This window comes from Mirounga angustirostris, unplaced genomic scaffold (genome assembly GCF_029215605.1).
Source record: "Mirounga angustirostris isolate CCGP_5_RB_7025 unplaced genomic scaffold, mMirAng1.0.hap1 SCAF_10, whole genome shotgun sequence".
In the NCBI taxonomy this organism is placed as follows: Eukaryota; Metazoa; Chordata; class Mammalia; order Carnivora; family Phocidae; genus Mirounga; species Mirounga angustirostris.
Genome location: NW_026991718.1, coordinates 51,760,538 through 52,004,638, shown reverse-complemented (window position 1 = coordinate 52,004,638; position 244,101 = coordinate 51,760,538). Strand labels below are relative to the sequence as shown.

The 244,101-nt window shown below is 43.5% G+C and overlaps 5 protein-coding genes, 1 non-coding gene and 1 pseudogene across 61 annotated transcripts; 5 read left to right on the top strand and 2 right to left on the bottom strand.

Moving 5' to 3' along the window:
• Positions 1-2,923: 2,923 nt before the first annotated feature.
• GMCL1 (germ cell-less 1, spermatogenesis associated) lies at positions 2,924-41,440 on the top strand. The gene is made up of 14 exons (XM_045884849.3): positions 2,924-3,425; positions 9,971-10,094; positions 11,895-11,991; positions 13,211-13,308; positions 16,409-16,521; positions 17,166-17,231; positions 19,512-19,596; positions 21,912-22,002; positions 23,672-23,809; positions 25,965-26,034; positions 29,304-29,379; positions 33,635-33,780; positions 35,762-35,849; positions 40,286-41,440. The coding sequence occupies exons 1-14, from the start codon at positions 3,166-3,168 to the stop codon at positions 40,412-40,414; spliced, it is 1,581 nt and encodes a 526-aa protein (XP_045740805.1). The 5' UTR covers positions 2,924-3,165; the 3' UTR covers positions 40,415-41,440.
• On the bottom strand, positions 9,015-9,826 carry LOC123851207 (adenylate kinase isoenzyme 6-like; annotated as a pseudogene).
• A 5,843-nt stretch (positions 41,441-47,283) lies between the features above and the next one.
• On the top strand, positions 47,284-56,769 carry SNRNP27 (small nuclear ribonucleoprotein U4/U6.U5 subunit 27). The gene is made up of 6 exons (XM_045884848.3): positions 47,284-47,434; positions 48,447-48,567; positions 49,398-49,510; positions 50,737-50,816; positions 55,296-55,360; positions 56,357-56,769. Exons 1-6 carry the CDS (start codon positions 47,401-47,403, stop codon positions 56,409-56,411), a joined length of 468 nt encoding a protein of 155 aa, XP_045740804.1. The 5' UTR covers positions 47,284-47,400; the 3' UTR covers positions 56,412-56,769.
• Positions 56,770-57,427: 658 nt separating this feature from the next.
• MXD1 (MAX dimerization protein 1) lies at positions 57,428-91,714 on the top strand. 7 transcript variants are annotated; one of them, XR_010405642.1, is made up of 7 exons: positions 66,100-66,706; positions 67,459-67,558; positions 72,363-72,392; positions 86,942-87,056; positions 88,766-88,925; positions 89,195-89,437; positions 90,751-91,714. XR_010405642.1 is itself a non-coding variant. In XM_064572390.1 (6 exons), exons 2-6 carry the CDS (start codon positions 67,482-67,484, stop codon positions 89,380-89,382), a joined length of 570 nt encoding a protein of 189 aa, XP_064428460.1. In that variant the 5' UTR covers positions 57,428-59,770; positions 67,459-67,481; the 3' UTR covers positions 89,383-91,714. The 7 variants fall into 7 exon arrangements, 5 of the variants coding, with proteins under 5 accessions (XP_064428460.1, XP_064428459.1, XP_045740803.1 ...); XR_006792499.2 differs by having other exon boundaries at positions 66,105-66,706; positions 90,869-91,714; XM_064572390.1 differs by lacking the exon at positions 66,100-66,706 and adding an exon at positions 57,428-59,770 and having other exon boundaries at positions 89,195-91,714.
• Positions 91,715-111,214: 19,500 nt separating this feature from the next.
• On the bottom strand, positions 111,215-222,175 carry ASPRV1 (aspartic peptidase retroviral like 1). 50 transcript variants are annotated; one of them, XR_010405624.1, is made up of 15 exons: positions 221,586-222,015; positions 220,673-220,761; positions 218,541-218,688; positions 211,457-211,639; positions 209,892-210,015; positions 208,933-209,098; positions 194,813-194,949; positions 155,725-155,812; positions 155,542-155,555; positions 155,355-155,429; positions 137,818-137,887; positions 128,547-128,675; positions 123,689-123,846; positions 116,599-122,431; positions 112,758-115,187 (listed from the first exon to the last, which is right to left on the bottom strand). XR_010405624.1 is itself a non-coding variant. In XM_064572378.1 (13 exons), exon 13 carries the CDS (start codon positions 112,712-112,714, stop codon positions 111,935-111,937), a length of 780 nt encoding a protein of 259 aa, XP_064428448.1. In that variant the 5' UTR covers positions 112,715-115,187; positions 116,599-122,431; positions 123,689-123,846; positions 128,547-128,675; positions 155,355-155,555; positions 155,725-155,812; positions 194,813-194,949; positions 208,933-209,098; positions 209,892-210,015; positions 211,457-211,639; positions 218,541-218,688; positions 220,673-220,761; positions 221,586-222,015; the 3' UTR covers positions 111,215-111,934. The 50 variants fall into 50 exon arrangements, 9 of the variants coding, with proteins under 9 accessions (XP_064428448.1, XP_064428450.1, XP_064428449.1 ...); XR_010405623.1 differs by lacking the exon at positions 137,818-137,887 and adding an exon at positions 131,445-131,601; XR_010405605.1 differs by lacking the exon at positions 137,818-137,887 and adding an exon at positions 214,283-214,454 and having other exon boundaries at positions 155,355-155,555.
• On the top strand, positions 193,787-193,890 carry LOC123852235 (small nucleolar RNA U13). The gene has a single exon (XR_006792841.1). It is a non-coding gene; the product is annotated as a small nucleolar RNA U13 (small nucleolar RNA).
• A 492-nt stretch (positions 222,176-222,667) lies between the features above and the next one.
• On the top strand, positions 222,668-224,354 carry PCBP1 (poly(rC) binding protein 1). Its single transcript, XM_045884829.3, has one exon. The coding sequence runs from the start codon at positions 222,896-222,898 to the stop codon at positions 223,964-223,966; it is 1,071 nt and encodes a 356-aa protein (XP_045740785.1). The 5' UTR covers positions 222,668-222,895; the 3' UTR covers positions 223,967-224,354.
• The last annotated feature ends 19,747 nt before the right edge of the window (positions 224,355-244,101 follow it).

Genomic DNA, 244,101 nt, shown 5'->3' with positions numbered 1-244,101 from the left:
TACTATTCCCCCTGCTTGTGCTCTCTCTGTCAAAGAAATAAATAAAATCTTAAAAAAAAAAAAAACTACATTAAGAAAAAATAATATAGTCTTATGTACACTTATGGCTATAAAACTAATGTTCACATATACCAAACACTACTTAATGGTATAAAATAATGTATTAATTTATTCTCTGGAAATGAGTGATGCGCTCTGTTCTACTAAGTAGAACATTTGTATTAAGTAAGAATAATTGCCTTCTTTGTTCATTCTATAATATCTGTTGTATTTTGATGGATGAAATATAAAGATATTTCTTTCAATTTGTTTCTACTTGCCTATTACAAAAGCTTGAGTTATTGGTGAAGGCTATTTGTATGAATACTTAGTCATTCCAATTAATTACAGGAAACATTACTGCTGCTTTGATACTTACCTAGAAAAGTATGGAATCTCCAACTTTATTTGGCTTTGGAAGCATTACAAATTTTTGGTAGTTTTATGTTTAAATTATATATATAACTTAATCAAAATTTTAATACAAATTGCATTTGTTAACTGGAATCAGGATAAGGCCACCTTGGAAGAATGTTTCTTTATTGTCAAGAACAAGCATGACTCTGGAATATAATTGTGAGGCAACTTTGTTTTTCTCTCCCACTGTTCATCTACATTTATTCATAGGCCTATCTCTTCTGGCTTTAGGTGGAAATTCAGATAGAGGATAGAGCTGGGACTTTTCTGGTCACTCTTAGGTTTTAAAAAGTCCTACTGTGCAGTTCCTTAAGGTCATTTTAGTAATTAGTATGTCTAGCCAAAATTCCAAACTTGACTTACAGTTGAGGCTTCTTCCCTTGTTTAGCTCTGGCCTATTGCCAGCAGGAATAAGGAATATGGTGGACTTCTCTTCTTTCTCCACCTCAGTTTCTTTCCATAAATGCAACCCAAACTTAGCCAGGGTTGTAGCAGGAAGGAGGAGAGTAAAGGGGAGCAGGGAAGTTCTTACCTGACTGTTACTGCTGTGGTGGTAGAGGATCAGCACTGGGTTTTTTTTGTTTTGTTTTGTTTTTTTTAATGTTTTATTTATTTATTCATGAGAGAGGGAGAGAGAGAGAGAGAGAGGCAGAGGCAGAGGGAGAAGCAGGCTCCCCACCTAGCAGGGAGCCCGATGCGGGACTCGATCCCAGGACCCTGGGATCATGACCTCAGCCGAAGGCAGACGCTTAACCATCTGAGCCACCCAGGCGCCCGGATCAGCACTGTTTAACATTGGCAGATATTTAAAGCTGATTCTTAGGGGCATTCTCCCAGGTTCCTTAATCAACCCCATCACCAGGGAACTACTCATCTTCTGTTCCTTTGGCAAGGCAAATGTATTCACCTTTTCCAGCCCCTAGGAACTCGATGATACCCTCAGGTGCTCTTCGCTGAAGTCAGTTTGTCCTTCCACCAGGCCTCTAGGACAGAATCTAAGATGATCCCATGCTGGCTATCTTCTGGTGGCCCACACTTATTCCATGGGAAACACTTGCACATCCTTTGTGCTGACAAATTCTGGGCATGAAGACTGATCCCCTTGCTGCCATCATTCTCTGTCCCTCTCCTCCCTACCCCCCACCAAGCTGCCTCAGCCAGCTTCTCCCCGTTCAAATTTCTGAGTCAGAGACACCAGTCCACTGGGGCCCCAACTACATATACTGCTGATGGGAGTATAAATTGGTAGAATCATTTCAGAGAACGATTTGGCAATAGCTAGTAAAGTTGTAAAGTTCCTAGGAAATCCACTTCTAGGAATTTGGTGAATCTTTGCACATGGTGTTCATTGCTACTCTATAAGAACATTAAAGTAGAAGCAAACTAACTCCCTCACAGTAAACAAATTGTGGGTTAGTGACACAATGAGCAGTGAAAATTAACTGGAGATTTGTCAACTGAATAAATCTTAAAAGTATAATTCTGAGAAAAGAGAAAGGTGCAGAATGTTAGGTACAGTTTGATTCCATTTAATTACATGCCTAAATGTTCTAAAGAACATATATTACTTATGGGTATAAGAACATGCATGGGAAAAAATGATATACACTATTCTCAGGATAGTGGTTACAGTGGAGGGAGAGACAGAGTGAGATGGGGGGAACTTCGTTCTATATTCTATTTAAAAGAATGAAAGCAATTTTAATTTAAAATTATCATACTGTGGTGGGTCCATAGGTGTTTATCGTATTACTCTGCGTAATTCATTGTAAATACTTTATTTAAAAAGTAGCAGAAGGGAGTCAGGGAGTGAAAGCTGGCTGTCCAGAGTCCATGGCAACTGCTGTACACTTCAGGCAGACAGCTGTAAATTTCGATCGGGCCTCCAGAAGGCACTATAAGCCCTGCCAGTCCCGGTACCAGACCCTATCCAGACGTTCCACTGCCGCTAGGAGGGAAGCTGAGGAGTGCAGGGAACATTTGCCACAACCCGTCTGGGGCAGCAGAAGGCTGATGTTTAAGAAACACAAAGGCCTAGCAAACTCCACATTGCAGGTCCTCCTCCCTGAGGAAGCCAGGCCAAATCTCCGCAAGGCGTGATCCCAGAAAGTGGTGAGCTCTTCTAAGGAAGAGCCCAAACGGCACCGTCCTTTTCGCCCCTTGCCTAGCGCAGAGCCTACAGGTGTTCGGAACTCAAGAAACCTTAGCAGAAAGAATCAAGGAGGGGGAACTCCCGGTCGGGCCAATACAATGGGGTATGTGGAGTAACGCTAAAATCTAGGTTGGCTCCAAAGCTCACGGTAGTGTGAGACCCAGGCCGACCGCAGGCCAGCGATCATCTACACGCCTACTTTATTCCGGGTTCCAGCCGGCGTCCCTTTCAGTGCAGGCTCCACCCACCACGCACAATCGTCTTTCCCCGCCCCTTCCGGAGGCTCGCCGCGCGCACGCGCGCTCCAGTCCGCGCTTTGTTGCGAAAGCGAGGGGGCGAGGGCCTGCGGTCCCGGCGCGCCGCGCGGCGAGACGCGGCGGGCGGGGCGGAGGATGGAGGCGGTAGCGTCCGCTGCGACGGTTGGGGCTCCGCGTGAGAAGGTGGCGGTGTAGGCACCCGGGCTGGGTGGAGGCCGGCGGCAGCCGGGCCATGGCGGGAGACGGTCTCCGTTGGGCTCCCTGAGGTGCGCTCCCTGAAGTCCCGGGGAGCCGTGGTCCATGGGCTCGCTGAGCAGCCGAGTGCTGCGCCACCCGGGGCGAGCCCGAGCCCAGCAGGAGCCGGGTTCTGGGGCGGGGGGCTCGACTCGCAGGCCGGAGACTGGCGGCGATGCGGCCGGCCACGGTTTCTGTTACTGCCCGGGCAGCCGCAAGCGCAAGCGGAGCAGTGGGGCCTTCTGCTACTGTCACCCCGACTCCGAGACAGATGAGGATGAGGAGGAAGGGGACGAGCAGCAGCGGCTCCTCAACACCCCGCGCAGGTACGTGGAGGGACGCGCCCGCACCTGTTGGGCGGTTCCAGGGCCGCGCCTGGGGACAAGTCCGGCGCCGGGCGCACTTCGGGGTGTGATGCTTGCCCAGGGGGTGAGGAGCCGACGTGCCCTTTACTGGGAAACCTGGGAGCCAGACCGATGCGGGGCGGATGGGGAGCGCTTGGGAGACGCTTGGGTTCTGGATTATAAACCACAGACGCTGTCCGAGTGGTATTACAGCCCCAAGATGAGACTGGCAAACGCCAAGCCAGAGCTTGGGCCTCATTAAACCTTAGGCTGGCCTTCCGTAATACACCTTTGTCCTCTCTGAGTGGGTGGCAGGAGAATGAGTTGTTCTGCATCCGGTTACCTTAAGGGGCACCCCTGCTGTCGTCCTCCAGTGTAAAGGGAAGTGATTACATACGCGAGGAGTTCTCCTTAACTGTAAAGGTGAAGTTTATCAATAGTGTACATTTGTTCCTTGCTAGGAACAGTCTTTCAAAGTCTCCAGTACTTGAACGTTGACCGGGGATGTGTGTAAGCCAGTGCTGCAGCTTGCTTAACCTTTTTTGAAAGAGTTGAGTCGAAAAACAGGATGTTTACTTGTGAATTAGAAAATTAGAATGCGTAGAATGTTTTCACATAAAGCAATCTGGTTGCGTTTTTTTTTTTTAAAGATCATCAGTGGGGTCACATAAATGTAATTTTTTAGATGAAACTTTAAAAAAAGATTGAAAAACTTTGCTACACAGGTGTAACTTATTGTAAAATAAAAGTATTATGGGTAACCTGTGTTAATAGTTTGATATCTAAAGATCTTTCATGCAGTTTTATCTGTGAAAGCTTGTATTTATTTCAAAAATGGACACCATCGCCCCCCACCTTTTTGGAGAGTCAGTCTCGTATAAAGAGCTCAGATTATGAGTTCTAGTCTGGGTTCTGTGCTTAATAGCCTTAATTCCTCATAAGTAAAATGGAGATGCTAATATTTGCCTTTTAGGGTTTGACAAATACTAGATTGTGTATAATGCACAGTGCCTGGCAGTGTTGAGGCACTCAGTAAATATTATGTCTCCTTGATAAATTGGCCCCCTTTATCATTACAAAATGTCTCACTTTATCCCTGGTAATATATCCACTATTACTTTCTTTTGATAAGTGTTTAAAAGGTATATCTTTTCTGTTGTTTCCTTTTTTACCTGTACCTTTATATTTATAATAGGTATCTTGTACAGAGCATATAGTTGGGTCTAGCTTTTTTTTTAATCCTTTAGGATAATTTCTGCCTTTTAATTATTATTTAGACCACTTATATTTAATGTCATTATTAAAATCTATGTCAGGGTCCATTCAAAAGAGAAATTATGCTGCAATTTGAACAGGGAAAATTTAATATAACCATTATTAGCAAGTAATGGGGAATTAACTACTGAAGGTAAACTACTGAGGTAAAGAGATCTCTAAAAATATACAGGAATAGAGGATATAAGGGTGCAGTCACAACTTCTCAGATTGAGACAGAATACCCAAGGAAGGAACAAATTTGGAATATAGCCATCTTTCTCCAACTGAGATTAAGATATTGGAGATGGTGTGGCTGTAGCCCACCCTAGATGGTAGAAAAGTTTGCTGAGATGTGGTAGGCTAAGGCGGGCAAGCAGGCAGCTGCCCATTGGGATGCCAACAGACTTGCTTGCTGCCTCTCTGGCTGACAGAGCCAAAAATATATACTGTCCAGATCTTTATAGAAAAACTTTGCCAACCCCCTGAACTACATGAGTGTACTAGAATGGAAAGTCTTCAACGCAAACCCTTATTAGAAAATACATTGAGAATTTAGTATGTTTTGTATCAGTGGAAGAGGCCTGGCTATTCAGCCCAGCATGGATGAAGGGTGTAAGAAAATATTAAGACCTAGAAATTTGAGTGTTGGCACCAGTTATGTTCCCTGAGGTTGTCTGATGTGCTCTCCCACCGACCAACTACTCCATGAAAAGCTTTGCCTTCCAAGCCCACCTTCCACTTCATTCACACCTTTTGACACCTGTAATTTTTACTTTTACATTAACATAACTGTTAAAATTCAGTTGTTCTGCAACCAGATCTTGGGTGTTTGCTGTGCCTTAGACCGTCTTTAAATTTTGAAACTTGGTAAACAGTATTTGTTGTTAGAACTATGTAAATACTGTTCACTGCAAAGTCAAGTAGTGTGTGCTAAGATTATAAATAATACTTCCTGGGTGCAATGTCACAACTCCTTGTTTTTCTACTGGAGAAATTTTCTAACCTCACATTTAAGTGCAGTCTATTTTCTAAGTTCCATCAAGTGCTCAAAGTCAGGCCCTGTTTTCATTTGTATCTTACTGCAATAGTTCCCTTTTTTGTATTGCTTTTTTATTTTCTTAGAGTTTCTAACTGCCTCCCCCTTCCTCATCATTGGCAAAAATATTCCTTCATTATATATTCAGGTTTTCCTATCTTTCCAAACACATTTTCATGGCGTCCTCCTCCAAACCCAAGCTCCCCGCCCCGGGTCCCTTCATCTTCCTGTTTCATTCTGGATCCGTTGCTCTCCAGGTCTGGGCTTATCCTGGGACTTAATTTTACCACATCTCCAGGATTGGATCTACTGTTTTCTATAGCCTGGGTCTTTTTCTTTCTCACCCATTTTAGGGAACTACATCCTTGCGTATTTTCCTCAGAAAGGGTGCAAAAGGAGGTAATTTGTGCTTACCTAAATGTAAATTTAGTCTTTCACTTTATTCATCCTTTGGGTATGGAAATATAAAGTAACTTCATGTCCTTGATGATATTACTTCATTGTCTTCTAGCCTACAGTGTTGATGAGAAATAGGATGCTGGTCTAATTCTCTTTTCTTTGTAGGTGACGTTTTGTTCCTCTGGAAATTTTGGAATTTTTTTCTTTGATATTTTGGAATTTAACTAGAATGTGCTTAAGCGTGGGCTTTTTAATTGCCTCAGTACTTGGTTGATCCTTACAATCTGGAGACTAGTTTGGAGAAATTTTCTTCCATTAATTTCTTCCATGATTTCCTTTTTCCTGTTATCTTTGTTTTCTCTTTCTTGGACTCCTCTTAACCAGATTTTGGATTTCTTGGATTGTACCTCTTTCTCTTTTCTTTTTTTTCCTTTCTAGGTCTTTTTTGCTTTATATTCTGGGAAATTTCCTTAACTTTCTCAGTCAGCCTCTCTTTCGGCTTTGTAATTTCTGTAACCGTGTTTTTAGTCTCTAAGAGCTCTTTTTTCCCTTGTCTCCTTTATCATAGTATCCTGTTGTTTTATAAATGTAATAATCTCAGATATCTAGATATACTAATTTTAGGGTGTTTTAAGTTCTCTTTTCCCTAATTAATATATTTCCTCTGGGGCCAGTTTCTCTTTTTAATAGTCTTTAATGCTCCTAATTCTCTTCATGTTGGGTCATTCTTGGTTGTCTGTTTATATTTAAGAATGAAACTGGTTTTGTGTGTGTGTGTGTGTTTTAATTGAGTAAATAGATCTATTTCTACTAAGCCTTCCCTTTAAGTAGGAAGACTGATCACTAAATGGGGTGGGGCATGCTTTGTTTTAGAGCAGAGATTCCCAAACTTTTTTTGTTCATAGCATCCTTAGTGTCTCAGTAATTTTTTTCTTGGTACCTCTGGTCCTAAAGAAATATCTCATAGTTAGGTTCAAACTACTGCTTAATAGTATTAGATAGCTTGGTATCTGAAAGATGTTGCTGTGTTGTTTCCATCGAATATAAAATATTATACACGCATCCCTGAGTTTGATGTGATCCTCCAGGTGCTTTGACACATAGTTTGGGGACCATGATTCGGGGTGAATGGGTTAAGAGCTCACAGGCTACAGATTCCTCAAATACCAGAGTGAGGATTTTTTTTTTTAATCTTTTTTTTTTTTTTAAGATTTTATTTATTTATTTGAGAGAGAGAATGAGATAGAGAGAGCACAAGAGGGAGGAGGGTCAGAGGGAGAGGCAGACTCCCTGCCGAGCAGGGAGCCCGATGCGGGACTCGATCCCGGGACTCCAGGATCATGACCTGAGCCGAAGGCAGTCGCTTAACCAACTGAGCCACCCAGGCGCCCCGTGAGGATTGTTTTGTCTGGGGTGTCAATACCTGCACTGAAGTCTTAGCTTTTCCTGATATATTTGTCCTCTCCTTCCTAGAAGAGCCTCGGAATCTCTATGCCTGAGTTATCTGTACTCTGGCTATCTGTATTCTGTGTTCATACATCGTGGAAGAGGCCATTAGGGGAACATGTTTCCCCATTTTCAGCCTCACTTTTGCCTTTTGTTTCTTCTGAGACCCCTCCCCTCAACCCACACAGGCTTCTGAAGGGCAGATGGGCGTCAGCCTCCATCCTAGACCTTCATGATATATTCTGGCTTCTGCTGCTTTTTTCTATTCATTTTATTTTCTAACTTCCACATCCACCGAATTCTCTCATCAGGTGATAAGCCCACCCTTACTTTCTGCTGTTGTGGGCTTAATCCTTTCTGTACTTTTAATCTTTTAGTGTCATTTGGGGATGGTGCCATCAGGAACTGGAAACTATATTGTCCCATTTATTTCTCACAGTAACCCAATAAAGTGGTCACTACTAATATCCTCTTTATATCTGAGTTAAGTGAGGGACTCAAACCCAAGTCTCTCCACCACCAAAGCATGTGCTGTTTTTACTGTCTGTTGGGAAGACATGTCAAGCACACTGGTTCAAGACGTCATTGAAATTACTTGATTTTTTAAAAGATTAAAAATTTTTAACTACCAAAAAAAAAAAATTTTTTTTCTTTAACTACCAAGAAAACTTGTCAGGATTGGCCAGGAATATAAAAAAGTATTTATCGGCCTCTGCCTAGGGCTTTTCTTATTCATTGGACCATCTTGAACAATGATTATTAAACTTAAAAAGATGTATAATTCATCTTTTAAATGAAATCTTATGCAGAAATCCCTAATATATGATGCTGCTCTAGTTGAAGGTAGGTGAGGATGCCCAGGGTTTACTCATCAGCTCTCTCTGGTGGCCCCGAAGACACTTCTCCATTGAGCATAGTTTTGAAAACCTTTGAAGTAAGGCTGCAAACCATTTGGCTAATGGGGAAAAAAAATTGTTTAGTTTAAGAATGGTTTGATACCAAAATAAGATTAAATATAAATTATTCTAAAAATTACTTGGGTAGGTAAAATTTTTACTCTTGTTCTCCATTTTGTAGTTGCATAGAAGTATCATTGCAGTTGTATTGAGATCCTCCATAGTACTGTTTTCTAACCGAGGAAGTAAGCAAAAATCACTGTGCTGACCTACAGGTAATTCAGTTAGTTCAACTATCACAAATTGCAAAAATGGTTCACAGTGAAAGGTCACGTGTACATGCTGTCCCATCTAGCCACTGTTAACCCTCTTGGGAATAGAGTACTAGAGATACTACTGTTATTAGTTTGTTATGTACTAATGCAAATTTGAATATAAATATCCTTCTATTCTTTTTTTTTTTTTTTTATCCTTAGTCTTAAGTTTTATTTTAAGGGATCATCTTCATTTTCTTCTGTAACCAGCTTAGCCACCCATTTGGTCAGATTTATTTATTCTTCAGCAGTTGAAGCATTTAAGATGACACTTTTTACTTTAAATCCTTAATGATATTATATATACTATACTTGAGAATGTTTTGCTTTCTCGTGGAGAAAAAAAGCCCAAACATAAACCTTTAGATTATCCATATACTAGTCCTGCAGCACAATCTTAATAAGAAAGTTTTACTGATAACTGGACAATTTATTCATTATGGCAGGGATATAACAAGAGTGGTTGTAAAGTGGCCAGTCTTATAAGTCAGGAGCTATGATCCTTGATCCACTGCTCAATCCACTTCAATATCTGATTGATATTATCCTCTAGATCTTCTGGTTTATTGCTGGGCAGTTGATGTACTATTTCTTCCTTATAGGATGCTAATGCTTCTTCATAAAGAACTTGAAAAATTTCACACTGAATATTTTCTTTTAGTTTCTTTTCATTATAACCCCTTGTTTCAAGTCTTTTGTACAATACACTGTTATCTGCTTGCAGCACAAAAACTATATGAAACCAGCGTTCAGGAAAGAAATCACAACCATGGTAATCAACAATAACTCCACCTTCGCTCATTTGGTTTTCTAATTCATCAACTACTCTGTCTTCATCTAAAATGGGGCATTCATACTCTTCATCATAGCCATCATACAACTGCCCTTCTCGAGCTAAATCACCCACATTAATGTATTTCAGTCCTGATCTTGATGCAAGTTCTTTGCCTAGCGTGGTTTTTCCAACCCCTGGTGTACCTGACCGGTGAGCAGGATGTTCGGAAGCAACATGGTCCTCACCGCGCTGGCTCCGGGCGTCCAGTCCTTCTATTCTTTTACACAATGGATAAGTTGGCTCTATTTCATAGAAATTGAACAAAAGGAGTATTCTGAGTTTTGTGCAAAATCAATAAAACATTCAGTTTTACACATATGTAATATTTGCTTTTCTTTTAACAGGAAAAAATTAAAGAGTACATCCAAATATATTTATCAAACGTTATTTTTGAATGGTGAAAATAGTGACATTAAGATTTGTGCTCTAGGAGAAGAGTGGAACTTACACAAAATATATTTATGTCAAGTAAGTATTTTATTTTTCTATTTGACTAAAGAAGGTAATTACTTAAAAATAGCTCATACTCTTTCAAGTCATGTTCTTTCTAATTGCATTTCACAGCAATCTCTTTACAGTAATTTAAGTCCTATCATCTCGTTCCAAAGTCTTGTTTCATCAGAAATACGGCACACACTTAGTTTGGTCTAGAAAACAGATTTTGAATTTTCCTTGTCATACCAGCCCAGCAAATACCTTTTTGTCATTACTTCAGTAAGGTTCTTATTTTGGTGCCTTTCGCTGATAAAAGGGAAAAAAGTTAGGGGAAAAATGTCTAAAGTTAAGATTGCTGAATTTGTTTATTTTGTATATAATTATTTAAGTTGGATGCATTTAGCCAAAATGTGATTCTGTAGATATGATGGATTGAAAGTGAATGGAAAATTCTTGACACTTACTCTTCTTTCCTTCTGGAAAATGCTGTTAAATTAAAGACAAAACCCAGCAAATACAGACTAATTCATTTAGCTGATAATACCTATTTGGGTTGTGTGCTGAAAATATTACCATCTGCCACCCCATTTTAAAGATTCAAAACTCTCAAAATGAAAGAAAATGTTGCTCTAATGGCTCAAATATTTTATTCATTTATTCTTTCATCAAATCTATCTATTCTTTCTTCAAATCATTGTTCTAGGCACTGGGAATAGAACAGTGAACAATTCAGTTTCTATCCTATGGAGTTTATATTTTCTCTCTTCTTCACTGTTTGACAATAATTACTGGTAAGACAGTATAGTATAAGATTTCAGTAGAAATATTAAAAAAAAACTTTTTCTATAACATTTTAATCATAATGTTTTTTATTTAATTTTTTTGAACAAGGTACTTTGGCTTGAAGTTTATAGCTCAGGGAATATATCAGAATATTGGTCTCAACTTGAGGATAGGGTCCATACCTTTTTTTTAATCACTGAAAGCAGTTTTGTGAATTTAAGGATGAGAATGCCTCAGTGAAGGCTTTCCCTCTCAAGAGAAACTGTATTGATTATAGTGCAAGCCACATGCTAAAATATAGTAAGCCTCCTAAGGACAGAAACCGTGTTTTGTTTACTGCTCTATTCACAGTGCCTTATGCATACTAAGTATTCATTGAAATTAGTTAATATTTGATCTAGTCCAAAGTAATTCTAATTATGAGAGGTACTATCTAGAAGGTAACTAAAGACTTCATCCATTTTGGTACCTTACCAAGAATTTAGGTCCATTCTGGAATTTTCTGATTAGTTAAAACTAAACTTTAGATTTATCCTAATTTCTGGGGATCATCCCATTTACAGCCACTAACACAGTAAGGATTCAACAGTAGGAAAGTTCTTAGTCTTCACTCCTCCTCAGTACATGATTATGTATTCACCTTGTGTCTTGTCATATGTTTATGAGAGTCTTAAATACATGATATGTTTTCTAAGCTTGAATTTAAAATGTCATTGAGAAGGAAAACAAATACCTGTAATAGACTCAGAAATTATTTTAACTAAGTAAAAAATTAATGTAAGTTTCAAATAGTAATATAGGAATTCAGTTCAGATAGTAATATGAGAATTTGGTTTGGTTTTCATTAAATTAATCCTAAACAAAGTATTTTGACATACCTCAAGTGTCCTTAATCTCATTTTCCTGTAGACATATTTAGCAACTCTTTTTCTCCTGAAATAATATGGATTCATTTTGATAGAAGAGTTGCTTGGAATTAGAAATGGGAAAATAATTTGGAAGGCACAGAAGGTACTAGATAATTGTTTTTGTTTTGTTTTGTTTTTTAAGTCTGGCTACTTTTCTAGTATGTTCAGTGGTTCTTGGAAAGAATCCAGCATGAATATTATTGAACTGGAGATTCCGGACCAGAATATTGATATAGAAGGTAACCACCACCATGTTTACTATTATGCAAAAAGTATAACATAACCTTTTTATTCTTTTGGTAGAAAATAAATATTTTCGGGCGCCTGGGTGGCTCAGTTGGTTAAGTGACTGCCTTCGGCTCAGGTCATGATCCCGGAGTCCTGGGATCGAGTCCCACATCGGGCTCCCAGCTCAGCGGGGAGCCTGCTTCTCCCTCTGACCCTATCCCCTCTCATGCTGTTTCTCTCTCTCTCTCTCTCAAATAAATAAATAAATAAAATCTTTAAAAAAAATAAAAAGAAAAGAAAAAAGAAAAAAAAGAAAAGAAATATTTTCTTCCAACCTTGTAGGCTAGGAAAAAAGCTCCATTTAACACCCTAGAGTGTCAACTTTGTATTGATTTGCCCCATAGTTTTTATCAATTCTGTTCTATCTGTCCCTAATCTACTTAGTAGAGCTGATAAATAGTGTTTATTGATTATTCCCCATGTATGAAGACTTTCTCTGGGAACAGTAGGGTATGAATCATGTAATCAGTGTTTTAGAGCTCTGAGTTCTTAGATGAGGAAGCTGAAGCCCAGAGGCTTTAGGGACTTATTTTAGGGTCTCAGCACTTTAGTGAGCCTCAATCAGCCTATAGTTCTCCTAATTCCTGTTCCAGTGCTCATCCTCTGCTCCCCTCTTTGATTGCCCAAGTGTAAGTACCCAGTACTCACAACACAGGCAAAGAGAAAAGTTAAGGATGTTTATAAACACCCACAAGAGTGGCAGTGCAGAGAAGGAAGGACAGGCCTAGATAGCTGTGGTGGTTGGGGGAGAGTGTGGCATGAAGAGGACCAGGAGCTATTCCCCACTCCCCAGGAATGAAGCACTGAAAGCACGAGGGTTAAGATTATCATTGGGGTATGTGTACTTAATGATTGGTCTATTCAGGGTATCTTTATAAAACTTTTTCCAAGGGTATCTTATTTCTGACCACCAACTAATGTCAAGATTAGATGCAGAAGAATCCAGCTCTGTTAGGTTGAATAAATGGAAATTTGTAACATTATTATTAAATTAGCACCATTAATCAGTAACCATTATTAGCATTTTAATTAGTGATACTCTCTTATCCTTTTATGTACATCCTAAATTTAGACATATATCTTAGAGTATAAAGACAGTCGTCATTATTTTTGTAATACTTTCATAGATATCACTGTTACTTCATTCCCTGGGTCTATTTTTGCTTTCAGCACTGCAGGTTGCATTTGGGTCACTGTATCGAGATGATGTCTTAATAAAGCCCAGTCGAGTTATTGCCATTTTGGCAGCAGCTTGTATGTTACAGTTGGTGAGTATGCACATTATTCAGACGAGATTGGGTGCGCTCAGGGTGGGATGGCCGTAGACGAGTATGCACATTATTCAAAGAAAGGATCACAGTTGGATCTTTGTTTCAAAGTATTTATCCTAAAAACAAAAATAAAGCTTAGCTTTTTACAATTTTTAAAATAAAAATGAAATGTGTAAATATGTCATTTGTGATAAGTCATTTAAGAAGCTTAACCAAAAAAAATACTACTAATAAAATGCTTAATGAAAACCAATTTATTGGGGTGCCTGGGTGGCTCAGTTGGTTAGGCGACTGCCTTCAGCTCAGGTCATGATCCCAGGGTCCTGGGATCCAGCCCCGCATCGGGCTCCCTGCTCGGCGGGAAGCCTGCTTCTCCCTCTCCCACTCCCCCTGCTTGTGTTCCCTCTCTCGCTGTCTCTCTCTCTGTCAAATAAATAAATAAAATCTTAACAAAAAAAAAAAGAAAACCAATTTATTATAGCTGAGGGGGTCATCATGTCTGTGTAAGATGAATGCAAGCTATTTCAGTGTAGATACCTTAGAATTACTATAATGTGGTAAGAATTGACTAATTGTCTAAGTCCATTTACAGATTTCTATTCATTAGTGATTTATCTTGACTGTTATTAAGCAGATCACTTATGATTACTAATTCATTTAGGTCATGGGTTTGAAAAACATTGAGTGCTTACTTTGTCAACTTTTCCTTGATTATGAAATAATTGTGGTAAACCACATAAATATATATATAATCCATTGGTAGAACGACAGATTTGTTCTTTCAACAGAAATATATTGAGCAGGGGCGCCTGGGTGGCTCAGTCGTTAAGCGTCTACCTTCAGCTTAGGTCATGATCCCAGGGTCCTGGGATCAAGCCCCATATCGGGCTCCCTGCTCGGCGGGAAGCCTGCTTCTCCCTTTCCCACTCCCCCTGCTTGTGTTCCTGCTCTCGCTATCTCTCTCTCTGTCAAATAAATAAATAAAATCTTAAAAATATATATATATATATTGAGCAATGTGTCAACCTAGGCATAGGAATCCAAAGGTAAATTAAGACATAGTCCCAACCTTCATGGAACTCACAATGTAATGTGTGTGTGGAATGGGGGCAGGAGGGTTGATAAACAGACCCAGAGACAGAGTAAGAACTATCCAGTATTATAGGTATGATAATAAACATCCTGTAGGATTTAGCAGATGAACAGAGGGAGCGGTCAGTTCTACTTGGTGGTGCAAAGAAGGAAATTGAGTCTTGAAAACTGAAAATCTATTTATCTTGCAAAGAAAGAAGAGGGGAAGGAAGCATTTTATACAGAGTAAATTAATACCCAGAGATGTGAAACAGTGGAGGATCAGAGAATCTGAGTGGAACATGGCTCTAGCACAGACATAAGAAGCACATATAAGAAGCTCTAGCACAATCAAGGAAGGGTTGTTGAGAAGGCAGCAGAGGCCAGATTATGAAAATCCCTCTATACCTTTTAAGAAGTTTAGACTTTATATGTAGGTACTTTGGGAAGATTTTTTTTTTAATTATTTTACTTATTTGAGAGAGAGAGCTTGCATATGAGTGGGAGATGAGGCAGAGGGAGAGAATCCTCAAGCAGACTCCCTTCTGAGTGCGGAGCCCCACGTGGGGCTTGATCCCATGACCCAGGAGACCGTGACCTGAACGGAAACCTAGAGTTGGACTCCCAACCGACAGAGCCACCCATGTGCCCCCTTTTGGAAGCTTTTAATCAAAGAAAAGGCAGTTGTGTTTTAGAAAGAATACTTCAGAAATAATGTGAAGGATGTACTGAAGAAAAGATGAGTACATTCGAGACAAAATCTTACTGCAGTAGCCCAAGTGAGGGTTTAAAGTAGGGTAGTAGCAATAAGCATGGAGAGGAAAAACTGGATCACAGAAAGATTAATCAGGGATAATCCACTGGACTTAGTGACAGACAAGATGTTAAGAGGAACTCGGAGGGGCGCCTGGGTGGCTCAGTCGTTAAGCGTCTGCCTTCGGCTCAGGTCATGATCCCAGGGTCCTGGGATCGAGCCCCGCATCGGGCTCCCTGCTCCGCGGGAAGCCTGCTTCTCCCTCTCCTATTCCCCCTGCTTGTATTCCCTCTCTCGCTGTGTCTCTCTCTGTCAAATAAATAAATAAAATCTTTAAAAAAAAAAAGAGGAACTCGGAAGGGGCTGGGTGAGGGGGTAGTCTCAAATGACTTTCAGGTAAGTTTAAAATCCTAATGGGGCATTTTATTTTGATCTTTATAAAAAGTTAAGTTTCCTTTTCTGTGATATTTGCATACTTATTTATTTGAAGTATTAGTAAATAGCTTGCTCAATATATTTAGCTGAGATCACTTGATTTTTTATATGTTGTCATCCTTTCAATACTTACTTTCAACAAGTGCACTTTATTTTCTAACTTTAGTCCTTTTGGTTTTGTCCTAAATCCATTTTCTGCATTATCTTTATGATTTAACTAACTAACTTAATAATATACTTGCATGATGAATATATTTCAGAAATTTAGGTAAAAAGTGACATTCTTTCCATATATTGAATAAAATTAGTTCATTTGAAATCTTACATATAAACATTTTAGATTAATACTTCAATGTAAATGTATTTGTTTTAGGTGCATCTCTTAGAAATTGATGTGTTTTATACTTTAATAAACATTTTCTGATGAGTCATACTGTTTACTTGCCTAGCTCCATCACATGGTTGACTGAGCATGTTAAATAAAATTTAAAAAGAACAGACAAACCAGATATAATGCTGCTTAATTTTGCAAGGTCCCAGAGAGAGGAAGAATAAAAAAGAGAATAGTAGTATTCATCTCTACTTTACTGCCTTACTGCTTTTATCCCCTACATTCTGTTTTCAGTTCCAAGTATTTAGTTGAATACTTGCTGGATTTTTTTTTTTCAGTATTTTTACTGGACTTAAAAATTTAGGCTTTCTGCACTTAAATGAGTTCTCTTTCTTTTCTTTCTTCCTTTTTTTTTTTTTTTTACTTTTTAATATGTACAAGCACATATTCAGAGCTAATTTTTCCCACGTGAAATGGGCCTTTCCAGTGCTTATTTATATTTACAGGATGGTTTAATACAGCAGTGTGGTGAGACAATGAAGGAAACAATTAATGTGAAAACTGTATGTGGCTATTACACATCAGCAGGGACCTATGGATTAGATTCTGTAAAGAAAAAGTGAGTTACCTTTTTTATTTTTCCTCCCATCCCACTTGTGGGAATTTGGCTGCTTTGGTTTCTTAAGAGAATGTATAGCTATAAGAAAGAAAGAAAAAAGATAAAGGACTAGAATTTTGTTATAAAAAGTCCTTTTTTACATTTGGATGAATTAGTAAATTCCTTGAAAGTGTTGTCTTTGTAAGTGACCATGGGTAGGTTATACATGTTTATAAGTGGCTTATAAAAACTCTGGTCACTCTTTATAGTGCGTTTTCTATTAATATTTTTTAAATAGTAGGCATCATAGACATTATATCAGTACACCTACTGGCAATGTTTTTAACTCCTGAGAATTGCAGTACCCATTTTCAAATTATAAAAAAGGTAATAGAAGTGTGCAAGCCCCTTCATAAATGATGTAACACCAACTTGAAATGATGTTTCCTTAAGTAGAAATGCTGTTATTAATATAAGGTAGTATTTCCTTAATAACTGCTGACAAAAACAATACTAAATTTTTGGTCGTTAAATTTAAAAATTTGAGCATGTTCTGGCAAGACTAATCGTTTTTATTTTAACTGTAAGTCCTACCAAATCAGTCATAAATACATGATATATTATTTATGTATCATGTAAAAAATAATTCCATGTTTTAATTTCAGGTGCCTTGAATGGCTTCTGAACAATTTGATGACTCACCAGAATGTTGAACTTTTTAAGGAACTCAGGTATTTTAATTTTAAATAACTTTATAATTAATCATCCTAAAATAATGTTTATTTGTTCAAGTATGCATTTGCTTTATACAAAAATATATTACTTATGAAAAGTGAATAATTTAATGAAAGGTATCTTGACATCTATGAACTGAAGAAATGCTTCATAGATTTCTTTGTCATAAATAATATGTATGTCTACTATTTTAACCAATTTTAATAGAAAAATTCATTGTTACTATAAAACTATAGAAAAATAAGTGTTACCTCACTTTTGCTGGGCTCTTAGAGAATCTAAAAATTTATTTAAAAACCATCTTTACCATTGCAAAATTAAGTTTTAAAGAGTTTAAGTAATCACACCCTACATGGGGCTTGAACTCGCAATCCTGAGATCAAGTCGCATGCTCCAACTGAGCCAGCCAGGCACCCCAGCAAAATTAAGTTTAAGGAAGTTGTTTTAAACTTTTTGGTAGGCCTGATGAAGTTAAATTCAACATTCAGGAGATGAACCATGAGAGACTATGGACTCTGAAAAACAAACTGAGGGTTCTAGAGGGGAGGGGGGTGGGGGAATGGGTTAGCCTGGTGATGGGTATTTTTTTTTTTTTTAAGATTTTATTTATTTTATTTATTTGAGACAGAGAGAATGAGAGACAGAGAGCATGAGAGGGAGGAGGGTCAGAGGGAGAAGCAGACTCCCTGCCGAGCAGAGAGCCCGATGCGGGACTCGATCCCGGGACTCCAGGATCATGACCTGAGCCGAAGGCAGTCGCTTAACCAACTGAGCCACCCAGGCGCCCCAAGCCTGGTGATGGGTATTAAAAGGGGCATGTTCTGCATGGAGCACTGGGTATTATATGCAAACAATGAATCATGGAACACTACATCAAAAACAAATGATGTAATGTATGGTGATTAACATAATAAAAAAATCTAAAAAAAAAAAATAAAAGAATAGCATCTATTATTATTCCTTCTTGCCTTCCTTCTTCCCTTCCTTCCTGCCTGCCTTACTTCAACAAACACTTCCTGAATGTCCACTATATATGAAGGCTGTGAAGGATGCAGAGATGATTATGTCATGGTTTCTGCCCTCAAAGAGATCATTCCTGTGATGTCAATTTTACTGGGTTTTTTTGTTTGTTTGTTTTTTACAAGTATGGGTGGGGAAGTGATGGGGAAAAAGATAAACATTTTTGTTTAAATACAATGTGGAATAGAGAGAATTCAAGTTTCTTTGAGCTTTAAAGATGAAATACAAGAAGTAGTAGGAATGTTATTTTTATGGCTAGACTATCTCCTGGATTCCTGGGTCCTGTCCTTTCCTCTGCCCTTAGGATGTACTTTGGTAGAAAAGTTTGAGAAGCATTTTTCTACCAAAAAAATCATTACGTAAAGATGTCAAGGTATAAACAAAGCTCTGCATTATGTTTGGTTTGAAAATCATCAGGGTGCCTAAGTGGTCAGGCAGTTAAGCATCTGCCTTCGGCTCAGGTCATGATCCCAGGGTCCTGGAATCAAGCTCCGCATCCGGCTTCTTGCTCAGCAGGGAGCCTGCTCCTCCCTCTCCCTCTCTGCCTGCCACTCCCTCTGCTTGTTCTCTCCATCTCTCTCTCAAATAAATAAACTCTTAAAAAAGAAAGAAAATCATTAGAAACACTAATTTTTTTTCTTTTTTATAATTTCTCATTGAACTCTTTCAAAAAGAAGATAAATTGTAGTGGTCATCTTAAAAACCTAGATGTTCTTCTGGCTTTTTATGGCTTAAAGGAAGTGGGAAAAAACAACTGGTGATATAATTTCCACTCTAAATTTAAACTAATACATATTTCTTGATCTTACTCTTTAATAGTAATGAAAACATGTTTTATGACTAAGCAGTTAAGCATCAATGTTAAAGGTTACTTTGAAGATAAAGATGTTTCAGTGAATTTTGACAAGTGTCTTTTTTTTTTTTAAACAATGCTCAGGAAAGGCAAAACAGGAACACTGCCACTTTATCAGAGCATACTAAACGTTATCTAATTGAGACCTTGTTTTAACTTGATTAATCAGCAGATCAAAGCCTTGTTTTCCTGTCAGTTCAAATAAAGACCTTTCATAGTATACTATATGAATTAAAAGTATCCTTGTGTTCAGATAGGTTATTTCTGTCTAAGATTCTTTGTGTTGTGCAAAAAGACTGATGACATTTTCTTTTCATTAAAAAGACTTAAATTTTTAGTTTCACCAGGGTCTTTTAGCCTGTGCATGAGAATAAACTCACTACCTCTATTTTATCTTTTCTAGTATAAATGTCATGAAACAGCTCATTGGTTCATCTAACTTATTTGTGATGCAAGTGGAGATGGATGTATACACGGCTCTTAAAAAGGTATTGACATAATATATATGTAAGGGCATCACCTCAGCATTACTTATAATAGTGAAAAACTGGAAACAGCTAGTGTCTCGTGATTAAGGAATGGTGTAAATGAAAGAAATATGCCAAAATGTTAAAAAAAAAATCTTTATTTAGGGATTTGCTGTCATGAATGATTTTAATTTTATTCTTTATACTTGTCAACCTTGAAAGTATAATAGCCAGTTATTTTACCAGCAAAATGGATTTATTTGGGAATAGTAGAGCAATTGGAATTTGGTACATGTAAGCTATGACAAACCACAGGCAAGTCCAGACCTCAAAGGAGAGGAACATTACTTTATTGAAAAAAAGAGGAAGTTGGGAGTGGCTGCTTTGAATGAAACGAAAATCCATTGGAGGAAAGCTATAGAGTTCCTTGTTGACTGAGTTGTGGTATCTTCTTACTGGCTGAGCTTGTTGCTGGGCAAGAAGAAATTCTTCCTTTCTCCTACTAGAGTAGTAAAGTTGGCTTCTTCCTGTTGGGAATGCAAGGTTACCTCTCTGACTGTTAGGTCTGCAATTGACAATAAGTGGTGGGCCATGAGAGCTTGCATCCTATTTCCTTTCTTTGGTTTTACATACTTTTCTATCCTAGGAATATGTTTCTGATTTTTTTCCCAGATTTTTTTCAACAACAAGCATGCTATTGTTATGTCATTTACATAATCAGAAATGTTAAATATTTTATGTGGTTTTCAGAAATGTTTTCAAAGTTGAATTAATGACTTTATGATGAAATTTTCACTTTTTCTAGAAAATGGTGAAATTCTTTAAAGACCTTATTTGCACTTCAGGCATATGTTTCTTTTCATCCTTTTGAAAGGTTTTAACATCTTTAATGTAATTTTATTTTCACAACTCTGAAGAGACAAGTCAGCTATCATTCTTGTTCTGTAGATGATAGGACTTAGAACTCTTTACAGTTACTAAGTGGCAGACTTGAGGTAGAACCCAGGTTTGTGAGTCTTAGTCCATTGCTTTTCCCACTGAATAATTTTGCCCTTAGCCTTTTGTCCCCAGCAACAAAGTCTCCTTTAACCCAGCTTTGAAATCTGAGAATGAGATACCTTCTAAGTTATATCATTGCAATTGCTTATTGTGTGGTAGAGATGAGATTCTACTACTGTTTTTTTTTTTTTTCAAGGAGGTTTAGTAACTTGAGTTATGTAATCATTGAAGGAAGGGTAGACAGGCCATTTCTGTCTCTGAGCCAGTGGTAACGTTCATTGTTTCCTATTCTTGTAATTGCTTTTATGCTAGTAAGGGTAAGTGCTTACTGTGTGCCAGGCACTATTCAAAGTAAGTGACACATAATAACTTTTTTAGTGTCCTATGAGGCATCATGTTCATTTTGTAAATGAAGAAATTAAGGCCCAGAGAAATTAGGTAATTTGTCCACCTGTTAATTGGCAGGGCCAGGATTTAAAAGTCCATGCTCCTAACTACTCTGTATACTGTCTCAACAGTAATAAAACAGTAAGAAACTCCTTTTTCTCTTGTTTAATAAACTATTATTAAATAATCTATTAAATTGTTATTAAATAATTAAGATTATTTTTATAACCTTACACAATAATTAGCAAAATTGAGTTAGTTGATGAGTAGAATAAATTAGTGTAAAATTACTAATGTAATATATATATTAAACCTTTACCATTTTAATTGTGAAACTATACTGCGTTTGAGGCCATAAATACTTCTCAGGAATTCATTTTTTCTTTATCACACATTGTTTTAGTTTTTATCATTGGACCACGATTAAAGCCATGATGAGAGGGAGGGGAGGGGCAAAAGGAGAAGGAGTGAGGGAGAGAGAGAATCTTAAGCACGCTCCACGAAGCGAAGCGTGGAGCCCAATGCAGGGCTCAATCTCACAACCCTGAGATCATGACCTGAGCGGAAATCAAGAGTCAGACACTTAACTGACTGAGCCACCCAGGTGCCCCAAACCCATGATGAATTTAAAGCTTGTGAGCATGTTGGGGCACCTGGGTGGCTCAGTCATTAAACGTCTGCCTTCAGCTCAGGTCATGATCCCAGGGTCCTGGGATCGAGCCCCGCATTGGGCTCCCTGCTCAGCGGGAAGCCTGGTCTCCCTCCCCCACTCCCCCTGCTTGTGTTCCCTCTCTCGCTGTGTTTCTCTGTCGAATAAATAAATACTTTCAATGGCGTGTACTGGAAATCAAATTTTTTAAATATTATGTTTTAAGGTGGAAGCAGTTTGAATGTAAAATTGTAACATGATAAAATCTTACAGTTTTTTTTAATTTGCTTTTTTAACCTAGTGGATGTTCCTTCAACTTGTGCCTTCGTGGAATGGATCTTTAAAACAGCTTTTGACTGAAACAGATGTCTGGTTTTCTAAGAGGAGAAAAGGTATGCCTGAAATTTTTATTGAGAACTTGGTTTGGGCATCTTTTTAATTGAAATTTATTAAAATCAATTCCTAACTTATTTGTAGACCTAGAGAATTTTAGATCTGGTGAGGACCTTAAGCAGTTATCTAATTCAGCCCCTAATTTAAATTGAGAAAAGTAAAGCTGGATAAGAAAAATGCCTTGCCAAGTATTAACTGAATTATTACTCCTTGAACTAACACCATAGTTTGATCCCCCGAACTATTACCTTTCCCATTTTATCACCAACAGGTCTTGGTGATTACATTTGTCTTTTGTTTGACCACATTGAATTTCCTATAACACATTAACTCTGTCTATCAGGCAACAATTCTTAACATGGGGGGCCCATCTACAGGCTTCAGTGTGTCACCCCCAAAAGTGTATGCAGAACTTTATATGTATGCGTGTGTTGCATGCATTTTGCAAGGTGAGAACTTCAAACCTTTTGTCAGAGTCTCAGAGAAGACTCATCTAAAATTCATTAAGATCAACTGCTATTAAATTCTTTCTTATTGGGACAGAGGTGGAACATGCGATGTATTTATTTTTTACTTTGCTAGAACAGATAATAGGGAAAAATTCTGGGTGCAAAGAAGTGGATAAATCATTATCCTTAGTTCATGATTTTCTTAGTTCATGGTCATTTTTGGTCCATGCATGGCCACCATTTTTGCTTATTTTTAATTGTATATTGAACCCCCAGAAGTACTAGAACAGTAGTAACTTCAGTCTACTCCTGTGCTTCTCTCCTGTTGTGTATCTCTGACTTTTCCAACCACTATCTTGAATTTTGTGTTTGTTATTCCCTTAAAAAAAAGTTATTGCATGTCTTAATATACATAACATAATGGTGTGCTAGTAAGCTGGTCTCTGAAAAAATAATCCCTGATTTTCAGCGTTTTTAAAATTTCCATGATACAAATTCTCCCAGTGTGGTTGATTCCAGTCTACCAACATGACATCATTGCCACTGAATGCAGAGTTGAGAAGAAATGCACACCATCAGCTCCTATAAGCCAGTGCAAGCCATCTCCAGCACACCACTGGACAATACATCTTTGGATTTTAGTTGTTATTGAACTATTTCAATACATGTGTTGCAAAGCAATGGCTATAGTGTCTTTGTATCTTATTTTGTATTTTAATAGAGAATTAACATATTAACTAGTAGTGTTCACCACATACAGCTAAAGCATAAATTAGATGAATCCCAAGAAACAAATCCACATCCTTTGTATCTTATGAAGACCCTTGAGTTTGGCATTTGAGCTCTGGAGTTCCACTGGAGTGTTCAGTCTCTGGAGAGATACTGTAACCCTAACTACCATTCTCAAGCCTTCCTTTCCCAAACCTTGCTGCACTGGAAGCTCCAAACTCCAGAAACTAGGTGTACAACTGAATTCCCAGCCCAAAGTCCACTTGGAACCAAAATTAATTTCCTGAGGCTTCTTTCTAAGTCTCTCTAAGTATTTATCCATACTCCACAGGTTTTTATAATCTTTGAAAACTAGCTTATTTCTATTCTAATTGAATATATGTGTGTGTATATCTGTGTGTGTGTGTGTCTCCCTGCCCATAAAAACATTTAGGAATAAAATAAATAGATTTGAAAAGAATGCCTATTGAATTTAAACTGTTCTTTATAGATTTTGAAGGTATGACCTTCCTTGAAACTGAACAAGGAAAACCATTTGTGTCAGTATTCAGACATTTAAGGTTACAGTATATTATCAGTGATTTGGCCTCTGCAAGAATTATTGAACAAGATTCCCTAGTACCTTCAGGTAAGAGAACATGACGAAATTATGATTTTAAGTAACATCTTTCTGATTATTATAGTAATATATGTCCTAGAAAAGAATAAAAAGAGAATAGAAATTACCCTTAATCCCAACAAGATACACATTTTTGTACCAAAGTGAGATCATACTACATAGGTAATTTTCTGTGTTCACATTTTGTATTTAGTATTTTCCCCTATCATTAAGCACTATCCAGACTGTTTAAATGACTCTAGTTTTCTGTGATACAGTTTTGTTTTGTTAAGTATGAGGAAAAAGAAACTAATCCCATCATCTAGAATGAATATCTTGGTGAATTTCTTCTAGTCCTCTTTATTAATATATATACATTAAAATAAAAACGAAAGTATAATATGTACCCCAAGTTTATATATTAATATAGATGTTCTTTAATTTGATTAACTAGTATACTATTTTAGACCAGACTTTTATTTTTTATTTTTTGAATGGGCTATATGCAATTTATTAATATGCAAAACGAGTCTTATTCATTTTCTGAGATGCTTCACTAGGATTGTTTTGGACCCAACTTGACTTTCCCTTCTACTATGTTTTCTGGATTTTTTAGATCTAGACCAGACTTTTAAAAATGAGTTTTGAGGGCGCCTGGGTGGCTCAGTCGTTAAGTGTCTGCCTTCGGCTCAGGTTGTGGTCCCAGGGTCCTGGGATCGGGCCCCACATCAGGCTCCCCGCTCCGCGGGAAGCCTGCTTCTCCCTCTCCCACTCCCGCTGCTTGTGTTCCCTCTCTCGCTGTATCTCTCTCTGTCGAATAAATAAAATCCTTAAAAAAAAAAAAATGAGTTTTGAAGTATTAGAAGTATACTTATACTTCATTTGGTTGGGAATAAATAAACGCAGAAAAATAAATATGGTACTAAGCCAATTCTACTTATATTATTAGTAGATTTTTTAACTAAAATTTCAGTTTACATAGACCTGTGGAAAAAATGATATGCTTTATTAAAGGAAAAATACAATTATAACTTTTATTTCATTTAGAATAAATTAAAATCTCTTTTTAATATGTCACCTAAACCTAGTATGCAAAAATTACTGTTATTTTTTTAAAGATTTATTTATTTTAGAGAGAGAGAGATAACAAGCAGGAGGGACAGAGGGAGAGGCAGAGAAAATCTCAGGCAGATTTTGCACAGAGCGCCGAGGTGGGGCTCTGTCTCACAACCCTGAGATTACAGCCTGAACCGAAACCAAGAATTGGACTCTTAACCAACTGCGCCAACACAGACACCCCCAAAATTATTATTTTTTTTTTTAAGATTTTATTTATTTATTCATGAGAGACAGAGAGAGAGAGAGAGAAGCAGAGGGAGAAGCAGGCTCCCAAGGAGCAGGGAGCCCGATGCGGGACTCGATCCCAGGACACTGGGATCGTGACCTGAGCCAAAGGCAGACGCTTAACCATCTGAGCCACCCAGGCACCCCCTCAAAATTATTTTTTGAGCATGCATGATTTATCTGATAATTTATCTCCCATTAATTAGTTGTTATTTTTAGATAATTTAATAAAACAATTTATTCAGTTTTCTATAAAAGTTACATAAAAACTGAAAATATTACTTTAGGTATGTTTCTTACAAAAATTAATATGAGCTATGAAAAGGAAACTGTTAAATGCAAGAATCTACTTTTAACTAAAGGTTTAAATCCTAATTTAAATGCAAGTAATCTGGGGCGCCTGGGTGGCTCAGTGGGTTAAGCATCTGCCTTTTTGGCTCGGGTCATGATCCTGGGGTCCTGGGATCGAGCCCCACATTGGGCTCCCTGCCCAGTGAGGAGTCTGCTTCTCCCTCTCCCTCTGTTGCTCCCCCTGCTTGTACTCTCACTCTCTGTCAAATAAATAAATAAATAAAAATCTTTAAAAAAAATAATAAATGCATGTAATCTAAGTGGAGTCTATCCTAAAGCAAAGCATAATAATAGTGTTTACCACACTAAAAATCATTAGGCCATATTGTTATAGCATATTTGTAAAATATAAACTACCAGCTTTATTTGTTGCTATTTTAAACTTGAGTTTAGAAATGGTAACAATTTTATCAAGTTCTTAAAATTTTTAAATGCTTTATGTTCTTCAGTATTTATTATTCTTTTATGCTTATTTATTTTTATATTTTAGAATGGCTCTCTTCAGTGTACAAACAGCAGTGGCTTGCTATGCTCCGGGCAGAACAAGACAGTGAGGTGGGGTAAGTATGTTAGATCATAGCATTGTTCATAAAAAAGGAACAAACCAAAAACAGTGTAACTTCTGCTGTGAATTTTTAAATGCATTTATTATATTGAAAAATCAAGAAATGTTAAAGTAGAGAAACAGGATTATTAATCAACTTTTATTCTTATATTTCTGTAACATTATCAGTATTATTGGAATTATCAATTAATGGAATGTTTGGGTAGTAATTTGCTGTATTTGTAAAAATTGAGTAATTCATAAACTGTGTTTCACCTAGTGTTATATAATGATTTTCTTTCAACATACTGAAATATTACTTGGAATAATGCTTTCACAAAGCATGATTTTCATACTTATATATATAGGTAAAGCTGATTTTCTTATTTGTGGTAGTATTATGAAATTCTAATTCTTACTAATTAGCTAATAAGGGTTTTGAAGACCTTTGAGTCTGTAATGAATTAACATAATCCAGTTATAGATGCCTGACCCGGAAGCATATGACCCCCCAAAAAAATATTTCTGTGCTTTTTTCATTTGAAGGGAAAGCAGATTATCTATTCTTTTCGATGTGCTTTGCAGTTCACAGATGTACTTCCACATTATTATTTGATCTGTATACTGACTCCTTGGTATAGGCTGTGTGAGCAGACAATCCATCTGAGAGTGGATATGGAAGAGGCCTTAAGTTTGACTTTTTTTGCCCCTGATCTCTTAACCCATTCTTATCCACCACAGAACCTGCTAAAATATATGACCTAGTTATGTTTATATCCAAACAGTGACTATATGAAAGTGTTATACAAACTCATGGTAATGATTATGAGGTTATTATCCAGGATTCTTGGTTTCTACTTTATTTATAATTTATGTTCCATCTTTTTCCAAATATATTTACAGCATACTTATCCTACACAAATATAGTAAGATTGTTGAAATAGAAATAATAACAAATCAAAAACCAAAAAAAAAAAAGTTAATTATTTAATGGAATTCAGATTCAAAGCATTTTGTAATATATGAAATATTTTCAAACTCATCCTCATTCTTTTGTATATTCAGTTTTTAGATGTTAAGTGTTCTTATTTTTCAAGATTTTCCTCATCTGTATCTTTACTGAATTGAACATAGAATTTGACCTAAGAGACTGAGCTGCACTAAGTGGGTTTCCTCCCCTCAGAAGTGTATGTATGATCATAGCACCCCAACGAAGTGCTCTATTTCATAGACACTGAGCCTCTGCTCATTGCTGCAGGGCTACTAAAGTGAGGAAGACAGTGTATTTCCTGGATGTTAGGTTATAATCTATTAAAGTCTACCTCCAGGGATCTCCTCTTCCATGCTCTTCCACATTGCTGATGGAGTTATATTTCTGAAGCAGAAATAGAATTGTGTCACTTCTCTGCTTAAATATGTCCAGGGATTTGATGATGGGGACTATTGTTATTCTTTATGTGTGATATAAACGTTTTTTAAAATTCCTCATCCTTAAGAAATTCATACTGAATGATTTACAGATTAAAGGATATGCCTGGAGGATTAGCCTCAAAATGATCCGTCAGGAGGGTTATGGGGAGAAGTGGGCTTGGAGTAAAACTAAAACAAGATTATTAAAGCTAGGGGCGCCTGGGTGGCTCAGATGGTTAAGCGTCTGCCTTCGGCTCAGGTCATGATCTCAGGGTCCTGGGATCGAGTCCCGCATCGGGCTCCCTGCTCCTTGGGAGCCTGCTTCTCCCTCTGCCTCTCTCTCTCTGTCTCTGTCTCTCATGAATAAATAAATAAAATCTTTAAAAAAAAAAAAAATCTTAAAAAAAAAAAAAGATTATTAAAGCTAGATGATGAGAAAATTTGACTCATTAAATATTTTATCTACTTTTAGGTTTGAAATTTTTCATAATAAAAAATGTAAAAGTAACAGAACTTAGGCCTGAGAACTCTCTACTATCTACAGGAAAAGTTGAAACTCTTATTAGCATAGCCTGGGGGGCCCATCTACAGTCCATCCCAAATGTCTTTCACTTCATCTCCTCTCATGCTCATCTTAGGCTCTAGCTGTACTAAATTCTTCATACATTTGGTATTCATTTATGCTCCAGATTCTTTTACCTACTATACCTTCTACCTGGAATGCCCTTCACCTGCATAGAATCCACCCCTGACCTCTACCCCAACAAATTCTCACTCAGGCACAAATAATACCTCCTCTGTGATGATCTCTATCTAATCCCAGGCAGTAAATCTGCCTTTTTCATGCTCCTAACATCACAACTCTCTCCACATTATTGTAAATATTACTTATATGTATAGTTCTATACTGGGCTGAACTCTTGGGTGTCAAGGACATGTTTTATTAGTTTTATATACATTTACTTATTTTTTATATATTGTATTTCAGTATTTGAACTTGATGGTGAGGAGGTCCCCAGTCTAGGCACTTAATAAATGTTGTATGTAGTGAATATTTTGTATTACTTTTATCATTTGGAATTCCACACTAATAATAATGCATTTTTTGTTATCATAACTTGAAATAACGGTGTTTTTCTTAGTTGATTAAGGTTTTTAAAGTAGGGAGCCAAGTAAAGATCAATTGATAAAATTCTACAGCTGTTTCTATTAAATATTGAGTTTGCATGGTTATACTACATAAAAGATGGTTTAGAGGGGACCTGGGTGGCTCAGTTGGTTAAGTGTCTGCCTTCGGCTCAGGTCATGATCCCAGGATCCTGGGATCAAGCCCCACATTGGGCTCCCTGCTCAGCAGAGAGCCTGCTTCTCCCTCTCGCTCTGCCGCTCCCCCTCCCTGTGCTCTCCTGTTCTCTGTCTGTCAAATAAATAAATAAAATCTTTAAAAAAAAAAAAAAGATGGCTTGGATATGAAATAGTAATGTCCAATGGTAGATGATACCAAGTCACGTCTTAAATAGTAGATTTTAACTTATTTTCGTTAGTAGTTAAACTTTTAAGTGCTTTATTTTCTTGAGGAGTACAATTTCTCATAGACATTTTTTTCCTCTTCTCTGGTTTGGCTGAGACCTAATAAAAAGTATTCTAGAAGTCAGGGCAATAAGTGAAACATTAAATTTTATTTTATTTTATTATTATTTTTTTAACAGAGGCAATGGGCTAGATTTAATCAATGCATTCTTATTTTATCTATAACACAAAAAGGTATTTTTAAATCTATTAGCAAGTTTTTCTATTCTTCTAAACTTAACAGTTCTTTTTAAACTATTAGTTGCCTATTTTCTGTGAAATTTCACATCTTATGTGTATTTCTAGGCCTCAAGAAATCAATAAAGAAGAACTAGAGGGAAATAGCATGAGGTGTGGTAGAAAGCTTGCCAAAGATGGGGAAGTAAGTATGGGTTATGACTCTTAACATTCTCATGGAAATTGTTGTACTATTAGTGCAAAATACACTAAAGTAGAATACACTAGAAGAGCTTTTTTGGTAGTTTCTATAGCGTGATCTCCTGGACAAGGAGTTAGGTGCTCAGTTGTATTGCATGAGACTGTTGAACTTTTTGTGTCCAGCTAAGAGATATAAGAAGATCCCTCAGCAATCCAGAAATTAAGATAAATAAGAAATTATATGGGAGCTATTACGTAGTCTTAAAAGTGATTCTTTCTAATTTACAATTACCTTAAATCAAAGACATTTAAACCCTTTGATTGCTACCCACATTTAGACTTCTGTTTTTCATTACCGTCATATATAAATGTATGTCAGTGAAACAAAAGTATTATGAAACAATACTTACTGTTGCTGTGTCCAAAGGACCTATTTTCTATTTAATTTTTTTAAAAAGCTTATTGTGACTCATTAAATTGATTTTAATGGGACAAGAACTACAGTTTTTAAAATCCCACTCTAACTAATTGTAATTTTCATCTTAAAAAATAATTCAGCCTGGGGCACCTGGGTGGCTCAGTTGATTAAGCACTGGACTCTTGATTTCAGCTCAGGTCATGATCTCAGGGTTGTGAGATCGAACCCTGAGTCAGACTCCCACACTGGGCGTGGAGACTACTTAAGGTTCTTTCTCTCTCCTCTCCCTCAGCCCCTCCCCCCTCTAAAAAATAATAATAATTCAGCCTAATTTAGATAACCATTCAGTTACTTTTCTCCCAGATTTTCCCTCATTTCAACTTCTTTGTTTTTAGAAGTTAATTGTTTGCATTCGTAATTGTGATAAATGTTAGCAGCGTAGGAAAGGGGAATAGGTAGGTGTCCTCTGTATTCCTTAGTCTTCCTTGTTGCTGCTTCTATAACGTGTTCCCGCCTCACCTCTCATTGAACCACAGCTCCTTTGAAGCACATGCTTCTACTGCGCCACTCACGACCCTTATTGTAGCCATCCTTCACTGGGCCATCTGTATTTATCACTGTTCTTGTTATCAGTCTTGGTGATTTTAGTGTCTCTGTTCCCTGACCTTCCTCCCCACAGGGATCTTATGCTCTACCCTACCTCCGGCACCCATTTCCTGGAAGCATATCCCCAGTTTTTGCTTTACTAAATAACAGACCCCCTTCAAAGTCGCCATTTCAAGCAGACCATTTTCAGACTCCACTCCTGTTATCTTTCTAGCACTCTCTTTCTAGAACCTGGACTCCCAACAGTTTTTAAACTCCACCAGTGTAGAATACATTGTTCGTACTACTTTTTTCCCACTACCCTCTCACCATGTCCCTATAGCTTCTTTCTTTACTTGACTTATATGTTCCATCTTAAAATTGGTCCCTGGCTAATACTCTTAACTTCCCTTTTTACTCTGTCAAGCTCAGCTGGCTAAACTCCAATTCCTGTGAAATCCTGACTTGCTGTGCACTCCATGCCTGCTTCCAAACAGATGGATATGACTAAAGAAAAAGTGTACCCCACCAGGTGTCACTTGAATGTTTGTAACTGTAAACTTCAGACAAGTGCTGCATGCGATCCTCCTACATTTCCCTAGTGAATTCATCCTGCCACTCTTTGAGTACCTCTCAGACCTTCTTTAAAAGGGGCAGTGCTACCACCCTCATTCTTATCTGATGACCTTGTTTCTTTCATCACTCAGAAGATAAAAGCAATAGGAAGAGAATCTACACATCCTCCTACCAGACGGTTCTGCCAGTCTCACTGCAGCTGTAGCTGTGTGCTGTGCTTTTCCTCTTATTAGAATGGATCCATCCCCTCCCATCATAAAAAACTTCATCCCTGTTCAGAAGCTTTGCTCCTGCAGTCATCACCTCCCTGTCCTGCCTCATCAGTTTTTCTCTTGTACTGGGTCATTGGCATTGAGCATATAACATACCATACCACCACCCATCTGGAACCACACCCCGACCCCACATTCTTTAGCTACCACTCCCATTTCTGTGCATCTCTTTTAAGCAAAAAACTCATGGAAAAAGTTGCTCGTATTTGTCTATACTTCTTGTTCTCCGATGCTCTCTTGAATTCATTCCAGTTCATTTATCCCAGGAAACTCCAGTGAAACTGCCATGCTTTTGTCACCAGTGATTTCCACATCCCCAGGTCAGGTAGTTACTGTTTAGTCTTCCAGAAGTTCTTGGCGACGTGACACATCTGCACTCACTCTTTCTTAGAGATTTTCTGCATTTGACTTCCAGGACAGCATGTTCTGCTGGTTTTCTTCCCAACTCACTGGCTGTTCCTTCTAAGTCTTTGCCTAGATCCTTCTCTTTCTCCACAAGTGGACTTCTTACCTGTCGAAGCTCACTCCGAAGTGATCACATCTAGTTCCTTAGACTTCACACTGATGACCTCTAACTCCAGATTCATATATCCAGCTACTCACTTGACATCTTTTTTAGAATCCTAGTAGCATCTTGAATAAAATAGTCCCAAGCTGAACTCTTTATCATCCCCAAACTTTCTCCTTTCCAAGTAATTCTCTAACCCATAAATGGCCCCTCTGTTAATCTGTTGAATAAGCTCCAAACTTTGGATTCTTCTTTCTTAAATACACAGCTGGTGTTCATAAGGAATTCTTCCAGGCTGTCCTTGTGAAATCTATTCTTAGCATGTCTGCCACTACCACCCAAATCCAAGCCAGCATTATCTCTTGCCTGGGCTGTGGTAGTAGCCTCATAACTGCTGTGCCTATTTTCACTCTTGCTCTTCTACATGTTGTTTTCCGTACAACAGCCAAAGTCATCTTTTTAGAATGCAAGTTAGATCATGTTACTTCCTTTCCTAAAACTTGCCATCAGCTTCTTACTGCACTTAGAAGAAATGCATGCCCTTCCTTACTATGGACTCCTCAGCCCTACATTTTCTGACCCCTGACTGACTCTCTGAACTTACCACGGTCGCCTGTCCACCCACGTGACTGCCCTAGCCACATAGCCCTTCTTGCTGTTCCTCAGATAAGCCAAGCATGTTTTTATCTCCAGAGCTTTGTACTTGCTCTTCTCTTTGCCTAAGTCACTCTTTCCCCAGATAGTTACTGGTCTACTCCTTAGCTGACTCAGGGCCCGGCTCACCTAGTATCTCCTTGGAGAGACTTTCCCTGACCACCTATCTGAACCAGGAGGCTCCCCAGCTGAAGCCCCCTCTTTTCTATCCTGTCACTCTATCCTGACATTCTATTCTGTTTTGTTCTCTTCCATTCCATTCCACACAAACATATACACATACTAAAATACACACTCTACCAGGGCAGAAACTTACTGTTCTTCAATGCCTAGAACAGTATTTGGCACATAATATGTGCTCAATAAATAGCTGTGAGCTATTAAATTAATGTTGTAATTCAGAGTGTCAACCAAACACTTGAAGCCCTAACTTTCCTTCACTATACCATACCAGCTTGCTTAATAGTCCATTAACTATTAGGTGATAGCTCAAACAAACTTGTGAACCTCATGAGGGTATTTAAAATAATTCAGTTGTGGGGTGCCTCACTGACTCAGAAGAGCATGCAACTCTTGATCTCGGGGTCATGAGCCCCACGCTGGCTGTAGGGATTACTAAATAAACTTTAAAAAAATAAATAAATAGGGGCGCCTGGGCAGCTCAATTGGTTGAGTGGCTGCCTTTAGCTCGGGTCATGATCTCCAGGGTCTTGGGATCGAACCCCACTTTGGGCTCTCTGTCAAATAGATAAATAAATAAAATCTTCTAAAAATAAATAATAAATAAATAAAGTAACAATATGTATCAGTTGGTTAGTTATTTAAGGAATTTAGAGTATTTTTAAAGCAAGGTGGATTTTAATGGGTTCTTACTACCTCCATATAGCCTCCTGGCCCCCTAAGCTATACCTCCTTAGAGTTGCAGTGAAAAGCTATATTACTTATGATAGAATTACAGTGTGGAGAAATAACAAAACAAAAGAGATCATGAAGAGGTGATATTAGGAAAGTACCTTAAAGAATGATGATCATAAAGGCTGCTTTTCTGGTTTGAACTATATTATACCCATGTGGTAAACCTTTATATATATTCACAGATATATCATGTGTGGCAAGCCTTAAGGGGAAGGTACCCATAAGAGAGAAATATTTGGAATGAGTTAAAGGAAGAAAAGACATTTTGAACTTTTTATTTTTGACTTGCTGTGATAAACTGAAGTAGATCTTTCTCTTTTGTATTTCTTAGTACTGCTGGCGGTGGACAGGTTTTAACTTCGGCTTTGACCTGCTTGTAACTTATACCAATCGATACATCATTTTCAAACGCAATACACTGAATCAGCCGTGTAGTGGATCTGTCAGTTTACAACCTCGAAGGAGCATAGCGTTTAGGTAGGATGAAATTTCCCTTCCTCACTCCAGAAAAAATATAAGAAATAAAATAAAACCAATAATTTACACCTATAGTAGTAGAGTTTTGGTAAGAGACAGTATATATGAAAGTGCAAAGAACTATTAAGGTCCTATTCCTGTGAAATGTTAGTAATAATCAAAATCAAAAAGCCTGGATCTAGTATGTCAGAAAGAATAGGCTGGAATATGAATGATACAGGATTGATAATAGGCTTGAAACTGTTGCCTTGCTGCTGTTCTTGCAAATTAAAGGTCCAGAAAGGAAAGACGGTAAGGTATTTTTCTAGGAAAACATGTCTGGTATTGTCCTTCACTTTCTGTGGGATTTCATATATCCAACTTTGCCTGATAGTTGAGCTGGCTATCTTTCTTGAGAGGATACTGACAAATTGGAAAATAGCTTAATGAGTGGATTTTTTTAAGTCATATATTTATACTTACCTTACACCACATGCAAAAATGAACTCAAAATGGATCAAAGACCTAAACATAAGAGCTGAAACTATAAAACAACTCTTGGAAGAAAACATAGGGGAAAAGCTTCTTGACATTGGATTTGGCAATGATTTCTTCAATATGACACCAAAGCATAGGCAACAAAAGAAAAGAATAAATTTGACTTCATCAAAATTAAAAACTCTTGTGTATCAAAGGACAGAATCACAAGAGTAAAAAGACAACCCAGAGAATCGGAGAAAATATTTGCTAACCATGTATCTGATAAGGAACTAATATCCAGAATATCTAGAGAACTCCACAACAAAAACACAACCTCATCCAAACATGGGCAACAGACTTAAATAAACATTTCTCCAAAGAAGATATGCAGATGGCCAATAAGCATCTTTTCATGTTTGAAAAGATGCTCAACATCACTAATCATTAGAGAAACACAAATCAAAGTCACAGTGAGATACCACCTCAAACCCATTGGGATGGTTATTATCAAAAACAAAAAGTGTTGATGAGGATGTGGAGAAATTGGACCTTTGTGTATTGCTGATGGGAATGTAAAATGGTATATCCTTTATGGAAAATGAAATGGCGTTTCCTCAAAATATTAAACATATAATTACCATATGATCCAACAATTCCCCTTCTGGGTATTTACCCAAAAGAATTATAAGGAGGGACTGGCACAGATATTATTGGTACATTCATTTTCACAGCAGCACTATTCACAATGGCCAGAAGGTGGAAGCAACCTAAGTGTCCATCAATGGGTGTCCATGTAGATATTGTCCGTATCTACAATGGAATTTTATTCAGCCTTGAAACAGAAGGAAATTCTTACACATGCACCAACATGAACCTTGATGACATTATGTTAAGTGAAATAAGCCAGTCACAAAAGAACAGATACTGTATTATTCTGCTCATATGAGGTACCTCGAGTAGACAAGTTCATAGACAGAGAAATTAGAATGATGGTTGTCAAGGGCCGAGGTAGGGGAAATGGGGAATTCGTGTTCACTGGGTACAGAGTTTCAGATGGGAAGATGAAAAAGTTCTGGAGATGGATGACACTGATGATTGCAGAACAGTGTGAATATATTTAATGCTGAGAACTATACACTTAGAAGTGGTTAAAATAGTAAATTTTATGTATATTCTACCACAATAAAAAAGACATTTATGAATTATTTTATATCCCAGGTATGTATAATAGCATAAGCTTACATATCTCCAAGAGGTTCAGTTTAGAATTTGAAAAGACTTCTTAAAATCTTTTATCAAATAAAAGAATATGGAAGAGAAAAGTAAATATTAAAGTGAAGGAGGGCTTGTTTAAATTAATCTGTGGTTAAAAAATCATATGTTTAGGGGCACCTGGCTGGCTCAGTTAGTGGAGCATGCGACTCTTGATCTTGGGGTTGTGGGTTTGAGCCCCACGTTGGGTATAGAGATTACTTAAAAAAAAATGTTTATTTTTTTATTTGTGTTTTTTTTTTAATCCCAGATTACGTTTGGCCTCTTTTGATAGTAGTGGAAAACTAGTATGTAGTAGAACAACTGGCTATCAAATACTTACACTTGAAAAGGATCAGGTATGTTTGATTACTTTTCTGTTGTTTGGTTATAGTATTTGTCTTTTGAATCCTCTTGAAAATTCTTAAGTAGAATTAACATTTGATTTAAAGATTGGTTTAAAAGTTTTTTGAGGGCACCTGGGTGGCTCAGTCGGTTAAGCAGCTGCCTTCAGCTCTGGTCGTGATCCCAGGGTCCTGGGATCAAGTCCTGCATTGGGCTCCTTGCTCAGCGTTGAGCCTGCTTCTCCCTCTGCCCCTCTGTTCCCCCTGCTTATGCTTCCTCTCCCCCGCCCCTGTGTCAAATAAATAAAATCTTTTTAAAAAAAAGTTTTTTGAAGATAGAGATGGAAATACTGTGTTCACATATGCATAATTTACCCCCATTTTATTAGAAGTGTAACTAAGACCAAAAAAAAGGAAACAATTTGATTTGGGGGGCAGGGTCCCGGTCCTGGGATCGAGCCCCACGTCGGGCTCCCTGCTCGGCAGGAAGCCTGCTTCTCCCTCTCCCACTCCCCCTGCTTGTGTTCCTGCTCTCACTATCTCTCTATCTCTGTCAAATAAATAAACAAAATCTTGGGTGCCTGGGTTGCTCAGTTGGTTAAGCGACTGCCTTCGGCTCAGGTCATGATCCTGGAGTCCCTGGATCGAGTCCCGCATCAGGCTCCCTGCTCGGCAGGGAGTCTGCTTCTCCCTCTGGCCCTCCCCCCTCTCATGTGCTCTCTCTCATTCTCTCTCTCTCAAATAAATAAAATCTTTTAAAAAAATAAAATAAAATAATAAAATCTTAAAAAAAAAAATTAAAAAAAAAATAGCAAACACCTTGAAGATAATCCAGTATGTCTGCATAGCTCCTGAATATTAAGAGAACATTATCCTCTAGCGCAATAGATTTCTAAAGTAGCAAGCATCTCTTATGTTCCCAAACTCTAAAGCCATTTGTTTCTTCATATATCGCATGCAGAAGTTTCAAAATGTCATAAGAAAGTAAACCATTTTCAAAAAGTAACATGAGAGGTCCTAAAATGTTAATGAAGTTTAGGGGCACCTGGGTGGCTCACTCAGTTAAGCGCCTTCAGCTCAGGTCATGGTCCCGGGTCCTGGGATCAAGCCCGGCATCAGGCTCCCTGCCCAGCGTGGAGCCTGCTTCTCCTTCCCCCCTGCTGCTGTTCCGCCTGCTCATGTTCACTGGCACACACGCTCGCTCTCGTGCATGCTCTCTCTCTCTCTCAAATAAATAATCTTAAAAAAAAATACTAAGGAAGTTTACTTCTATTAAAACTAACCCCATTCCAAGGGACGTACTGTTTTTTAATAAAAAGTTCAGAGCCTGTAGTTCACATTAATTATTAGAAGCTAGCTGTTTTCTTCAACTGAAGAGCCTCATACAGAACATGAGAATTTAGCACTGCAAGGAACCTTGGAGTGATAGTTGTAACCTCACATAGTTCTGACCTCACATAGCCTGTATGAGAATTCCTTTAACAACATTTTGACAGAGGATCCTCCACTTGTTGCAATTCTAGCAACAGAGAGCAGACTCTCTCACACATGGTAGATAGTATTTGAGAAGGTAGATACATAATAAGAAAAGTTCAGATCTGCCTTCAATAGAACTTTGTTAGTCCCCCCCTGGCACCCTCTGGAGCTGCATGAACAATGGCTGTCTTTACTTTCTACCTGGAACTTCATAAAAAATACTGTCATGGCTCAAAGCAGCCAGAGATTCAAAAACACCAGGCCAATATAATAGTTGTATTTCAAGTGTTCCTTGAGTGTTCATTCAGCAAACATTTGAGTCCCTGCCATGTGCTAGGTTCTGTGCCACCCAGGTGCCCCCAATTTTTGTATAATTTATAACTATCTTTTTTTTTTAAAGAGCTGATTCAGTTTATTTATTTATTTATTTATTTTTAAAGATTTATTTATTCACTTGAGAGAGCGAGAATGAGAGAGAGAGAGAGAGTACATGAGAGGGGGGAGGGTCAGAGGGAGAAGCAGGCTCCCCGCCGAGCAGGGAGCCCGATGCGGGACTCGATCCCGGGACTCCAGGATCATGACCTGAGCCGAAGGCAGTTGCTTAACCAACTGAGCCACCCAGGTGCCCAGAGCTGATTCAGTTTAAATTTTTTTTTTAATATTTTATTTATTTGACAGCAAGACAGTGAACACAAGCAGGGGGAGTAGGAGAGGGAGAAGCAGGCTTCCCGCTGAGCAGGGAGCCCAACTCAGGGCTTGATCCCAGGACCCTGGGGTCGCCACCTGAGCTGAAGGCAGACGTTTAATGACTGAGCCACCCAGGTGCCCCTGTTTTATACCTATCTATCTTACAGGACTTTGCAGACTAGATTTGCATTCGGTGAAGGATCTCAGCAATGTGTAAGAAGGATTAGAGACATGGTAATAGGTGAAAGATGATTTAGAAGCTATTGTTATAATCCAGATAAAGGATGAAAACCTTAAGGAAGGTAGCAATGGGGATGAAGAAACGTTGATGGGTTCTAGAAATAAAGCAGTGCAGTTGGTAGAATTTGGTGCCTAATTGTGTGAAGATGAGAGAGTAGTTAAAGATAGTTCCTAGGGTTGCCTGGGTGGCTCATTCGGTTAAGCATCTGCCTTCGGCTCAGGTCGTGATCCCAGGGTCCCGGGATCGAGTCCCACATTAGACTCCTTGCTCAGTGGGGAGCCTCCTTCTCCCTCTGCCACTCCCCCTACTTGTGCTATCTCTCTTTCTCTGACAAATAAATAAATAAAACCTTTTTTAAAAATAGTTCCTAGTATTCTGACTTGGGCAACTTGATTTATAGTACTTATTCCTTTGATTTGAAGTATAGGAAGGAAAATGAACATGACAAACTGCAGGTGAAAAGATGATGAATTCAGTTTAAGCCATATTTAATTTGAGGGCATTGAGATGAAAGTGTGCTGGGTGGTGGATAAATGGATCTGGGGTTTACAAGCAATGCCTGGGCTAGAAATAATGACTGGATGAGATAGCCTCCAGGAAATGTGTAGAGAATCTAACAGGACAGAAACCTAGGGGACACTGGTATTTGAGGGATGAGCAAAAAAAGTAACCTGGTGAGACATTCAAGAGCTGGGATGGCGAGTCAAAGCCAAACTACAAGAGTGGAAGTATAGATGGCCTGTAAAGAAGAGGTAGTAGCCAGTAGCTGATGGTTTGAATTGGAGTTGCTTTATGTCTAAGTGAAGATTTCCACTAGAGAATTAGATGTATAGATCTTGGAATTTAGACCTAGATGAAGAATGTGGGGAAGTAATAGAGCTCTGCACAGAACAGGAGGGGAACCTCAGAGAAGCAGAGATTTGTAAATGAAGATGGAGAAAAACGGTCTGGAAGTAGAAATGGAAACCTAGGAGGATGCCGTCACTCTGTCTGATGCTGTGATATATGGGCTTCTCTGCTTCCACTTTGTGTGTGTGTGTGTTCCTTACCTTCCTTATCCAATTTACCTTGCTTTTCCCCCAATACAGAAGCTATGTCCAGTTAAGCCTACATCAGTCATTCAAACGTTCCAGTATGTTAGTCTCTCTTCATTGTAGGAGCATCTTCCTTAGTAAAAAATCAAAAACTTGAGGCTTAAATAGTGTTTAATAGTATGTTCTTCAAAATATATAAAATAAGGCAAAACCAATGTATATTACTGCAGAGAATATATCTAAGTATTCAGAAAGTAGAAGTTCCAGTGCTGCTCCTTTTCCTCTGAAGACTTACTCTGTTCACCAAATGCTGTTCATACAGGGTTCCAAATGGAGATCTGTAGAATGAGAGATGGTTACATTTGTGGCTCTCAGATATAGGATCAACTCTTGTCTCTGTGAGATTTCAAGGCATTCTCATGTGTGCTGATGTAACTGAGCCTGAAATTGATATTACATGATAATGTATTTTATATTCCAAGAGACAGTATGTTTGCATTAGAGATAGTGGAAAATCATAGACAAGAGTGGGAACGTGGGAACCATGCTTGTTAGTGCTAATAATGGCTTGCCACGTTCTTCCCATTTATTTGCTATACCTACAGGCCATCAGGAAATGAAGCCAAATTGCTATATTTTTCTTGACTATATCTGTTCATAAGATACGTAGGTAGTTGATAGAAATTTTTCAATAATGAAAATAACTACCATTACTGAGTACTTCATACATGGCTGGCTTTGCTGAGTCCTCTATGTGCATTGTGTCATTTAATCCTCACTATAATCATGTGAGGTGAGTACTTTTATTTATTTTACAGTAAGGAAGCTGCAGTTGACAAGTCATTGACTTGTCCAGCATCACAGCTAGTAGGTGGGAGTTTCAAGATTAGAACGGTGACTTTGAGACTTCAGATGCAAGCTCTTAACCACCATATGATCTCCTTCAGTATACTCAGTTCAACAGTATGGTTTTCTGTTTGTCTTGTCATTAAAGCTCCAAATTTGTTTTATAGGAACAAGTAGTGATGAACTTGGACAGCAGGCTTCTGATCTTCCCTTTATACATCTGCTGTAACTTCCTGTATATATCACCAGAAAAAAGAACTGAAAATAATCGTCATCCAGAAAATCCAGAAAACTGAGGATCTCATCAGTTGGAAACAACTGCAACTTCCTTACTTTGAAAACTTTTTCGGCCAGCTTTAATTTAATGGCCCTACTGATATTCACATCTAAGGTGACTAACAATGACAAAGGCCTTATGAACTGTACAGATAATACAGAAGACTATTCTTATGCTCATTACATTTCTATGCATACATAAAAAAAAAAAAAAAAAAAAACGTTTTAAAGCCAAGAAAATACCTGTCAAACCATTTCTGTTATAAAGATGTTGACTCGTGCTTTTAATTTTTAAGCATCAGAAGACAACCGCTGTAGGTAAATTTCACTTTGCAGCCTAATATAGATTTAATTTTAATTTAAACTTTGATCCTACCTATGTTAGTGAACGTCAGTTATCTATCTGTAAATTTATTTTTATTTGGCTAAAAGAACGCTAAAGGAACAATTTGAATGGCTAATTATAAATGCTCTTTCAGTTGGTGCATTTGAAGCTGTCCTTTAATTTTTTCAACTGCTCTTTATGATTCCTCCTCATACTCTGATATCCCTTCAAGCTGTCCTTGTTTTTAATCATTAAATACTTTTTTGTGGTTTTGGAGACTAAGCTGGGGAACTTTTTATTTAACATAAGCATTTTCATGCTATTTTATTTTGCTTTTAATTTAGCTGTCTTAGGATTTTTAACAAAATCAACTTTATACTTTCAAATGAACTTGAATGGGGGAGAAAATCAGTTTGAACCTGAGAATATTTCTTTGCCTTACATGGTCTTTTCTTTGACATTCTGTACTTTATTCTTAGGTCATGGATTATTTATGTACCAAATATTACACTTTAAACATTTTCATATTCTCTGATCTTCAGAATTATTTATGTTCAAATTTTGGTTGGGAATCCTAGTTCCTACTTAAGCTCAGGACCTTATAACCTCTGAATTGAGTGCCTTTGAGTTATACATGCTAACAGAAATTTCATAGTATATGTAAATAAGGTCGGAGGATCTCATACAGAAGCTTACAATAAAGCATAATGTAAAAATAGAACTTATTTTTGTCAAAAATGGGATGTACACTTGTCATGATTTATATGTTTGCTTCTTATGTTTACTGCTATTTTGCAAATAGCCATGCTCATCTTCTTTCCAGTCAGAGTAAATGCTTTTTGTGGTTAATGTATATTTTTAGTATATTTTAAAAATTGGGAATCATTTTTATGTATCTGTACAAATAATAAATACCCATTTGGAAAAAGAATAAATAAGCTCTTATATAAAATGGACACAAAACTTAGTTGAAAACAGAATTTTTTTCTTTCTAGTTAGATTTTTTTCCAATTAGATTTAACTTTTGGAATTTGATAGTTTTTCTTCCCCAGTAATATGTCCATAGGTTCATACATTGCTTTTCTCCTTTCAAAATTCATCCTCTTTGACTTAAAGGAACCTTTTAAATGCCCCCCCCAACTGTAGTTTAAGTGTTTTAAATATAATAATTGAGCTATATAAAGTCTGCTTTTCTTATTTTTATATTTGGCTATAATTATATCTCTTTCATGAGATACTTCTTTTTCTATCTTATTCTAGCATCAGAGGCTCCTTGCTAAAAACTATAAATAACAACCTTAATTTGAATTATGTGATTAATTGAATTTTTAGAAATATTGGGAGTAAAGAGAAAGATCGAGTGTATTAGTGCGTAAAATTAACTATTTCATTTCATTATATAAATTAACCAAATTTGAATTATTTATGGTTCCTTTCCTTTGGTTCTTTCCTAGCCAAATTGCTTACATTGTCCACAAATAATAACTACTTCTTCAATCACAAGTAGGTTGTGTTCTTATCTGAGAAATTGGTAATTGTCAGCTACTGATAGTCGAGATCTGCTTTTGTTTTTATTTCCTTAGCATCAATTTTTCATTCTTTTCAATAGGAATATTTTCCATAAAGTATTAATAATGTCAGCTGAAGTATCATATAAACCATTATATATGAAAGATTTTGTGTTTGTCTGCCTTTGCCTTATAGCCATTGCCAAGTCTTTTTTTTTTAAGCTTCTAAGGCTAGAAAATGATATTTACCCATTAATAATTATTATCAATAACTTGGTTATTAGTATCAGTTAACTTTGTTATCAGTAAAGAAGAGGTCCTTAAGAGAAAATATTCTAGAGTCTCATGCCAAAGAGGAATATGAACGTACCTTTTTTTTTTTTAATGGATTTGCCTTGAAACTTAGCAAGGTACAGGCAAAATTAAATGAACAGTGGTAGTCACTAGCTTTTTATTAAGTGTTCAGTGGCTAACGTTTTATCACATTTTAAGTCTTTCAATGGGATTACCAATATATATGAATAATTTTCAAAATCAGGTGCAAAAGTGAGGTTACCAAGGGTCACTGTGGCTATTTTTTAAAAATTTTTATTTAAATTCAAGTTAGTTAACATACAGTGTAGTACTGGTTTCAGGAGTAGAATTTAGTGATGGCAACACTCAGTGCTCATCCCATTTTTAAGGGCTTGAACTCAAGACCCTGAGATCAAGACCTGAGCTGAGATCAAGAGTCGGATGCTTAACTGAGCCACCCAGGAGCCCTTGTAGCTATTTAAATTTAAGTTAATTAAGATTAAATAAAAGTTAAAATTTACTTCCTCTGTCACACTAGGCACATTGTGCTTAGTAACCACATGTAACTAGTGGCTACAGTATTGGACAGTGCAGATATAGAATATTTCCATCGCAGAAAGTTTTGTTGAACAGTTGGTCCAGAATATTGAACTATTAATGTTGAAACTATGTCAAAAGTTATATTCCCTTAAAGATGAACCCATGTTAATAATAGATGATAGAGCCAAGAGTGCCAATGGTAGATTAGATCAGATACTTGTAATGATAATGTTGATTCATAATTTAAAGTAATATGGACCTAAAAAAAAAACAAAAGACAGTACAGTTCCTCCTCAGCCAGAGAGTTTGACATTTTTCCCAGGGTCCCGGTGCAGGGGTATAAAAAAAGCCTCAAACATCATCAATCACTGTTAACTAGAGGTCAGACTGCATCTCATTTAGGGGGGTAGATTACTGACTCAACAGCATGCACCCACATGTAATGATAAAGTAGGATACTTTTGTAAAAGCTGGTGATTTTTAAAAAACAGGACTAGCAAAGTAAAACAAAATTTAACCAAGGCTAGAGATTAGTACATTTGCGGACAATCACAGATTGTTAATGTTCTTTTTTTTTTTTTTTTTGAAGATTTTATTTATTTATTTGAGAGAGAGAATGAGACAGAGAGCATGAGAGAGGGGAGGGTCAGAGGGAGAAGCAGACTCCCCGCTGAGCAGGGAGCCTGATGCGGGACTCAATCCCAGTACTCCAGGATCATGACTTGAGCCGAAGGCAGCCGGTTAACCGACTGAGCCACCCAGGCGCCCCGTTAATGTTGGTTCTTATGTAAGGTATATACATACTTTAAATACAGTTTGCCTTTATTGAAAAAGTATTGTTTGGTTGGGGAAGGAACTTAAAAGCAAGTGTGTCAACAAGTGTTGACCCTACTCCACTTGAATTCCATTAAAATGGAATGAGGGTACCTCAAACTATTCATCAGAAATATAAAGGATTTTCTTCCAGATACAGTGCTGAAAGATATACAGTGCTGGATAACCTACATCCTGAGAGAAGGCAATCTGATCAGTAAGTAAGGAAGCCCTAGCAGAACCCAATTTCTGTCCCACATTTTAAAGGGGAAGGAGACTTTTGGAGACACACCATTTTTTTCCCCAGATAAGATTTAATCTCCACTAGGGAACTTATTCCTTTGGTTTTTCCCTTTCTCTTCTATTATCTTTACTTTTTTTTTCTCTATACTGACTCATTCACACCAATATTTAAATGTGCTTAAGTTTCTCATATCTTTGAGAAACCAAACATTTACCTTCACCCACTGCCGTATTTTGCCCTTAAACTTCTCATACAGTTTCTCCAAATTCTGTCTCCACTTCAAAACCCATGCACAGCTCAACTCCACTAAAACGTCTGAGTCAACAGAGATTTTGTTGCTAAATTCTATAAGTTAGATGTATTTTTTTCATTCTTTTCCAGTAACACTTAAAACTTACCACTTTGTCCTCCTTAAAAAGCAGCCTTCTCTTAAACTTCTCTGACATCACACTCACCCGGTTCATTCTGTTTCTCTGCCCACTCCTTTAGTCTCCTTTCAGTGACTCATCTTAGCCTACTCTGGCTGTCTCCAGGCCCTTTTCTGTCCTGAGCCTGCACCAAGTGATTTCATGCACTCACGGCTTCAAATGAACATCTATCTATATTCTGATGATTTCCCTTTTTTTTTTTTTTTTAAGATTTTATTTATTAGAGAGCGAGCACAAGCAAGGGGGAGGGACAGAGGGAGAAGCAGACTGCCCGCTGAGCAGTGAGCCCAACATGGGGCTGGATTCCAGGCCTGACTTGAAGGCAGATGCTTAACCAACTGAGCCACCTAGGCACCCCTCTGATGATTCATTTTTCTGTAGTTCCAGCCTGGATCTCTAATGAGCTTCAGATACACATCTAGAGGACTAGAACGCTAGTCCTCCTGAGTGTTCAAAGTGGCACCTCAAATTAGCATGTCCAGATCTGAACATTATCTTTCTCCTGAATTTATCATATATGCCTTATCTTATTAGCAAGTGATGCTACCATCTAATGATCCAGTGTAACAAGCCGGAATCCTGGATGTCATTCTTGAATCTTCTAATTCCCTCATCATCTTTATCCAAAATCACCACGTTTTTCCTGTTTTAGCAACTATTTCTCAAATTCAGCCACTTTCCACTTTATCTACTGATACCATTCTAGTACATGCCACTGTAATTTCCAATCTAGATTATTTTACCAGCCTCCTATTATATTCCCCCTCTAGTCAAGTATCCACATTAAGTGTTCTCTGAATAAACTCAAATCTGATTCCCTCCCATCTTTAAAAGCCCTCAAAAACTCCCTATTGCCTTTGCCTTAGAATAACTCTTTACCATAGTTTACAAGCCTATTTCAGCCTTTGTATTTCCTCTCCCATGCCTCTTGCCCTCACACATTCAGACTCCTCTACTGCTGGAAAATCTCTTCCATCTCTCCCCACAAATGTCACCCCATTTCTCCTGGCTAATTTCTAACTCCTTAATAGGGGTTTTGTTTGAACATTATTTCCTCTTGGAAACTTCTTGACAACTCTTCCCCTCAAAACCAGTTAGGGACCTGTCCTGTGCCCTCACAATATCTAATTCTTCCCCTATCAATGCACTCGCATGCTATTTACTTGTGTGTATCCCTCACTGGACTGCAAGCTACTCAAGAGCGGATTTGTGTTTTTTTCACTGATTAATCATCTGGTATATAGGTGTGCAATAAATGTTTGTGTGAAAACTGTATTAATCATGGTTTTTTATTTTTTGTTATCTGGGGCCTTGCTGAGACTGCCCTTCCCAGGGCTAACTGTTCCTAGAGATAGCAAATGTCTCTCCTTCTAGCCAATAAAAGCCCAAACCCTCCAATCACCTTCTTTATCAAACTTTAACAAGCCAAGGCAATATTGCTCTGCCCTAATGACCCCAGGGCCAGGTACCAAACAACTCAGGATAGCCACTACATCCCAAAGCCCACTGAAACTTTTCTATCCAATCTTAAATCTCTTAGCTTGGGGAGTCTGGGTGGCTCAGTCAGTTAAGCATCCAACTCAATTTTGGCTCAGGTCATGATCTCAGTGTCATGAGATGCAGCCCTGCATCAGGCTTGGCGGGGTATTGGGCATGGAGAGTCTCTCTCTCCCTCTTCCTCCGTTCCTCCCCTCCCTCCCCCTCTCTAAAAAACAAACAAAACCTCTTATGTGTACCCTGCCTCTGCTATTCCTTCCTGCAAAAACCACAATAAAGGCTCTCACCCATGCTTTCCCCTTGCTCCTGGCTCCTGACCCACCAGAGTGCTTCCCTGTGTGGACACAAACTTTGTGTATTCTATGTCTAGAATTGGTTTGGTATAAACTATTCTATGCCTGTGGGCAAGAACTGGAAAGAAAAATGGGGAAATGAGAACTGTATTGGGGTGGAGGGTATACAGCTTTTATCAGACCTTTAGAGAATATCAGGTAGCACATTTTAAAGCCCATTGTGGACAAAGAAGATTAAGAAGCCACCGGGAAAGTGAAGGCTAGATGAGCAGAGATGAAAACTCTGTTCTCACCAGAATCTTGTTACCAAAGTGGCAGGGTTTTTTGTTTTGTTTTTGTTTTGTTTTGTTTCTACTCAATACCGTTTGCCAAATAACGAAACAGTATTTGAGGGCAACCAGGTAATTTATTCAGTAGCTAGAGAATAGAGAAGGGGAGCTCATGCTCTAAAGGTACCTTTTTCCTATTAGGTCTCCTGTCAGGGTTTTATGGGGTTAAGGGGATTAAGGGGATGGTAAGCAAGCGGACCTCACAGCTTTTGAGGGGAGAGGAGACTTCTCAGAATGAGAGTGCCAATTCTTCTCTTCCCTTAAATGAGTGCAGTCAGATCTATCATGGCACTGGTAGCTGTGTTTTTTGTTACTCCTATTAGATGTCAATGATCCGGAGGCCACGTGGAGGGGTTAGCACGGCCGCTAAACTGGACCAAAGCGGTGGAAAACTGGGTCATGGGGGGCTTGTTTGGAGTCTATGGCTTCTGGTATCTGGCCTTAATTTCTGGTGGCAAGCAGCATCTGCAAGCAGGACTCGAAAATTGGGCTAAGTGGCTTGTATGGAGCTTTTTAGAGACTCCCTGGTGACAACGTCTGGGCTCAGCAATCGTGGCACCCGGGCAGGCTGCACGATTCTAAGCAAGCTCAGCTCAGCTTCACTTCTTTAGAAGCCGGAACCCTCCAGAGTCGTTTCTACGTTTTCCAGTCGACGGTGAAAGTTCAGTACACGGCCTTCCCGGAAGTTGTTGCGCAGTCGTTTCCGGGGCAGGGTGAGGTGCAGGAAGATTCCGAATGGGTCGCAGCCGCAGCCGCTCCCCACGGAGGGGTGAGTCCAGAGGGAATTTGGTCTGGGGCTTGGTGGGAGCCGAGGCCCCCCCTCCTTCTTCTCACCCCAAGAACGAACGCAGCGGAGAGAAGGGCCCTTTTCTCCTGAGGAGGAGAAGAGTGGGGTTGGATGGAGGAGGGGGGGACAAAGACCTGAGCCCTTTACTCTTCAGCCCTCCGGTTTGAAGGCAGTTTTCCTTCCTCTAAGAGTTTCGCGGACTCTTTGTCAGCCTCATACAATAAGTTGTTATACTTGTGACTGAGGGATTTAGAATCAGACCACGGTTCCCTCACTTAATTTCTGGGTGGCCTTGTGCAAGTCATCCAGCCCTTCTGAGACCGAATTCCCATAATTAGACATTGGGGGTAGTACTGCCTATCTTTAAAAAAACTGATGTGAGAATTAATGTTACATTCCATAACACTCAGCATGTGGTAATGCCTAGTTCTTGAATGCTCAATGTTAGTTTCCTTCCCAATTTATATAATAGGAAAATCGATATTTAGAATTTTGCGTCCAGGGAGCTCACCTCGTAATATCTTCTGGCACCCACCCCCATAAATGAGGCAGTGGGATGTAAAGAACCCAGGACTTCGATCAGGAGATGCAACTTAGACCCTCGGTTCTTCCTCCTCTGGTTAGTCTTTATCACCTTCAACTTGATTTTGTAAAAAGTTGAATGAGGCCGCGATCCGCATATGGCTCTTGAGCACTTAAAATGTGCTCAGTCCGAATTAGGAAGTGCTAGTTAAGTGTAGAATACACTCCAGATTTCCTATTAAATACCAAAAAAGAAGTAATATCTCAGTTCTCATATCGAGTACATGGCAAAATGATAATGATTGGGATATATTGGGTCAAATAATGTTAAAATTAATTCTACCTGTGTCTTTTTACTTTTTTAATGTGACTACTAGAAATGGCTGGCATTATATTTCCATCGGACGGCGCAGCCCTAGATATTTGAGGTAATATTTTGCCTCTGCAAAAAGATTTTGTGTGTTTGTATTAGAGCGCAGGCGGTCCCGGTCCACATCCCGTGAGCGAGAACGCAGGCGCCGAGAAAGGTCCCGGTCCAGGGAGAGAGATCGGCGAAGGAGCCGCTCTCGATCCCCGCACAGAAGACGCTCCAGGTGAGTGCAGGGAAAAAAACCTGAAGTTTTACTACAAGTCCCAAAGAAACTAGTCGCTGCCCTTAGTTTTTTTTTTTTTATCACAAGGGATTTACAGTTTCATGAAATGAGGGGAACTTAAGCCCACCTTATTTTAAACCCAACATTTCCGTTGGTAAAATGGGGTTCATCACATTCTCTTTGCGGTAGAGTTGCCTTGAGGAAGAAATGAGAAATAATATATGAAAAATACTAGCGTGGTGCTTGGCAGGAGTAGGAAATGAGGATTTTGTATTTTGGGGGTTTTTTGATTTTGGTTTTCTTTTTTTTTTTAAGATTTCATTTTTATAAGTAACTTCTATACCCAGCTTGGGGCTCCAGCTCTCAGTCCTGAGATCAAGAGTCACATGCTCCGGGGACTGAGCCAGCCAGGTGGCCCTGTTTTGTTTTTACTAACTTTTTGGTGATGAAGGTTTACTCAGATATATAAACAAGATTGTTAGATCTTGAAAGAACCTTAGAAACTGACTCTTGATTCTTAATAAGTATCAATTGCTGTTTAAGTCAACTTTTTGTGTATTTGTAATTGTTAGAAACTTTTCTTTTTCTGCCTTACAAAAAATTTTTTTAGCCCTAGCTGTACTAAGACTGATGATTAAAGCAATAAATTATATTTCTGGTTTTTCGTTAACAGTCAGGGCCTAGGCCTTGTTCTGCTATGCGGAATGGACTCCTGGTTCTCTGGAGCCTGGCTTTTGTTCAGCCTTTACCTTTTAGGAGCTTGTGTATATATTTGTCAATCAACACATCACCAGTTATGTCTCTGCTTCTGATATCTTATTAAATATTAGATCCCCAAGACGACATAGATCCACATCTCCTTCCCCTTCTCGACTGAAAGAAAGAAGAGATGAGGAAAAGAAAGAAACAAAAGAAACAAAGAGCAAAGAACGCCAGATTACTGGTAATGTTATTAGATAAATAACTGTAGGAAAAATACAGCCTTGTTCATATAACTTTAGTCATGATAAAATTATAAAAGTATAATTTGGGAACATTTAAATATTAAATTTTTTATAGTGTTCATATGGTTTTGAGATTTTGTTATTGTACCTTAGTTGCTGGTTATCTGTGGTGCTCCTGATATAAGAAGGCCAGTTAAAAACATGAGAATATTCTATTTTGGAAGTACCTTCAAAACTAGTGTCGTATCTGATATTAAAAGTGGTCCTGCCCAAAGGCTCCAAGCATGTCCTTTTAAGCAGTCTCTTCTCATGGAGGATGTAGAGCATATTTGCTCCGTGCATCTAAAGTTACATTGTGTCCAAACTGAAGAGGAATTTTTTTCCCAATTTCCTAGTCCTTTAGCTAATTGTTTTGTGTGTTCTCTGCTGCTGAGGTGGAGTAACTTTTTTTTTTTTTAAGATTTTATGTATTTTTTTTTGAGAGAGAGAGCTAGTAAGCGAGAACATGAACAGAGAGGAGAGACAGGAGAGGCAGAAGCAGACTCCCTGCTGAGCAGGGAGCCCGATGTGGGGCTCAGTCCTAGGACCTGGAACCATGACCTGAGCTGAAGGCAGACGCTTAACTGACTGAGCCACCCAGGCACCCTGGAGTAACTATTAATCTCTTGACAGCTCTCTTTTTATATACACATGTCGTTGTCCCCCCGCCCCTTGGTACAAAAGTAGAGCCTTCCTATGAAACCTTTCCTAAGCTGAAATGGCATAAAGCAAAGAGTATCCCATGCTTTCTGAAGGTTTGTGGTACACCACTTTGCTTTTACAAAAGACCTACATTGGTACAGTAATTGCTTTTTTTCTTAAAAGGAAATATCCTCTTCACATTTCTTTTGGTTAGCAAAAAAAGTACTAATGTAGGTCTTTTTATTTATTTTAGAGAGAGAGAGAGAGTATGTGCATGAGCGAGCACAAGCAGGAAGGGGGAGAGGGAGAAAGAATCTGAAGCAGACTCCTCACTGAACATGGAGCCCGACCCCACAACTACGAGATCATGACCTGAGCCAAAACCAAGAATTGGACACTTAACCAACTAGGCCATCCAGGTGCCCCTAATGTAGGTCTTTTCTAAAAGCAAAGTGGGGTACCACAAACTTTGGGAAGGTGGGATGCCTATATATAAAATGGTAGAGTTTTAAAAAAATTTGTATTTTTGTGTTATTTTTTGCAGAGGAGGACTTAGAGGGCAAAACAGAGGAAGAAATAGAAATGATGAAATTAATGGGATTTGCCTCTTTTGACTCCACCAAAGTAAGTAAAACACATAGCCAGTTAAACATTCTGATTTGAATTAATCCATTATTACTGTCACATTTTTCCATATTCTTTTAATGTTGCTTATAATTTCTTCCATTCATACAAGTTTTTTCCTTTAGAAGACATGAAGTATCTGTGTGAAGGGCATTGAGAGCACAGAGAAGGAAGCACTGAGCTGCCGTTAGAATTCAGGGAGTGTTTGCCTGATGTTTAAGTTTGATCTTCAAGGTGATCAGATGAAGAGGAGGAAGATCATTTGAAGTAGAGGGAAGAACTCATGAAAATGCTGTATGTAGGCATGAAGGAGCATAGTGTATTGTGGGAATTTCAAATTCAGTGACTGGTAAAAGGGTGCTGATAGGCTGGTGGCTCTGAATGAGGCTAGAAAGTGGGATAGGAAGCAAATTGTGGAAGCTTTTGATACTCTTAGACATACCAAGGAATTTAGAGTTAATTCTTTAGGTGTTGAGGAGAGGAAGCAATGATATGTGCATTTAGAAAGATGAGCCAGGACAACATGGAGGACAGATGGGAGACAGGTTAGATTGGAGGCAGGGAGAACTGCTGGGTCATGCAAGTGAAAGTTGATGAAGGCCTGAACTGAGGCCAGAATATTGAGTCTACTCAGGAGCCAGAGTTGGTGGTGGTGGTTGTGGTAGTGGGAGTGAGTAGTCAGTGGTGACTCCAAAGTGACAGGCTGAAAGACTGGGGGATAGGGTTAACCAAGAAAGGGTTCTGGGAAGGGAAAGTGCTGTGAAACAAGAATGAAGTTCAGCTGCAGAGAATGATGACATTGGGTAGCTGTATATATCTCATAGCTCAGAAGGGGGAAGGATTGGAAAGTGAATGCTGTCTAGCCTTGATCATAATACTGAAGAGAATAAGGAAGTGGGGGAGGAAAAAGAGGGAGGGTTTGTGGAGAGGAAGATGAAGAGAAGGGATTATAGGGAAGGAGGGGGGAAAGAGTAGAAAGACATAGGGAGATGTGATGGAAAGACAAATGGGGGGAGGGGAGATGGAGAGAGGTTGTGGAAAGAGGAGAGAAGGGATAGAGAGAGGGAACTAGTAAGAATAGAGAGAAGGAGAGTATGTGTGGAAGGAATATATATTTTCTTTGAGAATATGGTTTAAAAACATTCTCTAGAATCTTAAGTCCATGTAGTTTTGTAAATGGAAATCGAGATTTTTAAGAAAAATTGTCAAAAATAATCCACTTCCCCTAATCTTTGAATGGAATGGGCTAATCGTAGATGCTGTAAAAGTTTCTTACCAATGGTTGTGATTATGTAGGGCTCACATGTTTATAAAATGACAGTGTATAACTCAAGAGGAATACTGAGGCATTACTGTTTTGAGGTAAGAAAATTATGAATTCTGGGGCACCTGGGTGGCTCAGTCGGTTAAGCATCTGCCTTCAGCCCAGGGTTCTGGGATCGAGCCTGCATCAGGCTCCCTGCTCAGTGGGGGTCCTGCTTCTCCCTCTCCCTCTGCCTGCCACTCCGCCTGCTTGTACTCTCTCTCTCTCTGTCAAGTAAATAAATAAAATCTTAAAAAAAAAAAAAAATTATAAGCTCTTGTTTTCACAAATGGTTATTTTCCATTTTGGAATTTAATGCAGTTTATGTATCAGTTTTTTTTCCTTGAGTACACCAAATTCTTATTTGTTTTTCCAAAGAGTATTTTATAAGTGAAATGGTTTATTAATATGTACACTGGGTGAACAAAAATATCTCCAAAGTAAAACAACTATAATTTTGCTGTTTTTAGAAGAAAACAGGAAGGGAACCTATCAGAATTATTTTCTTGGGGTGAGGCTGGGGCAGCGGGTTTACCTTTGCCTGTTGTTAAGTTTGAAATTCTGAGAATCAGATGTAAAAATGGAGCCATACTTTTAACTGTAGTCTATGCTGAAGGTGTTTGTTTATAAAGGAAAAAATAGATAAGAATTCATAGATCCCATAAAAATTAAGGAGTACCATGCGAACAAATGATGTCAGTTGTTTTCTTAAGGACATGTACAAGGATGTTAATTTACTTTGTATGCAGTTGGCTTCATGGCCATCAGTTATTAAGCCTCTCAGTTCATTTGCTTTTCAGTAATGTGTATCTTGTGATATTTCATCATAGATCTATGGTGGTACCTTTTCATGTGCAAATGTAGTCACTTATTTTGCCTTCCATTTTCACATTCTAGAATGTTTCAAAGTTTGGTTATGTTTATTAATGGATAATTTTCTATTTCAGCATGTAAATCAAAACAGGCTAATAATACACAACTCTGCAAGTAGTTTTCAAAAACCAATAATCCTTTAGGAATTGAACTTACTAAAATGGTTAGCATCATTTATTTTTTTCCTGAGCCAGTCTTTCCAAATCATACCTACTTCCTATTCTTGGGAGGGCAAAACTGTACACCTCAAGTAATATACCTCTCTCCTCAATATTCTACTCTCCTCACCACACCCCAATGTAGTGAAAACAGGAATAGAAAAGTAAGACCAAATACATTTTTTTTTTAAGATATATTTATTCATTTTTGGAGAGAGTGTGAGCAGGGAGAGGGGCAAAGGGAGAGAGAGAGAATCTCTAGCAGAACCGCTGAGTGCGGAGCCCAACACAGGGCTCAATCCCACAACCCCCAGATCATGACCTGACGAGTCAGAGTCAGACACTTGACCAACTGAGCCACCCAGGTTCCCCCAAATACATTTATTTTAGCTCCACCTCAAATATGTATCTTACCTGTGCGTGACTTCAGGGCAGTGGATAAGAATCCTTTTTTTATCCTAACACAAATATCTAGTAAGTGTGCTATGCAGTTAGGGTATACTCCCTTGAGTAATAATGGGGGAGGGAGGGAGGGAATTGGAGGTCACGTGTGTGTGTGTGTATGTGTATGAAAGAGATGGCATTAATCGGTGGTGTTCATATATTTAACAGTTGTTTTCTGAGCACCTGCAAGTTCAGGGCCTAGGATGTGAGAATGCAAAGGTGACTCGCATCCATATCCCTCCAACAAGAAGCTTTCAGTCTCAGGGGAGGTAACATCATGTATATGCATCATGATAATGCAAGGTAGAAAATGGAAGGTATTATGAGGGAAGCACAGTTAGCATTTTATGGAAGGGTAGAGGGTGATTTCTGGCAGCTGGACCACTTGAATTGGCCCTTGAATGATGGATAAGAATCAGATGGTTGGGGTTCTTGGATGGGGGTTGAGAAGGCAATTTAGATATGAGAAACAGCAAATGATGAGTTAACTTGGCCAAATCAAAGGACCTATAAAGGAATTAGTGAAAAAGAGGGTAGATACCACATAAGAAAGGCTAAGATAAAAGTGACACTTAACATTAGCATCTGTTATTCTGTATTCTGATTTTTTTAAAGATTTATTTAGAGAGGGGAGGTGGGAGGGGCAGAGGGAGAGAATCCCAAGTAGACCCCCAGCTGAGCATGGAGTCCCATGCCGTGCTCCATCCTACGACCCTGAGATCATGGCCTGAGCCGAAACCAAGAGTGGTACACTCAATCGACCGAGCCACCCAGGCGCCCCTGTATTCTGATTCGTGATTTAAAAATCAAAATTTCAAGGCCTGTGCAAGAAATGAGATCTGAATTAATGGTGACTGTTGGAGCTGTGATTTGAGAAAGCTATGAGCTGTCATAAGTTAAATTTTTCTATAGAAAATATCCGTAACTGGTATTTGGTTTCAAAGAATTCTTGGACCAAAAAAGGTTAGGCTCTGCTACCCTATTTTTTTGCATGCCTTGCACATAAGTATATATACCATGAATGTTTGTTGACTTGAATATTTGAATATCTTAGATTATGTATGACTGTAAAAATGGGAACAAGAGTTGTAATACATGGGAGTTCATGGAATATCATCAGTATCTGAAAATTCTTTCATTGGGCTTCCTCACTCTTAAAGGTTTTTTTTGGTTTTTGTTTTGTTTTAGTTTGACAGAGAGAGAGATAGTGAGAGAGGGGACACAAGCAGGGGGAGTGGGAGAGGGAGAAGCAGGCTCCCCGCAGAGCAGGGAGCCCGACGCAGGACTCGATCCTAGGACCCTGGGATCATGACCCGAGCCGAAGGCAGACACTTAATGACTGAGGCACCCAGGCGCCCCTGGGCTTCCTCATTCTTTTTTTTTTTAAGATTTTATTTATTTATTTGACAGAGAGACACAGGACACAGTGAGAGAGAGAGAGAGAACACAAGCAGAGTAAGTGGGAGAGAGAGAAACAGGCTCCCCGCCGAGCAGGGAGCCCGACGTGGGGCTGGATCCCAGGACACTGGGGTCATGAGCTGAGCTGAAGGCAGACGCTTAATGACTGAGCCACCCAGGCGCCCCTGGGCTTCCTCATTCTTAAATGGATTTTGCCATTTAAGTATGTCTATAGGATCCAGCTCTTTGAGGCATTTAATATATCCTTCCCATTTTTTATATTTGTTTATTGCTTTTCTCTAGGGGAAAAAGGTGGATGGCTCTGTAAATGCTTATGCCATAAATGTGTCTCAGAAGAGGAAGTACAGGTATGCTTAGCCCCCATTATTATGTTTGAACTAATGATATAAATTAGGTGCTTGGGAAAGTATTTATTTATGAGATAGTTGTGTTTATAGGAAATGTAGCAGTTTCCATATAGTCCCTTGTCTTGATATTCTTTGCTTATATTCTGGTGTGTTAAAATAATTTCCAGTTTACATGTGAACCACTAACTATTACAGAGAAGGCTTCAATCTTTTAAAGCTCAACATTTTTCTTTCTTCAGAACAGCATAATCTCAAATCTTTAGACTTTAATTTCATTATAATTATAGGTTTAAATTAGAGCCATTCTGTGAGTGATTGTGTAAGGATTTCAACTGTAAATATATATTTGTTAAATATAATAAGTATAAGTATATTAAGGCATATTTTATTAATACCACAGGAAAAAAACAATCCATACCTGAAATCTCACTGAATTCCTAATGAATTGAAAAGTCAAGACATCTTCAAACATGCCTTTCTCTCAACCTTTACCACTGATAAAAGACTAATATTCCAATTAACTTAGAATATGTATAATTTGATCTGAGAATTCTGTGAGTTAAGGTGAGGACCAGAATCATCTTTAATGGTCCTTTGTAAAATTATTTTCAGAGAAAGTCTTAATGAGGAGAACTAGTACAATATGCAGTTGGATTTACTTGATGGGTACCTATTTTGGAGCTCTTCTCTATTTCCTTATTGTTACCTGTAAATATGGACTTTCAGCTTTTTTTTTTTTAAGTCTGTAGAATCTTTCCAAATAATTTTGAAAGTATATCTCCATACTTCTCTTTGGATTTCAAAGAAATCTGAAAGGCTTTAGGTTATTTTGAAAGTGAAATAATATCCTTAATAAGTGTGCATTAAATAACCATGAATACTTTTTACCCTAGACCTTGCCAATTTAAAGATGATTTATATTATTATTATTATTATTTTAAAGAGGAGTCCGGAATTTTTTTTTAATAAACAATGAGTTTTCTCTTCTCATCATAGGCAATATATGAATCGAAAAGGCGGATTCAACAGACCTTTGGATTTCATTGCATGAGAATTGAAATGTTAAAGAATGATTTTTTTTCCCTTACCTTGTTCAGAAGAGTGGATTTTGTATTTCATATTTAATATGCATAAAAAACAGAATCACAGTCCTTCCTCCTTGTAAAGTAAGAAAATTTTATTTATGATGTGTGCAGTTCACTTACCCTGACTCACAAAAAGGAAAGTTAAATACTGCATTTTTTTCTTTTAGGAAATATCATTTGGGGCAATCATCAGCCCTATTTTTTGGTTCTTATTGTTGTGGAAGCTGTATATGTTTTCTTCTTGGATGCTTGTTAGGACTTTTTAAAACACATAAAAGTAATTTGGATGTAAGTTTCTCAAATAAAGCAGTATTTCTACCCTTTTGTATTTGATAAATATTTGTATTGCTATGTAAAATTGTCCCCCTACACAGTTTTTAGATTTAGATTTCATTTGTAATTTACAAATAACTGGATTTTTGTATCTTCTGTGGTTTTTTCCCCCAATTATTTCCTCCATTTATTGTTTTTCTTCATTTTAAAAGCAATATATGCTTATTATATAAAAACTTGGGAGAAATCAAAAAGTAAAAAGAAAAGCCAAAAACCACCTATAATCTACCCCCAGAAACAATCAATATTTTGGTATACGTCTTTCCAGACTCCTATGATGTATATTTATTGCTCCCACCCATTATATCAGAATTTATATGCTGTTCTCTTTTGCTAATCTTTTTTCTCCCAGGTACTGTGAACAGTTTTTAATACACGTACATGTTATTTAGAAATTTAACTTTTAGTTAAGTTTAGCTACTTGGTGTACCATAATTTATTAACTAGTCTTTTATGAGCAAACTTTGGCTTCCCTCCCATGACTTGCTGTTTTAATTAAAACTGTGAATAGTATCCGTGTTACATATATCTTTTTGTACTTTTTTTTTTTTTAAGATTTTATTTATTTATTTGACAGAGGGAGACACAGCGAGAGAGGGAACACAAGCAGGGGGAGTGGGACAGGGAGAAGCAGGCTTCCCGAGGAGCAGGGAGCCCGATGCGGGGCTCAATCCCAGGACCCTGGGATCATGACCTGAGCTGAAGGCAGACGCTTAATGACTAAGCCACCAAGGGGTACTTGTTGCATTATTTCCTCAGGTTCTCTTCTAGATCTGGCATTGCTGGGTGAGATAAAGGGGTATGTGTGCATGTCTTAAGGCTTTTGATGTATGTATGGCTAGAAAGGTAACAACCAACTCTCACCAGTTAAGTATGAGCATACCGACTTCATGTATGTGCACCAATGTCAGGTGTAATACTTTTTTAATTTCCAATCTGGTGGGTAAAATAGTATTTGGTTTTAATTTGTTCAGTTTCTAAGGAGGATGAACATTTAAAAAATGTGTTAACCATATATATATATATTCTTGTGAAATGCTAATTCCAGGTCTTGGATCCACTTGTCTTTTGGCAAGCTTTTCTTTTTCTTAGTTGAGGGAAGCCCTTTTTATATTGAAGATAACAGCCACTACCCATTCTGTTTCATATCTTGCTGATATTTGAGGCTCTGTGGTTAGATTTTATTTTACTTTATTTTTGAGTAAGTAATACAAACATATGGGGTATGTAGTGAAGAGCTAATTGTGCGTCCTTTCAGAGATATTCCATATATACATGAACATATATGTGTACTTATCTTACTTTATTATTCAAATGTAAGCAGACTCTACACATTATTCTGCACCTATCCTTTTTTATTTACTAGTATGTCTTCAGATTGTTTCTTTTTCTTTTTTTTTTTTATTTCTTATTTTATTTTAAGTAGGCTTCACACCTAGCATAGAGCCCAATGCAGGGCTTGAACTCACAGCCCTGAGATCAAGACCTGAGCTGAGGTCAAGAGTCAGACACTTAACCAACTGATCCACCCAGGTGCCCCAAGATTGTTTCTTATCAGTACATGTAATAGTGCCTCTATTTATTAAGGGCAGCAGTTACAGTTCATTATAGGATGGACTATAATTTAATAGTCCTTATTGATGGGCACTCACATCATTTTTTTAAGTCTTTCACTATTTTTAAAAATTTTGGGGCACCTGGCTGGCTCTTTCAGTGGAGCATGTGACTCTTGATCTCGGGGTTATGAGTTAGAGCCCCACATTGGGTGTAGAGATTACTTTAAAAAAAAAATCTTTAAAAAAAGAATTCTAGGGGCGCCTGGGTGGCTCAGTTGTTAAGCGTCTGCCTTCAGCTCAGGTCATGATCCCAGGGTCCTGGGATCAAACCCCGCATCAGGCTCCCTGCTCCGCGGGAAGCCTGCTTCTCCCTGTCCCACTCCCCCTGCTTGTGTTCCCTCTCTTGCTGTCTCTCTCTCTCTGTGTCAAATAAATAAATAAAAATCTTTAAAAAATAAAATAACATAAATTCTATAATCACTATCCTTTATATGTAAATGATTTTATAAGCATTTTTAGCTGGATTATAAATCCTTATTGCATCTGAAATTTGACCACCTATTGTAGTTCTTTAAAAACTTTCCTGGCAAATTCATTTCCTGTAAAGAAAATAATAGTGTGACTGCATTGCATAATACAGTACACAGAGCACCTTGGTTTATTTAATCTTTATGAGATAGAGAAGGTAGTACTATCTCCATTTCCCAGATGAGAAAGCTGAGGCTATTCAGACCATAAAAGCAGAAAATATTGGGATTTATGCTATATCAGTTGCACAATTTGTAATACCCATTGCACAAGTGTCCCTTCCCCTAGGTGGTTAGATTATTTTGCTTGGAGTTTTTGCCAGCTGAGCTGTGTGTCTCTAAATTATCCACGATAAGGACTATTTCTTACCACATTTGTGCACACTTAAGGAAGGCAGATACAACTGTGGTTTTAATAAGGAAGCTAAAACTTCTGGGATAAAATAATATACCCAAGACCAAATTACAGATTTTTGGATTGTCATCTTAGTGTGGTGTTAATAGAGATTTGACTTGAGATCCTCAAAGCAGCATACTTTGTAAAGCAGTAACATGAGAATACCTCGTAGGTCAATAGGTTTGTTCTCCACGAGCTAACATCAAGAAATGGAAGAGGAAGACATCTGAAAAGCCAGAGATAAGATACCTATGATCCCAAAGGAAGTCCTGTTTTTTGTTTAAGATTTTTTATTTATTTTAAGAGATAGAGCATGAGCACTGGGAGGAGCAGAGGGAGAGGGACGAGCAGACTGTGCTGAGCGTGGAGCCCGATGCAGGGCTCCATCCCAGGACCCTGAGATCATGACCTGAGCCGAAATCAAGAGTCATATGCTGAACCGACTGAGCCACCCAGGCACCCCGGGAAGTCCTGGTTTAAAGGAAGTTTTATCCATCAGATCATCTGATTCTGTAAGAACATATATGGAGCATCTTCGTCTTCCCCTAACAAGCTGCTGCTTCTCAGACATAAATTGTACCACATCTTCTCTTTCTAAGCATCTAAATGTTGGAGTGCTCTGGGGTTTAGTTCCTGGACTCTCCATTCTCTTCCTTAGTGAGCCTTCAATGTGGCTTCAGACATCTTCAGCCACGGCTCTCTTCCAGCCTGGCCATTTTACTGAATTGCAGGGATTGTGCAATTGTGCGACTATGTGCCCAGATTATTAGGCACCTTAAAGTTAAGGTTGGCTGAATTCTCATTTCCCTGGCTAGCCGCCTCTGAGGCTTCCCCATCTCGGTAAATGGCCCATCCTCTCACTCCTTTGCTCAGACCGAAATCCTTAGGGTCATCTTTGACTCCGCTCTCTCATACCCTGCATTCATTAGCAAACTTTTCGGCTCTAACCTCAGAGTATATTTTGAGTCCAACTGCTGTCCCCCCCCCGCCCCCCAGATTTACTGAGGTAAAATTGACACATAAAATTTTAAGATATTTTAAGTATACATTGTGGTGATTTGATAGACATTGAATCTGACCACTTACCACCTAGACTAACATATAAGTCATCTGTCTTGTTTGGACTACTGCAATAGCCTCTCTTGCTGCCTTAGTTTATTCTCCACCCAGCAGCAGAGGTGAACCTTTTAAAATGTGCATCAGGTCATGATTTCAGCTCAGGTCATGATCTCAGTGTCATGAGCTGGAGCCCAGCATCAAGGCTCCACACTGCAGAGTCTGCTTGGGATTATCTCTTCTCCCTCTGTCATCCTCCCCCCCACACCCATGCAGTCACTCTCTCTTGCTCTCGCTCTCTCACTAAAAGAAATCTATAAAAAAACAGAATAAAGTCCAGTCCTTACTATAATGTACAGCCCTGTACTGTGTGAACCCTGGCTTCCCACAGTCTCACCCCCTTGCTGCTGCCTTTAGCCATGCTGCTGACCTTGCTGTTCCTTGAGAACACGTGTGAATCTACCTCAAGAGTCTTCACACTTGCTTTTCCTCATGGAATGTTCCTTTCTGCTCCCCGACTTCCACCCCAATTTGCTTGGGTAGCTCTAGGTCTCTGCCCAAAATAAGGTCATTCCTGACCATCGTATCCAAAATAGCAACACTGCTTCCCTCTATCCCTTTACCCTGCTCTACTTATTTTAACATTTAAAAAATTGAGCTAAAATTCACCCTTTTACAGTGGTACCATTTCAGTGGGTTTTAGTATATTCAGTTATTTTTTTTTAAGATTTTATTTACTTGAGAAACAACACAGGCAGGAGGAGGGGCTGAGGGAGAGGGAGAAGCAGGCTCCCCGTTTAGCAGGGAGCCCAATGTGGGGCTCAATCCCAGGACCCTGGGACCATGACCTGAGCCACCCAGGTGCCCCTGGTATATTCAGTTATGTATCATCACCCCAAAGAGACCCCATACCCAATTAACAGTCACTCTTCATCCCTCTGTGCCACCCTCATTCCCCACCCCTGAAACCACTTACGTACATTTTGTCTCTAAAGATGTGCCTATTCTGGACATTTCATATAAATAGAATCATACAGTATGTGGCCTTTTATATCTGGCTTCTTTCACTTAATGTTTTCAAGGCTTGTTCATATTGTAGCATGTGTCATTATTTCATTCCTTGTTTATGGTCAGTATTCTGTGAATCTACCACATTTTTATAATCCATCAGTTGATGGGCATTTGTACTTTACTTTCTGGCTTTTATAAATAATGATGCTATGAACATTAGTATACAGGTTTTTGTATGAACATATTTTCAGTTCTCTTGGGTATATAACTAGGCGTGGAATCGCTGGCTCATATTATTAATGTTTGACTTTTTGAGGCAATGTCAAACGGTTTTCACAAGCAGCTGCACTATTTTACATTCCCACCAGCATATGTGAAGCTTACAGTTTCTTCAAATGCTGTGCAAAGTTTCCTTTTCCTAACAGCAATTATCACTGCCTGACATACTGTATTCATTTATTACAGTCTGGTTCTTACACTAGACATCCGGCTCTGAGAACTGGGGCTTCTGTCTTGTTTGTTGCTGTAGCCCAGCACCACAAAGTTCCTGGCACAGAGTAAAGCACCCAAAAATATCTGCTCAATCCATGAAAAGAGTTCAGTAACCTTTTTTTTCACTTAACCACTTCTTTTGATCTTTGTGTTAACCTTTAGTTACCCAAGTAATAAATGGACACATTTTTTCCTGTAAAAACTTTAAAACATTATGACAGAGCAAAACTCCTTTTGAACAGTACCCACAGTCCTGGTCCTATTGCTCCTTCACTGTGAATCCTTTGCAGTATATCCTTCCAGACTTATGCCTATGTACCTATGTATGTAACAAAGTTGCAAAGGAGGAAAGTACATAGTTTGGGCTTTTTTTTTTTTTTACACATAAATTATACACTACAGGAACATTTTACAGCTTATTTACTCAACACTGCATTGGAGGTCTTTCCTTGCCAATATATATACCTCTACTTTTTTTTTTTAATCTTTTTTATTTTTTAATTTTTATTTTTTTAAGATTTTATTTATTTGCGAGAGAGAGAATGAGAGACAGAGAGCATGAGAGGGAGGAGGGTCGGAGGGAGAAGCAGACTCCCCGCTGAGCAGGGGGCCCGATGCGGGACTCTATCCTGGGACTCCAGGATCATGACCTGAGCCGAAGGCAGTCGCTCAACCAACTGAGCCACCCAGGCGCCCTCTACTTTTTTTAACTGCTACCATAGTGTTTTGTGGAATGTACTACCACTGTTTGTTTAGCTATTGCTGTTTTTAAAATCACAAGTAATTCGTGGAGTAACTAATTTTTGGAAAGCAGCATTTTTAAAGGTTTTTAAAGCTTATATCATGATACTAGATCGTCCAATAATACTATGATATCAGAGCATCCAAAGTAGCCACAAAGAAGGGGATTAATATTAGGGAAGTAGCAAATTTCAGTCCTGATTTTTATACTTCAAAGAATAAAATCAATTCCTCAGAAACATATAAAACAAAATTCATTTTAATGTCATGGTGGTTAAGTGTCAAGCTCAGTTACAAATAGAGTTTTTTTTTAATTCCCACAGCTCGGAACTTTTTAGACATTTAAGGATTATAATACAACAGTAGTCTTCCTGCCACTCTGAGGGATTCACTGAAGAGGCATCTCTGTATCACAATTCCCAAAGCATTTAATGAGCCTGCCATTTGGCATTGGCATTTACATACTATCTTATGCCTTTCTGGCCCTCGAAGGAGGCTGGGTCTTAGCCTTCTAAAAGATGCAGTAAAGATTAACAAGTATAATATCTTCTGTGTTTATGCTTCTGCATTTTCAGCATTTTCTTTCTCCTTCCCAGTTCTATTCGTTTATCTTGATGCCTGCTTGAAAATGTGAACTATTTTTGGACAGCCCATATTCATGCATAACTTTTTATTTAAAATTCTGGTCACAAAGTTTAGGTTCAAACATTCTGGAATTCCCATTTTTTCACTTTTGGGTTTGTGCCTAGTAGTCAATGCTTTTATAATGCCTTTGAGGCACTGGGTGCTGGGGGTTACCACTTATTCTTTGTTTTAGGATTTTTACTTCTTTCTTCAAAACCTGTACTTCTAGATTATCTTAACTAGACATTGTGTACATTTGTGTAAAATAATTTCTAGAAAAACAAAACAAAATCTTTGTTTTGTACTACTTCATCTCCAGTAGATGGCACCAAATACCCTTTAAAATTCATGATACTAATTTCTAGTTGTTGTTATTGGCTAATTGATAATTTCTTCCACCACCACCACCACCACCACCACCACCAGGGATTAGAAAGGGCCCATTCTTTCATCGAATTCTGTGATTGTTATATAACTTAGTATTTTTGTCCATGGTTTAAGATAAACCTGTTGGGGGGACCTGGCTGGCTCAGTTGGAAAAGCAGTCAACTCTTGATCTGAGGTTCTAAGTTCAAGCCCCATGTTGGGTGTAGAAATTACTTAAGAATAGAACCTTCAAAATTTTTAAAAAGGGGCGCCTGGGTGGCTCAGTCGTTAAGCGTCTGCCTTCGGCTCAGGTCATGATCCCAGGGTCCCCGGTCGGGCTCCCTGCTCAGCGGGAAGCCTGCTTCTCCCTCTCCCACTCCCCCTGCTTGTGTTCCCTCTCTCGCTGTGTCTCTCTCTGTCAAATTTTTTAAAAAAGATAAACCCGTTGGTATTTAAATTATTAATTTGCTATTTCTGACAACCTTTTTTTCCATTTTATGTAGTGGTTTTCAATCACATTGATTCAAGGGGAAGGATCATGGTATTGAAATAAGACTGGACTAAAAAAAGTTGTGGATAAGAGAGAAAGAATAAAGAAATATGCTGAATGTTCATGATAAAATCATAGAAAATATAAAAGTATATAAAGTCCAAATTTAAGATAATGAAGTGTTTTTACTATTGTCAGTTTTAGTACTTTAGTAGAATTGTATTTATTTCATTATGACTTTCAAATTTGTTTTACAAATAACTTGCAATTAAAAAATACTCATTAAATGGGTCGCCTGGGTGGCTCAGTCGGTTAAGCGTCTGCCTTTGGCTCAGGTCATGATCTCAGGGTCCTGGTATCAAGTCCCACGCTCCTTGCTCAGCGGGGAGTGTGCTTCTCCCTCTCCCTCTGCCCCTCCCCACCGCTCATGTATTCTCTCTCACTCTCTCTCTCAAATAAATAAATGAAATCTTAAAAAAAAAAACAACTTGTTAAAAATGTTATATCGCCATTCTCATTTCTAACTGTGCTTTCTTGAAAACCTTTATCTTCAGTGTATTAGCTTTCATAAGAAGAAGCTTTTAGATTCAATTAACCATTAAAACTAGAAAATGTTTCCTATACGTCAGGCATGGTTTACTACATTTATTCTACCTGTTAATTCTGTTGACTTTAATTTTAATGGATTTGTCAACCACTAAAAAGGACACCTTTAAAAAAATTCCCATCATGATTACATTTACAATGTTTTTCTTCCTTTACCCCCAGTGTTTGAGTGTCAGTGTTTGTGACTCAGTCTGGAAATCTATTTCTTAACTCTTGTTTAAGACATTGGTAGCATGGGCTGTAGGTGAAACAGATCTAGGTTCAGTCTCCATCATCTAAGGAAAGTCACTTAGCTTCTCTGGGTCTCAGTTTCCTGGTGTTCAAAATGTAGATAATTAACCTATCTAATTGGGTTATACTGAGGATTAGTGATAATGCAGGTGACACATAGTAAGCTATTATTTTCATATATTGCCAACAGTAAACTTTTTTAAAAGCTTTATGAAATATGTTCAAGCTTACCAAGACATTTATTCCTCCTTTTTAAGATGGAGATGTCAGTATATTAACAATGTAACTTGGCTCTCCGGATAGCTAGCTTTCATCTCAAAAATCTTGATAGGCTTAGGGAATAATCCTTAAATTTTTAGTTCTATATATTTCTATTGGTACTACCCCCCACACAAACACGATTTACAGACTTGGACAGAGGAAATTTTTTTGTTTTTTGTTTTTAATGTTTTCATCTAGAATTAAAAGGGAAGACTGTGAGAAATTTGGGTCAAAGAACCTCGGGATTCAGCCCCAGTCATTCTGTAGGTGCAGTAAGTTTTTGAGCTTTTGAAGCACCCCCTCGCGTGAGGGAGTGATTATGCCTGCCCTTGGGGTAGGGGTGCAGAGTGCCATAAAAGACGCGCAGGGCTGTAAACAGCCGCCCGATTTCACCGCTTTCTGAGGAAAAGAAGAAACGCTGGGCGGCGAGCATTCAACGCGAGCCAAGCTTTTTCCTTCAAGCCCCACAGCCACGTGGCGCCCGCCGGAGCCCAGGGCCCACCAGGTTGCCGGCGCCGCTCTCCCTTCAGAGGGATTCGCGGCGGGACCCACCGCCGCCCGGGTCCCGGGAAGCCTGGAACCTCTGGGACCGTGGCCGCCAGACCAAGGGCTCCGGCCCGGAACCCGAGCGGGACAGAGCGCCCAGGCGACGCGCGGTGCCAGCCTTCCACTCGAGGGATACCCGGCAGGCCCTCGGAACTTTTCCCCGGGGACAGGTCCAGGCAACAGGTCCGAGGCAGGGCCGGGATGGGCCGCACAGAGCCGAGCTCCACGGCGGCGGGTGAATCAGCGCCAGCGCCCAGGTCAGCCCTCCCAGCCAATGCCAGATCAGGGGAGGAGTAGCGGCGCCGCTGATCACCAGCCACTCAGGGCTCGCTGGACCCGGAGAAAGGTGACGTCACCGTAACTGGGAGGTTTCAGCCGGCTCCACCAATGGGAGATAGGCAAAGTGGCTCGCTTTCTGTAGCTCTGGGCCAATACTAACAAAGCAAAAGGGGGTTGTCGGTATAGAACCAATGGAAAACAGGGAAGGAGCACGAGGCGGAGTTGCGAATCCTGTCACCAATTGGAAAGGGGGGGTGGAGCCCGGGCCTTGTCAAGCATGACCAACCAGAGAGAGGAGCGGACTCTAGTAGGCGGGGCCGTAATGCTTTTCCCCAATCGGACAAGGTCAGGGGCGGGGCATTCTTTTGGGTGCCCAATGAGGAACGCAGCCGAAGCGGGCCTGTCAAGAGAAGGGCCTGGGGGCGGGGGGATGGTGAGTCGGAGATAAACACTCCGCGGCGGTGGCGGCTGCTGCTCTTCTTCGGGTTCTGTCACGGTGTCGGCGGTGCCCAGCTCACCGGACCCCCCCCCTTTCTGGAGAGCGTGGTAGCCAAAGAGGCTCTCTCAACCCTGCTCTGCGGGGTCCACAGCAGGGCGCGGGTGTCCGGCGGCGGCGGCGGCGAGCCCGTGGGCAGTGGGGGTTGGTCCCGCGGCTCCGGCCCCCGGTGCAGAATGGCGGCGGCGGTTCGGATGAACATCCAGATGCTGCTGGAGGCGGCTGACTACCTGGAGCGGCGGGAGAGAGGTGCACGGGGACGGGAGGGGTCCGTCCCGAGCCGGGGCCGGGGGCTCTGAGGGGCCCGGCCGCGGGGTAGGGGCGCCCAGCCGCTCTGGGGGTGGTTGGAGGCGCAGAGAGCGCGACCGCGAGCGCTCCCAACCCCTCCAGCTCTCCCCACGCGCGGTCCGAAGGGAGGCCGCCGCTGCCCCAAAGGCAATGAATGAGGGTGGAAAAGGGGCCGCTGCCCCCCGGAGTCCGGAGCGCCGCTCCCCACCGCAAAGCAAATGGGGTGCCCGGGGTCCCCTCGGCCAGGCCCTTGGTTTACCTCACCGGGGCTCGTCCTGACCGGCCCCCAAGTGGGCCCGGCGCCCGGTCTCCCAGCTGGAGGAGCAGCGATTCCCCTGCGCCCCCCCTTCCCCGCCCTCTGGGTTCCGGGTGTTTGCCCCGCACCTTCGCCCGAAGCTGGTCCCACTTAAAGCACGCCAACCTGCTGGACGTTGCCAGTGGGGAACCCAAGCTCCACGAGCTTAGCGACTTGCTGTGTCTTTCTCAACAATGAGCAGCTGGAATGCTCCTTACACCTGCTCCGAACTGAGGGTATTCACACAATTAAAAAAAAAAAAAACAATCATTGTTCTAAGAATTCCACCTTGCATCGTTTGTTTCTTAACACAATATTCTTTTAATGAAAAATAAAATTTAAAAAGGAAATACTGTGGAGGGGAGAGAGTATTGAATGTTCTAGGCTCATTCATTAACTGGATCCTTCGGTTTTCTAGAAGCTGAACATGGTTATGCCTCCATGTTACCATACAATAACAAGGACAGAGATGCCTTAAAACGGAGGAACAAATCCAAGAAGAATAACAGCAGTAGCAGGTAATTTGGTAAATATTTCTCTTTTTCTTTTAGATTATAGTGCAGATGATATGAACTGCAGAATGGAAGTTGCCTGTTGTGCTTATGACCCAGTAAATATGTTAAGTAGCAATCATGATTCAGTAAGGCACACATGGTCTTAAGCCATTGAGGAAGCAGCCCTTCTGTTTGGGTTGAGGGGACAGAAAAGAGAAATGGAAATGTTTTATATTTCTTTATGAACTTTTAAACTTAATTTTGCTTTTCTTCCCTTTTGGAACAAAAATCTCTGGAAACTTCCAGTGAAATTAGTAACAATGACAATATGTTGCCTTTAGAAGTTGCAGATTCAGGGCAGGTTTTTTATAATTGAAAATGCTGGACATTATCCATTTCTTTTACTTTTCATAGTGAAGATTTTATAAACATGTTAAAGTATCTGATTTAGCGTAGGTGGTAGGATTTCATATTTGACATGTAAATGAAATGCAGTGGTTTGTCTCAATCTGTTACATCTATTTATAATGGCAAAGAGGAACGATGGAGGTTAAAACCTGCCTTTTTGGTGATGGAGGATTAATATTAATATGCAACAGTCCTTTTATGTTAGCCTTATAGTTCTTAAAATCTGTGAATTTCACTGGGAAGTATGTGGTTAATGGTCAGTGAAATCACGTTAAAACCCTGACTATAGTTCCTGGTACCTATGAGTACTCTATTAATGCTACTGCTCCCTTTTTTCCTTCTTTGCCCTTAAAATATAAGTTAGGTAGGAAATCTGTTAGGTCTATTTACTTACACCTTTCATTCCAGTAAATTAAAGTCATTCACATTTTCATCACTGACTTAGAATCCTTATTCCTCCCTGCAGCTAACTGTATTTGGTTAGCCTCTGTGGCATAATACAGACCACTGAAAGCCAGGAGGTCCCACTTAAACCTAAAACTCACTTGTTCTTGCTGCTTCTATCCTTGATTCATCCCATTGTACTTAGTGTTGGTGGAACCACAGGATGTGAGCAGCACACATGTGCTGAGCTCTTGACTAAGAAGGCACGTGAGGGAGGCACCTAGTAATTAACTACCCTGTGGTTTTTCCTTTCCCTCCCATCTTTCACATTACCTGTGAAAGCTACCTGGTAGCTAATAGATCTGTGTGTGGGTATTAAGGGCCTATAAGAAGAATGTTAATACTTGTATTATGCAGTGGTATAAAATGATTTAGCTGTGTTGCATTTTGTTACAGTATTTTTAAGATTTTGTTTGGAAGAACTTTCAAGCCTTTTGGTTTATTTTTCCTGAAAAAGGTAGTCCATTTGTTGCTTTTACTTTTGTCCATTCATGATTTGGGACGAATTGTCCACCTTACTAGCCAAGGCTTAATCCTTAGCACTTTATTTTTCCCTAAGTTTCACAGGAAAAGTAAAGTTTTCTTTTCACTAAGTTTCTCCTAAGTTTGGAGGAGGTTTAGTGGTGGGGAGAGGAAGAGAAAGGGATGTTGAAAGAGAAGTAGGCTGGTCCCCAAAGGTGATTAGGAAAGAAAAATAATGATAATTGAGAACTGCAAGTCAAGAAACAGATTCTTTCTCTTTAATATCCAGTGTTATTATGGAAAAAATAGCTGTAACTTCTGAGTTTTGGAAAAGCTCTCTTCTGTTAATGGGCTTGGTTTGTTTTCCATGGTTTCAGACTGGAGGCTATCACGGTTTCTCATATTCTTGACTAATAATGAATTAGGGTAATATCCTCAGTGGTGCAAGGATCTCTGAGAGACCATGATTAAACCTGGAGATGGCACGAAGCAAACATGAAGCAAGAGCAGGTTGTTTTGTTTAAATGTGATCACTTCCTTCATGCCCTGTTTGGAATGACCCTTACCTGAGCAGTGAGACATCACCCCAGAGAATGCAGTTTGAACCCTTGATTTGAATTAGACTTCTCTCCAAGGCCATGTATGGTCAGGATTTTGAACTGAGGTAAGGGCGATGGAGAGATCACTGCTGGTTTACATAACCACCAGATAATAGTTTATTCTTGTTAATTCAGGTTGAAATGCTGTGCTCTTTGTAGAGTCAAGTCAGGGGGCTACTTTTCCTTGGACAAAAAAAAAAAAGATTTAGCCACATATCCAACTTCTTGGGAACTAAAAATGCAGATCCTAATCCAGTCTCTCTAGTTGCGTGTTTAAAAAACAAAAACAAATGAAATTGTGAATATTGATTGTTTCAGAATCATCCAGAGAACTACTGGAATACAGGGGAGGTGGAATCTTTTTTTTTTTTTCCTACGGGTTTTTGAAATCAGTTACTAATTATTTAGAACTGAAATCCAGAGTTTTTAAAGGTATATTTTGTAAAATTGCAAAGCAGGCTTTGGCACTCGTGAAAGAGGAAGTTCAGGACCTGCCACCTAGCTCTTTTATGCAACAGTGGCCATATAGCTGAGCTGACATGGAGAATCTTTTTGAACCCAAGAACTTTTTCCATTCTCATACACTGTAGTTTGGCTTAGTTATCTTTTTGTAAGTAGGCTCCACCTCCAGCGTGGAGCTCAATGTGGGGCTTGAACTCATGACCCTGAGATCAAGACCTGAACTGAGATCAAGAGTCAGACGCTTAACTGACTGAGTCACCCAGGCGCCCCTTGTTAGAATATATTTTTCAGTGGTGACATTTGACCTTTACCAGTGATTCCAGAGTTATCAAATCTTTTCAGTAACCACATGGAAAATAATTTTGACACAAGGTATCTATGTATTCTCATAATACTTTAATAATATAAATGTTTACCCATTAACAGTTGGCAAGCAATCTGATCGTTTTTGAAAGGCTTATTTTCATTAAAGACAAACTCAGTTTCAGTCACCCAAATGCACTTCAGTAATGCTTTAGCCATTAGATGTAAGTCCCCTTGTAAAAATCCCAATGTGTTAATACTCTTAAGTAATCAAATAAGATCTGTAGTTACCGAAACTATTCAAAGTCTGGAAGGAGTTGTCTGTCCTACAGAATTTGTTAAAAAGTTTATCTTGGGGATTCAGAATTTTTCTTATATGTATCTTCAAAGAATCCAGAAATTTTGGTAAGAGTGCCCTGTGTGCTATTTTCTATAATCAGAGATTATATTCTTTTCAAATATCCACCCTTCTCTCTTCCACCACCTTCCTGGAATGGTCCTTGCCTACAGTTAAACGGGGAAATTCTGACCAGCTGCTATCATATACTTTCATCCATTTAAAAGACTTTGAACTTGTTATTCCCTGTTAAAACTAAAATGCCACGTGCTTTAAAGCCAAAGGTTTGTAGTGCAGGCCTGACTCTTGTTAACTGTGATAGCCTGCCGGCCATTGCAGGAAGTAAACCTTCAGGAAAATGTAACTGAAGAAAGTTGAGGGAAAACCAAGTGAATCAATGTAAAGCTTTTAAGGTAACCAATTTTGGGGTCCTTTACCTAGAAAACAAATATTCTAAAACTTAAAATACTGTCATTATTTTCTTGGTTTTTCTCGTTAATAAAAATCGGTGTCCCAAGAGCCTTGTGGAAGAGAAGTTTTATTGCTGGATTGGAAATTTCTCATTCCAAGACTATAAACCCTCCACCACCCTTCTCTCTGGGGCGAATGAACTTGGCAGTGGTTGCCCCCTGATATAAATGAGTGGCGGAGCATTCACAGAAGTCCTGTTTCTCCATGATTACTGTTGAGAATTCCTCTGTAGGCCCAGGAGGGTTCTGGCCTCAGCCAGGGTGTTCTCTCCTGAACGGGTGAGATTCCAGAGAATTTCCATTAAGAAAGGTCAAGATTGAGCTCCTTTATAATGCTGGGATGTTCCTCAAGTTTATAATCAGGGAGGAGTTGTGTGAGGACGACACAGTAGTGGCCATATTGACTGACTTCCTGTGACTTCTATGGAAACCTGTCCATAAATTCTTAGACCAGACCTTATATTCAAGGTCAGCTATAAACACTTTAATAATAGGATTTCACATCCACCATAGCTTTCGTCCAAGGCTCTCTAATAACTTTTACAGTTGCTACCTCCTTGATCTATGTGTGTTCAGTAGATAATTGACAATAATTTTTACTCCCATTTTACAGAGGGGTTAAACCAAGGACAAGATGGTAAAGAATTTTATTCTACAGTACCAGTTGTTGGCAAAGCTAGACTTCACATTTCACCCTCACTGTGGCTTTCACCAGTCTGTATCGTCTTTATGTTGAGCTAAGTTTTAGAAGCCCCTTCCTGAAATCATTTGGGAGCTGTTCACCAGTAGCGTTTTGCAGGAGGTTGTACATGATCAAATAATTACGTCAGGGAGTAGAAAGATTGAGGGGAAAAAGGATTATTTTTATCCACTTAAAATTGTATCCTATTGTTAAGCAACTTAGCATAAAATTTTGGCATATCTACTACACCTAGAAAAAACTGCAGGACTAGGAGGAGGTGCCACCTCCACTCTTCTACCCTCAGCCTGAAGAAAGCTTTGGTGTTCTATAACCTGAATTCACATCACATGGCACAGCTGTTTTTCTCATTGTATAAATAGGCCCCTTTTATTTCCTTTCTTCAAATGGATTACATTTCCACTAGGGATTGCATGTCTCTTAAGTTTGTCACTTCTCCTTGAACTCTATTTTACATATTTACATTTACCTAACTCCTCAAAGGAACTGATTTCTTTAGCAGATCCCACTGAGTTTTTCCTCCCTTTCTGTTTTCTCTCCTACCAACTTAGGAGAGAAAGAAGTTAAAGTAATTGTATTGGTGCTGAAATAGTTCTTTAAGACAAGAAGAATCTTACTGTTTTCTTATTGTTCCCTCTTTCAGATCAACTCACAATGAAATGGAGAAGAATAGGTGAGTTGGGGATTTTGGGGGTGGGTTGGGGGTCCTTTTGATGTAGTCCCTGATCTTAGAGACTTGAATGCTTTTCGTGGGCTCTTTCCACAAGTAACACCTGATGTAAGAGTTTCCTCAGGCCGACTAAGCAGCACTGCCCCTAAATCACTCAGGTAGATAAAGGGCTTGCAGGTTCCAGAAACCACACCCCCAACCCTCACTCTTGCAACCCACTCCTCCTAAGGAGGGCCTTCCTGGGTGACTGTTTCACAGGCCAAAGCAGTTTAGGTCATGAGCAGTGTTTCCACAAATAGTGTTTTTAAAAAAAATTACATGCTACTGAATATAATTGGTAGTTCTGTCTTAAATCATGTACACACCCAGATATATATAAATACACATACATATGTGTATTTACAGTTTACTTGTGAAGATTCTCAAAAATCAGGCAAATATATGCATAGCACAAATTGGAGATGGTGATTCACTAGAGGAGGTCTGCCACCCACCCTGGGATCCATCTGGCTTCCTGAGTTGATCTCTATCACCTGGATTGCCTCTTGCTGTTTGTTTAAATCTTTATTTTCTAAATCTGGTTTGCCCCTCCTTCAGCGATGTAGCCTAGTGGTTCTTGACTCTGGTTGTACATTAGAGTCACTTGCAAAGCTTTTATTTTAATGTTTTTTTTCAAAAATATTTTTGTATTACACACATGTATACATCTGAGGAGAAGGAACAGATTTTATTTCTGCCAATTTTATAAAATAACATACAAATCTTCAAATATATGAGAACAAATAATGTAATCAAGTCCTATGTGTCCATTACCCAGCTTCAACAATCAACATTTTGTTAATCTTGTATAATCAAAACAACCCCTCTGCATGGAGTATTTGAAAGCAAATCTTTTATCTCTAATAAAGACTTTTTAAAAAACAACCACTTTTACCATGGTGGGTGGGGGGTGGAAATAGTACTTCTTTGTGGAGCTTTAAAATAAAGAAAAAAAGAAACCAATGCCCAGACCTCACCCCTAGCAATTCTGATTTAATTGGTTTGGGTTGAGACTCTGCTCTAGTATTTTTTTAAAAGCTCCCCAGGTGATTCTTATGTGCTGCCAGGGCTGAGAACCATTGAACAAGCTTCATTCTGGTCTCCGAGCTCTCATCAATTTGAAATACGGGCTACCCATTCAGATTGAGTGGCTTTCTCGGTGCTCTGCATGAACAAGATGATGTGTAATGATGGTTCTGTAAATACATATGGTTATTTCATGCAAACCTTCTTTGAAGAGGGAGCCTGACTCTGAAAGTCAGGATCTGAATGACACTTTTCATCCGTGAAAGGGCAGACCTACTAGGAAGGAGAATGTTGGAACAGGGTGAACATTTAGCATGACTCCGCTGAGGAACTCTGTGTGTGCGTGCATGTGCCTCCCTGCACACGTGCTTCTCCCCATCCCTCTTCTTCCCTTTTACTTTCTCTGATTGTGACTGTGGTTGAAGTCAAAGCTTCATTTTTGTTTTAGGGATTTCCAGATCATGAATTGGGAACTCGAAAGTATCTTTTAAGGTGGAAAGGTAATCAGATGTGGCTTCTCTTTCTCATCTTTAGATTCTTAACTTTCTGCCTTTGGGGTGAACTGGGTAAACTGGGATTCTTTCTGCTGAAAAGTCTTCTAGTTCTTCTCCCGCACCTTACGTAGGCATTTATTTTTTTATTATTCCATTAGACACTCATTTTTGTTATTAAAATTTTACCCCTTCAGGCAAGGGCTCTTTGCACTTACTACAACTTTATGCCTTTTACCTCTGCAAGAATGCCACACAATGTCAGTTTTACCTTTTAGCAGTTCAGGGGTGTTTATTTTTGCCTACAGTGTCTCAAGAACTTGCACTCAGTACTAGGTATTAAACGAGTTCACACTGGGGGTATTAAATCAGAATGGTCCCCTTCCTAGAGAAATGTTGTCTAATGGGAAAGATGCAGAGACAGTCTGAATGAATATGCTATGGCTCAGATTGAGGTATACATGAGAGGCTATGGAGGCAAAGAATCTAGAAAACTGGATTTGGAGTCCCCACTGGGCAAGCTGCTTTTAATTCAGACTGCTTCCATGTGACCAGTCAACTTTTGCTCGCTGAAGAGTTATCTAGTTTCCTTATTGTCCTTTCTTTTTTGGAGTTCGGTCTTTTTTTTTTTTTTTTTTTTTTTTTTTTTTAAGATTTTATTTATTTATTTGAGAGAGAGAATGAGATAGAGCATGAGAGGGGGGAGGGTCAGAGGGAGAAGCAGACTCCCTGCTGAGCAGGGAGCCCAATGCGGGACTCGATCCCGGGACTCCAGGATCATGACCTGAGCCGAAGGCAGTTGCTTAACCAACTGAGCCACCCAGGCACCCCTGGAGTTCGGTCTTTTAAGGTCTTGATAATTCTTTCTCTAGTCCAGAGCATGTGAACAGAAAAGAGGGAAGTAAAGACTCAAATTTCTTAATTTAACCAAAATTGGTTGCTGCAGTCCAGGGGAGGGACTTAAAGTTGCCCAGCTCTTCTCCCCTTATGAGTGTAGATGCTTAAGAATCTTCGGGTTTTGAAGTCAGTTCAACAGCTGCTCTTGTAGTCTCCCTGGTTTTAGTAGTTGACGCCTATAAAACAATCCCACTTTGCTAAGTGCATATACACTTTAGCCATTTTTTACCTTAAAACATCACATCAAAAGATTGACATGGCTCTCAAAAAAACAAAAAAACAAAAACTTAGGGAAAGACCTTCTAACAATGGGAATTTGTTTTCCTCTTTGAGATTGCAGAGTTGATTATACTTGGGTTAGATTTTTAAACAGAAACCTTTTCTGTGGCACTTTAGAGATTCTGAGTAATTGGTGTTCGTTAGGACTCCACAAAGAGGACCATATACTCAACACTACCACTTTAATATTCTTGGTGTTGGTAGGAACATACCCCACCTCCACCATTCTAGAAGGCTTGTATTTTCCATTCTCTAGATGAGGCATTCATGGAGCACTGAAGATGCTGTGTCCTAGGTGCTGGGAATACAGAGCCTGATGAAGCCCAAGCCCCTGGGGTGAAGGATTCAGTTCATCATCATAGATAGGAGCATCTGTCACTCGGTCTGTGCTTCTCTGAACTGTAACTGGTCATTGTGGGTCTAGCCTCTTAAGGAAACACTTTGAGTGTGCAGTTTTTCTTTTTAAAACTAATTTTACAGGGATGCCTGGGTGGCTCAGTCAGCTAAGCGTTTGCCTTCGGCTCAGGTCATGATCCCAGGTCCTGGGATCAAGTCCTGCCTCAGGCTCTCCTCTCAGGGGCAAGTCTGCTTCTCCCTCTCCCTCTGTGATCTCTCTCACTTTTGCTCTCTCTCACTCTCAAATAAATAAAATCTTTAAAACAAAAAACCAACTAATCTTACAGAAAATCTTGAGAAATATAGAAAGTCTTTCTAAAAACAATTTAAATCATCCATAATTCTAGCTGCCAGAGGACAGCAGTGGAACTTTGAAGTGTATCTCCACAGTTGTTTTTGGAAAATAAAAGTATAGTTTAGTGTAGAAAATTGGGAAGTTCCAAAAAGCACAAAAAAATATAAAAATCACCTGTAATAGATCTTGCAGCAGTAACAGCTGCTAACATTCCTGCTAAGTTCTGTATCCATCTAGACTTTTGTGCATACTTTTTTTAAGTCAACATGGGATCATAGAGTAAATAATTTCTATCTTCGGGGTGCCTAGGTGGCTCAGTCAGTTAAGCATCTGCCTTCGGCTCAGGTCCTGATCCCAGGATCCTGGGATTGAGTCCCACATTGGGCTCCCTGCTCGGCAGGAAGCCTGCTTCTCCCCCTCCCGCTTCCCCTGCTTGTGTTCTTGCTCTCGCTGTCTCTCTCTGTCAAATAAAATCTTTAAAAATAATAATTTCTATCTTCTCAAGCTACATTATGAATATTTTCCCATGTCCTTAAGTCTACTTTTCTAACATTACTTTTAGTGAATACCCTGTAGTATCTCATATGGATGTGCTGTAACTCATATAACCAATCCCGTTTTAGGTTCTTCCCGGTATTTGGCTAATATAAACAATACTTCCTTAAACTACCTTGTAGATAAATCTCTGTCCAACACCATAATTATATCCTTAGGGTAAATTTATAGTTGTGGAAATAATGATATACACATTGTGGTTTTCGATGTTGACTACTGGATTGCCCACCTGGCAGGTTACAGGTCTTACACTTAACAAGGTGTTAGTATAATCTAAGACCTTCATGAATTTGATACATAAAAAACAAAAGCCGACAACTTGTTTTAATTTGCATTTTTTACATTACTAGCACAGTCAAATAATTTTCTTTTCTTTGTGTGTTTGTATTGCCTGTTAATAATCTCTGCCCAATTTTCTACTCAGGCGTTTGTTTTTTTTCCTTATTTTGAAAAGATGATATAATATGAAGGATATATATGAAAGAGATCACCCCTTTGAGTATCATATTATTGTCCAGTTTATCATTTCCTTTAAGAGAGTCCATTTTCTCTCACTGTTTGAACTTGCTGCTTCTATTGTATATTAAATTCTTGTTTGGGGCGCCTGGGTGGCTCAGTCGTTAAGCGTCTGCCTTCGGCTCAGGTCATGGTCCCAGGGTCCTGGGATCGAGCCCTGCGTCGGGCTCCCTGTTCGGCGGGAAGCCTGCTTCTCCTTCTCCCTCTCCCACTCCCCCTGCTTGTGTTCCCTCTCTCGCTGTGTCTCTCTCTGTCAAATAAATCAATAAAATCTTTAAAAAAAAAAATTCTTATTCATGGCTAAGTCTGTTTCTAGACTGGTTCTTCTATTCCACTGCTCATCTGCTCTGCTTTTCCTGTGCCAGTGAATATTGTTTCGGTCATTGAGGTTTTATCATGCACTTCAAGATCTGGTAAAGCAAATCCCTACTCCTCCCTTCTCCTTTTTTTTTTTTTTTTCCATATTAGCTATTTTCACTAGTTTATTTTTCCCTATGAATTGTATAGTCCATCCATTTCCCCAACCTCCAAATCCTTTTGGGATTTTCAAAATCAAAATTTAAGAATTTCAATATAAATTAACCTTTAAAAGTTCACATTCGCGTCTAATCTCTTTCCATCCAGGATTTGGTATGTGACTTTATTTATTCAGATCAGTTTTCTGTCTCTAAAGTTTTATAGTATTTCCCCGTGCATCTTGTATATTTCTTTTAAAAGGTATTCCTGCATTTAAAAATGTTTAAATCACGGGCGCCTGGGTGGCTCAGTTGATTAAGCGACTGCCTTCAGCTCAGGTCATGATCCTGGAGTCCCGGGATCGAGTCCCGCATCGGGCTCCTTGCTCAGCGAGGAGTCTGCTTCTCCCTCTGACCCTCTCCCCCTCATGCTCTCTCTCTCTCAAATAAATAAATAAAATCTTTTAAAAAAAATGTTTAAATCACTATTGTATTCCCATCGTAATTACTAATTTTTGTTGGAATAGAGGAAATTTTTGAATCTTGTTGTTATATGGCTTTGTTGATGATAATTCTACTATTTTCCTTCTCTTAGCTGGGAATTCCTCTGGTCTGAATGCCTTTCAGTAGCACTTCAGCAAATGGAGACTGACTGCATATAAGCTGCAGCCAGTGGGTCAGGAGTCAGGTGCTAGAATGGACTTTTTTTCAAAAGAAGGCTCTGGCATCTTCTTTAATAATAGACACTCGTTTTTCTGGAATGGTACATATGCAGGCCTTGCTGGAATTAGGCAGCTGGTCTAGAGAGATTACCTCTGCTAGAGTCTTCTGACCCCATGACAAAAGATTTTTGTGTGTGCTCTGTGAGGAGGACTCAGCAGCCTGATCTAAGCTATTATTTTCATTTGGTTTAACAGTATTTCAGTGGCATCTGGTCTGGTATGAGAAACCACTGCAGTCAGGTCTCTTCTGGCAGGATATTCTAATTTATTGCGGGTCCCTATTGTTATATTGGCTTTTCAAATGGCCAAGCTCCTTCTGTCAGAAGAGGGTAGGGGCATAACTTTTGCACTGGGCCCGAGTTGTGGTAGGCATTGCACCACTCTTACTGTTTCTGAACTTTCTTGACCACATTCAGATTTCACTCTAGGGTGTTGTAACAAATCCGCATTGCTTTGTTGCCACATGGGGCTTAGGGCATGGCCTGGTTATTACAAAGGGATGTAGTTATCAGTGTGCAAATCTGGCCAACATTGATGGTGTGGAAGAACATCCAGATTTGTACCGCTAGAATCTATCTTTCTTGGACTACACCTCTTGGATAGATGGCATCTGCCCTTGGAAAAACTTGGAGAAAAGACATTTGCTGCTTATTCAACTAATTTCCTGTCCCTACTGGAGCAGTGGGGGCACTGCCTGACTTTTTGTCATAGACATTAATAGTCAAAGGGTAAGAAAGCTAGCAAGTACCAACCGTAAGATGTATTGTGTACATTTTTAAAATTGGGCTCTAGAAAGGAAATATTAATGAATATACTATGTATTTCATACTTTTAGTAGAGAAGTGATCTTATAACTTCAGAATATAGCCACCGTGAATTGCTATTTATGCCTTGTTCACGGAGTGACCTGTTCCCATACAGCTGGCATATAGAACTGCCTCTGTATTTTTTTATAAAGATTACTATCACAATTATCAAAAATCTTCAAAACCTTCCGAGGTTCCAGTTAAGTTGGTAGTAATGATGCATCTGGCAATTATTTATAAAGGGATCATTTTAGGGAAAGGAGGAGAGTACATTTTTCCTCAAAGCATGACTTGTAGTCTTCACCTGGACCTTTTGTTTAACCCGGTAATGCTCTGTTGTCAACCCCAAATCTAGAGAAAGTATCTCTTGTGACCTGTAATCACTATTAGGGAGTAAATTTTGACCCCATGAGATGATTTGTTTCTTCTTACTCACTATACCAAACCTGTTTTTCTCACTATACAGCTCATACATATCTGAAATCTTTATTAAACCTCCAATTATCCTATAGAATTTATGAAGCTATTTAATTGGCTAAATCTGTGCCCACACAAAGCTAGGAAATAAGAACTTTAGAGTTAAATAGGCTATTGTTTATTGTTTGCTTTTTTTCTTCTTTAGTGAAGAATCTGAAGCCCAGTTTTAATGAGAAGTAGTACTCCGGTCCCATGTATCATGTTTGTTAGGTAGGGCTTTTCTCAAAGAGAAGGGACATGGATTGCCTAGATACCAGATTCTACTCTCAGGTCAGCATCTGCAAATGTATTATTATTTCTAGGCTCCAGTGGGTTAACACAAAATGGAAGTCTTGGTCTTTCCCATTACTTGGTAATGAAAGAACAGTTGGATATATAGGAAGTGTGCTGTGTGTGAATGAATGAAGAAATGAATGTGATCTATTTGGAAAGGGAAAAAGCAGGTTCTGATGGTCTATGGAAGCTTGACAACCTTTTAAGTCAAACAAGATATGGGTGAGGGAAAAGAAAGAATAGGTTTGGTAGAGGGCAAAGGGGAGCCTGTTCTAGAACTTTTAGTGAGGGCTGCTATTTGTCATAGTCTGAAGGCAGCTCAGATCAGTAATTTGCCATAATTTGTTGATGTTTGATCTCCGACTAAATTTTAAGAAGCTCCAGGGCAGGGACTTGATCTAACGCGACAATGTGTCCCAGCACCGATGAAAGTGGCAGCGCACAGTAATCTCTCGGAAAGTGAATGAGAGCCAAGTGCATGGTTCTGGATTTCCACCTGTGAATTTAACTCCTTCTCTACCCCCTTCACTGGCCGCCATCCTGTACGCTCTGCTCGGACCTTCTAACTCTTCTTTGCGTCCTGTCCTACACTCTACTGTGAGAGCGTTCAGTTATACCTCCAGTTAAAAAAAAGTAATCTGACAGCAGTGCCTTCCTCCTAACAGACACGCACATGTGCCCGGTTGGATACCATTCCCACTCGTTGGCCACGTTTGGGCAGGAAGAACTTTTGGGGTAACCTAGCAAATTCAGGAGCACTGGCTGCAGATGGCACAGTCTACCTATGGTCTTAACTCTTTTCCCAGTTTATTCTCCAGTTGACAAATCTGCTGGCCGGAGAGGGAGAGAGACATGGATAGACTCGAGGGAGCTTAAGTCTGGAGGCAGAAATAAAAAGAGCAGCATTCAGAACTGTCTTAAGAGCACGCTGGCTAGCCCAGGTGCCTTCTGTCGGTGCCCAGGGCTCTGGTAGGAGGTATGCCTCCAGCAGCCTAGAGCCTCTTCATTAATGACTTCCGTTCGCTTGGATATTTAGTTTTCCATAATTCATGGCTGACAAGACTTAAGGAAAACTAACAACAGAACAGTGTGGTATCAAAACATATATTTAAATCTTTAATATATTTGGAATTTATTTTGATGTTAGTCTTCCCACTCCTCTATTTTCCGAACAATCCATGCTTTTCCCAAGGATTTGTAGTGTTACCTCTGTTATATGTTAAATTCATACCTATTCTTCAGTCCATTTCTGGGAATTTTTTATTCTGTTCCCTTGATTTATCCGCCCATTCCTCTATTAGTGTATACTGTTTTTTAATAAAGCTTTATAATACAATTTATCTGGTATAGCACATTCCTCCTCATTCTTCTTTCTCAAAAATCTGGCAATCCCTTATACATGTATTCTTCTAGATGGAATTTAGACTAATTTCCCAGCATTAAGAAGAACACTTGGGATTTTTTTCCCCCTGGAATTATGTTAAATTTGTAGACAAACTTGGGTAACATTGGCATCTTTGCTTTTAGGTTTCATGTCTAGGAAGGTGCTACTTTTTTCCATTTATTCAGATTTTCTTGTCTCTCAGCAAAGTTTTATAGTTTTCTTCCTAGAGATCCTTCCTAAGCTGTTTTAAGTTTATTCCTAAATATGCTCTCCTTTCTTCTTGCTGTTGTATGGGAGAGATTTTCGGTGCTTTGGATATAGATAGCACATCCAGAGATGTGCGTGGACTTCCAAGGTCAGTCTTTGCCCCCGTATTTTCCTTGGGCTGTTTGCAGTGCAGCTGCAGCAGGGAGAGTCGGGTGCTCTTCAGATGCTCCCCTCCCAGGCTTGGACTCCCTTCGACCCAAGACTCTACATGATGTGTGGCCAAGAAGGAGTCTTCTCTTATACATGCATTCGCTTTATAAGATCCTTGCTAATTTTTTGAATTTTTTTTAATTCCAGTACAATTAACATAGTGTAATATTAGTTTCAGGTGTATAATACACTGATTCAGCACTTCCACACATTGCCCAGTGTTTGTCCCAAGTGCCCTCCTTAATCCCCGTCACCTATTTCCCCCATCTCCCTACCCACCTCCCCTCTGGTAACCATAGGTTTGTTCTCTATAGTTAAGAGACTGGTTCTTGGTTTGCCTCTTTTTTTTTTTTTCTTTGCTCATTTGTTTAAATTCCACATGTGAATGAAATCATACAGTATTTGTCTTCCTCTGACTTATTTCACTTAGCATTATACTTTCTAGTTCCATCCATGTCATTGCATGCAAATGGCAAGATTTCATTCTTATGGCTGAATAATACTATGTTGTGTATGTATTTATACCACATCTTCTTTACCCATTCATCTACCCATGGACACTTGAGCTGCTTCCATACTTTGGCTGTTGTAGATAATGCTGCTTATAAACACAGGGGTGCGTGTATCCCTTTGAATTAGTGTTTAGTTGTTTTGCTCTAGTAGTGTGATTACTGGATAGTAGGGTAGCTCTATTTTTAACTTCTTGAGGAACCTCCATACTGTTTTCCACAGTGACTACACCAGTTTGCATTCCCACCAACAGTGTAAGAGTGTTCCTTTTTCTCCACATCCTTGCCCCCACTTGTTTGTGTTTTTGATTTTAGCCATTCTGACAGATATGAGGTGGTATCTCATTGTAGTTTTGATTTGCATTTCCCTGATGATGAGTGATGTTGAGCATCTTTTCATGTGTCTGTTGGCCATCTGTAGGTTTTCCCTGGAGAAATGTCCATTCATGTCTTCTGCCCATTTTTAAATGGATTATATTTTGGGGGCGTTGTTGTATCAGTTCTTTATATATTTTGGGTACTAGCCCTTTATTGGATATGGCATTTGCAAATATCTTCTTCCATTCAGTAGGTTGCCTTTTAGATTTGTTGATGGTCTCCTTCACTGTCCTTGATTTTTTTTTAATGTAAAAATAGTATCTTTAGCATAAGCAAGATCTGTATTGCCATAGAAAATAGGTTACGTTTTCCATTAAATTTCTTTAATGACAGAAGATAAGTGTTTCCTTTAAGGAAGAATTGGATTTTACCAGATAGCTTCTATCTACCTAGTGAGACACTTTTGAGCTTCCTATTGATTTTATTTTTTTCTTTTTTTAAAGATTTTATTTATTTATTTGACAGCGAGAGAGGGAACACAAGCAGGGGGAGTGGGAGAGGGAGAAGCAGGCTTCCCGTGGAGCAGGGAGCCTGATGCGGTGCTCGATCCCAGAATCCTGGGATCATGACCTGAGCTGAAGGCAGACACTTAACGACTGAGCCACCCAGGCGCCCTGAGTTTCCTGTTGATTTTCAAAGGAATATTATAGTGTTATACAAATTGTTCCCAGTAATTATCGGTCACAGAAGAAACTAGAAAGAACAACAGCTGCCGTGTAAGAGCGCACTCCTGTCAGATCCTGGCCAGGGGCTTCCATTCCTTGTCCCAGTTAATACACCGGCCCTGTCGGGCGTGGTGTTCCTGTCTGCTGCTGAGAAAGCTGATGCCACGTGGAGTTAAGTGATCAGCTCAAGGTCACACAGGAAGTAAGTGGCAAAGCCAGGGTCCCAAACCTTTGCTCTTACATACCATGCTAACATTTGGTTGTATGGTGACAGACAGATTCAGACTATTAAAAGAACTAAAAACAAAATTTGAGATCCTTTTCAAAACCTTACTGAAGAAAAACTGTAGTTTGTATCTAATTTAGTTATCCCTAGTTATAGGGCACACTTGATTCTGAGCATTACTGATTATAGCTCAGATCAAAGATTGGTCTCTTTATGCTACTATAGACCAAAGGTGTATCTGTCCATTCAGAATAATTAAAGCAATATTTCTGAAGAGTCAGCACAGAAAGTTTGTCAAGGTTCATGACCTAGGTACAAAGCAGTTGGATCAGCACAAACAGAAGAGGCAGTTGGGAGCAGGAAGGAGCCAGGGTTTGGCACAAGCCCCTTCTGCTGGGGGTGGGGAGCAGGGAGGCAGCTCTTGGCAACAGGATGACTGGCTGAAGAAGATGGGCTGGGAGGAGGTCTAAGTAGGGGTCAGACTGGGCTATTGAGTGGCTTCCTTTTAAGTACATGTGGCAAAACCTCTATTGGTTCCCCAAGGGGAAGTTAGACCTATTTCAGAACAGGACACTGATCCCCTCCTTGACCAGAGCCCTGGGCAGGGGAATAGTCAGGACTGGGGAGGAAGAGCTGAGATGGGTGCTTGTGTTACTTGCTCTGGATCTCGTGCTTCATGGGTGCTCTCAAGGCTGGCTGAGGGGTTGCAGATCCAGGGTGCAGTGTGCCTCTGTGTGTGTGTGTGTGTGTCAGGGTTGAGGAGCCTCAGAGGGAGCTTTTACAGAGGAGTCTGTTTGCTTGTTTATCTGGTTCAGGAGTCGAATTTCACTATTACATGACAGAACCGAGCCTGCTCTGTAGACCTCACCCCTCCCCTGTGGTTGGCCTAGGTGCCAGCCTGGGGATGTCTGCAGGTGGGCAGGGCAGCCAGTGGGCTGAGCAGTGAGGTGCTAGAGGAGGCCAAGACAGGCACTACCAAAGACAGAAGTTGGCTTTGGATCTCGACAAAAATCCAGAAAAGCTCTGGTCGTACTTTCATAGAACCAGGCCAAAAAAACACTGAATGAACATGTATTATCCTTAGCTTGAATTAGTCAAATGGCTTATTTCTGGTTTCACAACTGGAAGTCTTCTTTGGAAGAACCCACATTTGGGTAGTGAGAATTATACTTTCTGGGCTAGACTCCCTGTACAACTAGAAATGACGATGCATGGAAAGATGACTATTATATTTTTATCAGTAGACAAACTTCCTAAAAAATTTACGTACTCATATTTGTAGATAAACCCACATCATAAAATGACTAATAGGACACTGTTCTGAATCATGCAGTCTTTGCAGATAACAAGCTGAAAAATGTCTACGTCTAATTTTTGAACCTTTTTTCCTAACTTGACAGTTTGTCTATAAACTTTGGGAGAAATAATTTGGATAACTGCATAAGTGACTATACTTTCTCATGGTGTTTCTAATATCTATTTTCATGACTCTTCTTGAATATTATTATCCGAGGTGAACAGGTACATTTTACACACAGTTTTTCCTCCTGTAGTAGTAGGAGGAGCAAACCTCTAATGGGAGCCTTTGCTTGTGACCATTCCACATGGACAGGGTTTCAGGGCAAGTGGAAGTCTTGTCAAAGAGTAAGGCATTTTTGGGCGCCTGAGTGGCTCAGTTGGTTAAGCGACTGCCTTCGGCTCAGGTCATGATCCTGGAGTCCCGGGATCGAGTCCCGCATCGGGCTCCCTGCTCGGCAGGGAGTCTGCTTCTCCCTCTGACCCTCCTCCCTCTCATGCTCTCTGTCTCTCATTCTCTCTGTCTCAAATAAATAAATAAAATCTTTAAAAAAAAAAAAGAGTAAGGCATTTTTGTACCATTAAATCTTCCTAGCTCAAGAGCAATTGCTGTATTCTTCAAGTTTGTCAAGGCTTAGAGGGCCCTCAGAGAGTCTAGGACAGCTCCTTCGAGAGCTAGACAAGGAAGGAGGCTTGGAAGCGGAGGCGGCAGGGGGCTCGGAAGGATGTCTAATGCACCACTTGTTAGATCTGCCTTGGAGGAACATCCCGAAGTCTTGATATGAAAGGTGTGAATGGACTTCCTTGGTCATTATCATACATATGGACCTCTTGGAGCTTTCTGAAGCAGTTTTCTTCTTTTAGTTCCAACTTTTGCTAATACAGTCAAAATTTTAAGGGGAGCGGAGGGCAAATTAAGCTTTATGGTTGTCTCCTGGCTCCCGGGAACTCTGCTCCAGGTGGTTGTGTGTGGGCTGTGGGCATGTGTCTAAAACCCCAGGAGCCTAAGCACTGTTGAAGGTGCAGAGGTGGAGTAGAGATGGACTGTGTCCTCCAGAAGCTCACTGTCTAGCTGAATAGTGACATGACCCACTCAGACATTTATTAAGGGGGGGAGGGGCACCGTAGTAAGTGGCAGTCCAACTTTCTGAGGAGTTTGCAATGAATGAGTGGTTAAGTAGCAAATACCAAACAATTCAGGCAGAACCGTGAACTTCCCATTGACTAGTATAAACCATTAAGTGCTCAGAAAGTGGAGGAATCACTGTGGGTTGGAATGGCCTGTGAAGGCTTTCAGGACGTGCTGGGCTGAGGCAAAAACTCTGATTTCTGGCTGTTTCTCCCATTCACGGGATCTGCTAGGTTCTCGAATAAAGCACAAAGAAAAGAAGTGTTAATTTCCAAAACTTTAGGGACTCCGGTCAGTCTGTGACTAAAGGTTCTCTCTTGAGTGGCTCACTGCAGCTTCTGCTTCCTCTGGCCTTTCTCCCTTCCTGCCCCGTCCCACTGTACCTCTGTACACCCTTCAAGGCCTACATGTGGTTATCTCTAGCTGTTCTGCATGCTTGTGTGGTGTAGCAATGCTGATGATGTGCTTTTTCCTTATTTTTAAAAAAATCTACTTTTTGAATAGCAGTTTACATAGTTGAAAAACCAAAAGATATGTCATTCCGTAAAAATTCACTCCCTTTCCTTATCCTTGCCTATGCCCTGACTTCTCTCTCCATGCGGTTGTTATTACTTTCTTATTGTTCAAGATTTTTTGTCCATATAAGAAAACATAATTACTTTTCCTCCGTTTTGTCCAAAGATGGCATGTTGTATGCATGGTTTGATATCTTGCTTTTCTTCATTTCACAATATAGCTGAGAGTTCTTTCCTAGTAGTAAATAGAGCACATCCTGGTTCTTTTCTTCGCTGCATAGTATTCCACTGCATAGATACATGATAATTTATTTAATCAGCTCCCTGTTGTTGGTGACTTGGGTGGTTTTGATCTTTGCTATTTTAAAGCAAGCTATAATGAATAACCATGCAGGTCATTCACATGTGTAAATACTACATACAGCAGTGTGCTGGTTCTAGTGGTCCGTGGATGGGAAAAGAGGAAGTAGGGGTTGAAAGGATTCAAACCCTGGCACGTTCTGTCAGGTCACATCATAACCCAGAAACCTGGCAATAACCTGATAAATATGCCTAATAATAGTAGATATTAGTCCCTGCCCTAACACCTATTTTAGAAAGAGACTTGAGAAAACCCCAGTTTGGGCTTCTCCATGGCTTTCACCAGAGTTGTCTAATTTCCAAAGCTGTTTATTTGGCCAGAGGTCATTGGTGGCATTTGCCATTACTGGGCCTGGGCAGCTTCCTACTCTTTTAGAACTTGTTCTTCCAGAGTGCCTTCCGGCCCACTGTGAAATTCTTAGTGCTATGTGACCTTGTTTTTGTAGGCGGGCCCATCTTCGCTTGTGCCTGGAGAAGCTGAAGGGGCTAGTTCCGCTTGGGCCCGAATCGAACCGGCACACTACATTGAGTTTATTGACAAAAGCCAAATTACACATAAAGGTAAGTATATCCTTGGGATTCCTTTGTAGCTTTACCTGTCTAATAAGGGTTTGTCTGTTTATGAGGGACAGCAAATGTGTATCTCCAGGACAGTCCTTTCCTCTAGGGAATTCCTCCAACCTGTCTCTTAGATGATCTCTGGCATCCCAAACCCAACATGTCCAGAACCCAACTGAATATTCCTTACCCCTATGTAGAAGTGAAAAGGTTGTCCATTTATTAAGCCAGAAACTCCGGGTCATCCTTGCTAGCCCTTGCTCTGTAGCCATATATATCTAAGTCCTCTCCAAGACCTAAATATTTCACAGGCTCGCTCCCATTTCACCCACCATCATCTACTGCAGTGAACTCCTCAGAGGCCTCCCTGTATTCCTCTGGCCGCCTCTGAGCTAAGCTCTGTGCCTCCTAAGAATAATCCTTCCAAAGCTCAAGTCAACATGTCACCCTGTTTAAAATTCATCAGTGGCTCAGGACAGACTGTCAGCATGCCTGCCCCAGGCTGTGTGACCTGGCCCTCACCTGCCTGTACAGCAGCGTCTTGTGCCCTATGCCCTTTCAGCCCCTTGCACTTGTCATGCTCTTACCACAGGGCCTTTGTACGTGCTGTTCCCTCTGTTTGGTATGCTTTCCCTACCCTTCTTCACCTAGTTAACTTCTTGTCATCCTTTAGATCTCAACACAGGTATCACTAGCTCAGGGAAACTTTTGCTGACCTGCTTATATCCTTCCTGCCACAGATGGAGTTATTATTGGCTCTTTCTTTCTTAGCACTTATCACAGTTGTCATCTGACCATGGTTTGTGTGACTGTTTGGTTGTCTCCATTGTCAGAGGAGGGGACGAGGTCTTTATGCTCACCTTGTATCCCCAGCACCTCCCAGAGGGTCTGAAAGGGAGTCCGCTTGTAGCACGTAGCTTGAATAGCAAAAGGTGAGGCAGTGGAGTGGTATTCAGACTCCTGCGAGCCACAGCCAAAACTCACTAGTAATAATCCTTTAGTCATTACTGGACAAATGTCACTTTAATTATGGTTAGTGGCATGCATACATGACAATTCTGGAGGGAAAAAGAACCTTTGTTTAGGGCAACATAACCACAGTTAAACAGATTTATAAAAACAAGTGGTATTTGGAAAGGCGTTTAAGCTCTTGTGTTGGACAATTTGGAATCAGGACTTCAAAAGACTGATTGTTCCCTGCTACCAAACAGAAGTTGATTGAGATTTGGAATAACTCGATATAATTAGATATATATGTTGATATATGTTATAATGTTATATAATATATTGAACATATTAACTGTTGCTAATAATATATAATTAGATATATGTATGTTGATATCATTAGAACACGTAGCTGACGAGCCCTCCTTCTGCATGGCCCACGCCGGGCTCTAATTCAGAGAGTGGGGTTCAGGGTGTCACCACAGACCGGGGGGTGGGGGGCTGCTGGCTCTTCCCCGGCGTTTGAGGGGCCGAGCTCAGCCCCCAGAAGCCCTGTGACGGTGCAGGGAGCCGCAGCGAAGTCGGTGCTGCCGAGCCGGAGGCGGGAGGCCCCGGCCCCCGGCCCGCCCTGGGAGAAGTTAGACCACTGACCCCCAATGGCTTCTGAGGAAAACTGCCCTATTTCGCGGCTCGAGGGCAAGATGCAGAGTCCTCGGCAATTTTGAAATCGGCCTGCGGGCTCCAACAACTACCGCTCTGACTTGCAGAAACTTGAAGACTGTGACAGAAAAGCCATTCACCAAATAGACCAGCTCCAGCGAGAGCAGCGGCACCTGAAGCGGCAGCTGGAGAAGCTGGGCATCGAGAGGATACGGATGGACAGCATCGGCTCCGCCGTCTCCTCGGAGCGCTCGGACTCCGACCGGGGTGAGCGCCCGGCCCGCGCGCGTGCCTGTGCGTGCCTGCGTGCGCGTGCGTGCCTGCGTGCGTGCCGGCCTGTGCCTGCGTGCGCGTGCGTGCGTGCGCGCGCGTCCCCAGAGGCAGCGCCGGGGAGGAACGGAGACCCGTAACGAGCCCGTCCGTCCTTTCCGCGCTTAGGCCCCGGGCCCGGAGCAGGGCCTGGCGGGGCTGGCGTGGGGGCTCGGCGCGAGCGCCCCGCAGCCCGCCCTCACCCGTGTCTCTTGTCCTCCCCACAGAAGAAATCGACGTGGACGTTGAAAGCACAGACTATCTCACGGGCGACCTGGACTGGAGCAGCAGCGGCGTGAGCGACTCGGACGAGCGGGGCAGCATGCAGAGCCTGGGCAGCGACGAGGGCTACTCCAGCTCCAGCGTGAAGAGAGTAAGGCTCCAGGACCATCACAAGACGTGTCTGGGCCTCTGAAGCGCGGGGTGGCCGCGGCTGCCTCCCGGAGGGCTGTGCCGGCCGAGCGGATTAGGTAGTGTATCGGACCCAGCCGCAGTCCCCTTGCACGTAAGCTTCCGTGCCCCACCTGTACCAGAGTCAGCTCTGTAAACGTTTTCCGGGAGGTGCTTAGGATTGTGGGTTTCTGACTGCACCCACTAGCTTCTCTCTCTCTCCATAAAAATCCGTCTGCCAGACCGTACATTCCAATCAGTTCGAAGCACCCAAGAGCTTAGGCCGAATAAGCAACTTCCACAGCTCCGCGATCTCCCCCTCTTCCGTGCTGTCCCCGGTAGTCTAGCAAACCTTCTCAGTTTTCTGGCTGTGTTACTCACCTAGCAGAAATGTCCGAATGTTCTTGTGCTTAGCGAACGGAAGGAAACAAACTTTAAAAGTTGAGATCCTGATCTCAGAACTCCAAAGTAAGCTTTGAAAGCGGCATTTAAGAGCACTGCACCGTGGACCTCACCCCCCGTGAGGAGTCCGGAATACCTCCAGAAAACACCCTTCACACACACACACACACACACACACCCCCTCCGTGCTAACTCCCCCGACCCGCGTGTGGATGGGAGCAGTATTTCTCACTTGAAAGTGGACACCGTGCTAACATGTCTTTGGGGTCGCACAGCTCATGCAAGTTCCAGCATGAACAAACAAGACGGTACAATCTCTGTCGCGATGTTCTTGGGACCGCGCTCTGTACTGCTCTCCCAAGGCACGTTTTCCCCTCAAAGTTTGTTATGCTACTTGTCTCTGGAACGTTTTTTTTTCCTACCTCAGAGATAAACGAGATCTCCATTTCCCACTTAACACAAAGTGATTATGCCTTTTTTTTCACCCCCAAATAAGTGACATTTGGTCCAGTTCTAATCTATTTTCCTACTTAACTTTCAGCAATAACTGAGCTTTGGCGCTAGCTGAGCTAGTGTCCATCATCAGTGAAAGGAAAAGTCCGCATTTCTACTCTCTGTTGCAGGTGAACAGGAGGGGATGGTACAGTGTTATCAGAATTCCTCTCCTTATTTTTGGATATACCCAGAAACTTCTTTATGGAGGCTTTTGGGTTTCTAGTTTAAAAGGCTGATCTCTCTTTTTGGTTATGATTTCTCCCTTAAGTGGTCTCCCACTTTGTAGCATTTTTATTTAAGCTAAAACAGAGCACATGTATATGTACATAAGACACATTAAATCTATAAATACTATTTATTCATTTTATATAAACTAATGTAATGGAAAACAAATTCTTATGACTTTGTGCTTTTATAGATGTTCTAGAAACTTTGTATGTAGGTATCTACAAAATTGGTTCATTCCCCTTAATATTTTTGCATTCATATTTTTGAGGTCGAGGTTTTCAGCCTCTGGCAAATCTTTTTCATTGAATTTGAACCATTTGTAAAACCTGTGACGCTGAAACAGAGTGTGTGTCACAAAGTGACGAGAACATTCCTAAAATCCACAGACGCACTGCAACCTAAGGGCTCCACGGCTGAAGCAGCGGCAGGTGGGCGGGCGGCTGCCCCGAGCCCCCGCCGCCCGCGTTCTCTGGCACCCCAGCCTCGCCACGCCTCCGGCGCCTCCACCTTCCACACGACTCAAAGTTCAAACGCCCTCAACGCGGAAGCTCATTCTATACACGAAGAGCGGTCTAAACAAAGCAAGATTACTTTTGTTCTTTCATTTTAATGATTCTCTACTGTATTAAAATTTTTAATTGGAAGTAGTCGATTCCTAAATGATTCCAAAGTCATCTGTACTTCTGTTTTTGTTTTGTTCTGTTTTTTTCCTGCATTTCAGCTGTGGGTGGGTAGGTGGGGGGGGGAGGGGCAGGTGACACAAAGGATTTTTTTTTTATTATTGGAATCTTTTCCAATGACCAGCTAAAGATTTGCACTGAAATACAACTTGTATGCCTTTTGCATTTTTAAAGCCTGCTTCCTGAATTAAGCAGAGTGATACTGTTCAACGAGCCAGCTCAGCCTGTAACATGTTTGAAAAAATATATCTGCACTTTGAGGTCCCTTTCAAATGCCATTCGCTAGACCTCTCAAGCGTTTTAATTGCTACATTCAAGCGCCTCACAAGTCCAAGATGCTGGATGCCATATGGCATCGAAAACTCAAGACTTTGGGCAAAGCTTGTGGGCTTGCATTGGGGGAGGGAAGGGAACAGAATTTGTGTATTTGTTCGATTTAGAAATAAGGCATCTGAGAGATGCCGTTATTTTCTGTTTAAGTTAAACTGCATTTTTTGTCTTTTGGTTGAAATATGAAATGTACTGTCCCAATATAAAACAGTAATTATTTGACCTTTGCACTGTTTGTCTGGTCCTTTTCAAATTGATTGCATAGATAAATGTGGAAATGGATATATTTTTAATGCACTTGTGATAAACTGACACCAGGGTTAGACCTTACCTTTCAAAGCCCAAGAGGTGGACCGAATCGGCATGCGAGCTAGGCCTCTCTCTAACCAAAACTGTAACCAGCAAACTCAGTCTGAGGCAGCTACCCCGCCCCTTCCTCATGCAGCTCAGCGCAGCCCTGATTGCCCAACCTGTCCTGTCATTCACTGATCCACCAGCGTGACTGTTCAGAGCTCTAAAGTCTTTTTGGTTGTTTTGGGTTTTTGTTTTTTTTTTTTTAAGCAAAATGAAAAACCTTTCTATGAGGGTTGTCGGAGGGAGGGGATGGGCAAAGATAGAAACCCCAGCCTTTAAGACTTTGACAATTGTACGTAACTATAGAGGTGTGTAAATATAGGCACATGCATATTTTTATGTAAAATTGATTTTAAAAGACGAAATCTATACTCTCACCGATACCATTGCAATGCAGATGAGAAAATAAGAGTATGTAGTCCAGTTTCATGCAATGAGAAAATACATCTGGGGGCTTCTGTGAACAGCCCAGAAAGCCTAGCTTTCCCCGCCCGTTGGCTTAGAACGGCAGGCGAAGCACCCAGGGGATTGTGTGTGGGTTTCTGCTGCTGAGCAAAGATCTTGAATTCTTCAAGGTGCTGCTAGTGACCACTGACTCCTGTGTCTAGTCACAGACCTAATGCTAGTTTGTGATGCTTTTTGAATCACTTTTTTGAGCAGGACCTAAATTCCTCTCCCAGTCTACCCCAGACTCAATTTCAGGGTCGGTCCAGTGAGCACTACGTAGGACCCTGACCCGGCATTTGGCCCCTGGAGCAGATTTCTTCTAAGGGAAGCGTTTTCCTTTAACCTTTCCCCCCCCCCCAAAAGAAACAAAGGGCCCTTACCTGGGTTTCCTGTGGGCCTCTCTGATCCATCCCTGAAGTGGCCAAGAGCAGATCCTGGGGGGGGGGGGGGGGGGGGGCGGGGCGGGAGGGAGGAGAAAAGTGTCAACTAGGTAGGATGGTGATGGTCAAAGTAACTGTCTAGCGGGGTCTTGGGGGTCACGAATGGGTGTTATGGGCTTTTTTCTTCTTGCCTCTGCCCCATCCTTTAAAGAGAAAACTTATTTTTGAAAAGTATATACATACACATTTAGGTTTTTATACCGTGCTGTATTGGCAAGAATACCACTTTTGTTGTGCTTTATAATCTATTCTTTAATCTGTCTTCCTTCTTTACTTGTTCCCCAAGCTGCTTTGCCTTCCTCCTCTACCTGCCCTGTGTGTTGAACCCCAGGAAGTCAACGGCTGCAAGGCTATTTCCTGCAGGGCAATCTGGGGTTGGTTTTTTTCCTGTGTCTAACTCTTGGATGCAGTACGCTTAGGTAGCTGGCTGCTGAGTTTTCAAGTCCTTTCTGGGAGATGACCCGAAGACCCTTTCAGATGGGGTGGTTTTTCCCATTCAGATCTCTGTGACTGTGAGATGTCTTGTTTTCGAAACTCTCTGGGGACGGGGAAGGGTATGTGTGTGATACGTGATTTATCATGATTTCTTCGTTAATATTTGCTACATGGATGATTTTCTTATATTTTTCTGAAAGAAGAAATCACTGCCTGGCACTGCTAGAATCAGCTACTGAATGGCTGAAGAAATGGAGTATCTTTGACTTCTCTCAAAATCATAAAATGAGAATTAGTAAGGCACCCAATTCTAAGGTTTATCCAAATTTTTCATTTTGATTTCTTATTCTGTGGGGGGTGGTGAGCTGATGGGTCATTCTTCATTTTCGCTTTTACCTGAGAACCAAACTTGCCTTTACCCCCTTGTCCCTAGACTTGGTGCTCCGGCATATTGCTGTTAACCATCAACGTTGGGGTCATCTTCCTGGTGGTAAACACAGCCTGAAACAGGGGAGCAGCAGATGAGAGTGTATGGAATTCTGTTTCCAGATGTTTATTTCTTTATGTAAATATGAAGCCAATGTAAATCCTGTGTCAAGATCTAGAGAATGGTGCTTTTTACTACAGTTAGCACATGCATTTTTAGAACTACTACATGTTTTAGAGATCTTTGCTGTGTATATGTAAATTTCTGTACTGTTCCACTGTTAACAAATAAATTATTTCATTATTAAAGAAATGTTGGTCTTCCTGATGTTTTGTACCCTTTCATGGTTTTTACTTACGGAACTGAGTTAATTAATCAGACTTCTTAATTTCCTGGAAAATTCACTGGCCAAAAATGTTCAGCTCTCGGGTTCTGTGATAAGAATTTAGGTGGCGCGGCCTGGGCAGAGCTCGTGCGTTGCTCAGAACCGATGCCATGTGGTTGCTGCTCTCACCCGTTCCCTGCTCCGCACTCTCCCTGGGCTCCCTGGTCACCGCGCCGGCGCCCCTGCTTATGCCCACACTCTGCTGGGAAAGACAGGATGTAGTCACAATTTAACGCCACATAGTCAGTTGAGGAATAAAGTTGGGCAGGGACCTGCCATGAGAAATCACAGCGGTGGTGGCTTTCCAGGTGGGCCCTGGAGAAAGCAGGTGTCTGCTAGGACAGGAGCGAGCCTGCAGAGAACGGCGGGGGGTGGGGGGGGCACGTGGTGTGTGATGGACACGTGCAGGGAGGACAGCCGACCGTGAAGGACACATGCGATTGAGAGGAGACAAGGCACCTGCTTTAGGGGTTAGTTGTTTCACGTATGAACCCATTTAGTTAATTGACATTCACTCATTTAGCAAATAGGGATTGAGCCGGGCTCTGTCGTAGAGCTGAGGGACACATGTAGGGACAGAACACAAAACCCTGCCCTTTGACACCGCTTTCTAGGGTCACTGACTGGCTCTGGCCCTCGGGCCCCGCCCGGCAAGCCTCTGAGCCCAGCGCCATCCCCACCTGCCTCTTCTGGCTCCCTCAAGAAAGCACTTGTTCAGAGTCAAGAGGAGAGAAAAGGGTGGCTTTCTCCCTCTTGACTAGTGACCTCTTATTCTTAAAACCACCTAAAAATTCTGAAAGGTTTTTATGGGGCCCTAGAAGTTACCTATGATGGTCCGCAGCCTGCGGGGCTTATAAAAAAAAAAAAAAAAAAAAAAAAAAGGATCTTTCTGGTACTCCCACTTGGGAAAAGTAGCCTCATCCTCCTGCTTTTTCCAAAAAGCAGGGGCCACGTGCTGGGCCAGTCTAGGATGTGTGATTCTAGAACGCACCTCAGTGGACAGGTTCCAAAGCAAACCCACCAGAGAGGGAACGGTCCACAACAGGGATGGAAGGCGCGATCCGCCGCAGCGCCGGCTCCCTGTTTACTGTGACCGAGGACAGGAAGCTCTGAGCCGCAGATAATCACGAAGTCAGCTTGCACAGACAGAGAGCCTCCCCCGCAAGATGACAAATCTTACTCCCAAAGTTTCCTGACTTTGCTTGTTCACAGTAGCCTGATGAAGTGGCCTTCCTTCTGCCGTGTGGGTCCACGTCACCCTGATGGTCAACTCAGGCCTCCCGGAACCCCGACGTCAGCCCTGGAGGTGACTGCGGTCATTAGCCCCCATCTCTGGGGGCGCGGGGACACAGGCGGAGGGAGGCGAGCCGTTTGGCCCCCAGTCCACAGAGTTGGTGGACTCGGACTCCAGAGCCCACACTCCTTTGCCTCCGTTTTTGCAAGAGCTGTGTCACCCTGTAATCCGTTTTCCATATTTGGCATCTTTTCTTCTTAAAGCCTTTGGATGCAGCGATCTATTTTCTGTGAAGGGACCTTAGGTTCCAGTTAATGAGGCAGAAACCAGGAACACACAAGACCACTGTGGATTGCCATTGCTAAGTCAGTCATCGTCCTCACTTCCATCTTCATTTCCCTCTCTGTCCCTTCCGAGGGTTAGCATCTGACTCCTGAACCGCACGGGGCTCTTGTGACAATAACCCAGCAGACTCCTGAGGAAGACATTCTTTCTCTACCACGTCTTTTGGGTTGTGAACACTGTGACATCATTTTATTCAACCAGTATTTACTTAACACACTTCCACGTAGCCTTGGAGTTCCCGTTAATCCAGTGCCACTTTGGTCCACCTCTTAGACGTCACCAAGACCTAGATGAGGAGGGACACAGCAAGGTTCTCTGCCAAGAGTCTCTGGAATAGCAGCCTCTCATTTCCGCTAACCACTCGGGCCTTCCCATCCATTAAGGGCATTTGGCTTCCGGTGGCCAGAGGCCCCACAGGCAGGGACTCCGCAGGAAGCATTGTTCAGGGTTTGGCACTGACTGGGTGGCCACTCTGTCCCGCGAGGAATTCATGGGACGTTCTTGTGGGGACCACATGAAGCAGATGGGACCACTCAGTGCTGACTGGGGGTGAACATTTGCCCAGAGGAAAAAGCAGCTGCATGTTGGAGGCAAGTGACGGACACGCTTTTGGCAGACAGGAGGGCGGGCTCTGCCAGGCTGCAGCTTCTGGGATCTGCCCTCCCTGTGCATGAAGGCAGCATCTCTGGTAAAGACAGGCTGAGGACTTAGTGGGGAAACTGAGGCAAGAGCCAGCGCAGAGCAAAGCGTGTGGCCCCAAGGCCAGGACGGAGCTGGTGGCCGGGGGACTCAGGGGCTGGAGAGATTCCCCGAGGCCCTGAGGGAAGAGAGAGGAGCCTTTGCTAGGATGCTCTTGGCCTCATCCGGGGGCAGAGGTGAGCAATGACACCCATGGTAGGGAGCTGTGTGTCAGGAAAACGTCCACCTTCAAGGAAACCATGGGCCTGGGAGAGGAGACACCCGGGAGGGCCTAGGGGACAGAGGAAAAGGGAGAAACACCAGCCCAACCACTGCTGTTGGTCACCCAGATGGCCAGGCTGGATAACACCTGGGGGCAGTCCCCAGCCTGCCCAGTGGCCAGTAGGGCTGGGAGACCCAAACCATCTGCTGGAAAGGTCGTCATTTCGTTAAAAAACGTCTGACAAACTCTTGCCTTGCTGATATTCCCATTGCCCAGGAGGGAGAAGACGCCATCATCATGGAGCTCTGGCACTAATCCTGATCAACAGCGGAATGAGAGGTCCTCAGGGGGACTGAATGTCCTTTAGACATCGTGGAAGGGGGTCCTGGGTGATGGTCAAGCACACAGACTCTGGTCAGATGATCCGAGGGCCAATGCCAGCTTTATACTCTGGGTGACCTGGGACAACTGGTCTTGGGCTCCATCTTCCCGTTCTGAAAAATGAGGATAATCATAGTATCTATTTCCTGGGGCTGTTGGGGGGAGTAAGTGAGAGAGGGGATGGAAAGAGCCTAGCCCAGTGCCTGACTTTCGGGAGCATTCAGTACGTATGAGCGAACATCATTATTTTACTAGTGCTGTCAGAAACGTAACTTAGATCCTCAGAAGACAAAATTCTAACATTCAGAAAAGAAATCAGCCTGGAAGGGAAAATTACATGAGATGGCAGGGAAGTGTTCAAATATGTCATTCTGACCATGCTATCTAGACAACAAAGGGCAAGCAGGAAGTGGTTAAAATGACAAGGGGAGAGAAGAGAGGGTGACTCAGGGATGGACTGTGGCCAAAGGTGGAGAAGAGGGTGTTTTGTTCAGGTGGTACCTCACCTAGTTGCTGTTCAAAAAGTTAAATCCCAAAACCCCTCCAGCCCTGCAAGGCAGCTCAGAGACTCTCAAAGAGAAACCAGGAAGTACAGGACTGGCGAAGCCAGAGAGACCCTTATTAAATGCCTCCATTTTGCAGGCATCTCCTCAGAAGAGTGGGAGGTGCCTTAGGTCCCAGCGTTTGCATGTGTCTTTCCAATGGCAAATTCAGAACAACAGTCGCCAGAGCCCTAGCCAGTCAACGAAGACGCCACATTTCAAGTGTAATCTCTGCGTGACCATGAGGTTGTGACAATTCTCTGCAACTTTGTAATGAAAAGCTTTGGTTAGCACAACTGCAGGGCAAGCACAGACTAGCACAGGCCATGGAACAGCATGGGGCCCAGAAGAGTCATCAGTGGAGACAGATGACCAAGAGAGGACTGGGGTGAGGCATTGCCTCCTCACCATGCTTACAGCTCTCAGTGGCGGGGGAAACCACTAGTCAGAACTCAGAGCAGGGATCCCATTGCTCTCCCTGAAGAATGGGTGTGTGTTTCCTTAGGGATAAAGTGAATCATTAAATGGATCACCTTTCTCTTATTGCTTAGGCTGCCAGGAAGCTCAGAGCCAAATTCACACCTCACTGTTAGTAATTATGTGAGACCCTGTGATTTGTGTGTGTGTGTGTATATATATATTTAAATTCCCCCTAGTCTTTTTCTTGACCTTGATTTTTATTTAAAATTTCTTCTATCTTGGGGCGCCTGGGTGGCTCAGTTGGTTGGGCGACTGCCTTCGGCTCAGGTCATGATCCTGGAGTCCCGGGATCGAGTCCCGCGTCGGGCTCCCTGCTCGGTGGGGAGTCTGCTTCTCCCTCTGACCCTCCCCCCTCTCATGTGCTCTCTCTCATTCTCTCTCTCTCAAATAAATAAATAAAATCTTTAAAAAAAAAATTTCTTCTATCTTAATAATATGTAATTTTAGAAGTCATTTCAGGGGCACCTGGGTGGCTCAGATGGTTAAGTGTCTGCCTTCAGCTCAGGTCATGATCCCAGGGTCCTGGGATCAAGTCCCACATCAGGCTCCTGGCTCAGCGGGGAGCCTGCTTCTCCCTCTCCCTCTGCTCTCTCCCTGCTCATGCTCTATCTCTGTGTCTCAAATGAATAAATAAAATTTTTTTTAAAAAAAAGTCATTTCAGATTCACCTTTGTAGAGAACAAGGAGAACACAGTTGTAAAGAGTGCAGCCTGTGTATAAAAAACAAACAAAAACACTCCGGTCCTTTCTTTGGCAAGCAGAGGGCAGTGAGAATGGCTAAGCATGGGTAAGGTAATTGGGGTTGGAGAGCATGGAGAGGGAAGGTGAGTGTGGGGTTTTTTTAAGCAGTGGAAATAAACTTGCCAAAGAATAGAAGGGAGCTGCCTCAGGGCTGAAAGTAATCCCTACTTGTCTAGAGAAACTGGGGTTCCTCTGGGGGTTTCCACGGAGACCGGAGGCAGCGGCAGAGTTGGCCTGGGTCTGAGTCACCTGTCAGAAGCAGAAGGAACACCACCCTTTCTCCCCAACTCAAGAAAGCTCATCGGATTGCAAGTAAACAAGAATATTGTTTTCACAGAACTAGCCTGGACTCTGCTCTGTTGTACAAAGAGAAAATCACTTGCAAATTTCAGTATCAGTAAATTACTTGTGGTCCCTGGGGCGCCTGGGTGGCTCAGTCCATTAAGCGTCTGCCTTCGGCTCAGGTCATGATCCCAGGGTCCTGGGATCGGGCCCAGAATCGGACTCTCTGCTCAGCGGGGAGTCTGCTTCTCCCGCCCCCTCTGCCACCCACTTATGCTCTCTTTTTCTCTCACTCACTCTCTCTAAAATAAATAACATCTTTAAAAATAAATAAATACTTTGTGGTCCCACTGAGATTAGATTAGTGGACGCAGGTCTATCTACAAGAAGGCATCCAGTGACATGAATGGGATACTGTCCCCAACCCTGTCCCTTTCAACATTAATAAAATAATTTGGACTCAGGTATGGATGGCACATTCTCCACATCTGAGGATGACCCCCAAGGGGGTAAGAAGACATCCAGACTGCCTAACAGAATCAGGATCCAAAACTTCTTGACAGCTAACGTGAGGGGGCATCTCAGGCAAGATGCCTTTTAGGAGACGAGTGCAGGCCCCCCGTCCTTGGCTATGGACATGCCAGTCCCAGAGGGGAGTGCCACCTACTGCCACAGGTCCGAGAGAAGGGGGCTCAGTGGCAAGTCTCCAGAGTGAAGGGGCCACCATAGAGTGAAGCCCCTAGGTCACGGGAAGCTGATCTTTCCCCCACTCTGCCCCCAGGATCCCCCTATGGCCCCCCCATTATCCTTTTTTTTTTTTAGAGGGGCAAAGGGGCAGAGACAGGGGGAGAGAGAGAATCTTAAGCAGGCTCCACACCCAGCATGGAACCCAATGCCAGGCTCAATCCCACGACCTGAGCCAAAATCACGAGTCGGACACTTAACAGACTGAGCCACCCAGGCTCCCCAGTTATCCTGTTAAAACAGCCATCAGATCCCAGCCTTCCTCAGTGAAAAAGCTGCCTGTGGAACTCCATCTCCCAGCACATTAGAGCCTCCTCAGTGCAAGCCCCACCAACCTGGCCTTGACCACCCTCCCGGACCTCAGGAACTACCACCCTACTCCATGGACAGTTCCCTGAATACCCAGGGCCTTTGCACTTGCTACTCCTTCTGCCCAGAATGTCCTCCCCCAACACTTTCATGGCTTTTCCCTTGCTTCGCTCAGGTCTCTGCACAAATGTCACCTTATTCACGAGATTCCCAGGACTCCCTCTGTACAAAACTACACATCCCTCCTTATCTTCTACCCATTATCCCTCTCATCCTGACTCATTTCTTCTTACCACGGGACATTCTATTTTGTCTGTTTGATGTTACAATGCAGTTCTGTAAGAGCAGAGACAGAACTCTCCAGAACAGTGTTGTCCCAAAACCTAAAACCATGCCTGGCACACAGGGTGCTCAGCCATCCACATTGGTAGATGGATGCACAAGTGAGTTAAAGAGTGAACACAAGCAAGAGACAGACTTCAGGCTCACAGCTGAGGCAGGACGACAGTCTCCAATGTCATATGCCCCAGAAGGCCGATGGTAAAACACAGTGAGTGAGGTGTTTACTACAAATGAAGGACTTTATCACTAGCAGAGTTGTAGGAAGGCAGGGCAGAGGGCCCCGAAAAATACCTGGGCTTTAGAATAATCCACATGACTTGGTCAAAAATGAAAGCAATTTGATAGAAAACAATCTGGTTGAGAACAAGTTGGGGGGGAGCAGACGACACACAGTTCATCCCAAAGGACAATTTGGTCTAAAAATAGAGTCCACAAATATAAGAAACAGCGCAGAGGACCATAGGGGAAGGGAGGGAAAACTGAATGGGAAGAAATCAGAGAGGGAGACAAACCATGAGAGACTCTTGACTCTGGGAAACAAACTGAGGGTCACTGGAGGGGAGGTGGGTATGGAGGGGTGCCTGGGGGATGGGCATTAAGGCATCCTGGGGGATGATGTGATGAGCACTGGGTGTTACATGCAACTGATGATTAACTGAACTCTATCTACCTTTGAAACTAATGATGTGTTATATGTTGGCTAATTGAATTTAAATAAAAATATGGTCCATATTATTTTTCAAAAATTGGGATTTTGATGTAGTACGGAGGTGGAATGCATCCTTTTGAGCCTCAAGTATTTTGCTTAAATTTCAGAATTGTTTTACCCTCTTTTAAATTTCTAGTTAATATTTCCACCACCTATCTTAATTTTGTTCATTTTTAAAAATGTATTGTGAGGGGCGCCTGGGTGGCTCAGTCGGTTAAACGACTGCCTTCGGCTCGGGTCATGATCCTGGAGTCCCGGGATCAAGTCCCGCATCGGGCTCCCTGCTCAACAGGGGGTCTGCTTCTCCCTCTGCCCTCTTCCGTCTCGTGCTCTCTGTCTCTCATTCTCTCTCTCTCAAATAAATAAATAAAGTCTTAAAAAAAAAAAAGTATTGTGAAATGCCATGCACATAAAGGTGCATAAACATTCTGCTTAGTGAATTATTATACAGTAAGTGCCCACATGAACACCACCCAGTCAGGAATCAAGACACTGCTGGCCCCCACGTGTCCCCAGATACCTTTCCTGACACATCATCCTGGCCACCCTCCGTCTGTCCTAACCACATACCTTCTCTTGCCTTTATACTCTTGTCTCCTGAGTGTGCATCTCTACACCCCGTGGCTGAGTTTTGCCTACTTGTTTCAGAAGATTATGTAAATGGAATCACACTGTACCTATCTGGTCTGGCTTTTTTCACCCGACTTCGTTGCTGTGAGATCTGTGTTGTCCGTGGCTGTCGTACCTGCCTTTTCTTCACTGTGTGGTGAGGTTTGTAATGTTGGAGACAATCTGCATGTCCTAAATAGGGCATTAGTTACATACAGTATGTAAGTTTACAAAGGAGAAAGTACTGTGTAATCCTATTTTTGCTAAAAAGGAAGAAAGAAAAAAACAAGAAAGAGGGAGTGAAAGGATGAAGGAAAATACATTCATATAAATGTCCATGGAGAAAGGTCCTGGAAAAATAGGCCATATTTGACCTCGGAAGGGTAAGTAGGTAGAAGGTTCTTCATCAAGTTTCTTTATCTATTTTTGGGTTGACCTAATTTTCTGATTTTCCTATAATGAGCACTCACTTCAGTTGTAAAAACAACAACAACAATTACTAAAAGGAATGTAAACAATGACAAATTAACCAAGCAATAAAGTAACAAAAGGATCTGGAATTTGGGGGAGGTTTTCCAGGAGTTCTTCCTCCCAAGTTTATTCTCAGCCAATTATGTCTCTTCTACTCGTTTGGTAATTTTTATAAATTTTTAATTTTCATAAATTGTTAAAAATGTGTCTAACCACAGTGAACATGTTCAAATGTTTTACAAGTACTTTACATATTGTTTAGCTAACCAAGGCCCATTTGTTGAACATTTCCGCTTTTCAAATTCATTTCCACCCACTTTGTCTTCCTGCCTCTATTTATAATAGATGAAAACAAATTCATTTACCAAATCTCTGTGTGGACTGCTCCAGCAGACCGAACTGAACATTCTGAAGGAAGGCAGGCTTACACTCTAACTCAGTTCAGCCATTAATCATTTGAGCAACGTTGAGCCAAATAACTTCCCCTAATGTCAATTTTCCCATCTGTTAAATGGAAATGAAAACCTACATTCCAGGGGTTTTGTAAGACTTAGAAATTGCCAAATCAGCAAACTGTGAGTTGCCTCAAGCCAGTTCCTCAACCTGGGCACTGCTGTTGACATTCAGGTGCGGAGAATTCCCTGTTGGGGGGCCACCCTGTGCATTGTGGGAGGCTGAGCTGCATCCCTGGCCTCTCTCTACCCCCTAGACACCAGTGGCACCGCCCTCCCCACCTCCCCGAAATCTGTGACAACCAGAAAGGTCTTCAGACCCTGTCAAATGTTCCCTGAGGGGCAAAACCATGCCTGTTACCTCAGCAACTGGTCCCCCTTCACCACTGAGCCTGCTTATTAGCCTCTGGGGCCTGCATCTGGGCAGGCGCAGATGCCCCCCCGCCCACACACACAGACAGCCCCTTTCCATCCAGTCTAATGCCTGTGCCCCGTCCACAGGATGCTGGAATGCACGTCAGGGCAGGACACAAACACCCCAGTGTGGGGGCTTTTGCTCCAGATTCTTCCCCTGACTCTTCCATTTCAGGCAAGTAGTCTAGCCTTTTAGGGTTTGCTTCTGGTCCTGGGCTACAAGCTCGCGTTGCCTAGAAGATATGGTACTTTGCTTCCCCAACTTTTGTACCTGCCTAAACCCATGGATGAGAATGAGTTCGAATGCCCCAGCCAGGGAGGTGTGGGGTGGGCTCGGATGCATAGGAGGAGATGAGGAAGACAGGTCGCTGGACAGGGGAGGGATGGCGGTCAGTCCTGGAGAGAACAGGCACCCACACACCACTCGGTGGCTTCACCCTGAAGAGGTGTCAAGATATCCCAGGGAGGGGCTGCCTGGCGTCTCTAGGAGGGCAAGACCTGAGGCCCAGGCTACTAGTGCTCCTGCACATGGATTACGTGAGCAGGGACACAGGCCTCTCCATGATCGCGATGCATGGGGCGTCTGTGACCTGTTGCCCCTCTCCCCACAAAGCTTTGGGGCTGCGTCAGGTTCTGGGAGAGCCCCCTAAAGGACTGAGAGGGACCTTCTCAACAGCCTGGCTGACTGGGGACTGAGTTGCATGTAATTAACTTTAATTTTGGAAAAACATTACAAACTGCCATTTCCCATACATCTCTGCATTTGTGAACAGGGGCTCGGATGCATTACACATGGAGAGGTCATCATGTCACCTCCCTGCCTATAACCTTCCACAGCTCCCCATTACCGAGGGATGAAGGCCCCTGACTACACACAGCAGAGGAATCAGGTGCTCACCCTCCACAGTGCTCCCAGGACAGACCTCACTAATCCCTCACGGCCTCTTTCTGGCTGTGGTCAAACAGGCAGTCCCAGAATGCTTTGCAGTGCCTCCCACCAGGCAGGTGTTACTGGAGATGAAGTCAAGTATATTCTCTACTTTAAGACCTACCTCCACCACCCTTCCCCGTCCCCACACATTCTACTGCTTCTTAAATCAGGATATACCATTGGTACATACAGTGATGTTTTTTTCTTTTTCCAAAAATAAGGATTAAGTTGATAATGTACTGAGACTGGATGGACACGTGTGGTAGACTCTGACACATCACCCACGTCTCCCTACAGAGATGAAGCCATGGGCACCCCTCCGGGATGGCCTGGGTGAAGACAGCTGCCTTGCCCAAGGGAATGGCCCTCCAAGGCAGTCTGCATAGGGGCATAACTGCCCGGCTCCTTTGCTTCAGCTCCAGACAGCTCTCAAGGATCATTTCAGCTTCAGATGGTCCCATAACGTTGGCTGAGGCCCCTACTGAGACCGCCTCACTTCTCCTGCCCTATCTTGCTTCCTGCCCTTCCACAGGTGTTGATCCCCAGATCCCTAATCAGCTTCCAGCAGGCGAATCCTCACCTCACAGTCCACTTCTCGGGGAGCCCATCCTGCCCAGGACACTAGGGGCAGGATAACTGCCAAGGTCCCCTACAGCCCTGTGACTCGACGAAGTCCTGAGCATCTGAAGCTGAACGTTCTAAGTCTACAAAGTTCCGACCGGTCTCCACTGTGTGCAGTCACTACGGATGATCCTCAAGAGAAAGCTCAGCCTTCTTTTGTACTGTCTGATCTAGGCCGCCTGAGGTCCCTTGGGAGGGGCACCTGAGGGGTCATTACATTGTTCATTCAATCACTTCTCAAGTCTCTCAACAACTATTTATTAAGGCCCAGATATGCACCAAGCCTGGTGGGGACGACGGGGCACAAAAAAGCCCTTTTCTGAAGCTTACATTCTAGTGAGGAGAAACATATCAACGTATTTCCCAAATGTCAGTCATTTGCATACTGCTTCCAAAATTTCTGCCTCTGTGCCCATTGTGCCATCATGGTACTTCTACTTCCTCTGGCTTATGGATGGTGGATTCACAGTTTTATCTACTTCAGGACCAATGTAGGTTAAAATGTTCACAAAAGGATAAGCTATTAGCATACATATATATGTATTTTAAAGATTTATTTATTTATTTGAGAGAGAGAATGAGATAGAGCATGAGAGGGGGGAGGGTCAGAGGGAGAAGCAGACTCCCCGCCGAGCAGGGAGCCCGATGCGGGACTCGATCCCGGGACTCCAGGATCATGACCTGAGCCGAAGGCAGTCGCTTAACCAACTGAGCCACCCAGGCGCCCAGCATACATATTTTTTCCTCATACACATTAAAATAAACTTGTAACTTTAAAATTTAAAATAGGGCGCCTGGGTGGCTCAGTTGGTTAAGCGACTGCCTTCGGCTCAAGTCATGATCCTGGAGTCCCGGGATCGAGTCCCGCATCGGGCTCCCTGCTCGGCGGGGAGTCTGCTTCTCCCTCTCCCACTCCCCGTTTGTGTTCCCTCTCTCGCTGTGTCTTTCTCTGTCAAATAAATAAATAAAATCTTTAAAACTTAAAATAAATTGATAATGTACTTTTTAACTGAGTGCATCTTAAAGCTGAAGAAATCCACCATCAATTATCGCTGGCCTTCTGGAGTCACCTCAAAAGTAATACAGGACCCTCCACACCGGCCTTCTGTCTCTCCCCTCAAATCACCCCATTAGCCAGCCCCGACCCCACTGGTCCTTGCTCCCTTTCCTCATCCTCCTCCCTCCACATTGCTTCTTCTTGGGAAACAACCACTTGTCTTCAGCTTAAAGATCTGCTCTGTGGAGCCCTTCCTGGCCCCGTGCAGAGGGCAGTGGGGAGGGGACACAGCAGCGGGCCACTCTAAGGCCTGGGGTTCCTTTGCAGGGCTGCCTCCTTCCTCAGAGGGCACGGCTCATCTCACACACTCCATAGGGCAGGAAGATGCTCTAACAGGAGCCCAGAGAAGTGAGGCAGGGCAAGGCTGGCCCCAGACGAGTCCCACGGACTGCCCGTGCCTTGGAGGAGTGCCCCCGTCCAGGCTTCGGGGAAGCTGGCCCACAGTGGCCGAGCAGTGGGGACCAGAACAGCCGAGTGGAGGGGGTGGTCAGAGAGGCCTGACCAGAGTTCACCTTCCTGGCAGCCCGGCCAGCGAAGCCACCTCCATTACCTGGATTGCTTGGCAACAGGGGAGCGTGATGGGACTAGAAGGTGTGGTGGCACCAGCTGGCAGTTGCCTCAGCGTCTCCTCAGTGGCGGAGGACCGGGTGGGTGGGCCAGCTCACTGCTCTGGGGCCTGGAGGCCAGCCACGCCCTCAGCACTGCCACCGGAGAAAGATTTAGGACTCCAGTCTCGGCCTCTAGCTGCTCTCCCGACGGGCACCTGTGTCCTCAAGACAAAGTACAACTGTCAACCCTACCTAGGGCTTTACACACCTGGGAGCCTTAGCTCTCCTTAAGATGACTGCGGTCTGATTTCATCACTCATTTTTCTTCTTTGCTGCCAAGGACCACGCACACCTGGCACGGAGTAGGTGATTAATAACTGGTTGCTTGTATGCTTGTTTTTCGTAGGCATAGGAGTAGGCAGCTCTCAAACTACTTTCTGGGGCGCCTGGGTGGCTCAGTTGGTTAAGCGACTGCCTTCGGCTCAGGTCATGATCCTGGAGTCCCGGGATCAAGTCCCGCATCGGGCTCCCTGCTCGGCAGGGAGTCTGCTTCTCCCTCCGACCCTCCTCCCTCTCATGCTCTATCTCATTCTCTCGGTCTCAAATAAATAAATAAAATCTTAAAAAAAAAAAAAAAACTACTTTCTGGGTATGGTAAGACTGCGCAAACAAGTCCCCCGGAGCTAGATTTCGCACTGGAGAAAGAAGTTGCTAAGATGGAAAGCGAGGTTAGAATAAACCCAATCGTCCTGGGTTGGAATTGGAGGTATCAGTATGAACTCATTTTTAATACATATAGAGATAGATGTAGAAACATATATAGACGAACTATATGGGTTTTTTTCTCAGATCTGACCACGCCAGTGGCCATGTAATGTAAGCACACCCCAGTAACAACGAACACACCGAACACCCAGATCCTGGTTTCTGAATATCAGACTCCACCAGAAGGAACCAGGGTTCCTTGGAGAAATGGCCAATCCCCAGGCTGGTCCAGGGAAGATACAAGATGAACCTGAACATCTCATGACAGGAAAATAAGGAGGGGCTCGGATTATGATGGGGACATGGCCCAAGAAGACAGAAGCCAGTTTGAAGAGGCCAAATCTAAAGCAATTCGAGTGTCAAAATAATGGTAGTACAGAGGATAACTCGCTGAGTAAGAGTCTGAGTCTACAATGACATAAATAATAAACAGGAAGGCCTGGGTGGCTCAGTCAGTTGAGTGTCCAACTCTTGATCTCAGCTCAGCCCTGCCTTGGACTCCACGCGGGGCATGGAGCCTACTTAAAAATAAGTAAATTAATTTAAATTAATAAATAACAAACAGGAAGGGAAAGCTCAGAATTGAGTGCCAGCTAGTACACATAGGGAGTAGAATTAGAAAAGCACCATCGGCAGGCGAGGATCGTCAATGGATCTAGTGGGTAAGTCTGACGAGAAACAAGGTATTCATATGGTCTCACAGCATCAACCCAGAAAACATTAACTATACACGACAGAATAGTCTACAGTGGAGAAACCTGGCAGACACTCTGACCAACGGATGAAAGTCAACATCACCAGTAGCAGGACCAAGAGGCAGCCGGTACCTCCCGCTGCGAACTGAGGAGAACACATCACCTTTCTGGGCACTCCTGCCAAAAATGCATAACCTGAATTTGCTCATGAGAAAGCGTCAGTCACCCAAATGTAGATTCACACTCAACAAAATAACTGACCTGGCCTCTTCATAAATGTCAAGGGTGTGAAAGACAAAGACAGACTGAGGACTCGTTCAGGTTAAGGAAGCCAAAGAGACACGGGAACTAAATGCAGCATGTGGCTGGATTGAACGATGGACGGAAGACAGTGGTTTCTATTGGGATTATCGGGAAAATGTAGTAAGGTCGGCAGATCAGGTAATAGTATACCAATGATAGTTTCCCGATTTTGATCACTGTATTGTGGTTATATAAGGGAATTCCTGGGGCACCTGGGTGGCTCAGTCAGTCAAGCATCTGGCTTTGGCTCAGGTCATGATCCCAGGATCCAGGGATTGAGCCCCGTGTCGGGCTCCCTGCTCAGCGGGGAGTCTGCTTCTCCCTCTCCCACTCTCTCTGTGCTCGCTCTCCCTCTCTCGAGCTCTCTCAAATAATAAAATCTTTTTAAAAGAGAATTCCTTGTTTTCTAGGAAATACACACTGAAGTCTTTAGAAGTAAATGCATATCATATTTGCAATTTTCAAACAGTTTATATGCATGTAGATACAGACAAGGAGAGAATGAGAGAATAAGGTTAACTGGTATAATGTTACTATTTGGGGGTGGGGGTGCCTGGTGGCTCAGTCAGTTGAGTGTCAGACTCTTGATTTCCGCTCAGGTCACGATCTCAGGGTCATGAGATCTAATGCCATGGGCTCTGCGCTCAGCGGGGAGTGTGCTTGTGCCTCTCCCTCTGCCCCTCCCCCGGCTGTGCTGTCTTTCAAATAAATACAATCTTTAAAAAAAAAAAAAAAGTTACTATTTGGGGAAACTAGGTAAAATGGATGGAAATTCTTTGTAGTGCTCTTGCAACTTTTCTGAAAGTCTAAAAGTATTTCAAAAGTTTAAATAAAAATAAAATAAATGTTTGCGGGATAAAGGCATGAGGAATTATTTAGCATAGTCCGGGGAACTAACAGCCATTCAGGGTGTGGTGGTCATTAGTAGAGAAGTAGGTGCCTTGTGGGAGCCCTGAGTTGCCCCTTAACTAGAGGTATCAGAATGTTCTTGGCCAGAGCTTTTCAAACTTTCCTGTGCCTGAGAATCACCTGGAGAGGGTTTCTGTTGGGTTTTGTTGTTTTCCCCCAGCGGAGGCTCTGGTGCAGGTCTTGGTGCGGGTAGAGATTCTGCATTTCTAACAAGCTCCAGGTGACAGTAATGCTGCTTTTCTGCTGGTCCGGGTATCACCCTGTGGGTCACGAGGGGGTAAATACAGCTGGGATGCAGACCACACATTCTCGAGCCTGGCTGCACGGCAGGACCCTGAAGAACTGGCTTTCATTGATCTTCCCAGGTGATTCTCCCCTGCAGCCAGGATTAAACCTTTACATTGATGCCTCTCCCTTTCCATCATCTCAAATTGAGACCCTAAGTCTGAATACCACCCTGGCTTCCAGAGCTGCATTCTCTGCTGCTGCTGTATCCATCATACGCCCAGAAGCTGGATGAATCTTCTGGTCGACTGTGGTTTAAACACGCGATAGGCTCCATGCTCCGCATGGAGTCCAAGGCAGGGCTGAGCTGAGATCAAGAGTTGGACACTCAACTGACTGAGCCACCCAGGCCTTCCTGTTTATTATTTATGTCATCATAGACTCAGGTTATGCGCAAACCCTTACCCCAGGCACCAAGCCCTCTGCCATGTGTCCACAACCTACTTTTCCTAGCTGCTCTCCAGGGCTCCCCCCTTGATGCTCCGTTCCCAGGAGAGCCGTTCACCCCCCTGCAGCCCAGGCTCCACCTTCACGCATTTGCACCTGCAACCACCTCACACGCACACAGCATTGGTCTCCGGTCTCACTCCCGGATGAGAGCCACCCCTTGGTTCCTTCCTCCATGAGGGTCTGTGCTTACAAAGTCACAGACCCCCCCACCCCCCGGCTGGGCCCACCCCAGGGCTCACATTCCTTCGGGGACAGGCCCCCTTCACTCAGAACAGAGGAGCAAGCACCTCTGCAGCTGGGCCACAGGTCACGCCTGTTCCTGTTCACGTAGGACAGGGCTCAGCTGCCTGCCGTGTGTGGGCAAGGGTAGAGAGGGGGCAACCCAGGTGTTGCCCTGAAATTCTAGCCTGGCACCCAACTCCCCATCCCCTGTCCGCCTCCCCACCCTCCCTCCTTCAGCTGAGCGTGTGCCTCGGATCTGAAGGACCTGGAGAAAATAGGTCACAGGGAGGTGCTACCTGGGTTGTCCCCTCAGAGGAGGGCTTGGCCTAGGAGTGAAGCCACATTTGTTAGGAGCTGAAAACCAAACTTGAGAAAGGAACCTGGGAGGCACAAGGAGACCATCTCCCTCTGCTGTATTCTCCTACCTCCTTCTCTGCTCCTCCCTCCTCCACGGCCGGGCCTCTCCAGGCCTCACTTGCCCTGAAGAAGACTTCGTTTGTACTGACCTAGCACCACACACGGCCCCCCATGCACTGAGCCTGCTGGAGCGGATTCCTGTTAATAGGCTTGGCTGCCCAGGGATGGGCTGCGGTAATCATGAGGATGAGGGGCTGCGCTTGGGCCTCAGTTCCCAGGAGAATCGCAGCTAAAATCAGAGAGGGGAGCAAGGGCCCCTGGCTCAGAACAGCTGCTGGAGGGCCAGCCTCAAGTCCCCAGAGGCTTCTGAGGCCGAGGACTCAACCATGCCTCTGGCTCCTGCCCAGCTAGTTGTCTCTCCCTTGGGGATATTCAGGTGGAAACTTCCGGAAGAGGCTCATCCCACCCTCATGAAAGGAAGATGTCCCCTCCCACCTCCCATCAAAAGCTCTTGAGGCTTTGCACCCTCAGTCTCCCTTTTTGGCTGAGTGTTTCCAGATACTCAGCCCGGCTGAGTTCCTTTTTGGCTGAGTGTTTCCAGATTCTCAGCCCGGCTGAGTTCCAAACAGAGAGGCAGGAACTTAGAAGCAGATATGAGGAAGACCCCTAAAAAAACAAACATCCCATTCCCACATCTGGGAATGTCCTCCCCACTCCATCCCGTCTCTCTAATCTCAGGCCCCACGTCACTCCAGGAAGAAGCTGTCTTTGAGATACCAGAGCCCCCACGGCTACCTCCACCTCTGTCCTCCAGACACCCTTGGGCTGCCCCATGCAGGTCAATGCTTGTCCCCTGCCCTGTTGTCTCTGTCTCCCAGGTGGCTGTATGAACTACTTGCCAGGCAGGTACTTTCCCACTTGTTTACAATAACCATAATTTTCCAATCCCCAATCAGTATCTCACAAATAACGTTAGGGTCACTCTTGGGTAGAAGAGGAAATCTGGATGCGAAAATATTGTAGTTTGAAATGATTAGAAGAATTATGGAAGAAATAAGCAAAAATATTTGAAATTGAGGCTATCTTAGAAAATCCAAGACAGTTACAGGCACTGCGTATATATTCTCTTACATCTCCAGGCTAATCACTCACAGAGCACTTGGATCTTCCATCTCTTTGACATTTTCTCCCTGTTTTACCCAGCCGCTCACATCCATTCCATTCATCCCTAATCAACACATTACATGGTTTTTCCATGAGTCAATTTTTATTGGTTTTTTAAGTAATGAATTATTGGCATAAGGCTCAATGAGTTTCAGAGCAAATGACAGAAGGAAATTATATCATACAGGGAGGTGGGAAGACCCAACAGGGAAGACTCCCAGAGCAGCTCTGACCCTCACCTGCAAGAGTGGGTCTTGCTTGTGAGGACCCTGCAGCCAGGACCCAGCCCAACTGAGAAGGACTGCATGGAGCTGGAGGTGACTAAGCCACATCTCAGAGGATATGAAGAGGTACCTCAGTCCTCTCTGAAAGACAGTCGACTATTTCTAGCCTTCTCGGAACCTTCCAGCCTTAAATCTTTGCCACCAATAGCAGCTTGACCACCCATGAGGACTCCCCCTTCCTCTGAGATAGCCAGCCCATTCTCCCTCACCTGTGCCTTTTCAGATGGAAGCCTCCCCAACCAGGGACAGATGAAGGCCCCTGAAGATGGAGGAGGAGGGAGAGGAGGAGGCAAGAGTTGGTTCCAGAGAGGTGGCAAAACCCAGTGACCCCTAAGGGTATTTGCCCTTCCCCTCCACTGTGGTAGGTCTTCCCACCAATGTTTGGGGGGTAAAGAAAAGGGGACTTCTCAATAGGAGAGCTCCTGACCCCCCTCCCCCAAGGAGGGCTCCTCCTCTATGAGCTCCAGGTCGAACTCATCTTCCAGGGACCCTCCAACAGGCAGGAGGCGGAACTTCTTCCCCTTCAGGGTGCACGTGCGATGCTCGAAGTCCAGGATGGCATTGTGGTCCTGGAGCACGTCGGTACCAATGATGGCTTCTTCAGTGCTGGCGTTGGCCACGAGGAACTCTGCCTTCAGCTTCAGCTTCCCCAGGGACACCACTGTATCCCAGATGCCTAGGATCTTCATTTCAGCCCCATTGGCCACTTTTACCATGTTCTCAAAGGGCCGCAGGGTGTCCAAGTCACCATCCGTGACCTCCTCCCACAAGCCGGGGTGGACCACAGAGACCTGGGCCCCGGAGTCCACCAGGAACCTCACGGGCACTTCGCCAATTTTCCCCTTGAGGTAGTAGCCCTTACCCATGCTGTTGGCAAAGACGATCTCCTTGGGCAGGTGGCTGGGGGCGGCCTCGGGCCCCCGGAAGGCCTGCAGGAGGGTCTCTCTCACAGCCCCATAGTCTTCCTGGTCCTTGGGGCTGAGTCCACTGTAGAGCTCCAGGGCATCTCCCCTGAGGGACTCTTTCAGGAACCTTAGTTTGGTGGCATGGTCCCAGTGGTTGAGATCGTTGATGACTTCGAAGCGGTGCAGCCAGAGGTGTGGGGCTACATTGGTCCCATCAAAGGGCTTCGGGATCAAGGCACGCTCCTGACGGCCTTCCTGGCTCCTGGCTCCACTCCCTGCCATCCCTCTGCCCTCCTCTGGAACTGCAGCAGCAACCCACACCAAGTAGAGCAAACCACAGAGCAGTGTGGGCGCAATCACGCTGGAGAACAAGGCCTCTCTGAGCAGAGTGTTGTTTGCTGCCCGCCTGGGGCAGGTGGAAGGGGCCCAGCACAGGTTGTCTGACTGACTGCTGGGCAAGGAGACAGGCAGCTGCTATGGCCTGCTCACTCTGCAGAGCCTTTTTGATGCCTAGCCTAGGCCCCCAGGGCTCCCCATTCTCCTTTGTTCTGGAAGCCCCGCCCTTGCTCAGCCCGCCCTCCTGCCAGCATCCTGCCCAACGAGCAGGATCAGTGCCTCACCCTTCTGCATCCATCCCTGGGACTGGTACAGGCCAGCCCACAGTGCAAGAAAGTCCAGTCCCAGTCAGAGGGGACCCACTCAGGTACCCTCCCCAGAGGGTTAAGCTTGTGTCCGAGAATAACAGATGAGGACACAGAGTATGTTATGACATCCAGGTGTCTGTCATCAGCTGGAGAAGGAAGGGGGAGGCAAGGACCAAAGGCCCATCAGCTTCTAGCCTGGGGAAGCCCCTTTGCCCTCAACCCCCAGTGGCCACTTTGAGTGGCTAAAGAAAAGGAGCATACATTCACTACGCTCTTACTATGTGCAAGGCCTGGGGTAGGTGTTTCTCATACATTCTAAACCAAGTATGGAATCCCATAAGATTCTCTAGAGGGAAAGACAGAGGATAGTCCCAGAATCAAGAATGCACAGAAATTGTTTAAGTGAGGGGACACACACACACACACAAAGCATTTACCATGAACTCGACTGCTACAGTCATTTTTCCCTCGTTGATCACATCTGATTCAGAGTCAGCACTTGGAGGGGAGGGAAAGGGGGCAGGCCTAGGCCAGAGCACCCTCATTAAGGCCCTGAAGTGGGTTGGTGCCAACCCTGAACTTCTGGGAGTGTATGTCAGGATCCGGATGGGCTCCAGCTCCAGCACTGGGCGGGCCCCAACCTCTGAGCCACCGATGTCATCTCCTCCCCTCCTGTTCCCTCTCACCCTCCAGGAACCTTCCAAGAGCCCCTTCCTCAAGCTCCGCGCCCCCCCCCCCCCCCATTCTGTGCTCATTCATGGAAAGAGCAGCCAAGGAATCTCACTCCCTTATGTTCTGAGAAGGGGAAATGTCCGCCATGTTGGCAAAGCCAGTGGTGAGGTTCTGGAAGGCTTTGGATGGAGGAAGTTGGCTGTGTGACCTCCGGCTGGGGAGTGCAGGCTGCCTTGGGCCACCCCATGGATTCCCAGAAGGCAGATCTGTGAGACCCAGGGTTGGACCCTGACTTGGGCCTGTGTAGAGAGACTGGGGCTGTTGGGGGGACCCACTTTCATCACCTCCTTCAAATGTCATCCCCTCTATGGAGCTTTCTCCTCTGCATCTCACACACGAGCCCACTCCCGGCTGAGCACGTGTTGCAGTGTGGTGTTCTGGTTCATTCATAACTCTGTCTCCTGCAATGAACCAGAGTGTGAGGTTCACACAAACCAGACACATGTGACTGTCTCCAGCCCCCACAGAAACTTACTCTCGGGTCAGCAGGTGTTCCCTGCCGGGCTCCAGACCTGTCTGAGTGCTGTCACCAAGCAAGAGGGATTAAGACAAGAGAGGAGCAGGAATGGTGGCACACCTGTGGCTGGGGGCTGTTTTTCCTGGCCCAGAGCCTGTTTCTCATCGGTTCCCTGTACCACTCATCCCCCAGTGCCTGGCTGACTCCCAGAGGACCCTGGCCCCAGTCCTGCCTCTGGACGTGCCCAGGGTCCCTGGCTATACCGGAAGATCCTTAGTCCCTGCTGCTGTCTCAGCCCCTTCCACCTGACACAGTGAGCTAGCAGAGAGGCAGCTGGGTCAACACCTCTCATCACAGCTGCCTGGCTAAGGTGGGGCCCTCGTGTCATTCCAGAAGCCCAGAGGAGGGGGAAATGGAGTCACTGGGAAGGTGTAAAGTGCAGGTGGGTCTCCAAGAAGATTGCACCATGAAAAACCTGCACGCAGAGAAATGGTCTGGCCACCCACAAGACCAGGAAGCCCCATCCGCCAGTGAACTTTGTGGACAGCCTCCCAACTCCTGGGATGGGCGCTGTGTCGTCCTGTGGTCCAGGGAACTGACCTAGTAGTGGCTCACCTGGCGCACCTGGTCTCCTGGAAGTGGGAGTGTGTGAGGAGGTTGCGTGTGACGGAGGCATGTGAGAAGCAAGGTGGCTTGTCACCTGGCAGACTGCTAGATGCTCCAAACTGGGGCTTGTCAAACCATAGGGCAGATATTGAGTCATACCTCCCCGTTGCTCCGGACTAGAGATAGGTCGTCCCTGAGACTTGGGCTGTGGCACTTGCTTGGGTTTGGTGTCCCCTTTGGCAAAGCCATTTCACATCCACCACCTCCGCGGCACCATGGAAACCCACGAGGCCGAACAGCCGGCCTTCCTCCAGACCTGCAGCACAAGGGGTGTGAAGGGCGACGGCTGGCCTCAAGCCCAGGCTCACACACTGTCCAACGCAAGGGTAACGGCATTTTGCAAATACAGGCAGGGAAGTGGGAGTCGGGCTCAGGGAGACATGCGGGTGGGTCCTGGGGGCTTGTGTGGTTGATGGCCTCTGGTGGGGACGGTGAGCTAATGGGCAGTGAGAGCTGGCTGTTAAATGTTCAAGAGTTCTGTAAGTCAGTTCTTAAACCAGCTGGTAGCTTGAAATTGGACCTGGTGGCAGTATTGACACCGCAGACATTAGCAAATTCTTAACCAGGACTTTTTTTTTTTTCCTGGAAAGCCAGCTGGTCATCCCACCCCTGCATGGGGGCCTCGGTCATGCCCTCTCTCTGAGGCAGGCCAAGCCCCGTGGCCAGTGATTAACAAATTTATCGAAATCTCCACTCCTGCCCACTCACGTGGGCCTAAATCCCCTTTCTTGCCCACCTTGCCCTTGACATTTGCCCAAACAACCTTTACACTTCTGGGTCCTTTGGCTTGAGGCAGGGGACCCTCCTCAGAGGCCCGGCAGGCGTTCTGCTCGTACAGACCCATCTGGACCCCCAGACCGAAGCACACGGAGCCCTCACAGTCACTAGGAGAGCGGGAAGGCCTTGAGTTTAGGGACCGGTCTCTGGCTAGGATCAGGAACATGATGAAATAACTTCTCACGTTCCCTTAACCCTTGGGAGAAGCCATACCTGGAACACCCCAAAACCACTGAGGGACCTTGGAATTGCTATGCTAATCTACGATGATGAGCTAAACCAGCTGGGGCAGGCCAGGTGCCACAGCCTCCTCCCAGAACCTAGGAAATCATGGTTAATTATTGACAAGTATAGGTATTGGGGCGGGAACACCCTCTTTATTATCCATCAGCATCTCCTGAGTGTGCTCTGAAGCAGGCACACCACACTCAACCGGAAAGGAGGCAAAGCAGGACAATGAACAGGAAGGACTTAGGGAATCCCCACCCTCCACAACCCCTCACTGAGAATCTGGGGCTGTGAGTTCTGCTGGCCCATTGTTGCCCCCAGCTCCCTGGCCCCCTCTGCCGTTTCCCCCCCGGGGCAGTTGTGCTAAGCACAAGATCAGGAGAGGGCCCATTAGGGCCGCCAAGAATGGAAGCCCTCGGTGGGCAGTGGGGGCAAGGGGGCCTGGATGTCCTCAGGAGATTGTTTTGAGCGAAGAGCAGAGAGACACACACCTTGTGGTGCCCGTGATGAGGTCCCAACTGAAATGTAAGGAGGATGAGGAGATGCACAGGCCACCTGCTGCAGGTCCTTTCCAGCTTGCCTCTGGCTAGCACCGCCATCCCCCAAATCAGGGTCACCCTGGGAGCTGGATGCAGAGAGAGCAAAGGGATTCAAGGACTTACCAGGGCAGCACAGGTAGGCTGAGGGGAGACCGGAGGTCCACATTCTCCAGCCTGGGCAGGCTCCGTGGGTGTTTAGCATATGACGTCACGTGGGACTCTGCGCTCAGAAAGGCCAACCTGGCTTTGGCACTGCGCTACCCTGAAATTCCCAATAATTTTGAACGAGGGGTCCCATGCTTTCATTCTGACCCAGGCCCTATGAAATACATAGCTGGTGTTGTCTCCACCTGATTTGATGGGGACTTCTCTTCCACATCCCCATCCCCATCCACACACGCACATACCCCCTCACACCGCACTCATATAGGCTGTCCTCCCTGCACACTGCACACACCTCCTGTACGTGTAAACCCCATGCCACCCATGCAAACACAGTCACACTACGGTTCTCAGTTCAAAACGGCTATGAAATTGTGTAACTTGCATATAGAATTCAGCTCCCACCTTTCATTTCCCAGATGTATTTGCACACACATTTACACTGAGTATTAAAATCAGATTTATTGGAGGCACCTGCCGTTTATTAGCCTCTGGGCACACTTGTTGGCTCAGAGAACTAGGCAGGTCCCCACACCATGGCTTACAAGCTAATGAAAACAGGATACAGATGTTTAACAGCCCGTTTTGAAGAGTTTAAGACGGACATGTATACGCAGACTGACCATGTGAAGCAATCCCAGTCACAGCCACGCCACTCTGAAAGTGGGTCATTCTGCCCTCAGCCTCCCCTCGACTGTGCGGGGCCAAGGACACAGGGGCCTCCCCTCCTCCCCTCTCTGGGCACTCGCCACCATGAGCAAGGCCCTCACTGCCGGCCCCCCTCCCGTGCTGAGGCCCCGGTCCTGGGGCTGGTGCGCGTTGACGGCACCGCTCCTGGGGGCAGGAGCCACAGCTGCTTCTGACATTCTGCTTCATGGGGCCTGGCATCGGGTCTTCAAGCTGAAAAGAAGGGCAAAGAGGTGAATTCTGCACAAAAATCTAATTAGGGATTCAGATCAGAGACCAAGGTGGGGCTGGTGGGCTCTGACCAAAGCAACACATGTGGGGAAACCCAAGGCACCAGCAGGTTCCCTATTCTCAAACCACCAAGCCTCAGACTACCAGCACCGCCGTTCCCAAGCAGGAAGTACCCAGTCCTCACAACAGTCATGGCTAAAGGCACTTAGCAGAGAGAGCTTTTCCTTAACTGGTCCTCCTTCTTGGTCCCTGCCACTGCCCTGACCAAACAGGCACTTCTGCCCGTGGGGCCCTTGCCCAGTTCTCCAGAACCTCTCTTTGCCCATTTGGATTGCCCTCACCCTCCCTTACCATCAGTTCAGAACCCTTCTACCAGAAAACCGCCCAGCACAGTCCACCAGCTGAACCCACTCTGTCAGCCGGCAGCTAGATGCCTGGTGCCAATGGGGGCCCTGGAGGGTCCCAAAGGGTCCTGGAGGTGTTTCCAGAACAGTGATCTCAGGCCTCAGTGCTATTGCCAGTCCTCCAGGCCTGGGGTCAGGGCCATGGCCAAGAGTCAGAACACATTACTGACTGACTTCCTACAAGTCTAATAGGCCGAAATTGGTTCTTTCCCTATGTTTATCTTTCAATCAAATATGAATATCACTTAAGGTGTTCTGAAGGCCTCCCTTTTCCCCTCCCCACAACATGCCCTCCAATTGGGTTCCCACCTTCTTCCCAAGCCCTGATGCCCCCACCCTAACCCAAGCCCTCATCTCTTCCTGCTCTGATTTCTGCCACTCTCCCTCTGAGCCCAGGGGTTCTGCCTGGCCAGAGGGGCCCGGCAGACCCCCTCCTCCTCTCCCATCTCCATGGTCCCCTTCACTTAGTTGAGGGTGGGAGTGGGACTTGTAAGAGAGTCTCAACAGCTCTGGGGACACTGACCCACTTGTGGCAAACACCCCTGAAATTTATGAAACATTCAGGCAATCAAAATATACAGATTGGGTATTCTCCAAATACAAGTGGGCTTCTAATGACACCAGGAAACTTGGCTTAGAGCTAGACACATGGAGACTTTGGTCCAACTTAAAATACCTCAAAGGCAGCTTTGAACTGATCCTGAAATAGTTTTAATTGCTGCTAATGATAACTGGTATTGTGAGCAATGCAAACATATAAAACAGCCTCAGAGCAGGGAGCTCCTTCTTGTGAATCCACTGCCAACTTAGATTTGCTCCTAACTTACAGAAGACGGAGACAAAGCGGGGGCACCTTCCCTCTGGCATGTCAAAGTGGTGTCATTTCTTTGCCATCTGGAAGAAGTGGGGGGAGGCGGGAAAGGGAAGGAGGAAAAACAGCAGAGCCCTAACATGTACAGAAACCCCCAAGTTATTGGGAGTAGCAGTAACAAACATTCATTGAGCACCCACTGTGCCAGACACCATGCTGCCGGCTGTAAATTAGCGTAAGGCAAGTCTGCAGCATAAATGGGGATGGGCAATGCCAAATAAGTGGGTTGATTCAATTCCATACATATTTCTTGAGGCCAACTGGGCCTCACATTGAGATGAATCAGCGGGGCCCTACCCTCACACCGTGCTCAGGTGAGTTGGGGAGACAGGCTCAGACACAGATGCCCTGAATCCAGAGATGAGTGTGGAAGGTGGGCAAGACAGTGGTCCAAGGAGCACTGGGCAACTCATCCCACGGAAATCAACCTATATTACTCAAGAAAAACAAAAATGAAAGGAATGTTAAGGGGAAACCTGCATTGGCACTGAAACCAAAGAATGAGGGCACCCACAAACCACAGACTTGAATCAGTTGTGGTTGCTCTCTGCAGTCTCTGTGGAGGGCTTTGGGGGTGAGGGCCCTGGGACTGAGCCAGTTCATATGGACACACCAGACAGGAAGGTTTTGGGGGATGGAGTTATTTTCTGGATAAAAAAATCCAGTTAAAAATTATGTACGTAAAAGCACAGAAAAAAGACTGGAAGGAAATACACCAAAACAGTGATAGTACTTATTTTGGGGTGGTAGGATCATGAATGATCTTAATTTTCTTCCATATACATTCTGAGAATATATTCTCTAGGGGCTCCTGGGTGGCTCAGATGGTTAAGTGTCTGCCTTCGGCTCAGGTCATGATCCCAGGGTCCTGGGATCGAGTCCCACATCGGGCTCCCTGCTCCTTGGGAGCCTGCTTCTCCCTCCGCCTCTCTCTCTCTCTCTCTGTCTCTCCTGAATAAATAAATAAAATCTTTAAAAAAAAAAAATATATATATATATATATATATATTCTCTAATAAGAAAAAAATTATTTAAAAATAAAGAAACTTGTTCTTACCATTTCTGTAAGCTTAAAATTATTTCCAAATAAAGTTTTCAACCAGGGATATGTGGGAAATCTCTCTATACCTTTTGCTCAATGTTGCTGTCAACCTAAAACTTCGCTAAAAAATAAAATAAAATCTGTTTTTTAAAAAGATTTTATTTATTTATTTGACAGAGAGAGACAAAGCAAGAGAGGGAGCACAAGCAGGGGGAGTGGGAGAGGGAGAAGCCGACTCCCCACTGAGCAGGGAGCTCGATTCCAGGACCCTGGGATCATGACCTGAGCCGAAGGCAGACGCTTAACAACTGAGCCATCCAGGCACCCCCAAAATAAAATCTACTAAATTATTTTTGTAAAGTTTTTAAAAAGGTACTTACAGGGGGAAGTCATACAATAACATTGACAATCATAATAATCACTGAAGGTTAATGATAGGTACAAGAGAGTTCATTTCAGTTTCCCACAACTTTTGGGTGTGTTTGAAATTTTTCCATAGTAAAAAGTAAAATAAGTAAACTAAAGCTCTGTGCCAAGACCCTCTCCAGCCTGGTCTGCCCAGTTCTAGGCCCAAAGCCTGGGCAGTCTAGATGTCACCCAGTCCTGGGCACTGCAACCACTGGTCCCCCGGGACAGGCAGTCTCAGCTGTGTCTCAGTGTCCCTGCTCGGCATCCTCTCCCAGGCCCCCCTGAAGAGATTCTCAGCTAACTCTTGCCAGCAGGACTGACCTGCACACTGGGCCCCAGGCTCTGGGCTCAGCACACAACCCTGCTTCTCCTCAGTCCCGGCCCCATCCTCATGGTAGCAACACCAGCCTTGCCCCTGATGCACCAGAGGCGTGCACCTTCCTGCCTGGCTGCGCGCCCCCCCGCCCCGACCAACTGCTTGTTGCAGATGTCCCTGTCCTATACTTTTTTTTTTTGTCATGGGTTCCCCTTCCTCAGCCAAGTCAACATGCACCAGTCTCTCATGTCTTAAAAAATAAATCCCTCACATGGTCCAGCACCCCCCTTGGTCAATGACTCCTTCTCTCCTTCCTTCCCATTGCCTAGAAGGGCTGAAGTCCAGCCTGCATCCTCTGGCCAGGCCAGTGTGCCGGGATGAGGGCCTGGAGGAAGGAACCCACCTTTCTGATTTGCACAAAGGTGCAGCCCTGCTTCCTGCCTGCCTCATTGTGTCACCCCACTCACCCCCAAAGCCCCTGGCTCCTGCCCCCCGGCCCCCCACTGCACCCTGGCCCAGCATGTCAGTGGCCTCCCAGTGGCCACATCCCATGGCTCCTTCAAGGAATTTGATTTTCTGAAGCATCTGTATCACTGCTTTTCCTCCTAAGTCTTTTCTGTCCCATTGGCACCCGGGACCCAAGTTTCTGGATCTTGTGCCTCCAAGACCACTCTCCTCAGTCTCCTGTGGGCTCCTTTCTCCCCTCGATAGCACCCTCTCTCTCACTCTGCACTCTCCCCAGACTGTACCCCGGGCCTAACCTCTCTGCTTTGCTCCCGCTGCCCACCGCCACATCCACCTATAGCTGCCGCTTCCATTTGGTTCTAAGTTTTGTGGGTTTTTTTAGTAATCTCTACATGCAACATGGGGCTCAAACTCATGACCCCAAGATCAAGAGTCACATGCTCTATCACCTGAGCCAGCCAGGCGCCCCTTTCAACAGTGAACTCGTTATATCTTCTCCCCAGGCCCTTGTGGCCCCCTGTGTTCTTTTTCTGGGTAAAACGTACCACCACCCAGCCAGTTTCCTGAGTCAGCCACAGCGGGGGCACCCTCACCTCCTCCCTCTTCTCAGAGCCCAATCCCTCGTGGACGGGTGGCCACAGCTGGCGGCTCCTCCTCCCGAGTCCTCCTGCCCCTGCAACCCCACTGCCTTCCTTCACAGGCCCCACCATGGCAGTGATGGTGCTGCAGATCTCCTCCCCATTAATCCACTCTCCTCACAGCCACCCGAGTCCTGAGATGTAAGTCCACTCATGTCATCCTTCTGCTCAAAATCCTCCATAGCTACTCATCCCAAGATAAAATCTCAACTCACAACATAGCACATGAAGGCCTCCTCCCTAATTCATGCTCCGCCTACACCAAGTGGCTCATGGTTCCCCAGACATGATGGGCTTGCTTGTGCCTTTTCATAAGCCATTCATCTGACCGGGCAAGCCTTCCCCACAAGCCTGTTCTTCTGGACAACCCCAACTCTTCCCATCTGAGGCACTGCCACCTCTAGGAAGTCTCCCTTGATTTCCCTGGCAGAATTAGGGGCTCCCCCCTAAGCTCCCATCACAGGGACTATAACCCTTATGCCGCCTGCAAGCTCCCAGTGGCATCACCCAGGCCCTCTTAAAGTTGGAGACACAAACTAGGCATGAAAGTCATGGTCTTTCTGTCTTTGCTCATATTGTTCCCTCTGTTCATCCATAAGCTGGGCGTCCTCCAAACCCTGCTCACCTTCACCCTGCTCTTCCTCAGCAGTCACTCTCTCCTCCAGACTTGGAATATCAGGCCTGGCGATTGTCTGTAGCTGCTGAACAGTGGCATTCAAACATTTTTATTTACTGTAAGCATAGAAAGACAAACATTTTTCATCATATGCTAGTACACACCTGCATTATAATACATGAAATATACAAGTAACTGAAACAAAAATGTATTTACTACCTGTAATATCATCTGATACCTTCTAATTCACTTGCCTTTTCTTTTTTTAAGGCTGGTAATGACACATTCAATTAAGTTCCACAAACTGGCCCCCACCCACTATTTGAAACCTCTGTTATAGCCAGTGCGGATCACTAAAGGTTTCTAGCAGGGAAGCAATGGGATTAGAAGTGGGGGTTAGAGGGGCCCCTGGCTGGCTCAGTTGGTGGAGCATGCGACTCTTAATCTCAGGGTTGTGAGTTTAAGCCCCACATCGGGCATAGAGATTACTTCAAAATAAATAAAATAAAATAAAATAAAATAAAATAAAATAAGGGTGGGTTATAACAGTGCTTCTCAAATATTCTAAGGGGAAGGACCAATTTTGTAAGTTCCCAATCTGTCATGTACTTTATTTTTAAAAAATACAATAAAATGAATAATTAGAAAATAAAGTAACAAAGATATTTTAAAAAATGCAAGCCCCAATTCATTATTATTAACTTCCAGTAGACACTGTGGAGTGGCGCAGCAAGAATGTGCTGGGAGGCAGACACCAGCCTGAGGCTACAGGCTGGGGAGGCTTTCCCAGAACTTTGATGCCCATAAGCCCTTGACATGCGGCCACACCTACCCTGCCCACCTCTGCCCTGAAGAGATTCCTATTTGCCTAGTCTGAGGGGCTCTGCCAAGGAGAGAAGAGCCACAGTGCAGGCTCCTGTCTTGTCAACAGAGCCTGGTGCCTGAGTTCGCATCCTGACTCAGCCACTAACTGGCTGTGGGCTCTGGATAAGGACTTAACCTCTCGCAGCCTTGGTTTCCTCTAGGATTGTCCTGGGAGATAATACAGCAATCCTCATGGCAGTGCTTGGCCCGTGGCCGGAATCTGGTTCACACCCCATCTTGTCGCCCTCACGGTTACAGTTCTGTTGCTGTGGTCTCTGCTGGCTTCCTGAGTCAGTCTCATCCTCCCAGGCCCCTCCTTTGTGTCTCTCACTGCCCACTTGGGCCAAACCTTCACCCCGTCTGCCTCTCACTTCAGGACACAGCTTGAACCCTCCTTGGCAGAGGAAACAGTGGGGCCCAGCTGCTTCCCACCCCAGGCTCTCTTCACTTCTACATCCTTTCTCAGAACTCTCCCTCCAGCCCAATCCCTCCACCTTAGCCTCACTTACCCACCCCTAGTCCCTCCACTGATGGAAGCTTCTTTCCATTGGTGATTCCCTCCCTCTTCTGGGAATCTTTCCAAAGAGTCCAATCTGGTCTCTGGTCACTCCTCAGCCTAAGGCAATCTGCCCAGTGGTGTGCTGGTAAATACATAACAACAGGCACTCTGGAGAAAAAATGTAATCACATATGAGTTCATTTTAAACTTTACTGACATAAAGGATGTTTAGCAATTTACAAGTAGCAATAAAATATACAGTAGTCTTGGGTGCCTGGGTGGCTCAGTCATTAAGCGTCTGCCTTCGGCTCAGGTCATGATCCCAGGGTCCTGGGATCGAGCCCCATGTCAGGCTCCCTGTTCAGTGGGAAGCCTGCTTCTCCCTCTCCCACTCCCCCTGCTTGTGTTCCTTCTCTCGCTTTGTCTCTCTGTCAAATAAATAAATAAAATTAAATATACAATAGTCTATACTGTAAATTGCATATAGCAAATTGAGTCTTACAGAAAGCTTTCATTGATTTTTACCAATCTGCTAAATCCATAACTAACCTATAATTATACTTGACAAATGAGTGTAGTTCTAACGTGAATATTGGTTGATATTTTTGCTTATGCCGACTAATAAGAAAAAGTGAAACAGCGAAGATACGTGTTGCAGCTTCACTCCTTTGTCAATGGTGTAAGCAACTTCTTTACTGAATCCTGTAATACTTTTTGAATACTGGAAGAACATCTGCTCAATTTCTCTGTACCATTCACAACATCATGGCTATAGGCACAAGATATATGAAAGTTCAAAGTGCATTATTAACATTTTCTCCATAATTTTCCTATGTCAAGGCAGTCAACAAAGCAATAAATCAGGCCCCAATGTGTGGTGTTTGTCAATTTCCATGGTGCAAATATTCCCACTATGGCTGATTTCAAGCTACCAATGTGATGCCACTGAATGTGGAATTAGGAAGAAAAGCACAGTAAAACAACATCATATAGTATTTCCAGAGACATAACAGATGTAAATAATCTTAAAGCCATAAACAATAAAATATTCTGAAATTCTTAGAAGTGATGATTTGAGTACCTTTGTTTTTAATATAATTTACTTAATTGTAATTTTATGTAATTTAATTTTTTCTCCACCCCCTAATTTAATTTTTTTAGTATTAGGCAGGTTTAATTATTGTCTCGCAAAATTCCTGAATATTTAACATCAGCTCTTGGGAGCTAGTATCATCTGAGCACACCTGGATCTGACCCCATCCCCCCAGGTCTGCCTTGAACAAGGACCTCAAAAAGCTCTCCAAACCTGATGGGCCCTCCCAATGTACATTTTTCAGGTCTTATAAGCAAAATTGAACTCATTTTCTTGCTCTCAAATCTGCTCCTCTCCAGGCTGACATCTTGGGGAATGGCTTCACCAGCCACACAGGCACCCAAGCCAGAAACCACAATGTCACCATCCCACAAGCCCCACACCTCCTCTGGCTGCAGGTCACAGTCATCTAAAGCCCACCCAAGTCCGCCCTTGCTCTTTATCACCTGGCCTGCTCAGGCTCACACCCCCATTGCCTTCTTCCCAGTCCCCTACAGCCTGGCACTGCCCATTCCTGCCCACTTTCCCCATGGCATCAAAAGCACTCTCTATGTCCTGCCCTGTTCTGTACCGGGCAAAGTCCAGACTAGTCAGTGTTCCTTGCTGTGTCTCTCCAGATCCATCTCTGGCATATCCTGCACACTCAACTTCTGCTTCAGCTACAGAACTAGCGGTAGTTCCCTTAACACATCCCATTCTCCCAAACCTCCATGCCTGGCCCATGCCATTCCCTGTCCCTAAAATTAAAATTCCTACTTCACAAATTCTTAGTCATTCTTTTGGACCACAAATATTATCTCCCTAGTGAGCACCCTAACTCCAAGCAGAATTCATTCGTTTGTTCACTCATGCATTCCTTCAGTACTGATTTTTATTTATTGCTAACTATGTGTCAGATTCTATGCTAGGTACCAAGGATGCAGACATGAGCTAGGCTCTTGGAAAGCTCTAATAGGGAAAACAGAACTAGGGCAATCAGCCCCCTGACAGACAGAGCTCTGTGGAGGGTGATGGGGAAGAGCAGAAGGGGAATGCCCTTACAAAGTCTCCTGGGGGCTGTAGCCCTTGATCTGAGCTTTGAAGGATGAGTAGGAGTTGGCTAGATGAGGAATGTGGGAGAGTGCTCCAGAAAGATGGTACAAAGCCCCTGAGGCATGAGAATGCAGGTCCCACTACATGTGATTCACTTTAGCTAGCCCTTGGGGGTCAAGAGAAGACCATGAAGGAAGGCAAGACGAGATCTAGAGGGGTTTTAACTGGCACATGGAGGAAGCTTGAAAAATGGTGATTCTGATACTGATGAAGGCAATGGGGAGCAATGGAAGTCTTCCCAGTCTAGAATTACAGGCTTTGGGGCCCCTGGGTGGCTCATTCGATTACGTGTCCAACTCGATCTCAGCTCGGGTCTTGATCTCAGGGTGGTGAGTTCAAGCCCCGCCTACTTAAAAAAAAAGAATTACAGGTCTTTCGGCAAGATCGATTTGAGAAATATAATGGAGAGATACAGGGTAAGAATCAAGATGCTGGGAAATGGAACTGGCCCACTGGCTTCTCAGAGTAGCTATGGTAGCAGTTTTCCTTGGAAGCTAGGATGCCTGAACTGAGATCTGAGGAAGGAAAGGGGTGTCCTAGGTGAAGAGAAGGGATGGTGAAGTGGGATCGTGAGTGAGGTTCAGAGAGACCCCATTTACCCACCAAGAGCCCAACCTGCAAACTCACCTTCCCTTCCTTGTCACACTGTCTTCCCTCAGCTTTTTTAAAGGGACCTTGCTCCCTTTAACAGAGGGCTTTCGACCATTCTGTTCCTCTTCCTGGAGAGCTTCCTGGCCTCCTCCCCCATTCTTGAGGGAATTGGTAAGTTTGGAAAGCACCCAGAATTACCTGAGGAAAAGGATCTGTTTGCAGCAGATACATTTGAATTTGCCAAGAAACTGCCACCAGCTTCACTCACTTAGAAACTGAGGCCAGGTCATGGTTTTCTCCCTGTAGTCCCATGTCTTCATGGGTAAAATGTGGACCTTGACCTGCACTGCACATTGCACAAAATAAGTGCCCCAAAACTATTTGCTGAATGAACAGCCAGATGAATGTAAGAGCCTGGCCAAGGTTGCATATATAATGTACGCCTGACCTTTCCCCGTGGTCAATGAATTTGTTCTTGATTGGACTGAGCCAGGGTCAATTTCTAGATGGCCTCAGGGCCACAGGCATATATGTTGGAGACTGCACACCTCAGGGTACAAAGGGTTATACCTGTTCTTGCTAAAAAATTACAGGAAATTGCTAAATGGACCAAAAGAAGAACCAGCATGCTTGCTGCTCTCTGTCTCTCCCCTGGCCCCCAGCTGTTGCCTCATGGAGGGTCAAAACAGGCAAGATAAAATCTGTCCGACTCATAGCTCCAAAAAAACAGGAGTTAGAAATGTGACCCAAGCGTGGTTCTGCCCCACCCAGTGCTGTCTCTCCCCACTGTGTGGCCCAGGGAGGCTCTGACCCAGGACTGGCCACCTCAGGCCTATATCCCTGCCTGTACCAAGTTCCCCAGCCTTCTGTCTTGAGACTCTATTCTGATCTCTCATGAGATCCAAATCTGAGTTCATTTCCAGATAGTGGGCCTGGTTTTCATCTTCTCTAACAAAAAGTCCAGTGTGAGTCAGGGAGGGATGGAAAACCATGATCCTCCAAACCCCTGCTTCTTGGCCCACTGGCTTCTCAGAGGTGTTGCGGTAATACTTTTCCTTAGAAGCCAGGCCCAGCCCCACAGTACCTTGCTCCCTCCAATCTGATCTCGGTGAGGCAGCAGTGTGGATGTGCAGTCTTCATCCCCATCCCAACCCCAGGAGCCAGGAGTCAGCTCCAGAGCCAATGACATTGAGTTGGGAGCCCTCACATAGGCCATGGGACCTGGAGGAGACTATTCTCTCCTATACCACAGAGACCAACCAAGACATATCCCTGGACATAGAACACATCCGTCCTGGAACCTGATACAGGGCCTTTGCCCAGACGTGATTTTAGATCATTATTTGTTGAATGGTCTCCAGAATTATCTGAGTGAATGAATGACTGATATTGACAATGAGTCAGGAGCCTTCAAAACCTGGACACTTCTGGGTTAAAAAAAAAAAAACCCTTATCAGCCTCTTTCTTCTCACCCTGAGACCCCACCTCACCCAACCAGTGAATAGCCATGCAGACCCCCTCTCCCTCCACAGAGTGTCCCAGTCAGTAAGATCACATCTCCTTTCCATATGACCCTCAGTTAACTCTTCTCCACACTTCATTCCTACTTTCCTCTTTGTCACTGTGCCCTGTCAAAGCACATATGGAGAGCCCTAACCCAGATCAACCTATGTGAAATTGTCTGAGGACAGGAAGTGCTAGAATGCCCCCCATAACACACACACACACACACACACTCACTCACTCACTCTGAAGAAGCACAAACTGGGCAAAAATGTAGGAATTCAATTTCACCAAATCATTTTTTTAATTATGGGATTTCCCAGTGTCTCAAAAGAAAATTACAACTCCCAGACAAGTATCTATAAGTAAAAATATAAAGACACTGGCAGCAAGCCCACTGTGGGTGGGAAATCACCAGCAAGGGGAACTCTGCTCCCCTCTAAGAGTTCTATAATTGTTCCAGAGCCATTGTTCCTGCTCCTGCAACCAACCGTACTGTAAGTTGTGTAAGATGCTGTCGAAAGAGCACAGGGCTGAAAGGCAGGAACCTCAAGTTCCAAACCCACAACTGCCCAAGTAGCTGTGTTACCTTAAATGAGCTTGTTAGCATCTCTGGGCTGTCCTGTTTCCATCTGTAAAATGGAAGATGGGCTTTAAATCTTCTTTCTTGGATTTCTAGTATATTCACAGTGCCTGGCCCAGCATCACCTAGGGAGGGCTTAATAAGTACAAATGAGAAGAAATGGTCCAACATGATTTTTTAAAAGATTTACTTATTTATTTGAGAGAGAGAGAGCATGAGCAGGGGGAGAGGCTGAGAGAGAGAGAGAGAAGCAGGCTCTGCACTGAGTGTGGAGCTGGACACGGGGCTTGATTTCACAACCCTGAGATTATGACCTGAGCTGAAAGCAAGAGTCAGACACTTAACCAACTGAGCCACCCAGGCGCCCTGTCCAACATGATTTTTGAGTGAATATAACCCCAAACCTGGCTTAAGATACCATTTCCTAACAAGTTCATCAGGGAAGTTGGATAGAATGCATCTTTGGAAGGTCACAAGGTCTTGGGGTTTTCTCTTTTTCCATAGCCAATTTTTGGCCTATGGGGTAAAAAGAGAGAAGTAGGAGTAACTCTGTGGGGACAGTGGAGGGATTGGTGGGACAGAACCACTGAGGGGGAGGCTTGCTTGTGTCAGTGTGAGCTACACCATTCCAAGTAGTCTTGGACCTGCTACTCTAGGTAATGAGCCTGCATGTGGGTTCCTGCCCTTGGGTGGTGAGGACGGTGCCAAGTATCTGCCCAGTGAGTGGATATAAACCCAGACATCATCGCCCCCGTCCCAGCCCAAGAAGGAAGCAGGCTGGGGCACTCTCAGACCACCTTTGCATGAACACAACTAGCCATGTGCCTGTCCCCAGCCCCTGGAGAAAGGAGGACAGCCCTCTGCAGGGTCGGCATGCAGCCAGAGTCCCGGGCCTTACGTCCAGGTAGTAACCCCGGAACTCTGAGGAATGCTTTCTCTCACCCCCAGAGAACTCAAGGGAGGGGGCTCTTGTGCTCCTCCCAACACTCTCTCCATCTCTTCGGGCCCCGGGGAGACTCGTGTACCTGGGAGTTGCTTCAGGGAGGGTTTTCCTAGACTGGTTCTAAGGATGGTCACACAGTCTTCCCAGGACATTTGCCTTCCCTCTGCCTCGCTGAAAACTAGAAAACTAGAAACCTAGTGGGCTACAAAACTCAGCTTCAGAATCAAGCCAGCTCTGTCCCTCACCTACCATCTGGCTGTGGGAACGCTACTTGGCCTCTGTTACCTCTTTCATAAAATGAAAGCAGTAGGACCAACCCAACGAACAGTTATATGGATTAAATGAGATCATGCAGAGAGAGCACTGAGGCCAAGCCTGGAGCTAGCTCAAATTTACCATGATGATTACACAGAGCTACAAAAGAAATGTTCGCAGACTAGACCAACAATAGGCCTAGGGAAAAATCTGTCGGCAGTGCTGAAAGGGGCCGTGGTCAGGTCACGTGACAGTGACTAGGAAAGACCAAGAATGTCAAAATAAAAGAAAACCTCACCCCTTCCCAGAAGTACTGACTCTAGGATGGTGAATGTCCAGGGCTGCTTTAGAGGTTATGGAACCAGCCCCTCACTGCACGGTGGAGGAAACAGGCTTGGAGACGATGTATGACATGCCTGAGGACACCCCACAGGTCTGTGACAGTATTTGGACAAGAGGACATATCTTCCAATTTCTTCTCGGTGTGGCCAGATTATTTTCTCAGATATTAATCTGTGTTTAGATGGTTGCATTTTTCCTTTGCCTTCTCATTCCAAGAAGGCCTGGGATCTGTCCTCTTTGAGACAGAAGCCACCCCTAGGCCCTTCTCTCCTTTGCATCTGTTTTCCTGAGCCCGAGCTCCTTGCAGACTCAGAGGGGTGTCTTGAAGGCCACCCTGGGAGGGAGAAAATGGAAGGGGAGAGGGAAAGGGGACCCTGGGGAGTGGGAAGAGGATCTAGACTAGTGCTCTGCACCTTCAGCGAGCAGTGGGCCATGGAGTTGGGGAGGTAGGGCCCAGGGCACAAAAGCCTCAAGCAGGGCCTGACAGCAGAGTCTGAACCTCACAGGGTACCAGGGCCCATGAGAGAGAGTACAGCCTATAGAAGTGCCCCTTTCCTGGGTAGCACCAGAGGCCTCCTGGATTCTTGGGTGACCCTCATGAGGAGGGGGCCTATAATGACAGCAGTAAAGTTTCCTCGCTGTCAGGTAAGACGGGAGTTCAGGGTTGGAAATGAGTTGATCTCAAGAGCATTTCTTGCCCTCCTGGCATGGTAGATCGAGATTCATACTACCCACAGAAGGCACTACTCAGTCCTCTTCATGACAGCATTTCCCATGATGGTATCACCCATCCGTACAGTGCTTTACAAAGTGCTTTGCAACAGTCCATTCAGTCCCTGAGATCCTGACCATTAACCAGATGAAAAATAAAAAGAGACCCCAGAAAATGGACCAGATTTGCTCAAGTTCACACAAGTAGTAAGAGAACCAGGACGAAACCCCCATTCCCCGGACTCCTGGACAGTGCTCTTTACGACATGTCACTGCCTACCCTGTACCACTCTTTGTACACAGCTGGCCTCTGGGTCACTAGGAGAGCTTTGCTCTCTCAGAGAGCACACTTCACTGTCACCCAGGTTCCACAGCCCTGGGCAGGCCTCTGCAGGAGAAACAAGGCCTGCAGGAAACATCTGGCAGGCCTCCCCTTCCTGGGTAACACTGCCTTGGTGACTCTGCAGGATGCAGGGATGGCTTTCTAGATGTTTACCTGACACTGGTTGTATGTCAGCTTGAATGGAAGCTAAAGTCTTAGATGTTAACAAAAGCCCCTATAAATGATTGGGAAATCAAAAACAAAAAGTACAAGTGGTTACCAAACAGATGAAAAAAATCTGTAAACCCACTAGCCATGAAGAAATGCTCACCAACTTAAAAAATGGTCAGAAGACATGAAGAGACATTTCTCCAAAGAAGACATCCAGATGGCCAACAGACATATGAAAAGGTGCTCACCATCACTCATCATCAGGGAAATGCAAATCAAAACCACAATGAGCTATTACCTCACACCTGTCAGAATGGCTAAAATAAAAAACACAAGAAATAACAACTGTTGTGAGGATGTGGAAAAAAAGGAACCCTCATGCACTGTTAGTGGGAATGCAAATTGGTGCAACAACTGTGGAAAACAGTATGGAGGTTCCTCAAAAAGTTAAAAATAGAACTAGCCTATGATCCAGCAGTCACCCTACTGGGTACTTACCTTAAAAATACAAAAACACTAATTCAAAGGGATACATGCACCCCTATGTTTATAAGCAGCTTTATTTACAGTAGCCAAAGTATGGAAGCAGCCCAAGTGACCATGGATAGATGAATGGATTAAGAGGTGGTGTGTGTGTGTGTGTGTGTGTGTGTAAAATATAATGTTATTCAGCTGTAAAAAAGAATGAAATCTTGCACTTTGCAACAACATGGATGGAGCTAGAGAGTATTATGCTAAGTGAAGTAAGTCAGTCAGAGAAAGACAAGTATCATATGATGTCACTCATATACAGAATTTAAGAAACAAAACAAATGAACAAAGAAAAAAGAGACAAACCAAAAGCCAGAGAACAAACTGAGGAGAGGTGGGTGGGGGGGATGGGTGAAATAGGTGATGGGGATTAAGACAGCACTTGCTGTGATGAGCACTGGGTGATGTACAGAACTGTTGAATCACCATATTGTACACCTGAAACTAATATAACACTGTATGTTAACTATACTGGAATTAACATTTTTTAATTTTTTAATTAAAAAAAGGAAAAATCTAGAAAGAACAATATTTAAAAAGAGTGACAAACATTGTTTCCAAAACTGTATGTTTATTTCTATAGCTGGCATCATACCATTTAAATGTTCTCATTTATGAAGTTGTTTTAAAACTCTCCTGCATATATTATCTAATAACATATCCATATACATAAAAAAAGGAAAAATAAATGCCCACTAAATTGATGTTATTGCTGTTGCTGTAATACCTGTTAGGTATTAATATACTATACTATTGATGGGAATATAAATTGACACAACTTTCCTACACACATCAAAAGCCTTAAAAGTATTCACATGCTTAAATACAACATGGCATCTTGGACTGAATCCTGGATAAAGAACATTAGTAAGAAAATTAATAAAAGCCAAATATAGTCTGGAGCTTAGTTAATAGTAATGTACCAATGTTAATTTATTAGTTTTAGGTAAGATATTAAAGTTAGAAGAAGCTCTGTGAAGGGTACATGGGAACTCTCTGTACTATCTTTGCAACTTTTTGTAAATCTAAAATTATTTCAAAATGAAAAGTTTATTTTTTAAATGTTCACAAGTCTTTTACCCAGAAATTTCATTTCTAAGATTTTACCTCAAAACTTATCACAGATATATGGGGCTCCTGGATGGCTCAATCAGTAGAGCATGCAACTCTTTTTTTTTAAACATTTATTTGAGAGAGAGAGAGAGAGAGTGCAAGTAGAGGGAGGCCAAGAGGGAGAAGGAGAGAATCTCAAGCAGACTCCCAGCTGAGCGTGGAGCCTGATGTGAGGCTGATCCCATCACCCTGAGATCATGACCTGAGCCGGAACCAAGAGCTGGAGGTTCAACAGACTGAGCCACCCAAGCCCCTCGAGCATGCAACTCTTGATCTCGGGGTCATGAGTTCAAGCGTCATGTTGGGCATACAGCTTACCAAAAAAAAAATTAAAAAAAAAAAAACCCAGCAGATTAAAACAAAACAAAATAAAAAAGAAAGGCCTAGCATATTTTTTTAAAGAATTTATTTATTTATTTATTTGACAGAGAGACACAGCGAGAAAGGGAACACAAGCAGGGGGAGTGGGAGAGGGAGAAGCAGGCTTTCTGCTGAGCAGGGAGCCCGATGCGGGGCTCGATCCCAGGACCCTGGGATCATGACCCAAGCCGAAGGCAGACGCTTAATGACTGAGCCACCCAGGCATCCCTGTAATGCCTAGCATATTAAAAAAAAAAACTTATCAGAGATGTAGATGAACATTTACTTATAAAGATACTGCACCACCTGTGATAATGACAAAAATGTGTAAATTATCTACATGTCCAAGAACAGCACGTTAATTAAATAAGTTATAATGCATCAAATGATGATAGAATGTGGTCAGAAACAATATTATAATATTTGTTGACATGGAAAATGCTTACAATAGAAGGTAAAGTGAAAGAATTAAGACACAAACTATATATGTTAAGAAAAAAAAAGAAGAAGGTGGTAGCGGGAGGGGAAGAACGAAGTGGGGGAAATCGGAGGGGTAGACGAACCATGAGAGACGATGGACTCTGAAAAACAAACAGGGTTCTAGAGGGGAGGGGGGTGGGAGGATGGGTTAGCCTGGTGGTGGGTATTGAGGAGGGCACATTCTGCATGGAGCACTGGGTGTTATGCACAAACAATGAATCATGGAACACTTCATCTAAAACTAATGATGTAATGTATGGGGATTAACATTAGAATAAAAAATAAATTAATTAATTTAAAAAAAAGACAAACTATATATATTTTAAACTCAATACAGTTTTTAAAAAAATTTATTTATTCATTTGAGACACAGAGATACAGAGATAGAGAGAGAGAGAGAGAGCACAAGCAGGGGGAGAGGCAGAGGGAGAGGGAGAAGCAGGCTCCCTGCTGAGCCAGGAGCCCAATATGGGGCTCGATCCCAGGACCCTGGGATCATGATCTGAGCTGAAGGCAGATGCTTAACCCTCTGAGCCACCCAGGTGCCCCTCAATACAATTTTTAATAAACAATATAAGAAATACACTGATATATTAAAGGTAGTTATTAATGAGTCATATAGAGAATCTTATTCTGAGTATATTTGTATATATTATAAATTTTCTACAATGAACTTCTGCTTATAATCAGGAAAAAAAGGTATCAAAAATCCCCAACCTATGGCAGTTCCTCAAAAATTTAAACAGAATTACCACATGACCCAGCAATTCCACTCCTAGTATACACTCAAGAAAACTAAAAAAAACAAAACAAAAAACTGAGAACATAGGTCCACAATAATATTTATACATAAATATCCATAGCAATATTATTTATAATAGCCAAGAAGTAGAAACCCTCCACGTGTCCAACAGGTAAAAAAAATGTGGCATATCCATGCAATGGAATATTATTCAGCAGGAAACCGGAATGGAGCACAGACACAGCCACAACATGGATAAACACTATGTTAAGTGAAAGACACTAGACACAAAAGGGCATTTATAATAGGATTTCATTCATAAGAAACATTCAGAATAAGCAGATCTACAGACAGAGAGTATAGTCTACTAGTGGTTGCTGAGAGCTGGGGGATGGGCAGCGACTGCTAATGGGTCCAAGGTTTCTTGTTGGGGTGATGAAAATGGTCTGCAATTGGTGATGATAGTTGCACAACCTTGTGAATACACTAAAAACCACTCAGTTGTACACTTTAAAGGGTGAATTTTGTGGTTTGTGGATTATTATATCTCAAAAAAAAAAATAAAAAGCAAAAAATTCCCTTGTCCAAATGACACATTTCACTGCTTCTCACAATTTTCTTTCCCAAAATCCTTCTCCTTACTTTTAAGTGATGCTCAGGCTGATAGAGTACAAATGCCCCCCAAGCCAGGCCCATGTAGGCAGACAGGTGGCTGTCCGTTTATATGATGGACAGACTCCTGAGAAGGTGATTGTGATTGTGACTGTGAATCTCTCCCCATCGTTCCTTCCATCCTCTCCAGTTCGTTCATCTATCTATCCTTCTTTCCTATCCTCCCTCCCTCAAGCACTAAAGCCATACTATCCAGGGGGCCCCCACAGTGAGGAGCTAATCCTTACAGCTAGCTACCCTTTGAAACTGACACTCTGTCCTTTTAAATCTCCCCTATAAAATACAAGTTTTCTGAGATTTTGAACTTATCAGCTCTGTGGGAATTAACTGATCTAACATACAGCAGGCTGAAAAGACAAGAGATACAGAGAGAAGCTCTAATAGGGGCAAAGGGATGGGGCAGGCCCACAGCAGGTAATAGCTCCTGGAATGGACAAGCCTCAGTGGGGTATGAGGGCACTGGTACTAGGAATCTTCCAGGAGAGAGGGGAAGACAGGGGCACAAAGGCAATATATGCTGACTGATCAGTCCTGAGAAGGTAGGCCTGCTTCTCTCCCTTATCAGGCCTGAGGCAGTCATCACGAAATCTTCCACCTCGGAAGTCTGACCCTCCGGCTTAGAGGCCTTTTAGACTCCCCGAGTGGATGACATTGCTGCAGTAGAATACTGGGCACAAAAAAAGGGGAAAGGAACAAAGCAGGGGGTTGGTCCCTCCCCAGGACTGGGCCAAAGGTAAAGTAAAAAGAAGAGTCAGTATTGAAAAAGTGAAAGTAGAAAAAAGCAAATGAAAAATTTTAAACTGGCCCAAGGTTCTTTTCTGTAGGGCATATAGAACTTTGTAAAGATCAGGTGAGGATTTGGGGTTGGGACTCTTGGGGAGGGTCAGGGAGGAGGCTGGAGGCCCTGGAGCAGGGTAGCCCTTTGAGTAAAGATGCCACCTTCCTGCTCAGGGTGGAGCGGAGCCAGGCTGGACAGAGAGGGTGTTGAAATGAAAAACTGATGGAGGAAGTTAAAGAAAACAGGTGAGGTAAGCGGTAGTTACATCGTTTTGCACTTGAGGGCTCACGTGGCAGGCCTACAGGAGCACCAGGGTGGGGCAGGGGGGAGTCTCATGGGTGATAGTCAACAGTTCTGCCTGTCTAGCAATCTCCCCTCCATTCTTCTGGATACAGCACCTCACTTTTCTGACAGAGAACTCCATCTCCCTCAGTCCCCAGCGGGACTGTCAGCACAGGATCCAGACTAGCCAGTGAGACTCTGTCTCGATCACACAAGGAGGCTGGCATGGCCTCTAGTTAAGGCAGCCTGCCTTTTCCTGAAAACCCAGGCCCAAGTTTTCTGGTCTTCCTGAAGCCTCAGAGCCAACCCTTTCTTCAAGGCTACGAGCTGGGAGTCTTCTAATAAATGACCTTTTTTGGCTTATGTTAGCTGGACCCTCACTGATACAACATGAGAAACATGATGCCATGCACCTGGGTGGCTCAGTCCGTTAAGCGTCTGCCTTTGGCTCAGGTCATGATCCCAGGGTTCTGGGATCAATGCTGGGCTTCCTGCTCAGCGGGGGGTCTGCTTCCCCCCCCCCCGCCTGCCCCTCCCCCTGCTCATGCACATGCACTCTTTCTTTCTCTCTCTCTCTCGCTCAGTCAAGTAAATAAAAAAATCTTTTAAAAAAATTTAAAAAAAGAAGAAACATGATGCCATGGTACTAAGAATTCCCCTTACTTACTGAATGTCTACCATGTGCCAAGAACAGTGTGGGGCCTATCACATGTATTAACCTAATGCTCACTCCACAGATGCAGAAACTAGGACTCAAGAGAGATTAATACCATGTCTTGGAGTTCCATATTTAAAGGAGATGAGGCACCTGGATGGCTCAGTTGGTTAAGCAACTGCCTGCAGCTCAGGTCATGATCCTGGAGTCTCAGGATCGAGTCCCACGTCAGGCTCCCTGCTCAGTGGGGAGTCTGCTTCTCCCTCTGACCCTCCCCCATCTGATGCACTCTCTCTCTCAAATAAATAATCTTATTTATTAAATAAAAATCTTAAAAAAAATTTTTTTAAATAAATAAAAAATAAAGGAGATGAAAAGGGGATTCAGATCCACTTTGATTTAGCTTCCAAGCCTAGGCTCATTCTCTCTCCTTCCCCCTTCCATCCCCTCCCTTCCCTTCCCTTCCCTTCCTCTTTCTTTTAAATTTGTGGATGTTGGGGGGCAGAGAGCTGAGTTAACCAAATTCCTCAGTTCCTGGCACCTGAGCACCTCCGGTTCCCTCTCCTGTTTCACCACCCAAGTTTTCCCCACCCTACCACACCACCTGCCCAATGCCCAGGATCACAGCTCACATGTGATAGGGTCTGACCTCTTCCTGACAGGCACTCCAGATATTTGGGACTCTACACTTTGGGTTTCTTTGTTTCCTTGAGGATCAAAATCTAGTTTGACCTGAGAAACTTTTCCAGGTGACTCTCCAGCACTCCCATCCAATAGCCAACCTATTAGTCTTATTATCAGCTTAGCTCTGGGCTAGAATGAGATGTGGAACTGGTAAGAAAGAGAAAGACTCAGTCTCTACCCTTTAGAAGTTTAAAATCCATACAATGGTCCACTGAAAATACATATGGAGAACTGACCTCATGTGCCAGGTCCAATGATAGGAAGGATGACTGCACCAGTTGCTGCCCTCTGAGAGCTAAGAGTCTACTAGGGAAGAAGACAATTAAGCAATTAAACCTTTGTCACAAGGCTGTGGTAGAGGATATGGAGCAAAGCTGGGTAGACAGAATCCAGGCCTGGGCATGACTTGGATAGTAACATTAATCCCAGAAATCATGAAGAAATATAAATCTGTAAGTATATTTGTTTCCGCTCATTTGCCTCAGCATCATGCAACAACGGTGGGTGGAATTTTCATCACACTTGGAGGGAAAGTGTGGGATGGCCAGAATTAAAATGGAGACTATGTGGCATGCAGTAAATTTAAGTGCAAGGAGTCCAGAGACACACTCAGAGAAGGAAGCAGTCATCCTAGACTAGACTTGTGGAGACCGGGGCCAAGGGAGGCCCATCGAGTGGGACATGGATGTCCCCACATACAGATGCCTTCACTGGAGAAAACAAACAGGGTATCTAATATAAATCCCAATCAAAAGACACAGAAGACTCTGCCCTGCAGGTGAGAGTAAGGGCTGGGCTGCTTCCCACAAGGGTAATTCTCCATGTGGTCCAGGATAGGTGGCGGTGGGGGCAGATTAGCCAACAGTGGTGAATGGTTCTCCTGAGCAGCCCAGCTGCCCAGTAGGTAAGAAGGCAGCACTGAGAACCCTTTCCACTACCACCTCTGCTTAGATACAAGTGTGCTCAGGACAGGGTGCCTGGGTGGCTCAGTTGGTTAAGCGACTGCCTTCAGCTCAGGTCACAATCCCAGGGTCCTGGGATCAAGTCCCACGCTTCTCCCTCTCCCTCTGCCCCTCCCCCAGCTTGTTTTCTCTCTTGCTCACTCTCTCAAATAAATAAATAAAATCTTTAAAAAAAGTGTGCTCAGGACAGAGTCTGTTCATCACAGGCTGCCCCTGGAGTAGGTTGAGGCCTCCCAGATCAGCCAGCCCATTTGCGGACACCTAAAAGCTTCTTTAACTTGAGCATTTATGTCCCCAGCCCACTGTTTCAAGCAATAGAAAGCCCTCATTTGGAAGTGGGATCAGAGTTTCCCAGACTTCATCCAAAGAGACCCCAGGAGGTGGTTCTGACATCAGTCCCCAGCCCCTCCTCACTCAGGGCCTAGGGACCACTGGACCCAAATGATGAGGGACATGAAGGCCATCAGAACCCCCTCTGGGGACTTCACAGCTGGTCTCATGCTGACTGGAACACACTGACTGGGGCCCCTGCCATGTGTGTCTCTCACTGGGAGCCAGGAGAGTAGGAGGGGATTGTGAGGGTCATTCAGTGGGGAAGATTCTCGTCCTGTTCGAAGCTGGAGCTGAAGAGGGTTCCCCAAAGTGCAGTGTCACAACACATGCCTGGAACACCATTCTTCCTATTCCTGCTGGCCACAGACAGTGCAGGGCTGGGCTTGGCAGGGACGGGGGGCCGGAATGGTGGGGAAAGCCTTATAGAGGACATGGGCCTTCCTTTGGGCCTTGAGGGATGAGCCACCTTGGGTCAAGAAGAAAGAGAAAGGAGGAGGAATGGTGTTCCAGGGAGGGTGAACAGCCTGGACAAAGAGGCAGAGGTGGCAACACAGTGTTCAGTCAGACTGTCCAGTCTGAGTAAGAAGAAACCAGGAAAATTAATCCTGAAGAATAAAGACTCTCCTCCCCACTCTCCGCCCTCTGGCAGAAGAAACTAGTGTTTCCCCAAGTGTCATATCCTCTGGGCATCTCCGGTCACTTCTATCCCCAACCCCAGGTCCAAACAGCCAGGCTCCAGGAGCCACAGAAAACAAGGGTGGGCTTTCCACAGCCCCTCACTGGCTCCCTTCCTTCCATTCCTCTGCACCTCCTGACTCTGATCTTTGCCCTGGATGTACTTACCCTTTCGTGTAAAAATAAATAAATAGGGCGCCTGGGTGGCTCAGTTGGTTGAGCGACTGCCTTCGGCTCAGGTCATGATCCTGGAGTCCTGGGATCGGGTCCCGCATCGGGCTCCCTGCTCGGCAGGGAGTCTGCTTCTCCCTCTCCTGCTCCCCCCTCTTGTGCTCTTTCTCTCTCTCACTCTCTCTCAAATAAATAAATAAAATCTTTAAAAAATAAATAAATAAATAAATAATCTCTCTCAATCTCTCTCTCCCCCTCTCCCTTCCCCCCTCCCCCCACACACACCCCTACACCTACACCTGCTTAAACTCCAATGGCTTCTCACTGCCCTTGGGATAAAATCCCAAATCCTTACCCTAGGCCTGTCCCACCTGGTCCCTGGGCCCTTCCTGGGCTGGCTCAGCCACTCCCACCCCCTCTCTCAGCTGCCTCTTGCCCCAGGCCTTCTGCACCTCATGGCCTTTGCCCAAGCCACCGCCTCTGCCGAGAAGGCTCCTCACCTGCAGGCTCCAACTGAGCCATTACTTCCTCACAGAGGCCTTCCCCCTAGTGTAAGCCAAGTACCTCCTTCACCCTTTTTCATGGGACCCTGTTATTTCCCATCACCCTGTTCGTCTCCCTTTCTATAACCATTTGTGTCTGTGTGTTTCCTTACTTCATACCAGCTCCCTACACCGGGATGATGGCTTCTCAGGTTTCATTCACCCTAATTCCCCAGATCCCAGTATACATCCTGACAAGTATTTGTTTTTTAAATATTTAAAAGACACCCCTCTGCCTATAGGATGAAAATCTAAGCTCTTGACACAAAGAACTTTTCACATCTGAGCTTTGCCTGCTCTCCAGCCTCATGTCCCCCAGGTTGGCCATCCCTACCCCTGACCTCCTTAGGGAGCCTGGGCTCCAGCCAGACCAGGTTACTTGCCATTTTTGGAACACAATCTGCCCTTTCTCATCTTCATACTTTCCTATAAGTTTTTCTCTTGGTAGAGAGTAGCAAATTCCTGTCCATCCTTCAAGGCTCACTCTGGCTCCTTCCTGGACTCCTCCAGGCAGCATTCTTGGCGCTCCTCTCCCCTCCCTTCCCACATCAGTCTGTCCCTTTATTGTTCTCCTACCTCTCTTCTCCATTAACTCCTGAGGGCACCCTGGACTCCTCTTCATCTCAAGTGCCTGTTACAGGTCCTAGCACACAGAAGGACCTCAAAGGAAAGATCTTTCAGCTGAATGATCTGCTCAATAAAGGAAGAACATTCCAATGTTCCAGCAGACCCCCAAGCAGCAGGTGCTCCCCTGTAAGGCAGTAAACCCTCTCCCCCATGGGGAATTCTTTAAGCAGAGGCTGCACACCCTATCCAAGATGTTTTTCAAATTCTTTGTGATCCATTATAAACATACATAAATATCACACTAAAAACAAGAGTTTCACAAAATATTTACTCTTTCTTCCATGTGGTATACCCTGGTATTTTTTTTGTATTTCATTTTTCATAAATGCTGGTTTTTAACCACTATAAATGGGGTTTCAGGAGCCAGAAATGAGTTGAGACCCACAGTCTGAAAGACTCCTATGCTAGCCAGCATGTTAGAGTCCCTCATCACATCCATCACCCCACATCCACCATTTCCTCTTTGACACCGGTGGGCACTTCTAGGTTACTTACCCAATCAAAAGGGTGATTCTCCTAGAGCTGAGCAGGGACTAGAAGGGGAAGGTTCTGTTGACTGGTTAACAGGTAGGAGGGCTCCCGGGTACAGCTGCCCAGAGACCAAGGCCTCCCACTCATTCGACCCCACAAATATTAATTGAGTACCTACTATGTGCTAGGCACTGTCCCTGTCTCTGGAGATACAGCTATGAATAAGAGATTAAAAACACCTGCTCTGATGGCAAGGATGTGGAGAAATTGAAACCCTTGTGCATTGCTGGTAGGAATATAGGTACATCCTTTATGGTAGGTGCATCCTTTATGGAAAATAGTATGATGGTTCTTCAAAAGGTTAAACATATGAGGTGCCTGGGGTGGTGCAGTTGGTTGAGTGGTTGAGCATCTGACTCTTGGTTTTGGCTCACGTTGTGATTTCAGGGTCGTGGGATCGAGTCCCACATCAGGTTCCTGGCTCAGCATGGAGTCTACTTAAGACTCTCTCTCCCCACATGGGGCACTGGGGTGGTTCAGTCGGTTAAGCATCTGCCTTCAGCTCAGGTCATGATCCCAGGGTCCTGGGATCGAGCCCTGCATTGGGATCCCTGCTCTACGGGGAGTCCGCTTCTCCCTCTGCCCTTCCCCCCCACTCCCCCACTCTCTCTTTCTCTCAAATCAATCAATAAATAAATAAGGTTAAACATTGAATTATCACATGATCCAGCAATTCCACTTCTGGGTATATACCCAAGAGAATTATAAGCAGAGACCGGAACACATACACCAATGTTCATAGCAGCATTATTTACACACAATAGCCAAAAAGTGGAAGCAACTCAAATGTCCGTCAACAGATGAGTGAATAAACAAATATGGGATATACATACAATGGAATATTATTCAACCTTAAAAAGGAAGGAAATTCTGACACACGCTACCACATGGATAAACTCTGAAGACACGATGCTACGTGAAATAAGCCAGACACCAAAAGACAAATATTGTTTGATTCCACATATGAGGTACCTAAAATAGGCAAATTCACAGAGACAGAGTAGAATGGTGGTTGCCAGAATCTGGAGGGAGGGAGGAAGAGGTGTTATTGTTTCATGGGTACAGAGACTCAGTTCAGGAGGATGAAAATGTTTGGAGATGGACGGTGGTGATTAATGCCACTAAACTATATGCTCAAAATGGTTAAAATGGTAAATTTTATGTCATATATATTTTACCGTAATTTTTTTTTAAACCTGGCACTTGCAGTATATGTTCTAGAGGCACGGACTGGGAGAAGAGCTCATTAATAGAGTAGCGTTACTTCTCCTCACCTCAGAACAGGAGCCATAAACTACATCTGGGCCCTGGAGAATCTGGGTGGGGTAGTAGGAGGGGGTAGAAAACAGGAGGCAGGAGCAGGTTTCCCCACAATCTTCTCACACAGAACAGCCCCCTTTGTATCTGTTTTCAATTTTAAGCATGTTCAGAAGAAATTTTGTTTGGGAAAAAAAGAGCCACCACATAGATTCATCAATTGTAACAAATGTACAGATCTGGTGGGGGGTGTTGATGATGGGGACAGCTATGCATGTTTGGGTGGCAGGGGGCATAAAGGAAATCTCTGTACCATCTTCTTAATTTGCTATAAACCTAAAACTGTTCTAAAAAAATAGTTTTTAGGTGAGGAAAAGGCCACCACTGCCTAAAAACATGTTTCTAAACTACTACCTTCCTTCTCTAAAATGACCACTGGTTGAGAGAACTTTTCATGAAGAGTGAGCTGGCAAGGACCACTCTGCAGGAGGGATCCCCTAGGCACTTTGCAGGCAGGTGCTGGCTCTGTGGGGGGTAAGGAGTCCCATGAGTGGATCCAGGGCCCTTCTAGCCCTTCCCCTGGGCTGAGGTGATCAGTTATTGGATCTCTGGCTCCATCTCCTCCCAAGGGCAGCTTTCTCAGCTGAGTCACTTCTGGTCTTGACCAGGATGGGGTACAGAAACAGCATCCCCCCCACCCCTATTTTGGCCTTGGAAACCTTGGCTCCAAGTCCTGGCTCTGCCCTTTATAAGACACGAAACATCCCAGCCTCTTTATTTAGCTGTAAAATGGGGATAGCCTGACACCACCCATCTCCCAGGATATGATGTGTCATGACACCACCAGACAACGCCCAGCACAGTGTCAGGCACAGAGGACACACACACAAGGAACTTTAGTGTTTGGGCCCTGAAGCTCAGGAATGGTGTCGTGGGCCCCAGTTGTGGGGCAGGCCCCGCACCCTTGAACCTGCCAGGCCAGCCTGGCCAGTCCTAGCACTCACTTGGGGAGCATTTCGTGCACAGCCACCCCCAGAACAAATAGCCATGGAGAGCACTGGACTGACAAAGGCAGCAGCCCCCAGATGCCTAAAAATGCTTTAGAGCCGAGTCACGGTTTCTGGAGCTGGTTTCCAAGGAAGGAAGCCTCTGCCTGCCGCCCCCAGGAGCCTTTCCTGAGGGGCCACACCCTGCCTGCCCTGAACTCATCCCTTCTTGGGACAGTTTCCACACTGGGCTGTGATTTCTTGAAGACAGGTGGACGTTGCCCCAGGCAGGGGTTGAGGGAGTCCCACTAACATCTCCTCTACTATTGGGTATTTCATTTCACTCCTTATGATGCCCCCAACCTACCCAACCTCCTGTCATTTGAGGACTATTCTCAAGGGAGGCAGAACTGGAAACAAATGGAAATAGGGCACTTTTTCTTTCTCTCTTACACTAACACTCTGTGCCTCTCCCTAACAGAGAGCCTGTTTTTGCCTTGTTCATCCTCTTGCTCATACAGACTTCAATAAGGAAGCAGACAAGAAACCTTTGTGCTGGACAGACTTCCTTTACAATCACTGCTAATTCTGGACTCTGGTCCTTCTGGATAGTCTGACATGGGTGAATCACACGCAAGGTATCATATACACGTGACAAACCAGTAGATTCACTAAAAATCTAAGCTCATCTGTCTTCTTTTGCTGCTGCCCACCCTTCTCCCTATAAAAATCACTTTGACTTCATCATCAAAATCTGATTTCCACTAGTTAGATGGAATTGGGTGGTTTTTCTCTACCCCTCGCATTATATTCCTACTGAAAAAAAAATATAAAGAATTTTATTACGCAGTTTCTTAGAACCACCACTTGGCCAAACCCTACTCTTCTTCTGGCCTTGGGGACACATCAATGAATGGCTCTGCAAACCTCTGAAATATTTCCAAAGACTTTTGATATTGTTATTTTAGTTTATTATTATTCTCCCCCATTAGAAGAAATGTTTCATCATTTTGTAATCAAACAGCATTTGCAAATACCAACATGAGGATGTGTAATGTATTATGCATGCATACTATATAATCATCTATTGTTAAGACAGAAACCTCCTGGTGGGGTAACACATCTCCAGTCCCACTGCCTTCTACTTAACATCCCTCTCTCAGATGGTGTGGAATAAATAATCTTTGTCTCAGAAATACTTGGCTTTTCTCTTCACTCACTGACTGGAGCACCCCTGCAGTCATGCGGGGTGACTCACAGCAGATCTGGGGACTAGGTGGCCAGGGAGACTTGAGGGGACAGGCTATGAAAGAAACAGATACCTGGCCCTGTCTCAGTGAGTGGGCCATCTTCAGGCAATGCAGAGTGAAGAGGGGGGAGTTTGTCCTCCACCCACCCCCTGCTACTCCCTAAAAACTCACTCTAGCCCAAATCCCAGTGGCTTTGTCCTGCCCTCTGCTCATAGGTCACCCCACCCAGGCCTGCCTGCCCCAGGGAGTGTCCATCTCAGAGCCTCCTCTGCATCTATCTTCAGGGCATCAGGGAACCACTATCAGCAAGCTTGCAGATGAGAAAGTATCCATGCACAAATTCACTGGGATGAACAAAGGAATCCAACAGAAACGGAAGGATTTTAGGCTGTGAGTCAGACTAGGGCTGGGTGGGGAGGACCTGCGCTGAGAACCTGAGATCACAGCATGCCTCAAACCCATGAGGAATATGGCTAGCCCTAATCAGTATCAGCTCAACAGCATCAAATTTATCCAGAATCACTGAGGTTCCAATAAAATACCTTCCCTAAAAAGTGAAGCTTCGGGCACCTGGGTGGCTTCAGCTTAAGCGTCTGCCTTCAGCTCAGGTCATGATCCCAGGGTCCTGGGATCCAGCCCCCTGTCGTGTCCGGCTCCCTGCTCAGGTGGGGAGCCCACCTCTCCCCCTCCCCCTGCTTGTGCTCTCTCTCTCTCTCTCTCTCGCAATCTCTGTCAAGTGAATGAATAAAATCTTTAAAAAACAAAAAACTATCCTTTTCCGGGGCGCCTGCATGGCTCAGTCAGTTAAGTGTCTGACTTTGGCTCAGGTTATGATCTCAGGCCCAGTGTCAGGCCCATGGGCTCTGAGCTCAGCAGGGAGTCTGTTTCTCCCTCTGCCTCTGCCCCACAACCCCACCCCATGCTCGTGCTCTCTCTCTCTCAAATAAGTAAAATCTTTAAAAAACAAACAAAAAACTATCCTTTTCCCACTGAAGTGGTCATCATTATGAGCATTCCCTATGGAACTAGACAATAATGTGATTATGTTTCCTTATTGTTGCTCTGTCCTTCCCCATGGCTTTACTTTCCTGTCATCTGCATGTCTGTCTCTAAAAACAACCTACCAGCCCCAACCTTCCAGGCTGTTTCTTTTCTTCCGTAGTAGTTGGGAAATCAGAGAGCCACTTTTGTCCGAACAGTGTGCTAAGTGTTAACAGACTTGAGGCCCTCAAAGGCTAAAACACCTGGTTTAGATGGAAGGATTTTGACGTAGTTATTTCTGCAGATCCTATTTTCAGTAACTTCCAGTTCAGGGCTAAAGTCCAAAGAGAGATGAGGCTTCAAGACTCAATCCCACCAGAGTGTTCCTTCCACCATCCTCTGGCTGGTAAGATGTTTCTATTATTGTGATGCTGCATGCAGAGCTCCATGTTTTGCCCTTATTCTGTTTATTATGCATAGCCCTGCCAGGTGAGCGGCACTGATGAGCCCCAGTCGGCCCGGGAGCTTTGCCTCCATGAGGAGCTCCAAGAGGAATGAAATGTACATCCTTGTGACACCTGACACCGAGCTGCCATCTTTCAGGTTTCTGGAGCACTTGACAGACTTCAACCTCCTGCCATGGCACTGCGGCAACATCCGTGACCATGGCCACTTTGTGGGATGACCAACTGGGCGGGCCCTTGAAAGGAGACTCCACAGAGAGAGCAGAGCACCACCAGGTGGACCACCACCAGGGGCACCCAACTGCCAGTGCCATAATGTGCCAGCTCTGCAAGGAACCCAGAGGGCAATGTTTAGACGGGGCCACTTGGCCTGTGTTTGCAGCTGTTCTGAGCAATAAGCTCACTCTGCATTTTTCACCCCATGGGTTGTGACCCATTACTGGGTTATGAAATCAGTTTAGTGGGTCACAACCAGGAATCTTCTTTAAAAAATAAGTAGAACAGCGGGCGCCTGGGTGGCTCAGATGGTTGAGCGTCTGCCTTCGGCTCAGGTCATGATCCCTGGATCCTGGGATCGAGTCCCGCATCGGGCTCTCTGCTCCTTGGGAGCCTGCTTCTCCCTCTGCCTCTCTGTCTCTCATGAATAAATAAATAAAATCTTAAAAAAAAAAAATAAAAAAAATAAAAAATAAAAAATAAGTAGAACAGAAAATATCCAAGAGCATCACATACAGCGAGGGTGTTATTTTTAAAAAACTTTTGCTTCGGTTTTATATACCTGTATGTAGGTGTGTGGTGGCTGGGACATGAGATATGTTTCTCACAGGGAGTGGTGGTCAAGGAAGTTTGAAATGCAATAATCTAACACACATCCATCCTGCACCTACGTCTTCCTGAGACCCATCCCTGCTACCTCCCCACCCTGATGAGAAGTCAAAAGGAATCTGTTCAAGGTCCTAAAATTGGCCTCATCTGGAAGGCACAGGAGTAAGGGAAGCCTTCTTGGGGGAAGTGGGGCTTGCTGTGGCATGAGCAGGAATAGGGAGGGGGCAGCAAGAGCACAAGGAAAGGCATGGGCAGTGTCCTATGGTAAGAAGGAGTGGGGTGAACAAGGGCTGGGAAAGGCCTGTGGGGGATAGCTATAGATGCCTGCATTCTTGGGGAGGTAAACCGAGGGGCTGAGGCTAGAAGAGTGGGAGGAAGAAGCCTGATTTGATTCCAAAGACCCAAAGTTACCTTTGGGGGACACCTGAGGGTGGGAGGGTCAAGGGGGGTGGTGTCTGACCTAGTGCCCCTACCTCTCAGTGACAGTGCCTGCTTTTCTTTTGTCAATTTAAATTTAACTTTTAATTAATTAAAATGAAAAATTCAGTTCCTCAGTTATACTAGCCACATTTCAAACTCTCAATAGCCCCATATGGCTAGTGGCCATCATGTTGTATAACACAGAACATTTCCATCAATGCAGCAAGGTCTACTGGACAGGGGTATTCTAGAATGAGCAAATGATTAATTCATTCCAGGATTGCCTTCCCTCAGGAATCCAACAACTTCCATTATTTCTATTACACCTATAGTTCTAAATGCAAATGTCTCTGGGAGAGGTACTGGAATGACCTAAATTCTTACCAAAGAGTAACTGGTTGATATGAAGAAAGCCAGAGCCTTAGAAGCCATCCATCGTAGGCTGAGTATGTGTGCCAGCATGTGGGAACGAAGGGATGTCAGAAGACGTTGCCCTAGCCGAATGTGCTGTCTGAGGATACTGAAAAATAAAGATAAGCTCCTCTATCAGGGGATGTGGAAAACTTTGAGAACTGTGACAAAGTGACCCACAGTTATTATTCATCTTCAGGTGAGAGTTTATTCCCCAACAGTCCTCAGCAAGGGGGTTATTACACAAGAAATAAGCACTTCTCTATTTCTAGGGAGGGAGTAAGAAAAAGTGGACACAGGCCTTCCCAGAGGTAGATGCTTATGAACTTGGCCCTCTTTGGCCCTCAACATTTGCTCTATGACTAGGTCCATGGCTCTATCTCCTTCACACCAATGACTCCCTGAAAAACACCATAAGCGCAGGCCTAGAGACCCAAATTCTAACTTGTTATTTCTACCAGGAGCCTCCATCAGCAATCCCAAGGAGAATTATAACAATCGCTGGCCTGCTGGCCCCACGCCCCTTTCCTGTATTCTGGTTTCTGGCTCATTCTCCACCTGCTCACTCCATCATCCAGGTCAGCACCCTATGAGTCACCCCAGACTCCTCCCCTTCCTTCCTTGCTCCCCACCCAAGATCACCACATCTTGGCCACCTCTTCATTCTGCCATGAATCTGCCCAGCTCTGACCTTCTCCAGCCCTCACTATCACGGGGCCACCCACTGGTCTTCCTGCTTCCAGTCACGGCCACCTCCAGCCCAGTGATTCTTAACCACAGATAAGCAACAGAGTAACTTGGAGAGGTGTTTAAAATATAGATTCTGACTCAGTAGATCTGGCCAGGTTGAGCACGTGTATTTTGCAAAAGTGCCCCAGGTGATTCTGATGTGTACCCTTCATTAAGAACCACTGCTGCCTCCTCCTCCTCATAATTAATAACAAAACAACAATTAACATTTTTTGTGCACTTACATGTACTACCTCATGTAATCTTCATGACAACCTTGTGAGGTAGGAGCTATCATCTACTCCCATTTTATGGTTGCTGAAACTGAGGCACAAAAGTCCCATGGCTAGTGAGGGGAGGACCAGAACACAACCCACCACTCCTTACCACTCTGCTCTCTACGCCACTTATACACTTGACTTGAAGTGTGGCTCCCTCCTTAACACCCTTTAAAGACAGTTCCATTAAAAGATGGGAGGGGTGCCTGGGTGGCTCAGTCAGTTAAGCATCTGACTCTTGATTTTGGCTCAGGTCATGATCTCAGGGTCGTGATCAAATCGCACCGGGTGTCAAGCTACACGCTCAGTGGGGAGTCTGCTTGAGATTCTCTCTCTCCCTCTTCCCCTCCCCACCCCCGTGCATGCTCTCTCTCTCTAAAATAAATAAATCTTAAAAAAAAAAAAAAAAAGAGGGGCGCCTGGGTGGCTCAGTCCATTAAGTATCTGCCTTCAGCTCAGGTCATGATCTCGGGGTCCTGGGATCGAGCCCCGCATTGGGCTCCCTGCTCCTCAGGGAGCCTCCTTCTCCCTCTGCCTCTCCCCCTGCTCCTGCTTTCTTTCTCTCTCTCAAATAAATAAATAAAATCTTTAAGAAAATAAAAAATAAAAATATTTTTTAAAAAAGACAGGAGCTTAGGGACAGATTCATGATTGCCCTCTCCATCAATCTCTCACCACAGCTTTTTTTTTTTATAAAGATTTTATTTATTTATTTGAGAGAGCGAGAGAGAGAAAGCACAAGCAGGGGGAGCTGCAGGCAGAGGGAGAAGCAGGCTCCCCACTGAGCAGGGAGCCTGATGTGGGGCTCGATCCCAGGACCCCAGGATCACGACCTGAGCCAAAGGCAGATGCCTAACCGACTGAGCCATCCAGGAGCACCCCCCCCACACACAGCTTCTTAACACTACAAGAAATATCTTGATCAGGGTGGTGGTTATAGAGTATACACATTATAAAAATTCACTGAGATGTATGCTTAGGATTTGTGACTTTACTGTATGTTCATTACTCCTCAGTAAAAAAGATCCTGCAAAAAGTCACTTCAGAAAGAACAATCAATCAATCAATACAGAAACAAACAAACAAACAAAAAGAAAGAACCAAGCAAATGTGAAATAGGTAAAAACATGCATGCACATTAGAAACTAGGAAGAAGGGGGGCCTAGGTGGCTCAGTTGGTTGAGCAACTGCCTTCAGCTTGGGTCATGATCCCAGGGTCCTGGGATTGAGTCCCATATCAGGTTCCTTGCTCAGCAGGGAGCCTGCTTCTCCCTCTCCCTCTCCCTGCTACTCCACATGCTTGTGCTCTCTCTCTCTCTGAATAAATAAATAAATAAATAAAAATCTTAAAAAAAAAAAACACACGCTAGGAAGAAGCCATTACAATGCTGGTGATTACGAACAATTCTTTCTGGAATAACACATTTAAGAACAGATTAAGAGAAGATCCCCAGGGCTAACCCACAGGAAATCCTCAGAGGAGATTGGGGTTGGAGAGGGCCCTAGCTGGAGGCAGGGTCCCCTGCAAGATGGACAGGAAAACCCCAGGCTAGGGTGGCTGGGCTACCGTGGGGGGCATATGGCATTATAGCAGCCACAGCAGCAGAGACACGGGGGCTCTGAAGGTCCGCAGGACTGTCTTTGGGTCAGAGACTATGGAATGTCCCATGTGGAGGTCAATGGCAGTGAGGGGCTTCTTCCTTAAAGAGGCCATGTGATTTCTGCATCGTGAAGAAAGTCCAGGCCCATCAAATCCAGCTCCTGGTATGTCTGGTGCTTATGAATACAAAGGACTCCACTGGGATGACCCATGTTTCCAGCTCCACTGTGCAGCCCAAGGGAGGAGGGCCTAGCACTTTGATTTTGAAGTCTACCTTAAAAGAACAAAGAAAATTCTGAAAAAAACAGTGTGATGATGTATACCTCACACTAGCACCTATTAAGATATATTTAAAGAAAATGTGATCAAAACAGAAGTTACTGGTGTACAAATAGACAATTCACTGGAAGAGACCAGAGAGTCCTAGAGCAGACCCAGGTATACATGGAAGTGTACTGTAAGATGCAATCAGTATTTCATTTTTTAAAAATATTTTATTTATTTATTTGAGAGAGAGAGAGAGAGCACAAGCAGCGGGAGGGGCAGAGGGAGAAGCCGACTTCCCGCCGAGCCGGGAGCCCGATGCGGGGCTTGATCCCAGGACCCTGGGACCATGACCTGAGCCAAAGACAGATGCTTAACCAACTGAGCCTCCCAGGTGCCCTGCAGTCAGTATTTCAGATCAGGAGGCTAAGGATAAATAGTTTAATCATCAGTGACTAGGAAAGAGAAGTTAAATCCTTAATTCTCACAATTCACCAAAATATGACAAATTCCATCTAGATTAAGAATTAAATGTAAATTTTTTCTTTGTTTTTCCTTTTTTACTTATAAATGTAAAACTTTTAAAAAGAAACCATTTAAGTATTGAGAATTTATATGAACATATAATTCTGTAGCAGAAAAAAAACTTTCAAAGCCTGACACAAAGACAGAAACATAGGCTCGGCCTAGAGATCCAAATACCAATGAGTTCTCTCCACCAGGAACCTCCATCAACAATCCCAAGGTGAATTATAACAATCTCCACCCCTGTCCCCCACCCCTACCTTTTCATGTATCCCTGATTCTGGCTCATCCTCCACCTGCTCACTCTGCCATCCAGGTCAGTATCCTTGAATCACCCCAGACTCCTCCTGCTCCCTCCTCATTCCCCCCTCCCAGGGTTACCCCTTCTTGGCCACCTCTCATTCTGCCTTGAATCTGTCCAGGTTGAACCTCTCCAGCTTGGCCCTGACTGAAGGCCTCATCCTGCCACCCTGTTACCAGCTCAAGGATTGCCCATGGGCCTCTCTGCTTCTAGTCACAGCCACCTCCAGCCCAATGGCTTGGAAAGCCTATAAAGACCACCTTGATTGCATGGACATTTTAGATTTATGAATGCTTAAATATGAACAAAACTAAATGGCAAATGACAACCTAGGATAAAATATTTGTTACACAAGAAAGACAAAGAGTTAATAGCTTGAATATATATCAAGTTCTCCTTTAAATCAAAAAGACGGGGGCACCTGGGTGGCTCAGTTGGTTGAGCAACTGCCCTCAGCTCAGGTCATGGTCCCAGGGTCCTGGGATTGAGTCCCGCATCAGGCTCCCTGCTCCGCAGGAAGCCTGCTTCTCTCTCTCCCACTCCCCCTGCTTGTGCTCCCTCTCTCATTGTCTCTCTCTGTCAAAAAAAAAAAAATCAAAAAGACAAAAAAAGAATAAGCCACACTAAATAATAATAAAATACTGTACAAATGAAATGAAAAAAAGGACATACCAATAGAAAACTAAATAAAGCACATAATCAATTCTTCAAGAGAATAACCAGTGACTAATTGGCCTGTAGAAAAAGAGCCCAAGTAACAAAATAATAATTTTTAAAAATTTTTTAAAAATTTATTTGACAGGGGGCGCCTGGGTGGCTCAGTCATTAAGCACCTGCCTTCGGCTCAGGTCATGATCCTAGGGTCCTGGGATCAAGCCCCACATCGGGGTCCCTGCTCGGCGGGAAGCCTGCTTCTCCCTCTGCCCCTCCCCCTGCTTGTGTTCCCTCTCTCTCTGTCTCTCTCTCTCTCTCTGCCAAAATAAATAAATAAAACCTTTAAAAAAAAATTTATTTGACAGAGAGAGTCACAGTGAAAGAGGGAACACAAGCAGGGGGGGTGGGAGAGGGAGAAGCAGGCTTCCTGCCAAGCAGGGAGCCCTATGTGGGGCTCGATCCCAGGACCCTGGGATCATGACCCGAGCCAAAGGCAGACGCTTAACGACTGAGCCACCCAGGAGCCCCAAAATAATAATTTTTTTAAAAGAAAAGCAAAATATGGGGCACCTGGGTGGCTCAGCCGTTAAGCGTCTGCCTTCGGCTCAGGTCATGAACCCAGGGTCCTGGATCGAGCTCCGCATCAGGCTCCCTACTCGGCAGGAAACCTATTTCTCCCTCTCCCACTCCCCCCTGCTTGTGTTTCCTCTCTCACTGTCTCTCTCTGTCAAATAAATAAATAAAATCTTAAAAAAAAAAAAAAAGATAAAAATAAAGCAGCAACAATAAAATACTAGTTTTGCTTATCAAATTTGCAATTAAAAAAAAAAGCAGTATTCCCTAATATTGGGAAAGATGTAGGCAAAGAGATGTTCTCATAAGACTGGTAAAGATGTAGGCAAAGAGATGCTCTCATAAGACTGGTGGTAAGAGCCTAAGCTGATCTATCCTTTCTGGAAGGCAATTGGGCAATATGAAAATCACTGGAAGTGTGCATAGTTTTTGATCTAGCAATTCTACTTCAAGACTATATCCTAAGGATAAAAATAACGATGTACACAAAGTCAGTATTACATAAAAGCCTTACTGTTAGTCACCTAAGGGGCAATAATAAGAGATTAGTTAAATCATGGTAGGTGCACAGTGAAATACTAGAGATCCATAAGAAGTTTATTTACTGTCAAGGAAAACTGTTTACAATATATTGCTAAGGATAAAAAGCAAGTCACAGAAGAGTATGTATGATATGAACTCACTTATGTAATGAAATATGTAAGTGTGTACACATCCATATACATGCACAGAAAAAAGATCTTTAGGCATGTAACCAAAATAGTAATAATACACACTTCTGACTAGTATTATTAGTATGATTTCTTACTTCCTTTTTTGTTCTTTGTGTTTCCCATTTTTGTGGTCTTTTTTTTTTTCTTATGTTAATCCCCATACATTACATCATTAATTTTAGATGAAGTGTTCCATGATTCATTGTTTGTGCATAACACCCAATGCTCCATGCAGAATGTGCCCTCCTCAATACCCACCACCAGGCTAACCCATCCTCCCACCCCCCTCCCCTCTAGAACCCTGTTTGTTTTTCAGAGTCCATTGTCTCTCATGGTTCGTCTACCCCTCCGATTTCCCCCGCTTCATTCTTCCCCTCCCGCTACCTTCTTCTTCTTTTTTTTTTTTCTTTCTTAACATATATTGCATTATTTGTTTCGGAGGTACAGATCTGAGATTCAACAGTCTTGCACAATTCACAGCGCTTACCAGAGCACATACCCTCCCCAGTGTCTATCACCCAGTCACCCCATCCCTCCCACCCCACCCCCCACTCCAGCAACCCTCAGTTTGTTTCCTGCGATTAAGAATTCCTCATATCAGTGAGATCATATGATACATGTCTTTCTCTGTTTGACTTATTTCACTCAACATAATACCCTCCAGTTCCATCCACGTCGTCGCAAATGGCAAGATCTCATTCCTTTTGATGGCTGCGTAATATTCCATTGTATATATATACCACATCTTCTTTATCCATTCATCTGTCGATGGACATCTTGGCTCTTTCCACAGTTTGGCTATTATGGACATTGCTGCTATTGTGTTTCCCATTTTTAAAAGAAAATGGTGGTGGGGCACTTGGGTGGCTCAATCGTTAAGCATCTGCCTTCAGCTCAGGTCATGATCCCAGGGTCCTGGGATCGAGCCCCGCATCAGGCTCCCTGCTCCGCGGGAAGCCTGCTTCTCCCTCTCCCACTCCCCCTGCTTGTGTTCTCTCTCTCACTGTGTCTCTCTCTGTCAAATAAATAAATAAAAGAAACATGGTGGTGCAATACAGACCTCCTTCCCTACCATCTGCCTGGTGGGGAATCCCTGTCCAGAATTCCCATTTGACTCTGAGTATCTATATCCCTTATATGGACATATGTGGTATTTCTTATGCTGCTATTTAACTTCTCAAACTTAATCTTGTCTCTTCAATTCTCTAGACCGTGGGTACAGTGCCTAGGACATAGCAAGTTCTTGGCAAATGGCCCAAGAAAGAACATGTCATCTCTGTGCCCATGACCCTGTGGGCTGCCTAAGCATGGACTGGTTGGCTCCACAGGTGTGGCATTCAAGCTCAGGCCAGGCTTGAGACTGCATGTTGTGGGCCACCTGTCAATCTTGCCCCATTGAAGATGCTTATTGTTGCTGCTAATTATTGTTGAGTGATGGGCCTGTTTGTTTAAAGCATAGGTTACTACCCCCACACCCAGAGGAAAAGCCAATCCTATGGCATCCTATAATTAATGAATCAATAAGTATTTCCTCTGGCTTTGATCCAACAGATCCCTTCCTACTTCTTCCACCACCCTCACCCCATTTACAACTTCCCATCTTGGCTATTGGAGGCCTCCTTTGGAAAAGCACCCCCTTCATCAAAACTATGGGCCTAATCAGAATAGTCCTGTGTCCCTGGTATCCCAAGCTTGACTCACCAGTTCCTCCTAGTCCTTCTGAGTGATCAGGTCTGCTCTCATATTTAAGCGAATCTGTCACCCAAGCAGTCCAGCCTATAGAATGAAAGAGCCCTAAGAGACCATTGTGGGAAGGACACAGGATTTTTTATGCAAATTCAGTAAGTTAATTTTCATGTTGTCCATAATCTCTGTAATCAGTACTCACTTTGATTAAACTGTCTGGAGAAAAAAAAAATACAAAAGCCATCAGAAATGGGAGAGTCAGAATCTGGGAGAAGAGACCAGTCAACTGCTTTTTTTCCCCTCCTTGTAAAGATATAAACAATCCCTGGTGCTCCAAAGGTTCTAGAAGTAGCAAAGAAGGGAGAGAGGTCCCGCATGTGCTTACCATGAGCATATCTGGAGATCAAGCCTAGACGGCCACCATGGGAACCTTGGACTAGGTACTTCACAGCTCCGTGCCTCGGCTTCCTCATCTGCAAAATGAGATGATAATAGTGGAACCTGCCTCACAGACTTGTTGTGGGGATTAAATGAGTTAATGGAGATAAAGCACTTAGAACAGTTGCTACAAGTGAACAAGACATAAGTGTTTGCCACTGTTAACAGAAGGAGTCACACAGTGACAGCCATGTTGAACTGTCTGCCCTTCTGTAGCCGATGGTTTCTCAGCCTCAACACTATTGACATTTTGGGCTGGGTAACTCTTTGTTGTGAGCGGCGGTTCTGTGAACTGCAGGATGTTTAGCAGTATCCCTGGCCTCTCTCTACCCACTATATGCCAGTAGTACCCCCCTAACCCTCCCACATACCAATTTGCAACAACCAAAAATATCTCCAGACACTGCTAAATGTCCCCTGCCAGTGGGGTTGGGGTGAAATCGCCCCTTTCAGAACCACTGATAGAGTCCTGTAAAAGCCACTGTCAGGGGACACCCAGCTGACTCAGTAGAGCATGGACTCCTTTTTTAGAGGGGAGGGGCAGAGGGAGAGGGAGAGAAGAATCTTAAGCAGGCTCCATGCCCAGCATGGACGGAGCCTGATGCAGGGCTCAATCTTGCGACCCTGAAATCATGACCTGAGCCGAAATTAAGAGTTAGACGCTCAACCTACTGAGCCACCCAGGTGCCCCTAGAGCACCTGACTCTTGATCTCGGGGACATGAGTTCAAGCCCCACATTAGGTGTAGAGTTTACCTTAAAAGGGGAGGGGGGCACCTGGGTGGCTCAGTCAGTTGGGTGGCTGCCTTTGGCTCAGATCATGATCTCAGGAGTCCTGGGATTGAGCCCCACATTGGGCTCCTTGTTTAGCGGGGAATCTGCTTCTCTGTCTCTGTCCACCCCTCCCCCTGCTTGTGCTCTCTCTCTCTCAAATAAATAAATGAAATCTTAAAAAAAAAAAAGCCACTGTAAAGAAAAGAAGCTATGCCACACACTCTGAGCAGGTCTGGTATGGATCCCGGACTGAAGGTCCCACAATGGGGCCCCTTGCGGTTTGATGTAGGAGCTGCAGGTGGGGAAGTAAAGAGTGGCCAGTTCCGTCTCTGTAGATAGCTGCCATTTTCTCTCCCTGCAGATGGAATGGGAAACTGGGGCCATTCTAATTGGGAGGGACCCTCACCCCTGAGAGACTAAGAGGGTACAGAGAGAAAGGGAGTCCAGGAGCTGACTTCTCTGGCAGCTTGTGTCTGTGGCCTTAATTAGAGAGAGCCCTGTCGAGCCCAGAGGGGAGAAGGCCATATAGGATTCAAACTTAAAGCCTTGGCCATGGCAGAAAACATGCTCTCACCTAGTGAGGCCTCTGGGCACAGGAGCCTCTGCAGCCCCTCTGTTCTCAGGAAACAAGCAGGCTCTGCACTTGATTATGAAAAGAAATACACTACTCTTTTCATAAAATAACCTCCTGACCACATAGCACTATTAAAACTTGACATGCACTTATTTTGACCCAGGAGTTGCTACAGATGTATTCTATGGCTATATTAGCCAGGTGCACAGCATCTACACAGGGCCTGTGGTGTCCTAATCTAGAGTACAGGCTTGGGACTTCACTGCCCTGTTCAAATCCCAGATCTACCACCTACCAGATGGTGACTATAGGAAAGTTACTGATCTCCTTGTGACTTAATTCAATCATTTGTGAAGCAGGGGCAATAATAGGGCCTATGTCACTGGACTATTACAAGGGTTATGTGACTTACTACATGCAAAGAATAAGGTCTATGGTCAACAAATGTTAGATATTATTATGTTCATTGTGCCCTTAACTGGTAATAGCTAAAAATCTGGAAATTTATGCCAATCAACTGGTTACATACATGTGGCACATCTAGTCTATAGAATACTGGGCATCATTAAAAGAAATGAAGTTGAACTATATCTACTTAAATGATAGAATTCATTTAATAAGATCAAATTGCTAAATAATCAAATATGTTGCAGATAAGTATATATAGTTTGGGATTATTTGTATATAAAAAGAGCTCTATAGAAATGGATAAATGTCTTTATCTGCATAGAAAAATTTCTAGAAGAACCATCAAGAGGCTGTTGGCGGGGCACCGGAGTGGCTCCGTCGGTTAGGCGTCTGCCTTCAGCTCGGGTCATGATCCCAGGGTCCTGGGACTGAGCCCTGCATCGGGCTTCTTGCTCAGTGAGGAGCCTGCTTCTCCCTCTCCTGATTGCCGCTCCCCCTGCTTGTGCTCTCTCTGTCAAATAAATAAATAAAATCTTAAAAAATAAAAAAAGAAGCTGTTAGCAATAGTTTTATCTAGTGAGTAGGAACAGAGGACTGGAGAACTTTTGCTTTCTCCTTTGGTACTGTTAAAATTTTCTGTGAGCATGTATGTTTTTGAAAATAATATATTTTTTTAAGATTTTATTTATTCAGTTGTCAGAGAGAGAGAGAGAGAGCACATGCAGGGGGAATGGCAGGCAGGGAGAGAAGCAGGCTCCCCACTGAGCAAGGAGCCCGTGTGGGGCTTGATGCAGGGCTCAATCGCAGAACCCTGGGATGATGACCTGAGCTGAAGGCAGACAGTGACTGACTAAGCCACCCAAGCGTCCCTAATATTGTTTTTTAAGATTTTATTTATTTATTTGAGAGAGAGAGAAAGAGAGACAGAGAGCATGAGAGGGAGGAGGGTCAGAGGGAGAAGCAGACTCCCTGCTGAGCAGGGAGCCCGACGCGGGACTCGATCCCGGGACTCCAGGATCATGACCTGAGCCGAAGGCAGTCGCTTAACCAACTGAGCCACCCAGGCGCCCCCTAATATTGTTTTTTAAAAAAGAACAAGATAAATTTATATCTACTGATGTGGAAACATTTTTAAGATATATTGCACTTTTTTTTCAAAAGTAGCAGAATATGAATAGCACAAGCCACAGGAATGAATCTCGGTTCACAAATTCAAGTGTGCAGGACACCAAACTTTAGTTTCTATAACTCAACTCAATGTTTATGGTCAGCTTCCATTGTGCCAATAGGAAACTCAACTCTAGGTGTGTCTGAGTTCTCCAGAATACTGAGAAGTGCCAGCATGGAACACAGGAGGTGGCTGTGAAGCTGGCTGAAGCCATATCCAATAGCCTCTGCCACTCTCTGCCACCCATGGGCATCCAAGAATCTTGGACCAGGCTGCCCGTGTCCCTACAGCTTGGTCCCAACATGCGGTCCCACCACGTGGCCGCCACTCTCTGGAATCTCACTCCTGCCTGCCCAGGTGATCTGCTAGAAGGCAAGGTGGGACTCTGGAGACCACAGATCTTTCTCCCCTGTCTCTCCTGCCCCAAGCCTGTCTGGGGAGGAGAGCTCTGCAAAGAGTTGGGGGTCTTTCCACTCCAGGTGAAATCCTTCTTCTTTCTTGTTTCTAGTCAAGGTATTCAGTGTGTGCAAAAGAATCCTTTTCCTTCAATGAGCTATTCCACAAACCCTAAAGTTCTCCTAAGAGCATAAGCTTTTGGCACACAAAAGCCAGAGACACCTGAAACTTGATTCCAATTTCTAATCTGGGGAGCTAGTTCAGGAGGAAATGAGCTCCAAGGATGTGAGAGTGGGAAAGGGGAAAATCCACAAGGAGGAAAGTGATTAATTTCTCAAATATTATGCCAGCCACGCAGATGTGTAAATGCAGAGCAAAAAGTCTGAACATTCCCACCAAAGAATTAACAGTGTCTACCAGTAGGGTAAGCTTTTAAGACAGGGCAAGGGCTAGAAAGGGAGCTTTACCTTTTTATTGTATGTATTTCTAAACTGCTTTTGTATTTTAGTGATGAAGCTCTATTCAGTATTGCATATATCATCTACTATTTGAAACATATAAATACATATATATTTTTCCCTCCAGGCTGGAGTTGGAGGGTGATGCAGGTCACACCTGTTTAGCCTACTGAAGAGCAGAACCTTGGGGGAGTGTATTTGCATGAAGGGCTGAGAGACTTGTTAGGAAAAAGAATTCTTTCTAAGGGAAGAAGGAGAAGAGCACAGTGAACTGACCCGGGGCCAAAGCTTTGCTCAGTGGAAGGAGGAAGTAATCCTGAGCTGAAGCAGTAGTTGATGGACACACACCCATGGGACCAAACCTCAAGACCCTATAAAGCAATGGGGGCACCAGCAGCCTCACAGCCCTGCTCCTACAGAGGAGCCAGCTGACCTCATGCCAACAGGAGTGGCAGTGGCTCCCAGCAGGCGTGGGGTGTCTAATGGGTGGGGCAATGTCCAGCAGAACTGATATCTTCATGGGGTGTGGCAGGGGCAAAGGGAGGCTGCAGAGTGGAGGAGGGGAAAAGATAGCTGGGAGTGGGAGGGTGTAGCTGTCTAACCTTATCCACCAGCACATGGGAGACACACACCCTGGGGACGCCCAAAATGCTCACGGGGTGAGGCTGTGGGAGGTAGGCAAGACCTGGAATTCTGCACTGGCAGGTAGGAGCAAGAGTCAGAGATACACGTGGACAAGCTTAATGATGTGATGAGTGCACAGGTGTCCAGGTGTGTGCACAGGCGGGGAGCACCAGAGAGGGAGCCACAAAGTCTACATGGGAGGGGTCAGGGAAGGGCTCCTGAGTCAACTGACGTTGGTAGTTCAGAGTGGGTGGGAAGGGTGGATGGCATGAGGAACTGCATGTGCAAAGGCCTGGAGCTGTGCGGGAGCTAGCCAGAGACTGGGGGAACTATCTGAAAGCACCTCAGACTCAATACAGGGGAGTGGTCAGTGAGGCCACCCAGACTGTGTTCCATGATAAGGAATTTGAACTTTATCCTGCTGGCAATGGTGAAGCTCAGAAGAGGGCTTTATGCAGGGAAATGAGATGAACACATTACCAGGCAAATTTTTCACCACCACACTCCTACCACTCCTAGCTAACTCCCACCGAGTGTGCAGTCTCAGAGTGCTGCTTCCTCCAGGAAGTGTTCCCTGACCACCTCTTGGACACAGCTAGCCCTCAGCTCAGGCTTGTAGAAGCTCCCACGCACCACCCTCTCTTCCTTCCCCATCACGCTGTGTCTTGATTACCTGTGCCCTGTACTTTTTTCTGTCCCCTCATACATTGTGAGTGCTGGAGGCCAAGGATTACATCTGTTGTGTTCTGTATTCTATCCCCAGCACCCCACACAGGGCCTGGCATGATAAGTATTCAATATGTATTTATTTAGTAGGAAACAAAACAACAACAACAAAGCCTGTGAGAAGACAGTCTTGTGGTTTCCAGCCAGAGCTGCAGATTACAAGTTGGAAAGGGGAGACAGGGGGACCGGGGAGACAGCTCATGCAATAGTTTGGTTAAGGAGTGACGAGGGCCTGACCTGAGGCAGTGGTGGTAGAACTAGAGAGCAGAAAAAGATTGAGAAAATATTTAGAAGGCAGCACTGATAGGCTTGGGTGATTAGATGAGGGAAGTGAGGGGATCAGATAAGGAGAGGAGGGCTCCTGGGCTTCTGGCTTAAGCGGTAGGTAGATGACAGATTAACCAAGACTGGCTATTCTGGAAGAGGAGGCAATGTGTTGGGGAAGATGATGAAATCAGTTTAGACATGTTGACTTTGACATGCCTGTAGGGCATACAGGTGGAGAGGTCCCAAGGGCAGCTGGAATCATAGCACTAGAGCCCAGGACAGACATCTTGACTGAAGATAGAGATTTGGGAGCTGTCAGCCTACAGGGGATTATTAAAGATCAAGGAGGGGATAAGATAACCCAGGGAGCAAAGGAGGAGGGAAAACAATAAGGAGGATCCCCACCTGTAAGAGGTGGGGGGGGGGGCTATGGAAGGGAAAGGAGATATAAGATGGGAAGGGAGAAGAGAGCTGTTATTACAAGGGAGAAGTGGCTTCAAGGAGTAGTAAACAGGGTCTAACAGTACGTAGAGACAGAGCTGGCCCCAGCCCCGGCTCCCCTTAATAGCTGAGAAAACTGAGGTCTAGGGATACTGAGGTGTTCAAAGCCACCGACTATTATTGCCCATGATCACACACATTGGTGGCTCTCAAATTATGATCCCTGGAGTCCTGGGGGTCCCGAAGACCCTTCTGGTGTGGCCCAAGAGGCAAAGAACATTTTTATAATAATACCAAGACTTGGGGCGCCTGGGTGGCTCAGTTGGTTGAGCGACTGCCTTCGGCTCAGGTCATGATCCTGGAGTCCCGGGATCGAGTCCCGCGTCGGGCTCCCTGCTCAGCGGGGAGTCTGCTTCTCCCTCTGACCCTCCCCCTCTCATGTGCTCTCTCTCAAATAAATAAATAAAATCTTAAAGAAAAATACCAAGACTTTTTTGCAGTACTCACTTAGTTGACATTTGAACTGATAATACAAAAGCAACAGTTGGTAGGGCGCCTGGGTGGCTCAGTTGGTTAAGCGACTGCCTTCAGCTCAGGTCATGATCCCAGGGTCCTGGGATCGAGTTCCGCATCGGGCTCCCTGCTCTACAGGGAGCCTGCTTCTCCCTCTCCCACTCCCCCTGCTTGTGTTCCCTCTCTCGCTGTGTCTCTCTCTGTCAAATAAATAAATAAAATCTTAAAAAAAAAAAAAAAAAGCAACAGTTGATAAAACTGCTGGGGACTTAGCACAAATCAGTGAAGTCATATTCTGCTCCCCAGGCACTTTGGTTTAAAAAAAGGCTAGCTTCTCATAAGAATGCCCATGATAGAATAATAATTACTGATTTTTTAACATGACCCTTGGGGTGCCTGGCTGGCCTGTGACTCGTGATCTCAAGGTTGTGAGATTGAGCCCTGTGTTGCGTGTAGAGATTACTTAAAAATAAAATCTTAAAAAAAAAAAAAAATTACCGTGAGTATATTTTGTTAATAGTCTGTGCATAAAGCACTTCTGCTACATACCAAAGTACTAGATAAATTTATGTGATTGTTTGCTTTGAGAAATGAACCACCTCCTTTTTTCATGAAACATTTTTATTAGAAAAATGACCCCCCCCCAAAAAAAAAGGAAAGAACGACTGACAAATTATGATTACTCAGATGTGGGCCTTTGGCAGTCATTTTCTCAAAAATTAATGAAGTGAGCTTGTCACATCAAGGAAAACTGACAGTATTTTTTGCCAATGATAAAATTTGATCTGGCAAGTGAAAATTAGAATTTTATTTTTATTTTTTTTTTTAAGATTTTATTTATTTATTTATTTGACAGAGAGAGAGAGAGCACAAGTAGGCAGAGCCACAGGCAGAGGGAAAGGGAGAAGTAGACTCTCTGCTGAGCAGGGAGCCCGATGCAGGACTCGATTCCAGGACCCTGGGATCGTGACCTGAGCCGAAGGCAGCCACTTAACCAACTGAGCCACCCAGGTGCCCCGAAAATTAGGATTTTAAAAACTTGTCTCCACACCATGAGCTTCACAGATTCCTGGTACTTAAAGACTTTGCTGATGACATCAGTGGTAATACTAGGAATGTAATACTATGGATTGAAATGTGTCTACATTGGGAAGATCTCCATAAATCACTGAGCCATTATTTTCCAAACGACCAATGCATAATGTCTCAAGCATGAACTAAAGAACCATTCAAAGTGCAAGACAAATCAATGGAGTTTAATATAGCTGAGGATGAGAAGTTCAATGACATGGTTTCAGATCTCACATTGCAACTACCTTTCAGAAACTGCCATTTGTCCAGTTTTGGTGAAATATCGAAGAAGATACCCACAACTATCTGAAAAGGCTACTAAAAATACTCCTACTTTTTACAGCTACGAATCTGTATGAAGTGGGTTTTTATTCATCTACTCCAACCAAAGCAACGTATCATGATAGACTGGTAAAGAAGCAGATACAAGAACCCAACTGTCTTCTGTTAAGCCAGTCACTAAAGACATTTACAAAACTGTAAAATAATGACTCTCTGAATTTTTTCATTTTAGATAATATATTTTTATAAAAAGTATGTTAACATGTAAAGGACTTATTACTGTTATTTTTACATAATAAATACTTTTAAAGTCTTTTTCTAATATTTGTTTCCATATCTGTATTATGGTAAATATCTACAGCTACAGCCCACATAAATAAAGGTGTTTGAAGTCCTCAATAATTTTTAAAAGTGTAAAAGGGTCCTGAGACCAAAACACTTGAGAACCATTAATATAGACCACCCTTTCCTGCCTCCCAGTTCTAGGAGCTTATTTCTAGCACACCCACCCCTCCCATGCACTTCTCCGTAAAATATAGAATTATAAAACAAAATAAAAAATAAAACTTAGCTGAAGAAGAGATGAGACAGCAGGTACAGTGAGCTACGTAGAGAATAAGACCCTTTCCTTCCCTTCAAAATAATGTTCCTTTAAGGGCCACGGCCTGGTAACTAACCCTGCCAGGGTAGGCTGGGTTCCTCCACACCCCCTTCCTACTGCCACCTGTGGGAGAAGACAGACTGGGGGCAGAGGGCTCAGTGGGAGTTCAGGTGTCATCTCCTTCACATTCAGTATCTGATTTGATACAACAGCCAATGAAGCAAGTAAGGCAGGTGGGGTTTTCTGTATTAGTCACTATTTACAGGGGAGGAAACAGAGGTCTGTGTCTTGCCTGACACCAACCAGTAAACAAAAGATGGGGAGGGCAGGCAGAAGCATTGGGTTCCTTCCACTGGGCACTAACTCTATGATGCCTCTCTTCCCCACTCAAGCCTAGAGGTCCATCATTAAAGATGCATTATTTTACATGTAAAGTCTTCTCTTACGTTTATAAGCCACATTTCTTCTTTTAAACCTCTGTTCATTCTTTTGGGTAACTGATCTTTTTGTAATAGTTTGTAAGAAAAAGTGACCCTTTGTATTGCTCTTCAATTCCAAAACTGGTTTTAAAATGATTAAGAAGTGGGGTGCCTGAGTGGCTCAGTCAGTTAAGCATCAAACTCTTGATTTTGGCTCAGGTCATGATCTCAGGGTTGTGAGATTGAGCCTTGTGTTGGGATTCTCTCTCTCCCTCTCCCTTGCCCCTTCCCCCACCCCGTGCCCCCCAAAATAAATAAATAAATCTTTTAAAAATGATTAAGAAGTTAATGAAATAAAAGAGAAACAAACAACAGATATAACACAAAAGCTAGTTCTTACAAAACAGAAGTCTAACAAAACTAATCATGAAAAAAGCATGAATCATTAAATATACAATATTGGGAATGAAAAAGGGAAAATAAAGTACAGTAGAGATATAAAAACAAGACTATGAACATTTTATGCTAATAATTTTTAAATTTTGAGAAAATATATATATTTTTAAGATTTTATTTATTTGAGAGAGAGAGCATGAGCAGAGGGAAGGGCAGAGGGAGAGAGAGAAGCAGACTCTCCCCTGAGGACCCAGGACCCTGGGATCATGACCTGAGCCGAAGGCAGATGCTTAACCAACTGAACCACCCAGATGCCCCTTGATAAAAATTTTAAACTACCAAATTACTTGACTAGAGAAGTAACAGTTATAGTAAAATTTATATAGCAGTAGTAGAAGTAATATTTTGGGGTCTCTCTTAAATGCAAACCCCTCAGGGAAGTAAGTGCTAGTGAGTTCCTTCCTTGGTCATCTTTTGTGACACAAGAGATGGGTCTTTGGAACCTAGGCCTACCTGGATGGAAGAGGGTGCTGAGAATACAGAGGAGGTGTTAGCATGGCCCCTTGTTTGGCAACCCTGGTTGGCCTGAAGTCAGATTACCAGGCTATACCAGGCTGCCAAGACATCCCCTGCTTGCTTCCACAAGATTCAGCACCTTCAACAAGAGATTCCACCTGCCCTGTCAGTCCCAGGTGGGCACTAAGATGCCTCTGCCTAGCCCAAAGTGTCAGCCTATAATCCCCTCTTCCCTTACCTGATTCCTCCTTCCCTCCTCCCCTCTCCTTCTCCTCTTCTTCCCTCTCCCAACCTCCTCTCCCCCATCTTCTGTTGGAAGACACAGGAGCTCCAGGTGTGGCTGGAGTCATATCAGGTGCTACACCACCTCTCCCCACATCCAGCCCACTTCCCATGCCCACCACCTGGTACTTCTGGCCACAGGAATTGCAGCAAATATGTGGAGGCCTGAAGCCTAACCCTCAGCCTGTCTTGGTTCATTCCCCAAACTCTTTTTTTTTTTTTTTTAAGATTTTATTTATGGGGCGCCTAGGTGGCTCAGTTGGTTAAGTGCCTGCCTTCAGCTCAGGTCAGGATCCCAGGGTCCTGGGATTGGGCCCCACGTTGGGCTCCCTGTTCGGCAGGAAGTCTGCTTCTCCCTCTCCTTCCCACTCATGCTCTCTCTCACTATCTCTCTCTCAAATAAATAAATAAAATATTTTTTATTTGACAGAGAGAGAGAGCACAAGCCGGGGGGAGCAGCAGGCAGAGGGAGAGGGAGAAGCAGACTACCCATCGAGCAGAGAGCAGAGAGCCCGACATGGGGCTTGATCCCGGGACCCTGGGATCACAACCCAACATCCCCAAATTCATTTCTGAGTCTGATGTTGGAATGGGATAGAGAAGGGGTCCAAGGAATGTGATGGTGTGTGCAGTAAAGGGAAGTAATTGTCTAGCTCTGAGCCCTGTTACTGGGAGTTAATGCAACAGATCTATCCTTTATACCTTACACTGTCTGTGGCCCAATTGAATGTCCAACACATATAAGCACTACTGTGTCTCTGATTTGTCAGTTGGATGAATAAAAGTTAAATCTGTTAAAATGTGTTACTCTGTCTACACCAGCTTGTGACCACTAGCATTATCTCAAGCAACAGACACCAGAAGCACCACCATGACAGTGTGTGTGTGTGTGTGTGTTGGGGGTAGAAATCAATTAAATGTTATAATAATGACAGAAAAGGTGATCTTCAGGATGGGAATGACCAATGTATACAACATTGCTGTGGTCAAATTGTGAGGTCGTGGGGAGTAGGAGTGGGAAGGAGGCCACAACAGAAAGTTGAGTTTAGAAAGAAAAGGTTCCTTGGTGGACCCTGCAATGCTTTAGCCTTCGATTGACCCTAGCCCCTAACAGCCCCTAGGGCAGGTGCTTCAGTGGACTCCTAACCTTACTCAAAGCCTCAGGGGTGGGATGGGCTGTAGAGGACAGATACTCACCGTGACCTACAACTTCTGCTGACTACCTGGGTCTGCAGTAGCCAGCCTGTCAGACAACAGAAAACAGAAAACAGAAAACCGATGCTGCAGTGACACTGACCACGCCCAAGGCCAGTTGACTAAGCATGTTCAAGTGCATTTAATAGGGTGGGTTGGAACAATTTAAAATCTGTACCATACCAGATGTTTGGTGGTCCTTACCAAAGTCAGCCTCTGGAGGACAACGCAGATAGGAATCCCCAACAGAGAACTGAAAACCTACAAGAGTAAGAAAAGAGGTGCCGAGTCACAGGCACTTCCTAGTCCAGGTTGGTATTATGATTTGAAAGGCCCTAAGGAAGGTCCCCACCCCCTCTACCTATCCAGTGAAATTATGCCTATAATCCCCAAATTAGAGTTCTCTTCCTTTCACTGTACTTCCACTAGTCTGGGCAGTGCTGGGTGAAGCTAGGACCAGGGTTACTCTGAGCAGTTGGCACTCTTCCACCTCAGTTCAGAGGAAGACTCTGAGGAAGAAGTGTGATGGAAGTAACAATGGGACACAGCTTTCTAATATTGCCTGTTACTGATTCTATTGCTGGTCTAGACTTCCAGGTCTCTCTCCCTAACCCCACCAAACCTATTTGGGTTCAATACTCAGAAACAGTAAGCTGCTTCTTCAAAGTACCCACCAGCCCCTGCAACCGGAGACCTACTAAATCAGGTTGCTCAGCATGTGCACTATGTAGGCCCAAGGGCTAGAGGTGATTAACTCAAGACTTCCCCCTGCAGCTGCCTCTGTATGCAGGATGGAGTGAGGGACTTTGGAGGTGACACAGTAGAAGCCTGGTATATTTTGATGTGATCTGTCAGGCCCTTAGAAGAAGTCCCCCTTCCAAAAATATCCCCCCTATTCCAGACCACCTGGCACCTAAAATTTCATTAGAGGGCCCTTAAAGTTACTCAGTAAGTTCCCGGAAAAACACAAAGATCTCAACTCGGGCTGAAGGTGGAGGATTAGTGAGAAGTCACATTAGAACAATGAACGGCAGCCTTGGAATTCCTAGATGAGGGCCTAGGGATGGCAATCCAGTGGGAAGAGGAGTGAGGGTGGGGAAGTTGGAGGGTTGGGAGTATCTATAATAAAAGTGCATTTTCATAGCAAATAGTTTTTAATCACATCAAAATCAATCCCTCCCTCCAACCCTTAGTCATTTTGCCTGTCAGAGGCAGGCAAACACCGAAGGCTGAGCTGAGGAATAAAGGAATTCTCCGCAGGGTCCTCTCCCTGGGGGAGGCCAAGGACAGGAGTACAGCCCCTTGGGCCAAGAATGGCAGGAAAGGAGCACGGTAAATTGTGGGCTGGATTGCCCAGTCACATGATGGGATCGCGCTGCTTCTTGTCACGTAATCTCTTTTTCCCTTCTCCTCTGGTCTCTCCCTCTCCTCCTTTCCCCTCCCTCTGCTCTGTTTTGATTTAGTTAAAATAGATGCAAACTCTGGTCTTTTCTATTTTTAATACCTAGCCATTACATAATCCACAACATAATTGCTGACTTGAGAAACTACTGGCAAGAGTAGAAAATCCCCAGAGTTTTAAACAGGAAAAGGATTATTACAGCACAAAAGCCTTTGGCAGTTTTACTGACTGGTAAACCGTCTGTAATCGTCACTTGCCAGTGGAAGTCACATGGGCCCTGGGAAACACTCTCCCCACCTCAGGGAAAGCAGGCTTGGGGGAAGGGATGAACCATAGCCTAAGCTGGAAGGAGGCTGCTTTGTGTATCCAGGCAGGGGGTTGGGTGGGATGCCTGGAGCTCCCGCTGGGCCCAGACACCAGGGCTAAAGGAGTGAGCTTCAGGTTACCTGCCCTCCCCAGGCCACCTTTTAACTGCTTTTGTTCCTTGCTAAGAGTGAAGTCTCCAGCATCCGCATCCCTCTTCAATTTCCTGGAATCTTCAAACAGCCTCCAACACACTCCTGAGCAAGCCTTACTCAGAGTGGACTATCCCGTTAAATGTATGATTTCATTAAGACACAGGAGCAAGGAAGACTGCTTGTGAATCACAGAGACCTGACCTACTCCTCTGCTTTCCATTTATTTCCATCCACCATACTATTCAATTCTTCAATAAAATGAGCCAATAAAAATATAATAACTAGAGATTTGGTAAAGGGTTGGAAGGGGAGCAGATTCTGCCACCCCAAAATATGTCTCTTTGGCATAAGGATTTTTCTGCACTAAAAGCAATCAAAACACAGCAAATTTAGGAAAAGCTCTTTACCTCCCCCCTCAACTGCCTAAATTTACATTGGAAGGGGGCCTATACCTGGACACCATTAGCAGAGATACCTTTTTACCTAAGAAACTTATCTGCACAAAAGGACAACCTTTTTTTTTCCAAACATCTCCTCTTGTGAATGGCCTTCCTTCCCTTTGTATCCCCAGACCTCTACCTCTTCCCTTAGCTCAGGATGTTATATAAAACTTCAATTACTTGACTGCCCTTTGGGCCTCATATTTTTATGGGGCTCCCATACATACAAAATTTGTTTTTCTCCTGCAATCTATTTTATATCAATTTAGGTATTAGACGAAACAAAAATTCTAGGAAGAAAGAAGGGAACATTTTCCCGCCTCTCCAGATTTCACAACCAAATCAAAATTATCTCATTAAGACAAAATTGTCTGTATGTGTGATGCGGATATCGCTAGTGTAGGAGATACAGAGGGGACAGAGAATGCTTTCCCTGATTTTGCCAATTCTGCCACAGTCCCATCCCCAATAATTGAGGATAGCCAGTCCAATCTGGGTACCTACGGGGTGACAATTCCTTCAAAAAATGTTTGCTGAGGGGCACCTGGGTGGCTCAGTCAGTTAAAAGTCTGACTTGGTTTTGGCTCAGGTCATGATCTGGGGTCATGAGATTGAGCAGGGCTCTGCACTCTGCAGGAAGTGTGCTGGAGATTCTTTCCCCTACCCTCTCCCCGCCCCCACCGCTTCTCACCCCCTCACTTCCCCCCCCAACACACACACACACACACACACACACTCTCTCTCTCTCTCTCTCTCGCTCAAAAAAAAAAAAAATGTTTGCTGAATGCCACACATTTAACCACCTGCTATGGACATAAGAGTGAGCAAAATCACTGCCCTCATAAAACTGCCAGTTCAGTGAGAGAGATGGACATTAACCAAAATATTACATAAACATATCATTACAAACCATGATAAAGGCTTATGGAAGGTAACGTGTAGGGCACTAGGGGCATTTAGATCAGAGGGACCTGATAGGGCCTGAGGGTTCCTAGAATATTACCCTAGGGATTCAGGGTCCTTTTAATTCAGCATCTGATCTTCCTTCCCTTCCTCCTCCCCGCCTCCTTGCTTCCTGTAGTAAATATTTACTGGGTTTTTTCCTATGTACAGAGGATAATGCTAAGTTCTTTATATGTATGGTCTCATTTGGTTCATATAACAAACTTACAATTCAGTACTTTAAGACAAAAGGGTCTGATGAGAAAGGCCAAACCACACTTTGTTATGAGAACTATATACAATTCATAACATGAATTAAGACTCTATTGGCTGCAGGTGACAAATATCCCAATCACACTTTCAAAAATAAAACAGGAAAGCCTGGACTCATGTAAATGGCCAGAATGAGCCTAGCATAAAGCATGGTCAGATCCAGGTGCTCCAAAGATGCCACCTAGGCTCTGTCTCCAACTCACAACTCAGCTTTCACCTGTGCTGGCTTCAGCACTCCCCCTGGGGTGTCAAGATGACCACTTGCAGGGGTGCCTGGGTGGCTCAGTTGGTTAAGCGACTGCCTTCGGCTCAGGTCATGATCCTGGAGTCCCGGGATCGAGTCCCGCATAGGGCTCCCTGCTCGGCAGGGAGCCTGCTTCTCCCTCTGACCCTCCTCCCTCTCATGTGCTCTCTCTCTCTCATTCTGTCTCAAATAAATAAATAAAATCTTAAAAAAAAAAAAAAAGATGACCACTTGCAGCCTCAGAATTATGCCCATTCTACAGGCTTGGCAACTCAGTTGGGAAAAAAAAATGAGAACTCACTTTTTAATAGTTCCAACAAAACTCCAGAGTCCTTAATTGGCCTGGATTTGAGACCATACCAACGTCAACTGCTGTTCTCTGATTGGCAGTCATGTGTCCTCCATCTAGAGCCAAGGGATAGACCTGACCCCACCAGAATCCAGTCTGAGAAGAGAGAAGGACATGGCCCTCCCAAAGGACAATCAATATGCTCTCACCTAAGAAGAGAGAATGCATGCTGGGCAGTCCAAGTCCACTAATCTCTATTGTCCTCTAAGTATGGAATTACAGTGGATTTTCAGACTATACCATATGTTCCTCCATCCATTGGGTGTTCCTCCCTAAGAAGTGAGCAAGAGTTCTCGTTTAGTGTGACACTAGCTGGATTTGCCCTGGTCCTACTCCAGCTGCTCAGAGACCTTGGCTTCTTGCTCTGAGGCACTTACTGGAGTCTTAATATTTGCTTACTTACTCAGAGCAGTCTCCAAGTCCCAATACTTTGTGGAATACTTTTCTGCCTCCCTTTAACTCCCAAATGATGTGCCCTACTCAGTGCTGGTGTGACCAGCAAAGCTGCAGTTCTCTTGCTCTTTGACCAGCATCACAGGGTCTGTGTAAATTATAGGGAGGAAAGGGAATAAGAAGCCCTTTGTTGGGAAGTTTTGCTTCCCTTTTGGAGTCTGAACTGCGAATGGCTTCCATTGGGCAGAAAGAGGAGTATCAGGGTAATTCCTGGAACATCTAACAAATAGACCTCCATAAGAAGGACCCTGCGGGAGGATCAAGGCTAAACATTCTATGAGTTATACAGCAAGCACTACAATAATCAGCTGCAACCACTCTGTCTGTGGGCATGTTTTAAAATCGGCCTGGATCCCCCCACCCAATGATCCTCCCACAATTTCTGCAAATTCCCAGCAGCTAATGCTCTAAACAGCCTCTTTTGGTTCTGACTCCAGTTCCTGGTGGATTTTTTTTATCTCACTCACTGAGGCTGATCTCTTCTTTCTGATCTGAGCTGTCCCAGAGGTGGGACTCAGTTCCCTTTTTCCATGCATTACCAAAAAAGAAAAAAATACACATACACAACCTGAATCGAAACGCTGTGTCTTCATCAGACTTTCCTAAAGTTATGAAGAGACAGAGTGGTTTTATATTGTTACCATTACCATGCTCCGTGGCTCCTTCACCCTCTGCAGACACTGCTTGTATTTCCCTTTGCTCAGGAAACTAAATTCCCCTTATATTATTCAGAGCAACTTAGCTCTCCATCCCCCTTCCTCTGACATCCAATGCGCCATACCTAGAGTCAGCCCCACTGTGAACTATCCACTCCAGGTTCCACGCCTGACCAGCACTGAGGAACAAAAGGAAGTTTTGAACTTCACTCTCTCAGCACCACCATTCTGTACTGGTGAAGAGAATGGAATGATTTTTTCCCCCTATGAATATGAATTAGGCCACCCCTCTTTCAAAAGAACTGGCTGGAGTCAATTTTGGTTTTAAATAGGTTTCTATTATACCACTCTATGTAAACTCACCAGCTCACAGAAAAGCCTATGTTACTAGTCTGATACAATCCTCACACACCCATACTGGGGTCTACTGACACTAGTAATGTAATTAAGGAAAGCGGAGCTTCTGTCCCAAAAGTGTTGCCTGTCTTTGAAAGACAAAGAGGTTTTTTGGTCTTGTGCCACCCTGTGATGGAATTCTTCTTGTTTCCAGGCTAGAGTTCTAGAGCCTCAAAGTCCAGTGAAATAGGCAAAACTAAGCTATCTGCTTCAAGGTTTCCTTTCACCTAGGTTGGTGGGGGCCTGAGACCAAGACTAAAACTGGCTGAGAGCCTTCTCCAAAGAAGAGGCAAGGACAAATGCAAGAAGGTTTTCTCCCAAGACTGAGGCTGGCTCTAAGTCTTGTCTACCTGGGCCTTATCAGGTAATTTTCCTTTTTCTTCCAAGGGAAGGAACATCAAAGCCTTCCAACCAGAGGAGGTCTCAGCCCCTTCCACTGCCTCATAAGCAGGAGGCAGAAAGGTTCTAGAAGGCTGTGAATACCAAAATGTAGCAAATCCTAGGAAAAAAGAATTCTGAGCTTTGAATTCCATTGTTCCTCACACCAAGAAGTACAACTGTAGACACCATGGCCCAGTAGCCTCCTTCAGGAAATTTTTTTTAGTTTCTGGGACGAGAAAGGTAGTGAAAAGTCTCTAAATTCTTCTCAGAGACTAAGATTTATAATACTAAATAAATCTTTTACATAAGGGGAAGACAAAAGTTGACATTTCATTCATTAATATTGTAATTAGAAGAATACAACCTTAAATATTTTTTAATCTATAGGAATCCTTTATAAAATTCAAAACAGAATAAATACATTCCAAATCAAATAGGAATGTTTTTAAAAAGTAAATGGGAACATTCTATTCATATTCCTCTGCACTTGCTCCTTTCACTGATAGAGAAAGTTAACTTCAAAGTTTTCACAGCTGGGGCGCCTGAATGGCTCAGTTGGTTAAGTGTCTGACTTTTTTTTTTTAAGATTATTTATTTATTTATTTGACAGAGAGAGATACAGCGAGAGCGGGAACACAAGCAGGGGGAGTAGGAGAGGGAGAAGCAGGCCTCCCGCCGAGCAGGGAGCCCGATGTGGGGCTCGAACCCAGGACCCTGGGATCATGACCTGAGCCGAAGGCAGACGCTTAACGACTGACCCACCCAGGCGCCCTAAGTGTCTGACTCTGGATTTCAGCTCAGATGATGATCTCAGGGCTGTGAGATCGAGCCCCGTGCTGGGCGTGTAGCCTGCTTGAGATTCTCTCTCTCTCTGCCCCCCAGCCCCCAACCCGCTCATGGACATGTGTGTTCATTCAAAAGAAGAAAAAAAAGTTTTCACAGCCACAGAGTATTTCATAGTACCCTATTCATGGATATTTACCAAGACAATGAACATTCCTATCCAAAGAAGTCTTTGCTCATATCTTAAATGAAATTCTAGTTTCATCTGGAATGGATGAAATGGATATAAGCATTTTTTTAGATGAAATTACAGTTTACCCTGTTGTGTCTCACCTACTGTATTCTTACCCATTTTCTATTGGGTCTGTCTTTTCCTTATTGATTTATAGAAACCCTTTATAGATTATAGATATTAATTCATCACCTATTACATATATTGCAGAAATTTCCTCCCATTCTGTGAGCTGTCTTCTAACTTTGTTCATGACTTTTGCCAGACAGAAGCTTCTCATTTTTATGTGGCAAAAGCAGTTTAAAACTATTCAGAAAGTACTGTCACAGGAGCAGCACACCCCGAGCCCTGAGCCACTAGCCTCTTCTGCTGGCCGCCACACAATCTTGCTTGAGCTCCTGTGATGAAATGGCCGATTAAAGAATCATTTTCTGAGCTATTCACATCTGGCTAGGGCGGTGGTGTAAATGAATCAAGCAAAGAACGAGCAGAAAGAATTGTAAAGACTTTGTTTGTTTCCAGCTATTTGGAGGCTCTTTCTTAAACATTTGGAATCATGTACTAACAATGTCAAAAGAATCCTGAACCATTAAAAACCCAAAAACATCTTTATAAACAAAAATCTGAATATTTCCAGACTCTTTCAAACTGTGTGGGCTTTAGGGCAGTATTTGCTGTCACTGTGGAAGGAAAAATAAATTCCAGACCCCACAGGAATAGAAAGCTTCAAGAGTCTATTGACTCGTGGAGTTTTAAGCAAGAAACCTTCAGTTTCCCTTCAGCCTCTCACAGATTAGCACGGACTCAATCTGATCCTGAACAGTTCAAAAAACCATCATGGCCAAATGGGATTTTCCCTGCGAAGAGCACTTAGTCCCTATTCTGGCCAACTCTGCCTAAAGGCCCAGTACTTTGTGAAGGTTGTCCCACTTGGCCAGAATCTCTCTCCTCTCCCCCAACATCACACTATTTAGGCACGCAGTGCAAAATGTAGGCCTAAAAGATGGTTCTGGCCTCCTTCCCCACTAGTTGGAACCTGCCACTCCCTGAGGAACTTGGTTCTGGGCAATGAACATTCTGCCATAAAATCACTCTTCAGCACCCAGTGGTACCAAGAAGAAAAACAGATGGTCTGTCTCAATGTGGCTTCAAAGCCATTATCCTACCACCGTACAAAAAAACCCTTCCTTTGCCAACATCTATACCAAACAATTACACTCCTTCTCACTGCTGTCAGCTACTGACCTCTCGGTCATCAAGACCTTTGGCCCCGTGATCACAGTGTGCCTTTACACTCCAAGTCAGACCTTTGCCCGGTCATGACCTCCTATATCCTTCTATATTTCTACCTCTCCTTGTCTTTACTGCTACAGTTTCATTTTTCAACTTCATTGAGATTTCCAGTCCCTTGACACCCACCCCCATCATTTTGCTGCCTATCAGTCCTCCTCTGGAGTCACTCCTTTCTCCTAACCACCTGGACAACAACCACTTTGCTACCAATATTCTAGACTCCTCTTACTCCAAGTCTTCCAGTTGGATCACAAAATATAGCCCCTATTTGAATACAAATGTCCTCAGTTGCTGAACACTGCTAAAATAACCATTAAGTCATGAGGGCTGCTCTTCCTCTAGAAAGTCATCATCTCCAACATTACCTGGGCCTTCAGCACTACTCAGCTATCCACCTACATGTCTTCAGATCACTATTAGCTCAACATTTTAAAAACCATGTCACTGTCCCCACTATCCCACCTGCTTCCAGCAGATGACTTTAATTTCTTCTGTTCAGGGGCACCTGGGTGGCTCAGTCGCTAGGCGTCTGCCTTCGGCTCAGGTCATGATCCCAGGGTCCTGGGATCGAGCCCCGCATCGGGCTCCCTGCTCCGCGGGAAGCCTGATTCTCCCTCTCCCGCTCCCCCTGCTTATATTCCCTCTCTCGCTGTGTCTCTGTCAAATAAATAAATAAAATCTTTAAAAAAAAAAAATTTTCTTCTGGGCGCCTGGGTGGCTCAGTTGGTTAAGCGACTGCCTTCGGCTCAGGTCATGATCCTGGAGTCCCTGGATCGAGTCCCACATCGGGCTCCCTGCTCGGCGGAGAGCCTGCTTCTCCCTCTCCCACTCCCCCTGCTTGTCTTCCCTCTCTTGCTGTCTCTCTCTCTCTGTCAAATAAATAAATAAAATCTTTAAATAAATAAATAAATAAATAAATAACCCTCCCTAGGCCCTGTGTTGCCCCTTCACGAACTGTCCTCACTTCATAAATAAGCTTCTTGTAAGAGTGGCCTCTCTGTCCATAGCCTTGCCTCCATTCACTAGCTGCAGAGGTACTGCCTAGTAAAAGATTGGACTGCTCTTGCTCTTACTTGCCAAAGGTCTGTTCCTTGGGGAAAAAATTGCTTTAGAGATTAGCAAAGAAGCATAGTAAAAGGAAATACATTATGTTGCTATTCAGTTTTAATAATATGAATGAAAATAAATAAATTTTAATAATATAAATGAGATTTATCTTCATATCAATACTACTTCTGACTAGAGTATAAGCAAGATTATTTAAAGTGTTCTTTAAAACAAAGAAATGTTCTGTTTGTTTTCCCAAAACTATCCTGATTCTCTAGATCCAAAAACTAGAAACAATCTCTCCTCTGAGTTCCCACAGCATTGGTCTATATCTGTCATACCTTACCACTTTATCTTGAGTTATCACAAAACTCTCTGCAGTTAATAAATATTTGATAAATGAATAGAATTTACAAGTACCTATTATAGATCAGATAATTCTAATCTAATCAATCTAATCAACTAATTAAATCAGGCTGCCTAAAGAACCTCTACTGACATTTTGCTAACTTAACATAAGGCTTTTTTCACACATTGAATTTAATAAAGTTACATTCAGTCACTCATATCCTATAATTTAAGTTTTCACTTACTTAAATGTACCTTGCAAAGTTTCAAATACTGAGGTATTACCATGTCGTTTTGGGTTCAGTCCGAAAGGACTAAGGTAAAAGTCAATGAGCCAGGAATTACCCAATCCAAGGGTTGTGAACAGGGCATTCAAGGGGAAGGAATGCATCTTTCCACTCCCTCACCTAAAAAATACCCCAAGAAATGCTCCTCCCGGAGGGACTGAGACTTCCTCTCACACAATGTCTGCTCCCCTCTGCTCCAATTCCTTTCAGATAATCTGAAAGTCAGCTCCTCAACAAAGGCACAGCTTTGCCCTTGTTGGACCTCCCAAAGTTTGCTCATATCTGAAACAAGGAAGTTTGCCTAGAAAATCTCAGAAGTTTTTTTTTTTTTTTTTAAGTAGGCTCCACACACAGCATGGACCCTAGGATCAAGAAGTGTCGGATGCTTAACCAACTGAGTCACCGAGGTGCCCCTCAAAGGTTTTTTAATGTAAATAACTCCACGCTACTTACAGTGTGAAAATCAAATTTTATTTTGAAAAGCAGGTTCAATTTTGAAAAGCAGGTTAAAGAAACCCAGTGGTAAATCCTTTTGTGATACTGAAGAATCTTCATATTCCAACCACCCCCAACATAACTGTTAGATCATCTACGTGAGACCAATAATTCTCCTAAAGCAGGACACAGAGATTGGTATCAGGAGCTTCATCCAAAGCACTGACATTCTTGCCCCCCAAAGTCCCTCTGAAGAAGCCAGTCCTTAAATCCGTATTGAGGCAGAATTATGGGCTTAGAGGACTGTGCTAAGGGCAAAAAGGTGGCCAGGAATGCATGCCAGGAAACACAGGGCAGGGCCAGGTGACAGGCTCCAGTCCCTCTGGAGCCCGAGCCAGAACCTCCCAGTTTGCTTTACCCTCACAGACGGTGTAATTTCCAGCAGGGCTAAAAATCGCCAATGGCACACAGCCAGAGGGCAGGGCCAGGCTGGGTACACAGAAGCCAGCAATGAGCCAGAGAGGCTCCTAATTTAGAATCCAAGCAGAAAAGAAGTGTGGTGAAGAGCCTCCCACAGAGGACTTATAAAGTAGCTGCCCTCTTTGGGTAAGATCCAGGTTGCCAATAGGAAATCTCTTACCTCCATGGGCCTCCTCACTTGTTCCATAGTCTTTCTCAGCAGCCTGATCTTTTTAGAAGGAGAGATCATGTGGCTGGGACTCAAGGGACACCAGCTTACTGATTTTGGAAACATCCCTCCTCTGTGGAGTCACCAGCTCACAGAGCAGAAATTTCCCATGGTACTTGTTTCCTCTCTCCCTCATACAAAATCCAAGTGATGAGACTAGTCCCAGAACCACCCAAGTCAAACTATAGTACAAAGATTGTTCTACATAGCTCAACATGCCTCAGAGATAAAGATTCCTTCAGTCCTTTCCTTACTCACTCATTCATTCAACCTCAGTTTTCTGACTGGCCACATGCTCCAAGCACTGGGCAGCAAGAATGCCTTGCAGAACTCTTAGCAGATACCACTCTAGCAATTGCCCAAGAACCTCTCTAAAGTGGACCCTGTTGGTTCAGAATTTCTGACTGGAGATAACTGCCTTCTATGCTATCAGAATGGGTTAGCTAAAATATCTAGTTACATAAATATGATTGTCAGTTGGAAAACTGAAGTAACTTGAGACTTCTGCTTTTCTACTGATTAAAGCAGGTCCTCTTAGGATCTCAACTAGTTAGTGCATACATGCATAAGTGAATTAACATGTGATTCCAAACTTAATGACTTCACAAATATATTTTTTTCATGTAATTAAATCAGACAAGCCCTTCCCTCATGGGTCTCAGTCAATATGCTTCTACTGTATTGCTTTCAAAAAAATGAAGCCAGAATTCAATAAACTACGAAGCCACCCCACTAACTCTGCTGTAACCAAACTGGCCAGCCTTACTTCCAAAACACCTCAAGCTATTTATGAACAGATTAGGACTTTTTATCCCCCTTAAATCAACAGACCATCCCACATTCTCTGGTTTAGAGGAATGTCAGGACCTACAAAGGCCAGAGGACAGGACGATGACTGTGAATAGCATGGTATCTTCCCTGGCCCTCTTCTTCCTTCCACCTCTTCACTGTGGGTATCCCTAGCTCCAGACTGCCACTTTTACTCTAGTCTTTCCCTTCTTGGAAAAGTCATCTCAAAGAAATGCAAAGTGGAGATATGAGAAATGCAATTTGAGGCCTGAATACCTGAGTCTGAGTCCTAATTCTACTCTCTGATTGAGATTCGGTGTCCATATAAAAGAAGAAAAAAAATAATGCACAGCATACAGGACTTTGTTAGCCATGTCACTATACAATGGCCTTCATAAATTGCAGAGTGATCTTTAAATAATGTTGTGGCTGTTGTTTTATTATGGTGATTACTGCCCACTCCTACCTCTCCTCAAGCTCTACTCTCAGGTTCCAGTTGAGACCACTGCCACACACTCCTCTCCAGGGTCTGTCAAGACTACCAACAAGAAAGGGAGAACCAAGATAAGATCACCCCTCCCCTAAACACCTCAAGGGTGTCAAATTTAGAGTCCCACTCTTACTTATTGCCTTTACTTTAGAAGTACCTTTTCCTCTAAATGGGAATCCCCAATCTACAGAATACTTCCTTTTGGATGTACCTCTGGCCTTTCAAATTCAACTCCAAGAAAAAAATCTGTCTCCCCTTTCTAGAAGAGTGGTTCTCCTTTCCAGTTACCCCCTTTCTGTCATGACGAGTAATTTTCCAACTTCACAGGATAGACACACACCTTGGCATAATGTAACTGTGGTTTTGGCCCACCCACCACCCTCAGGTCAGAATCTATTTCCTTTTTTTTTTTTTTTTTAAGATTTTATTTATTTATTCATGAGAGACACAGAGAGAGAGAGAGAAGCAGAGGGAGAAGCAGGCTTCCCGCTAAGCAGGGAGCCCGATGCGGGACTCGATCCCAGGACCCTGAGATCATGACCTGAGCCGAAGGCAGACGCTCAACCATCTGAGCCACCCAGGAGCCCATTTTTCCTATTTTTTTTTAAGATTTTATTTTTCAAATAATCTCTACAACCAACATGGGGTTTGAACTTACAACCCTGAGATCAAGAGTCGCATGTTCTATCAACTGAGCTAGCCAGGTGTCCCTCCTATTTTTTAAATGCCTTTTTTTTTTCTGAATCAGAAAAGATAATTTCTGTTAACAATGTGCTGTGTGATTTTTTTAAGATTTATTTTTATTTATTTAAGGGGGGTTGGGGCAAAGGGAGAGAATCTTCAAGCAGACTTCCTGTTGAGCACAGAGCCATGAGATCATGACCTGAGCTGAAAACAAGAGTTGGACACTCAACCGACTGAGCCACCCAGGTGCCCCTGCTGTATGATTTTTTTTAAATATATACACATAGCTATTGCTGTATTTATTTCAACTGAAACAGATTCATATACTATATATTTTTCCATGTATATATTATAGCCATCTTTATGTGTCAATAATTATAGATTTATCTCATTTATCATTGTATGGATTTACCAGTTTATTTGGCCAATCCCCTATTGATGGCCATTTTGATTGTTTTATAAATTCTGCAGTGACAAATATCCTCATAAATATATCCTGTACATTGCCCTAGGGATAAATACCTAGAAGTCAGATTGCTGGTTTAAGAATGTGTGTACTTCAGGAGCATCTGGGTGGCTCAGTGAGTTAGGCATCTGGGTGGCTCAGGTCATGATGTGAGGCTCCTAGGATTGAGCCCTGCGTCAGGCTTCCCGCTCAGTGAGGAGTCTGCTTGTCCCTCTACTTCTCCCCCCACTCATGCGGTCTCTCTCAAATAAATAAAATCTTAAAAAAAAAAAAAAAAAGTGTGTGTACTTCAAATTTGATACATATTGCCAAATAGACTGTATTAATTTAAATTCCCAGAGTATGAGTTCGTTTCTTCAAACTCTCGCCAGCAATATTATTTTTAATATTTGTCAATCTAACAGTTGAAAAATGATGTCTCATTTCTATTTGTGTCTTCTAGATTATAAGGTAAATACCCTTTCTCTATGGGTTTTACAGGTCATTAGTATTTATTCTTCTATGACTTTAGCCTATTTTCTTTTTGTTTTGCTATTGATTTATAAGAGCTTTGTGCACACTGAGATATGTTGAAAACTTTTTTTTTTTAAGATTTTATTTATTTATTTACTTGAGAGAGAGGGTGCAAGAAAAAACAGGAACAGTGTGGAGGGGCAGAGGGAGAAGGGGAAGCAAAGTCCCCGCTGAGCAGGAAGCCCAATACGGGGCTCCATCCCAGGACCCCAAGATCATGACCTGAGCTGAAGGCAGGTGCTTAACCCACTGAGCCACCCAGGTGCCCCAAAAACTTTTCTTAACCGGTTTGTCATCTACTCTTTATGGTGTTTGTTTTGTTTTGTTTTGTTTTGTTTTGTTTTACCTAATACATTGCACTTTTTCCTTTATAGTTCCTGCCTTGGGTGCCACACTAAAATAACTATTTTCAGGGTGCCTGGGTGGCTCAGTCGGTTGGGCATCTTCCTTCGGCTTGGGTCATGGTCTCAGGGTCCTGGGATCAAGCCCCACCTTGGGCTCCCTGCTCAGTGGGGAGTCTGCTTCTCCCTTTCTCTCTGGCCCTCCCCCCTGCTCATGCTCTCTCAAATAAATAAAATCTTTAAAAAAATAACTATTATCAAGTACACTTATTCCTTTAGTTTTGTGTTAAAAACCTTTAATCCATCTAGAATATGTTTTGCTAGAAGGTGAGAGGGATTTTTTTTTAATGGTTAGACATTTACCCTAAACACTATCCTTTCCCACTAAAACCTAGATCTGTTTCTGGACTTTCTAATCAATTTTGAGCTCTGCTCACCAACAAAAATTCTTATTTCCAGGGTACCTGGGTGGCTCAGTCGGTTAAGCGTCTGCCTTCGGCTCACGTCATGATCCCAAGGGTGCTGGGATGGAGCCCCGCATCAGGCTGCCTGCTCAGTGGGGAGTCTGCTTCTCCCTCTGTCTGCCGCTCCCCCCTGCTTGTGCTATCTCTCTGTCAAATAAATGAATTAAAAAAAAAATCTTTTAAAAAATTCTTAATTCCAGTTGGAATATTTTTTTCATTGCCCACAACAGGTTTTATGTAGACTGCTACCTATATACACAATGTTGTCCTTGCCTGGAACATCCTCTTATCTTCCTTCCACAGATCCTTCAAAGCAAAACCATTTCTGAGGTAAGAAGTAGTAAATGCTGGGGTGCCTTGGTGGCTAAGTTGGCAGAGTGTGCAACTCCTTATCTCAGGATCATGAGTTCAAGTCCCACATTGGGTATAGAGCTTACTTAAAAAAAGGAAAAGAGAAAAAGTAGTAAATGCTATTTAAAACAAGAAATGTGGGCACGTGGGTGGCTCAGTTGGTTAAGCATCTGCCTTTGGCTCAGGTCATGATCCCCAAGTCCTGTGCTGGGCTCCCTGCTCAGCTGGGAGTCTGTTTCTCCTTCTCCCTATGCCCCCCCTCCCTGCTTGTGCACTTGCTCTCTCCCCCCCAAATAAATAAAAATCTTAAAAAATAAAAATAAAACAAGAAATGCCTTTTTAAAAATTTTTTTTATTTACTTATTTTAGAGAGAAAGAGAGCATGGGCAGGAGGGGCAGAGGTAGAGAGAGAGAGAATTTCAAGTAGACTCCATATTGAGCTTGGAGCCTGACATGGGGCTCAATCTCATGACCCTGAGATCATGACCAAGAGTCAGATATTTAACCGACTGCACCACCCAGGCACCCCAAACAAGAAATGCTTTCAAAGGAGAGAAATAATGTAAAAGAACACATCAGACCTTCTACAAATACTTTGTGTGGCTAAAGAAGAGGATGAACTTTTTACTCAGCAGACCCATTCCAGTGGGCTTTGGACATACGGAAGAAAGTTTGGAAGAGAGTAGAATTCAATTGCTTTGCATAATAGAGTAAGAAGTATCTGGAATGCTTAGTGGCAATAGAGTTAGGAAGATTTGCAGAGGAAAGATACGATTATAAGAGGCCAAAGCCATACAAATGGGTGATATGAATAATGATGAAATCCTAATGGAGAGGTAGACAAAAAAAAATACTTTAAGGGACAGTGATAGCCAGTATTAGAATTTAAGTTGCTTGCTTTGTGGCAATGTAAAACACTCTACATTACCCTAAATCTTTAATAAAGTCTGCTATACACATAAAGGCTTTAGCTGGGAGATATCTGAGTTCTACATCTGGGTGAATATGGATGGAAACAGGAACAGCATGCTTGAGATGGTAAGACCATCTATAATCTGAACTAATTTAGTGGAAGCAAGAGCTCAAAATTAGAATGACCATAAATAGATGAGCTCCCAGGAATTTGAAGAATCTGGGTAAAGGAATCAGACTCTCTATAAGCTGTAGAATGACACTTTGAGCCAAATTTTTAAGGGAAAAGATGGTTCCAGCTAACTAATGGGATACATTAGGACACTCAATCCTCAGAAGCTTTTAAAAAGGACCAAACTACATGAGGTTCAGCGGTGATTTACAGAAGAAACCAGTGGGGGAGGTGCCAATTACACATGCTCCTGTAGAGGTGTTCTGGCCCCTACCCTACTTAGTGTGTCCTCGGTCAACTCTCATCTCTTCCATGAAGCTTTCTCTCAAGGTTTCAGCTCTCAGATGATTCTTTTCCAAAACTTCCATTTTACCTAGAATCTGAACCTCAGTGTAACTTTAATTGTTCTTTTTTTTCCTATTTGTTACCTTCTCTATTGAATTCAACTATAGATGCCTTGTAGACAAGAACCCCAATAAGAGAGAGAGAGAGTGTGTCCACATGCACAAGCGAGGGAGGGTGGGAGGGAGGGACATTCTAAACATCTTACATTACACTCAGAGCCTACTTAATTCCTGGTGGGGAAATAGTGGGAGACAGTGATGCATAAGCAAGTTTACTAATGACCCTGGATAGTGATGCTCCTAAGAACAAAGAAGGAGGAATAGGAATAGGAAGAAATAGAAGAACAGGGGGAAGAGGGTGGCATAATGAAAAATATAATTTGGCTTGAGACATGCTGAGTTTGAAATATGTAAGAGCCACCCAGGTTATGATGGTAATAGTGTTTGGCCATCACGAATCTGGAATGCAGAAAAGAGATTTAGGTTGGAGAGGGAGATTTAAGAGTTTCTAACATATCAGTGGTAGCTAAAACCATAAGCACATGTGATATCACCCAGGGATAGTATATAGACGGGAGGAGAGAAGGAGGTTAAGGATAGAATCTTGGGAAATGTCTTCATGTAGGAAGCCTGTTGGGGAAAACAAGCCTTCTACAGTTATATGAAGTTACAGTTACATCTATATAGTTATGTGCCAACTAATACTTATAACAGATGGACCAAATAACTGGCTCTATTGAAGACCTCTAAATGCCCATTTCAAGCCCTGTTTTGATCTTCCTGTAAGTGAGCTCACTCCCTGATCTTCAGTTAAAACTGGAGCATTTCAGAGGAAGTGGAAGGAATGGACATGGGCCCTGGACCAAGGCCCCTGTGGTGGGGCCTGTGGGTAGGAGGATGCTAATTACTAGATGAACATCATACCTAAGGGCAGGATCAAAGCTAAGCCTTTGCATATAGTTTGTTTCACGATTAGCTCATCCAACTGAGTTAAAGTGGCCAACCAGAGATCTCACTCATGACAGTAAAGGCACATACATACATCAGGGTCTCCAAGGGACCTAAAATTTCTTAATCAGGAGTCTTAGAGATTTCTGTCTGCTTCAAGTGCTCTTTTCCTGGCTGTCCTGGTTGAGAATGGCATACAGAGAAAGCAACTAATTTCCTCTTTGGTTACCAGCTCTGCCAGCTGGAGCTCCTGGCACTTGGTCACCCACCCTGCCAGATTTAAATGATCTCCATCTCCAAGACTGCCCTGCCTACGGTGCATGGGTTTATCTCCACTGAAGGATTGAAAAAAATAATAGTCTGGACTACCCATGAGCTATAAAAGACGGATTTCACAGGCAAAGCAGAAAATTTACAATGCCATAATCATTCCATAAGAATGAGCTCCATCCCACTTGGCACTGATCCCATATGTGAAGTCGAAATCTTGAACTAGCAGTGAGACTTGAGACTGATGCTGAGATGAATACTCCCAGAGTAAGAAGGAAGGGGTGCTCAGGAGAGCTAGAGAAATCCTGGAAGAGGTAAAACCTGGAGAAAGCAGCCTCAGAGAAGCCTCCTTCCTTGGATCCAGAAGCTGATGATGGCATCATCCCATTCACTACTTCCTGTTTTAACTGGAGGAAGGAGGAAGATCTGAATGGGGGAGAAAGAATGTAGAATCCCTACCTCTTCCCCACCTTAGAGCTACACTCCAGATCAGAGCTGTCCTTATGCAGACGACACCCAGTTAAGTAGTCAAACACATGATGTGATTCCAGCAGAAAGATGTAAATACCAGGTGCTCAGTAGGCATTTGTTGAATGAAGAGACCAAGAGAGATTTCCTACCCCCAAATAGTGTTTTTTTCACTGACTGTCACATTACCTTCACCTGGAATTCCTCCATTTGATGTCCATTCCTTTAGGATAAAGCCTCATATTTTCCAAAACTGTGCTCTACCAAACACCATATTCTGTGACATCTTAATATTCCTTCAAAAAAAATGGTTCTCTAGTTAAATAAGTTTGGAAAATATTATATTCTCTCCCTTTTGAAGCTTTATAAATGCATATTAAAAACTGTCTTTGAGGCAGAGGCAGTTGGAGAACTAGCATGAAATTCAGGACAGGCCCAACTAAGCTAAGAAGCTTGTTCCAGAAGTACAGCTGAGCAGACTAGCATGACATCCAATTAGCCCAAAGAGTAGCAGGCAGAGTTCAGGATAGTCAACAACTGGGAGATCTGTGCATGGGCAAGATTCTATCCACAGAAGCCTAGATGCAAGACAAGTCTCTAGTAGGGGCAATGGCGGGGGGGGCGGGGGGGGCGGGGGAGTCTCTAGTATCAGAAGGGAACTGGCCTGAGAGAGGCTGGAAAGCAAAAGCCCCAGCCTCTGGTGAGGGGTTGACAGCAGAGTTATAGTCCTAGACAAGGCTAGAGGGTCCAGGCAGGGCAATTGGACAGAGCTTGATCCTCTTAGGAAAAAGCCAAAATAAAGGTGAGATGGAGGAGAGGCAGAGAGTAATGGACAGAGCTGTCACTCACAGTATAGTACACCTATCCAGGAGTCCCCCCTGCTGGGGGCACTGGCTCCAAAATCCTGGTGATCAGCAGATCTAACTACATCACTAGATCTTCTATATGGGGTTATGATGGTTGGGGAGAGATGAAGGGGTATATTACTTCCAGAAACTCTACAGAGTTGTGCTAATTCCACTAAGGAGGGAGGCCCAGACCCTGTCAAACTTCAGGAGGTGAAAGGTGGAGACTATTCCTAGAATAGCCTTCTAGGGAAATGTGCTGGAAGGACCCCAGAGGCCTGAATGAAACCAAAAGTCTGAGCTAAAACAAAATGCTCTAGACTTAGGGTAGGAATGTGGACAGAGTAGAAGTTCAAGCCTGAAGGTGAAGGGCATCCATGAACCCAACTGTGAGGAGCTGGAAAAGGCACTGAGATTTGAGTTGCTTCTGTCGAAGACTCCCCCAGGAGTCTTTGTGAATTCTCTGTGAGAATTCAGATCACAAAGGCTGTTTGAAAGCAGGGCTGGATGAATGATGAAGAACAGTCAACTAGAAAGGCTCTCTTTGCAGGAATTCAGGTCAAAAAAGTTGTAGATCTGAATCACAGGTGCTATTCTGGCAGCTTCTGGATTAGCTATTTTGGCTCCAGAAAGTTAGTGGACAAGAGGGAACTGCACCTTTGTGTGGACACCCCAAATGCTTTGTCATTGCTTTTGATATGGTGTATTTTGCTTTCTGGTTAAGCCCTATCTCAGCACAGCACATTGGGAAATCAAGACCAGAAGTTGTCTGCGACCAGTGGCCTCTGAGGAAGTGCCCTGCCCATGTTGTCATCAGCAACCTCTTTTGCGCCACCATTTTACATCACTTCTGGGAAGCTGCCTCCCACTTCCTAAGATCTGTGCCAGTCTTGTCTGAGGACATCACAGCAAACCACAGACCCAAAGGTCCTACACTCTTGTTACATTCTGCCTGTCAGCTGTTCTCCAGACAACATCATGCCTGAATACCCAGCATGCTCATGGGAAGTCTCTCCACCCAACATGCCCTCTTGGAATCAACCCCATCAGCCTCCATCCCCATCGCCCTCAGCTGCTTGTCTTCTCAGTCAAAACTGTAAAAAACAGAAACTGTTTCTTTAGGAACTCAACTTCTCTTTTCAGGGCCTTTATCTCAAACTCAATAGTTTCTCCTTCCTGTCCCTATGACTAGGGCAAAGTGCCCTTTCCTCTCTGTCCCTTAGTTCAGTTCTCAGAAATCAATCACATACACTCATTCACTCCTCCACTTACATGACCAAAATGCTTCACAATCAGACCCCTTCCTGGAGTGTCTTCATTTTTAATTGGGTCTTGAAGACTTAAATCAAGGGAAATAAATTTCACTTGTAGAATTCCAAGCACTAGCAAAGAGCTGAAGCAAGTCTTTGAGGGGCAACACACATTCCTGGTGCCCCTCAAATTACACCACTTGACAGTCCAGCCTTGTCTCTTCTTATTCCATCACCTGACACACTCAAGCTGTCTCCTCTGCCAGCCCAGAGGCCAGGCTCCCCTGGACCTGGGCCAGCACCCAATGCCATCTGGTCTCCCTTAGAAAGGCAAAGAGAGACACCTCTTGTTTACTCAATCATAATTCACTGAAATAGTCACATAACAGGTGTCACCAGCTCCAGAACATACAGTAAGGGCACACCACACCCTCACCTCTGCCCCCATCATGGCTTACTCCTTGGGACATATCAACAAATTTTATTTGGAGAATAGGACAGGGCCTCTTAAGCAGTAAACCAGAGTTACCAGTGGTGTTTTGACACTTGTGGATTACACTGCAATGAAAACTTAGAGGTAAAGAACAAAGGCTTTTTTTAAAATCCTCCCCTACAGTCAATTGGTATCCTTCCCACATATGTTGTTGCAGCATCTCTATATATAGAACCTAGCATTCTATAAACAGGATGCTCTGGCTAAACACATCTCAACGAGTAGAACTGTGAGGTAGAGAAAGATGTCATCTCTCCATCTTCTCTCCTTTCCCTAAATCTTGTCAGAGACAGAAGAGCTCTGTGAAAACTGCATGGGTTTTGGAACTGGACAGACCTGAGGAGAAATAAATCCTAGCTCAGCCTTTTATTAGCTGTCTGACCTTGGACAAGTTACATAACTTCTTTGACTTTCAGTTTGCCCATGTGCAAAGTGAAGATACTTCACTGGTTTGCATTATGATAATTAAATAAGAAAATATATGAAAAGCATCTAATATATGTCTGGCTCTCCAGGGATAGGAGTTTGTTCTCCCCCATCTGGCTCATCATGCACCTGGTGCCCTAATGTTACTCTCTGGCTGTCCAAGGCCAAGGTGTGTGCCCCACACAAACCTAACCTTCTTTTCCTAGACCCTATTAAAATTCCCATCCCTTAGAATAACTGATCTAGGGCCGCCTGGGTGGCTCCATCAGTTAAGCGTCTAACTCTCAAATTTCGGCTCTGGTCATCATCTCTGAGTCCTGGGATCAAGCCCCACATGAGGCTCCCTGCTGAGCAGGGAGTCTGCTTGTCTCCCTCCCCCTGCTCGTGCACACTCTCTCTAAATAAATAAATCTTAAAAAAATAAATAAATAAATAAAAACCAAAAAAAAAAAAAAGAACTGATCTCCACCAAAAGGAAAGCAATTCTGATGAAATGAATTCAAGTAAAATGTAGATGATATTAATCCTATATTAATTCTGCAGGGGAGGGGCAGGATTTCTACATTAAAAAGAAGAGCTAGAGGGGTGCCTGGCTGGCTCAGTGCATATGCAACTCTTGATCTCAGGGTTGTGAGTTTGAGCTCCACACTGGGTATAGAAATTACTTAATAAAAACCTTTAAAAATTTTTTAAATTAGGGGTGCTTGGGTGGCTCAGTTGGTTAAGCGACTGCCTTCAGCTCGGGTCATGATCCTGGAGTCCCGCATCGGGCTCCCTGCTCGGCAGGGGTCTGCTTCTCCCTCTGACTCTCCCCCATCTCATGCTCTCTCTCAAATAAATGAATAAAATCTTTAAAAAAAATAATAAAATAAAATAAAATTAGGGGTGCCTAGGTGGCTCAGACTCTTGATTTCGGCTCAGGTCATGATCTCAGGGTGGTGATATGGAGCCCCACGCTGGGCTCTGTGCTCAATGTAGAATCTACTTGACATTTTCTCTCTCCCTCTCTCTCTGCCTCTCCCCTCACTCGCTCTCTCTCTCTAAATAAATAAAATCTTGGGACACCTGGGTGGCTCAGTCGTTAGGCATCTGCCTTCGGCTCAGGTCATGATCCCAGGGTCCTGGGATCGAGCCCCGCATCGGGCTCCCTGCTCAGCGGGAAGCCTGCTTCCCCCTCTCCCACTCCCCCTGCTTGTGTTCCTGCTCTTGCTATATCTCTGTCAAATAAATAAATAAAATATTTTTAATAAATAAATAAATTCTTTTAAAAATTTTTAAAAAGAACTAGAAATTAAAATGAAAGAAATGACATCTAATGATGAGGCTCCCCTAGATCACAGGAGACCAATGTCAGCCTCTCTCTCTACAGGCATGGCCCACATCACTCTCTGTGCTGAAGATGAACCATCAGAGCTATAGGACAGCATCTCAGATTGCCAAATATCACACCTCAAATCAACAGGTCCAGAAAAGAACTTGGGAGCCTTGGCTACCGCTTCTGCTCTGGCCAGCACACACCCCTTCCTTAGCCAAGAAGTTATAGTGGTGCTTTTTTCCTGGGAGGTTTCCAACACTATTTTAAGCTCTTTGAAATGAAACAGCAACAGATTTGATTACGGTCACAGCTTTGGAATAGCCTGTACAAGGCCTGGGCTCTACACTTCCAGAATACCTTGCTTCTCTGAATGGTTTCAACAAAGCCAGATTAATACAGATGGTAGAGTGGGACTACGTCTTGACTTCTCAGTGACCCAGGAAGAACGACCAAAGGAACATTTCTGGGCTGGACATATAGGATCACAAGAGCAGATTATTACAACTAAATATGGCCCAAGTGTAATCACTTGGCACAATGTGCTATGCTGACTATAAATCACAATTCAGCATGGAAGTTCTCTGAGGTACTCTTTAGTAGTGTGCATGTTCTACTTGACTTTCTTGGCAAACCCCCAGGGAGCCTGGGGCATTTAGCCTTGGCTGGGGTCTCAGGAGCCAGACACCCCTATGAGGTGAAAAGAACTGGCTGGCAACTTTAGCAGATGAAATAAAGAGGAAATGAAGGTGAAGTCCGAGGCGAGGAAAGCACTGGTCCAGGCAGGATTATCCAAAAGCATGTGCTTAGAGAACTAGCAAAGCAGAGACAGTAACAGCAAATGTTTTAAATTCTATTTATCTAATTAGTCACCATGGTAAAAAACAGAATTTTGCTGGATTTTCCTTATACTTCACTGGATTTCCTTATACTGATTTTGTGTTTGTTTTTGAAATACATACTAAGGGCTGAAAATATGAGGGACATCATAATCTTTCTATTGCTTAGGCCTCTGAAGTTCTTCATCTGGTTCTTGGCTTTATCAAGAAGCAAGAAAAACCAGGATTCCAAAGCTTCAAGGTCAATATTCAATTCTTCATTCAATAAACATTTCTTCAGGGGCTAGAGAAGTGTCAGGTCTTTGCTCAGTCCTGGGATACAGCAGCAAACAAAACAAATATGGTTCCTTAATTCCTGGAGCTCAGTCTAGTGAGAGTTGTTAAGAATAAGAGCAGGAGGGGTGCCTGGGTGGCTCACTCGTTAAGAGTCTGCCTTCGGCTCAGGTCATGATCCCAGCGTCCTGGGATCGAGCCCCCCATCGGGCTCCCTGCTCAGCGGGAAGCCTGCTTCTCCTCTCCCACTACCCCCTGCTTGTGTTCCCTCTCTCGCTGTGTCTCTCTTTGTCAAATAAAATCTTTATAAAAATAAAGAATAAGAGCAGGATTGGGGTGCCTGGGTAGCTTAGTGGGTTGAGCGTCTGACTCTTGGTTTCAGCTCAGGTCACGATCTCAGGGTCGTGGGATTGAGCCCCACCTGAGGCTCCGCGTTCAGCGCAGTCTGCTTGTCCCTCTCCCTCTTCTCCTGCCCCTGCTCACATTTTCTCTCACTTGTCCTTCTCCCTCGTCTCCTCCCCCTGCTCGTGCTTTCTCTCGCGCTCTCTCTTTCTCAAAAATAAGTAAAAAAAAAAAAAAAAAGAGTAAGAGCAAGATCCAAAGCAAAAGGTTCATATTGGAAAGCAGGCAAGATTCTGCAGCCAGCAATGGGATGCGAAGGGAGGAGATCCCTTCTGGGATGCCAGCAAAAGAGGCCATGGGCAAACAAGAAGCTGTTTAGGGGGGCGGGCTGGGTCAGATAACATCCTTATCCCCCCACTCACTTTGGCAGAGAAGAGAGCCACTGTGGTGTGTTGGGTTTCTCAAGAACAGGTGACCAGGGCCCTCAGAGTCACTGCAGTCATGATGCTGCTCCTTCTCTGCTCACAGCCATGAACTGTGATATGTGCGACGTGAGCTGTGTGTGACATCCTGAAGCTCCAAAAACAACCACGACTTGAGTTGTCTACTGACAGAAATTCTAGGAAGTATAGCAGGCCAGAAATGGGAAGCATAAAAATAATTGCCAGAAGCAGCTGAGTGACCCTCCCCACAACTGTCACCCACATTTCTCTGACACTGCATGGAAATGAAAAAAGCCTGATTTCACCTGGAAGAGTGGGGTCATGAAGCAACCTGCTGAAATGATCAGGTTACAGCCAGAAGCCTCTGAGAGGAGTTTCTGCTTTAGGGCGTGAAATGGGCAAGAAGGGGAAAGTCTGTGCCTGCTGTGTTAGGGAAGGAGCCATTCCAGCAGCTCAGTCCCAGCACTACCAGAAGGTGTGACAGCCATGGTGAAGGTGCCGAGCTGACAACAGCAACATCAAGAACTTCAGAGTAAGTGCCCAGCCAGCAGAGCAGTGGCCTAGACAGATCTCAAAGCACCTGATCTCTCTGGGCCTGTTTCCTTATCTGAAAATGGAGATAATAGAAGAGCAGTGTTGGTTTCCCAGGGCTGCTACAACAAACACTGCCAAGTGGGTGGCTGCAAACAAAAGACATTTATTCTCTCACAGTTCTGCAGGCCAGAAGCCCAAAATCAAGGTTGCAGCAGGGCCATGCTCCCTGTGAAGGCTCCAGGGAAGAATCTTGCTTTGCCTCTTCCAGCTTCTGGCGGTTGCCAGTAATTCTTGACATTCCTTGGTTTGTGGCAGCACAAGTCCAATCTCTGCTTCCATCTTCACACGGATGTTTTCCTCTATGTATCTCCCTCTTCATATAAGAACACCAGTCACTGGATTAGGGCCCATCCTAATCCACTATGACTTCATCTTAACTTGATTACATCTACAAGGATCCTATTTCCAAATAAGATCACATTCATAGGTTCTGGGTGGACATGAAATTTGGGGAGGACACTATTCAACCTAGTACAGAGCACCAATCTCATAAAAACCTTATATATGTAAGGTGCTTGGAACAGTTGCTGGCACACAGCATATGCCATGTTAAGAGTCAGCTACCCTTCCTTGACGTCTTTGGCAAATGATAGCTGCCATGGGATATATGAACGCTCTGTCATATAGGAATCGCTCTCCCTCCATCTTGAGTCTGAGGGAAGAAACTAGATGGGACAAGAGTTCCAAAAAGAGCTGATGAGGGCACAGGTAGAACACAATGTGTTCATTACCATTCAATACCCCCTCATCAATACCCTACCAATACTCTCAGGCTGGAGTGAGGAAATATCCACTATAATCACTTCATTTGTTTAAGAACACAAAACTTGGGGCGCCTGGGTGGCTCAGTCAGTTAAGCGTCTGCCTTCGGCTCAGGTCATGATCCCAAGGTCCTGGGATTGAGCCCCGCATCGGGCTCCCTGCTCGGTGGGAAGCCTGCTTCTCTCTCTCCCACTCCCCCTGCTTGTGTTCCCTCTCTCGCTGTGTCTCTCTCTGTCAAAAAAATAAAATCTTTAAAAAAAAAAAAAAAGAACACAAAACTTGGGGCGCCTGTGTGGCTCAGTCGGTTAAGCGTCTGCCTTCGGCTCAGGTCATGGTCCCAGGGTCCTGGGATTGAGCCCCACATCGGGCTCCCTGCTCCACAGGAAGCCTGCTTCTCCCTCTCCCACTCCCTCTCCTTGTGTTTCCTCTCCCGCTGAGTCTCTGTCAAATAAATCTTTAAAAAAAAAAAAAAAAAAGAAAGAACACAGAACTTATCATTCCAAACTAACAATGGCCCCTTCAAAGCAGTCCTCAAACTAAGATCCATTTAGAAGAAGCCTCCAGAGAAGAGCCAGCAGAGAAGCTACCCTAGTGAATGCAGCAGTTTCACTGCTTAGTCAAACCGTGAGTTCTGATCCCATAGCTTAGCAACTGAATGACTGAGTCCAAACATGAAATTCATTCTCTGAAATGGAGATCTCCTATCTCTAGGATATCTTACTTTCAGATTAGGGAGGGGAGAAAAGATTAAAGGCTCCTGGTCTTTCTTCTTTAATAAATAGGTCTGGGACAGTACACAACTGGAAAGAAATAGAGCCAGATCTCATCTGCTATCTTCATATCAAAATAAATTCCAGAAGGATCAAAGATTTAAAGATTAAATTTAAAGATTTAAAAGCACGCGTGCGCGTGCACACACACACCAAGTACTCAAAGAGAATGAATAACTATTTTTTATATTTTTGAGGTAGGGAGATATGCCTGTTCTAAATACTGGCCTAGATCCTTTTGTAGTTCATAAGCATGATGATTGGGTGTTCACGCCGTTGTGTGACATGTGCCTCCCGCAAACCTTGTTACGACCTGGGCACATTACCCGTCTGATGTGAAAAAAAAAATAAAAAAAATAAAAATAAAAATAAAAAATAAATAAATACTGGCCTAGCAGCAAGAAAAACCATAAGAAAAAAGATTGTTTTGACTACCTAAAAATGTAAACCTTCCCAAGAAAAAAAAATTGCATAAACACAGTCAAAAGACAAATGACAAACTAGGAACTATTCTGCTATATTATAGTCAACACTTTACCTCTTACAAGTTATTAAGAAAATATTACTGGGAAAATATGCAAAAGACATGGGCGCCTGGGTGGCTCAGTTGGTTAAGCGACTGCCTTCGGCTCAGGTCAGGATCCCGGAGTCCTGGGATCGAGTCCCGCATCGGGCTCCCAGCTCGTCGGGGAGCCTGCTTCTCCCTCTGACCCTATCCCCTCTCATGCTGTTTCTCTCTCTCTCTCTCTCTCTCAAATAAATAAATAAATAAATAAATAAATAAATAAATAAAATCTTAAAAAAAAAATATGCAAAAGACATGAATAAGTGGGGCGCCTGGGTGGCTCAGGTGGTTAAGCGTCTGCCTTCGGCTCAGGTCATGATCATGGGGTCCCAGGATCAAGCCCTGCATCAGGCTCCCTGCACCGCTAGAAGCCTGCTTCTCCCTCTCCCACTCCCCCTGCTTGTGTTCCCTCTCTCGCTGTCTCTTTCTGTCAAAAAGTAAATAAAATCTTAAAAAAAAAAAAAAAGACATGAATAAGTAACTCAAAAAATATACCAAAACACATTTGAAAAGATGTTCAATCTTTAATATACAAAAAACATCATTAAGTCATACTTATTGAGTGACATGTCTCCATTACTATTTGAAGCATTTTACTTAGATTAATTGACTTATTCTTCCTGAAACAGGTGCTATCATCATGCTCACCTTATCAAAGATGAAACTGAGAAAGAGAGAAATTAAATAACTTACCCAAGGTCACACAGTAAGTGGCTGAGTCAGAATTCAGGCCCCCGCAGGCTGGCTCCAGAGTCACATACCGTATCACATCACATCTATCAGAGTCACATTCTCAACTACCATATTATAGTGACAAGACCACTTTTCACCTGTCAGATGGGAAAGATGAAAAACATACAACCCAGTATTACTGACAATTTAGGCACTCTCATGTGCTATTGGTAGAAGTTAACATTCTTAAAGGTAGTTGGTTCCATGAATCAACATTTTTTTTTTTTAAAGATTTTATGTATTTATTTGACAGAGAGACATAGTGAGAGCAGGAACAAGCAGGGGGAGTGGGAGAGGGAGAAGCAGGCTTCCCGCGGAGCAGGGAGCCCAATGCGGGACTCGATCCCAGGACCCTGGGATCATGACCTGAGCCAAAGGCAGACGCTTAACAACTGAGCCACCCAGGCGTCCATGAATCAACATTTTAAATGTGGGGGCACCTGGGTGGCTCAGTTGTTACGCATCTGCCTTCGGCTCAGGTTGTGATCCCGGGGTCCTGGGATCGAGCCCTGCCTCGGGCTCCCTGCTCAGTGGAAAGCCTGCTTCTCCCTCTGCCACTCCCCCTGCTTGTGTTCCCTCTCTTGCTGTGTCTCTGTCAAATAAATAAATAAAATCTTAAAAAAAAATTTTTTTTAGATATGCGTATCCTTTAACTGATCCATTCTATTTCTTAGAATTTATCCTAAGGAGATAAGTAGACAAGTGTACAAAGATTATATACAGGGTGCTTATCACAGAATGTACATAATAACAAAAATACTGCAAATAGGGGCACCTGGCTGGCTCAGTCAATAGAGTGTGCAACTCTTGATCTCAGGGTCCTGAGTCTGAGCCCCACACTGGGTTGCAGAGATCACTTAAAAAAAAAATACTGCAAATAAAAAGTCCAACAAATACACCAAAAGTCCAACAAGTTCATTCATTCAACAAATATTTACTGAATACCAACCATGAACTGTCCTACTAACAGCTAGAGAGCAGTGAATAAAAAAAGAAGAAAAAACAATCTGTCTTCATGGAGCTTACATTCTAATGGAAGGTATTGGGCAATAAACAAATAAGAAAAGTATACAGTATATCAAGTGGTGTTAAATGCCATAGAGAAAAATAAAGGAGAGAAGGGAGTTAGGAAAGAAAGGGGGTTTGCTACAATTTTAAGTAAGGGAGTCAGGGAAGGCCCCATAGATAACAGATCAGATGAACAGATTAAATATTAAAATATAAAAAGCATTATGGTACATCCTCACATTAAAATATAATTTAGCCATTTATTCTACATTTATTTACATAAGGAGTCTACAATAAACTACAAAATGAGAAAAGATTCTCACCACACCCACAAAAAACAGGGAACTATGTCAGGTGATGGATGTGTTAACCATATTGTGATAATAATTTAAAAATATGTATGTGTTTCAAATCATCATATTTTTTCAAATATATATATATATTTCAAATATATATATTTTTTCAAATATATTTTTCAAATATAAACTTACACAATGTTATATGCCAATTATATCTCAATAAAGTGGGGGAAAAGGTCAAAAAAGATTACAAAATGGTATAAAGAAGAAAAACAGTATTAAGGTATGATTCCATTGATATTAAATTACATATGTATACATGCTTATGCCTTAAATGGGATAGAGGAACAACACAGGAGGAATTTGATAATACCAACCAAGGGTCCAGGCTGACTGCAGACCAGTGGTGCCGGCAGCCTTTATTTGTTCCCCACCGTGCTCAATCTTCTCCCCACACCTACACTTTCATCTGTTTATTTCTTGTGGTGGGGGGGGCATAGGGAGAGGGAGAGAAAATCCTAAACAGGCTCCACACCCCAAGATCATGACTTGAGCTAAAATCAAAAGTCAGATGCTTGGGGCACCTGGGTGGCTCAGTCATTAAGCGTCTGCCTTCAGCTCAGGTCACGATCCCAGGGTCCTGGGATCCAGCCCCACATCGGGCTCCCTAGTCGGCGGGAAGCCTGCTTCTCCCTCTCCCACTCCCCCTGCTTGTGTTCCCTCTCTCGCTGTCTCTCTCCATCAAAAAATAAATAAAATCTTAAAAAAAAAAAAGTCAGATCCCAACCAAGTGAGCCACCCCCTACACTTTGTTCCAGAAAGGATTTAAGGACCACAAATCCACCTACCCCTACAAGTTCTTTAACTCTCCCCTTCCTTCCTCACCCTTCTCCCTCCTCTTTCCAGATGCCAGGCCAGTGATAGTGCGAAAAGGATAAAAGCTTAAGATCAAGGCAAGCTGAAGGGGCCTAAGAAGGATGGAGGGAAACCTCCATACACCTGGATGGGATTCCTTATTTCAGCACATGGGAAACAGATCCTAGGATGCACACTTCCGCCTTGCAGATCTGTAAGATTTGAAGCAAGGCTGGGACGCTTAGATGGCTCAGATGGTTGGGCGTCTGCCTTCAGCTTGGGTCATGATCTCCAGGTCCTGGGATTGAGTCTCATGTCCCATGTCGGGCTCCAGCTAAGCAGCGGGTCCGCTTCTCCATCTCCCTCTGCCTCTCCTACTACTTGTGCTCTCTCTCTCAAACGAATAAAATCTTAAAAAAAAAAAAAAAAAAGATTTGAAGCAAGGCTATCTGATTCAGATTCCGTTTCACATCTCCTTCTAAACCCCAAATGCCTTGCAGGGCAGCCAGGGGTAAGACTGACTCTCAAAGGGAAGTGACTAGCCGCAGCAGTCCAGAGCTCTGCCCCTGGCACACAAGTGCCTACATCTTCCTAGGAGCAGAAATGACACATTGCTGGGCCCATTTTACTCCCTACTTTATCCCTTCCTCCATAGCTACACCCAACAAGCTACCCTGGCTAAGTTAAACTCATGTCCAATCCCATACACTCACCACCTTGCATAACTACCCTAGAGATTCACAGACTTCCCTACTAAGATGCTCAAGCCTAGGTCCCTACCAAGAATGTTGCCCAAGGTGACGTTTTCAGTCTGGGGTAAGGTTTTGAGTAACCTGGTGAACAGGGTCCAGATATACTTGCTGTCAGATATGTGGAAGCCAAATACACCTCTTGCCTGAGCATAAAGCCACCAGTAAAGAATTGGCAACTTCCCAAAGGTGGAATCCATGTTTTTATCTCCTATTTAGCCTGAGAGTAGGAGGCACGTGAACAGAGGGAGGGGACCTAAGGAAAGACTTAACAGTTTCAAAATATTTCTCACATACTCTCTGTCACCTCTTGGATACCAACAATACACAAGGCCCAGTGTTAAGAGTTTTCACATACTCTCACCAAAAACAACAAATCACTTTAATCAAACATTCCTACCACATGCTACTAAGTTTAGGAAGTCTATGGCACATACAGGTCCAGTTGCCGTGCTGACAGCTGAATACCCAAGCTTGAAATTAGGAACAGGTCAGAAATCTGAGATTCTCCTCAGGGCTACAACACAGAAGTCTCATTACACACCATCAGGTCAACAGCCTTCATGCCCCATTCCAGCTTCTGCTCTTTCCTGGGCTTTCAGCAGGGAACATCCCTCCAACACACACACACACACACACACACACACACACACACGAAATCCTCCAACACACTTAGTCTACAAGTGGAAGATATTCTTTACTAGTAAAGAGAACAAGACAGTCAGAGAAAATCCAAAAGCAATCATCTCTTTGATAGAGGAGCCTCTTTCTCTCTCCAGCCCTCTCTTTTCTTCCTTGAATATGTAGTTACTGAGCAACTTCTATTATGCTTGTCACTATAAGATATAATCATAAGATAGGCCTCCCACCTTCAAGAATTTACTCCATTTGGAAAGACAAAATCAACACACAGGAAACAGATTATAAAAGGGGGGGCTCCAAGATTTCGAGTGCATGAACAGGAAGAAGAGACAAATAGTGGGTATCCTGACATACACAGGTATCTTCAATTTCAAACACAATCTCCCCTTTTTTGTTCCATTCTCAGTAGAGATGTGTTTTACTTCAAGAAAAATGTCATACACAAAAGCCCAAATATATTAAGTTAGGGATCATTCACTAGACAAAAAGGATCTTCCTTCTTCCTCTTTCCTGTGAAGTTTAGACATACAACTTGATGCTTCCCCAGCCCGTCCCTGTTGACACACACACCACACACACGTACATTTACATTCAACTTTTCAGGATCATATTTATAGGGTAAAGCAAAGTACTTAAAACATTTATAAAACTTGGGGTGTCTGGGTGGTTCAGTCAGTTAAGCATCCAACTCTTGATTTCAGTTCTGGTCATTATCTCAGGGTCATGAGACTGAACCCCACATTGGGCTCTGCGTGCTCAGTGGGGAATCTGCTAGAGATTCTCTCCCTCTCCCTCTGGTCCTCCCCCCACTTTCTCTCTCACACACATGCACATTCTCTCTCTCAAATAAATACATTTTTAAAAACAAAACAAAAACAAAACAAACAAGAGGTAATCTGGGCATAATAAGTAGATAGAATCCTCCCCCTTTTTCACACAAATACTACTACTAGCATGCCACAAACACTATTCTGCACTTTGCCTTAGTTTCCTCTTAATAACAGATCTTAGAGATTGTTCCATATCAGGGTGTGAGTGTGTACATGCCTGTATGTCTCATTCTTTTTAACAGTGACATAATATGGCAATATTCACTATAATTTATTCAACTAGTATCTTTTTTTTTTTTCAAGATTTTATTTATTTGTCAGAGAGAGAGAGTACAAGCAGGGGGAGCAGCAGAGGCAGAGGGAGAAGCAGGCTCCCCGTTGAGCAGGGAGCTCAACGCAGGGCTCGATCCCAGGACCCTGGGATCATGACCCGAACCAAAAGCAGATGCTTAACGACTGAGCCACCCATGCATCCCTATTCAACTAGTATCTTAACAATATATTACTATATATCTTACTAGATGTATTTTTAAGCAAAATGTGCTAAAGACTATGCATACCAATTTTGCATATTTTTTCCCTCAACAAAAACGTTCAGATTTAACTCTTTATATATCCTCCAAGCAACTATTAATGATCATTGATACTTGCTTTGGTTTGAATTTAATAGTGTTTCACCTTGACTTATTTCTACTAGGGTATATGTTGACTGTGTCATAGTCACCAAAGATGATCAAGAAAACACATGAAATACATATTGTCCTCTGAATATTCTGGTTACCCTTTACTCCATCATCCTTATGAACGGCTTGTTAATAGTACACCTTTTACTGTGTTTAACTCTAAAGAAGTGTAAGACAAATAAATAAACTACACACACACACATTCATTACCCAAACAAAAAAACATCTCTTTCATTTCAGTGTCTCTGGGTCTGCTATTTGGTTTCTTTTAGATCACAGCAAGGTAGAATGAGTGAGGGCTCTACAGTGGGGCTGGAATCTCAGTTCTGCCATTTACAAGTTAATCCACCTTTTAGAGCTTCTGGCTTCTCACCTATAAACCAAGGGCAATACCATCTATCTCTTACATAGATGAAACCACTACACAGGGCAAGAAGTCCATTCGAGAGAACCAAAAAGCTGCCTCTATTGAACTAGCACTGCCTGGGGAAGTTAAAGACTTGCTTAGAGAAATGGAAAAAGACAAGAAAAAAATCTGACCAGCTGATGAGAGAAAGGGTGCTTCCAGTAGAGGCAACAACATATGCAAAGGGTGAGAGTTGTGCAGGGCCACAAAGCACCCACACAGCTACTAACAAGAAGGTGAAAAGTAATTTATGGTCAACAAATACTCCCTGAGTGCCTCCAGGCACTGAATATATAACCATGAGCAAGAAGGTCCCTACCTTCATGGAACTTATAATCTAATAGGAGAGAAAGACAAACTAGTAAAAAGCAGTAAGTGGTCTAATGGAAACAAACGAGGTATGAAGATAAAAAGTAACATGGAGTTGCTTTGTATAGAGTGGCCAGAAAAGACTTCTAAGAGGAGATAATGTTTAACGGACACTTAAAAGTAAGGGATAGTTAATGAGATGAAGAGCAGGGTAAAGACTGTTTTAGGCAGAGGCTAGAGCACTACAAAGGCTCTGAAACCAGAGAATAGAAGAAGAGGTCAAGGAACTACGAGCAGGTAAGGGTGCCGCAGGAGATGAGAGAAGGGCTTGGGATTAAGACTTGAGAAAAAGGCAGGGACCAGATCTTCCTTGATCGTTAGGCCACAATTTGGGCCAAATTGTGTAAGACTGTGTATTCCAACCTAAGACATTTGGACTTGATCATATAGGTAACAGGAATGCAAGAGAGGACTTGAAAAGGAGAGACAAGGTTGGGTCGTCTTATAGGAGGATAGTGGCAGCTGTGTATAGGATGGGCACAAAAGGGAGTGAAGACAGCTTGGGAACCAAATAAAGACCGCCTACACTAGGACAGGGTCAATGTGCACAGGAAAAGAGAGGCACCCTAGAGAAAATCTGCAGTGCAACCGATAGCCTTCAGGGTCCATGTTCTAGCCTCTTTTCTGAGTCCAAAGTTAAAGCTTCCTGTAAATCCCAGAGGTGCTGACCTGCCATGGGTTAGTCATTAAGGCCTTCTACACCTCATCTGGCTCTGCATCTACTGTGGCAACGAGATGAGATGCTGGTACACAGAGATAGTTATCCGTTATTCCCACTGGATGACAGACTAAGTTTCCTAGGACATTTAAATCCAAGTAAAGGGTTCAAAACCCTATTCTTCCCCTTTAGGGATGGGAGGTCAGCAGAATCCCCTGTCAGTGTCTCCAAATATGGTCTGCAGATGATGACTGTAGTCAAAGTCATCTGGGAGGCCAATCAAAATGCAGATTCCTGGGCACCTGGGTGGCTCAGTTGGTTAAGCGACTGCCTTCGGCTCAGGTCATGATCCCAGGGTCCTGGGATCGAGTCCCGCATCGGGCTCCCGGCTCAGCAGGAAGCCTGCTTCTCCCTCTCCCACTCCCCCTGCTTGTGTTCCTGCTCTCACTGTCTCTGTCTCTGTCAAATAAATAAATAAAATCTTAAAAAAAAAAAAAAATGCAGATTCCTGATCACCACCTTATACCTACTGAATCAGAAAAGCTAGGGAGTAGAGGTCGGAAATTTGCGTTTTACTTTATTTTTTTATTTTTTTAAGTAAGGTCTACACCCAATGTGGGGCTCAAACTCATAACCCCAAGATCAAGAGTCACATGCTCTTCTGATTGAGCCAGCCAGGCACCCCCAGGAATCTGCATTTTATTTATTTTTTTTAATCTTTTTTTTTTATTTGACAGAGAGAGACACAGCGAGATCAGGAACACAAGCAGGGGAAGTGGGAGAGGGAGAAGAGGCTTCCCGCCGAGCAGGGAGCCCAATGCGGGGCTGGATCCCAGGGCCCTGGGACCATGACCTGAGCCGAAGGCAGATAGATGCTTAATGACTGAGCCACCCAGGCGCCCCAGGAATCTGCATTTTAAATAAGTATCCAGCACACTCCTCTTTTGCCCCCATGGGTATTTCTGATGCATTAAAGCTTCAAAATCACAGTTCTACAGACAGGACTAACGGAGAAGGCCCTCCATGAAGGTGGCTGGCAATGTCAAAATTAGGGGACCATGTAGAACCAAGAATCAAGCTGGACATGGAGTAATCTAGAAAGAGGAGTCAGAACGGATTATGAAATTTGAAGGTACCAAAGCAGAAAATAAAAGGCAGGACATCAAAGCATGAGGCTTAGAGAACAAGAGGAGTCAAAGACAGGGAGCAGGGGCTCTGAGTCCCTTAGACTGCCCAGGATGTGCACACAATCACTCTATCCAACCTTCAAAAGAGAATATACCTCTCTTCAGTATGTATTGTTCCTATCCCCATGATTCCCCCTCACCAAGCACCCACCAAGATGCCAGCTACCAGTCAGTCTATAGAAGACCTCCAGGCCACACAGAAAAATATACAGAACACCTCCAAGGGCTGATGACAGGCACCACTCACCAAGATTCTCTACTTGACACATTAAAGCAACCTAATACTGCCATAAATTCAAGGACCATTCCAGGTCAGAAACTTTGAAGCCCACTGCCTATACACCTTCAGATCCTCCATCTGTGCACACCCAGCCAATCTTCTCCCACTCCTACTATGCCTCACTGACAGAATGCCACCCTATATTTTACACTCCCATGTCCCTCCCCAAAATTCAGAGAGAAATCCACAGATTCAGGCTAGGCAGAGTCCTGAATTCCTGAGGCTGCTAAGGCCAGCTCCTATGCATGATCTGGTGGGAGGAGGTACGGCCTGAAGGAGTGCTCACCCTACCTGAAGGGAATATCCTCAGCCTACCTTAGCGGAACACCAGGATTGCTACAGGCTTCTATACAGGAAACTTTTTCAAAAATTAGCTAGTTAAACCTACTATATTTAAGAGGGAGCAGAAACTGAAGCGTGGGGGAAAAGGTACAGTAGGATTTCTGAGGATTTGACTTTCAGGTAATTAACACATAAAATACAAAGTAATATGCAATCTAGCTCAAACCTTTATATGTCAACTACCTGATCCTTCTTCTAATCCAAAAGCTGGTTCCACACTAAAGAGGTAAGAATGCCAAAAGATGATTTAAGTAATCCCCAAGATTATTTATGGCCCTAATCGTGAACTGCTTGCCCTGTCCTTTCGTACACTCCACCCATTATCCTGATTCTCTAGGTTTCTGACTTAATGATTCAGCTTCCTGTTTCATCTTTGCCTCACCTTATCCCTAAGGCCTTTTGCTTCCTTCCTTGCTTAGAATTCCACTCCACTCTCAGTTATTCTGCCATCAGCCACTCAGAGTAAATAATCTGCCTACCCAGATCCCCAACTTTTATCCTCAGCACTCAGGCCCCATTCATGGGCAAGTCCTCTGCCAGCTACACTGATTTTTATGAATACGTCTCAGAGAGAGACAAGTGTATTAGATGATTCCTCTCAAGCATGTTAGATAGCTCATCCAGGCCAACACTGGAATCACCAAAGATGGAATAAGGAGAATGACAATGAGCCAGGGCCAAATGCCTAGACCTTACCCTGGCATTCGAAGACGCACCTTCTTAGCACTCAATTGGTAGTCTGGGTAGCCCTACCCAGCACCCCACCTCAAGAGATGCTTCCAGCCCACAGCGGTTACGACTAATACATGGTGAGCAAGACACAGGCCTTTGCCCAACAAAACTTACCATCTAGTGAGGGAGACAGACAAATAATTACAGTATGTATAATTAAAGGTAATGCATGTAGAGCTGTAAGACTAAGAAGGGCAGTCAAGTGAAGTTACACCTAAGCTGAAACTTGAAGGATAAATAGGAGATACCCAGGCAGTGGCTGGGCGCTTGAGGAAAAGTGTTCTAGGCACGCCTGGGTGGCTCAGTTGGTTGGGTGACTGCCTTCGGCTCGGGTCATGATCCTGGAGTCCCTGGATCGAGTCCCGCATCAGGCTCCCTGCTCTGCGGGGAGTCTGCTTCTCCCTCTGACCCTCCCCCCTCTCATGTTCTCTCTCTCATTCTCTCTCTCTCAAATAAATAAATAAAATCTTAAAAAAAAAAAAAAGTGTTCTAAGTAGAGGGAACAGCATATGCAAAGGTCTTGCAGCAAGAAAACACATCTGAAGAGATGAGCTGGGGGATGGAGAGGCCAAAGCAGAGGGTGTCCTGAAGCAGAAGATGCTGGAGAGACCAAAAAAGGCCTCATAAGACATATGAAACTGTTTTATAATTCACTTCACAAGTGTGCACTGAGTGCCTACAATGTACCAGACATTGTTATCCATACTAGAAATATAACAGTGAAAAAAACAGACAACATCCCTGTTCTCAGAGAATTTAATTCTTTTTTTTTTTTAAAGGTTAACAGTTTTATTTTTTTAAAGATTTTTATTTATTTATTTGACAGAGATAGGGAGCACAAGTAGGCAGAGAGGCAGGCAGAGGGAGAGGGAGAAGCAGACTCTCTACTGAGCAGGGAGCCTGACGCAGGGCTCGATCCCAGGACCCTGGGATCATGACCTGAGCCGAAGGCAGACGCTTAACCGACTGAGCCACCCAGGCGCCCCATCAGAGAATTTAATTCTAACTGGAGGAGACCAGGGGTGCCTGGCTGGTTCAGTCAGTAAAGCTTGTGACTCTTGATCTGAGGCTGGGCGTGCAGCCTACTTAAAAAAATAAATAAATAAATAAAAATTAATTGAAGGAGACTATATAAAATACATGGATAAACTAGAAAAATATCACATATTAATAAGTGCTATGGAAAGAATTAAAATAGATTATGTGATAGAAAGGATATGGGTGGCTACTTTGGAATAATTAGGTGGTCAGGGGAGGACCTTTCTGAGGACATGACATTTAAAAACAGAGATCTCAGGGCGTCTGGATGGTTCAGTTGGTTAAGTGTCTGCCTTTGGCTCAAGTCATGATCCCAGGGTCCTGGGATTGAGCTGCATCGGACTCCCTGCTCAGTGGGGAGCCTGCTTCTCCCTCTCCCGCTGCTGCTCCCCCGCTTGTGTTCTCTCTCTGTCAAATAAATAACACCTTTAGAAAAAATAAAAATAAATAAAAACATATATCTCAAAACAACAACAAACCCCCAAAAAACAGTAATTAAAAGATCAAGGGAAAAAGCCTTCTAGGTGGGGGTGACAATTCATGTAAAAGTCCAATGGCAAGATCACTGAAGTTTCTTAAGCAGGAAAGTTAGACCATGATCATTCGTATATATTATAAAGATCACTCTGACTGCAATGTGCAGAGTGAAATGAAGGTGGGGAAGGATAAAATCAAGACTGGAGGTAGAGATGAAAATGTATTATGTACACTTAGATGAGAAGAACCCAACAACAACGATGATGATGATGATGACAACAACCAACATTCACATAGCACTTACTGCGTGCTGATCTATTTTTCTAAACATTTTACATGTTATTAATTTATTTAATACTCACAAGTATTCTATTTTATAAGTCATAAAACTAAGGTACAAGGTAGTGGCAATGAAGAAGGAAAGAAAGCAACTGGATCCAAGAAACACTACGGAGGAAAAGTCCCAGTGACAGGCTGGTTGTTGACTGTGGAAGGAAAGGGAAGTCTGACAATAACTACTAGCCTTTGGGCCTAATAACTGCGTGCTATTTACCATGTGACAGGACACTGGATGAGGCAAGTGGGAAAAGCAGGAGGCTGCATGATGGCGAGTATGCAAAACATCCCCGTGATGCTGTCCACATGAGCAAGCTGGACACTGGTCTGGAGAAAGATTTGGGCATCATCCATATGTAGATGGTTAAGTGGAGCTGTCAGAAGGGTTGAGATCACCCAGGAAGAGTATGAGAAAAGAAAAGGCCTAGGAAGAGAACGCTGACACTTAAAACACAACAAGAATCCTTTATAACAACAAAAAATTGGAAATACCTTAATGTCTCTCAATAGGAAAATAGCTAAATACAGCATATCTATACTAGAAAATATTATACAGTAGCCAAAATCAATGAGAAGTATCTTTATGTACCAATATGAAATATTGTCAAGGTACCTTACTGAATCAAAGAAATACCAAAATGATCCATAAAATGTGACCCCATTTGTATAAATAAGACACAAAAATAACACTTTTCTGGGTTCATACATATGTATGTAAACACAGAGAAAAAAAGTCTGGTATGTACAAATTCCAAACACTAACAGGTTACCACCTCTGAGGAATACAAAAATAACTGAAATGGGTGTGGGGGGAGCAGGAGAATTCAAAATAATCTACAGATTTTAATTTTTTTTAGATTATGTTACTACATTCCCTATAAAGCTAAAGATCAACTTTTCAAAAAATAATGGGAATCTCAGGGCGCCTGACTGGCTCAGTTGGTAGGTAGAGCATGTGATTCTTGACCTCAGGGTCGTGAGTTTGAGCCCCACCTTGGGCACAGAGCTTACTCAAGTACAGTAATAACGGGAATCTTTGTATCTTCCCTTCAATTTAGCTGTGAACCTAAAACTGTTCTAAAAAACCCTCTTAATTTTTTTTTTTAAATGGGAGCTTACAAATGGGAGAAGAGGGAGCCTACAAAGAATATCCATTGTTTCAGATGCTAAATTTTCTTTGTCCCTTCCACTCCCAATGGCCTTGGTGTTCAGATCTTAAAGCTTCCCATCTCCCCACATCTAAGATATTAACATGAAGCTCCCTAAGTCCATGGTATACCCTGAATCACTAGACCCAGGCCAAGCCTGACCACCAATCCCCTAGCCTGGGCCAGAGTCCCAGGAGGAGAGGTCAGACACCAAAGTCTTAAACAAACATGGGGCACCCGGCTGGCTCAGTCAGTAGAACATGCGTCTCTTGATCTTGGGGTTGGGAGTTTGAGCCCAATATTGATGCAAAGATTACCTAAAAAAATAAAATCTTAAAAAAACCACCACCACCACCACCATGGGAGAATGAGTATAGATGCCAACCTTAAGGACAGGAATCAGGTGGCCTTGCTGGCCAGTAAAAATCTCAATAGAAAAAAAGTATTTGAAGGTCTACAAGCAGCTTTGTAGTACTGAGGGATGTGGCTGGGGGACAGTCAGGCAAAATCAGGGGGAAGTGGTATGGGCTAAGTTAAAGAAAGAGCCAGTACTGCTTATAAAGATTCCAAGCAAAGCGCTAGAGTATCATGGAAACCAGTTTCACAACAAAGGGAAGAGGGAAGCCAAATTCCGGGAAGGGGTTGGGGTCAGGACATGAGGGTATGTGTGTCTAGGGGTATCTAGAGGAGTCACTTCACATCAAAGCAGCAATTCCAGGAGGCACAGTATAAACGTTTAGAAGCTGGAGCAGCAGAAAGAAGCCAAGGACTTGGCTCCTTCCTGAAAAGAAAGGAGGCTCTAAAAATGAGAAAAGACACTGAAATAATGCCTTTCCTTCTTCAGTAAACCAAAGGCAGCAAGATCATGGCAGATCTCTGATGACTGTACTCTTAACTTTCAACTGTCTAAGGATGAAAGACAACATATTTGGTCTACGTGTTTTCCTGGTTACCCAAAGAAATAGCACTACCTGGGCCTTACCCAACAGCTGATTCACCATCAATCAGTCTATATCACAGCCTGCTGAGCCTTACACTTCACACAGTCACATACCAGACTCTAGAAAAAAACAACCTGGTGTGAGCTGTCAAAGTCCTCTCAGTACCTGACCTCACCCTCTGGGGTAGGTTTCATTTCAAAACTGAAAGGGACTGAGAGCTGGGGAAATCCAAAGATCAACAAAGCCAGGAACAGGTGGTTCCCAGTAGAAAAGGGTCCCAGGCTGTAATTCAAAACAGAAACCAGACCACTGATAAGATAGTTTATGATGCCTGTCTCCAAGCTTTCAGATACTTACATGTTTTCCAATATTTACAACAGGGCATGACCATGCTTATCCAACTCCTGACAATTAGATATCTAATTCTCCAAGTATTCACTCAACTTCCTAGCTTTATTAAGTTTTAGAGCTCTGGGGTAACTCTAGTAACTGAGATACCTTGTGAATTTTATAGTCCTTCAAATTGGCCACATTTTTTTAAAGATTTTATTTATTTATCCTAGAGGGAGGGAGGGGCAGATAGGGAGGGAGAAAGACAGGGAGAGAATCCCAAGAAGACTCTGTAATGCAGGGCTCAATCCCATGACCCTGAGATCACAACCCGAGCAAAAACCAAGAGTCAGACACCCAACTGACTGAGCCACCCAGGCACCCCAAATGGGCCATATTTTAATCGTAATGAACTTTATCATCTCTTCCTCCTCCTTCATCTCCTCACGAACCCTCAGCAAAATCCCTGTCTCACTAAAAAATTTCCACGTTTTTCATGATGGCTCTCTCAACAGAGCAATAGTCAATACAATGAAAGTCTAGTTCATCAAAGAAATCAAGTTATTTGTTTGAGGTTCACTATTAACTAGCTGAGTGACCTTGAACAAGTCACTTAACCTTTCTGGACTTGGTTTCTTCATCTGTAAAGTAAGGAGGTTGGAAACAGATGGAAGGAAAGCGATAAAACTTCCTTGAACTAAGAAAAGACAAATTTTTAAGTCTAAACAGTTCAACAAGTGGCAGGCAGAGTTATTTTAAAAAGACACAAACCAAGGGGCACCTGGGTAGCTCAGTCGTTAAGCGTCTGCCTTCGGCTCAGGTCATGATCCCGGGGTCCTGGGATCGAGCCCTGCATCGGGCTCCTTGCTCAGCGGGAAGCCTGCTTCTCCCTCTCCCACTCCCCCTGCTTGTGTTCCCTCTCTTGCTGTGTCTCTCTCTGTCAAAATAAATAAATAAATAAGATCTTTAAAATAAATAAATAAATAAAAATTTTTAAAAAAAGAAAAGAAATCACTCAGAGAAGAAGCATCCTATTCAAATTAATATTTAAAACTGAAGCAAAGCTGGGAAAGACAAAGTGTACACAAGACATGTTTTCCCTCCCCCAAAAAAGACCTTTTAATGAGGCTGTACCAGATGACTTCTGACGGCCTTTCCAAGTATAAACAGAAACTGTCCTATACACAACCATCCTTTAAGTCTAGGTTTGTGAGTTGTTCATCACCTAGTGGCCTGATGAAGTAAATGCAGTTTTGTCAAATGCCCGGATAAACTTCCAGCCATTTTGTGAGCTCTGACAGCGTGAAGCTCTGACAGTCTAATGTCCTAGAGATAACAAAAGTAGGAGACTGCAAACCCTCCAGACTCATATACAATTGTAGAGACTCAGCTCACTATCCATTCATTCTCCAAAGATGTGGGAAGGGCCCGTATTTTGTGCCTAACCATAAGAAATGAAGTATAGATTTGCTGTTGCAAGGCTGTACTTGTAAAGCAGTAAAAAACAGAGACTGCTTTTGTGCAGACCAATCCAAATTGAAATCAAGTTTAGATGCTATGAGAAAACTGCAAAATGCCTTATAAATAGGAAGAGTGTATTCAAACATTCACAAGATTGGCATGTGAAAGATAGATTATATTTATCCTGCACGGTTCCAGGGAACAGGCCTAAAACTGATGAGAAGTCATCTCAATTAGATTTCAATTCAAAACAAGAAATAATATCTTACCAGAGAGAGCTATTCAACATATAATGGGATTCCTCAAGAAGTGATGAGCTCCCCAGCAATGGAAACATTCAAAAAGAACTTGGGTGATCATCTGTCAGGGGGATAATGGAAAGCATTCCTGTAACTAGATGGCAGACAGGAGACAAGGAGATTGACTATTACCGCAAAGGCCCTTTCCAGCTCCAAGAGTCTATCATTCTAAATAAAACAAAACCAAAACAAACATCATTAATAAATAGAGTCCTCCCTCTGCTTTTTTTTTTTAAGTTCCAATCAGGCAGTACAATACAGTGGGTTGGATACCACTTTCCACTTGAGTAACTATAGACAAATTATTTAACTCTATTTGCCTCGCTTTCATTATCTGCGAATTTAAAATAGTACACTTATCTGATAAGATTACTATGAAGATTAAATAGCAAACTTCTTAACAAAGTACTAACATACAGAAAGTGTATAAAACTGGGAGCTTTAAAGGAAAGGTAGCTGGGGGGTGGGGGGGGCAGGGGAGGGTGGAAAGTGAAACCTAAATGTGCTGCTTGTTTTAGTTATCTGTACCCAACTCTCAACCAAAGCATTCCTGACTGTTGCTGGCCGGAGGCTAGGTTCCCTAGGCAACCAGCCTCAAAAAAAGAGCCCAGCCCTACCTTCTTCAGGAAGGCAGTATTCTCTGTCCTGAAATCTGGCATCCTCCCTTGCACAAAGAGGGTCCCTAAAATCTCACAAATACCACCACTCCAAAATCAAGGAGCTGAGCAAATATTATTCTCCTCACTTCAAAAAGTCCATCAGAACATCAGAGTTAAAAGGGATCTAAGAGACCATCTAGAGTGACCCTTTTGTTTAATGAATGAGGACAATAAGGCTGAGGAAAGTGAAGTCCTGGATGTTGGTGACAAGGTTAAGACAAGATCACAGGCCTCCTTATTTCTAGCCCAGTAGTCAAAAGCTTTCCATTTTTCAGATGGGAAAAATAGGACTGGCCCTACTAAGCCATCTGCCCCATACTATGTGCTTTAGACAGGTAAGGAAAGAATAGAAACGGTAGAGTGTAGAGGTTAAGAATGTAGACTCTAGAGCCAGATTGCATATTCAAATCCCAGCACTGACTATGTGAGTTTAAGCATGTTTCCTAATCTCTTTGTTTCTATAAAATAGGGATAAGAGTGACTAGCTTCTAGGGTTACATTAAGGAATAGATGAGACAACCCATGTCAAATGCATGGCACATAAAGTGCTCGATGTATACACTGCTCTGCTTCTTATCATTACCAGTTGTATTAGGAAACACAATCATAGTAACAAGAGACAGGAAAAGCTCCTACTTAGGTCCAAAAGCAGTAAGATACAGGTGTTTATTCAGCTCCATTTCCTGGCCCCAGCCAGGGAACACTCAACCCCTCAGCAGAAGACCAAAAATGACCCATCACTCTTTGATTTCTTTGGATCTAGGGAAAAATCACTTCAGAGAATAACCAGTACATGCTATGGTGATAAGATGCTTAAGATCACAAATAAAGCTTACATAGGTCTGAACCCATTGTGACCTTCAGATCTATGCTCACCTCTCAAGTTGGACAAAATACAGTTCATGCCCAATCTCTTCCCTTCAATCCATGATGGTGGTACAGTATAATGGTAAGAAACAAGAGCACTGGACGGAGTGCCTGGCGGGCTCAGTTGGTACAGCATGCAACTCTTGAACTCAGAGTCGTGAGTTCAAGTCCCATGCTGGGTGTGGAGCCTATCTGGAAAGAAAGAAAGAAACAAGAGCCCTGGAGTTTGCCCAGGAGCAAATTACTGTTCTGTCATTTATTTGCTATGTCACTTAGGCATACCTTACCTCTTTCTAAGCCTCTGCTTCTCCAACTGCTTTAATTATTGTAATGTGACATTTAGTGAGCACTTTCTTTTTTTTTTCTTTTAAGATTTTATTTAGGGGTGCCTGGGTGGCTCAGTCGTTAGGCGTCTGCCTTCGGCTCAGGTCATGATCCTTGCGTCCTGGGATTGAGCCCAGCATTGCGCTCCCTGCTCAACAGGAAGCCTGCTTCTCCCTCTCCCATTCCCCCTGCTTGTGTTCCCTCTCTCACTTTGTCTCTCTCTGTCAAATAAATAAATAAAATCTTTAAAAAAAAATAAAAATAAAGATTTTATTTATTTGACAGAGAGAGACAGAGAGAGAGAGAAGGAAAGAGCAAGCACAAGCATGGGTAATGACAGGCAGGGGAGAAGCAGGCTCCCCACTCAGCAAGGAGCCCAATGTGGGGCTCGATGCCAGGACCCTGGGATCATGACCTGAGCTGAAAGCAGCCACTTAACCGACTGAGCCACCCAGGTACCCCATAGTGAGCACTTTCTATGTGCCAAGCACTATGCTAAGCGCTTTACATGGTTTACATTATTTAATCATCACAACCTTATGAGGCAGGTACTATTATTATGCTCATTTTCTAGATAAGGAAAAAGAGGCAGTTTTCTAATTCAAGGCCATTCAGCTAATTACTGACAAAGCTGAGAAGTCAGGGCAGGAAGTCTGCACTGCTCTATTTCTCATAGCACCAGCCTTCATGTGGTTGCTAGGCTATAAAAAGAAGACAATCTACATAAAGTACCTGGTTCATCAGTTAGCCATTACTATTACTGCTGCTATTATTATCATCAATCCCTTTGCTACTCTTCAAATACTACTTCCTGAGTTCCAACTTCACTTAAAGGAAATGGTTGTTTGCCTATACCTACATACCAGCTCACCTGGCAGCCTGGGGTGGGGTTCTAGTATTTCACTGCCCTCATAATACAGAAGTAAGTATCTGGGTGGAAAGACAAGGAAGTATTTTCTAAAAATCTCCTACTCTAGAACGCTTGAGTAGCTCAGTCAGTTAAGCGGCTGCCTCAGGCTTAGGTCATGATCCCAGGCTCCTGGGATGGAGTCCCGCACTGGACTCCTTGCTCAGCAGGGAGCCTGCTTCTCCCTCTGCCTGCCGTTCCCCCTGCTTGTGCTCTCTCTGACAAATAAATAAATAAAATCTGTAAAAAGAAAAAAAAACCTCCTACCCTAAAGCAGCTCTTTCTGCCCATGGGTCCTATCCCCATGCTTTAATAAAATCACCATTTTGCACCAAAAAACAAAACAAAACCCTCCCACTCTATAAAAAACAATATATTAACATCTTTGTTTTTAAAAATAAAATCTTCACTAATCTCGCTAGAAAAGAAACATACGCATGTTAAAAATATTTTTCAAGAGATGCCTGGGTGGCTCAGTCAGTTGAGCGTCCAATTCTTGATTTAGGCTCAGGTCCTGATATCAGGGTTGTGGGATTGAGCCCCACGCTTGATTGGGCCCCACACTCGATTGGGCCCCATGCTCAGTAGGGAGTCTGCTTGAGATTCTCTCTCTGTCCTTCCCTACTCCCCCGTGCATGCTCTCAATCCTGCTCTCTCTCTCTAAAATAAATAAATCTTTGGGATGCCTGGGTGGCTCAGTTGGTAGGACATCTGCCTTTGGCTCAGGTCATGATCCCAGGGTCCTGGGATTGAGTCCTGCATCGGGCTCCTTGCTCAGCAGGGAGCCTACTTCTCCCTCTGCCTCCAGCTCCCCCTGCTTGTGCTGTCTCTGATAAATAAGCAGATAAAAATTAAAAAATAAATAAATAAATAAATAAATAAATAAATAAATAAATAAAATCTTTAAAATTTTTTTTTTCCAAAATAGAAATATACACTATTCACTAAAGAAAAAAGAAACTGTCCTCGGGGCGCCTGGGTGGCTCAGTCGGTTAAGTGTCCAACTCTTGGATTTGGGCTCAGGTCATGATCTCAGGGTCGTGAGATCAAGCCCCATGTCGGGTTCCATGCTGGGTGTAGAGTCTGCTTGATATTCTCTCTCTCTCCTTCTCCCTCTGCCCCCACAAAAAGAAAAAAAAATTGTCCTCTATCTCTTTCCCCTTTCCACTCCCCCATTCTCAAAATCAGTCTTTAATCCTCACAAGAAGGTAAGTGTCATTCATCATTATCTCCATTTGACAAGTGCAGAAACTGAGGTTCTGAGAGGTTCAAGACCAAATAGCTAGTACGTGGGTGACCAGGGTTTCTGGATAAGAATTTTCAGATATGGAGGAAGGTAAAGATAGTAAACTCCTTCACTTATGCTGAGAAGAAGTGGCTATGATAGAGGGTTCCTAGAAGATATCTAAATGAACCCAGACTGGTAACAGGATTTTAAAGAAACTCCTGCTCTAATAAGACAAGACCAAACAGAAACTGTAACTCAAAAAGCCAGTAATGCAGTGAGCTATCAGCAATCCTGCCCTCCCAGAAACAGTACAAATGATATACACTTGAGAATTGTCAGGGTACAAATGGTATTTAAAATCTTGAAAGAGGGGCACCTGGGTGGCTCAGCCGTTGGGTGGCTCAGCCGTTGGGCGTCTGCCTTCGGCTCAGGTCATGATCTCAGGGTCCTGGGATCAAGCCCCACATCGGGCTCCCTGCTCGGCGGGAAGCCTGCTTCTCCCTCTCCCAGTCCCTCAGCTTGTGTTCCCTCTCTCGCTGTGTCTCTCTCTGTCAAATAAATAAATAAAATATTTAAAATAAATAAATAAATAAAAATAAAAAAATAAAGTCTTGAAAGAGAGCACCTAGGGAATGAGTGTAAACAGAGAAGGGATGCATAGACTGATCTGAGTACTCCATCATTAGAGACTAAGAAGATAAGGAGGACTCAAAAGGGGGCTGGAGATGAGAAGCCAAAAAAGGGGGATGAGGTGGAGAAGGACGGGCCAGTGAGGCAGGGGGAAAACCAAGGGAGTGGCATCCTGGAAGCCAAATGAAACTAATGTGCAAGGAGGGAGTGTCAGGTGCCACAGAGAGGTCAAGATGACTGAGAAATGGGGCGCCTGGGTGGCTCAGATGGTTGAGCGTCTGCCTTCGGCTCAGGTCATGATCCCAGGGTCCTGGGATCGAGTCCCGCATCGGGCTCTCTGCTCCTTGGGAGCCTGCTTCTCCCTCTGCCTTTCTCTCTCTCTGTCTCTCATGAATAAATAAATAAAAATCTTTTAAAAAAAAATTAAAAAAAAAAAAAAGATGACTGAGAAATGACCACTGAATCTGTGTGCTACTTTCTAAGCACCTTCTTCCCTACTCCACATAGTACTTGTCTTTTAATGAAGGTAAAATCCCAGTATTGTCTAATGAATATACATAAGGTTTTTATTTAATGCAACTATAACCATGTCTCAAAAAACAAAAAACAAAAATCAATGTGCTTAATCCGGACACAAAAGATTTCACACAGCAAATAATGCTGAACAAATGCTTTGTCTGGTTGAATTAATTTTGTCTCTGAAACAAAGTTCCCAACTAAGTCTTGCTTGTGCTCAGTAGGTGGGATCAGAGAAATGAGCTATTTAAATGTATTTCTTTTGTTCTGCCATAAAGTAGCAATTATTCTTGAACTCCTTTCCCTCCTCCCTAACTCAAACATCCTAACCAGCTAAGACCCTAAATTTCCACACACACACACACACACCCCTTGAAAACAAAGCAGAACACAATCAAATCCAAAACTTGGATAAGAAAGGGATATGCTATGCCCTATACCTTCTTTCCTTTACTCACAGAGGGTTAACAATCATTTGCTAATTCAAAAACTGCTTTATGTACATTTTCTCCTTAGAATCTCTAGACCAGAAGTACAATTTCTGATGTCATCTTAAAAGCGAATCACTGCTACAAAATAAGATGAACTTTCTGTGCTCTAGTAAGCATAATCAAGTCTTCATAATGTACACTTCTGAAGCAGTAGAACAATAATCACCAAAAACTGGATCATGCAAACATCCTTTCTGAAACGCCTTCAATTTCTGAATGGACTGTGCACTCTCGGTCTTTAGGCCTTTGTTTCCCTTCTCAGAGTTATCCTTTCCTGCCATTCACCTTGCAATTTGCCAACTTGGGACTCAGTCTGAATGCCAACTTCTCTAGGTAGCCTTTCTGGATCCCCTCCAAGGCTGAATCAAGGACCCTCTTCTAAGCCCATAGCATCCTCTGCTTACTCATATCCTAATACATTAACTTACTGTACTGCGAATCTATTTACTTGTTAGTACCCCTCTCCAGATCATAAACATCTTGAGGGCAAGGACAGGATCTCATTCATGTTTATATCCTTAGTGTTTGGGACATATCAAGCAATCTGTAAGTATTTGCTGACTGGAATGCCTGGCTGGCTAGGTCGGTAGAGCATGAGACTTGATCTCAGAGTCCTGAGTTCAAGCCCCACGCTGGGAGTTAAGTTAATTTAAAAAAATTTAAGAAAAGGAAAAAGTATTTGCTGACTGGATGAATAAGATAAATTTGACCTGGAATACTTTATGTGATCTTTGTAGCACATTTTCCTTGATGAACCAATATGAGGCTCATATTAAAATTACTGGCATCCTAATTACATCCCCAGCTGATAGCAAAAACAAAGAAATTTTCCCAACCTGACATTGCAAAGAGAGGATAAAAAAGAGATGTGGTGCTCAGAAGTTCTCATATCAGCTGCTCTTTCTTGGTGCAAGACAGCAGCCTATGCTTCCCACACCACACAAGGGGCAAAAAGACCTCAGAATTGTTTTCTTCACATCTCTTCCACTGATCCTGTGTTCTCCTCTTCCCTCCGCCCTGGTCTTTTCTCTTTCCTTTTCTTACCTTTTTTCCTTATTTTCTGTACTTTGCATTTGCACTCTATTCTCATTTTCCCTTTAACTTTTCTCTGCACTCCCTTCTCCATGCTTTATTTCAGTCAGAGTAGGCCTGGGAATCCATAGGCATTACTTTCACCAACTAGGTGAACTTAAGGACAAGAATGTTGCTGTATCTCCTGGGCACTTCTGTAAAGCACACAAATATATTTCTTATGTTTCTGAGGAAACCCAGTAATAACCCCATAACAGCAGCACAAGATCATCAGTATACGAGATTAGTATTATTACTCTTGTTACTATCCACAAAATGGGTAAGAAATATTTCTTAGGCGAGGGGCACCAGGGTAGCATCTAAGCATCTGACTCTTGATTTTGGCTCAGGTCATGATCTCAGGGTCATGAGATCGAGCCCCGAGTTGCACTCTGCACTCAGCGTGGAGTTTGCTTAAGACTCTCTCTCCCTCTCCCTCTGCCCCCCCTCTTGTGCATGGGTGCACTTTCTCTCTCTCAAATAAATAAATAAATCTTAATAAAAAAAAAGGTAGTAGGGCTCCTGGATTGCTCAGTCGGTTAAGTGTCTGCCTTCAGCTCAGGTTATGATCCCAGGGTCCTGGGATGGAGCCCTACATCGGGCTCCCTGCTCAGCGGAGAGCCTGCTTCTCCCTCTCCCACTCTCCCTGCTTGTGCCCTCTCTCCCACTGAAAAATAAATAAATAAGATTTTAAGAAAAGGAAGGAAGGAAGGAAGGAAGGGAGGAAAAGGATCGATCAATCTGCCTTCGGCTCAGGTCATGATCTCAGGGTCCCGGGATCGAGCCCCACATCAGGCTCTTTGCTCAGTGGGGAGTCCACTTCTCCCTCTTACTCTCCCTCTATTTTCTCCCACTTTCTCTCTCTCAAATAAAATCTTTTTTTTTTTTTTAAGATTTTATTTATTTATTTGAGAGAGAGAATGAGCTAGAGAGCCTGAGAGGGGGGAGGGTCAGAGAGAGAGGCAGACTCCCTGCTGAGCAGGGAGCCCGACGCGGGACTCGATCCCGGGACTCCAGGATCATGACCTGAGCCGAAGGCAGTCGCTTAACCAACTGAGCCACCCAGGCGCCCTCAAATAAAATCTTTTAAATCAATAAAGTGGCAACTATCATTAAAAATACATACATATATATATTTCTTAGGCTATACTCTGTAGTATCCCAGAAAGTGATAGGGTCAAGGCCCTCTCAATTTACTATAATTTCAAATAAAAGAAAAATGAGAAGCTAATTCTGAAGGAGTAAAAAAAAAAAAGAAATCATGGGGTTTTTTTGAAAAAATGCTGCATGTTGGTAGGGCAAATTTAAAAAGCTATGGTATTCTTGCTGGACCAGGTAGATTAGGGGGGAAAATGTGGTCCCTGCCTCCAGAGTCTCCAGAGGAATAATTCCCACCACTTCCCAAACCCATAAATGTCAACATTAGAGGAAAAAAGAGGAAAGAGGTTTTCTTAAACCAAAAGTATCAGGAACCTAACATAAGTAGACTGGTTGCTCTGGGACAGAAGAATAAAGACTGGATTGAAAGCTTTTTAAGATAAAATTATTCCATGTGTCAAAGCATCAGAAGCCAAGAAGAGAACAAAACACAACTAACAGTCAAGAGACCCAGCTCAAAAAAAAAAAAAAAAGAGAGAGAGAGACCCAGCTCAGGTTCTGACAAGCTGTGTCACCTTGGGCAAGTCACTTCACTCTTCTGATCCATAGATGGCTCTTCTATAAAATAGGCATAAGAATACTTTCCTGGCAAAGTTGTCTGTGATGATTAAGTAATGTGAAATCACTTCAAAATATTTCACATAACATGCCAATGTGAAGTAAAAGGGAGCAAAACCCCTTCCTCTGAATGGAATATAAATCCTGTGGTTCAATTCCAAAGTCTAGGCCTGACTCACCTTCACAACCTCATTAAACTCCTTAACTAACCTGCAGTCATTCAAATGGGAGAAGAGTCATGTAGGAGGCTCCAGGGGTGGGGCAGTGACTGTTTAGTCAATTGTTCCATATCTCAGTGGCTTCATCTGTAAAATGGGTGGTGTGGAATTCACTCATATATCCACAAGATACTGCAGGTCTGGGGAAGGGAGTGGAGAATTTACCGTAAGTGAGTAAAATGTTTACATAATCCTCCCCCCCTCCAGAGATAAAGAACCAAGATCATCAAGTATCATCTCTCCCTAGATAAAATTTAGATAGAATTAGAAGACATCATTTAATCTCTTGTTTTACAGATGGGAAAACCAAAGCCCAGTGTTGAACTGGGTTGTAAACTTCTCAAAGCTAGACAGTAGGAGAGCTGAAGCTGGGGGCCAGAGCCACAGATTCCCAAGTCCAGTGCCCTCTACCAGATTTCCGGGTCACCCACAGCACCTGTAGCCTGTACAACACACTATCAACACCAAGACACATTACAATTTAACCAACAGCTAAATGTGGCCTATGGGAGCAGAGAGAGCTTGTAGGACTCTGGGGGAAACAGAGAGGGTGAGAGCTGGGAAGGGGAGGTCTTTATTGGGGGGCAGGGGGAAATTTTCAGGCAAAAAAGGTTTAAAATAGGCAGTCTTGGGAAGAAACACCCAATGTATACAATTTTCTTTAGGGAAAATAAGTATGTGGCAGATTTAGAGGACCAGAGTAGTTTGAATCAGGATATAATTCCTAATTATATATAATTTCTCTTTTTGTCTCCTCAGTTTTTAACATTTACTAATTTTAATTCCCTAAACAATTTTGTCTCCCCTATAAGACGAGGCCCTCTGCAGAGACCACATCTTGCATAGTGGTAAATATACAGACTCTGGATTCAGATTGCCTAGATTCAAATGCCTATTTTACTATTTAATAACTGTGCCTTAGACAAAATCCTTCACCCCTCTGTATCTCTGCAAAATGGAAATTAACATCACCCCCATCTCAGGAGGTTTTGTGAAGACTAAATGTGTACATTAATCATTCTGGTCACAACCTAATAATGGGTTTCTCATCATTTTAATTTTGATGCGCCTTTTTATTTCACATAAAAGAAACTACCAGAGTACACTGCATATAGTAAGAATAAGTGTTGTTTTGCAAAGATTTTGTTTGTTTTATATATGTGTGCATATATGAGTTATTTTGTAAAATTTATCTCTTATGGTGGTTTGCTTTTAAAACGGTTGGGGCACCTGGCTGGCTCAGTCGGTGGAGTATGCAATCTTGATCTTAGGGTTGTGAGTTTGAGCCCCACGTTGGGTGTAGAGATTACTTAAATCCACAAAATAAAAAAATATGAGAGCCACTGAATTATCATACAGAATAAAGCTTCACACAGTGCCTGGCACAGTAAGCACTTAGTATTACTGTCATTGTTGCTTTTATGTACCCACCTGCCGAAGTTATTTGTAGAATTATATAAGGTAATGCAAAAGCACTTCAGAAACTATGATATAGAACATTAATGTAAGTGAAAAGAAGCAAAAACCCCTTCTCTCCATCTCTAACACCCACACATGTAGAGCCCTATTCAGGCACATATTCCTTGTTTGGCCTACAAGTTATTTGTTACATTAAACTGAAGAGTTCACAGACTACAATTTACCTAACGCTGTCATGCTCTGTCAATATTTGCAGAGAAATGAAGGCTTGGCACCAAAGTAAAATTATTTATTTTTACTTGGTTAGGACATTAGGGTGAGGAAGCCGGAAGTCATGCCCACGGGTAGCTGAAGCAAGTGAGTCACACAGAGAAACTGCTTGCTCCCACAGAGCCAGGTAGGTTTAAATGTGCTGCAGACAAGGCTGGATTGACAGATACTTCAGCTTTTGGATAGGGCTGAATCATTTCCCCCTCCCTATTGTCACCCAAACACCTCATTTAAAAAAAAATAGCACTTGAGCCTCTTACAGGTATAGCTCACGCCAGGAAAATCTGGGAATCCCCAAACAGATTCAAACTGGGGGTGACTATGCACCAAAAGTTTACCTGAGGGGTTCCTTTAAATGACAAGCTCACCTAAACATTCGAATAGCAACTGAATTCTAAAACCATGATTTACAGAAAAATTTGAAAATGTGCTCACCAATAAGGAAATCAGAAGGTCTGGATTCCATCCGCCATAGTGTGACCTTGAATTAGTCACTTCATCTCTCTGGGCCTAAGTGAATTCGTCTGTTAAAAAAAAGAGAGAGAGGTAACACCTACCTAAGAAGATCATTGTAAAAATTAAAGATAGTATGCAGTAAAATGCTAGCACAGCATCTGGCACTGGTAAATGCACAATAACATCTGTCTCTGTCCCTCCACACTAAAAGTTAACACCAGTTGTGGGTAAACTGAGGTTCACCAGCCAGCTGGCCTCCGAAAAAGGTCACTGGTATCCGAATTGCTTCATGGAAACTTTTTTTTTTTTAAGTTTTTTTATAATACCATTTCTTGGTCTCTCCAGCACAGACCTGTGCTAAAAGTCTAGCAAATCAGTAATTTCCCATTTCATTTCTTAAAGCAGCTATTCCTAAATGCTTCGGTACTGGGGGCCCAAATTATCCACTGGTACTGCCCCCCATTACTCATTATTAAATTTAAAACTAATAACTCAGTATTATGCCTACATTTTACAGTTATAAACATTTCCATTTTAAATTTATGGGGGGAAACGCATTAAAATTCAGCAGCCGAGGTTTGGACCAGGGTGGTCAGAGCAATCGCTGCGGGGGGAAGGCTCCAGCCAAGACGCACGGGATGGGGGATGGGGGCATTCTGGAGCTTTCGGGTCGACCCCAATTTCTCGTTAGCGAAGAATCCAGGCCACGTGTCGCCATTTTGTGTGCTGGAAAAATGGCGGCCACCCCGTGGGGAAGAAAGGGGGGCGGAGGGGCCGCCACGTTAGCCGCTTTCCCTGAGGGATCCTGAAGCACGTTGCGCACACATCTGTCTGGGTGCCTTTACTGCCTGGCTTAGCCGAAGGAAAGATAAAGGGATAGAAATAAACGTACACAAGGCACGCAAGCGACCTTTCTTTAGTGAGAGGAACGTGCGGTGACGAACCGGCAAAAAAGGCCTTCCAAGATGGCGGGGCTCGAGAGGGGCCGCCCCCGAAGAGCGGGGCGCGGCGTCTGCACCAAGGGGGAAACGGGGGAAAAGGCAGAAGCGGGCTTAAACGGCGTGGGGAAAATCGGAAGAACCCCCCCCCACAGCACTACTCGGCACACCATTGTCTTAAATGTCTGACAAAACTGCCACGACTAAAACGACACTAGGAGGTGGGGTTTCTGCAGGTTCAACCGAAAGAAACTTGCAAAATGCAAACAAAGCATTATGTAAATGGACGCCATTCTTTTTCTACGGCCATATTTCCAGCACGTCCCAGAAATCATCAGCAGAGCCGCAACTCGGGGGATGGTAGGGGTGGGTTTCGGTCTTTCTCCTCACCAGCCGCCGCTGGGGGACCGGGGCAGGGGTGGGGGCTGGCGCGGGGCGCCCGGGCACCGGGGACGAAGGGGCCCCACGTGCCTGCTCGCGCGCACTCGCGCGCGCGCACCCACCCCACAAGCCTCGCCTCGCCGCCCCTCCCCCCCGGAAGACCGCGGCTGCCCCTCCCGTCTCCCCACACCCTTGCGCACGCGCTCTAGCCGCCTCACGCGCACGTTTTAAACCCGCGGCGTCCCAGCTGCCGCCTGCAGTTACTGTCGGGGCTGCCCGCGTCGCTCCGCTTTCAAACCCCTTTTGTAAGGCGGGAAAATAATGTGTCATCCACCATTCACAACACTAACATTTCCAAACATTTGCCAGTGCCGCTAGAGTTAATAAAATGCATGTTGGTTTTAAAAGCTTGCCGGGCTCACAGCGTCTGCCCATCGGTGCTTTATTTTCAATGCTAGGCTGTTAAAAGAGTTTTTAAAAACTACCATGTGGAGGTTGGCGCAATCTTGTGACCTAAAAAAGACGGGTCCTCATTTTTTTTCAAGGGGTCCTGCGCGGCAAGCACTTCCGGGGTCAGAGGGTACGCGGGGTTGAAAGCGGGCTTCCCGCCCCGCCCAGACCGCCGAGGCTGCCGCCGGAGTCGCCACCGCCGCGCCCTCGCCCACCCGCCCGCCCGCCGCTCCCGGCCCCGCTCGCCCCCTCCGCCGCCGCCGCCCGCCCCTGCGACGACGCCGCGGCCTCCCGCCCGCGCCCGCTCGCTCCCGCGGCCCTCGCTCGCCTCGCGCCGGCAGTTTTGGGCCTACACCTCCCCTCCCCCCGCCAGCCACCAAAGACTTGACCACGTAACGAGCCCAACTCCCCCGAACGCCGCCCGCCGCTCGCCATGGATGCCGGTGTGACTGAAAGTGGACTAAATGTGACTCTCACCATTCGGCTGCTTATGCACGGAAAGGAAGTAGGAAGCATCATTGGGAAGAAAGGGGAGTCGGTTAAGAGGATCCGCGAGGAGAGTGGCGCGCGGATCAACATCTCGGAGGGGAATTGCCCGGAGAGAATCATCACTCTGACCGGCCCTACCAATGCCATCTTTAAGGCCTTCGCTATGATCATCGACAAGCTGGAAGAAGATATCAACAGCTCCATGACCAACAGCACGGCGGCCAGCAGGCCCCCGGTCACCCTGAGGCTGGTGGTGCCGGCCACCCAGTGCGGCTCCCTGATTGGGAAAGGCGGGTGTAAGATCAAAGAGATCCGCGAGAGTACGGGGGCCCAAGTCCAGGTGGCGGGGGATATGCTGCCCAACTCCACCGAGCGGGCCATCACCATTGCTGGCGTGCCGCAGTCTGTCACCGAGTGTGTCAAGCAGATCTGCCTGGTCATGCTGGAGACGCTCTCCCAGTCTCCGCAAGGGAGAGTCATGACCATTCCGTACCAGCCCATGCCGGCCAGCTCTCCAGTCATCTGCGCGGGCGGCCAAGATCGGTGCAGCGACGCTGCGGGCTACCCCCATGCCACTCATGACCTGGAGGGACCACCTCTAGATGCCTACTCGATTCAAGGACAACACACCATTTCTCCGCTCGATCTGGCCAAGCTGAACCAGGTGGCAAGACAACAGTCTCACTTTGCCATGATGCACGGCGGGACCGGATTCGCCGGAATTGACTCCAGCTCTCCAGAGGTGAAAGGCTATTGGGCAAGTTTGGATGCATCTACTCAAACCACCCATGAACTCACCATTCCAAATAACTTAATTGGCTGCATAATCGGGCGCCAAGGCGCCAACATTAATGAGATCCGCCAGATGTCCGGGGCCCAGATCAAAATTGCCAATCCAGTGGAAGGCTCCTCTGGTAGGCAGGTTACTATCACTGGTTCTGCTGCCAGTATTAGTCTGGCCCAATATCTAATCAATGCCAGGCTTTCCTCCGAGAAGGGTATGGGGTGCAGCTAGAACAGTGTAGGTTTCACTTATAACCCCTTTCTGCTGTTTTCCCATGATCCAACTGTGTAATTTCTGGTCAGTGATTCCAGGTTTTAAATAATTTGTAAGTGTTCAGTTTCTACACAACTTTATCATCCGCTAAGAATTTAAAAATCACATTCTCTGTTCAGCTGTTAATGCTGGGATCCATATTTAGTTTTATAAGCTTTTCCCTGTTTTTAGTTTTGTTTTGGGTTTTTGGCTCATGAATTTTATTTCTGTTTGTCGATAAGAAATGTAAGAGTGGAATGTTAATAAATTTCAGTTTAGTTCTGTAATGTCAAGAATTTAAAAATTAAAAAATGGATTGGTTAAAAAATGCTTCATATTTGAAAAAGCTGGGAACTACGATCTTAAACTCTTTGTTGGTGGTTTTTTTTCCCTTCCCTTTTAGCGTTAGGCCTTTGTAGGGAGAAGGGTGGGCCCATTCTTGGTGTTCTCTCTAGCCCTTTTCACCTATTGGTAAGATTCCATTACCATTCTGCTCCAACAAAGGAACACAGCAGGCTCGGCCTGCTTTGGGATATTTGCAGACGGAGGGGCTTTCCCGGAGAGTGACATCCCTCCAAGTTCCAGAGAGAGGCCTCTGCCCATTTCTCTGGTAGAAAACAAGGGTTTTCTGAGATGGAAAAAGTAGCCCATTCGGTAGGAACTGCAATGAATGGCAGTGTGTCCTCCCGTCCAGCCAGCCCCACCCCCCAACCCAATCTCACAGGGGAAACTTGGCCAGGAAGAAACAAAAAAAAATGTTCTAAGGTGGGAGGAGCCGGGGGGGGGGGGGGGCCAAAGGAGAGATGGGGGAGGGAAAAGGGCTGGGGCTGAAGGGAGGGGCTGAGGTGGGGGGAAGGGAAAGGGTCAAGGGTGTGTTTGAGGAGTTGGAAGAGGGCAGGGGTGGTGATAGGGTTGGAGGGGTCTTGGGCCCCAGGACTGAATGGGGGATGGTACCAGTGGGGTACACGTGGCGAGCATGCACCTGTGGCAAGTAGCCTGTCAGGGGATGTTATTACACCTACCAAGTGGTGAATCCAGAAACAAAAGAGGCCCGGCTTCTAATTCTTCAGCTGTGTGCAATGTTACAGAAGTCATTATACCAGGAAATAATCCTGCGTAAATGGGGCAGCCCTCACAGGCAGGAATGTAGCTAGATCCATTGACTGTAGCCTAAGAATGTGTTAAAAATGCAGATTCCTGGGACCCACCCCCAGATCTAATCGGAAGACTGCATTTTTAACAAAACCCCAAAAGGTTCTTAAATTTAAGTGCCACTGATTATCTTCACCAATGGATTAGGAAGATCTTGCTGTGAAGGCCTAATAACCTCATGTCCACACCAGCCGTGGGACTAGACTGGACTTTATGAGAGAAAAAAAAAATCTCTGTGATTAGGCAAAGGCACTAGAAAATGGCAATACAAGACAATGGGCAATTAGGTGCCAAAAGTGCTTAGTTCAAACCCCAGGCACTGTGGGAGATCACTAACAGCAAAGAGAAATTCCTGTGGGAGGGGAGTATTACACACAATAAATATCTGTTGAGGCTTATTCTCTACAGGATATCTGCTTTTTTCTGAGGTACAAACCTGATTCCAAGAGTCCCTGGAGGTAAGACGGGTCTACCATGCACTTCACACCCACTGTGGAGTCAGGCAGGCAGTCACTGAAGGGAACCCAATTTCTGGAGTTTAAACCTGAGTTCAAATTGAGTTCGGCCTCTTGTGGCCTTGGGCAAATTATTTAACCTCTGTATAACATGAAGGTGTTAAAAGTACACATCTCTTGGGCTTGGGGGAAAAATGAGCATGTTTGTAAAGCAGAACAGTGCTTACAACGTAGTAAACTTAAATATACTTCAGGCTGCAAAAAGTCAAAGGTCCATTTCTGCCCACAGTGTCTTTGGACAGAAAAGACATATTTAAAAGAGAACAAAGCAAGGTGTACTAACTGACAAGCTGAGAGGACAGTTGGACTGAGGGGCCAGGACAGGTAAGGGAGGACCTAGTGAAAACCCAGAAATGGGTTCATTGTCTTTTGCAGATAATGCGCATAAACCAAGTTTGCGAGGAGTAGGGCAGGAGTGAGTAAGTTGAGCCGGTCAAACCCAGGCCAAATGGTCTTTAAGAAGTCCCTAAAATTTGTTGGGTGAAGTGGTTCAAATGCCCTAAAAAAGTAGACCTCAAATTGTCCTCAACCCCTTTTCCTCCCACCCTTTCAAAGGCAAAGCTGGCAACAATTTGTAAAATAATGAGTTGGCTGCAAGGCATAGGATGAAGGGCAACTTGGATGGACTGCAGTCAGGAAGAACGGTTAGAAAACGGCCTCAAGCAGATTCTAATAACAGGTGGGGCAGCAATATCACTAGGAATACATGTAGAAAGGAGCCAATGCAAGGGAGATTCAAACTGAGTGTGAAGGCCAAAGAAAGCTAGAAGGAGGGGAGCCATGAATTCAGACATGGTGATGTGACTCTTTGCAGGGAGAAATATTCAACAAGTAGCTAGAAATAGACAAACTGAAGGGAAGTCAGAGCTGTAGGGAGACAGGTAAATGAGAGGAAGGGGCTAGAGATTGAGCTTTAGGGTAATGGACCTAGTCTCCTTGTTCACCACAGTAACTCTCATGCCTGTCACCATAATATATTAACAGGAGCTCAGTAAGCATCTGTAGAATGAATATAGAAGTAGCCAATGAAGAAGCAATAGTCAAAGCAGCCCGAGAAAAACCAGGATAGTGCCCTTGAGTCAAGGAGGAAAGTTTCAAAGCTAACTAAGACGATAATGCTACAGAGAGGTTTAACAGAATTGATTGAACATTTACTTTGTGCAAAATACTTTGAACTGAAATTTGATGTTTTGGTACAACTGGAAGATGTGTAGTAGCTAATTCTAGTTAAAAGCATAGTACGTGGGCGCCTGGGTGGCTCAGATGGTTGAGCGTCTGCCTTCGGCTCAGGTCATGATCCCAGGGTCCTGGGATCGAGTCCCGCATCGGGCTCCCTGCTTGGCGGGAAGCCTGCTTCTCCCTCTCCCACTCCCCCTGCTTGGGTTCCAGCTCTCACTATGTCTCTCTCTGTCAAATAAATAAATAAAATCTTTAAAAAAAAAAAAAATTTTCTTTAAGTGCACCCCTTCAGTAAAAAGTCTTTAGCATATACACTATTACACGTTTGTTTATAAATTACATACATGTATTTAAGTCATGCTTATTTATAAACTATATACAAGCATAATTCTAAATATTATGTATGTTAGAAAACAAAAAATTTAGAGGCACCTGGGTGGCTCAGTGGGTTCAGTGTCTGCCTTCTGCTCAGCTCATGATCCCGGGGTCCTGGGATCGAGTCTTACGTCAGGCTCACTGTTGAGCAGGAAGCCTGCTTCTCCCTCTGCCTCTCTTCCCCTCCCCGCTGCTCCTGTACATACGTGCCCATGGGCACTCTCTCTCTCTCAAATAAATAAATAAAATCTAAAAAAAAGAAGAAAATTAAATATTAACAGTTAAGATAAACAAATTGAAATCGAATTTCTAATAGTTTTTTTTCCTTCCTTTTTTTTCTTTAATTCCTTCCACCCAGTCATTCTCAGAGACCACTTTAAGGGGATACTGGGGAAGACACTTCCAAAGTCATGGGTATCCTTGGGGAGCAGAATTTCAGAAGAGTGATAGGAGAAAGCCAGATTACACCAAGAGAGAATGGCCTGGGGGTAAGGAAGTAGAGACAGGAGTGTAGATGGTGGCTTGAGGGTGCAAAGGAGAGAGAAAAATAGGACAGTGACTTGAATGAGGGAGGACTGGAGAAAAGATTTTGGTGGGGAGGGTTGTTGTTGTTTTTGAAAGGAACTTCACTAAAGGCATATAATAAGGAACAAATAGGGAGTTGAAAATAAAAGCTAGAAAGCTAGGTAAGAGAGGCGCCTGGGTGGCTCAGTCGTTAGTTAAGCGTCTGCCTTAGGCTCAGGTCGTGATCCCAGGGTCCGGGGATTGAGCCCCTGCATTGAGCCCCATATCGCATCGGGCTCCCTGCTCAGTGGGAAGCCTGCTTCTCCCTCTCCCACTCCCCCTGCTTGTGTTCCTTCTCTCACTGTCTGTCAAATAAATAAATAAAATCTTGAAAAAAAAAAGCTAGGTAAGAAAGGACTGTGGAGAGGCACCTAGTTGGCTCAGTCAGAGGAGTGTGTGACTCTTGATCTCGGGGTCATGAGTTCGAGCCCCACATTGGGTGTGGGGATTACTGAAATGTTTGTTTTGCTGTTTTTGTTGTGAGGTTTTTTTGTGTTTTTTTGTTTTGTTTTGTTTTTTATTAAGTAGGCCCCACACTCAGCATGGAGCTCAATGCCGGCCTTGAACTCATGACCCTGAGATCAAGACCTGAGCTGAGATCAAGAATCCGACGCTTAACTGACTAAGCTACCCGGGTGCCCCGAGATTACTTAAATAAATAAAACTTAAAACAAAAAAAAAGGATTATGGAGAGAAGAGGGTCTTGGAGCCGTGAATATCAGATGCCAGGCCAGTTTGATTATTAGAATTTAATTCATTTTGTTCCCTCTCCTATCAGGACTTACATCTCAGGACTCTTCTCTTTTCTCTTTGGGGCAGCTTGAGCATGCCCCATCCTCTTCTGGATTGAGGACTGGAAATCCATAAGCCCCCTCTGCAGTTGCTGCGTTTCTTGCCACAGCCCCAGGCCGGCCACCAGCTGTTAGGCCACAGCCACAGCCACAGTCGAGAAGACCCAACAGGTGCTTGTTGTGTCACAGCCACGGGAGTTGTCCCACATCTTCCCCTAGCCCCCAGTCCCCTCTCTCACGCCACTCAACATACACACGCGTACCCCACCGTGCACCCCACCCCAGCCAGCAGTTTGGGCATGAATTGCCGCTCTCGGGGCCACCGTGAGGGCGGCTACTATCACCTGGACAGTAAGCAGTGTTTGTTGAGAGCTTGAGGTTAAAAAAGAAAAAAAAAAAAAGAGCCCGATTGAACCCACCTCACTCCCTGCTTGGCTACCCTTAGTAGTGAGCCACATACTGTCCAGCATCACTGGGCCTGTCACCTCCTGCCAAGGAGACAGCACCTAGCCAGACATATAAATAGGCAGGCACCACCAGAAAGCCTTCCACTGCCAAGTCCTCTGGCCACCTTGCCTGGCCTGGCCACCTGAGGGGCCTTCCTAAAATTCCAATCTGACCACATCACTCCCCTACTTAAAGGCCATCAAGTCCCTCCTCTACTCATAGTCTACAAGAGAAAAATCCAAACTTCTCAGCATAGCTCATGGACCCTTCAGGATCTGTTCTTACCAGCCTGCCAGTCTCTTGTCTTGGCCTTCAGCCTCCCATACAGAATGATGTGTAGTTCCCCAGTGTCATTCTGTTTGGGCATCCTTGCACCTGGGAAATAATGGTTTCTTCATAATTCTGACCCTGGCTGTCCTCTTTGTTACCTGCCTGGGCTTCTGGGACCCCTAACTGGGGCTCCTGCCCTTGAGCATCAACATTCTGAAAGGAAAATTACACTCTGCTGAGGATCAGGAGAGCTGAGCTCTAGTCCTGGCTTTGGCATCAACTCCGGGGGTGATCTTGGACAAGCTTTCTGGGTCTTTCTGGATCTTTCTGGGTCCTTCTGGGTCTCAGTCTTCCATCTGGGAAGAATGAATAAGATAATATCCACGATTCTCTGGCTGCCTTGGGAAATAATACTGCCTTTGTGGGCACCCATCCCTGCTTTTCCCTTATGCCACAGGGCGGACTTCTGACACACAGACCTTCTGTAAACACTCTAAGTGCGAAAAACGGAAGTTAACAAAAAAACTGTTCTGCAACAAGGCCCAGCCTGGCATTTTGGGTAACCACTCATAGGAGATTGATTGAAGAGGAAGCAGAAGGAAGGAACTACCAGGAAGATTTACTCTGAATATCCCAGAAAGTGCTGTCACCTTTAGATGTTATGGGGAGGAGGTAAAGACAGGAGAGGGGAAGGCAGAGGGTACACACAAGAGAAGGCTATCTATAGTCAGGGTTAGTCCCCTAGGCAGACCCAAGCCCCCTTCTCCACTCTTCCCTGCTCTCATGTCCTAAGAGTAAGGGCTTTACCAAAGGGCTCTGGCTCTCCCTGAGCACCCCCTGGACCCATGTCTACTAAAGTCTGGAGAGGGTGGTCATAGCTGTTTCCCTTCTCCCAGCGGCATATTAGCACTTCAGACATCTGCCACCGGGCTAAGTACACCTTGGTGGGGGACTTCAGTGACAGCAAACACACTACTCCATTAGTTACTCTTGGGTGGTGGAAGAGATCAAATTGGTTATTCCCTGAGCCGTTCAACCACAGTGAGAAGACACGCTTTCTTAAACCTACCTCCATGCGCATGAAAACCTGTGCCTTCATTTGTTAGTTCACCTCTTCTTCAAAAAGCATTTTCTTGGGGCACCCAGCTGGCTCAGTCAGAAGAGCATGTGACTCTTGATCTCAGGGTCGTAAATTTGAGCCCCGCCTTGGGTGTAGAGGTTACTAAAAAAACAAATAAACTTTTGGGGCTCCTGGGTGGCTCAGTCGTTAAGTGTCTGCCTTCGGCTCAGGTCATGATCCCAGGGTCCTGGGATCGAGTCCCGCATCGGGCTCCCTGCTCCGCGGGAAGCCTGCTTCTCCCTCTCCCACTCCCCCTGCTTGTATTCCCTCTCTCGCTGTGTCTCTCTGTGTCAAATAAATTAATAAAATATTTTTTAAAAAAACAAATAAACTTTTTAAAAATTTATTTTATTTTATTTTTTAAGATTTTATTTATTGGGGCACCTGGGTGGCTCAGTCGGTTAAGCATCTGCCTTTGGCTCAGGTCATGGTCCCAGGGCCCTGGAATCGAGCCCTACATCGGGCTCCCTGCTCCGCGGGAAGCCTGCTTCTCCCTGTCCCACTCCCCCTGCTTATGTTCCCTCTCTTCCTGTGTCTCTCTCTGTCAAATAAATAAATAAAGTCTTAAAAAAAAAGATTTTATTTATTTATTTTTGAGAGAGAGAGATCACAAGTAGGCAGAGCTGCAGGCAGAGGGAGAGGGAGAAGCAGGCTCCCCGCGGAGTAGGGAGCCCGATGCGGGGCTCGATTCCAGGACCCTGGGGTCATGACCCGAGCTGAAGGCAGACGCTTAACAGATTGAGCCACCCAGGCGCCCCGATAAACTTTTTTTAATTTTTAATTTTATTTTATTTTATTTATTTGACAGAGAGAGAGACAGTGAGAGAGGGAACACAAGCAGGGGGAGTGGGAGAGGGAGAAGCAGGCTCCCCGCTGAGCACGGAGCCCGACGCGGGGCTCGATCCCAGGACCCCGGGATCATGACCTGAGCCGAAGGCAGACGCTTAACGACTGAGCCACCCAGGCGCCCTGATAAACTTTTTTTTAAAAAAGCATTTTCTATTGTGTGTCAGCTATACTTCAATTAAAAAATAAATAAATTTAAAAAAATTTTTTTTCAAGATTTTATTTATTTGAGAGACAGAGCACAAGGCGGGGAAGGGGCAGAGGGAGAAGAAGAAGCAGATTCCCCACTAAGATTCCCCACCCCAACATCATGACCTGAATCAAAGTCAGACACTTAACCGACTGAGCCACCCAGGCACCCCTCAAAAAATAATTTTTTTTTTTTAAGATTTTATTTATTTGAGAGTGAGAGAGAGAGCATGAAAGGGGGGAGGGTCAGAGGGAGAAGCAGGCTTCCTGCTGAGCAAGGAGCCCCATGTGGGACTCGATCCCAGGACTCCAGGACCATGACCTGAGCCAAAGGCAGTTGCTTAACCAACTGAGCCACCCAGGCACCCCTCAAAAAATAAAATAAATTTTAAAAGCGTGTTCTGGGCTTGCTCAATGTGCCCTTAAAAGAACTTTGTGTCACTGGCTCCTGATAGGACCTTAGTGAAGTAAGATGTGGTCATTCCCCAGCCTGGAATCAGGCACACCAAGCAACATCTCCAGGACTGGCTAACATTTATCAAAAGCTTACTATATGCAGGGCACCTGGGTGGCTCAGTCGGTTAAGTGGCTGACTCCATCTTGACTCAGGTCTTGATCTCATGGTCATGAGTTAGGGCCCCACACTGGGCTTCACCCTGGGCTTCACACTGGGCGTGGAGCTTACTAAAAAAAAAAAAAAAAAAAAAAAAGGCTTACTATATGCAAAGCACTGTTCCAAGTACTTTAAATGAATTAATTCTGAATCTCAGGGTCCTATACGGTAAGTATTTTGATGCCATTTTACAGATGAGAAACAGGCATACAACAATTAGGTGGCTGATCTGTCCAACATTACAGAGCTAGTCAGCAGCAGAGTCAGTATTTGAACACAAGCAATGTGGCTCCCAAGCTCCTAGAAAGCTAGACAATTTTTTCCCCCAAGCTGCTTTCTTAATCACTATTCTGGACTATCCCACCAGGACAGAAAAACTACCCCTAGGAGAGTCTTAATGGACAGATAGTCTGCACATTATCTTGTCTTTGATAACTTTTATTGCCCAATTTTCCAATTAAGATGGCAAACACTTCATAGAATGTACATGAATATGTACGCATATGAAAATCCATACTGTTATCCATGTATGAAATACATATGAAAATCCATGCTATTGGGGTGCCTGGGTGGCTTAGTCAGTTAAGTGTCTGCCTTCGGTTCAGGTCATGATCCCAGGGTCCTGGGATGGAGCCCCGAGTCAGGCTCCTTGCTGGGTGGGGAGCCTGCTTCTCCCTCTCCCTCTGCTTGCTGCTCCCCCTGCTTATGCTCTCTTTCTCAGATAAATAAAATCTTAAAAAAAGAAAAGAAAATCCATTCTGTTAACATCCTCTATATGTTTTATATACTACTCTTTTAAAGTAGCGTATATATGCTACTCTTTTTAAAATGGGATCATCTCATTTCTCTAAAAAAATAATAATAAAATGGGATCATACTCTACGGACTAATTTGTATTCTATTTTTCTTTTTATTAAATTGAGGTATCATTTAGATACCATAAAATCCACCATTTGGAAGTGTGAATTTAGTGGTTTTAATATATTCACAAAGTTGTACAATCATCATCACTATCTTTTGTCAGACATTGTTATCACCTCAAAAAGAAACCCATACCCATTACCAGTCACTCCTCATTCCTCACCCACTTCATCCAACCCAGTCCTGGCAACCAATAATCTAACTTCTGACTCTATGGATTTGCTTGTCCAGACATTTCATATAAGTAGAATTATACAATATGTGGCCTTTTGTGACTGGCTTCTTTCAGTTAGCATAATGTTTTCAAGGTTCATCCATGTTGTAACATGTATCAGTACTTCATTACTTTTTTTGGCTGAATATATCCCATTGTATAACTAGACCACATTTTTGTTTATCCATTCATCAGTTAATACACATTTGGGTTGTTTCCATTTTTTGGCTATGATGAATAATGCTGTTATGAACACTTGTGTACAAGTTTTTATGTGGACATATGTTTTCATTTCTCTTGGGTATATACCTAGGAGTGAAATTGGTGGGTCATATGGTAACTCTATGTTTAACTTTTGAGGAATGGCCAAACTGTTTTCTACAATGGCAACACCATTTTATATTCCCACCATCTGAGTATGAGGTTTCCAATTTTTCTACTTTCTTACTAATGCTTTTTTTTTTTTTAATAGTCATCCTACTGGGCATGAAGTGGTACCTCATTGTGGTTTTTATTTGCATTTCCCTTATGATTTTCACTTCATTCATTGAGCATCCTTTCTTCCACTTATTTGGTCATTTGAATATCTTCTTTGGAGAAATGTCTATTCAAATACTCTGCCCATTTTAAAAATTGGGTTGTCTTTTTATTGTTGATTTGTAAGAGTTCTTTATATATTCTGTATACTAGATTCTTATCTGATAGATGATTGCAAATATTTTCTCCCATTCTGTGGGTTGTCTCTTAAATTTTTGTGTTTTTTTTTTTTTTTTTTCTGTCTCTTAACTTTCTTGATGGTTTCCTTTGATCCACAAGTTTTTAATGTTGGTGAAGTCTAGTTCATCTATTTTTCCTTTGGTTGATCTGGTGTCATATCTAAGAAACCACTGTTTAATCTAAGGTCATGAAGATTTATGCTAATGTTTTCTTCTTATAATTCCAGCTCTTACACTATAAAATTCAAAACATAAGGATAAATCTTAATGACCCTGGATTTAGGTTTTTGATCCATTTTGAGTTAATTTTTGTGTATGATCTGAGTAGAGGTCCAAATTAATTCTATTGCATATGGATATCCAGTTGTCCCAGCACTGTTGAAAAACCTACTCTTCCATTATATAAGTTTTTAAAGTTATTGTTATTTTTATATAAAAATACCTGTCAGTATTTTTTTTTTTTTTTGAGTAAGCTCTACACCCAGTGTGGGGCATGAACCCAGGACCCCGTCACATGCACTTCTGACTGAACCAGCCAGGTGCCCCATAGAACCACCATTTAATTCAGCCTTTCCTAGGACGCCTGGGTGGCTCAGTCAGTTAAGCAACTGCCTTTGGCTCAGGTCATGATCCCAGAGTCCCAGGATCGAGTTCCACATAGGGCTTCCAGCTCAGTGGGGAGTCTGCTTCACCCTCTGACCCTTTCCCCTCTCATGCTCTCTCTCACACTCTCTCTCTCTCAAATAAAATCTTAAAAAAAACCAAAACACTATTTCCCAAAAGAAACAAAAATATGAGAGAAAAGTAGCCATTTACAGTTTTGCAACTTTTTAATGTCTGGCTTAATAGAATATGCTAGAGTCTCATATCTGTTTCTGTATCAATCTACTATGATATCACACTTCATCTAGACTCCGGAGAATTGTACTCTACACTAGTAAGAGAATGGGAATGAAAAGGGCAAGTAACATTTTAGTATTGTCATGAAAATAATTTTGACCTCTCAGACCCCTGCAAGTCTCAAGGAACCCTAGGGGTTCCTGACCACTCTGTGAAATGTTACTCTATAGAAAGAATTAACCAAAGTATACTCTCACCACTGTGCCCTTTCCCCTGAAACTTCATCAACACTAGGCAGCATCGTCTTTGTTTTCTTGTTTTTAACATTTGTAATTTGTTAAGCAAAAGGCAGGCTCTCTTTGGGATTTTAATATGTATTCTGCAATTTCTAATAATGTTGAAACTTTTTTTCATGATTTTTTTAATTTATATTTTTCTTTTATAAATTGCCTCAGTATCCTTTGCACATTTTTTCCTGAGATGGGCATCTTTTATCTTAATGATTGTAAGAACACTCTTTATATATTTTTTAAAGATATTATTTATTTATTTATTTATTTATTTATTTGACAGAGAGAGAGCACAGGTAGGCAGAGGGGCAGGCAGAGGGAAAGAGAGAAGCAGGCTCTCTGCTGAGCAGGGAGCCCGATGCGGGGCTCGATCCCAGGACCCCGAGATCATGACCTGAGCCGAAGGCAGACGCTTAACCAACTGAGCCACCCAGGCACCCCAAGAGCACTCTTTATATTGAGGATATTAGCCCTTTGTCCTAAACATTGGAAATATATACATATATATTTTTTTAAGATTTTATTTATTTATTTGTCAGAGAGAGAAGACAAGCAGGGGGAGCGGCAGGCAGAAGGAGAAGCAGGCTCCCCGCTGAGCAGAGAGCCCGATGTGGGACTCGATCCCAGAACCCGGGGATCATGACCCCAGCCGAAGGCAGCTGCTTAACCAACTGAGCCACCCAGGCATCCCAACATTGAAAATATTTTGACGTGCAAGAGTTTTTAAAGTTATTGTTATTTTTATATAAAAATACCTGTATTTTTTTTTTTTTTTGAGTAAGCTCTACCCAGTGTGGGGCATGAACCCAGGACCCTGAGGCATGCTCTACTGACTGAGCCAGTCAGGTGCCCCCCCCCCACCATCAGTATTTTTACTGGTTTTATCCTTTCCTTTTGCCCAACACAAAGTCAAATAAATTGTCCTCTAATTTCCCACAAGCAGTGTGTGAATGTGCTTGTTTGGCCCAGAAAGACATCAGGATATACCTGATTAGCATTTTTATAGTATTAATAAAATCTTTCTATTTTTATTCTATTCATTATTGGAGTATTACACAATGAGAGTGAAATCACATTTGAGTCAGAATGAAGACAATCTTTGATGTCACAATCCCAGGATAGTTCCCAACCAAATGTCCTTGGGAGAAAACTGCCCACCCAGAATAAGATGACAATGGTGGGCTTTATCGTTTGTGTGACATGAGGTGGGTCTCACCTGCTTCGAAGGCTGGAGACTTGTGAGTCTTCTGTTCCTCACAGGGGAGGATACAACTCATGTGGGTGGGCCTCCTGGCCTCATGCCAACATTGTGGCGCCCAGCAGGGGGCTGTCTCATCGTATCCTGAGGTGGGGCCATTTTATACCCAAAATTTTAGCAAGGGATTTGGGTATCCAAGAGGTTAAGGCTTTATTAGGGGGCAATAGCCTAAGCACTCATGACCCATTTCTTAGGAAGAGACATTTTAAAATAAGAAAAGGAAACTAGAACTAAACAGTCTGACAGGATATTCTAGCTAACCACAAATTTACAGAATTATAGTTTAGCTACAGAGATCTTCTTTCACAACTTTTCTCAGATCTCTCCAGTAAATGCTACCTTTAATAACTTGACTGGTCTCTGAAAAAACTAATCAGAACCCATTACAAAGTGGATTTTGTGTCCAAGGTGACTAGGCCCCATTAGCTGGGATTTTTCTCAATATTGTTTCCCACATTCTTCACCACACTAGAGATTTTTCTTTGCCAGTCTGGCAGGTGAAAAAAAAAAAAAAAAAGGCACAGCACTGTGTTAATTTTCATTCCTTAGATTACTGGTGAGTATAATAAAAATGTTGTTTCTCGGCTGTTTACATTTCTCCTTTGGTGAGTTACCTATTAACATCTTTTTCACCTTTTTCTATTGGTGTCTTCATATTTTTCTTATTGATTGAAGACCTCATTATATAGTAAAATATTAACTCTTCATCAGATTATACTGCATTTTTTTCTTAATATGACAGTTTCTTTTTTTCTTTTTTTCTTTTTTTTTAAGTAGGCTCCACACCCAGCATGGAGCCCAACATGGAGTCCAACATGGCACTTGAACTCACGACCCTGAGATCAAGACCCAAGCCAAGATCAAGAGTCAGACACTCAACCGAGGCACCCGGGTGCCTCGCCAGTTTCCCTTTAACTTCTGCTCTGCAGAAGTTTCTAATGATTAAGTACCTAACTCTATCAATCTTTAACTTTATGGTTTCTGTCTTTAGCGTCACGCTTAGGAAGTCCTTCCCTCACCACAATAATTACTTTTAAAAACTGTCCTTTCTTCTAGTATTTTTTACATTTAAATCTAATCCATCTGAAATTTATTTTGGTATATATGATAGGAAAAGCTAATGATTTTTTTCCCTGCGATTGCTAGCTAGTTGTCCCAATGAATATTTATTGAACAGGAATGTCATCCAGGAATGACAAATACGTGGTCTGAGTGTAGTCTCCCCTTCCTGGGCCCCTGGAAGGCGCTTCTAATCAAACACAGAACTCCTCGCAAAGCCTAGACTGGGCCTCACAGCCTTCCTAGAACTTCAGGCAGCCACCTCCAACCTGTGAGATGTGGCATCAACATGAAGCTTCTTGTCCTTCCTCAGATTAATCCATCCTTTCCTCCATTGATGCAAGAGGCCTTCATTAGATAATACATTCTTTTTTATTCTATACTTTCCTTTCCGTTTTATCAGCGCACCTGTCTTTTCCTGTGCTAGCTCCACCCTGCTGGTTACTGCATCTATCTACTAAACTGTAATAACTGGAAGCACAAGCCTTAGTTCCTTTGCAACATTTTCTTGATGATTTTCTGTCCTCTAAACTTCTGACTAAATTTATTGCATCAAAGAATATCCAACATAAGTTAATTTAAAATTCATATTAGATTTTCTAATCTAGATACATAGTATTTCTTTCCATTTGTGAAGATTTCCTTTATGTCTCAGAACGGTTTTATTCTGGCACCTGAGTGGCTCAGCTGACTAAGAGGCCAACTCTTGATCTCAGGGTCCTGAGTTCAGGCCCTGTGTTGGGCTCCATGCTGGGTATGGAGGCTACTTATTTTAAAGATTTTATTTATTTATTTGACAGAGAGAGACACAGCGAGAGAGGGAACACAAGCAGGGGGAGTGGGAGAGGGAGAAGCAGACTCCCTGCTGAGCAGGGAGCCCGATGCGGGACTCGATCCCAGGACCCTGGGATCATGACCTGAGCCGAAGGCAGACGCTTAACGACTGAGCCACCCAGGCGCCCTGGAGGCTACTTATTTTAAAAAAACAAAAACCAAAACAGAATGGTTTTATTCTGAGAGGTCATACACATTGCTAGTGAAGTTTATTCCTAGAGATTTTATATTTGTGGTGGCTATTCTACGTGGAATCTTTTCTAAAAAATATAGTATCTAAGTATATATATAATGTCTAACTTCTTATTAGTAAAATGTAAGCTTCATGAGAGCAAAGACCACACATCTTTTGTTCATAACTGTAGCCCTAGAGCTTAAGAAACATCGTAGGCTCTCAATAAAGTTTTTTTTTTTTTGCTCACACAGATATCTTTATTTGAAAAGTTTTTTTTTTCAATAAAGTTTTTAAATGAGTGAAGGAATAATGGCAAAAAAGCAATGCCACTCCTTAGTGTGTCGTTAATTTGTAACAGGCAACCCTGCTAAATTCTTTTATTAACTGTTTTAAAAGTGATACTCTGGAATTTTCCACATCTGCAAATATTGATAATTGCCTTCCTTCCAACATGTATTGCTTTTATTTTTCTCAGAAGACTTATTGAATAGAATAGATTTTTCTATTTAGATTTCTATTGTTCTTTCAAAACTATTCTAAATAATAGTGACAGCAGTGGGCATCTTTTGGTGTTCCTTTTATTGTAATACTTTTAGCACTTCACCATTAAGTGTGATGACTATAGGAAGAGCAAATTTGATGGGAAGAATACAATGGGTTCCGTTTTGGACTTGTTCAGAGGGGTATTGGTGTGAAGATGTCCAACAGACAGCTGGACATACAAAAATCTGGGCTAGAGACAAAGATTTGAGAGTTAACATCATACAGGCAGTAGTTGAAGGCTTGGGATAGAGAAATTTGCATGGAGAGAAGGCCAAGGATAGAACTAGTGAACGCCAAGCTCAAGGCTGAGCAGAGGAAGAGGAAACCGTCAAAGAGATGAATAGAAATCCGTAAGAGAAGAGTCACAGGGAACCAAAGACAAGTTTCAAGGAAGAGGAAGTGATGAACACAGCCAAAGAGTAAAGAGGGGGAAGATGGAAAATAGGCCAAGGATTTAATATCTAGGTCACTGATGACCTTAGTGAGTATCAGGTGTGTGAGTGCTGTGATGGGGCTGAAGTCCCCTGCAGTGGGTTGGGGGGAGGTGACAAAGTACAAGCTGTCATAAGGACTCCTTCAAGAAGCATAGCAGGGAGGAGAAGCCAAGAGATGAGGTACTAAACTGAAAGGGGGACAGAATTGAGGAAAGGATTCAGATTTTGCAGGTAGTAGTGGCACGAAGCTGTTTATAAGAAGAAAAGGGAAAGACAGAAAGACTAAAGGTTTGAGAAACAGGGGAAAAACCTAACCAAGCAAAGCACAAAGGGTGTGGAAGGGATGGGCTCCCATGTAGGGACCCTATTCATCTGGATCTTGGCTTTCTCTGAAGTGGGAGGGAAGGATGTAAGATGGGTGCAGATTGGTCTCTAGAGAAAATTGCCCACCTCTGTACTTTCTCAACCAGATTTGCAGAAGTAGGAGTTGGGAGCTCCTGAGAGCAGGGGAGGTGTGTAATCACTGCCCTTGGGAGTGACTAGGGAGGACTGAAGGGCTGCGGGGCAGAGATTAGGATTCCAGCTGAATCTGGAAATTATAAATCCACCTGGGCAGAGTAAAGGCTTTAAGAGAGTCTGATTTAATCAGTCTGATTTTTGTCGTGGGCATCAGGAATTTTAAAAGCTGCCCCAGGGATTCTAATGGGCAACCATGGTTGAGAATTACTGGGGTCAAAAAAGGCAATTTGTGCATCTAGAGGCTGCATCTCCACCCCTGGGTGGGAGGACCAGGAAAGGCTCTGCTGCTCTGGCTGAAGCAGCAGGTTCCTGTGGGGGCTATGGATGTACTGCCTCCCCCACCCCATCATAGGAGGACGCATTCCTGCCTTGTTCTGCTCTTCCGTGAGGACCTGATCCTTCTCCAACCTCCTGCCTGAAGTTCAACCACAGACAGCTTCCCTAACAGAGAGACCCAGCGACCCCTGGAATAGCAGTGGAGGGCCAGGTTCAAGTATATGATAATAGTTATGGCAAACAATATGCTTTTCTGCCTGAGGACCACGCCTTCAGCTTGGTTCCCTGCGTGTGTGTGTGTGTGTGTGCACGCGTGCGTGTGTCTGCTCTGGGCTGCCTATTCAACTGAAAAACAAAAGCGGCTCTGAGACTGGAGCGAAGGTTTAACGAGTGACCGTGATGACTCATGCAGCTGGCTGCCAGGGCCACTGGGGCAGCCACCCCCAGAGGGGCGGAGCCTGGGTGGGAAGAGTCACAGGTACAGCGGCTCCTGGGAACTTCCCGCCCTGCCCCTGGGCAGAAGGCCTTTTTTCTTTTTTTTTTTTGGTAAAAATTCAGACAGAAAATGTAACTTTCATTTTATGGCCACAAATTTCCCCGTGTCAGCAGGCAAGCTGAAGCAAGGATGAGACCAATGGTTCTTGCCAAGGCATGGGGCTGTTCACACAAAGACTGGGGTTTACAGTATTAGGCTAAAAACTGGGGCCTTTTTCAAAATGGGCTGAGGTTGGAACACGAGGCCTGGGCAGAGCGTGGATGCAGGAGACAGGACCAGCCCAGAGGAGCACATTTCATGGAAACTTACAATGTGCTGGCGTGGGGACATGAAGGAAACAACAAACCCCTGATGTCCCAACACGCAGCCACTTGTCACAAGCATGTGGCTGCTGAGCACGTGAAATGTGCCTGGGTCTGAATTAAGATGTAAAATACCCACCAGATTTCAAAGACTTAGTATGGGGTGAAAAGCATAGAATAGCTCCTTAATAATTTATTAATACTGTTTCACACTGACTACATGTTGCAACAATAATATTCGGATGTATTAAGTAAACTGTGTTATTAAAATTGATTTCATCTGCTTCATTTTACTTTTTAAAATATGGCTGCTTGGGGCACCTGGGCAGCTCAGTCGGTTAAGCGGCTGCCTTCGGCTCAAGTCAGGATCCCAGGGTCCTGGGATCAAGCCCCGCATTGGGCTCCCTGCTCAGTGGAGAGCCTGCTTCTCCCTCTCATTCTGCCACCCCCCGTCCCGCTTGTGCTCTGTCAAATAAATAAAATCTTAAAAAATAAATAAGTAAAAAAATAACAACAAAAGAAAAAAAATAAATAAGTAAGTAAATACAATAAAATATGGCTGCTAGAAAATCTGAAATTACATCTGCGGCTTCCATGATGTTTCTTTTGGACAGTGCTGCCCTTATGCCATCAACAAACGAACTTTTATTGGACACCGACTTTGCTCAAGGAAGGATGAAGGTACAAAGCCATATATAATAATAGTAATAGTTCCAGTTTTTTACAAGATTTGACTACTTGCCAGGCCCTTTGCACTGATTCAGTAACTTGCCCTAGGTAAGAAAGTAAGTCAGGGTCAAGAACACCCATTTTTTTTTTTTTTTTAAGATTTTATTTATTTGAGAGAGAGTGAGAGCACGCAAGTGGGGGAGGGACAGAGGGAGAAGACAAGAAGAATCTCAAGCAGATTCCATGCAGAGTGTGGAGCCCAATGCAGGACTCGATCTCACGACCCTAAGATCATGACCCAAGCCAAAATCAAGAGTCGGATTCTTAGCCAACTGAGCCACCCAAGCGCCCCCAGAATGCTCATTATTAACCAACTGGCCAAACTGCCTCCCTGGTGGCAAGGATATTGGTGTCTAGTTGGGGTGCATCACAGACACATGCCCGACACAGTAAAGGAGCCATCACATGGCAGAGGACACCCAAGTTAAAAACCCACCCTCAGGAACACATACATTTTAAATGCTTTTTTAATGCTACTGAAACACACAGCAGGGGTGCCTGGGTGGCTCAGTCGTTAAGCGTCTGCCTTTGGCTCAGGTCATGATCTCAGGGTCCTGGGATCGAGCCCCACATCGGGCTCCCTGCTCCGCGGGAAGCCTGCTTCTCCCTCTCCCACTCCCCCTGCTTGTGTTCCCTCTCTCGCTGTGTCTCTCTCTGTCAAATAAATAAAATCTTAAAAAAAAAAAAAAAAGAAACACACAGCAATCTATCTGCATTCTCTTTCCCAATTTCCTTTTTTTTTTTTTTTAAGATTTTATTTTTAAGCAATCTCTACACCCAACATGGGGCTTGAACTTCCAACCCCAAGAGTCACACACTTTATCCACTGAACCAGCCAGGCACCCCTTTCCCAATTTCTTTCTTTTTCTCTTTCCCTTTCTTTCTTTCTTTCGGGGGTGGGGTGGAGGAGTAGAGGGAGAGAGAATATCTTAAGCAGGCTCCATGCCCAATTCGGAGCCCTAGGCCAGACTGGATCTCACAACCCTGAGATCATGACCTGAGATCAAGAGTCTGACCCTTGGGCGCCTGGGTGGCTCAGTCGTTAAGCATCTGCCTTCAGCTCAAGTCATGATCCCAGGGTCCTGGGATCGAGTCCCACATTGGGCTCCCTGCTCGGCAGGAAGCCTGCTTCTCGCTCTCCCACTCCCCCTGCTTGTGTTCCTGCTCTCGCTATCTCTCTCTGTCAAATAAATAAATAAAATCTTAAAAAAAAAAAAAAAAAAGAGTCCGACGCTTAAGTGACTGAGCCACTCAGGTGCCCTAACCCCTTTCCCAATTTCTTTTACAAAGATTGCCTAACTTTTGGGGGCTGGTTGGAGTAAGAATGCAACCTCAGGATAGTGATTCTCCACCTAGGCTGCCCAGTGTAATCACCTGGGGAGCTTTGAAAAATCCTGATGCCTGACCCCCGTATCCCCACTCATTCTGATGTAATTAGTCTGGTTTGGGGCCCGGGCTTTGGTATTTTTAATAGCTGCCCAAGTGCAGCCAGGGATGAAAATCACTGGAATGAAAAATTAACTGGTCTAATGGAGGCTGGATCCCCCAGCCCCAGGCTCCCTCATTTGCCCTCTCCCAGTTCATTCTACCTTTCTGATCATAACCAGCTAAAGTTGGCCAGTGTTCCAAACTCATGACAAGGGGTTGCCAGAGTGAACAGAGCTCACTAGAAGGAAGGAAGGGGGACAGGACCATAGAGTTTCTTTTCTTTCTTAAGATTGATTGATTGATTGATTTTTATAAGATTTATAAATGCACACACAGGGGGAAGACCAGAGGGAGAGGGAGAGAAGTAGATTCCCCGCCGAGTGTGGAGCCCAGATTCAATTCAGGGCTCAATCCCACAACCCTGAGATCACAACTTGAGCCAAAATCAAGAGTCAGCTGTTCAATTGCTTAACCAACTGACCAAGCCACCCAGGTGCCCTGGGGCTATAGAGTTTCTTAAAGGCTGAGAATTTTGACTCAGGCTCTTTCTGAATTGCTGCATTTTATTTCTACTTAAGGGCACATTCTGTTCAGTTTTATTAATCTCTCAAGTTTTATTTACTTATAAACCTATACCCACATATACACATGCTATGGATGAAAGCAGCTGGGGATTGTGGAAAGTATGCTGGACATAAAGCCAAGAGCACTTGCAATGAGTAGTAAATAAGCCCCAGAGATTTAATGCACAGTGTGGTGAATATAGACAACAATACTGTATTAGAATCATCAAGCTTACTAAGAGACTAGAACTTAATGATTCCAACCACTAAAAAGAAAGGATAATTATGTATCATGAGAGAGGTGCTAATTATTGCTACAATGGCAATCATATTACAATATATAAATGTATCCAGTTAACATGCTGTACACCTTAAATGTACACAATGCTATATATAAAATATTTTTCAATTAAAAAAAGAAAGCCAAGAGCACTTGTCTCTAGGTCTGGTCTGCCA

Coding starts and splice junctions, on each gene's coding strand:
- GMCL1 (XM_045884849.3), top strand. CDS start 3,166: ATGGGCTCGCTGAGCAGCCGAGTGCTGCGCCACCCGGGGCGAGCCCGA. Junction 17,232..19,511: donor GAACTTTTTAAGGAACTCAG/GTATTTTAATTT, acceptor TATCTTTTCTAG/TATAAATGTCATGAAACAGC. Junction 26,035..29,303: donor GAACAAGACAGTGAGGTGGG/GTAAGTATGTTA, acceptor GTGTATTTCTAG/GCCTCAAGAAATCAATAAAG.
- SNRNP27 (XM_045884848.3), top strand. CDS start 47,401: ATGGGTCGCAGCCGCAGCCGCTCCCCACGGAGGG. Junction 50,817..55,295: donor CCTCTTTTGACTCCACCAAA/GTAAGTAAAACA, acceptor GCTTTTCTCTAG/GGGAAAAAGGTGGATGGCTC. Junction 55,361..56,356: donor TCTCAGAAGAGGAAGTACAG/GTATGCTTAGCC, acceptor TTCTCATCATAG/GCAATATATGAATCGAAAAG.
- MXD1 (XM_045884846.2), top strand. CDS start 66,634: ATGGCGGCGGCGGTTCGGATGAACATCCAGATGCTGCTGGAGGCGGCT. Junction 67,559..72,362: donor AAGAATAACAGCAGTAGCAG/GTAATTTGGTAA, acceptor TCCCTCTTTCAG/ATCAACTCACAATGAAATGG. Junction 88,926..89,194: donor GCGCTCGGACTCCGACCGGG/GTGAGCGCCCGG, acceptor TCCTCCCCACAG/AAGAAATCGACGTGGACGTT.
- ASPRV1 (XM_064572378.1), bottom strand. CDS start 112,714: ATGGCAGGGAGTGGAGCCAGGAGCCAGGAAGGCCGTCAGGAGCGTGCC.
- PCBP1 (XM_045884829.3), top strand. CDS start 222,896: ATGGATGCCGGTGTGACTGAAAGTGGACTAAATGTGACTCTCACCATT.